Below are 288358 nucleotides of genomic sequence, written 5' to 3'. Positions count from 1 at the left end.
TCAAACAAACTTGAGATACTGACCTGTACAGGCAGACTGTCAGACAGATGGACATACTGACAGTCATGGAAAAACATATTTCGCCAAAAAACTCGACATGCAAAATTTAGTGCCGTTACATAACCTCCCTTATTGTATGCCATGCGGTCGAGTCAATAAACAAAATTTATTGCGACGTCTAGTCAAATTTTTTTCATATTATTACCGACCGTATTGTGTAAACAATAGGTAGGTTATGTGATGGCAACAAATTTTGCATATCGAGTTTTCGGTGGGAACGTACTTCTCCATAGTAGGGAAGTGTAAATAAACTATTTTTAGCAACCTGTCGGTCTGTCGGTCTGTCGGTCTGTCGATCTGTCGGTCTGTCGGTCTGTCGGTCTGTCGGTCTGTCGGTCTGTCGGTCTGTCCGTCTGTCGGTCTGTGTGTGCACGCGTGTATCTCAAGTTCGGCTGAACCGATTTTGATGAAATTTTATATGTAAGTTTATTTCCACCATGGCACGGATCGATCAACTTTTGGTATATATCAGGCCTCGGGAACTGCACTTTTTAGCGGGCCTGTTTTACATTTTTGAGCATATTGAAGAACATATTCAACCGATTTACTTGAAATTTCATATATAAGTTTTGCTCTACCGGCGATGAAACCTCCTAACTTTTGGAAGAAATCAGGCGTCAGCAACTGGACGTTTACTACGGGCCAAATATACATTTTTGTGTATATAAAGAGAAATAATTAACCGATTTCATTGAAATTTAATATGTGAATTCCTCGTATGAAAACTATGAACATATAAATTTTTTGGAAAGATCAGGGCTCGAAAACTGATTTGCGGGCCGATTTTACATTTTTCACCATATCTACGGAACGAATTGATGGAATTTCTTGAAATTTGATATATGAGTTCTGGTTATTACCGAAACTAACTGACGAGCATTTCAGGGAGTTCGGGTAGCACAAAGCGAAATTCTACTAAGAGCCAAATTTACATTTTTCTAGGTATGTTAACTATAGGCTTACTAATGTCCTAAAAATTGGAAAGAAGTATTTAACAGACATTTTTATAATATTCTGTAACACTTTCACTTAATTAGACAATACACATTGCGGTCGGTTATGTGCTGACCACATCAGATTTTTTTTTTTTCTTCTTCTACCTTCTGTCTTCATTTCTAACTATATTTCGATTTATTCGAATTTTGCTCTAAGAAAACGCCATCATCGTAATTGTTTCAATTTCAAAAGCCTTCTCTCTCTTTTAATATAATGTAATCACAAATTTTATATATATATTTATGTAATCGTTTCATCTCATTATGCAATAATAAGATTATAATTTTATCACAAAATTATAAGAATAATGGAAAACTTGACTGATTTTAGAAAGTACAAGTAAATTAAAAGCATTCTCTACTTACAGTATTTAAATACTGACCAATTACTTCTTATGTGGAACAGTCTTTTAACCTTGAAGAATGAAAATATGCAACTGTAAAAACTGGATCATAAAAATATCATCTGCAATTTAATATTTTTTTTTGTTGGGTTTTTAGGGCACATTTTTGTAAAGAAAAGAAGAAAAATTGTGTTTTGCTCCAGATTTTAACTGGTTACAACAGTAATTGTGTTACAAATATAATATGTATATATATATAAATAGGTAGATAATATGTACATGAAATATGCACATATTGTAAACGATGTTTAAAACCAATTATTGACATGAAAGTCAGTTGAATGGAAAAAAGTTTCAATTAATTTCTTAATTTTTTCATTTTTCTTTTCTCATTTTTCTTTCATTATCATCATGAATTAAAATTTTTGTGAATTGTAAAGTAAATTGTAACTTGAATGTATCAAAACAGAAAACACAAAAAAAGCAAGAAAAGATCTGAGGAGAACCTAAAAACAACTTTGATGATACTTAACTGGTTTAAAATTATTTATGTACGAGTATACGTGAATGTACATATTTTGTGTTTAATAGTTTTACCGAATGCCGCCTTGTATTGCATAAAACCAAAAATAAAAAACCAAAAAAGTAACTTTTTAAAATGAAGCAAAATCAGATTCAGGAATCACCATCACAGTTTTAACAATCGATTGCAAGAGTTTTAAAATGTTTATATATCTGCTCAGTATTTCTTTTATCATTATTGTATTCAAAGATTTCATCTCTAAAGGGTTAAACAGCGTGAATGCAAGGAAAAATTAAATAAAAGAATTGTGTCGATTAAATTCGAATAAGTTCTTCAAATATAATAAATTAAATACATATTTACCACTTCGGCAAAAAGATGCTTTTCGTAATAAAATACAAGGCTTCTATTCTCGTAGTTTGAAAATTGTGTTTAAGCAGCTTTTGTTGCGGGTACGGTAACGATTTATTCATTTTTTGACAATAATTTCAATAAATTGAGTCCCTACAGAATTTTTTCATGCGGTTTAGTATTTGAGTTCTTTATTGAATTCTACAGGCTTTAACATAAAAAGTTTTGAATAGGTGTTGGTCAAGGTCCGACAGAAGAGAAAGATGGTCAAGGACCGGTAGAAGACAGAAAAAATGAACTTATAGGAAAAAAATATATGTTAAATGAAGTGTAAATGTGGAAGGTTAAAAGTTGTTACGTTTAGTAGTTCAACCGCAAGAATGCTGTTCTCAGTTCTAAAGGAAACCATTAAAATGGAAGAAAATTTAAAATATCATTTATGGTATATCTTTTGCTGCTAAACAACTGTTGGGACTAGAAATACAAATTTTGGAATAACAACCTAAAAGAGTTTACTGTTTTGTCAAAATTTATGAGTTCCTCTTTAATTAAATTATTAGTCGGTAATATTGTTATAATGAAAATTGTTGCGACAAACTGTTTTTTTAAGAACCTATTATTCTCATAAATCTTAAAATTACTATTTTTTAAACAAATCTTACTCCATTTAAACAAATCTACAAATTTTAGAAACTTTTAATTCCTATAAAAAACACTTTTTTTTTGTATAATAGTGATCCGATTATTTTGAAAACTCTTGTACTATTAAAGTAAATAACAATTAAAAAAACTTAAAATAAAAATATTACTGCCATAGCGGGATTGTTATTGCTATTGTTTTTACCATATATAATTGTTATTTTTGTGTTATTCTTGTATTGTGGTTGCATGCAACTGTAATATTATATAGTGTACAATGAATCAGATTACAAATATGAATAAAATGGTATTTAAGTGGTACAATTTACCAATATTTTTATTATAATAATTTTTTTTTCTCTTTTCATTTAAAAAAAAAAAAACTGACTCGATTCCATTTGATAGTTTGCAATTTTCCAATGTGATACTTTTAATGTGGCGGCATTTTTCGTTTTTTTCTTATTTTTTTTCGTTTTTTGTAGATACATTTAAGATTTTTCGCAATTCTCTGCAAGAAAATTCAAATGAAAAAAAAACGAAAAAATAAATGTTTCGCGAAATAATGAGATGAAGTGCTAGAGAAAAAATATAAGAGAAACAAAAGAATAAAAAAAAATGCCAACAAAAAGTGTCTACTAGATGTACAAAAGTAGGTATATGTGAAAAAAAGGAATGAAAATTGAGCCCCAAAGAAAGAAAAATTGTAAATGCTCATTAAATAAAGTTGGGTCAAACCAATGGTTTGTATTGTAGCACTTTTCCCTTCAACAAGTGAAAATACTGCTTTTAAAAACAGTCTATGTATATCCACCACACTATTAAAATATTATTTTCATTTATAAACGAAACTATTTCTAGCATATATTTAGGATGAACCATTTATGCAGTCTTTGAAATAAAGCAAAAATTAATATAAACAGGGTTTAACATAATGCTCGATTTTAAGGGTTAATTGTGTGAGTTAAGAAAAATAATTATATTTTTTGATGTCGTGGAATTTACCGTTAAATTTTTGCGTTTATAGAAATTTGAAAAAGCTTGCGGTTTCAGAAATATAAGGTGTCAAAAATGCAAATTTTACAAATTTCAAGAGGCCATAACTTGAGAGGGGGTGGAGATGGGAAAAAATGAACTACTAAAGAAATGAACTACTTGTTAATGTCTAAAAGCTCCTAAAATTTCAAGCTTCTACAGGCTGGGGTCTAGAAGAAAAACGACATCAAAAATTTGGAAAAAAAGGACTGTAGATAACGGTAAATTTCAACGGCCATTTTGTTTTTCTAAAGTTTAACTATAGTATACCGCGATAGGGGAAGCAAGCCACTGCCTTTCTGCGTTTGCAAAATTTCAAAAATGCTTATGGTTTCATTGCAACAAATATTTAAAATAGGCTATTTTTAGTGCTTTGGGATGGTATAACTTCTGGAGGGGGGGAGATAGGTAAAAATTTTGTTCTACAAAAATAAGTTTCTAGTAAAGATCTATGTACATATTAAATTTCAGCTTTCTATCTTTAAGAATGTAGAAGTTTTGTAAACAGACACGCGGACAGACGGACGGACGGACGGACGGACAGAGTGAAACTAATAAGCACTTTTTTTCAAAATTTTTTTGGAAAAGTGCTAAAAATAAAAATTATTTTAAGTTGAAATTTTATTGGGTAATCTTGAAGTAGTTGATTAGATATATTGAAGTAGTCCAATAGAAATTAAAAGAAAATTACCTGAAGAAATGGAAAATTGAGATTTAGAGGTCATTAATTTAAAAATGAATTTCTGAAGAATAAAAATTTAGCATTATTATTATGTATATATAAGTAATTAAAAAACCTGCATGCTCCAATAAAATATATATGTAAAGATTAGAGACAAGAAAGATTTTTTTATCGCCATGTGGTTAGAAGAGAGGCTATTTTAATTATTTTAGAAAAATTGACTATCAAGCAGTTAGTCTAGATATTTTGTCAATGTACGACTAATCAAAGTAGAAGATTGGTCATATTTGGCAAAATATTGCTTTAAAATACCAAATCAAAATTTTAATATTCAATTAACATACTAGCTATGTTAAAGGTTTTATCATTACATTTTTAAAAATTTCTGCTTTAAAATAAAACCTGATCGGATTTGACAAGGTCTTATTAAAATTTGTATTGTGTGTAAATAACAAGCTGTCATATCGACTTACGTAACGTGAATAAATGCCCAAGTATAAACGTGAGAATATATAGATTGTCCTATTATTACTGTGAATTCTTTGATCTTAAATAGACTGGTGCATATGCTATATTTTTTTTTTTTTTCAATTCTTAGAGGCATTTTCATTTCTGATTTTTTTCATTTATTTTTCTATAGTTTTTCATTGTAGAGTTGTAGAGCTAATGTTCGATTGATTTCTTTTTTGTTTTTACTAATTTCTGTTTTTACTCGATAGTTCATTCGGTGGTTTTTTAGTTTTTTTTTCCATCATTTTGGGTTTTCTTATACATAGGTTAAATGAAACATGAGAACAATCTTTAATATTAAATGGCTATAAGGTTGTTAAAAGTAAAACATTATTTTTATTTTAAATATATAGCTATAGCAATATTATATATGTATGTACGTATATATAGATATGTATATATAATTGTTTGTGCAATATTATAATAAGTAATAATACATATGACTTAGTATCATGTTGATACATTAGTAACTTACTTAATGTAGCACAGTAAGATAATTTAATTGGGGAAAAATGTATAATATGTTATGTAATATTTACTGTAGATGTTTACATGTGTAAGTGTATAAAAATGTTATATTATTATACAGTCGAAATTTTTTATAAAGACATTTATATTAGAACAGTATTATTAAGCCCCGTTGGTGATAAATTTATGCAATATGGAAAAATATCAAAATTTCAATAGTATAAAAAATTTTAATTCATAAAATAATCTAATGAAATTTAATAATGAAATTTGAAAACAGTTTCGACTTAATTTTAAGTATACACATATTCCATTTCAAATGATAAACCTGCCGAGGTTAATATTAGGTTTTTTTATAGTAGCTATTTAATCATCAGAATCGTGAATATTTTCTTCTATACAACTAAAACCAAATTATTTTGCTACAGAATTTTATGAAAGTAATAGCAACTATTCTAGAAATATTTTAGTCAAAAATAGTTGCACAATATATTTGTGAAAAATTAACCACATTAAAAGGTCGAGGAGATTAATCGTAAAAAGAAGTTAAATTTTTCTTGTATATTACCATAAACTCCTATAATATGGAGAATAAAGATGTCTGTAATATTACGTAATTCATTATTTAATCCACGCAGGCCGTTGCATACGGTACGTGTTTGTTTTAGTGAAGATTATTAGTGAAGAGCGAGAAACGTGGCTACATATTTCGTTTTCATTTTAAACGAACCAGTTTATTAGCCTAGCGATATTTCTACTAGTTTATGAATTTTTTAATTTTGAAGCTGATTTTACAAAATTGTTCAACAGATGTTGGAAAATGAAATTAACTTTTTTCTGTGATATCAAAATACAATAAAATGCACAACGAAAACGAACATGTGATAAAATTTAGAAAATAAAGAAATATTGTTGCATATTTTTTAAATACATATATTAATATGTATGTATGTTTTACTATATAATTTTTACTAGAGAAGTAGATAATATATTGTGAAGCTATATGAGAAATTAAGAGAAAATCGTCTTAATATTTTACTATTTTACAGCACACACTTGCACTATGAGGCATAAAATTTGTCCACTAATTGGCATAAAAAATTCTTAATTTAGAAAAAATTGATAATTCTCAAGATTCACCAAGTTTAAGTCTCATTTTTAGAGAAATACTCGTATGTGTAATTGGTCTCATATTAGCTTATGGAACTTCTATGACTAGACTGCGTATTACATTGCAGTTAATAATGTTAAAATCTAAAAATATTTAAATTTAAAAATTTATATAATAATAAGGAAAAGAGAACAAGAGATGTTAAACAAAGAAGATAGAGCAAAATTTTTTTTTATACAAAAATAGAAAAAATGTTATAAGTATGAATATGAGATGAAAGAAAGTGAAAAATGGAAAATATTTTGCTCAACTAAACTATTAAATAAATATGAGATGAATGTGAATTTATAGGTTTTCGAAACAGAAACAAATTGTTGATTTAATTTGAATTGAGCGGCAAAATGCATGTTACGAGGGTTAAAACAACTAAAAGAAAGAAGGAAAAATTGTACAAAACATAAGTAAGAAAAACAAAGTGTTGTTTTCTGGTGTTTTATTTTTTTTTTGTTTTTATTTCTATTATAAAATATTTCTTTTATTAAATTTTATTCGAATTCGATTTTAATGCATGTGTGGCAGATATGATGCATTTTTTCTCTTGTATTAGTTAAAATTGTTTATTTTTCGCCTGCGTCTTAAAAAAAATGTTAAAAGGATCAAAGTGAAAGATATAGAAAATAACGCTTATTATTAGATAATTCAATTTTGTGATTTAATTATAAAACAAAATAAGAAGGAGAAAAAAAAATGAAAAATGGCTTATTTATTAAATTTATTTAAAATAAAAAAATTGCAGATTTTCGTAATATGGTATATATGCGGTTACAGTTTTTTGTGATTTTATTATTTAAATTTAAATTTATAAAGCATATTTTAATTTATGAATATGTATTCGGGGGGTTTAGTTAATGATTTTCTTTTAAAATTTTAATAACAAATAGTATGAATTACATTATGTACTAAAAATACTTCCTCATATTGTTAGTTAAATTAATATTAAATGAATTTAACTTAGTTATAAAATCAGACACTTTAATGCCTTAAGGATTAGATTTCGTTTTCTTAAAACATTTTTGTTATATAAAATGTGTAACATTATATTTTTATGTGAATTATGAGCATATAAAATTATATATGACTTTAAATTAAATGTTTTATACAATTAATTGTAAATTAAGCAGTGAATATGAATGCATTATATGAAATAAAATATACGATTGCAATTTCATGGAAATTTATTAATCTACAAAAAATTATTTTGATAATAAATAATAGTGAAAATTTAATTTAATCGCTTATATTGAATCTTATCCAGAGATAGTTTAATAATATGTGCAATTGTACATATTATTATGCTGTAAAAATTGAATTCTGAATCTATCTAACATTATCATTTATAAAATTCCCTAAAATGTTATATATAATGTCAACTCTAGCCTGTTCTCTCTGTCTTTGTCAGTTTTTTTGAAGTTTTTTTTATTAAAAATGTATCATGTCTCTAAATAGTTTCTCCCGAAAATTACAAATTTTGTTGATCACCTTCTATGGAATCCGATTTCATTGAATTTTTTTAATCATTGTTATTACTAAGCAGAGCTGAAACATTAAATATCGTGCGATTCTGTCAATTATTTAGATTAAATACGCTACTGAAAATATAAACCAAGCCGACATAATCAAGTACAGGCCCAATCAGTGCCACTCAATTTCACACCACAAACTTGTATGACAATTTGAAGAACCATACTGTTTGACAAAACTTAGGAACTCATGAAGAAAATATCTTAAGAATTGTTACATTTTTTTTAATTAATAAAGTATTAAATGATTAATTAATAAAAAATTAATTAACAAAATATCAATGATAAAAATTATATTTTTTTTTTCAAAAACGCTATGCTGGCCACATCACATTTTTTTTGTATTTTCTAAAGCAAAGCTCTTATACAAAGTCATATCATATATTGTAAAACACGATTTCACCTCGTAATAGATCTAACACTAAAATATTTTATTAAATTTATTTCCAATATAAAGAAACAGAATCATATTCAGGTTTTTTTTAGTAATATACAAGAAAAGAATAATTGTCAAATAATTTATGTTACAATATTGTTATCGGTGAATTCTTGCTTTTGTTTTACAAGAATGACTAATTTTATTTGAAAAAAGAAAAAAATATATTCTTTGCGAGGTGTAATAAAAGTGCCGGATTTTAAATAAAAATTAATGTATAAGAAATAATTATTCATTTCGAACTAGTTTCATAATATTTTTTGATTTAATCTATTTAAAAGTTTAATTGCAATAAATAACATGAATTAAAGGAAACTCAGTCATTTAACTATAAAATTTTTTTTTCTAAACTACTATGAACTCAAACCAGTCTGATTTTTTAACAAGATTATATGAAAATATACAAAGTACAAAAATAATGAATTCAAAATAATAAAGAGCTTTTAAATAAATGAAGGACATTTTAAATATTTGTTTTTCTTTATAATTATTAAATTAAATGAAAATGAATTAATTTGTTCTTTAATTTCATTCATTGTGTAGAATTATTCTTGTTTATTGTTTTCAAAAATTCCTAATAGATATTTGCAAAATGATAATTGAGTTTGAGTTCACGGATATCTTACCATATTGAATAATAATTATAATTTTGTTTTCTATTCACTTTAAGGATACTCAATATTCTGTTTAAGATTAAGCAATTTAAAGACATGAATTTTTAATTGGTTTAGGTTAAGAACTGATTTTAAGCGATTGGACAAAAAAATACTGATTCTGTTTGTCAATGGCTTCAAATTGTTTTGATTATAATAAAATATAAATTTTAGCTTTTTGGTGCTGAAGCCTTTTTGTGGTATTGGTCCACAAGAAACCTGAAAAAAGCTCAGGAAAATGATTAAGAGCGAATGTCAGAAATATGGATGAAAAAGCCAGATTTGTGACAATCCAAGGAACTTCTAACAATATAAGGAGCTAAGCTGTCACTCTAATGACCGCAAATGTACGTTTTAGCTTCCTTGTTTTCTCATAATGCTATAGTTCCAACTTTTTTATTTCAATGTAAATTTAACATTTGAATTTTAAGATTCCTCATTAAATTTGGTATTTTTTGAGTTTGACTTGCAAATGTTTATAATTTTGTTTCTAATATCTTAGACTAAAATTTTGTAAAAACTTATTCTGCTGACTGAATTTTGAATGAACATTTTACTCAAATACAGTACGGAAAACAATTTTCTCAATTTAAAATTGCATTTTACAAATACTAATTTACATTCCTTTCGATTTGTTATTGAAAAAAAAATTTCGATATAGCATATGAAATTATCAGACCCTAATTGAGATTAAAGCTCTAGAAGGTTGGGTTACTGTTTTTGTAAATTTCCAGTATTTATTATTTTATGTTACTTGTTTTTAATTGAAAAGTTAACGATTTTCTCAGACATTATAACAAAACTCTAAAATTTATCATGCAGCATGAAAAATACATTAATAATTTTAAATAATTTTTAATACAAAAATCTCATTAATTTTAATAACAAGTTTTGTAATTTTTGTTGCAAAATAAAAGAATGTAGTGGTATACGTGCAAGTAGTGTTGTTTAAAGAATTTTTAGAATCTTAATCCATTATGAAAATATTTTGTCATTCCGGTCCTTTGAAAATAAAATTTTGTATTGTAATTGATTATAATTAACAATTTGAAAAAAAAAATCTTTTTTTCATCATCATTGCTTCTTTTTGGTTAATTTTTTTTTTCTAAATTTTAATTTTGTATAATTATTTCGTTTTAATGTAATTTTTATATGGCATTTACTATTATTATTAATAGGTCTACACATAATATTTTATTTTAAAAATGCATTTTCTTAGAAATCGTACTATTAATTCTCTGGGGGCTCTTCCATTTATCATATTTTTTTATACATCTAGCTACCAGAATTTTAATTACAGCAACTTTTCTTGTAAATACTCACTATATTTGTAAGTAATTTTGAAAAATTGAACATACATTATGTACATATGAATTAGCTTTTTATAATGTGTCAAAAATAGAAATAAAATAAAATCATTTCTTTAATCTTCCGAATGATTGAATGATTGGTGATGCATTTGATACTGTGATTGCATCAATCAAAAATTACAAGTCAAGAAAAGCTTATGCAATTTAAAAAAAAATCCAACATGGAAATAAAAAAATAATAAAATTTAAAGCAAAAATGAAGAAAAATAGCAATAAATCGCATGTTAGACACAAATATATCATGTTGCACACATTCACAAATACACACACTCAGGTATTACGTATATCAGGTATATAACAAAATGTGACATTACAATAATTTGAAAATTTTCTTTCTTCTCTTCGCTATGTCTCTACTGTGATTTATTTAAATTCATTGTTAGCTAGTCGGTGTTTTGTTACCGGCATTTTCAAATATTTCAATAGTTGGAAATTTGTTTTTGTTTTCTTTTGTACATTCTTTTATGTTATTCTACTAATTTGCATTATCAAACGGTCACATTATATTAGTTTTAGTGAGGACGTTTGATTTTGTACAGATTGGAGTAGATTATCAGATTAACAATTTTATTAATAGGCGGTTGTAGGACAAAAATTACAATTCAGTGCTTCTTGAGCTTAAGAAATTTTAAGAAAATTGATTTTATTCCCACGACGGAAAATAATCTTTATTTAAAAAAAATGAAATTTAAAAATCAATCAATAATGTTTAGAATACAATTTTACATTTTTAAAATTACAAACTTATAATACAATTTTTTTAACTTCAAACAATTCTAATATCATTTTTATTTTTGAATTGTTTAATAACGATTGTCAGTCAAATGAGTTTAATTTTAAAATTATTAAAGTAACATTCATATTTGTTTTACATTAAATGTATGTGTTGTCGTCGGGAAGAAATTTTAAGTTCTGCTGGTAAGATTATTTTAATTATAAGAGAAATTATTATATTTATTTGGAGTTTCAAGAACTTTATTATATTTGGAAGATGTTCATCTATCTCTCTTTCAACATTTGATTTCATAGTGTTAATTAATATTCAAATAGTACGAAATTGATCAATTAAAAAGTGCTGTGTGAATAAGAGTGTTCGAGGTTTCTTAATTTTTTTTTAAATATTTTACAACACTTTAATTAATTATGTTTGGTACACAATTACCGTAAAGTCAATTTTTTACTTTCCCATTATAAATATATCTGACGACGGCAACACTTAATACAATTATTTTTTTTTTTGTTCATATCATAACGTTTGTAAATTTATAATGCGATTGCAATTCTTTGATTCATATTAATTGAAATATGTATAATAATAAAAAATAAAAATAAATTATGTAGTGTACAGATAACTGTCAAAAAAATGTCATTTAAAGTAGAAATTATTGTTTCAAAATTTAAATTATTGTGGGAGTTCTGTGTTACCAATTTATTTCATGTTTTTATTGCTTTACATTAATTATTATTACGAGAATTAAAAAGAAATTCAGGAAAATTCGTAATGAAAAATAATAACCACATATTGTATAAGAAAAAAAACTTTAGTGATGAAATAGTTTCAGCCTCAATCATGTTAATCTAAAATATTTTTGTTTTTTTTTTTTTTCCACAATACAAGAAAGAAAATTTTAAAATTGCAAAATTTTTCAAATTAATTTGCAAATAGTCTAAAGAGGAAACTAAATTAATTAAATTTATTTGCCCTGGCTATTGTTAGCAGAAAAAATAATTTAGGTACTCAATGAGTTGCGATAGTAAATCTTCAAAAATTTTAAAAAAAGTTTGCAATAAATTTCAGTAAGTAGTTAAATTGCTTTTTTTTGTGTTATTTTTTCATGTTTAACTCAATTATTCATTACAAAAGACGAATTTAGTGTTAAGTATAGAATTCAAATTTGCGAACCATTTTAAAAATATTTAATTACGATTCGAGTTAATAAAATGTTACTCTGCTCAGTAAATTTATCCTTGTATAAAAAAATAATCGTTTTTAATCAAGATTTGCGCTTTTGTGTCAGGTCAGTAGATTATTGGACCATATTGCTGCAATTATTAATTTATTGTTTTTTTTTGTTGGGTGTTGATGTGCCGTTTTGTTATTTTGTAGTAGGCGTTTTGATTCGAAATTATTTTTTTTTTATTGTATTTTCTTTCATAACATGTACATGAATCCTGCTGAGCATTATGTATGTGTGTTATTTTATTTTCATTTATATTATAATTAATTTTTGACGCAATCATTAATATTTATTTATATAAAACATGATATTGTTGATTTTTAAAAACATGAAATTATTCAAATAAAATTTCAAATAATTTGTATGACAGCATGTATGATTTCCTTAAAAATAAATAATCTAAAATTTTTGAGTATTTGTGTACAGTCGCGAAGAGTTAGATAACTTTAAAATTTACTGGAGCTTTATGAATATTTATTTTTAGATTTTCAATTCTTAATATTTTTGATTTCTTCCCAAATAATTGCAATGAGAAATTAGTAGATTGTACAGAAATTATATCTATTCTTCAGAAATTATTCTATTTGGAATCTTGCATCTGCCTTAATTTAGAATTTTGAAAACAACAAATACTAATACCCATGTACATATATTATAAATTATATAGCAAAACAGTGTTGAAATGAAAATTCAACACCTCGGATTTATTAATTTTACTGCCTACACATATTATGTATATATATAATATGTAGGTATTATGACATTTAATCATTGATCTCAAATGATTCAAATGTCAATAAACTTTGATCAATAGTCATTCTTAAGTACAAAAAACTATATAGATTATAGAATTTGATATCTACAATATTATTTTGTAAAATATCAATGATATGCATTTTATATAAAGCAATCTAATTACATATATATGTACACAAATGAAAAATGATATCTTGATTATTGCATTATAAGAATGCAAATTTAATTTTAAATTGAAAAATCTTAAAAATAATCTTAATTTAAAATAGAAAACCTTCAAAATAAACTATATGACAATTGTGCATGTACTCATTGTGTTTACCATACAATATGTGAAATCAGGGGCGACAAAGAACAATTTCATAATTAATTACATAAATTAGGTTGTCAATATTTAAATGACAAGACGCATATGCATCATGTATTAACTAAATATCTTAATTTTCAATAAATATTCTTGAAATGTGGTTTGTACAGTATTATTACAATTGCATTGCAATTCAAGAATACTCGAGGAATATGTGTATTATGTTCGTACATATGTAGACAAGATATGAAATAATTTAAATTTCGAAATTATTTATAAGATTTCATTACTAACATACATTTTTGAGTTAGAATTAGAAAATCCGGTGTTCTTTAAGTGTATATTATTAATAATTGTTATGAGCCGAAATTTCGTAAAATAATTTTATTTTTGTATACGCAACATTGGCTCTTATAATAAATTTATTTAAAATATAAGGATAAATTAAGCCACAAATATAGACCTAATATTAGCAATGTATATATGCTTGAGCTTCATGTTGCAGTAAAATATAGTTTTTAAATCAGATTCAGTTTAGGAATAATTTGCCACAAATTCTGGCTCATCATAATTTTTTGAAATCGATTTCAATACAGTATTGCTGCTTTATAGAACTCAAGGTGTTTGTCTATTTTCATGCAATAAACACGTCATATTCATCTAGTAGAATTACTAAATTGAATGCAAAATATTTAAAGTGCAATATCGAATTGGCTATTCACTTTTTTTTTTTTTAATCGAAAACCAATGTCATTTTTATACTTAGATCTAGGCGGAATGATAATATTAAAGCTTGGTATTTACAAGAGAAATATTTTAAGAAAATAATAAAACAAAAACCAAACCGATTTCTTTATTCGTAAAATATTTAATTCTCACTAAGGTTCCGTATATCCCAAACTATGTACATATATTTTATATTATGTAAGAAAATAATAATAATGGATAACTAATCGTGCAGAAAACTATTCGAGGTCGTTTTAAGAAAGCTATAAAGAATCGCATATTGGCATTTTTGTTTTATTTTAGTTTTTCTTTATTTATTTAATCTCCAGTATATTCATTTGTTACCGTTTAACTTAACTTTGATTCCATTTTTATGGTTGAATTAATTTTAAAATAATAATAAAAAACTTATTTGTTATAGAGTAAAAACTGCTTTGACATGCATTTATTTGTGTTTGTACCCGAATGAACGTATGTTTGAAGGCTATTATAAATTTACCAATTTATTTGTAATGGTAACAAATTGATGTTTCACGTATAGGCATATATTGTACATCTTTATCGGCACTGAATCATCATTCGAAGTAGCTACGTCTGCCTTGTCGTCTACGGTTTTGAGAAAATTAGATAAGCTAAATTTAATAAATTTTCACATATCGCTTATAGGGTAGTAAATGTAAGAGCCCTATTTATCTTGCATTATTTGAAAACCGGATTGTAACTACATTCAAATAAAGGTGTATAATGTTTAAATCTCACATGAACTAATTTAGCAATAGGTTGTGTAGATCTTTTGTCAGTTGGCCACATAATTGACACGGTCAACTCCATCTTTCTTCGTTCTGTTTTAAGTTTACATTGTTTTTAACATACGTATATCTGGTTTACTGGTAAAACACAAAAAATTTAAAATAATTTAAAAATAAAATGCATATGTACAGTTTTAATTTTAATTGGTGTGAAATGTTATTCATGTGTTATCTATATTTACAAAAAATTTCGTAAATCTAAATCAATAGGGCTTAAAAACAGCGGAAAATTGAAGTAAAAGCAAAAAAAAATAATTGTTTTTTATGATTATGAGGATTCCCGATAATAAAAATCTTTTGACTTTTGAATTCTCCAATTTTAGTCAAGTCATGAACCAGGAAATATTTTTAACTTTATGACATGAAGAAAAAAAAATATTTTAGTGCAAATTTAGTTTTTACTTCATCACCCAAAAAATTCAAAAAAAAAAGTTCAAATTTTAAAAAAATCTATTGACCAATATTTTTTTTTATTCTTCTCTTTACATTTTTTTTGAAAATTAGGGAAATGTTAAAATAAAAAAGAAGGAAAAAAATACATTTGAAAAAATTTGATAATTAAAAATAAAGGGTGTTGGTCAAAGCTAAAGCTAAAAAATAAAATGAAAAATTATTGATTTTCAATACTCTACTAGTAATGATTCAATTAAATGGAAGAAATAGTATAAATATTAGATTTCAATATTGTATGTGGTTTTCTTTTGAATAAAAGAAAAAAAGAAAGGATTTTGTGCACGATCACATCTCATACAATGCACTGCAGTTATTTAATATTGTGGCAAAGCATATTATTTGCAATTATAAGTTTAAAATTGAAAGTGAATTCCAGTTTTCGTATATTACATTAGAAGAAGTTCGATTAAAAAATATTTCTGGATCAACTGTATGAATAAACTTTACATTAATACCTACAAGATGTGGTTATGCATATAACGTAATATATGTTATGCATTCATATATTTAGGTTTTTAGGTAAGGTTAGGAAAATATTTCAAGTTATACCTATTACTGGGCTATTTATAAGGGTATGTGCATGAATTCAGCAGAAATAAGTGAATCACGATAATTAGATAGGACAAAAGAAAATAAAAGTAAATCATAACATAACTATACACATATATATCATAATATATGCATGTATATGTATATAGATATGTAGATCGTGATTTTGTTAATCAATAAAAATCGGTAGATCATATTTCAGTTAGCTTTTTTTCTGCACATATACAAACTGACACGGGTATATTGTTAAAGTACAAAAAGTATGAATTATTTTTTAATTAAAGAGCAAAATTTGAACACCCATAATTTAGGTATAGTTATATATGTATGTATATAATTACAAGCAGGGTTTAGATAATATAAAAATTACAATTTTACAGAGTTTAATACCTAATTAGGATGAAATTTTGTTGTTTAGAAATAGTTTAACTGAATAATATTATGAAATAAGACTTTTTAAATTAATTGTTGATTTAATTGGGTTTGGCATTTCCTTGAAGGAAATTAAATGTAAAAATGTTAACTTCATTAATAATTGAGTGATAATATGTATATAATATGTAAGTACAGTGTACTTTCCGTAATAAGTAAAAATTGCAATGACAGCAATCGAAATAATAAAGTTGACAGAAATAATTTCGTTGAATTTTTATACTTCGCAATTAGGTAATTTATTTTCTTTCAAGAGTGATTGTTTCTGAGCAAATAACAATTGTTAAAACGATTAATTCGAACCAATAAAAAGAGTTTGTTGAATTGGAAGCTTTATAATCTGAATAAGTCCAGCATAATCTCAAAAAATTTTATATAAACGAAGTCATAGTACCTTTATTTCATTTTTTAAGGAATGAATAGTTAAACTATTGAGAATTAAAATTTATTATTAATTCTGGTTTTATTTGCTAGGCCGTTTAGTTCCCAAGCTATACAAGTATAAAATTTAAACATTCTGTCGAAAATTCAAAAATTAATTTTAAAATTAATGTGATAAGCCAAATTTGAAAATATTTTAAAATTGCTTTTAATAACTCTTATAACTTAATTCCTATTGTGACAAAATGTCTTAACTTGAAAACATAATGGGCATAAAAAGTAAAATAATATAATTATATTTTTGTAAATAAAATACAAACTTCCAATTTAACTTACTACAAACGAATATTTTCGCTTTCCGCAGTTTTTTGAAAATAAAAAGTAAAAAGTAACAAGTAAAAACGTTTCACTCGGTATAAACCGATTGAATTATACCCTGCACCTTTCATTGTTGTATAGCAATTACTTAAACCTGTGAAACCATTCTATATAGAAACTTCACGGATATGTCTGACTTATAATTGAACACATGACTGCCACGTTTCATGAATCTGACATTATTTTTTCTTCAAGTATTTAAAAATAGCTTTTGGAGTTGTGTGGCAACTCGCAGACACTGTCCTGCAATTCAACCAAAACTTCAAGAATATGTCTGCCCTATAATTGGACACACGACTGCCAAATTTTATGAATCTAACTTTATTATTTTTCCCAATACATAAAATTGCCACATAAGAAGCCATCCAAACCATCCCATTAAACTTTTTAGAGCATACTATGTAGAATATAATTGGACGCTCGTATTCAAATTTTCATAATTATGCTTTTATTAATTTTTCAAATATTTAAAATAAACTCTTTGAGTTGAATTGGTCCAATTTCAATAGGGTTCGTCCTTGGCACATAAGAAATTTGTGAAAGTTTGGTATCGATTGTATTATTAATTTTTGAGTTATCGTGCGATCGGACGGACGAACGGATATGTCTAAATCAAAGCAGAATTTTATGATGAGTAAGAATATATGTATATATACGTGTCCATACCGGATACGACTCCTTCAAGTGGTCACAAACTCCATACCAAAGTTAATATACCCTTCAGGAAGGTCCAGGATATAAAAGTAATATTTTAAGTAAAATATTAACTGGACTTGGAAACATAGTTCAATAGGGCAACACGTTTAATATTGAATAATTGCCTTCTTGAACTGAGTTACTTTCTCCTAAAAGGATTTTGGCATATACAAGTAGAAATTATAATATATTGGCTGGCATGTAAAATTGTGTAAGTTGCCTGTGAGGAGAACAACCTGTTAAATCAAATAGGCAAAATTATTACAAAACAATCGCAAGCTTCATCTAACGACTAATATAGGAAAGAAAATACAAAATATGTTCAAATTCTCTAAGGTACAAAATATGCAAAAAAATTACGCATCCATTGAAGAATTAAGAAGAAAAAGACAATCATATATTCACATATATTATTACTGTTGTTGTATTATTAAATATTACGAGTACAAAAAAATCATTCAAATTAAGAAGTTCAAATTTTTTTTCTGCAAATCACATATGGCGTACACATTTAACAAGCGAATAATGAGCTCGTTAACATGAAAAATACTTTTTATAAAACTAAAAGAGAATTTAATTGTATAGTATTGAAAGCAGCAACAAAAAAAAATTTTTCTTGTTTTTGTTTTTATCTTGCAACATGTTGCATGAAATGTGAATGGAAAGACAAAGTAGATACGTGTATTAATGTGCATTTTTATGTACACATACACATAAACAAATTTTTAATATGTTGAAAAGTCTTTCACTATTATTTTTTTTTGTGCATACACATAGTATGTTATACTTTGTAGCATATTTTTATATGTGTAGCCTACATGAGTACAACGTCCACTTAAGAATCTTACATAATTATTATATAGAGTGTATCATTCAAGGCCGTTTGATTTGCAATCACAATTGTGAGATTTGGTATGCCATTTGGCACATATATGAGACTTGGACCAAATGTTGTAGAATATGGAAAGTAAAAGGAATTTCATTTGAACTCAGACTATTTTTAAAGTTCTCTTATTTTTGAGGTGTCACAAAAATTATTACTATGTGTGCTCTCATTTTTATAGACAATATTTCCACATAATTAGATCCAAATTGTTGAATTATTAAGATTTATTTAAATGCAAACAAGTCTGTATGATTACGGCATATACAACACTCTGTATGAAATGTGAATATTTTAATAATAAACTTAAGTTATTCTCATACATAACTATCTAGATATGCATATGCGCTTTTAATAAGTTCTGCAATATATTTTAATTGAAAGTTGTATTTATAATTTAATTTTTACATTGTTAAAAGAAATTTATAATTATGGTATGCTATTTTAATTTCTTAACTAGGTATGTGTGCTAGATTAAAACATCTCCGCTATTGTTTTTTATATCAAAAAGTTTTCGAAAAGTTTTTTTTTAATGAAATTGCTATAAAATATATAATGAATGGAGAATAGAGAATTTAAAATCCCATAACGCACTAATATGACAATGTAATTTAATTAGTGGTATTAAGTCATTATTAATTATATTGCAAGTATGTTCAATTGTAGATAGCGGCATAGGCAGAAATTCTTTTGAAATTTTTTATTTTTACGTAAGAAAATAATGTGCATACCTTAATTGCGTTATGAATTTTTTTTATAATAAATTTTTAAGTAAAATAAATTTCCTTGTTTCTTAATGATAACAAAAACAAAAATATATTTATAGTAAATGTAGAATCTTAATTAAATCAATACGAAACAGAAGGAAAATTCAGGGAAATAATTTAAATAATCAAAACCAGGACAAAGGTAGGTGAAAATTTTTTCATCAAAATTTAAATAGAACGTTTGTACAATGTTTTATGCAACTATAATTTTTATTGTCCTTAGATACAATTATAATACGAGTATGTAAATTTTTAGCACAACTTGAATATAATATGTTCGACGGTTTACGTGTAAAAAATGTGAACAATTCGGATTGCGAAATTGGTTTGAAAAGGAGAACATTTTTCATAAAAAGATTTAAGTTTATTCCAAAACCTATGGCTTCTTAAAAAAAAATTATTTCATTTCTTAAAGTTGATAAGAATAATTTTTCCTTTTATTGCCTACTCATAGGACGAGAATATAGTTAAAAGAGGTACTTACGCAATTCGACGATAATTCGACGATTCGAGTAACTTTTAAAAGAAATTAAAAACAAAACATTGGAAATAATGGCCAAATACAATGGTTCTTAATAATACGTTGGAAAGGAATGGCTTATTTATCATTTTGTGATGATAATCTTCAAGTTAGAGGGAGAAGATAGCTAAAAAAATTTTTCTACAACGATAAATTTCCCTTAAATTGCCGTTAAGTATGAAATTTTAGATTCCTATCAGAATGGTGAAATTTCGCCAAAAAAAATTAAATTAATGGGCGCATTTCCTCCAGGTCGAGGGGAAAAAATCTTTTAATTTTTTTGCTTTAACTATGTAATAAATCTGTTCTGTAGTTGTGTGAAGGAATTTTTATTTTTAATTCTAATAATAAGCATATTTTTTTTCCAATTTAAAGCTAAGTCAAAACAAAATTGCAAGACTGACATTATGGTTTGATATTAAAATTACTATATAGTATATAGCCTCAATTAATTACATTATACATACACATACATTATTTATATTTTTTAGGTAAAAATAGAAAAAGCAAATTTCAAAATGAATGCATTTGAATTTCAATTGAAGAATAAAATTAAGTGTTTGACCTTTAAAACCGAATGAAAAAAACAAAAAACTTTTTAACTTAAAAACACTTACTGTGCAATATTCTTGCAAATCTCTATAATTATCATAACCTAAAATTAAAAATTCCAAAATTTTCATTAATTAATTCTTAAAAAACAAATATGTATTTTAATTCCAAATTGGGATATTTCTGTAGGTAGTTTTTGATTTTTGAAGTTCAAAACCTTTCACTTCAAAAACTTTGTTTTTCTGAAGATGAAAAAAAAAATTATTCAAAAAAATTCGGCTTCAAGGTTGCACTAAATTTAATTCAATAGTTTGTCTTTGCAAAGAACGGTCTTTTTTATATTTATTTAAAATTTTCCTAAAGTATTTAATTATAAATATTTATCATGGTTTTAAAAGATAAATTATTAATAATTATAATTTTAAATGAGAAATAAAAAGATAAACTATGGTAATAGTAATAGTTAGGTAAGGGCCTCCTCTATGGGCGATAATTATTATGAAAAAATGTTTCAAAGAAATCGTTTGACAGGGCGTTATTTATGAGGGTGAAAACATTTGATAATAAACGATACGGAATCAAATTTGTAAAGCCAATGCAGTATTACAGAATATCATTGAGTTCAGCTACTTCGGTATTATAATTATTATATTTACTCTGCTTGTTAACATAGAAAATTGACTTAACTCCAAATAGTCTCTGGCAAATAGTGATGGAATAGATTTGTTATGATTTGGAAGCCTTATGTTAATCATTTTAATCGATAATTAATCTGATTGATTAAAATTCTGCCACTACAATTCTATTAAAAGATTTTATTAATGAATGTTTTCATGAAAAATAATCGACTAACTTATTTTTTTATTCAAATATCATTTTAAAGAATGAAGGGATAGCCGGCATATAAGATACTAAATCCAATTACTTAGTTGCCAGTTTAATATTATTTTCGCATTAGTTAAAAAATAACTTTTTTTTTGAAGTTTCTGTTTAATTAAAATGTTTTAAAGAACGAAGCTCAAAAGGTGTGCAATGGAAATTCATACATTTTGTCAATTAACCAGCTATTTTATGGAACCGCAATATAAAAAAAGCAGAAAATTAATAATAAAATTTTTTTTTAAAAGATAATAATACGAGTGCGAATAATGATCACGTTTTTAAACCGTTATTATCATTATAATTTACAATAATTTTTATTATTTTTTTCCCCTTTTTTTAATTTAATGCTCTTTTTATATCAAAATCACATTTAATTTAATAATATTATACATTTAATATCGCATTTTGATCATAACAATTGAATTTCCATGAATAACGACAAACGATCAACAATAATCATAATTATTATCATTACCGTTATTACTATTTATATTGGATTAGCTAGTATTATGATTATTACTATTATTATTATTGCAAATGTTTACTTATTACCTTCATTTTGAATTTTTTTTTGTTGTTTTGTATGACAAACGAGGATATTTTTATAGTTGAACAAAGTTGCTGTAAAATAAACAAATAAACATTGTTAGTATTTCGGTTTTAAGAGAAAACTCAATAAGTTGTAAAATTAGGTTTTGAATAAATTGAATTAAAAGTTTATATTTAATTTTTTTTCCATAAAATTTAAGAATTAATTGTAGCTAATTAATAAAATTTGACATTGAGAGTTTTCGATAGTATAATCACATATAGTTCTGCGATTCTGATTCAAAATTTTTTGTTGTAATCTGATGATTATAACAAATTATGAAGACACGTGTAATATGTAAATTTTATGTACAAGCATGAACATCGAATATTAGAAAGTTCTATATAAATTTTGTGAATTTTTTTTCAGAAAAAGTTTTCTTCTTCTTTGCTAAATAGAGTTCGGATATGAAATTTCAGAGAAAAATCTGGAACTATTTCTTTCAATATAATCAAAACACAAATGGTCTTCTAAATGCTAATTTTTTAAGCGTTATTAAACCACAATCAAATTTTAACCAAAAACTTCCCTCCTTTTAACATAATTTTGTTCCATAAACAAATTCGAATTCTTTCTTATATTCATTTAAATTTTAATAAACTTTTCTTTTCTCATTTCTTAGAATTTTATTTAATTTACTTTTAAACCGAAAAGTTTTCAAATCGAATGAAGAATTTTATTAAATCGTTAAGATAAAAATCTACAAAATTCAAAATTATTTATGATTTTATAATAATTGTTATACTCAATTCAATTAATTATTAATAATTATATTCAGATAAATTTAATAAAAAGCTCAACAACATTATTAACTCTGATAAATAAATGAAATAAATTTAGAAATAGAAATAGAAGTTAAGACCAATATCTCAAATGTACACAATAGAAATGTGCTTTCAAGCTTATTTACTAAGCGTTGGATTATTCATTGGACATGAATCAAGAAAAATTTTTAATAGAAAATAATTATGACATGAGATAGCCGTCGATAAATTATTTTATTACAATATTTTTTCTTTTATTTTTATAATGCATTTTTTTAATAACAGGTGTAAATAAATTGTAGCGGTAAGGAATTTTATGTTTCCGATTAATAAAATTTTACCACTAATGTATTAGATTCTAATTAGCATTTTGTACTTATTATTTTTTTGCTTTGAAATAACATAACCATAAAATACAATTCGTAGTTGAAAAAAATGGGCTCAATTGAAATAAAAATAATTTTCTAATTATCGGATCAGAAAAACAGGTAGAACTCTCAAGCCGTTATAAAAACCTCTTAAATTCATTCGATATTTAAAACAATATGTTTTCTTATATTTAGCAAATTATGTTCTCTTTGTACTTATATTAATTTTTCTCTTATGAAATGCAATTAATGCTTATTTATAATTTAAAATAAATTGCCTATCAATCATTAATTTCACTAATCGGATATAAAAATATGTCGGATGCACTTATACTTAAGTGATTTAACGAGTGTGTTTACCATTGAGTGAGTAATAATAATGTTGAAAACATAATATGTCATATAGCAAACTATAAAACATTGGGATCCAACTAATGGCTTGCAAAGTAGCAAAATATTTGTTTTTCAAATATTTGAAATAATTTTACAATCTTCTACTTGAATGTCATTTTCATTGCTAGACGAAAATTATTTTATTAAAAAAAAAAATTATTGCATACTGTGCGGATGAGAAAAAAAAATTAAGAAAACCGTTAACATAGTTGAATTCGCAACTTCAGGAAAATGGTGAATAGAAAATTAAACCTTTGTGTTAGAATAATCTTTGTTTGCCAAAATAATTCACTTATTAATTTCTTTAAAGACTAAAAGTCGTAAGTTTGCACAATTAATCAAATAAAAAGAAAACAAGTAAAAACGTTTCAGTCGGTATAAACCGATTGAATTATACCCTGCACCTTTCGTTATTGTGTAGCAATTACTTGAACCTCTAAAATCATTCTATAGAAACTTCACGGACATGTCTGACCTATAATTGGACATCCGACTGCCAAGTTTCATGAATCTGACCTTATAATTTTTCCAAATATTTAAAATTAGCTTTTGGAGTTGTATGGTAAGTACCTGAACCTGCCAAGCAATTCCACCAAAACTTCACAAATATATCTGATCTATAATTGGACACACAACTGCCAAGTTTCATGAATCTGACTTTATTATTTTTCCAAATATTAAGAATAAGCTTTTAGACTTGTATGGGATCTACTCGAACCTGTTAAGCAATTCCACCAAAACTTCAGAAACATATGTGACCTATCACTCAACATACAACTGCCAAGTTTCATGAATCTGACTTTATTATTTTTCCAAATATGTAAAATAAGCTTTTGGAGTTGTATGGGAAGTACCTGAGCCTGTCAAGCAATTCCACCAAAACTTCATAAATATATCTGATCTATAATCGGACATACAACTGCCAAGTTTCATGAATCTGATTTTATTATTTTTCCAAATATTAAGAATAAGCTTTTAGACTTGCATGGGAGCTACTCGAACCTGTCAAGCAATCGCACCAAAACTTTAGAAATATGTCGGACCTATAATTGGACACACGACTGCCAAGTCTCATGAATTTGACTTTATTATTTTTCCAAATATTTAAAATAAGCTTTTAGACTTGTATGGGAGCTACTCGAACCTGTCGAGCAATTCCACCAAAACTTCAGAAATATATTTGAGCCATAATTGGACACATGATTGCCAAGTATCATGAATCTGACTTTATTATTTTTCCAAATATTTAAAATTAGCTTCTGGAGTTGTATGGCAGGTACCCGAACCTGTCAAGCGATTCCTCTAAAACTTCAGAAATATATTTGACCAATAATTGGACACATGACTGCCAAGTTTCATGAATCTGACTTTATTATTTTGCCGAATATAAAAAATTTGCTGTAGGATTTGTATGGCAGCCACCCGAACCGGTGCAGCTATCCCATTATAATTTTTAGAGCATGTGTAGAATATAATTGGACACATGTATACAAAATTTTATATTTATACCTTTATTAGTTTTTGAAATATTTAAAATAAACTCTTTGAGTTGTATGGCAGCTACCCGAACCCGTTGTCCGAATTAGTCCAATAACAATAGGGCTCGTCCTTGGCACAAAAGAAAAAACTTGTGAAAGTTTGGTGTCGATTACATTATTCGTTTTTGAGTTATCGTGCGATCGGACGGACGGACGGACGGACGGACGGACGGACGGACGGACGGACAGACGGACATGTCTAAATCGACTCAGAATTTTACGCTGAGCAAGAATATATATATATGTCCATACCGCAGATGACTCCTTCAAGTAGTTACAAACTCCATACCAAAGTTAATATACCCTTCACGAAGTGCAGGGTATAACAAGTAAAAACGTTTCAGTCGGTATGAACCGATTGAATTATACCCTGCACCTTTCATTGTTGTATAGCAATTACTCAAACCTGTGAAACCATTCTATAGAAACTTCACGGATATGTCTGACCTATAACTGAACACACAACCACCAAGTTTCATGAATCTGACTTTATTATTTTTCCAAATATTTAAAATTAGCTTTTGGAGTTGTATGGCAGGTACCCGAACCTGCCAAGCAATTCCACTAAAACTTCGCTAATTTATCTGATCTATAATTGGACGCACAACTGCCAAGTTTCATGAATCTAACTTTTTTATTTTTTCAAATATTTAAAGTAAGCTTTTGGACTTGTATGGGAGCTACTCGAACCTGTTAAGCAATTCCACCAAAATTTCAGAAATATCTTTGACCTATAATTGGACACACAAGTGCCAAGTTTCATGAATCTGACTTTATTATTTTTCCAAATATTTAAAATAAGCTTTTGGACTTGTATGAGAGCTACTCGAACCTGTCAAGCAATTCCACCAAAACTTCAGAAATATCTTTGACCTATAATTGGACACACGACTGCCCAGTTTCATGAATCGGACGTTATTATTTTGCCGAACATAAAAAATTTGCTTTTGGAGTTGTATGGCAGCCACCCGAACCGGTGCAGCTATCTCATTAAAATTTTTAGAGCATATGTAGAATATAATTGGACACATGTATACAAAATTTTATATTTGTACCTTTATTAGTTTTTGAAATAATTAAAATAAACTCTTTGATTTGTATGGCAGCTACCCGAACCCGTTGTCCGAATTAGTCCAATAACAATAGGGCTCGTCCTTGGCACAAAAGAAAAAACTTGTGAAAGTTTGGTGTCGATTGCATTATTCGTTTTTGAGTTATCGTGCGATCGGACGGACGGACGGACGGACGGACGGACATGTCTAAATCGACGCAGAATTTTACGCTGAGCAAGAATATATATATATGTCCATACCGCAGATGACTCCTTCAAGTAGTTACAAACTCCATACCAAAGTTAATATACCCTTCACGAAGTGCAGGGTATAAAAAGGTTAAAAATTGGAAAAAAAACGAACTTAGGATTTCAATAAATATTTTGTTATTGAATGTGTTCTTTAGCGATAGCAGAAACAAGTCGTTATGTTTAGAAAGCTTAAATTTTGTACGAAAACATAAGCTTTTTGGAAACAGATGAACGGGCAGACTGTAAAACTAATAAGCATATTTTTTGCTTAATCTTGTTGCAAATGTTCTCAAAATAACATACATAACTATTTTTCGACAAAATAATTTATTATAATATTTGAAAAACAGATTTTACCGACCTCTTTGCACACAATACGGGAGGTTATGTGATGGTACCAAATTTCACATGTGGACTTTTCAGTGGAAATGCGTTTATACATGCTAGGGAAGCGTAAATAAACTATTTTTAGAGAGATGTTTCTTGGTCTGATAAAAAAACAAAAATTATGAACTTTGGGTCGGAAAATGAACTTTTACTATGGGGCCGATTTTACATTTATTACCATATCTAAGAAATTAATTGAGGGAATTTTTTGAAATTTGATATTTAGGTTTGGTTTTCTATTTTCAGAGCATTCAGATGGAATAAAGTGTGTCCATATTAAAAGCCAAAATTCAACTTTTTCTATAGGTATGCTTTTTCATAACCCAGCGTAATATTTTTGCTAAACTAAACAATACACTTTGCGATCGGTCTACATGAGCTGACTACATTAGATTTTTCTTGTATGTCAGAGGAAAGTTACCTCATAATTCATCAAATGTGCTCTCTTATATTATATACTTCGTACTAAGTAAATAATATAAGATATAATAAGTAAGATAATAATAAGTAAATTAATATGAAATTAATAACAATAACAATAATTTAAAATTTACTGAAATTTTCAAGGAAATTTTTATTAACAACTTTTATTTCTTATTTAATCCCTACAACTTTTCGTATAATTAAACAAAATAATAATAAAAATAATACAATAAAAAGATTATTAATTAAAGAAAATACCATTAAAATTCGGAGCTAAAATTTATCATGATAATTCATTGATCTTGATAAATTTGTCTATATGAAATAGCATAGCATGTGCCGACATTAAAATTGATGCAATTCTTTAATTACTTTATGTTATTAAATATTATTATTTTATACAAAAATATTATATTACTAAATTATGTAATTTTGAAATCTTGAATTAAAAAAAAAGTCAAAAAATTAAATCCATTCAATTAAAAAATGGAAACATGAGTTGGCATTAATCATTACTGTTACACTATTTGGAAGATAGTGTGTAGTCGATAGTTGTATACATACGTACATAAATTGAACTTTAAGAACAATACCATATTACTTCAAAAGTTATAGTTTTGAGTAATTTAAAATTAAATTTAGATAGCGTAAAACCAGAGAAAAAAATTGTTAAGAAAAGTGTTATTTAGATTTTGCAACGGCGATTAGACTAAAATTGGAAATTTAATATTCTAATTTGTTGTGCATTTTAATGTCTGGAAAAATATAAGAAAACAGTTTTTAAAGCTTATTCTTAGGCTTACATTTCGTTATTTTAGTCTGTTAAAATCGACTGCGGCGTACATTTTTCTAACCGTACATTTCAAATGCTGTACAATTTTGAAAATTTTTATATTATTTACAAGCATACATACAATTCAAAATACCATTTTAGTCGATGAGGGTTCACGGTCATTTAAATTTAATCAGTTTTTTGGTTCATACCATTATCGCATAATTAAAATTTCATTGTGTCTATAACAATCATTTTAATTGCATGAAATTAAATTGATCTCATATAAATTTCTAAAATATCAAATTATTTTCATAAATCTCAATTACAATAAATTCTAATAATACTCTTGATTTTAATAGACAAATCATTTTGGATTATGATATTACACTTTCAGCTCAAATATACATACATATGAGATGTATATATTAGCGTGTTTAAAAATAATCATTATACTTACATTACACTGCTCTAATTATTTTAGTGACTCTTTTATTTTAACTCTTTTGTTCCCATATATTAACATTATTTTTGAGGTTAAATTTTTTTTTTTAAATAAAAATATACTCCACATAATTAAAAACAAGTAAAAACGTTTCAGTCGGTATGAACCGATTGAATTATACCCTGCACCTTTCATTATTGTATAGCAATTACTCAAACCTGTTAAACCATTCTATAGAAACTTCGCGGATATGTCTGATCTATAACTGAACATAAAACTACCAAGTTTCGTGAATTTGACTTTATTATTTTTCCAAATATTTAAAATTAGCTTTTGGAGTTGTATGGCAGGTACCTGCACCTGCCAAGCAATTCCACTAAAACTTCGCTAATATATCTGATCTATAATTGGACAAACAACTACCAAGTTTCATGAATTTGACTTTATTATTTTTCCAAATATTTAAAATTAGCTTTTGGAGTTGTATGGCAGGTACTCGAACCTGTCAAACAATTCCACTAAAACTTCGCAGGTATATCTGATCTATAATTGGACACACAACTGCCAAGTTTCATGGATCTAACTTTATTACTTTTCCAAATACTTAAAATAAGCTTTTGGACTTGTATGGGAGCCACTCGAACCTGTCAAGCAATTCCACAAAAACTTCAGAAATATCTTTGACCTATAATTGGACACACAACTGCCAAGTTTAATGAATCTGTCTTTATTATTTTTCCAAATATTTAAAATTAGCTTTTGGAGTTGTATGGCAGCTACCCGAACCTGTCAAGCAATTCCACTAAAACTTCGCAAATATATCTGATCTATAATTGGACAAACAACTGCCAAGTTTCATGAATTTGACTTTATTATTTTTCCAAATATTTAAAATTAGCTTTTGGAGTTGTATGGCAGGTACCCGAACTTGTCAAGCAATTCCACTAAAACTTCGCAGGTATATCTGATCTATAATTGGACACACAACTGCCAAGTTTCATGAATCTAACTTTATTACTTTTCCAAATACTTAAAATAAGCTTTTGGAGTTGTATGGGAGCCACTCGAACCTGTCAAGCAATTCCACCAAAACTTCAGAAATATCTTTGTTCTATAATTGGACACACGACTGCCAAGTTTCATGAATCTGACTTTATTATTTTGCCGAATATAAAAAATTTGCTTTTGGAGTTGTATGGCAGCCACCCGAACCGGTGCAGCTATCTCATTAAAATTTTTAGAGCATATGTAGAATATAATTGGACACATGTATACAAAATTTTATATTTGTACCTTTATTAGTTTTTGAAATAATTAAAATAAACTCTTTGAGTTGTATGGCAGCTACCCGAACCTGTTGTCCGAATTGGTCCAATAACAATAGGGTTCGTCCTTGGCACAAAAGAAGCAACTTGTGAAAGTTTGGTGTCGATTGCATTATTCGTTTTTGAGTTATCGTGCGATCGGACGGACGGACGGACGGACGGACGGACGGACGGACGGACATGTCTAAATCAACGCAGAATTTTACGCTGAGCAAGAATATATATATATGTCCATACCGCAGATGACTCCTTCAAGTAGTTACAAACTCCATACCAAAGTTAATATACCCTTCACGAAGTGCAGGGTATAACAAGATAAAGAAAAATAAGTATGTCAGCAGTAATGTGGTATCAATCCAATCACTTTGTTGCATTTTGTAAAAAAAAAAACGAAAGGAAGTTATTAAAAGAAAAATTTAATAAGAATAAGAAAAACGAGAGAAAAAAATGTAATAGTAACGGTAAAAAATAACTTGCAATTTCATAATTTTCAATTTTATTATCTCATTATTTTCTTTATCTCTCTTTTGTTAACATTACTTTTCATTTCGTCCGCGATAAAACAGACCGAAGACTTAAATTGCGGTGTAAGTTCAATTCATTACAAGTTCAATTTTTGAATATGGATTTTTTGTTTAATACAAGTTTTGTGCACATTCATTAAATAGAGTACGAATAACTATACATGTTATATACACATGTACATTTATATAATTGTAAATTTTATTATTGGAAAAGGGTGTCTCATTTAAAATATGAAATTTTGACTTCTCTTAATCAAATTTATGAAAAAATATTAAAAAAATTAATGAAGCACTGACATTTTAGTTAAATATTTTGCCATAAGTTTGATTGCTGAAAAGTAAATTGGCCAAACCAATTAATTTTTTTTTTTAAGACATCCCAAAAGAAATGAAACGAAGGATGAAAATGAACATGTTTTACTATGGAATCGTAAATTTTCTATTTAATTGTAATCAAAAGTAAATGATGAAATTTTGAATTTAAAATTTATTACTGTTAAACATTCAAGTTTACATTGGAGGCAAATTGTTTAAGCAATTTTTTACATTTTCTTGGCATACCCTTTACAATTGTACACCGGGTTTAAAAGTATGTGTATTAAGTAAATCAAGTTTATTGAGCTCATTTAGTGTATAATAATTTTTGACACTGTTATATTTTTAGAGGTTTTTCTTTAATCACAACATCATTAAAAAATAAAATTAATATTATAAAAATTTTTATTGTACATTCAAACCTGGGTATTACAGAAGAGAGAGTGAGAGAGAGAGAGAGAGATGATTTTATAAGAAAATTTCTTTTTAATTTTTTTAATGTGGTGAAATAGTGGACATTTTTATTCAAGTTTTTTAGTTCAAATATCAAAAGTACTAATTGTTCTTTTGTTTGTTTTTATTTTGTGAAATCCTGTCAGTTATGATTTTTTTTTTAATATTATTATAAGTATTTGCAAATTAAGATTCAAGGACGTTTGCAACATGTTACAAAATAAGTTGATTAACTTTAATTTTGCTTTATTTTTATCATAGTAGTTATCTTTGAATTTTTGTATTTATTAATTTTATTTTTGGTGGGTTTTCAAGTGAAAGGGAAATTACTTTTATTTTCTTAAATCAAGTTTAAGTTACTGTAATTTTTTATATTTTATTTTTAAAGAATGGGAAAAATATTTGCTGTTTACTTAAATCTTATTAAATAATGTAGGATTCCATTAAATAATGTAGGATTTGTGCTACTTATTTGGTCATTAAAAAAATTTTGTGCTTAATTTGAAAAATGTTTTTTTCTTCTTTCTTCATAAGATGTCATGTTTATATTGTAAATGAGATTATTAAGGTGTTTCATCATTGAAAGATTAAATTGAATTTTTTCTTTTATTTCTACATCATTTGGTGCCTGTAATGTATATTATCTGTAACATGACCGAATTATGTTAAATTAATTTTTGTTCTGTCATAAAAAATATCGTTAAAGTTTTGCAAATACAAATTGAAGATTTTGTGGAAAATTGCATACAAATTATGACGTAAACATTAATGTAATGTAATAGGAGTAGGTAAAATGTAGGAATTCGTACTTTATGAAATTTCCATTTGAAATTTTTTTTACTATACCTATGTAATACATTAAAGATAATATTTAAAAAATTGCATATCTTTTGGTGTATTAAAAAAAGAAATAAATGTTCTAATTTGATTTTTATTCGGTGCCGGTGAGAGAGTCAAAGAGTAGGGGACAGCTTCGAATTTGCAGTCGAATTTTATTTTAGAAACAAATGAAATCAGGATAGCAAATTTATATTTTATATTGCAAAATCATATTAACTTTTGCCATTTTGGATTAACTCAAAAAAAATATTGGATTTTTTGTTGCATTGCATTTGAGTAATTCCAATTATTTTACTTGAACATGAACGGTTTGATCGTTTAATATTTTTTTAATAAAGCAAAAATAGAGCGAATGCCTCTATGAGGCACCATTTAAATTATTTTTACATGTAGGTTGACTCCGTTATCCCATGATATACTTAGGCAAAGTGAGCCCGTTATGACACCGCTAGATTTCCATATTCCTAAACTCCCGAGTCCTTTAAAAACTGGTTTAGATTCCTGGCATTTACATTCGCCAGGTTCGTAAATCATAAAACTAAATGCGACCTAAGGAACCTCCACCTTTTCTGTGCCAAAGCTTGGCATAAGAACGAAAAATAAGTTCTGCTAACGATCTCCTCCTCTTAATCATCACAGAAGCTCCTGCAGAGATCGTTAACAGGGCTTCCCTTCTTCCTAACGTGTACGTTAATCTGACAGTGCCCAGTTATAACTTCTATGACAACTCCGACGCCACGACAAAGGAGATACATTAGATCCGACGTGCGACCCAGATCTATCTTAGGCTAAAGGCACCACTTAACTCAAATAAATATTTATATAGGTTCTACATTGGCAATTAAAGCTACAATAGAAAGAACTATTATAGAGAATAAATTGATACTCTTAGTTTGATTTTTTTAGTTTTTCATCTCGCTTCTTGAGGATTAAAAATAATACGGAAACAGCAACTCAAATTTAACATAAGATTTTTAATACCTTAAAAGGCTATCTATTTCGATTAATTCTGAATTAACCTAATAAATATCGAAATTAACTAAAAGACATTTTAACTATTTTAAATTGAGCTCTTGATTATTTTACAAATTGTAAATAGATATTTAAAGTTTCCGTAACAAGATTCCTTTGAAGTTTATTCAATTATTGTCTATATTAAACATAATATTTTTATATTATGTGAAGATATTTGCGTTATATAAGATACTTATATATATATATATTTTTTTTTAAAACCATTTTATAAATTAAATAATCAAATAAAAGTAAAACAAAATCGACAAGCAGAAAAATATAGGAGAAAAATTGCAAGATGCGCGCAACTAAAAGTACAGTTTACCAAGTCGTTTTAACAGTTTTTAAAATAAATGGCATAAAATAAAGTACCGTTTTATTACGTTTATTGCGGTTCTTTTCTTCTCTTGTTTTCTTCTTCTTTTTTCTGCATTTTTACAATCATCAATTGCACAATATCTTCGTTTTTTTCTTACTATTATTATATTTTTTATTTGTTATAGTTGTTCTTGTTTATGTACTCGATGTTGTTGTTATTTTTAATTTTTTTTTATTATTATATTGTTGGAAAATTACTCTATTGATGACTTTTTAATTCCACTCAATATATACAAGTATATGTGCACAATATATGAAGGAAGGACAAGCAAAATTAAAAAAAGAAATCAAAATCATAAAAATTGGCTCTTGAATGGCTGTTGAACTAAAACAGAAAATTTGAACTGAATTGAACCGATCCTCCTAATTGATTTGAAGAGCAATGTATATGCAATCCGTATAAGAGAGAGAATAATAATAAAGAAAAATACATTTTAAAATTTTAAATATGATGCTACAATATAATGCATATGTTGCTGCTTCTGTTGTTATACTGTTAATTTATTATTAATGCTGAACGTATATGATGAGCTCACAATATTCTTGTTCATATAATTATTTTAAAATCTGGAATAATATTTTGGGTATTTAGTTTGTAACAGTAGCTGATAGAAGGTGCAAATTTAAATCAATCAAAAATTGGAGAATAAGTTGAGGTTTTTGCAGATTTTGTATTTAATTTTGATCATTTCAGACAATTTGGCAGTATTGAAAATCAACATAACACAATCAAGAATCTAAGTGCAAATATTGCATTAAATTCAATTACTTAAATAATTTTTGAAAAGAATAACAATTGTTCCACAAATCTCATCAACAGTTTTATTCTGAACTAGACATTCAACTATACATTATGTATTATAAAATCCTATAGTTGCCTGCATTACACCCGATAGAGTCAATTTAAAATTTCCTAATATTTTTTGATTGAAGTTTCTTATTTTTAAGAAGGATGAGAAAACTTAAAATTTTTTTTATTGTATATTATGGGATTAGAAACGTTTAGTTTACAGATTGTTGCAATTATTATTGTTGCAACCATTTTGTGAATTCTATGTGTATAATTTTTTTTTCCATTTTAGTTTTGAGATGCTGTGCTGGATCAAAAAGAAAAAAATTACTACATTTTATTTTTTTAATATTGATTTGTTTTGAAAAACAAAAAAATAAAAGAAAAGCCATTTTTGTGTTGTCTTTTGAAGAAAAACGTTTAAAATAGTAGAAAATTAAATAAAATTTTCCAAGATTTTTTGAATCTCTTTAATGCAAATGATGTTTTAGTATATTATGCATCTTAGATATCAGTATATAATCTTCGATCAATAAAATATCGTGATCATTAAATAATGAATTAGTAAAAATTTCATTTAAATTCATTATGAATTTAAAGTGACCATATATTGAACAAAGGAGGGGATGTCAATAAACGTAATAAAAAATTCCAGAGCATCAGCAGAAAGAGAGTATATTAATTTTTTATATTGTAGAACTCAAAAATCGAATTTGAATGTTAGGAAACCAATTAATAAAGAAATGACTGTCCGTTTTCAATGCAACAGGAAATTTTATATATACAAATAAAAATTATTTTTCCAACTTTGAATAATTTACAATACCAAACTGGCAAAATTTGTAATGTGGATTAATTAAAACCAAATACAAATAAATAGATTAATTTAAATAAAGATAGCAGTAATTGTAATTGAAATTCTACAACATTTCAAGTTATTGCTCTACTCTATTCTATTATACTAGCGTGTGTCGACGAAAATACAGTAGAAATGGTCACTTTAATAAAATTTTGTTTTAATTTTTTTTTGTAGTACCATAGAGTTAAAAACAAGCAAATTATTTTAAAGAATTTTTATATACAGATTTACAGGATTGCTTAACTGATTTGTAAGTAAAACATGAAACTGGCTAAGATAATTTAAAGCTACAATTACTGTTATGATACTAAAACCTAAAAATTCATGGTATTTAAGGTGTTTGGGAAAAAATTTAATATAATAAATTTTTGTTTTAAATTCAAATAATGGTTTGCTGGAAGTTAATTGTTTTAGATCAATATATTTAGAATAGTTTTAGAGCAATATATTAAGAAATTCTTTCCTTCTTATATGCAATATTGCTTATTATTGCAATATTCTTTAATAATATTTTCTCTATAAATTATATAGTTAACTATAAGTACATTTTTATATGTGCATAAACAAATTTCAGTTTAGCTTCTTTGTTAATGTCGAGCAGCTCAATCAAATATACCCATTTGATTATTTAACAAGTAAAAACGTTTCAGTCGGTATAAACCGATTGAATTATACCCTGCACCTTTCGTTATTGTGTAGCAATTACTTGAACCTCTAAAATCATTCTATAGAAACTTCACGGACATGTCTGACCTATAATTGGACATCCGACTGCCAAGTTTCATGAATCTGACTTTATTATTTTTCCAAATATTAAGAATAAGCTTTTAGACTTGCATGGGAGCTACTCGAACCTGTCAAGCAATCGCACCAAAACTTTAGAAATATGTCGGACCTATAATTGGACACACGACTGCCAAGTCTCATGAATTTGCTTTTATTATTTTTCCAAATATTTAAAGTAAGCTTTAAGACTTGTATGGGAGCTACTCGAACCTGTCAAGCAATTCCACCAAAACTTCAGAAATATATTTGACCTATACTTGGACACATGACTGCCTAGTTTCATGAATCTGACTTTATTATTTTTCCAAATATTAAGAATAAGCTTTTAGACTTGCATGGGAGCTACTCGAACCTGTCAAGCAATCGCACCAAAACTTTAGAAATATGTCGGACCTATAATTGGACACATGATTGCCAAGTTTCATCAATCTGACTTTATTATTTTTCCAAATATTTAAAATTAGCTTCTGGAGTTGTATGGCAGGTACCCGAACCTGTCAAGCGATTCCTCTAAAACTTCAGAAATATATTTGACCTATAATTGGACACATGACTGCCAAATTTAATGAATCTGACTTTATTATTTTGCCGAATATGAAAAATTTGCTGTTGAAGTTGTATAGCAGCCACCCGAACCATTATAATTTTCAGAGCATGTGTAGAATATAATTGGACACATGTATACAAAATTTTATATTTATACCTTTATTAGTTTTTGAAATATTTAAAATAAACTCTTTGAGTTGTATGGCAGCTACCCGAACCCGTTGTCCGAATTAGTCCAATAACAATAGGGCTCGTCCTTGGCACAAAAGAAAAAACTCGTGAAAGTTTGGTGTCGATTGCATTTTTCGTTTTTGAGTTATCGTGCGATCGGACGGACGGACGGACGGACGGACGGACGGACGGACGGACGGACAGACGGACATGTCTAAATCGACTCAGAATTTTACGCTGAGCAAGAATATATATATATGTCCATATCGCAGATGACTCCTTCAAGTAGTTACAAACTCCATACCAAAGTTAATATACCCTTCACGAAGTGCAGGGTATAAAAATCGATGACCTAAATAAAGTACATTTGAGTGATTTTATCGAATAATATTTTAATTCAATTATCATACATTACTTGCAATAGGTACTTTAATTTTTGCATACCCGTGATAATTTATCCTTAAAAAATTATTCAATTACGAAAAATAAGTTGAAATGAATTCCCATTTGATTAAAAATCAATTAATTACCAAATTTATAATAAACTCTTTTCAATTAAATTTCATTATAAAACTGACCAATCGCAATAGAAACAACCTTTGACATCTGCTGCAATGTGACATGAAATATAAATTGAAAGTTGAACTGATCAAAAGGTGTTTCAATTTCAATTTCAAAATGTCATTAATCATATTTTTTTAATCATTCATAAATGTTGAATTATTGATCAGAGAACAACAAAAAATTAAAATAAAATATAGGGCACGATGCAAATCTGGCCAGTTTGGTTTTTGTACTGAAAGAGTTATGAAAAACGTTGTGTATTTTTTATTTTTTAGAAACACATTTATTTAAAGGGTTAACCATTTATTATTGTATCACGTACATTTTTTTTTAATTTTTTGTAATTACACCATTTTCCGAACAAGTTAAATTGCATATATTGATATTTTTATGGTAAGGAAAACCTTTTTTTTTTTCCTGCTTCAAGACATAAAGGTGTTCTTATCTTTAGGATATTTCTGACAGCCTTAAGTTCATGGTTTTGAAAAAATATTGTTATTAATAGTATTCACAGAGTAGATCTTGTTAAATCATTTGTCTTTGTCTTGTTCCGTTGTTTTTTATACCCTGCACTTCGTGAAGGGTATATTAACTTTGGTATGGAGTTTGTAACTACTTGAAGGAGTCATCTGCGGTATAGACATATATAAATATTCTTGCTCAGCGTAAAATTCTGAGTCGTTTTAGACATGTCCGTCTGTCCGTCCGTCCGTCCGTCCGTCCGTCCGTCCGATCGCACGATAACTCAAAAACGCATAATGCAATCGACACCAAACTTTCACAAGTTTTTTCTTTTGTGCCAAGGACGAGCCCTATTGTTATTGGACTAATTCGGACAACGGGTTCGGGTAGCTGCCATACAACTCAAAGAGTTTATTTTAAATATTTCAAAAACTAATTAAGGTATAAATATAAAATTTTGTATACATGTGTCCAATTATATTCTACACACGCTCTAAAAATTATAATGGGATAGCTGCACCGGTTCGGGTGGCTGCCATACAACTGCAACAGCAAATTTTTTATATTCGGCAAAATAATAAAGTCAGATTCATGAAACTTGGCAGTCATGTGTCCAATTATAGGTCAAATATATTTCTGAAGTTTTAGAGGAATCGCTTGATAGGTTCGGGTACCTGCCATACAACTCCAGAAGCAAATTTTAAATATTTGGAAAAATAATAAAGTCAGATTCATGAAACTTGGCAATCATGTGTCCAATTATGGCTCAAATATATTTCTGAAGTTTTGGTGGAATTGCCCGACAGGTTCGAGTAGCTCCCATACAAGTCTAAAAGTTTATTTTAAATATTTGGAAAAATAATAAAGTCAAAGTCATGAGACTTGGCAGTCGTGTGTCCAATTATAGGTCAGACATATTTCTAAAGTTTTGGTGCGATTGCTTGACAGGTTCGAGTAGCTCCCATGCAAGTCTAAAAGCTTATTCTTAATATTTGGAAAAATAATAAAGTCAGATTCATGAAACTTGGCAGTTGTGTGTCCGATTATAGATCAAATATATTTGTGAAGTTTTGATGGAATTGCTTGACAGGTTCGGGTACTTGCCATACAACTCCAAAAGCTTATTTTACATATTTGGAAAAATAATAAAGTCAGATTCATGAAACTTGGCAGTTGTATGTCGAGTTATAGGTCACATATATTTCTGAAGTTTTGGTGGAATTGCTTAACAGGTTCGAGTAGATCCCATACAAGTTTAAAAGCTTATTCTTAATATTTGAAAAAATAATAAAGTCAGATTCATGAAACTTGGCAGTTGTGAGTCCGATTATAGATCTGATATATTTGTGAAGTTTTGGTGGAATTGCTTGGCAGGTTCAGGTACTTACCATACAACTCCAAAAGCTAATTTTAAATATTTGGAAAAATTATAAGGTCAGATTCATGAAACTTGGCAGTCGGATGTCCAATTATAGGTCAGACATGTCCGTGAAGTTTCTATAGAATGATTTTAGAGGTTCAAGTAATTGCTACACAATAACGAAAGGTGCAGGGTATAATTCAATCGGTTTATACCGACTGAAACGTTTTTACTTGTTTTTATTTAAATAAATCATAATTTTTATTGTTTTTCACTCTGGTCTTTTAAAATTACGTATACTATACTGTAGTTTTTGGTGTTGCATTATATCACGTCGTTTACATTGATGAAAATTTACTAATATAAGAAAGCAACGTGCACTGTAATACTTTTGACTGCGGCCAAAAATATTATGGTATCAAATAAAAGAAAGGCGACAAAATGTGAACAAAAAAAAAATAAAATTTAAAAAATGATGAGCTTTTGGCATATTGACATAATAAATTGGGAATTGAAATAAAATGAAATTATTTTACGAGTTAATTGTATTAAAATAAATTACATTTAATTAACATGTTTATTGCTTGTATTATAGGAGTGGAACACTTCGTTTATCTTTAGTATCGTTTTAGAGTTGCTATTCACATGTGCAAATATTTTAAATGACCTTTATATCTTCATGATTCTTAAAAATTATCAATCAAAAAATTACTTATGGAATAAAGTATTGTCGCATATTTCAAATATATGTTGAGAATATAGTTCTTCTTTTACTCATTGGAGTTTAAAAAAACGTGGCAAATGCTGTAAAGTAATTTTATTTTATAAAAATTTTTCATCTAAATTACGATTGTGGCAGCAAATTACTGTAGATTTAATTTTTTAGTTGTAAATTTATTAAAATTTTAAAAGTACAATCTTTTGTACTAAATTTTAAAGTAATATGGTGAAAAATAAATTCCAGGCCACTGCCCTGGTTAATGTAAGGCCATTACGTAGAGACAACAACTCGCATTTTCCTTTAATGATTTTTAAAAAAATGTATAGGGTTTATATGAAGAAAAAAATTTTCATCGTTCTTTTATGTTTTAAGTCATTTGCATCTTAAAATACCTAAAATGATTTTTATATATAAATTTTGATTTGAAAAATTTTCATAGGGTAAATTAACCAAACTCTAAACATATTTTTCTTTTATTACAAAACTTTACTGAAAACATTTTTATATTAATAAAAATACTAGGTATTTTAAATAATCAGTGCTAACTGCTAGTAATACAAACTATCTTCGACAAATTAAAACTGTGTTCGTAAATTCAAAATTTTGCTCAACAGGACTGCACTAGCCAACTTAATGGTTTAAAATCAGAATATTTTTAATTATTTTCTAAAAACATTTGCAATACATAGTATCTTTTAATCATAAATCTATAAAATAATTTTAAGAAATCAAAGAATTTGAAAGGAAATTCATCAACTACATTTTGAAGAATCGGAAAATTTATCAAAAGAGAATCTTATCAAATATTTTTATATAACACTTTATTCTTCTATATTTTTATATTAATTAATATAATTTTCAAAATCATTTCAAATTTTCTTACACCAATTGATTTATTTATATTTTATGAACTTAATATTTTTAAGATAATCTTTTTTTAATTGCTTCATACACAACATTCATGTATATTACGCGCATAATATAATGTTTATACTCTATATGTATTATATATGTGTTATGAAGAATTACTCCAACTGTAATATATTAATTACTATCTTCTAGTGGAGCTCATATACAGAAAGTAAAATCACAAAATTTGTGGTTTTCTGTCTCTTTTCGTAAAAATATCATTAAAATTACGATGATTTTTAATTTTGTTATTTTCTGTTTTTAGTTAAACTAGATTAGCATATGCCTACCTACCCACATTTTAAATATAATAACTAGCGTCATATGGCGCGATAGTAAAAGAAAAAAAATTATTTAATCGTTTATAAGATGATTTTATGTTTATTTTTTTCTTTTATGTTTTTGTTTTTCATAACTTGCATGCAATTTATTTACTCATATGCTACTTTCATATAAGTTGCAATATTTTATTTTAATTTTTTTCTTCTGAAATTTTATTAAATGAATTTATTATATTAAAATTTTATTACAAACAATTTTTATTTTTTTTTTTATATTTTTGGGTTGTCAGTTAGTTAGTTAGTAGCTGAAAAGTTGAAATATAATTTTTTATTGCATATATGTTACATAAAAACAGTTATATACGTAGGTATATGAAATTTTAAATCAATGTTGTGATTTAGTAGTGCATAATGATGTTATAGTTACAGTTATGCATAAAATGCATATGGTGTTTGTTAAATGTATGTATCTATATATACATATATATAGTTACAAAACAAAATTTTTTTTTAATGTATACAAGTTACAAATTTAAAGGTAAACATTTTTACCTTTATAAAGTAACTATTTTATTAGTTTCCGGATTTTTTTAACGATCATATGAAGTTAAGGTATATAATATGTACATATTATATTGAAGCATACGTTAGGCTCGTATCGGATAACATTTTGAAGACCATAATGTAGTAATGCATTTGATAAAAAAAAAGGTACCACCTTTAATCCTATACATAAAATGTGATTTTAATGATTATTGTAGAGCACGTTTCATTGATGTGGTGTTAATGTTTTCAGGATGTGTGTATAACATGAAAACAAGAATTCAGGGAAATTAATAAACAGGTTCGAAAATTACGAGTATATTTTGGTATATATAGGGAAATTTTAATTTCAATATCTTGAGAAATTAAAAAAGTAAACTATTTTTAATAATTTTGTTTTCTGTTGATTATTTATTAAGAAAATTATTTGTTTACTTCTGTTTTATAAACTAGTATAAATTTTGAATGTTTTAATTTTTTTTTGCAATAATATTGTAGAGAGGTTGCTTTGAGAGTTTGCATCCTTACAAATTGGTGGCACAAAATGTTTGTTTTATGGTAGTTTTGATGGTAAGCACTCTAAAGGGTCGAAAAGTACCGTTAAATATTGCATTTAAATGGATCAATTGCATTCGGGCTTTTCGGTCGCAGGTATACAAAATTCTTGAGTAATAATGCTAGCTCACCTTGAATGATTCGTCTAATTTAAATAGGGGATCACATTTTAGAAATTTTAAAATATTATTTTCATATTTCTGAGACATCATGTATCATTGTAAAAATTTTAATTAAAAATATAGAAATATAATTTTTGAAGCAACGATTTTTTTTTAAAACGAAGCTTTATTAAGTATCTGTTACTGACTTGTTTAAATGGTCCTTTTACTCATCTTTAAATTGGTGGGTCGTAAGATTATAGGTATATGTATATGAAGTTGTTTTAAAAAAGCAAGAAGATTTAACAATCTTTTAAATTCTAAAATAATTTACAGAGTTCACAAAAAATTGTATACAGGCATGTTATAAAAGTGGTAATTATTTTGGCTGAAATTTATATATCATTTGATGTGGACATACTTAAATTCGTAAATTATTGTGTACTGTAAAAACTATACACACATTTCTCGTTACTTTTTCTATAACCACTAAATGACTGCTACACGTCTCTGAAATATCGCAAGTTCGATTATATGTTCAATACATTCCAAAAGTAATAAGTACCTTTTCCATATAAGGTGTGTAAAATGTATGCGTATTCATTTTTCTAGAAAATTTTTAGCAAAGCAAAAAAAAATTTGGTCAAAACAAGTCTTGGGGGTATGTACATATTTTTGGTTAATCTTTAATTTTTTTTTTTAAATTGAATATTATTTATTAAATTTTTATAATTTATTAAATTTTTTTTAGCTTTAAGTGAACGCTTACGGAAACAGGTGTTAATATATAATTTATTCATATTGAAATATTTTAGACTATATTTTTTTTTATTGATTAAGAAAAGGAAATTTAAAAGGTATGTAGGTGCATAAATTTAAATTAAGATATACTAGTATTTAAAAAATTAAATGCTAGAAGTATATATGTGTCAGGATATTATGAAAATGTGGATTTATTGAAAAATATTGTAAAAGAACAGTTTAATGAAATTGTTTGAGATTTGGCGCTGATTGATATTCAAAATTATAATGAAATTATGATAAATTATTAGAAATTTTTATATTAAAAATGAATTTGAGAGGACGAGAGTTAAATATAGGAATTTCTCCGTTTTTAATTAAAAAATCTACTTTTACATGCTTTAAATAAATTAATCATTTGTTGATTATTTAGTATAACATTATAAAAATATTTAGTAATATAGATTTCATCAGTTTTTGGTTTTCCTTTTTTTAATTATAAATTTACATTATTATTTTGTTGGATGCACATGAATAATTAATTATTATTTTGATTTTTTCATTTCATGTGTGTGTATATGTAAATTTTTTTTTATTTTGAACTTAAATAACTTGAAGATTATCAAAAGTTTATTTCTTTGTCTCTATACACATCTATACTCTTGATTTTCATTATTTTATTAACATCTACTCACATTTTAATTAACACTTTGCAAAAATCATAATGTATCATGAATTTAAAAATCTATCAAATGAAATACTAATGAATTTTTTTTTTTTTGTTGTTGTTGGTTTGTATTTTTTATATATTTATTTTTGTTTTTTACTTTCATCATATGAGTGAGATTACATAAGAAAATCCTACTTGTATATTACATTTTGGTATTCAGTTCAAATGTTCGAATATACTTTCGATGTGAATTTAATATGTGAATAATAAGAAATTTAAAATCGATGCTTGTAAACAAAGTTGCATTGCTAGTATAATATAAAAACAAAATTTGTTAATCGATAACAAATCGATTTTTATACAATAATAATAAAATAGTATTAATAAATTTATAGCAATCTATATAATTATTTCAAATAATTCAATTCAACCCGGAAAAATATTTTTTTTACTAAATTCACCAAATAAAATTCTATATTTTATTTATACACAGACGCATTTGGTAAATTGTAGAAAATGAAATCTATGTTCCAAAATGTATTTAAGTATAATTAAATTAAAGAGATTGTGAAAATGTGTGAGAGTGGCTAGCCAGCAACATTGTTTTATTGTGCCGTTAGCATAGTACTTTTTCATATAACATATACTTTAGTATTCTCTTTTTTTTGTCTTTTGATTATTAATTAATAATGTCTCTTTAAAGTTAATGCAACTAGCATAGTAATAATCTTATTCTTATTTTATTATTTCTCAATTATGCATTTATTACAATTCCTTTCTACTCTTTTTTAATGTTATTATGAATGTATAATTTTGTGACTGTTGTGGCAAATATAGAATTATGTTGTTGTGCTATATCGCTGTATATTATAATGTTTGAAATGGTCATATACAATCTAAAGTGAATGGCCTAATTTTAATTGCAAATTTTAACCCATATTTTATATACATATATTTTTACATTGTTAAGAAAGCTGATGCAAAAAACGATTGAACTTAAATTACAAAAAAAATGTGCATATAATGTGCAGAAGAATGAAAAATTTATTCAAAATATTTGTCGGATAGCAAAAAAGGAAAACTAAATAGGAACAAAAACAAAAACATTAAAAAAAGAGTTTACTAATATAGTTACTTAGTTAGATTATTACGCGACAAGAAAACAAATTAGTTTTCTCGTAATAGTAAAGTTATATGAGTAGAGGGTGAATAATTATTTTAACTTTTACAAAAAACATATCATAATACTAAAATAATCCAGCAAGCTCATAAATTCACTTTATCTATATTGAATTGAGTTAGAAATTGATTGAAGTTATCGGTAGGCTATAAATAAATAAATGTTTATAGAAAAAAATATACATTCAAATTATATAAATATTTCACTGACAGGTTTCGTACCAATTATTATTAACGTTATTATTCATTTAATATTAGAGGTATTCATTATTATAAATAAAAATATAATAAAAACATTTGCGGTATTACTTGGTGTCTATATGCATAATATTGCATTGTGTATATGGCTAGTTGTCAACATGATAGTTAATATTGGCATATTATGCATTATTTAAATATATACGAACATATAATATGAGTGAATTTAATCATAATCGTTAAAATAATTTGTAATTTAAAAGAATATATGCATATAACTAAAATGTACATGTAAATTTATAAATTGTTATCAAAGGTGAAACTTTGTTTTTGGACATACTATTTCATACTATACATATATAAAATTGTATATTTAGTTTAAAAAGTACCTTGCATTATTGGCAATAAAATTAATATGAAAATGTTTTCCTATTCTATATAACTTTTGAGACGGTTTTAAATTTAACACCATTTATGTTTACCTCAAAATTGCATTATACTGCTAGTATTACTGAAATATTATAACATTTTCCGCTGATTTACAATATTTTAATAAAACTAATTTAAATTTAAATGATGCCATTATTAAAATAATGGCCTTTTCTTTTCGCTTCATTTTATATTTTCATTTCATAATTTATTATGTTCCAATGCTGTTATGTGAAAACAGGATTCGATTCAGTTAATAGTGGTTGATAAAATCTTATTTTCTGCGTGAAAATTTTATTAAAAATGCAATGCTTATATTTTGCAAAATTTATCATTTTTTTTTATTTCATATTATCCTTGCTTGAATTACAAATAGATATTTAATATAAAAATTGTTACGCAATTCGTTTTACCTGTTAATTTTTATGCTCAGTAAAAGTAAAATGAACATTTAATTTTTTTCAAATACATAAATAATATAGAAACCCGAAAATTTTATTAGCATAGTTTAAAAATTTATGAAAATGATTCAAATATTGATGATTTTACCATATTTTATTTATTTATAACTTTTTTAATATCACAATTAATAATAATAGCTAATTTAATTGATTCTTACTTAAAAACTGTTATAAAAATTTACACAATCAATTATAATAGTATTACAGATATTCTTGAAATATGCTGTTTACCTATATCAAGTTTTACAAGAGATTTCACTTAATTTTAAAACTATTTCAAAACGGATTTTAATCGTTAAAATTCGCCCAAACAACAATGTTTGTTTCGTACAAGCGGTAAAATAAATAAATTTTTAGGGAAATTCCTATAAAATTTGATTTTAATTATTTCGAAACTGTGATGTTGTTTTCAATGAAATTTTTCGCTATCAAATAAAGATAATGGGGAATCGGTTTGGATTCGCCCGAAATTTAAGTATAATAAAATTTTGTATTTTATTTTCTGATAACTGCAAGTTAAACATTACTTTAAATATTAAATAAATTGTTTGAAATATTGTTTGAATATGAAGTTTAAATAAATTGCTTTAAATATTGAAACTAAAAATTCATTGAAAGTATAACAAATCCTTTTGAGGCATTACATAATAAATAAAAAATCACTTTCAGAAGTTTGAGAAAACCTGGCGTTTATCCGTAATAAGCACTATACCGACGTTATGCTTCGTCAAAATTACAGTTTTTTGATATTGTGTACAGAAATGTAAAATTTCTAGTATGTATGTTTAGTATGTATAGTTATAAATGAATAATTAATTACCATCAAATCATCATGATTTTATAATTTTCTAAATTTTGTTAAAAGTTAAAACATGCAAGTGAACTGTAAACAATAATATTTAATTATTTTTCACTAAATAAAAAATTTCATAACTTTTCACAATAAAACTAAAATTATTTCAATAAATTTTATTTTTTAATTTTGAATTTTATTAAATAATTTTCGTAACACCCTCTATTAAAATTATGCCTACTACTATTTCTTTCATTACGCTTAATATAATATGTTAAAAACGTGTACAAAAAGAAAAAATACAACATCAAATAAAAAATTGTAATTATTATGATTTATAACTGTTATAAAAAATAGAAACAAATAATTAAAATAAAACTCCGGAAAAAATATTTTTCAATTTATTTTCAGTAATAAACCTCCTGAAAATATGCAATCTTAACATTTAAATAAAAAGTGATCTAATTTTATTTTTTTTGTAACATAAAAATCACCTTTTTTTTCACTTATCACCACCAAAATATTATGGTCTTTTTGATTTTGTTTTTCTCAATTTTTTCTTGCAATTTGCAAGCATAAATTTATTTTGCGTAAAAATAAAACAAAATTCAAAAAAAAATATCATTGGATTTTCTCTCTTTTTTCGGCACAAATTATTTCTCATCTTTTTTTCTTCATTCATTTTCTTCGAAAGATTATTCGCACTAGTTGTCTGTATGTGCTTGTAGCGACATTAGAAAATTGTTATGAATATAATATTTTACAATTCAACAGTAAAATTGAATACAGTAAATTATCACAATAGTAACACATAACATCATCATCTTCTTTTTTCTTATGCATTTTAACATTCATGACAGAAAAATACATTTATATCAAAAAACGTCATCTACTGTTACTGTTATTACTGTTGTGAATTATTTATTTTATTACTATAATTTTTCATATAAATATTCATAAAAAAAAAGAAAACAGAAATGAGATGTCAAAAATATTATTACTATGACATAATGATACATATATCATTATGTCATACATACATACAATAACATAAATTTAACAGACGTCATAATTTTATTACTAACCTACACCAAAAATTATTATGATGAGAAATTGAAGAAGCAAAAATGAAAATGAAAGTAAATTTCTTCCAGTTAAAATGACGTAATACTGTAAAAATGAGAGCGAATAAATGTTTACATACAACTATATTTAACTAACATTATGCAACATGTAGATGAATGAGAATGGTCATTATAAAAACTTTTATTTTATGAAAGAAAAATTTGAATGAAAAGAAATGAGAAAAGTAGATGAGAAAATAAAAGGAAACAATGAGAAAATAAAAATAACACTAAAATGAAATGAGAAACTTGAATTGAAACAAAGTGAAATGAGATGAAATGGAAAGTTGTTTTACTTTTTCCTTTCTTTTTCATTTCTTTTTCTCTTCTGGTTTTCTTCAGAAATATCCCATCTAAGTTAATAATTTTATGTATGTATGTATGTTTATACAATTGTATATATAAGATTATAGTTATGAAAAGGAAATTTTTATTATTTTTATTTTTTGCCATACTTTTACATTTGGGTAATGTTCATCTTTTAAAAATATATGAATGTTTGTATATTGTGTACATTTATAGTGTACATACATACAAATGTATATATTTACCTATAGAAATTTTATGTTAACTCTTTTTTAACAATCCAAATGCAGGTTAAACACTGCTGTTGTATTAAGAAAAAAATTTTAATGGGATTTTCCGTATTCAAACAAAAAAAAAAGTGGAACAAAAGAAGTTAAAAAAAAACTGTTATGTAAAATGAAATTTGTTGCGCTCTACGGCGACCTTGAACCTGAGTTATAAAATTGATGATATTTTTTGTTTGTTTGCATGTTAAATTTTTTTTTATTTTACTTTTAATTTGGCTTGACTCATCATTTGAATTTTTTGATAAAAAAAAAACAAAACAAACAAGAAAACTTCTCTTGAAATTTTGCTGTGATTGTGCATTCATATGAGAGATGAAAGATTGTGATAGATGATGGGTTTTGGTACACATCATTTGTTTGTATCTCTTATATTTTTTATTATAGTAGTGCTACACTGTTTATGGAAAGGTCGAAGGCACTCACTACTTTTTCATATACAAAATATGGATAGGAGGTTAAGTAACATGTTGATGGTTTCTTAAAAATTTAACGTTGTTTTTTTTTGTTTCTCTCACTTTGGTTTTGGAAATTTTTTGAAAAAAAATGTTTTTATTTTTTTTTTGTTTTGTTAAGTTTTAACTCATGTTTTCTGTTATTTTTTTGGCATAAAATGTAGTTAATGCATGTAGGTGTTAACGATGGTTTTTTTTATTGATTTTATAAAGAAATGTGACAGTTGATGTGTATACAAAAGTGCATACACTTGTGTATGTATATTCAATAGACTTACTTTTAAGGTCATTTAATTCAATCTTTTTCAGTATATTTAAATTTAATGATGAATTTATTTGTAAAAAAAATTGATGTTGAAATTGAAATTTTATTATTAATATTTTAAGAAAATGTGACGCAAATTACGTCTTGTAAATTATTATGTAAATAGAAGATTTTTATTTACAAAAAAAAATGTAAATTTTTAAATTTAATAAGTATGAGCAGTTAATTTGAAATATTTTGGACTTCTACAAAAGGGAATGCGTATATGTTTTACATATTTTTACATGAGAAGTGGAATAAAATTGAAATTTGTGGGTTTTTTGTTTTTGAAAGTCAAGTTCATGTTTTTTTTTAAATTATACCGTAAAGGGTTAAATAAAAAATTTTGAATTGATATATTCAGATGTATATAATAAATGAAATTTAATAATAATTTTAACAATTGAATGGAAATATAAAAATTTTGATTGAATTGTGTAGATGTTAATGTTAAAGAATGGTGCCCCTCTAAATTATTTATAATAAAAGTACTCTAATAAATGGCGTTAACAGTAGACAGAGCAATTTATAATCATTTTAATATTTGAAAATTTTGAAAATGCCAATCATAGATATTAGTACCTGCTTTAAGAATATGTTAGAATCAGAGTGAGCTTTAATTTTTTTCAATACTGCAATGGGAATCAGGGCAGAGTTGTAAATATAAAATTTCTATATTTGTTATTTCTATAATATGCTAAAATTTAAGTATTACAAAAAAAAACCATGGCTTGTTGTCAGAGTTGAAGTCATAAAATTTAGGCTTGCAGGAATCGACGGCTCTTTTGTTGTCTCACAAAACTATATTTATTTATAAATGTATTATTAACACGCCATCATTCTTATTAAATTTTAATAAAATTTTTTGAAATTAATGACCAAGAAAATTTAAAAAAAATTACATTGAAATAATCAATAATTATTGTAATAAGCCATTAGTCTGTTCAATAATTAATTGACAAAAAAAAAATTAAACAAAAAAATTAACTGAACAAAAAATTTTTATATCTGAACTCAATATCCGCTAAAAAAATATTAAAGTTCTTTATGTTTTAAAACAAAATTTCGAAATATCCGTTCTTAATGTTCATTTTATACCATACAATATTTTCAGTTCTTTAACACTGGTGTTTCTTACTTCTTTGACAAGCTAAGTTGAATTAACTTTTTTTTTTTAAATTTAAGGTAACAAAGTTCAAAACCAAAATATAATTAAAAATTTCAAGAACGGAATTTATACAAGATTTAGTAACTCTTTTTGATTTTATTTTGGTTTTTTTTTGTATGTTTAAAAATTTGTTCGAAAGAACTAGGTTAACTAGTTTTAATTTACTCGCACTGAATTAAATAAATTCAAGTAATTCTACTTTAATTCTTTTAATCACCTAAAATATCAAATTAAATATTTTTAAACTATAATGGTAGGTTCATTATGTAGTTATACGGTTATAGTTACATTTAGTTTACTCTTTGGAAACTAATTAAATTTGCGATTTTGTTTTATAAACTTTTATAATTAATTTTATAAGAAAATTTGAACGATATTTAAATATATAGAATTTCAATATCAAGATATTTAAAATGAAATACCAAAAAATGAATTTAATTATATTTTAAGTTTTTAAATTATTCAAAACAAAAAATATAATTAAATTTATTTTAATAATAAAATTAAAAACATGCGGCTATAAATTCAATTATAATTAGAGCTACATTAAAATAAATTCAAAAAGTGTTACCACTTTATATCTGAAATTTAATAACAGAAACATTAAATGAGAATAATAACCATCTTTTATGAGAATAAAAACCTTTAGAAATTTTTGTGAGAGTACATTAGAATTAAATTTTGAAATTTATTTTATTACTTCCATAGCAATTACTGTACCAGAGCTACAAACAGTTGCTCTTTTCCATAATATAATGTACTGCAATCTCTATTATTTTAATATTTGTGAAATTTTTTAAAAAACATTTTTTCATAAAAAAGAGAAAAATTGTCTTTTTTAGATTTAGAGTTGATGTCGTACCGAATGTTTAAGTGAGAAGATTACCGTTCATCACTCAATGAGTTGGAGGAAATTTATGCTGAATAATAATATTTGATGCAAGTTTTTAAATAGTAAATATATCGTTTCTCAATAGTTTGTGTGTAAAATACAAAAATAAGAATTAGTAGGAACTAATTAATTCCCTTAAAAGCTTTATCAAATTTTAAATTATTTTTAAAATACAAACTGTTCCACAATTATCGAGTTCAAATTCGAAAAATTTCAAATATTTTGGTTCAATAATCTTTTAATAGAATTTTAGGTATGTGGTTGGTTAATTGAAAACTTGTTTGCAATTCAAAATATTATTTTCAATAATGAATTAACTTTTTAATTTGGTTTTGCAATATTTATTAAATCATTGAATTATAATTCAACTTAGACTAAACTTGAATACAAGAAGAGTGCTTATATTAAAATAATAGACAATAATTTTATAAATGAAAAGTAAAATAATGGGAGTTTTTGGAACCTTTACTTTTGTTTAAAGTTTCATTAAGAGAATGTTTATAGGATGAAAAATATAGGTTGTTTTTAATAACTGATCTTCTAATGAAGCATTCTCTAAATTTCCACTTATTCTGGGTATTTGTTGTATGAATAGCAATTTAATGTTGTTGTAAGAAACTTATTATTTGCAATTATGATTTTCTATTCCTCAAAGAGCATAATATTAAGCAGGGCGTCAAAATTTCGGCATCGGTTTAATTTTATCCTATAAAGATAATTTTGATCTTCATTTAACTAATAAAATCTCTTTCAAGCAAACACTTTTTTTCAATATTCTTTGAGATTTATGAGTCCAAGAGAAGGTAGAATAATGTGCAAAGGTGTTAAAATTGTTTATTAAATAGAGGAACTCAATGTACAGATGCTGAAAATCTCAAATAGTAATATTTTATAGCATATACTTGATTTATATCTGTATTGTTTCTTATATTTTAAGGTTATAGTTAGCTTACCATTGTCGTTCTTACATGCAAGCACTATATTCAATTATGTATTTAGTTTTGCCATCATAACACTTGAGTACAACATCACCTGTGACTTCTAAAATACTTTAATTATTTTTAATAATAATTTACCAGAAACTATTATACTGTAAATCAAATATACCTGATGGGCATTTTGCTATTACAAAAACAAATAATTAAAAAATCTTGTGTTCATGAAAGCACCAATTTTAAACTATTCGATACAATCAATTTGATCGATTATTGAATATAAAAACCTAGAATTATTTTCATGTTTATTTATTTATTAAATTTAAGCCTGCCAGGTGAGTTTTATTTCAAAATGATTTTATATCAAAGTTTTTATCAGATATTTTTTTTTCTTGATTTTTTAATTCGATTCATAATTATAAGGTTTATGAGAATCACACATAACTAAAAAAAAAATCAGTATTATTTGTTTTTGTTTTGTACCTTTTTTTTAAGTAAAATATTCAGAAGCTGAAAATTTCAAGAGATTTATGATGATTATCGCATTCATTATTGGTTATGCTATTGAAGATTAACATAATTTGTTATACCTGTTGTCTTAAATATTTTAATTATGATTTAATCGTTTCGTTTTGCTTCTGGGCTTTTAATTAGGTTAGGCACATGAGAAATTGATGTATTGTTGTACAGGTAAGGTACAAAACGAAAATGAAGTACAAAAAATCACATTTAAAAAAAAAATTAAAGCGAAATTTTGTAGCGAACGTCAAGTGAAAAGCAAAGTATCATAAAGTTAAAGGTCAGCAATTTTGTTTTTTTTGCATATTATGCCTATAAAAAATTTTGAATTAGATCTATCGGAAGTATTTTTTTTTCTTTGATTTTGCAATTCAGTTCTCGATAGAGAATAGAGTTATTATTGCAATTATGCTTTATTATTTCATATTGTCCACATTTTATCAAAACTTTTGATCTTATATGATAATTTCGAGCATTGTTCGTATAATAGTTTCATAATAAAATACTTAAGGAAAGAAAACTAAAGTAATTAACGTTCTAGGAAACGCACAGAAATTATATAAAGGGATTTTGATTTACAAGCAAGCCTTATTATGAATCTAAAACTTGAAGGGTCAAGAGCTCTTAAAAAGGCAGAATTTTAAACTCAGACACAGGAAGACCTGTCGAATCTTTCTCACTTTTGTACATCTTGGAAGAATTTTTGCCACCATGCACAAAGCCGACATACGATTATTGAAAGAAATATTTTGTCAAAAACAAAATTTTCATTTGACAAAAGTAATTTTGAAGAAGTTTTTAGGAAAGTGAATGTTATGAGATATAAAATGATATGAACCATTTGCTTTTATAAAAATGCTTTATACAAATTATTGTAAGTGTTAATAACAATAGTTCGGGTAAGATATAATCATGAATTTAGGGATAAAAACAATTTTTAAGGAAAAAATGACTTAACAACTTTTGTCCGGACGGTTTTGATTTATTAAATGTGTGCTACCGAACTATGTTTTAACAAAATCCTTGTAGATTGTAGATAGTATCCTGCCCCACTCGATTCCTTTAGAAATCTACAATTTACAAAATCCTAATGTAATACCTAATGATTTTCTCTCTCAAGAAAAATTTTGAAATATTTTCACTATGACTTCGTTCAATGACGTTATTTTGTCTTGTTCTACTACTGCTGCTGTTTTGCTTATTATAAGGTTTTAAACAACAAATAAGTAACAGAATGCAACGACTCGAAGTGTAAATACTAGGTACTAGCAACCGATCAAAAAATTTTAAGAACTAAGAGCAGAATAATAAATCAAGAGAGGAAAAAAATTTACTTTCTTAACGTTAATAAACAGCATCACTGACAATACAATTTCCCTCACACATCTGGTTTTGTCATTTTAATTTCTTAATTTTTATTACAGTTTCTAATTTTATTAGAATTTTTAGGGAATATTTGAGGAAATAAAGAAGAATTAGGCTATTAAACGTTAGTATGTACATATGTATCTTAACCTCTTTATATTATAAAAAAAATTTTTGTTTTTATAATTTTCAGAATATAAAAAAAACATATAATAAACTAGTAAATTGTTACAAGGAAATCTACATTATTTTTATTGATTTATTCATTATTGTTATTAAGTGTTTTTGTAATATTAAACTAGATTAAATTTTTTTTTTTGAATATTTCAAAATGACATGAAATTATTTTAATGTGATTAATAGAATAATTTGATTTCATGGATTTCCAAAGTTTTTTTGTTTTTCATGATCAAAAGTTTGCAAAAATAAAAATTTCGATTAAATTTAAATAATTACTAATTTTCAGCTCAGATTTCAATTTTATAGGAGAAATATTTTGAAGGTTTTTGTAAGTTTGTAAATGTTGATAAATAAAATTTTTGTAGATATCTCGCAAAATTTAAAATCTCTTAAAAAATGTATCGAATCAAAACAATATGGTAACACTATAATAATACAATTTTAATTTGTAGAAATGAATATATATTATGTACTAGTTTGTGCGCCTAAATTGAATGCGTTTTTGGGAGAATAAAGGTAATCTAATAAGAAAAGAAATAATGTTTGTGAAAAAATTGAAGCATGTTATGGAGCCGAATTCGAATTATCCGTTACTACTATTAATAGTATGTATACTATTTCTATTTGGCAATTATGCTTTTCTCCATATCTCTGAGTAGTTTTGTTTATTAGTAATCTGTTGTTTGAATCTCTTGTCAATTCATGTAGAACATTTAAAACTGTAATGAAAAAAAAATCAGCAAATGACACACGTTTGCGTGAAATGAAGAATTTTTAATAAAATTTTGATAAGTTTCTCAGTTTCCAGTATGTTATAAAATTATTTTGGGAGATAAATTTATTAATGGTTGTTTCCAATTTCGAAACATTAGATTTATAAGTACATATATGTTTACTTGTATCAATATTAATTAAATACTTATATAAGCTAGTACACGAAGCATCGAAATTTGAACAGTATGAGTCATGTATCTCGATTTTTATTCACTTTCATAGTAAAACTGTCATTTTATCTAATTTATATGTCATATTTACAATTAGATTACTTACTTTTTTAATTGGATTTACAAAATTGCTTTTAAGCGTTATTTTTATCAAGTAAATTTTCAATTTTTGCATAAATTTTAGAAAATCAATATAAAATGTGAAAAAAAATTCTTCTCACTCGAAAACTATCTCATAATATATTCACTCCTTTTTTCTCACTGGACGATCAAAGAGGTGAGATACGCAATTCAGACCTAAGTTTTATATTCACAAGTAGGTGACCAAATATTTAATGTTTTTTTTAATATTTCCGGTGATTTCCATTTAAAGCAAGTGTAAGTATATGCTGCTTCATTCCTCAAATATATTCTTAAATTATTTTTCAATTTTCATTTCATTACAAGTTTTAAAAACAAAGCTTTTCATCTTATTTTTTCCCTCTGATATTAGTATGTACATAGATGTTTCTAACTCATTTAAAATATGTCATTACAATATTTAGGCTTTTTGTCGCTATACTTCAAAGAAATCTACATCGTAAATTTTAAAAATATTGTGATAACTTAAGCATCTGTTTTAATTTCATCAGTAGTTTGTAATCTTTCCCGTATCTCGTACCTTTCTTGTTATAAATTGGAATACATTTATAAATTTTCCCGTAATTCTTGTTTTATTTTTTATGCCTAATTTTTTTTTTCAACCTTGAAACCACAAATTTCAAAATTAAAGTTAAAAAAAAACTATGATTTTCATTTGATTTTTCTCTTCTTTTTAAAAAAATATTTTTATTTACAGAAACAAGTATTGCTTAAAATTATTAATTTTTTTTTATACATTTATTAATAATAATTATATTTAATACAATTATATACAAATATTTTTATAGAAATATAGCTAAATAGAAATTTAAAAAAAAAAACTAGTGTCAACAATTAAAAAATACAAAATTTAAAGAGTATTTTATTTTTAATTTTTTCTATTTTTATAATTAGAAAAAAAAGGCAGTGTTCTTGAACAGGTCAATTTACAACAAAACTTCATTTTAATTGTAAATATTTAAAAAAAATAAAAAATTATCCTAAATTATTTAGAAGAATTCGAAAATATCACTTTTGAGATTCTCTCTTTCAAATTAAAAGATTTTACAAAACAATACGCAAAATGTCTTCTAATTTAAATTTGAAAAATTTACTCCAGAGCAATTATGATGAGAGACAAAAAAATACCGCAACTTTTCTAATCTTAATTCGTATTTTAATGACAGAGAAGTTATACTAACATTGAACAATAAAAGAGAGAAGTGAATAACAAAAATCATAAAATAAATTTTGAAAAACTGTTTAATTGATTATTTAGGGGAATTCAAGAATAAATTTTCCAATTTAAATTAGGAAATAGTAAATCTATATGAAATTGAGAACTATTGTAAAAGAGTAAAATAATTTATTACCTAAGAATGTGACACAATCCGTCTTGTAATTTTTTTTTATCAGTGACGTGACATGTAATAATGAAGAGGGCACCAAATTATCTTAATGTACGCGTAAATGAAAATGTTATTGTATGTTTATACTCTTTTTTTTTCAAATCTTTTATATAGTAGAAAAAAATTGCGTTCCCCTTAATTTTCTGCTTAAATTGATGGATCCAAAATATTTATTAAATTATTTCTAATTCTATTTATATTAATTTCTAATTGCCTTTCTTTATTTCAAGAAAAAAAGTAACACATCCCGGAATACTGCAATGTTTTCTTGTTATTTTTTTTGTTTGTAATTACTTAATTTTAAATTTATTTAATATCCCACAGCTACTTTGAAGTCCTGTGAAGAAATAAAATAAAAGAAGAAAAAAATAAATTTTTTTTTTAAAATGTTTTTCAAAATTTTGAGATGTGAAAAACCTTTTTTACTATTCATATAAAATAAGCAACTGTTATTGTGCAGAAATAAATATAAAAATTTTGTAATCCCTTCAGAAATGTCAACGCATTTTTGTGGTAATTTTATGAAAATCTATAAATTGATCTACATATACACATACATATAGTTACGTATATGAATAAAATATATAAAAGAAATAAAAATGAAAATGTAATTCTTAAACCTACGGCCAGAGATTCTATTAAATTCACTAATAATCCTAAGTCGAAATTCATGATTTTTTAAAACGTTCGTTTTGTTTTTTTTCATTTTAGTTCGTATTCTTCTTATGAAAAAAAATATAAGTAAATATTTAAAGATGTCAGTGCGCATATTGTTTTTTTTTTTTTTTGTTAAATTTTCTTGTCATTTTTTTTCGCCAATTATAAATTACAAATTATTTGATGGGAGACTCTTTTTTGTTGTTGTAACAATTATAATATATTTAAAAAAAAAACAAACGAATGTTTGTCATTTTTAATGATGGTAATGATAATCATGACCGTGACCGAAGCCACTATATGATGCATATGCATGACTATGATGATGGTGACCATCAACTACATATGGTACCTTAACTGGTACTGGTACAGCAACTGGTGTTTCTACATGAACTGGAACTGGTTTTTCAACAGCAACTGGATATGGGCGATCAATTGCTACTTTTACTGGTACTGCTACTGGTCTATCAACAACATATGGTACTGGTTTTTCAACAGCATATGGTTGAGGAATTGGTACTTTAACTGGTACTGGATATGGTCGTTCAACAGCAACTGGTACTGGACGATCAACAGGTACTTTAACTGGATAATGTACTGGTTTTTCGACAACATATGGTACTGGTTTTTCTACTGGAACAGCATATGGTGCTGGAACATGTACTGGATATGGGCGATCAACTGGTACATGTACAGGATATGGTACTTTCTTTTCAACTGGATATGGTGCTGGTACAGGTACAGCTACTTTAACTGGTACTGGTACTGGTCTTTCGACAGCATAAGGTTGTGGTACTGGTACTTTAACTGGATATGGAATATGTTTTTCAACTGGATATGGCTGTGGCACAAGTACTTTAACTGGGTATGGACGATCAACTGGCACATGTACTGGATATGGGATTTTCTTTTCAACTGGATATGGTTGTGGTACATGTACTGGTACTTTTACATATTCTTTAACATGTACTGGTACATGTTTTACAACTTCATAGGGTTGTGGTACTGGCACTTTAACTGGATATGGTACTGGTCTTTCAACTGCATATGGTATATGTTTCTCAACTGGATATGGTACTGGGACACCTTTTAATACTGTAACTGTTTTTTGTATATCTGTATGTTCACCTAAATAAATACCTGGTGCACTAACACCATAACCATGTAAGCCATCTAAACCTGCACCACCATGTTCAAAAACTAAACCACCATGTAAACCATGATCACTATGTCCTAAATAACCAACGTCTAAACCGTTGATACCATAACCATAACCTAAATTGAGAAGACCTCTTTTATCTAATTTTTTTTCTAATGGTATAGCTTTTTTCTTTGTTTTTTCATCGGCTGCTAATGCTGATACAAGCAGAAATGCTGATATGATTAGCTAAATTGGAAAAAATAAAAAATATTTTAAAATTTTTAAATAAATTAATTGAAAAATTTAAAATTTCAATATTTTCATTTAGAAAAATGTGACTGTTAGTCATCCGCCATATTTTCAACACATGCACTAATATAAAATTGACAAATCAAGAAAATCAAATCGAATATTTAAAATCGAATATAAATTGTTGTTTAATGAAAGTGAAAATAAATGTGAAAAAAAATAAAAATTCAAAGAAATTCAAGAAGAAATACAAAAAAAGGTAGAAGACAACGAAGAAATGCTGAACACGTTGTTAATTGTTTGTATTTCTGATTGCAAAATAAATACAAAATTCATAAAGTTATTTTTCATTTTATTTTGAACACGTTATGTGTCCATTAAGACCTCCGATCACGTTCCGTATATAATTTCATGATGTTTTGTTTTCCGATATCATGAAGCTTTCTATAATCATTTTTCGATACTTTAAATTTGTATTGCGAAGAAATAAAAATATTTTTGAAAACCTTATATGATTAAAAGCTTTTGCATATATCCTTGTTGCATTTTGTAAATATCCTTGGGATATTTGAATATTTTCATATAAATTAAGAGTCAATTTCATTTGTATTTCTATTCAAAGTTACTATGAATCTTGTTAATATTTTTAATATTAACTTAATAATTGTTGGAACTCTGAAAGTAAAGATTTAAAGTCAAATTAAATTTTCTTAATGACGCCACCGTTCGTGTGAGATTTACTGTCATAATAGAAGAGAGTGACAGAGTTCAGTAGAGAAGAGCAAAATTTAAGAGCTACTGTTTTCAAAATTAAATTATCTCCATAAGTGAAATTTGAAGTATGTACAAGGATAATTTAAACGATTTTGAAAAACATATTCTTTCAATGGTTGCTTAAGTAATGCGAATTTGTTAAAGTTCTTTGTATTTCAAATAGTGTTATTCTTAGTAAAAAATTCTCCGTATAATATTGCAATTAATGAAGCATATACATAAATCTACTGCAATAATTAAAATTTTTCTTTAATTTTAAAAACAAAGGTATACAAGTACATAAGGTGCACCATTGATTTTATAAAATGCCATTAATGAGGAAATGCTGAGGAAATCTACATTGCATTACATAATTTTTGTATATGTAACAATGTACATTTAATTTGTTTAACATACTTATAAAAATGTTAGAATTGATTGAATATTTGCTGATGCGTGCAAACAATTAATTATAGTATGTTATAGACAAAGAAGGTCTTTTCGTTTAAAAGAATTAAACTAATTTTCGTAAAAGAGAAAAATTTCAAAGAATTGCAAATCCGATGTTTTAAATTCTCTTTGTTTTACTTAGTCAAACTAATGTTAACTTAGTACACACATTTTTTTATATAAACATGCTTAATACGTGCAATTCTTATTCTTGAATTACATGCATAAAATTATGTAATCACTCTTCGTAATTATTTTATTTACTTAAATTAAGAATTACTGTTTGTAAATGAAAATTTTCTCTAAAAAAAGCATTTGTTCTTATTCAATAAATGGATTGAAAGCTATGCTGTATTGTAAATTATAGGCATATTAAAACTCTCAATATACAATTACTCAGAACTAATAAAAAATTTCCATGAAAATTTGATATTCTCTTTTTTAATGAGGAATTGGATTATTGTGGTTTAAGGATGGGAGTAAAATATTTTCGACAATGTCAATTAAAATGCTAGTTTTATTTTTTTAATTAAATAAATTGTGCTATGTCAATAAAAATATTTTGCATAGGAAAAATTTAAAATTATTGTTAATAAAAAATTTTTCATATTCATAATCTTGGCTACAAGGAAATCAACATTTCTTTTTTTTTTCTCTTTGGAAATTTTATGTTTTTTTTTTTCTGTATCAATTCATAAATTGTTTTAATTACTTTAATTGGGTTATTCAATAATATGTTGCATATAATATGGATTTCCGTAAAAAGAGAGAAAAAATGATATTTTTGTAATTTACCTCTGAAATAATAATTTTGAATTTGGCAATAGAATTATGTAAATTAGAAAAATTGTTTTTAAATATTTTCGTTCTAACTTGTCGCCTAGCTTAATTTGTTTCGACCTTTAAGTAAAAATACCGCGATTAGCGTTCTTTTGAATATAAAATTCTAAGTTTAATATGAGTTATTTAATTATTATGCAGAAAAGAAAAATTTAGAAAATAAATTAAAGAGGAATAGGAATTTTTATTAAATTTAATGGAAAGTTCTTGTTTATTATAATTTTTCGATAATGCTTTAAAATTGCATAGTTCGCGGCAAACTAATGAAATTTGTTTTTTTGTGTACTTGAGCAAATGCAATTTATTTTGATTTGTAATATTTAACAATTCAGTTTAATAATAAAAATTCAAGATAATTTTGAATAATTATAAAAAATTTCAATAATATTTTTAACACCATATTATGTAAGTTCAATTGAAATGCAACAAGGCTCAATGAGGAAACCTCAGTTAATATTCAACATTTGATAACATTTTTATCCTTAACTTCAATATTTATTTTCACTATCATTAATAACATTTAAAAATTAATAAAATTTCAATTTTCTTTAATTGATTTCATAATATTTCCATATTTACTATAATATATTTAATTTTTAAATAAAAAATTTTGATTAAAATTATTTTAAATTTATAAAAAATACTCACAAAGATTTTCATTTTTATTAAATTTAATGTAAATTTTAAATGTTGAAATGTGTGTTTTTTTTTCTATTTGGTTTTCTATTTAAATTTCACTCGCTTATATTCTGTTTTAATGAAAGAAAAAATTAAAAAAATATTTATTAAATAAAAGATAAATAACAACAAACTAATTTACTATAAAATAGAGAACAAAATTAAATTAATTTTTATAGTTTATTTTTTTTTTTAAATTCACTTTCATATTATTAAAAATTTTATAATCCATTCAATGAATTCAAATAAATATCCTTTTAAGGATTTTTTTGTTTTATTTTATACACATAAATTTTTTTCTTATTTTTTTTTTTCAAAATTAAAAATTATATTTAACTTAATCCTTATTTAATAAAAAAAATAAAATTAAAAACAAAAAAATTTAAAAAAAAAAAACTACCTAAGGATAAGAATCGTTCAGGTTCAAAAACTTTAACTGGATGCTGAGTATGGTCAGTTACTCGCTTTTATACTCTTTTTAAATTTTCATACCTTTAATTCATAATATAAATAAAAATACGACGACAACAAAAAAAAAAAAAAAACAAACAAGAAAAATAAAAAAGAGTAGAAGAAAAATAATAAAAATCGTCACAACCAGTAAAACTAAAAAGTTGATATAAAAAAAAGTTTAAATTTTTCTTCTTCTTCTTTTTTTTTTGCTCTTTTTCTATACGAACAACTACACTAACAGATGTCGTCGTGTAATTTAATAATAAAATGTTCAGTTTAAATTTAATATTAAATAAAATTGTAGGCAGTGTTATTAAAAAATTTTAAGTTTATATCAAATTTTGTATTTGTATTGCGTTTAATAATAAAAATATTACCGCTTTTAAAACAATCAAAATATAATCATATATTAAATTTAATAATACATACATGTGACTACATATGTATATGTATTTACTACTTATCAGTAAAAATACTCATCAATAACAGAGATTTATTTTATATTCCATTATGAACAGAAAAATCACATACACATACAACTAAATTAGTGGTATGTAATAGCAAACAAAACGGCATCTAAAAGCTTAAAAGTAAATAATAATAAAAACAATAAAATTCCTGCAACTTTCAATTGTATAACAGACAAACAACAGTAAAATAGTATAACAGAGTATATAAAATAACAGAAATGAAGAGTAAACCTTTGTTTATTTTGATATTATTTATTTTTATTTAATTTTTTATTTTGTTTTTTTTTTTTTAATTATTTATTATTAAAAATTAAATGAAAAATGAAAGTATTTTAAATTCCACAAAATGAGAATTTAATAATGAGAATAATTCCTAATGGTATCACCTTATGTAACAGATCATACAACATTTAAGAGGTAGAAATAACATGACTGTAATTAATTTAAATTTTAAATACTCTTAAAATATAAAGAAAATTTATCGGGGAAAGAATTAAAAATAAAAAATTATTGATATTTTAATTAAAAATTTTATGGGAAATTTGGCGGTGCCTTCAATCTTATTTCGCCATGAAATTTTACATTATTCTGAAATTTATCAAAATTGACAAAAAATAATTAATTTGACAACTCATTATACGTACATGCAAACATGGATAACTCGTAAAAACAACTACAAAAAAAAAATAAAAGTTTGGCGCGAAAATATTTGAATACTTTAAAAAAATTCCTAATATATAAAACAACAGTTTTTTTTTTTGTTAACTTTGTACACATTTCAAGTATTTGCATTATTTTTCTATTTACTGTTATATTTCTAAGTGTATTTTTACTATATACATACCTACACACACACACATATGCATAATAATTTTTCTTACAAAAAATATTATCAAATGCAAAATATTATTTAAATAACCTACAAACACATTTACAAATTATATAATATAGTGTATACAGTAAAAAAGAAAATGTTAAAAATATTTGTAATGCCGGTGTTAAAAAATGTTATTGCATAAATCTTATACATATATTTTTTATATAATAATATTATATAAAACATTTATATTTAAAACAAGAAATAGAAAAAATAATTTTTAGCGGAATTTTTTCTATTTAGTATTTACAATTATTATTTTTATTTTTATTTATGTATGTGTTTGTTGTGATTTCCAATTGTTGCCTTATTTATGTTTTTTGATTGTATGAGAACAAAAATGTGGCATGTTCGGCTACAAAATACAAGTATATATTAGCATAATAAAATTTATAAAATTGCATTGGCATAGTAGTACTTTTTTGTTTATAATCATTTTGTAGTGTGTATAGTGTCGTGAATAGTGTATTAGAATTATTGTGTATGGAATGATGTTTGTTTGTTAAGGAAAAACTAAATATGAATTTTACTTGAGGGGTTGATTGTATTGTTTGCATTAAAAAACAGAGAAAAAAAATTGTAGCATTGTTCAAAATTTTTATTTATAAAATATTTTTGGATGAATTTAATTTCTGAGTATTGAAATAAAAAAAAAAATAAAAAAAAGAAACATAAAAATAAAAACAGGTGGAAGACAATCTGATAAGCAGTTTTTTTTTTAATTTTGCTCCCCTGCCATATTTTCTTACTTCTTCTTTTTCTCTTCCTCACTGTAACCGTTTTGCCTTTTCCCTTTTCCTTCTTTCCTATGCCGCCTTTTCAGTTGCAGTGTGTGATAAAATTTGCATAATCTTATCATTTGAAGAGGGTTTTTTTTTGTGAGTTCTCCTGAATTTGTTATAGTCTAAAGTTTTTAGTTTTTTCAGGTTGTTGTTGTTATACTTGGATTTCTTGAAAGTTGACTCGTAATTTTTGGAGTATTTAAATTTTTTTTTAATGTTTGAAATTATTCGAAAAGTTTGAATATCTTAACGAAAATGAGCAGCCTTGGATTTACAGAAGTAACAAAAAAACTAAACGCACCTTTTTTTTTCTCTATTTGGTTAGTGTTATTAAAATTTTGCCATTTTATTTTAAATATGTACAAGTGATTAAAATTAAAGAAAAAAGAATAAGAAAAGTTTCTGAGAAAATTTTATTGTGAGAATTTTTTTTTTTTTCAATTTTTTAAAGTTTCAAGTTTTGTTTTTTGTTATTTTCTTAAAATTTTTAAAACTTAATTATACAATTAAAAAATTTAAGATTTAATTTGATTTTTTTGTCTTTTAAAAAGATTTTTATTTAGTTATTATGCAAATTATAAATTTTCATTATAAATCAACTAGAGTGTGTGTTTTAAAGGTGTTTTATGCGACTTTGATAGCTTTGGTACAAAAAAAAAATATTTAAATTTTTTTTAATAAACTTATTAAAGGTAAATAATTTTTTTTTTATATTTGTTTTAAGATTTTTAAAGATTTTTTGTAAAAATGTTAATAGGGTAAAGGGGCTAGTATGAAGGTACTGATATAGTTTTATTTTAGTTTTGATCTAATATAATTAAATCAAAATTAATCAGCCCTCGCCGACATCCGTGGTCTCTGCCGACACTTTGGTAGATATTCCTACCGCATTTATATTCTTAATATTGAAAATTTCATATTCTGTTATAAGGTATATGGATATTAACCTAGCCAGGTTTTTCCTACTGTCGTCTCTCTAGGATCAGACACAGACCAGGAAGCCGTTCATTCTGGGTCAGACGCATCTGGATTTTGTCCGGATTTTAGTGGGTGCGCGCCACAAGTATGCCTGCTATGGGTATTTCTACTCCCCAACCCACCGGGGATAAAATATTGAAAGTGTTGCTAAAATAATGAATTTTTTATTCTTTTTTTTTTTAAGAGGTTTTGAAATTTAGTACCTGAATATCGAAATTTCTAGTATCCGAATACAGAAAAGCGCATTATATACAATGACAGTTATTTTTTATTGCTCTGAAAGGAACATTAATAATATTCATTACCGGAGTATATTGTTTCATATTAAAAGACTCCTCTTTAGATACTGAAAATGAGTGAAGTAAAAACAATTCATTGGATTAAAATTATATAAAATATGGTTAATATCATTGAACGCGTACTCGCAAATAAAAATTCGATATTTTTATAATTTTTGTTTGTTATCCAGTTGCACAACCTATTCAGAAACTGAAAATGGACGAAATTTTAATTTTTCGCAAAACAAATATTGATAATAGTAAATATCGCTAGTACCAAGTATTTGGACTGCCAAATATTGGGACACTGAAAATCCGGCCCTATCCTATGTCCTTACCCTATTTCCTTAAATTTTTAACATCAAAAGTCTAATTTGTAGTTAAATAGTACTGATTTTATTTTTTAAATTTTGTATACAAAAGTGGTTCAATTCTATTGTCTCTAACTAATTAATAAAGTAATTTAAAAAAAATGTTTTAGAGACAAAATTAAACAGGAAGTTGATTTATAGGAAAAAAGAAGAAAGAAAATAAATTTTTCTTTTAAAAAATTTAATTGTTTTCACCATGAAAATTAATGAATGCCTTTGCTTAAGAATTGTGCTTTATATTTACCTTTCTATATAAATTTTTTTTTAACAAGATCGGAAAAAAACTGTTTGGGAAATCACCCTGAATTTTATTAATAATAAAGTTCCTACTAAACGATCTAACTTTGCGTACAAAAATTACAAATTCATGGTAATTTTCGAAAATCATTAATAAATTAAAAGACATCTAGCATATCTAGGGTCTTTGTTATGATCAATTTTTTGAGTTTGTAATTTCGAAGTAGATTAACGCAGAAAGTTACAAAATTTGTGTTTGCATAATATGGAAACGGTGATCTCAAGTTTTTTGATTTTTTTAAATCTTTATTACATTGTAGCAGTTGCCTTCGATTAAAACGTCGGTAAATGCGTTCTCTCAAAACTCAATGTAAAATCTAATTATTTTCCACTGGAGTATAGCGTACAATAAGCAGTTTCTTCGAAAATATTAAATCAACTTGACGACATCAAGTTGTTGGTGCAATATAAAACAGTTTGACTAATTTTCTGTAAAATAAGTCAATCAATAATACGTTATAAAAATTTTTGTCAAAAATTTGTTCCTAAAAGTAATGTGGTCTAAAAGTTTGAATCTCCTATTTTATAATTATAATCTCTTAATTTATTTTATAATCAGATGAAATAATGCATATTGCACACATCGCACATTAAAGTAATTTCAACACAACACAAAATATGATATGAAAAATGAGAAAATATCAAAATAAAGTGAGCCTTATTTAAAATTAGTTCGGATACTTTTACGATATTTTAGATTTTAAAACCTAAAATTACTATTAAACTATTTTTGTTGTCGAACTAATATGATGAAAACTAAAACAAACTAAAAGTAAACCAGAATATTTCAAAATTATTTTGATTTTACAAGATTAGTTTTATGCTATGGGATGGCACCAAATCTTGTATATCGAGAAATCTTGTATATTGTGGACACGCACTTCTCCATGATGGGGAAGCCTAAAAAAACTATTTTTAAAGAGATGCCGGTCTATCTGTCTGTGCGTATACGCGGGTATACCTAGTTTGACTGAACCGATCTTGATGAAATTTTATGTGTGAGAGATTTTCAAGTATGGGACGGGTTGATCAATTTTTGGAATATGTCATGCGTCGGAAACTGAACATTTTGTCGGGCCGATTTCACATTTATTACAATATCTACGGAACTAATTCGAACTAATTGATGGAATTTCTTGGAATTTAATATTAGAGTTCTAAATGTTAACAAAACTATCTGGCGAACTTTCCGGGTTGCACAAAGGGAAAATTATTAAGAACTAAATTTATATTTTTCTAGGCATGTTAATTGAAAGCTTCCTTGTATACTTGAAATTGAAAAACAGTATTCAACAGGCGTTTTCATAATATGCTGTTAGAAATAATTACACGTTGTGGTCGACTAAAAGATAATGACAAGTCGTAGTCGGTTATGGTGTTGATCGTATGTTTTTTTTGTAATATTGACCGGCCTTATATCATAAGACATATCAATGTTTTCATTGATGGTATTTTTAGTAAATTCTTAGCTAAATTCTTTATTCTAAATTTTTGATTATAGTGATTAAGTACAGTGTTGTTGTTCTTTTTAAGTTTGATTTAAGATTTTCCATAAAATAGAGCTACAATTTGGCAATATAAATGTGTTTGAAAGCTATTTAATTTGTTTTAAAACAAATCATTGTAATTTGAAATTTATTTCTTGTATAATAATTAATAGTTTTATAATTTATTTTAATTCATAGCAATAATAAATTTGTATTGGTTTAATTATTAAATGAAAACGTAATAATTTGATCTCTTTCGCCTACTTTATTGCATTGAGTATAACAAAAATGTTAAAAATTAAAAATAAAAACTTAAATTTTTTTTAAATTAAATCTTTAATTATACCATTTTAAATACTTATTTATTGTAAATCAAAATGACTGACTATATGCGAGAGAGCGAAAACAAAAAACGGCCAACAGTTTGAATGAATTTAATAACATAATTTCCTTTTCAAATCAAGTTTTTTTTAAATTATATAAATAAAAAAATGCTTTGAAAATTCGCGAGAAATAAAAAACATTTTAAGAAAATTTAAAAATTTTTTTTTTCTTATCCGTAAGTCAATATCGATTGCAAAATCGTATTTCGTGCACATATGTAAGAGCAATTTTTTTTTAAATTTTCGAAATTAAAATGAAAATGAAAAACTATTATGTGCCTGTTTAGGAAAACTGTGAAAATTAAGTAAGAAGTTGTTGTTGTTTCTAGTTTTGCTTTTTTTTAATATCCTTGCGTAAATAGAAATTGTATCGTAATCGCGTTTACAATCTGTTGATTTTTTTTGTGTCATACATATTTTTATAACAGTATAAATTTTATTGCAATTAAAAATCAAAATTTTTCTAATAATAATAAAAAAAGCTCATGTTTAGACGACTGCTTTTTTTTATAGATTTTTCTCAATATGATGCATTTTTTTTCTAGGCATTGAGTTACAAAATGCTGAAGATTGTTTTTTATTGCAATGCTTTTACTTGTATTGTTAAATGGTCGGAGTTATTAAGTGGATTTTGGTTATTATAGAATTATCAAATTGTATGTCAAAATTTTTCTTCTGCTGCACTCTATCTCTTGCTAATGCTAAATGATTTTAAAAGTTTAGAAAAATTTGAAAAAGAAAATTTACAAGTTCTCTAACTCATTCTTGGAGATAAATATGGCATATACGCTCGTTGGCCGACCGCTTTGCGTACGAGTTCCCATATAGTATTTGATGACGCCAAATCGAAAGGATAAAACTTTATTTTGGTTGTATTTTCGTTTCCTTGTTGTTATTATAAAGTATTTTTTGTGGCTCGAGATAAGAATATTCTAAATCAGTTCATACAAAATGCATAAAATAATCCGATGTCTGTCACAAATATTCAAAATCTGTTATTTTGCATTGGGGTTTATTGTAGTCGTCAAATATAATATTTAAGCTCAATCTTCTGCAGCTACCAAAAAATTTCAACAATTTGTGCGAAATTTCAATACCACAACTTTTATGGCTAAGATATAGTCAAATAAATTTTGAAGTTGCTACCCGAACCGGTTCCCCGATCATATCTGATTTAAATAGGGTTCTGGGATTTATTATAATAAAATCATTTGTGAAAATTTGGTGACCTTAGCTCAATTAATTTTTGAGTTATCGTTGCGACGGACTGACAGACAAAGCTAAATCGATTCTTACTTATACTTATTCTTAGCGTTACAAACGTTAAAGCAAATTTAGTATACCCTTCGAACATACGTTCGTATAAATATGTTTTAAAATCGTACTAGAATTTCTGAATTTTCAAAATGAAAATTCAATCTTTAGAATGAAAAATGTGTGAAAAATTTTGTACTCTTTAATTACTGCCTTATAGAAAGCAGGTTATGAAGGTTTAAAATTTAATTTACTTTTAATATGAATTCTTAAATTTGATGTAAAAACCGACATACTGCATTATTGGAACTCATGGAATTCCATAATTGAAATTCAATACGACAATCTTAAATTTATATAAAATTTTTTAAAGTAAATTCCGTTTGACATAATGAGTATGAGAGGTGTGATTCAATGGTCAACAACCAATTTATTTTCTATATTATTTAATTAATGACTTGTTATGATAATAATAACATCATCTTATATATCAAAAAATTTATCTATATAATATATATATGTATAACAGTTCACCTATATATTCATTTCTGTGTCTGCCTACTTGTCTTGTAGTAGAATTTGTTATTATGTTTTAATCCAAAATCAAGTATACAAAAAGGAGAATATGAAAAGGAGTCACACCTAACTGGATTCAGCTATAATCTGTAAACATTATCTATATATAAACTGTTTAATATGCTTATATACATAAGGAACAGGTGCAATTACGTAATAAGAAAAAAAATTTTGTACAACTAAGAAAAAATAATTTTCTGAAGATATTTTCTTTCTTCCTATTCCATTTTTGGGGTTTAATTTTCATAAATGGGGTTATAAGGAAAAATAGATACACGAGCACATTTAAAATTTCCAAAATGTCATGATATATTGGAATGTATTTTTATTTTGTTAATTATTCAATTATTTAAGGTCCTATTAACCTATCAACATTTGAATGAAAATTTTTTCCAGTTTTATTCCTACATATATAAATAATTGAAAATTTCCTTCCTTCTGAAAGACCCACTAAAAAGGTTAATATGAGAAATTTTCAAGTAGATATGTTTTTATATAGATAGCTATTTTGTATTTTAAGAAGTAATTGCAAGGTGTGCCGCAACATGAAGAGTTTTTTTTTTTGAAGAAAATTCATGAACTACCTTATAAATTATTTCATAAAGATTTTGCATAATATTGTATGCGCGAACTTGTTCACATGTTGCGTATTAGTATACATTATATTTTAGACGCTCTTAAAATTGAAATCGAATCTGAATCAAAATATTATATTTAGAAACATTGACCATCCAGAACTTACAGACTCCATATTGTTCTTTTCATTCTATATTTTCAAAAATAAAGTCTGCGGCATTTAACGCGTTAATGGTCGCAAATTATGTTTAATGGAAATAATTACCAACCCATAATCAACTTTTTTTACTGAAATTGCGCTACCATATGTTACAGTGAAAGCAGTATCGCTTAATTAAAATCGTATCTCAGTAATAATATTGAATTCTGAAATGTGACTAGCCGACCGGCTTCCAGCTTTGTATAATTTGTATCACCTATCGATTATTTCGAATACGGAAATTTTGCTTTTTCAATTCTAAATGGAATACTTAGTCAATCTTATGCTTCATTTATGTGTGTATGTATGTGTAGATACATATATATGTACGTGCATGTACATAAATAAATTGATTCAATTGAGAAAAATAATTTTCTTTTTATACTTGTCTATCTTTTCCTGTCTGCATTCTATATTTAAAAACTTTTATACATACTATATAACCCTTTTTAAATTATTCTTTATTTTTTACTTCTTCCTTTATACACTTTTGTTCAACCAAATATATGGATGTATCTATATTAGAATGTACATAAAAGTATAACAAATTTAATATAGGTATAAAACAATCAAACAAAATTGTTTTCAAAATATCCTTAGGCTAAAAACAACAACAACAAAAAATGGAGGAAAAGGAAAGAAAAAAACAAAGTAACATACATGCACGCCTAAGTACGAGAAAAACGTGACAACTTTGAACTAAAGTTTGTTATCATGATACTTGTATAAAAGTGATTTTCATGCTATTAGCTAGTATCATATTATAAAATTTATACATTTATGTATAACATTTTATATTAAATACATTGTACATATTTAGATTTTGCCAAGTATGGAGATGCATGTCTACTTTTATAACCTAACAAAATATTACTTAACACAAATACATTCAAAATTATTATACATTCATATATAGATTTAGATATTTTTTTTTTATTCAAGCCATGCAATTTTAAAAGTTTTCTTTTTTTCTATATGTATGTATACTTTGTGTTGTGCTTGTTGTGTATTTTATACTATCATTGCATACATGAATGCAAGAAAACAGAAAAACATTGTTAACCTTCTTAAGTGCTTTACAATATACTTTTATTTTTTTCTTGTATTTATTAAAGAGTTATTATTTTGTACTACCGTATAAAAGTTTAATACAACTATGATACAAAAAAGAAAAAAAATTATGTGTCAGCAATAATATTCAAATATGGTTACACACCAATAATATCAATAGTGAGTGCACATTATAACAATAATATGAGTATTGGCTTTCAAGAAAAAATTAAAAGGCTACTCCTATAATACTCGTAACAACAATACGAAATAAAAATTTTGCAAGTAGAACAAAACAGCAAACGAAAAACAAAACAAAAAAAAGCAGTAACAGTAAAGAGGGAAAGATGAATTTGAGAATGTGGTGGGTATGATAAAATTGATGTTAAGACATGATAGAAGGGCATGAAAAGACATTTATAAGAAACATGTAGGTAAATGCGATAGATTTTATAATATAGTAAATTTGTATACACTATTACTATATTTATCAGATGATAATAAAGTATTATGACAGTCAGCATGTAGTAAGAAACAGAAATGAAAAAGAAACAACAAAAACAAAAAATATTAAAAAGCATAAATGGAACACTTTATGTTGCATGACATTTTGTTGCTAATGAAAGTGAATTTTTTCACCTAATTCGAGTTGAGGTTAAAATTTAGGTTTGTAAAAATGTTAAGTGTTACTTTTTTGTTTTTCTCCACTTACCTTTATTTTATTATTATATTATGAATTATCATTATCGCGTTGAATAGTTATTTTTGTTTGTTAATTTTTCTTTTATACTTTAAATACTTAGTGTGTTGTTTTTTTATGTTTCGTGTTTGTTTATTACTGAAATTAAAAGTGTAAATTGATTTTAAATTATTTTCCAATTATTAATTATTATTTGCACACTTATTAATTGTATACAATATAACTACTCACATTTACATTTGTATTTAGAAATGAATAAATATTTTATTTTTTTACAATATAGATGCATAATTATAATTAAATTTTTATGAGGTGGAAAAATTAATTTATAAATTAACAGTTATAGTTTAATAATAATGAAAAAAGAAAAATAAATTACAGGTACTTATTATTTATCTAAATTGTATTGAAGGCATGAGATAGTGTCACAAATTTATATAAAATATTATGAATTAATTTATAAAAAATGTTATTAATTTATTTTGATTACATAATTTTTCTTTATTTTCTTACTAAAATTTATTTTACAGCCTGTAATAATTGAAAGAGCGAAATGAATAAAAATTCTAATAAAATAAAATTATTTACATTTATTATAGTTTTTCATAAAAATCTTTCTCTCTTTATTAATTTTCGAATTATGCAGTTTAAAAGTTATAAAAATAAAAATTTGATAAAAGTGGTTTAATAAATTTTATTAAACCACTTTTTACTCGAACATAAACAATATCAAACATATTATTACGTAGATGGCATTAATAATATCCAATACATTGATAATTTCTATTGTCACAAAATAAACAATGACAAAATACCCAATATTTCCCAAAATTTTAACATGTATGGGCAAAAGTGAAAATAACTGTACGAGAATTTCTCAAATTTTCTCTAAGGGTTCAGAGAGACATGTAATTTTCAGTTTTGCTCATCTACTCAACTAAATTATTGTGCCAGTTTAAATCGAATACGTTAAATAAAAATTGCAATCAGTTTGTAAAAAATTAAAAACTGTTTGACTGCTTAATTGCATGCGATCACACCTCTGGAATGCAAATAAGCAATCAAGCAATTGCAAACTAAAAATTGCATGTCTGGCTGAGCCCTAATAAATTGAAAACTAATAAACATGCGTTTGTGTTAAATTTAATTAATTTTGAGGGAATGAAAGAGAATAAATCATACTACGAGAGTTTCAATCTTAGAACTTACATATTTGTTATAGTTTATTTATTCATTTTGTCTTAGTTCATTTTACATTATATTTCAGCAAATTAATTATTCTAACTGAAATACAATTATGTATACTTTTATATTGCATTCAATATTTTTACTTTTTGCACAAAAATTTAATTTCTCTTTAAGTGTTGGAGTAACTATTAATACAAGAATACATTATTTAATTGCATTCATTTTATATTGTAATACATGTAATATCAATCAATTTACACATTTTGTGTTATTTTCGTATAATCAATCAAAATTCTTTATTATAATTAACGTTTTTGATTATATTTTTCATACATTGCATTTTTCATATTTTCATTATTCTAAAATTCTTTTTCAATTCTTTTACAAAAAACTTATCCATTAATAATAGAATGAATTGATTAACTCAATAATTTGGTTCCAATTGGTGAAGTCGCCGTCAATATTGAAATAAATAACAGCTTACAACAATGTAATAACAACCTGTTAAAATTTATTATTCGAGTATGGTACAAATATACAGAATTTTTTTAAAAATATCACTAAAAAAATTATTTTATATAAAAAGTTTTTAAAATCAAAAGTTTATTATTAATTTTTGTTCAATGAAAGGCAAAAACAAAGTTGAGTGCATTGTCAAGGTAAGGAATAATATCTGTGCTTATTCGTACATACCTACATGATGTATACATACATTATGTATACAAAGTATATGATTGCTTTATAATTGTTGTGCATTGAATTTAGTTTTCTTCTTACACACATTTATGATTTCTAATAATTATGTGATTTAGAACTTTTATAAATTAATTATAACAAAGCCTTTTCTATATATAACTTTATAATAATATTCGTCATTCGACATTTTATTTAATAATTCAAGGAGAAAAGATCTAACAAAAGAATTTTATATTGGTATGATTGGTACATAAGCAACAAGTGCCAACATATTAATTCTTAAGTTAAGACTTAAAATAAAAGTTGATTGCCTTGAAGTAAAAGTTAATTGTTGTTTTAAATTATAATTATAGCTAAATCTAGTTTAATAAATAGAATTACATGCGAACTTTAGAATAAAAATTATAATTTTTAAAATAAAAATTAATAATTTTATAAGTTACTCGTATGTTTCCCTATAATTAAGGGTTTTTTTTCTATTTTATTCTATTCGGGTTTAAACGAGAGAGAAGGAGAGAAAGAGAGAGTATACTTTAAAGTTTAAGTAAGAGATTGGATAAAGGGTAGGTACATTACAGAAAAATACAATATATTGCATCAGTGTGGCAGTCTGCCTATTGTAGCATACGTCCCCCTAAAAAATGTATGCCTAGAAAATTGTCGAGAGAAATTAAGAAATGTTATTTTCATATATGTTAACCCAGTATCTGTCGTATATTCTACATAAAATATTACCACATTTTAAATGATAATAATGTATAAAAGTAGCAGTTCACATTTTTTATAAAGATTTTTAAATCACATACATAAATTTTCTGTACAATATGCACAAATTATAAATTTACATATAAGTATTATATTATAATGTACTAATAAAATACAATAACAATTACAATAGAGAACATATCATAGCAACCTTATGGTTATCTTGCAAATTTCACACCTGGTATATTTTATTTATACATATTATGTATACGATGCTCTTAATACAATATGAAACTACATTTGTTATAATAACATGCAAGAATATCGCAATTATATTGAAATATATAACTAACATCGTGTGATATGCTATATTTAATTATAACTATGTTATAATTTTTGTGTTTCATTGAAACAGATTTGTTACTATTTTTATTTTTGTTTAAATTTTTTATTTCGGTGGCATTTTCCATTGAGACCATGGGAAAATGTTGCAAATGTTGAATTCTTTAAAATAGTATAATGTTATTGTCTCAGAAAAAAAAAAACAAAATGTTGTTGCAAGATGTCAAATTTTTTTTTGGTGTATTTTTTATTTGTGATTTTGTTTATTTTATTCTTCTTGCACACTGTATAGGTACTTAAAATTGAAATATTAATTTGTATTTGGACCAATGTACATTCTTATTTAATTTTATACGAAGCGAAAAAGTTGGTACTAAATAGTGTTATAGTTAGCAACTTGATTTAGATGAAAAAATTATAAATAATTTAGTAAAGTATGCTTTAAGAATTGATGTGTTATTTTAGAGCATAATACAATAAAAAATATTTTGTGAAATATTTAAAATATGTGCTTTATAAATTAGTATAAGTAAAACAAAAAAAAAATAAAAATTCTTTAGAAATAAGACAATATAAAAATTTTTAATTCATTCATTTATAAAATGAACGTTGAATGTTAAAATAATAGTTATTGAAAAATTGTGTATATCAAAGTGTTCTGAATAAATGGAAAAATTTTAAGTGATGAAAAATGCCAAAGTAAAACCTGTTTTACTTTTGCGCAAATTAGTCACTTTAGATCAAATACAAATTTTCGATATTATACTCTATTGAGACTTTAAATAAAATTTAATTCTATACTTACATAATCAAATTGTAGAACACAGGTATTTGCAATAGCTGATTACTACACTTAAGTATGTTGAAAATAAGAAAATTATTGGTTTATTTAAACTATGTCAAAGAATAATTGCTTTCAATACCGGACATTTCAAAAGAATATTATTAAAAATTTGAAGAATTCAAAATAATTATTATGCAGAATTGTTTAATTAGAATATATATATAGAATTTAATGTAATTGATTGCATATGTTCCAATTAAATGTTATAAGTATTACAATATCAATGTGCCACTAAGATCTTTATTTAGTATATTTAATGCAAATATATGTATATAGATTATATTGTATACAGATATTTTGCAATGATAAGTAAAATTATAGATTATTGAAATATTGGTGGAGTGCGGTTAATTGTTTTAAAACTTTTGATATTTGTGATATATTCAAAGCAGAACCTTTGCCTTTTACACAGTAAAAATATTTTGGTAAAACATGTAAGTCCAACATAATATGATTTATGAGTTATATAACGTCTTCGACTTAATTACGAGCTTGTTACCATGTTTCGAATGAAATTAGAAGAAAATATATTTATTATATTTACTATTTCCAACCGTTTGTCTGTCCCTACGTCTGTTACATTCTTTTCCGGAATCGTGATTAAAGCGAAAAAACACTGAGAGGAGAACCGTTTCAACTATGTGATTTCCATATGAATGCTTTTCAACAGTTGTGTGACAGATGACGAAAGGAGTCGACTAACATTTTTCTTTAGAATTAGTATGGGACACGACAATTTTATTTTTGAATTAGTAAGGCAGTTGTTGTACGAACTTACTTATCTCGGACCATTATTTCTTACCATAACAAATGAAACAGAAAATTTACAATACCTTTTAAACATTCGTTCGTGCCGGTAAAAGTATAGGGATATTCATCTTTTACCATAAATTGATACAATATGTACAATATGATTGATAATTACAGATACAGGTGGGGAGTTGCATAATTTAAAATTTTAATATTTATAGTTGGATCTGGTAAGTAATTTATTTCATCAGAACAAAATTTTTTTTCTGTCTTACATTTTCATGTTATCACCTTTCAAAATTATGAAAATTATCGGCATTTTAATTTATTGAAACTCTTTGCTTTTCAAATTTGCACAAAAGCAAGGAATTTTATGGGAGGAGGAAAAAGAAGGAAATTTTTTCGCATCAAGACTTTATTTATTTATCACTACCGATTTCACCATTATATTAACGTTTTTCTTGATTATTGTTCTAATCCTAAAAGAATGCAATAATTATTTAACAGTATATAATTTTCGTTTATTATACAAGAGAAATGTGCTAGTCTCTGGTCGTTGATTTGACTGACTGTATTTTTAGTTTTATTGTTTGTTTGTTTTTTATACTGAATAGTAAGCTGATTTAAATCTATTCTCATTGGATAGCCTTATTAAGAACTCACGAATGTTTGCAAAATTTTCTTTATAATTCTGAAAATTTGCATGCGTGACGTGATTCATATCTTAATGTCACATGTTATATACTAGTTACAATCGATATTCAACAATAATTATAAACCTATGGTGAATTATATCAATTAATCATTTAAAACCGGATTTTCAAAGAACGGTGCTTACGAAACAAACTAAAATTCTAACGATAAATTTTTGCTCTTGTTTTTTCTTGCAAACACAAAATGTATTCAATCCGGATAAAAATTATAAAAAAATTACTACAAGTATATATGTGCATGTATATATATAAATATACTTGCATATCTATGTAGAAAAGACTTTGGCCAAAATAATTAAAATGCAAAAATTCAAAAAAGTTCCTCAATCTTGATTGAAGGCCAATTAAAAATTTAATATTTTTCATGCAATGTGTGTGCATATATGTTCGTGCATATAATTACATATCAAATGCTTTGCATAATTTGTTTATAGGTTATTTATAATTTCAATATACAAACTTTAATCTAGAACAATGATCTAGATTCTAGATTAAAATTGGGTCGATCAAAAAGTGTTCCAATTGACTTACCGTTCACGTGGTACAAATTAGTTATAAAATATTTTATAATTTCATATTTTAAATAATTGGTTGGAGATTATTCGAAGGAGTACCTACATACAGAGTGGCGTCACTAAACAGAGTTAACATTTCTTAAGATTTTTTCTGGTTGACGATTAATCTAATAAATTCCAACAAAATTTATACATCACTGAAGTTTAATTGTTCTTTTATTGAAGTTGGAACTAATGACGATTGAGTAAATTCAAAAGAAGTGCATATAGTGCTATTTTCTTGGTTCTATTAAACAACAAAAAACAATTTTGAAATTCAAAGAAAGTTCGAAAATGCAAAAACAATTAAATATTTGGAACATACATAGTTATTTGTGAAATAAAAGCTAAATGAATCAGATTGAACAAGTTGAGGTCTAAACTAAAAATTTTAATATGGTGTGTAATTTTGTTGGAAATGGTAAATAAACAATTAATTCTGGAAATTTTAGGCAACGCTTTCTATGTAAATTATTTTATAACACGAATGCTTGCAATTTTGAAAAATTTTAATCAATATGTCATATAAAGGTGCCAACAAATAACAAATTTTTCCACAAAATTTTAGTTGAACGAAAAATTTTGTTTATTTTGTTCAGCTAAATATCCAATTGTTCTTTTGTTCTTTTACAATTAATGTTCGGTAGCTGGAGCTCAAATCAAGATTTTGTGACACAGAGTAAATGTGATTTGAATTACTCAGATTTTGCAATAATATTTTTTTTTCAGCCAACCCAGTTCAGTTTAGTAATATTCTAGTTATTTCTTGTTTTACTTTTCCAATTTTTAAATCATTTATTTAATTTAAGACGTAATCATTTTAAAATATAAGCCATTTGAAGAAAAATCAAAGCATATACGATCAATAGGTTAAGGAAAAAGTGAGAAAAAAATATTGTGGTGGCGTTAATTATTAATTAAAGTGATTTACATGTGTTTTATATCAAAAATTGTATAAAAAGATACAAAATTTGCATACTATATTAATAAAATATAATATTAATATTCAATTAAATAATTTTTTTTACACTTTTAAACGTGATATTAAAAGCATTTATCAGCTATAATTAAAAATGTAAATATAAATTTTAATTTTTAATATTCACATTCATTTATTTATTTCTGTAATTTTGATATTTCACTTTTTAATTCAAATAAAATGAACATTCAATGGAACTTTTAATACAGACATACATAAGTATTATTACTTATATACATATAGACAATACGAGTATTATGTATTTGTATATGTAGATTGCACTTATTTGAAAAAAGAATTTGAAGACTTGATTTTCTTCCCCAACAAATCTAGTTTCAAAATGAATTCAGTTTTTCTTATTTTTTTCCTCATTTTCTGTTTTTTAGCACTTTTTAAAAAAAAATATTGAAATAAAGTTCTTTTTAGTGTCACTCTGTTCGTTCGTCCGTTCGACCGTGGACATATAACTGTTCATTGTAACAAAACTATAAGCATGTCCGCGGCATAGCATAGTTGAACTTAAAAGAAACAAAATGTTCCGTTAAAATTAACCGTTATTAAAAACCTTAAACCATTTTTTAGATACGTATTATTAAATAGTTTATTTCATTATAAAAAAATTTTCTTCCAATTCCACCTCCTCTCAAGTTATCTTGCTATAAATTTGTGAAATTTGAATTTTTGGCACTTTATATTTCCGAAACTGCAAATTTTTCGTAATTTCTATAAATGCAGTGAGCTAACGGTATATGCCATGCCAATAAAATATGTGCGTTAAGTGCCATAATGAACCCATAAATTGGAGCATCATGTTAGCGCCTCTCTCAATTTTTTATTTGTTCCATCCTAAATGTATGCAATCTTTGAATTATTTTTTTATATGAATGTAAGTAGTTTTAATAATGTAAGAGATTCTTCTTAAAAGCACTTGTTGTAGGCAAAGGCGCTACATTACAAACCATTGGTTTGATTCGATTTTATTATACCAGTACGAACGTATGTTCGAAGGGTATACTAAATTTGCCTTACCGTTTGTAACGCTGAGAAATAACGGTCTTAGATATAGACTCAAGTGTATGTTTTTGATCAGCGTCAAATTCTGAGTTGATTTAGCTTTGTCTGTCCGTCCGTCCGTCCGTCCGTCACAACTTTAGCTCAAAAACTAATTGAGCTAAGGTCACCAAATTTTCACAAATTATTAATTGTAGTATGTGCCAGAACCCTATTTAAATTGGACATGATCGGGGTACCGGTTCGGGTAGGTGCCATACAACTTCAAAATTTATTTGGCTATATCTCAGAAACTATAAAAGTTGTGGTATTGAAATTTCACACAAGGAAATATATTAGTAGGGCCAATGCGTCACATAAAAGTCGTTGAAATTGCTTGGCTCCTTCTGGTACCTGCTATACAACTTCAAAAGTTATTTGGCTATATCTCAGAAACTATAAAAGCTGTGGAATTGAAATTTCACACAAGCAACTATGTTAGTAGGGTCGATATGCTTGATAAAATTCGTTAAAATTTCTGGGCTCTTTCTGGTAGCTACCATATAACTTCAATAGTAGTTTGGCACATTTATTTTGAAAAATACATAGCACTGAAATTTTGTATAAATTAATATGGTAATACGGCAACTTAGAGACATAGTCTGTCCCATAGTCAGTTATGGCATCTTTATTTGCACATAGGATAACAAATTCGTACGGGTATCACAGAGTTGACAAGGTCAACTTTATTTTTTTTCTCGTTTTATAATAGTATTGTAAAGTATGTTGATGCCATATAAATAAATAATATCTATCACCTGTTATACCAGTTATTATTATAATTGATGCTAGTAACAGTTTTATCATATGCTCCAATATTATGCATTAAAGAATGAAAAATTTTATAATAAGCACATTTACTATTTTTATAATGTATGTAGTAATTTCCCTCTCGAATATTTTTCAAATAATATTTATACATGTATATGTATGCATGTGTTTAAATTTTGATATTGATTTAATCTGGCAAATAAATATTTGCCAATTTTATAATAAAGATGATGTTTTTCAAAACTAATTTGGTTACTATTTTTTTATTTTTGGGGAAATGTTCATGTCTTAAGGTTCAGTTTGTTTAAGAAAAGCTCGCATAAAATTTGTAAATAAAAAGTATTCGCCTGATTTTGAGAAAAGGTGGTATCACATGAAATAGTTGGGTGATTTACGCCATTTTTTCTAAAAATTAATGCCAATTGTGATATTTTATATGAAATTGATGCATTTACATAGTTTCCAAAATAATTGTATAATTTATATTTTAATATACATACCTACATACATGTTTCACTAAATTTATATTAAGTTTCCATTTCACAATTTGTTTTTATAAATTGAATTTAATTTTACTATAAATATCATACACATCTTTTAATGTGTAACAGTATGTACATGTATATATGTATATTTAATATTATGATTATTATTGATTAAATGTATGTTACATAATAAATGTTGTTTCTGTTACATATTTTCAAAGTCTATTTAAACTTGAATGAAGATTAAATTAATTTACCATAATCATATAATGTATATTCATGATAACACAGTGGCGTGTGTTTGTACTCAAGATTTAAAGATGCAATCTATAAATTACACTACAGGTACCAATATATATATACATGTTAGTTGATTTTTAGTGAACCTTATAATACACAAATCTATATATATATAAATGTCTGATGCAGCCTCTTTAATTGTATATATCTACCTTATAATAGTGAATGTAATGTGAGCTTTAAAGGAACTATTATTTAAAAAGAAATATATATTAAATTACAGGTAAAGTATTTGTTTTTTGATATATGAATATTCGGAAAATGTATACGTTATATGTACGTTATTCTCTGCTCTCTATAATGTTAACAGTTCATTTTTCTGTATAACTTAACACAATTGAGAGCAAACTGTATTGTTTGAATATTTTGTTTCTTTGTAATAGTAGATAGTTTCATACGGTTTAAGTATCCGGATACTTATAAAAATGTTAAGCAGAGTATAATAACCTACTATTTCCGTATGAAGTGTACTTGTTATATAATTCATACGTTTTTTCAAAAGTGCACATAGCTAATGAAAAATAAAAGTAAGATGAAAAATAAATTACAATTACATATTGACATAATTAAAATCATTTGGTGTTTCTTGCTACCTATTTATTATCACATATAATTTATGTCTTTGTTTTTTCAAATACTATTTATCAAAAGAGAAATGCTCAAAAAAGATTTCACCTGTTTCATCTTCAGTTATTGGTATAAAGGCTGAAATTTATACTTTTATAATGTAAACATAAAAAATATTTAATTAAAGCCCTACAAAATTTTTTTGGGTAAAACACAACAAATGTAAAAAACCACTATGAGTTTATTTTACTTTTTGATTTTTGTGGAAAATTCAAGGAAAATGTAAATGAGAAATAAAAAAAAATTCGTAAATATTTTTTGCCCTCATTATTTTCTATGTGTACTTGTATATGCAGTTATGTCTACATACGTACATATATACGTAAATGTATGTATTTGAAACCTAAAAAAAAAGTGGATAAAGACATTGACTTCCTTAAATGTTTTTATGCACATTTTTTTTTAAGGTTTTGATTTTATTCTTATTTTAATGCATTCTCCTGATTTTGAAATTAATTGCAAATGTTTGCTACAATTGTTGTTTTTATTATTATTATTACTAGTCCAATATACACTGATATACAATGCACTGCATCAGATATTATAAGCTTGTATAAATGCTGTTTAACCATAAATTTAATTTAAATTTTGTCGTCGTCTTTGCATTATATTTGGCCTACTCAATAATTGACTCATTGGGTTATAAGATTATACCGGTTTTATATTAGTATATACATATATATACTTATTATACATATATAGAGAATCCAATCGAAAATCAAAATTTTTGCTTTGGTACGATCTTAAGAGAAATGTATGGAAATTATGATAGTATTACGTTCGTTATTGGACAAAAGTCTAAGATGTTGAATGCATAAGCGATTTTCTGCTCTAATTAAATGTAATTGTGGTAGGGTAAATTTTTTATTTGTATATGTATGTATATAGACATATATATAAGATGTTTGAATTAATATACATGCACATAACAAATTAAAGTGTCTGTTTTTTTAAAATATAATGCGTAATTTAAGAAAAAACTTAAAATTGTAGATTTTTAAACTTAATGTCAGTTTAATTTATTCTTCAGTGTATGCATTTAACTTTTATGGAAAATTTTCGTTAATTAAGAAGGAGATCATAAAAATGATTATTGTGAAATTTTCCAACTATATACATAGGAATTCTATATTATACATGTCTATAAATAAAAATAATTAGCCATAGAATGAAAATGAAGAAAAACAAAAAATTAGTAATGTAAAATCTATTGTTGAAATGTTATCATAATTTTAGAAATAATTTACACTATAGGATTTTGTAAAATACTTCCTTAATATTATGGAAATCACTACAGAAGTATTTTCGTACTATGTAAAAAATTTAAAGCAAGCTTTAGAGTAACAAATTTTGAAAGTAAATTTCAATTAAAATTCATTTATATTTAAAGTAGGTATTATTCATTTTGGATTTACTTTTAAGGATGAATGTATTTGATATATTTAACAAATTATTTGCATTTTTCATTCAGAGTTAATAATAGTTTTTATCCGAAATACAGTCAATAAATTTGCGATTCATATTAAATAAAACTAGAATACTCAATATAGAATACAAAATATTTTGAAATATTTTTTCCATAATTGTAAGCTAATTTTTTACTATTACCAGTCAGAAGAATGAAACTTTCAAAAATTTTTCAAATTTTTGTAAAATTAAAATGAGAAATAGAAATTCTACTATTTTGCATTATTTTTGGAAAGAATTTGAAGGAGTATAAAATTTATAGGCTTATCATTTATGGCGAATACGACATTTTTCTCTGTGAATTCGATAAAAAATTAGACGAATAAAAATGTGATGCAAGAATTACGAGTTTATCAAAAGCATATGTAGTTAATTTTTAATAGTTTACTTAAAAAAATCGGATCCAATCAACGGTTTAAAAAGTAGCATTTTCATTTTTTTTTTGAATTTTTATCCTTAAAGTACTTTCATTGAAATATCAAATAATTGTATACAGTTAGGCTGAAAACAAAAAAACGTCTGATGTGATCAGCATGTAACCGACCATAAGATTAGTTGTCTAGTCTAGTTTATCAAAAATGTTACACAGGCATTTTGAAAATGCCTTTTGAATACTTCCTTCCAATTTTAAGGTAGTTTTGTAATGTTTTTGTTGACATACCTAAAAAAACATAAATTCGGCTCATAGTAGTGTTTCGCTTTGTGTTATTTGAATTCTTTGAAAGGTTCGTCAGTTGCTTCAGTTACTTAATAAAACGCAAATGTTAAATTTCCAGAAAGTCCATGAATTAATTTCTTAAATACGGTAAAAAATGTAAAATCGGCCAGAAGTAAAAATACAGTGTTCGAGTCCAGACATACAATAAAAGTTGAAGAAACTGTTTCACCCTCAAAGTAAATTAATATATAAAATTTCATCAAAATCGTTTCAGCCGAACTTAAGATACTGATATGCACAGACAGAGACCGATAGGCAGATAGGCTACTGTCTTCCTAAAAATAGTTTTTTACGCTTCGCTAGCAGGGACAAACGCATTTCCGCCACCACATATGAAATGTGGTGTCATCACATAACCCTTCCCTCATTATGTAATGCAATCGGTAAAAATTGAAGGACGCGTTAAAATAATTGTCAAATTCGACTAAATTTTTTTATGGCATTGCATTTTTCGTTGGCGTTTTGCTTTTATAGATATTTGGAAAACGTTGCAGTTACGGAAATATAGGGAGTTGAAAATTCAAATTTTGCAAATTTGATGATATGTTAACATGGGAGGGGCTGGAGGTAGAAAGAAATTTTCTTCATTGACAAATAATTTACGAAATAAATTATTTGTCAATGCAGTAAAACTTCAAACTTCTGTAACTTAGCGTCTATTAGAACCTCTTATTTTCTCCAAAATATTTAAGCTTCTATGATATCCCCTTTTTCCTTTTAATAGTCTAATTATTATTGTTATTGTTAAATAAATTATTAAATATTAACGGCATGAAATAGAATTATTACACTAAGAATTTTACTAGAAAAAAAATATAATTGCTATATTCTTTGAAAAATTTTCTATAATCTTATTGAATCACAGCGATTTTGTTTTGATTTCCCGTGTTAATATGGTCTTTTCCTTTATTTTATCTTATTTTAGATTTTTAAGAAACGTAATTAAGTAATATCGAAGTTAAGTATGGTATCTAAATCATAATCATATTTAAAGCAAATTTTTTTGTTTTAAATTGCTATTATTTGATGTGTAATATTGAAAAATATTGTACTTGAATTTCCATATTGTATTCTTATGAAACCTCAGTAAAATAGTTCTAAACATCATTTTAAAATTATATAAGTGAAAATATTTTGATATTAATTATGAATTCAGATTACAAACATAAAATTAAAATTTTCTTATAAAATCTACATACCAATAACATAAAAAATTTTTAATTTTAAATATGTACTGCCTTTGGCACTACAATGAACTTAAATATAAATTGATGCTAGCCTTATATGGTCTTATTATAATAATTTTTGCATTATTGCATAATTGCTTCTTAATTCTTGTAGTTTTTTTTTAGCAAACTTTTTGTTTCATCAAAGACGAAATCTTTTAAAATTTAAAATTGTTTTTTGATATTTTTTTATTTTTGCTCCAGCATCATTTCAACACGATTTTATACTTAAATTACAATATGCATTCTACACAATGACATCAATATTTAAGTTACGTATTAAGCATATTTGAGAATTGCAATGACTCGATTTATTGAAATTCAATATAAAGTTTTTCCAATTATTTTTATAGTTTTTCAAGTTTTAAAGGTAAGTTTGAAGATGAAGAAGATCTACAATTACAATTCTTTAATTCAAAACAATTTCAAAAACGATTGTGATGCAATAAAAATGGAGAATAAAAAATCAATTACAAAACCAAACTACATAAACATAATGCAATAATAGTGTACTTCAATATTATTTGCTCATCTTATACATATATACATGCATACACGAATATTCATCTGTACGTCGCGAAATCTTTTGAACGATTTAAATGAATTTTCTAAAGGTAATATTAAAATTGTGGAAATAATTTTAATAAAATATTCAAGAAAAATTACAAAAATTAATGTTTTGTGAAGAATAATGGTATTTGAATTGCGGAGAATGAAAACTTGGAGTTTCTTATGAAAAATTACAAAAACCAAAAGATTAAAATAAATTAAATTCAAATTAAAAATATTGGATGTTAAGATTCTTACACGAAAAATGTTGGAAAGAATCAATAAATTAAAAGGATCTAAAATGCAGAAGTAACTCGTGGCTGCTTGTTTTATATTATTTCACTAGTTACTCAGAGTTTTAGTGGATTTTATTTGCAAGTTATTAATCTTATATCATTTTGTCACTGTTTATGTGAAATTAATGTGCAGGCAATGCTGGAAAAGACAAGATTCATTCTGGACAAGAAAGACAAGAAATTTCTAGTGTCTCTAAATTACCTTAGAATATCTATCACTAACATACTATTTAAAAATTCATCAGATTCTTAGTGTTGGATGCGTATTCAAATATAAGATTTGGAAATCTATTCAAATTTGAACATTCAGCCGAAAATAATTTACATAATATTGTTCAATTTGATGTATGAATCTTCAAAGTATTTAATTCTAATTAAGATAAATATTATATTGTGGTATTTTTTGCGGAACTAGTGCTTGATCAACAATAATTTTCCTTATTTTTTTCTCCTTTCTTCATTAAAATATCTAAATTTGCGGTGTACCAATTTGAATGACATGCGACTAATTTATTCGACTATTTAAAAATAAAGGGTATGAAGTCTAATACAAAAAAAGAAAACTTTATCTTAATTTTAAACTTTTGAATTAAAAACCTTAAAAATTTAGACTAATTGGCATAAAAATAAATATTTATAATGAAAATAAGGATCAAATAAAAAAGTACTCGTGAACGTTATCTAGACCAAGAGGTAAATTGTACACACAAACGCACACTATTTTTAAATAAAATTTATTTATTTGCTGTAAATTGAAGGAAAAGAAACGACGTTGCATTAATTGAAGCTTAAAACTAAAAAAACAAATTAGAAGAAAAAAATAATAGATAAATAATTTTCCTTTTTATCTTTTTATAGTGCCTTATATTTGATTTTCCATCAAGGAAAATAATTATTTTCCAATCTCTAGCATAAAATCATTATATAAAACAAAAACTATTCAAGAAAAATGAAAAAGCGCATAATATTGAAATGTACTCATAGTATATATCTCGTACTTCTACTTGAATTACGTGTAACAATCTAACAAATATACAAAATATATACTACAAGATTTTTGTATAGTTTTTTGTTGACAGTAGGTTAATAAGCCATAAATAGGTGCTAAGAGGCGCACCTTTCTTTTATTCCCTGCTGCTTTAATGAAAAATAAAATGCTAGTACTGTGCATACACACATATGTGCAGTTAAAATTGCATTATATATATATATAATACTCATATATACAATTATGTATAATATATTAAAAAAAAAATATTTGTAATAATATCATAATTACCAAGAGCTATCAAATTAAATGATCTATTTGAAATGAATAACAATCTTGAATATCTTGAAAGTATTTTATTTTAAATAATAAAAAATTCATCATAATTGGGTATGAAATACCAGAATAAAAGTTAGTGTATATATTTTTTAAGCAAAATCAGTTCAAATTTTTATATAAGAAAAATTTTTGAAGAAAAAAGTGAAATAAATTGATATTAACACATTGAGTCCCATTCAATTTTCAAAAGCTCAAAATTTGTTCTCTAATGCTCAACAACTAAGTATAGATGAAATAAAAAATTTAAGATCTGCTAAAGAAGAAAGAAATCCAAGACAACTAGTTTCTGTAAATTTGAGAGTTGCTGCCACACGTGAGGCTAAAAAATTTTTTCCCAATTCATCAGTGACAAATGAGCGATTCAACATGAGTTTTTTGGGTTTTTCTCAGTAGAACATAGTTTCCTCGTGAATCACTAAAAACAAAAACTAAATCCTCGTAGAGGGGTACAATGGAACTCAAAGGGTTAATAAAACACTTTTTTTTTCTTAGTGACATGAAATGCAATTTTACATTTTTAAAATAATAACAATTGCTGATCAACTTTGTACAATTGGTTTGCAATTGTTATTTAACAAAAAAAAAAGAAAAAAATCAAAATATGAAATTTAATTTTAATTATTTACGTAATTTTTAAAATATTTTTTTAAGAATTCGGTTTTGTTCCTTGTATTTGATTGCATGTTGCTAGTTTTTAGGGACGTGTACACAAAGAAAGGAGGAAAAATCAATTCTTATAAGATTGTAATCTTATATAATTGTAATCTTTAATACTGTTAGAAGTGATCTTAAAGATGCAATTACTACCATGACGGTGTTCTGATAATTCTGAAAAATGACTATTTACGATTTTTACCATCGAACGAGGTAAAAATTAGCGAGGACCGAAGTGCTAATAAATTCCACAAGTTATAGCGCATTTTTCTTAAACTGCACATTTAATTGTTATCGTTACTAAAGGAATTTTCAGTGTTGATCTTCAAGTTGCCCTCAATTTTTTAATACTTTAACAAATTAATATAAGGATTCTAAATTTTATATTTTAAGAGAAATTTATGACGAAACATAACTGAATTTAAAACTGAAATCAATGCAATTAATGAAGCTCGCGTTTTCATTATAAAAGGATTAATTTCTGAAACAAGAGTTTTCAAACAACTTTCTTTAAAAATTAATTCCAATTTTATATTCACAATATGCCCACAGTGATTACATACATTCATGTCACTAACAACAACGTTAATTAAACAAAATGTCTTTTTTTCACTATTACAAATCAATTAGAAAATGCTTTTTACAAAATTTATTGTGCAGTTTAGGAATATAAATCAATATAAGATGTCAGTTTCTTTGTAATAGCTTCATTTAAGTGCAGCATTAATCTATTTTACTATATATGATATCAGTTACAAAATGAATAAATCGCGAAAGATTAAAATGTACCACGAAAAAATCGAAAAAGATTAAAATGTACCACGATTTATAACATAATAAAATTAATTGGATATCATTGCTAATATTTTACTATGATGCAATTTTAAATTTTTCTTTGTAGTCTCGTATTAATTCTTGGTTTGTTACTTTGTTTTGTGGATCTTTGAAAAGATGGGTAACTTTAACTTAGAAAATAATTTTTGTTTGCTATCAATTTATTGAATTATACAATTAAAAGAATGGATATGAGACATCGTTCGTTCCGAAATATATTCATTTAATACGCAGTGTTATTGTTTAGAAGATCAGGCTAGATAAGCAATTAACGGTTTCAGGCTAGAGAAGCTGTTCCATATTGCATCACAAATTTTGGTGCGTAGTTTCTAGTTCAATATTAACGAATATCAATTACATCAAAATTTTGGATTGAAATATGTAAAAGATTACAATTTCTCTTTATTGCATTAAGTCTTAATTTCCAACTCATGAATTAGGTAATTTAAGTTTAGGATATTTTTTACAAATTGTCTTAAATTTTAATTCTTTACAATTACCACTTTATGGAGATATATTCTTACCAATTTAGGTACAAGTAGACTCTCTGAATCTAATAAATAGTAGAGAATTTTGTTTTAGTTCTTGTATTTAGCTTATTCATGAAATTGTCATTTCCTAACATGTTGTAAATCAATCAAATATTTGAGCGACTGCAGTCAAAGTATGACTTTACAATATGAGTCAAATTTAAATTGACAAAATTTTCAATTAATTTTTTGCATATGGGTGTACATAAAGTTCTAGATTTCTTGCTCCTGTTTTTGTAAATTAAAATTCATACTGTTCTCTCGTCAATTGTAAATTTCTTTATAACCAATCAATGCCCGCAGTCGGAACCGTCAACTAAAGCTTTCTAAAAATTACACTCTAAAAAGTAATTTTCTTATTGCATTTAATTTAATGTTCTGAATCTAAAAATAGGCAGGTTTTGCAGCCAACTTACGAAATACTTTTCTAAATACGGAAAATTATGTTTCATTGTGATCAAACATTTTATAAAAACAAATAGTCTATAATAAATTTTTTCAATGTTCATGAAATTATCGGATAACTCAGAAAATATGATTAGTGTAAAGGTTGTTAAAGCAATTTATTAAAAATTCGTAACGAAGCACATTCTACAAACAATTATTTTAAATAAATTGGGATCGAAGCAATGATTTTTAATGAAGCAAATTTCCTTTGAAAAAGCGAAAATGGTTTTGTTTTTAAATTGTCTTACACTTCAATTATTCTCATAAATATTTTAATAATTTATTGAAGGGTTAACACGATATTCGAATTCGGCGGTTCGGAATAATAAATGAGAGTACAGATAAATAATTATTTCTTTGCTGAAAGATATTAATTTCAAGAGGTGGAAAGGAAGTTAAAAGTTTTCATCTTGTGAAATAAATTTCTCTCAAAGATCCATGTGTTAAATTTCAGGGTGCTTCTTAAAGGGTGGCAAGTTTTCTCAAGAGAAAATAGTTACATGGGACATAAAAACGGCTGGACCAAGTCGAACAATTTTTTTCCAATTTCCTTGAAAATGTACTAAAATATTTTAAATCAATGAGTTGAATTTATTTTGATTTCTAACTTGTGTTAAACATGTTTATTTCTTTGTGAGTTGTCTTACATTTAAACAAATGTGTTATACTGTTCACTTCTTTCGAATGCATTTTATTAAAAAAATTTTAATTGATAAAATTATTTTCATAAATTTCGCATAAATTTCGTTTTTAAAATACCATTAAATTAATGAGATGCGGTGGTGAAATGTTAACTGTTTACAATTTAATTAAAATACGAGTACATAGGTATTGCACGCATGTATGTACGTATGTAGTACACATGTACAATTTTAAATCATTTGTTACGTGATGTGAATTTAATAGAAAATGGATGAAAAATAAATATAAAACAAAAACGAAATATTTATTATAAATTTTAATTATTAATAAATTAAAATACAAGATAAGAAAAAAAAACCAAAAAGGAAAAAAGAGAATGCAATGAAATTCTTTGTAAGTCTATTTTAAAACTTATGCAATACTTTGATTCACACATGCGTGTATAACAAAATATTTGTGCACTGTAAATATGAGAAGCTTTTTGAATTTCCGTTGAATAAAGACAAATTAAATGAAAATTAAAAGATTTATATAATAAAAAATGATAACTGATTGACTGTAGTTATAATTAAGTAAATTGGATTAAGATAAAATTGAAATTTCAGGATAATAAAAAAAATAACTTTAATGGTTTTTTAAATTTTAAAAGATTTTCAAGAAAATAACGAGCAATAATTATAACCAGGGCCGGATTCAAATAATTTTGCGAAATACGCAATAAATTTTTTCAGAAAATTTTATTATAATATACATGCAAGTTAGAAATTGTAGAAACTATTGTCTTTGAACACAATATATGAGTAAGGCATGTTCCCATTAATGTACCTTCAAACTATTTAAATTTTACAAGTTTGTCATTTCTGTTATGTTAGTAATAGTGATGTGCATAAGATTCTCAGGATTCTCAGGCTTAATAGTAAAATCAATTTTGAAAACAGACAGCCAACCATAATAGTTGCATTATAATAGCTCAGCGTATGTGAGATATTGTTAGTAAACCTTTTTATCTAATGATTTGATTATATGAATTAAAACAATATGAGTTCTTTTCGACCCTAATTTTATAAATTAAATTTAGTGTATTTTGTTACTATTATTACTATTTTTTGTTAATATTTTTTGGCTGTTACCAACCACCACTCGCCACTTTGATAATAAATATATTTTTAGCACCATATGACCATACCATATTTACATAATATGCTTTTCGCAGATAATTTCAACGTCAAAGATGCATTGTTATTATTTTTTCTACTGTCTTCGTCCTCATGTAATTAATAGCAGGTAACAAGATTAAAATTATCCGCAAATTAAAATTTAAAATAATTTTGAATTTATTATGGCTTTGTATCGGTATTAATTTTTCGAACATTTATTTTATAGTCACCTTTTTCATGTTCTTTACTCCAGTTTTATTTATGATTTTTTGACCTTAGCGAATAAAAATAATCTAATTAGGAATGATTTATTGCAGATTCTAATAATTCTTGAATTCAATAAATTTAAAATGCCTTATTAGAATTTATGATCTAATTTTCCAGAAGTAAAAAAACCAAAACTATATTTTGCAATATAATAACGTATTCACCTATATTTTTTGTGTGTTAAGAAAGATTCTATTGTTTTAAGTCAAAAAACTCAAATGACATTAAATGTAGTGTTTGACATTAACAATAATTAAATTTGTGTACATATGCATGAATATATAACGTATATGTGTGTATTTTTGGAGTAGCGTAAATAGTCTCACATATTGAAAGAAAAAATAATTTTTATATACCTATGTTACATGCACAATAACTAAAAGTCTATAAATTCAAATAGACATAATTGATCTAGGTAATAAATTACTTCAATACTGCAAAAAACGGTACATTTTGACAAACATCTATAGGCATTCTTACGATCTTATACAATAACTTACGATCTATAAATTCTTCTTAACATATTCAAAGTAATCAAAACGCCAATTACAAAGAAAATACCCAACCTGTAAGGCACGAATTTTTTTAATAATTTTATAATCGTTAATTGGTTTTATCAAATAAAACAGCTATAAAACAAAAAAAAAAAAATTATAAAATTTTCTTAATTTTTTATAATATTCAATAGACTTTTTCTATAAAACAGTATAGGTTTACAAGAATACAATAAAGGTAGCAATGAGTATTTTTACAATTAAAGTGCTGTAAGAAAAAAAATGAACAATCGAACATTAGATTGGCGTTTTAATAGATAATTGATTCACCTGTACAGTAGTAATACACAAAAAAAAAAACAAAAACAAAAACATGGCCGAATATAGTGAATTGGGTTAAAAAAAAAATTTTTTTTTCTAAATACTTTTCAATTAGTTCTCTTAATTCAATGTCGATCTCTCGATCTATCGATTAAAATTGAATTCGATTTTTAGAGACGTACATAATTTCATTATAATTTTTGCTTCTTTAATTATTGTAATAAAAATGTAATGTAAGTTTTTTATAATATTTCAGATACATTTACATTATACATAGGGTTCGAAGAAAATGAAATTAAAAAAAAACTGTAAGACCTTCTATTGTTGCCTTATAAATGTTGCATTTTAAAATCAATTAACTCATGCTTAGAACTTGCAATGTCATTTTTTGTTTTCTCTTCAATTTAATGTATCTTCGGGCCAAAATTATTATTGCTTATAAAAAATTAATTTAACTGCCATAAACACTACACCATTAAGCTTAATTATTATTATAAATCAAATTTATTACCTACATACTTTTTATTATATATAAATTTATTAATAAATGACAGCTCAATAATATGTCATTAGTATGACATTTTAACTTTTAATTGTCAAATTGTATTGTATGAAATTATTGTTTAAAAACCAATAATAACTATTAATTGATCTAATAATGGCGCCTCATTATTCTTATTTATTAATAATTATTTTTTAATAATTTTGTGGTTACATAAAATTTCGATAATGAAGTTGTCTATCAAGAAAAAAAAATTATGTTAAATATTAAGATTTTCTTTTTCGTCAAAATATTTTTTATTAATTTTCAATAAAATTAGGTTTGCGTTTCGAAATTAAATTATTTTAATGTCCTTTGATGCTTTTACTGGAAAATATAACAAAAAAAATCGGACATACATTTACAAGTGCAACACTTGAAAGAAACTTTACAAGTAAACTTAGTACTCTTCAGTACGTACTTAATTTAACAACCCTACAGTACGTATACTTAATGTTTTTTCTTCAATAGCCAACATTATTTCCAGTGGGAGTTGTTCAAACTATCTTCAATTTAATATTATAGAAACAGAAGGCGCGCGTAATAGAAGCTAGAACTTTTTTTTTATTTTCATTAAATATATTATAACTCAATTTCTATTCATAACACCTTACAAAAAGAAAAGATAAACAAAGTACAACTGAAAATCTCTATAACGTGATGGGATCAAACAATTGGCTCCATCAAAAAAGTTTTTGAGCTCTTACTTTGAAATAAAAGAAAAGAAATATTTTAAAAACAAATTCGGTACGATTACACGCAAACATGAATGCAATACGTAAGGCGGAAGAAGGTATTGCCGGTGCTCCCACTTGTTAAAAACAAAATGCATCCAAAATGTGTCCATCCTCGTAAAGCATAGAATTATTATACTCGGTCGTCTCATTAGGTACAAATTAAGTCATAATTAATGTTAATTTATACTTTAAGAAATAACATGCAATTTATATTGCATTATAATTGTAAAAGTTGAGGCTAAAAAATATACGTTCTGTCGCTGTTGAATTATGTTAATTCATCATGGACACGGACAAGTTTTAAAAAAATATGTTCTGTCAATTTATTTTCTGTTACATCTAGCTTACACCAAAATTAACAATATTAGCAAATATTAGTATCCTTGTAAACGCTAAATTTAAAGCAAAAATTTATCCGAAAGGATACAATTGTATCAAAGTGGACGCTTGATATTACTCAATATTAAATGCATCAATTTGGATGTGCTGGGTATTTTAGCTTATGTTTTAGAGGAATTTATAAGCTGTACGAGTTTGAACGACATTTGATTAATATTATGTATTATTGCGATGTGACATGTAATTACCGACAATCGGCAATGAGTTTTGAACATTTTTATTATATACCTGAATACGTACACAGTTATATACATAACAGGAGAATAAGCTGTAACATAACGGAACGCATTTTACAACTAAAAATGGGAAGTGAAATTTTGCTTTATTTAAGTGAAAAAGGTTTGAAACTATTAAAATTACATCTTCAGTACAGCCCAATCTTGCTCTACAGTTGCGTATGCTTTAAAACATTTTCTTTTTTATTGCGAAGGTCAAATGAAACTTTTTTATATAAATTTTTTGTTTCCTTCTTTTCTTCATTCAATTTTCATTTTCTTTTTTAATTATTTTATTTTTTTATTGTTTTTTTTTGATTGAGTTTAAAAATTTTGCGTGTCTTAAAGTGCATCAAAGTCAAATCTAACAAGCGAAGTTTTAATATGTTTGTAAAATTAATTTAACCTACCTACCAAAAAAATATGACCGTGTACATTTTTTTAATAATTTCGTTTATTTATTTTTTAAGTTTTTGATCCAAAACTTTAAGAGTTTAAAAAATTATTAGACCATAAATCATTAAAAATCGTCACAGTTTGTATGTTTTCTTACAAAAAAAAAATTTCAAGATTTTTTAGCGCATAAATTTTAAAATAGCGTTTCTGTATATGAAATCGAAAAAAAATGAAAATACGCGACAGCATTTAGTAGCTACCTTACATATACTACATAGTACTACATAGTGCGGTAAGTATGTAAATATATTTATAAATTTATATCAAAAGATCACATCAATTAGCAGAAATGTCTAGGTAACTTCACAAAATATTTGCGAAAACCATGTGAATAAAATAATGTTTATAAGAATTAAGATTTTTAGAAATTTAATAGTTTGGGAAAAAAGCTGCTTTGCTTTTTCTATAATGTTTAACGTTTTATCTCATATAAAAATATTTATTTTTTGAGGTTAAGTTGAAGGTGTTAAAGTTATTAACTCTTTTGAGATTTGAAAAATCTTTTTCGTTAATTTCTATAATAAGAAAAAAGTAGCCATGTAGACGATTTTAAAATTTGAAATAGCAGGTAGTTAATAAATTAAGCAGTTGGAGAAAGCGCTTTTTGTTATCAGAACATTCATTATACATATTAACAAACTCCTGGTTAATTGACAATGTGCTAAAATAAAATGCTGGGATATTTTAGTTTAAATTTAGAAAAATGTTTTTTATTTTACAAAGTGGAGTCATTTTAATGTCCCGATGGGGATATAACTTATCTAGGAAAAACTACAATTTCAAAATATTTTGTTAATAAGAATTTGGCGCTTGTTGAATAAATATTGAAAAATTTTAGCGAACCCACTCATTATTTTAGCGAAATTTCGTTTAACTCCTCCAATTTTTGTGTAAATGTTCTTGGCGGTTTGTAATGAATAATAATTAACAATTTTAGAACTGTATTACAGGAATTGCTTTTTAATCGAAAGGTGCACCAAGAGTCCAACAAGTGAACTGCTAATAAAAAAATAAAAGCAAAAGTAAAAATGATTGGTTCAATAGGACCCATCACTATTCGTTTTTAAATAAAGAAAACGAATAATTGTGGCCTCCAGAAAACGAATAGTTTTGAAATAAAGCCTGCAAGGTTTTTCATGCTTAAACTGTAGAGTAATGTGGAACAACAAAGAGAATTAAAAAATAATGTATAAAACAACTAATAAAAAATTTTTCATACTTATTATGAAAATTGGGCTCAGCTAAAATATTCTATTCCGAGATACAAACCTCAAATAAGTGTAATACAATTTAGTATCCTCCAAAAAAGAAATAAAATTAAGAAAACTAATATCAAATAAATCGGAAAAGGTTCATTTTTAAATCAAACTGAGCGTTATAAGTTAAATTTGAAAATGTGTAAATTTCAGGAGTGGAAATTAGTGTCTGGATTTGAAAATGCTAAAGCTATTAAAGAACAAAATTTAACACCAAAAAAGTAAAAATATCAGTTTTATCTATGATTACGGTTACGTTGGAAGAAATATTTCAAATTTGAAGCGGTAAATTGGCATTTTATTGCAATAGAAACAGAAAGACAAAATTTGTTAAAAATTCCATTTCTTGTTTCATAACGTGCCAATGGTTTTGAAACAAATCTTCTAACTACGAAACTAAGATTAAAAATATGTTTTTGCTATGGTTGTTTTTTTTTTAAATCATGTTATCTATATTTAAAGTATTCAACTTATTGAGAATATTTACTTTTTGATTTTGTCCTTATCTTGCATAATAGCAGCTTGTTAACATGAAAGGAACATGAATTTTTTTTAGAGAAATCGTGATTAAAAATCATGCAAATTTTTTTCTTCTTATTTGATTTTCGATATTTTCAACTGATATTTATTTTCTGATAGAAATTAAAGAAACTCAAATAAGCTTTTTATTTTGTGTTAGATTTCATTAAGCTTGAAAAAAATGTTAAAAAAATGTTGGAACTATTTAAAATCCTTGTTAAAAGTAGATATAATTTTATAATGTTATTTTTTGTTTTCTTTAAGAATAAATTACAGGTTAATAATGTTTGATTTTCATTCAATATTACATAATGTTGTTAAAATTGAAAGTAAAAATAAAAATTCGAAATATTGAATAAGTGCAGATGTGAACATACATATATATTTACCCTACAACCAGGAAGAAATTTTTACAATAGCTAATTAATTTCTAATTGTTATTGGTATATCTTGAGAATCTTTACAGTTGTTTTAATAAATATTGAAGGTTTGATAATTTTACGAGTTGTCTTGTATTTAATTGTGATGCATTTCTGATTTCAGTCTAAGAAAAAGTTGATTCTTTTTAAGCTTTTAACTTAACGCATACACGTTCAAAATTGAAGAGCAAGGAAGCAAATGTTATAAACTCAAATTATTCACAAATTCTGGTAATATTGCCATTAGCAACATTTTCCTTTTGTACTGGAAATACAAATAATATGTTTAAAGAAAGTTTCTTATTACGTGCTGCGAGTCCTAGCCTTTTTAAATTAAATTAGTTAAATTAAATAAAAATACCGAGGCTTACCTTTATGTTTATAAAAAGTAAAATTGAGGTGTTCAAATGCAAATTGATTTAACTCACAAATTGTCGATTTCGAAAAAAATGCATATAAAACTGTCATAGGAGAAATAATAATTCATATAAAACGGTCCGATTCAACTTTATTTCATTTCTATTGAAGGAAAAAACAATGTTATAAAAGAAAGTTTCGGCTTTTCTCTGCTTCTAAAACCCGATTCAGTAAATGGTTTAACTAACGGTGGTAACTATTTGTTTTTGAGATAGAATTGGGAACGCTGTTTGAAAAATCTATTATTTTTTTGATTCATAATTTTATACATTGAGGTAAGAGCCTATATATCTGAGTGAATTCATGCCTAAATATTCAATATTCTATACAAAAAATTTAACCCACAATTTAAAGAAAAATTATTCTAGAAATTTAAAATGCATTAATTTCGGAATGGCAGTTTTAAAGTTTGACTCGTTTGCTTCTATAAGCGACATTGATAATAAGTTAGACCATACTGTTTAATATTTAATTCAATCATAGCACATATATGATTTTTGTATTTCATCCAAAATATTCATTTGTATAACGCCATTTTAAACTTTATATGCCTGTACGTATGGCAGTACTATTTTTTTTCAAATAGAAAATTACAACTACATTACTTACTGTTTTAAAATTATCTACATATATATTTTCATTTTACTTAATCCTTTCAGTTCCGGAATAATAAATAATAATTTATTTATACATATACATATATACATATTATATATATATATACATATTATGTCCAACAATTTGTTACAATAATTTTCTATGAACTACAATTAAAAATTCAATAATACAATTAAATATTTTATATGTGTGCGTTTATTTGTGTACTAATAAGTACTTAAAATAATATGTTGGCACACGTATTTTAAATAATCATGAGAAAAAAAATTTGTTAATACTTTTTTTCCTATTTATAACAATTTATGAATGGTTACTATTGACCTAGAGATATATACATACATACATACAAGTGACATAAATACTAAAATTATTGTAAATGAATTAACGACACAATGATCAATGGTAAAAATTTTATAGCATAAACTGGCCATAAACTTGCATTAACCATATAAGTAAATATTTACGCATCTGCATAATAGAATGTGTGTATTATTCAATAATTGTTCATATTACCATCAGTCTATATTATACGGTGTTTAAATATGAAATCTGAAATGAAAAAATATTTATAACGGTCTCACACTATGCAATTAAATAGGTTTGAAGTTTCCAACTTGCAATGGTACATAAAGTATATAAAAAAGGTGCTGGCATATGAAGATTGTGATTATGATGGATGATTAATGGTAATAAAAAGTAAAATTTTATATTCTGTTGTATTATTATCCATAAAATTACACTCTTCCGCTATTAAAAAGCGATATTTGCACTTTCATGAATAAAAAATAAAATTGAAAATTAGATAAAACAGAAACGCTATAAAATAAATTGAAAACTAAACCATATTAGTATTTTTATTTTTGTTACCAATATTGGTAATTACCTTTCTCACCAAAATTATATTTAAATTAAAACAACCGTATTGGAATTTCTATATTTGCATCCGAATGAATTATAAGGTTTATGTGACTGTAATTACAGCGTGTTTGTACAATTATTATCAATTAAATATCATAAAAAACAAGTCATTTTGTTTGATTAACACCTGATCAATGAAAATTTGTTATTGATTAGCAACTGTCCGTTTAAATTGAAATCAAATGAAATTTGAGTTGACGAAAATAATTGAGTCCAGTTAATTGAATATAAATTGGTCGTGCTTATAAATCAGAGATGTAAGAGAAGATTAAAAATATTTAAGTATATATGTATGTATGTAAGTTTAACAAGAAATTGTGTAAATAAATTTGTGTTAAAAAAATTGCATATTGTTGGTACTTGGATTTAAGACTTAGGAACGGTAAAGTGGTAGAATTCATAAATATCTAATGTAAGTTTCCCTCTCTCTCCATTACCTACTCGAAACTGACTGTTAGCGGTCATGCTAGTTGGATGTTGGTCTGTTTAAGATGTCCCTATAAGCTTCACGATCCATTGCTGAATGCACTAAATCACCAATATTTGATATTTCTATCCAGTTCTTCATGTTACGTAGCCATTTGCTTACGGCCAATATCTCTTTTGCTTTGAATTTCACCCTATACGGTTAGCTGTAGAAGTTCGTACTTTCCACCTCGCATTACATGTCCAAAATATGAAATTTTCCTACGTTTTATAACACTTAGAAGTACACGACTGCTATTTATGTTCAATCTATGAAATTTTCAGCATTCTTCTGTACAACCATATTTCGAATGCTTCACGTTTGTTGATGTGGTTTGTTTTTAAGGTGCAAGATTCTACTTAATAATGTTAGTTTAAACCACCGAATTGATATACATATTCAAATTAACAATTTGTGTTAAACAACAAAATAATGCTCCCAAGTTTGTAAAATTTTGTCTCTAACAAATATAGTTTTTAGTTACAGAAATGTTGGATGTGTGCGAAATTCTAAAGCAGAACTTTAAATTCCTTTAGTGTTTAAATAAATTCAATAAAATAAATTTTATAAAATTTAGATAGATATCATCAACGAATCCTAATAACAGATATTTGTACTACATCTCTATAGTGTATACCTTTTCTATATTCGACTTTATGTGATGAACAACAATGTGTCTTCTTCACTCTGTGTGCTACGATAATTATTAAAACGTTGACATACCCCTGCATTTTATTATAATTTATGTTTAGCGTGTTATTACCTAAATATGATCTTTGTAATGGACAAATGCCAATATTTTTACCTGTTATTTATAAATTTGGTATAAGTAAAGTGCGTGATAAAGAATTTATACACTTATACCATACACTAATTTACATTTGGTCAACATTGTACTTTAAACGCATTACACAAACTCACATAGAGTTTGTCGGTCGTCTTCTATATTCATTGACCCTTTACGTTTTCTTTGGCATAATATTATGAAATATAACGAGTTGGTATGCACCTGTCGTGCATATAGCGAAAAAAAATCGCATTTCTCCAATAATTTTTAATTGCTTACTTTTTTTTTGTTTTTATCGCCCGACATTATAAATTATATTTAATAATAAATTTGAAGTTTAATATCAAGGTAATCTTAGATTATGATGAAATGATTAATAAATGCCGTGACATAATGGAAAGAAAAAATCAATTGAAATTTCAAATAAAAATTTTTCTATTTATCTTTTATTATTTTTTATTTTTTAATTAGGTACTCCTGTCACGTCTTCAAACTTTCGATTTCCGTATTAAAAATGAAATTTTTATTGTATTTCTGTTGTGGTTTTATAAATCGGCAATGGCATTAAGTGGCAAATAAATAAAGAGTTAAGTAATTTTTAACTTCTTTTTTGGCGGGGGCTCTACAAAAACAAAGTATCATTATAAAATTTTTAATATTCTGTTTATTTGGGTGGCATTATTACCCGATTAAATTTGATAAAAGTTAGATTTTTGGTTTTGAATTAAATTTGAAAAAAAAAAAATAAATTTTCTATTTATTTTTTTATTTGGTTCACTTTCATTTTCGTTGGTGGAATTTATCACAATTCAAAAATAGTAAAAGTACAAAAAACAATTAAGGGAAACGCTTAGGTAATTTTGAATTATTAAATTTCATTTATTATGTCAATTAATTTACATAATAATCGGCATATTTAACATATTAATTCGGAAATGAAATAAAATTTTATAATTTTCTTAAGAACTGTAATTAAGCTGAAGACGAAATAAAGTTCTAAATCAAAATTCGTGAATGCTCTTGTAAAGAATGAAGCAATTTGAAAAAGTTGCTTTATGAACCAGTCCAAACGATTGTAAATTATTGAGTTTAAGATTTCTGAACTGAAGAAGTAAGACGACTTTATTCCTTTTTAATGTTTCAATTTTATTCACTTTGCGGATTAGTTTATTAATTTATTTAAAAAATAAATTTATTTTTTATAGTTCTTAGTTAATTTTCTTAATCCAGTAGGTTGAGTTTTGCGAACTTAAGCTATGGTTCATGAACGTACTCTTTAGCTACTTATATAACATTAACTATAATATTTAATACTGTATAAATAATAATATTATGGCGTTGTGTATTAACTGTTTTAAATCTTTGTTTCTTCTCGATGCACTATAGATACGAGTATATAACATAAAATCCGTGCTTTTGCTGAGCTTCAATAAAGTCTTGAAGGAAAAAATCTAGTTTATAACTTAATCGTGTACTCCGCTTTTTTATCTCGCTTATTATTTACTTCTAAATCGAAATTTTGGTTTTTTCTAATGGATATGGTATCTTTTCCAATAAGGTTATTCATTTTTTCAACTGGATTTCGGCATTTTTCAATTGGAAAGTGAATAAATGGTGACTAAATTTTGTACATTTTAGCTTAATAGAAAATGGGAAACATGCAATGCGAGACAATCCGCACTCGGAAATTATTTATACGAATATATGTCTGATACTCATTGACATTTTTCTGAGGCTACGAAAAAAATGAGATACACGATTATTTTTACTTCTTTCAAGGTATCATATAGGAGTATATTATCGATACCATATTATACTAGATTTCCTAAAATTTTTTGGAAATTATTTGTGTGAGTGTGTTCAAGCATTATTTTTCCTTTCCTTAACTACATTCTGCATAGGATTAAATATTTTTTTTTTACACATACACATGCTTGCAAGTTTTTATCAGAATCATTCAAAAACTCTTTATGAAGGACATCAATTTATTTAAAAATAAGATTGTTAATGAAAATGATTTTTTAAAAACCGAATCTGGATTTAATCAGGCTCTTACAATTTTATTAAAACCCTCTTTGTTCTGCGTTTTCTTTCTTAAATTCTCTTACGTAATTCGGAGCATATTTTGTTATTATGGAAAAATTCCCTTTCTTTGCAATTTTAATTTACAAATACAAAATTTGTTTTATTACGAATTTTTTACTTTTTCTTTGTTTTTTTTTTGTCATGTAACCGTTATGTAGAGATTAAACTGGCGAATGACCTTGGAATATTGCACTTAACAATCAGCCATCATTCACTAAAAATTTGAGATGGTTATCTTCATCAGCATCAATAAACAAAAAAGGTTACAACATTACACTTACACGTATGCCTTTATGTGTATTTCGAAAAAAAAAAGATTTGTTCAACAGGCTTTACAGACATAACAGAAAAACAAAAAATCAAAATAAATAAAAATCACTTTAAAAATAAAGAAAAGAGAAAAAAATTGTTCGCAAATAAATAAATGTGAGAATTAAATTAATTTTTTAATGTAATAAAGAGTGTACACGAAATGACCCTTTTAGGTATTAAAGTAATTCTTTTAGATTTAGAGGGACAAGATATCCCACTTGAATTATTTTAATAGTAAATATTGTTGCTGTCATATTGGGGTGGAAAGAAAAATTAAATATTAAAATTTCGAGGGCTGAATTAAATGTTATTGAAAACAGATAGATGCTTGGAAGTATATGGATGAAAATGCAGCAACAAAATATTAATGCATACTTTTAGGAGAAAGAACAATTATTAAAAGAAATGTTAATATAATGGCCGCCTTCAGGTCAATAAAGACAAATAATTAAATTTTCTTGTGGGAAAGCATTTACCGTTAGTTCTTTGCCATAAATGGAAACTCGTAAAACTTTAGTATTCTAGAAAAAGCACAAGCGCAAAATTTGACGAATTTGTAGGGTAACATCTTTGTACTTGTTTGAGTCACCAACTTGCAAGAGGTGGGCCTTCGGAACAAAGTCAAAATAAATCATTCATTAACTTCTATAAACTTTTGAAATCTTAGACTTCTACAACTCAGATTAGTTTTAGTTGTTAAAGAAAAGTTAAAAAGAATTTAAGAGATTATTCAACGCTTTCTTGATTATCGACTCTTAACCGGACTTATCAAACGGACTACCTTATACTAACACAGGAATAAATTTTGCACTATATTTACGAAGCTTTAAACTGTGTTAAAAAGAACTGTTATATTTTAAGTATCATTTAATTATGTATCATTATACATTTAAACGTATATACGTAAATAGTCTTTTCATACACACAAACATAAGATGTATTTGTTCTTCGATTCGCATGTATAGACGATGTGTAAGAAAGCCAGAGACCTATAATTGATATTTCTGGATTTTTTTCCACCTTTTTTCAAGTCTCGCTTGTATACAAACATTAGGTACACTAAATATATACTTACGTATTTATGTTTTTTTTTTATTTGCTCCTTTACTCGTATAACTTTGTTTATATTTTTACTTAAATTTTTGACTTCTTCTACGGTATTACATTTATATACACTGGAGTTTGAATTTTAGTGAATGGACTTGTTGTTTTTATTATACAGTCAGTGTTGTTTTTTGTTGTTTTTACTTCGTAAAAAATACCGTAAACGACATTGATGAACGGAAGTGTTCCACTTGAGTTAAAATGAACTACAAAATAAGCGAATGTGTAAATACATTTGTATATGTATTCGAATCTGAGTGTATACAAGTACATAATGTGAAACATTTCAGTATTTCTTTGTGGCAACAATTTATTTGTTGTGCTAATATAATTTGAAATTTGATATTAAGATTTTTAAATACGGTTTATTTTGAAGTTTGAAATCTGCGAATGAAAATTTGCTTTGTATAGTTCTCTTTATAGTTATACTTGCATATATAGAGCTCCTTACATACATGTTATACTTAATGTATATAAGACATGTCCATGAAATATATGAGAACAGTTCAGTGGCCTCAAACACAAACCGCCTAACTCGAGTTAAGACAAAAATGAGATATGTTTACCAGCGAATTCTCCGTTTTGAGTTTCATATGCTCACAAATTTTGGTGGTTCTACGACTATTGCAGCCGGAGTTATTGTCGGATTCACACATGACCTAACTCGAAATGGCAACCATATGCACTTGCACTAATCGCCTAAATCGAGTTAAGAGCAGAAAACATCTTTTTTATGTTTTGGACAAACCACTTATTTCGAGATAGGCTATTGTTGCAAATCGAAATTAGTGACATTTTTTTTTATTTGTATGAATTTTTACAACCGCTTATCTCGAGTTAGGCTTTTGTTGCAAAATTAATTTTGAGTTTTTTTAAATACTAACTCGACATAAGCGATTTGTGTAAAATAAAAATTGGTAGTTTTTTAAACTCATCTCGAGTTAGGCGATTATTGCAAATACAATTATATTCCAAAAGGCTTCTTATGTCGAGTTAGGTTTTTATAACGCGTGCAAATAAGAACAATACATCGAAGTTAAACGTTTAGTGTTCGAAATAATACATGATCAGTATAGAATATTTTTTAGTTTTTTATAATAAAAAATATTTTATAACGCTTAACATATTATTTTATGTGATATATAGTGTAGGTACTTTATGTCCATGGTTTAAAACTTATTCACTATAGTTAAAATTAAATCTTACATTCACCGACAAGAAAATAATTGTATTTTTTAACACAAAATATAAAACATCTGCAGAAGTTACCTGCATTATTAGTGCTCTAATTACCCAAATATCCCATGTTTAAGATTTGAATTTTTTTATTTAACAAATAATATCGTAGGTCATTTCGTGATTTACCTGCGACAAATGTTTTTTTCAATTGACGGAGTTCCCATGTTAAGATGACACGTGGCTAGCTACCTGATGGTAGATTGTTTTGCCTTTGTGGTCTAATTGTATTATTAAACAAAGTGTTGTTTTATTATGCCCTTGTAAAACACATGTTATTAGGAAGAACAAATTTTTGTGTTTAACAAGAGTTTTCATTCTTTTTTATTACACTAGTAATAAAAAAGTAGCAACACTTTTATTATACACTAGTAAAACACATTTTGTTAGAAAATTCGAATTATTATAATTTGCAAGGGTTTTCAATAAATAAAATTGGTACATCTGGGAATAACAATATTTTGTTGTACTTTTTATTACTCATTTCCGTGAGATTAAATTTATTCGATTTTCAAATATTTATGATATTTTTGTTATTTCGAAGGAAGTATTTTTTTCAAAGACAGTTATTTATTATTGTTTTTAAATGTGCTGATGTTGGAAATTGTTAAATAATGCAAAAATTATCCAATATAAACTTTATTCACGCTTAATAAATGTACGTTAAAAATTTTGGAACTTGCTAGGAGAGCTGAGATGATTGTGGCGGATGTAAGAGGTATTGCAATATATTTGAAACTAACGTAACGGATTCAGTGCGTTTTAAAGCATAGAAATTAGCGAAACTGGTCCTATAGTTAATAAACAAGTATTTACACTACAGATCTTACTTTGAAAACCGAAGTTAATACAGTTTTGAAAACCGCAACTGACTTTGGTCGTGGTGACTGTATTAATGATCCTGATTTTAAAATTGACAACCTTCAAAAGCAAGTTTTTGAGTCCTATAGGGCATGTGAACATATCTGTAGAGATAAAAAAATATGAAAGGTTTTCTACTTTTATTCTTTTAAGAAAAATCCTTTTACAATTTGCCGAACGGTTAGAAAATTCGCTTAATCTTTCGCGACTGGGCTTGCTGAATGCACTCAAGTACATGAACGCTCGAAACTGACTCGTGGTTAATTTGTATGGAGTCTTAATTGAAAAGTAAATGCTGACAGCTAAAATAAAAATGTCGAGCAAACTTACAATATTCTTTGTTTATTTGATAATCAAATACTTATATACTCTATGATAGGAGAGCAAATTCCGAACCAATTTACTTTACCACAACTTTTTAAGGAGATCTATATACTTTTTACGGCAGAACTTAGAGAAAAACTGACGAGCAAACCATTTTCTATATGTAATTAATAATACGTCTCCAAGATTTAATTTTCACAAGTATCGAATCATTATTTTCTATACGAGTTCGAGTTCACTATCAAATTTGACTTTTCATTACAGTAGTTGTAATGACTCACACTCGATTTCATTTTGTTTTTGATTTAAAAATTTTAATTAATTCGCATTTAGTATCATTATGAACAAGTAAGAAAGTCATATGGACTATACGAGTAGTACATAAATAAAATAACAAACACCAAACTCATAAACTCATTTTAGAAATTACTTTATGTACTAATTTTTACAATAATGTAACAACTTTGTCAGATCCGTTGCACAATGAAGCCTTTTTGTAATTGAATTACTTTTTGAAATTCTCTTAAGTGGACAGAGTCGCACCACAGATTTCAAAAAATTGACTTCCAAAAATATTTTACAAGAACAGTTTATACAAAGATTTTTTATACTTTAAGACGAGGTGTTAACTAGTTAGATTTTCAACACATGCTCCAAATTGAAGAAGAAGAGAAAATTAGTACCAAAAAAGAAAAACTTAGAGTACTTGATGCAATTTTTTTATCTGTTGGTTTACAAATTTTACAAAACGATAAAGACTGGAGATTTAGCAGATACTCATCCATATTTAGTTGGAGAATCCGAGAGAGAACAAAAGATACTGTCACCTTTCTTAAATTTAATGAAAAAATTATTTTTAAACTTTTAGAAAAAATTTTTATTTGAAGTTTATTCATTTTTTACCTCAATTTATGTTTTTTATGACAATGATTTGGAAAAAGAGTGAAAAATCAAATAACGTAAAAATAATACATATATTTCTTCCCTTTTTAGTATAACTTAAGTCACCTAAAACCATATCTTCAGTTTTGCAACAACAGCTTAACTCGACTTAAGTTTGAGGAAAATACAAAAGTAATTTTTCACAAATCGCCTAAGTCGAGTTATGCTTTGCAAAGTGCTTTTTATAAATTTTGTATAACCGCCTATCTCACTTTTTTCATAATTATGAGAATACTATTAGTTGTTTTACTTCAGTTTGTGAGTTAATCGCTTCCTTTTTTAATTATCTTTCAATAAAAAAAAAAATTGGTTCAAAAAACTTCACAACTTTTTTCAAAATTTAATTTAAAGTTTAAAATGCATTTATCTCGAAATCACTAAAACAGACTTAAGTCGTTTGTGCTTGAAGCCACTGAGTTCATGGCATGTTTTAATAAAATGTTTTTTTTTGGTTTGTAGATATATTGAAGAGTATATGTGATGTTGTGTGGTCAACGGGAATCACGTTTTTGACTTATTAGTTAAAAATGTATTTTATTTTGTTTTTCTTTTCTTATTATGGTTTAGTTACAATATGTTGCAGTATTATACAATAATTGTCATCGTCAATGTTGTTGATTTTATTGCTCTGGTTTTTTTTTCTGAGTTTTTCTTTTAACGAAAAATTTCAATTGCATGTTTTACCATATTTCTTTAAACTTGTTATTGCCGTGTTTATTATTGCATATGTATACATAACATACACAGTACTGGTAATATACAGCTAATATAAATATAAGGTGATTCAGTAGGGTTTTTATTGTAATATGTAACTTTCTAATGTTTGTTTAAATATAATTGATTTTCGAATCCAAGTTTGCAGTGTTTCGAAAACTCAATTTTCTGCAATGTGTTGTTTGCAACGTCTGAACTGTATGTAACAATTAGAAGTAAAAAAACAACATACAATTGCAAAACAGATGGATGACTTAATTGAAGGAACGAGTCAAGGCAGAAAAATTTATTAATTTATTAAAAAAAAATTTTTATTCTCGAACTGAACTCGAACCAGTAATATACCGCTTTACAGGTGGACGCTCTACCAACTTAGCTACAGAGGTATGAAGAAATTATCTGCAAATTGCTTTTCACATTGCTTTATGCTGTAATCTACATGATTACCAAGCTTTGTTTACACATGATGCAATCTTCTATGTTTGAAACTCATAATCACAAGAATTATAAAACATTTGAAAGTCATGAATTATCAAAAGAAATTAAGGTATACTTTATTGTTAATACTTTATCAACGGAATCAATCACTTTAACGAACAATGGTATTGAGTTTTATTTAACATATAAAATATTCGATCCTTGTCAATATTAGATGAGAGACGTGTGTTGATGTTTTCTGAAAAAAAATGGACTTGTATGTAGCTTGAACTAATTTGAATGATAAAAATTTTATTATGTGTATAGCAAGGAGTCTGTCAATATTTCATAGGTGTTTAACATTATTGTCGCGTATCGATCGGAATGAAAGACCTTTTGTACATTTTTTTTTAGTTTGTACACAATAATTTTTAAAATTTATTAAGTGTAGAGTTATTTGAGGGTTCTAATATTAAAAATATTTTATTATTTTTTATAAAAATATTAACAAACATTAAATTTTTGTTATATTTAGTTGGATATTTATGATTAGTTTTGATATAAAAGAGTGGGAATTCTTATGAAATAAAAACAAAAATAAAAATCATAAAAGTAGAAATAAAATATTTTCGAATGACTTGAAGGAGATTTTCATTTTTTAACTTAATTCTTTAACATAATTTATGAAAATATTTTTTAACACATTTTATATACATATATATTTTTCTGCTTTATTTGTGTGGTGGAAGTATTCATATACAGTAGAGGTCATAATTATAGAGCAATCGCTTAGTTTACATAGAATTAACAAATATTATGTTTGACTTCTACATGCTTAATAAATTGAAATTATTGTTATTTTAATAACTGTAATTTATTATTTTTTAAAATTATTTTAGGAAATTTTCAATTTTTAAAGTTTGTCAACATTATTTTTAAACGGATGAAAATATTACTAAGTACATATTACATAACCTTCAAATGTGAACAATTAATGGGAATTCGATTCAAATTCAATTCCGTAAAAGTATTAAAGCGTGATCCTCCAGAGAAGGAGTCTCTAAGTATATTCATGCGGCAAAGGAATTGTGAAAAATTTGCTCTGACAAAATACTTGAATTAATTGAGAAGACATAGGTCTCAGTGGACGCACATAATATCTGATATTTAGTCTGGGGTAGAAGGAGACTATCTCGTGCTCAGCTCGTTTTGCCACAGAGCTATACTTGTTTTGCATTCACTTAACGAAGTTGTCATAAATTTTTAAAACCTTTCTAAAAATTTCCCTATAAATTGCGACTCGCACTGTTACACACATATTATTTATATTTCATATGATTGTGTTATTTTATTAATATATGTACTTATGTTACTAAATTGTCTTAATATTCAATTTAAATGTAATAAATCATGACTTGATTGTCTTGTTATAAAAATATTTATAAAGCAGTTCAAATTAAATAATATTTTGTTTTTATTTCGTTATTTTATTTCACATATTGTGTCTTTTGTTTTTATTGTTTTTCATAAAAAAAATTTTCTTACGAAAGTTAAATTGGATTAAATCTTAGTTTATTGGTTTGATTTGAAATAAATAAATTAATAAATCTTGAATTCTTTTCAAAAAAATATTAATAGAGTTAGTGACTGAGTGATACAAACTTACAAAATAAAATTATATAAATAATTTTTAATGCACATAATCTTCAAAAATACGTTCTTAATAATGTAATTTATGTGAATGGGTTTTTCATTTGCAAAATTATCTATGGTTATTAAAAAATCTAAGTGGATGACCATAGAAAGGAATGAAGCAAAATATGAAAATTTTGAAAGATTGTTGATGTCTTTTAATCAGGTGACGTTCCTTCCCGTCCTTTTCGCCTTCTCATATTTATCTTTTTCCTAATATTGTTCCTATCCCTTTCTATTCTAAAAATAATTGTAATTTTAAATATTTTTATATTTCAAATTGCATCGTTAGATTTTTTGTTAATATATTAAGGAAGTTATGTGATTGTAAAAAAATCGATCATACATAGCCAATCTGTTAACAAATACAGCACATCAACTTATTCGGTTTACGTGTTATTTTACATCATTTTTCCTATAAATCGAATTAAATGGAGCAAGCTTTAAAGGGAAGAGTTTGTAATAAAATATGAAGCGTTTAACAATTTGGTTCTTGAAAATAATAAAGAGGAAGGACAAAATATTAAATTCCGTAATTAGTTTGAAGTATAAAGATGAGCGTGAATAAAATATACCTTAGTCCTCTTGTACCAACCACTCTTTAATTTATTTTAATCAACTAGGCAAAAAACTTGCAGAATTTTTGTTGCACCATGATGTAATATGGTTGATATAATAGACTGCTGCTAAGGTCTTTGCAGATTTTAATGGTAAAATTATTGTGGGTCTTTGATTTTTTCAACATTAATCCATTAATAGGTGGAAACACATTGCTAGTTCTCTTTGAAAGGAACTAATTGTTTAGATTTTGCTTTAAAATTTGGTGGGTTTCAAAATAAAACTGTGACAGAACCGTATATATCAAAACATACACAAACGCATACATATATAAATATGTTTGAAATCTAAGTTAAATACGTCTACCTGCAATATAAATATTCCTCACTCTTTTTGAACTCTATTTAAATAGGTAAAATTATATTGTCAAATACTTAAGCTCTCCTTTAACAAACTACCACAGTGTCGCAGTTGAAATAATTAAGACAAAATATGAAATACAAGCCTTTGTTGTAATTAATTTTCAACTCAATCTTATCAATCAGATATGTGTATCTAATGTAATTAATCTCAACAATAAAGATAAGTGATAAATCATTAAAAATTAAAGTGAGGGCAACCAGCATCCAAGTAAATAAATGAAACAATTTTTTCCATTATTTTGAATTTTTCCTTTCTTGTTTATTTTTCTGTCATATCATCATTATCCGTTGACTTATATAATTTTTTTAGCAAATTATAAAGCTAATCTGTCAGACGGATAATGAAAAAAAAAAATTGTAATTTATTAAAGTATGATTTTATCCGATAAAATCTTAGCTGTGTTAATTTTAATGTTGCCTTAATTAAAAATTGTAATATAAATTTACTACAACTATGCTACTTATTTCATCACGATAATGACATTTTATTATAGTATTGTTACTACAAGAGATTTTTGATTGGCAACAATTATTGTTATAATGTAAAGAAATCTTTGTTTTGAAATTAATGAAAGACAATTGATAATTAAAATCATACTGGGAATTACAAATTTCGTAGATTTAATTACAAGAAGTTTTAATGTTGTTTTAATTGTTTTTAAGTAAAAAAAGTTGGATTATACGGGGGACGTAATCATAATACAATTTTTGGTTAAGATCTTAATTTATTTAAAGTAGCGTACTGTTATTGTGTTCTATGAATTTAGGGGAAGCGGCGATACAATATGCATGGAGAAATTCTAAAAACAACACTTTGTGTACAATAAAATAAATGGATGAGTAGAAATGGAATACCTTCAGTTATAATTTATTCTTTGAACGCAAAAGAAATGAAGAACCATAAGTGGTAATAAATTACCAGCTTTTGTTTTTCTGCAATTTTTCTATTGATGCAATGCAAAAGTTGTCATTTATTTTTCGGATTAAATTTTTATCAAAATTTTAAACTTTTTCTTTTAGAAATATAATATTATTGGTTTTATTATATTTCTAAAAGACTTCCAAATTACAAAAATTAAGATAAAATTGCTTAGATTATTAATTCAAATTAGATCTATCTCATATTTTGCTTTTGGATCTTTCGACCGCAAATAAGTTAGAACTGTAAAATTTAGAATTCTTACCAGCATTTTTTGATAAAAACTTTTAAAATTAAAGCTTGTAATTTTTGGTCAAAATATTGAATTAGAATAATAAAAGGTAGAACAAGTACGACATTAAAATTTTTTTAGGGATGTTATGATTTTAGAAAATCAAAAATGTTTTTGATATCCTCACTTTCCCCTGCTTGCATCTTGAATTCTCAACAGAATAATACTGAGATCGCAACACTTAAGTTTTAATAATTCGAATTATTGTATAAAATTCTAATCTGCAATAATTTATAAAAAATTTTTGAATTTTTCGTATTTTATCCTTAGAACTACTACAATTTTGCTTTTGATATGAGATCAAATTAATTTCTTTCTTTAAGTTTATTCCAATGTATTTTGAATTAAAGCAAATTAATTTTGTGATTTAATTCCATATTTGCGTTAAATAATGAGACATAAGTTTTAAAATATTTTCAAAATGGAAAAATGAAAATTTTAATTAAGTTAATTACATCGAGTTTCTTGTTATTTTAAAGTAAAGTTAGTTTAAGATGCATTCTTTATTTGAGCCAACTACATTCATAATGTTTTTCTTTTATGTTGAGAAAAAAACGATTTTGCATACAGTTTTTTTTAAGAATTGAAAAATTAATTAGTTCTTAGAAAAATTCGCACTATAAATTTTATTAATTAATATTGTATAACTAACTGAGATTTGAGCCATCATAAGAGTGTTATTCAATTTGATTTGTTGAAGACGCCAAGAATCAATTCACAATAACATTCCTAACTATAGCATGATTCAGAGTCAATTTCAATCTCTTCTTAATTCTGAATGAAAACTTACTTTTATTCTGCTTACTCCATAATTACTTACTTAAATAATCGGTTGCTCTAAATTTTAGAGGTAAAGTTCCCATGATTTTAGAATCTTGATGAATTAAAATTTTGTTCTTTTTTTTCAATAAGACAAAATTAATTCTTTTTAAAAATACGTGAAAGAAATTTTTTTAAAATTAATGTATTATTTATTGGCAACATTCATTAAAATGCTCTTCTTGCAAATAATTTTTAAAAATTTAGCATATAAGCACTATTGCGTTCTAAATTTAACAACATATTAAATTCAAAATCGATGATGTCTTTATCGATTTCTAAACAAATAAAAAAATTTTATTTATTTTGAAGGTAGACAACTTTTCAATAATTGTCAAATTTTAATAGTCAATCAAGTACATTATTTACACACGCACTTACATGTGCGCTTGGTACAATAAATTTAAGCAAGAACGTACCTAAGTTTTTCATTTTGAAAAAAGTGCTTTAGCACTTTGCCTTTTCATTAGCATATATATGCCCTGACTTGTAACGATGGTACAGGCTATACAACTATAAAACTTTTGACAGTAACTAAATTTAAGTTGGGATGTCTCAAGGTAATAATTATACATTGCAAGGGTTAATAACCATAGATCTAAATTTACAATTAAAATGCAATTCCTACAATTATTAACTGATTATTTTGATTATATAAATTTATAATGTATTCGGACACATTCGGTTAAATATAGGAATGTGTACACAAATTTGTAATGTGCAAAATAATTATATAAATCATTTAAAATATGCAGGTATGTAATTATCGGGCCATATTTTTGATACATAGTATTAAATAAGATTATTTTCTACACCAAATCAAAACAAGTCATTAAGAAATTTAATTAATATTATTGAATAAAGGAATAAGAGAGGGAAAAAATTTATTATGTCCATAAATAAGATCAGAAAAAAGTGATTGAAAAAATCTGAAATTGAATGATTGCCCTAGTTTTTCTCTTTTACATTGTATTTGTTTTTTTTAAGAATATAATCTTGAAGAAATGGGCAGATACGTGCTTTTAACAAGTTTAATACTTTTCTGTTTATCTTGAAAAATTGTTATGATTAGATATTAGAGAAAAATATCGATATATGAGATATAGATAACAATAATAGGGTGTCGTAACATCAATATAAAAGCGATCCATTAATTTCGAAATTTTAATAATCAAATCAAAGATATTCAAATCAAAGAATCATGAAAAAGGTATATTTGGCAATAATTCCGAAAACTGGCAAATAAATCGTTTTTATGAATGATTGTTTGTTTCCAACTTTTAGCAAAATTGTTATTTAATTTGAATTTAGGTATAATTACTTTTAAGGAGAAGCATCCATAACCACACGTGTTTCGATGTGAACAAAGGATACTTAATCATTTATTGTCCAAAATGACAATATTTCAAATTTTTAATTTTTCTGTGGGATTTAAAACACTTTTAGTTCGATATTTCTTTCGATATGATTATTCGATATTATCAGAACGATAGAGCGTGAATATCTCTCATCTCTATAGGTATATGATTCTACTATTTTGTATATAAAGTTGATTAAATGATTAATTTTGAATTTGAAAATAAATTTTATTATATTTTTATATAAAATTTTTTCAACAATTCTGAATTAAGCCACTAGAGTTCAAATAGTAGCAAGATTTTTTTTTTTGAAAATTGTGGTTATTTTTAGTAGCTGTTTCTTAGTATTACCAAATTTAGAAATTAAAATCAAATATTTGAAAAATTTTATGTTTAAGTTTTTTAATTTGTATAAGAAAAACAAAATTCTTTTCACTTATTTAAATTTTGTTATGATTTTATTAATATGATTTAATGGTTTAAAAAATAATTATGGAAGTAGTTTTAAAAACAATTCCGGAAATTAATGTTTTAACTGGGGCGAAAGTTGGCGAAAAGCACTACAGTGAGACAATTTTATTTTCTCGGATAAAAGCTTATGAAAAATTGAAAAAATTTTCAGTTTAAGTAGTTTAATGCCATAGTTAGAATTAAAATTTATTCACCATAAAAATCCATTTCGCCTGTTAATATTGTTTAATTAAAATAATATTCGTAAACAGAAATTTTTTAATTAGCCATTATGTTATGGATTTATTAACGGTATTTTAATTATTTTATATAACAATATAATTTTTCTATAATTGAATATTTCTTTCAAGTTACAACTAAAAGCACATGTACGACAAATAGTTTACTTTTTATGTTGATGTGATTTACCACTAAAAATACCAGCACAACATTGTTTTATCATAGGATCATTATTGTCATATTTGGATTTAGATTTAGTCATGCATGCACCTTTCAATTTCATCGAATGTTGTTTATTAAAAATTTGTCATTATCAATAAAATTTGAACCTCTTTTCTTTTATTTACTTTGTTGTAACAAAAGAATTTTGTTATGCATTAAACTATTTGAATTATTTGGAAAAAAATGTTGCATAAAGAGATGGAAAATAACGAACGTTTTAAAATAATTTGTAAATTTAGAAATAAAAAAATTATTAACTAATCAACATGCAAAGTTAAAATTTAAAATTTTCTTACTCAATGTATTTGTTTTCTTACTCAATCGATACTTAATATACCGGGTGATTAAAATGTTCATAATTTTAAATAAATTTTTAATTAAAGAAAAGTGTGCTGTTACAGCTTAGATAAATGACGTGTGCAAAAATGACAAGAACTTTAAAGCAAAAAAGTTGTGACTCAATCTGAGGCCGAACTATAGTAATTTACCAAAAGAGATGGATAAATTTTGCACAGTATTAGAGACACTGCTTTGAATCCAGTTTGAGTAAAAAAAAATTTATGATTAATTTTTGATCCAATAAAATTATATTTACCTGTTTCGTAGTAGTGTGAAGAAATTTTTCTTATTTATTTGTAAGGAGTTCAAACTTTCTCATAAATTAATAAATTTAACTACAAGACTACATCTTAAGAACCCCTGTAATATTCAGAAATAACAAAAATCCAATTTAGCAAAAAAAAATTAATCTAAATTGGCATCATATTAAATTTGGTCTGCTATGTTGCAACAAAACAAAATTGTGATTAATTTTATCTGAAATTAGTAATAAGTATTTAATTGCAATTTAATATATTTACATAATATAATGAAGAAATATGCAACGTTAAAGTTAGGAGAATAAACAAAAAAAAAATAACTGAAAAATAAAAGTTTTCAAAAATTCCTTTCAAATTATGCAACAAGAAATTGCATTTTAACAGTGTCGTTTAATATTAAGTTTTTCGATATTTTACTGTTCCGATCATCACAAGTAAAAATATCGAACAATTTTAGATGACATTAAAAGTAACAACGAAAAAAAATAATGAAAATTATTTTTATATTTTTTTTTCTTTTAAAATTTTAATTTTCTTTCGTGCTTGTTTCGTGTAAATACTACGAATATATTCTCGGAGTATTTTGTGCTATTTCTTAAATTTTATATTAAAATTAAATTAAAACATCGAATTGTGAATTGTAATTGCAATCGGTCCAGTTACGAAATTATTACTTCATCTGTCACTTTGCGTACATAATATGTATATATAGATATAATCGATGATGATGATATATGATGAGATGATAATAATGATGATGACGATCATGATGTAGTTGATAACAATGATAATAGCCGTTTTGTATAAAAATAAATTAATATGCATTAAAGGTAAATGGATAATTGATGATTTTTTCGTACTTGCACTTATTGAAATCAATTTTTATTGAAAGAAAAATCAATTTATTCAGATCATGTTTAATATTGTAAAATAACTACATTTCAATATCAACACTGACTTTTGTTTTAAATTTTATTTGTGAAGCTTTTGCAAATTGCAACATTCACAATATCAAAGAAGCAAAAACAATATTGTGATCAATAACTTAAAAATTTTGTTGTTGATTTTGATTGTTTAAGCAACTATAATCAATGTATAATTTTTTTTCCTAAATAACTACTTTGAATTGCAATTGGTTTCAAAATAGATTCGGATCATATGTATGGTATGCAAAATACCACATTTCTTTAAAGAAATAAAAATATTTTCTCAAAAAACAATAAATTCCTCTATTGCTGCCGTTTTTTACATTGTTATGCAAAAATTGGTTGCATACTTGTAGAATTAGAACAATAATTAAGAGATGCCGGCACCATGAGTTAAAAAAATACCATTTTGTTGCATTATGGCATAAAATTTACCATTCGCTCTTTACTTTTATTGAAAATCGGAAAAGCTTCTAAATTCTGGGAAAACGAGGTGTTCAACAATTCGAATGCAATAAATTCTCAAAAAATGGCATATATAGAGCTTTGAGGGGTGAGTACAACTGTTAGAGGAGGTTTTGGCAGAGCAGTTAAAAATTTATTTGCAGACCATTTGTGTACAACATTTTATTTATCTGTTTTAAAGAGTGTACAAATTTTAGAAGCAGACGAACGAACGGACGCATCTACTTAAATTAATAGGTAAATTAATTTTCAATTTTATTGAGAATGTGCTTAAAAATAAAAAATTAAAAAAACCTTAAATTAAAAAAAACTCAAGACTTCTTAAAGTTCGCAACAGATCAAAGAAATCTTCCATAAATTGTTGTGCATTTTATGTAGAGTAAAAATTAACAAGATCAAGCGATCGACCCACTTAGTTCCTGTTCTTTTTTTGTTTTCAAATTTTTTGCACACACAATGATGCCAGACAAAAAATCTATAGATCCAGTTAGTTTGATTAACGGTTGTTACACGAATTCTGTAAAAATATTACGCAAAAATATACAGAAAAACTTTATGTACTGAAATGTTGTGTTTGCTTGCTTGTATGTGTATGTAATATTTCTATAGCGAATTCTTTTTTGTTAATAACGACGTGACCTTGGAGTTTCAAGCCGTAAGACATTATATTGTCCATTTCGTTATAATTTTTATTATTATTATTCTTTGTTGTATGCTTCTTTCAAAAGTAAGCATTTAACCACAGATTTCTTGTTAAACTTTTTTTTGTTACTCTTTTGTAACTATGAGATAAAATACATGTTTCGTTTAATTTATTGTGTTTCATTTATTCAATTTGGCTTTTCAATTAAAATATTAAGTTACTCGACAGGTGTAAAACGAACATTATATTGTTGTATTAGAGAGGGAAAACACTTGAAATATTTTATAGAAATAAGTGACAATTAAATTGTCAAAAAAATTTGTTATCGAAATTGAATAACTTTCCAAACTGTATTGAATAATACAAACCTAACCCCTTGGAACTGCTTTTCTATCGAAAAACCGACTAAGTTGTGTGAAGTTTATAAGTGTTACCAAAATATCTTCTAAAATGCATAAAAGACACTTCATGTTTCTGAAGCTTGTAATTAACTTTGTGCAATCATTTAGCATATTACGTAGACTATGAAGTAGGTGAAATTTGATTCTGAAGCGGTAAGATTTTTTTAATGAAACACTCAAATTCGAGCACTATGTTAACGACTCTTCATATGTGCTCATCCTACATTGCTCATCCTAAATGTATGCAATTTTTGAAATATATTCGTATGTAAATGAAAGTAATTTTAATAATGTAGTAGGTAAGTAGATTGTTTTTAAAAGCAGACTTTCTACATTACAAACTATTGGAAAAGTGCTACAATACAAACCATTGGTTTGACCACAACAACTTGTTGAAATTGAAATATTTTTTTATCTTCCGATCATCTTTTACCCAGCATAAATTATGGATTTATAATTCTTGTTATTTCAATTTTTTCGCAAAAGAGGTTTATTATATTCAATTCCAAATTGCAATAAGGTGATAATTTAAGAAATTGTACATAAATTTTTGCTTTTTATTTATAATTATGCTATATGAGATAATTGAATCAAACAATTTCAGTCTACAAGTATAAAATGTGGTTATGTCTTAATAGTGTTAGCTTAACATATTTTTTATGATTCTGCAAAAATATAATTATGATGGTAATTTATAAATTATATTATGTTTTTAACGCACTAAAAGCATACAAAATTGCTACACCATAGCAAATACAAGTTGACCGCAACCGCATACCAAAAGCAACGACAAGTTTATATTGTTTATTGAATACGAAAGTGAATCCTTTCTCCCGAGTGTTTTTTTTTTTGGTTTTGGTTTGTTTTTGCAAGAAAACAGGATTTGTAATCAGATGGTATCAAAATATTGAATAATTTTTGTGCATGTCTTTATTATTTTATTGCAGTGATCTACTAACCTACTTTTGTAATTTTTTCTTTTGATTTTATTTGTTTTTGCTTTTGAAATTTCTGATCATATGAAATTCATGTTTTTTGTTTTTTTTTTTTTGAAATTTTTGTCCGTATTTTAATTTTTTTTTCTTCTTTAAATAAAACCAAATTGTTGACCACTTACATTTCGTTTTGTTTTGCTATAATTTCTTGTTTTATTTCTTATCTTATTGTTTAAATTTCTTTTATATTTACAGATATTTCGTTGGCACCGTACTGCAATTTCAAATATATAGAGCAATGTGTATAGCATCAAGACAATATGATCCATCAGATCCGCAACGTCCATTACATAAATGTGATGTATACCGTCAACCAGAAGCTGGTAATCTTCTCAAGTAAGTATATTAAGGAATATATGGAATAAGAAAAAATAAGGGGACTTTAATGCAAATCATTAATTTTAATTAGCCTTTTACATGGTATTTTATTAAGTTGTTATCAGTTTAAACCCGTTTGTGTAATATAGTTTATCAAACCAGTTAATCATACAGGATATTTGGTCTTTTTGTTTTATTAACTATTATATTTTATAATTTTGTGGCCTTGAAATCACTAAAGATTACAAAAGATAGGAATTTTGATTATGCAACTGTTGATCGTATAGAAAGGAAGTAAATGTGAAAATAATTATTCGAATAACTGTTGAAATATTCAGGCTTTTGTTTTTGAATGGGTTTAAAATTGACGCCTTATTGTCTTATTATCTACTTATTACTTTATATTATATGGAATAGTTTTTGAATGTCCTTTCACTCAATTTATATTAAAAAACATAGAAAGAAAAGCGAAGAAAAATTGTTTTGGGTTGCTATTGCCAAAATTGCAATTACTTTCTAATAATTTTAGTATATATGAAAATAGTTATGTAAAAAACAGTGTATAAGTGTAGCAGCAAAATGTATATTGTTTTTTTCTAACAAGTTTACTAAATTCAAACCAAGTTCAAACAAAATTCGGTTCGGTTGAAAACACAAAATTTGAAATATGGCCATAAAACATCATGGCAGTTCACTTTATGGACTTCATTCAAAAATTGGAAATGCAGCTAAAAATAATAAAAAGGGCCTTATGAGCCCCTTGAATGAAATTACGATTACAACATTTGAAACCCGTGAAGATCTATTAAAATTTTTAAATAGTAATTATTGCACAAATTTTTGTACCAAAAAAAAATTTGAAAAATTATTTAAGCAGTAACTTCTATACCAAATTAGTGATAATATGCAGAGTGTCTTAGAAAGATTTACAAAAATAATATTCTATTGATGGGGAGCTTAAAAATTGACAAAACTTTTGTTCTCAAGTATGTGCCATATCATAATGTTTTCCGGGAAACAAGGATTTTAAGAAAATTCCAGAAAATTTTATTTAGTTAAGTTTTTTGCTTATAATTTTAGTTTCATGAAAGATAGAATCTTCAAACAACTAATTTATGAGAGTGCTAATGGATTGTTTAAAAACAAGAAACACATAATTTGCTTATTTACGTTCTTTTGAAAATGCAAGCATTCTTGCAGCAACTTTGTGAAATTACAATTTTTCTCATTTTTTATTTTTTGTTTTCATAAAAAGCACATGTACTGACAATTTCTTATAAAATTTCATTGAATTTTTAATCTTTCTTCAAATATTAACAAATTTTACAAATTCTAAAAAGCAGCTGATATTTTTAAGAACTTGTATATATGTTGGAAAAAAATATAATTTTAAAATTCTTTTTGTAATACAAAAAATTTTAGAGAAAAATTCCTTTTGTTTTATTTCTTTCGAAGCTTTTTACTATAAACAAAGAATGCCAGGCATTACTGCTCCTCTCTACAGCTTTTCTTAATTTCTTATGAAAAACAATAAAAACTTCAAAATTTTGCTCAAATATTCAATTAATACATTAAAATAAAATATAATCAACTAATTTAATTTTTTTTATTCTAATTTTTAGACGGATTATGGAAAGAGGAGCATCGCAACCATGGCAACAGATATTAGGTGACGTAATTGGAGAAGGACGTTTAGATGGTTCCGCGCTAAGAGATTATTTTCGGCCACTTGAAGAATGGTTAAGAAGTGAAAATTTAAGAAATCAAGAATTTGTCGGCTGGAACTATGACGGTGATTATTGTAAAAGAAGTATTGAAACAGCAAATTTACAAGTTTATGGTGGTTATTACAATAAAGCTGATCGCCTGCACCTTAATTCCATTTTGAATTTAACTTTTATAATTTTAATCTCTTATTTGACATATTTTTTATCATAAATTAACTATAAAATTGCCGAATTTCATTTTTTGCCTATTATTAATTTTTTTATATTACGACCTTTTATAAATTAATGTTTTTTTGTTATAGATTTGTTTGCGTTGAGTTTTTGATTAGTGTTGATTAAAATTTATGTTTAAAAAAAATAAAATTGTAATTATTTTCTTTCTCTAAAATATATAAGGTAAGACCAATTTTTTTCGTTAGCCCTATGACTTTGCGTTCTGTTCATTAAGTAGCATAATTATAAAGAATCTTTCTATTGAATCGATTAGATATCACTAACTAATAATTAATTATGTGAGACACAAGATTATAATATTAAATAGTATTAATATTGTAAATAATAAAATTAGACATAAATTTCATCTTTAATTGCATAGATCAACCATGGTCACAATTTTTAATATTTTACTTCACCAAAACTAAAGACTTCAAATACCATTTCTTAAAATATTCGACAGTGGTTTTTATTATCAAAGAATTACGAAAAGGAACATAATTTTAAAACACTTAAAACTTTCCTTATTTGTTAAAAGAATTTCAATAATCTTTGAGTTCCTCTTGAACTTGAATTCAAAGTTCATGATTTTCAAAATTTAAAGTGCAATTTTTAAAACACCAAAACTGTAAATATAAAAAACAACCACTCCTGAAACTAAAATATTTTAACTATTTTTAGCAAAAATTTTAGGAACAAAAAAAGAACCAGCAAAAACACTTAAATGAAAAATGAAACCTACTACAAAGCGGTAAAGCCTACATTAAAAATTCATTAATTGAAATCGATTTTCTTAATATGTTCACGAAAATATGAAATTCTTTTCATGTAACGCACCAATAAAATGGTAAATTTTTTTTTTGAAATTAATAAAAATGAACTTCTAATCTCTAAAAGTGTACTTGAGCTAAAAACCATAACCAAAACAAAAAAAAAAACTCGGAATTTCAAACAAAAAATCAACACATAAAAATTAGGTTCTTCCGTTTAAAAAATGCGCAATATAATCAGTTAAATGTAATTGAGATTACAGAAAATAAAGAGAAAAAATAAAGTTGGGTCAAACCAATGGTTTGTATTGTAGCACTTTTCCCTTCAACAAGTGAAAATTCTGCTTTTAAATACAGTCTATGTATACCTATAAAAATTATTTTCATTCATATACAAAACTATTACTAGGATTGCATATATTTAGGATGACGCATATATGCAGTCTTTGAAATAAAGCAAAAATTAACATAAAAAGGGGTTAACATAATGCTCGATTTTAAGGGTTAATTGTGTGAGTTAAGAAAAATAATTATATTTTTTAGTGTCACGAAATTTACCGTTAGCTTTTTGCGTTTATAAAAATTTGGAAAAGCTTGCGGTTTCGGAAATATAGGGTGTCACAAATTCAAATTTTACGATTTTCAAGAGGTGATAACTTGAGAGGGGGTGGAGATGGAAAAAAAATTTCTTCTAACGAAATGAACTATTTGTTAATGTCTAAAAGCCTCTAAAATTTCAAAGTTCTAGAATATAGGATCTAGAAGAAAAACGACATCAAAAATTTGGAAAAAAAGGACTTTAGATAACGGTAAATTTCAACGGCCATTTTGTTTTTCTAAAGTTTAACTATAGTATACCGCGCTAGGGGAAGCAAGCCGCTGCCTTTCTGCGTTTGCAAAATTTCAAAAATACTTATGGTTTCATTGCAACAAATATTTAAAAAAGGCCATTTTTAGGGTTTTGGGGGGGTATAACTTCTAGAGGGGGGGAGATAGGTAAAAATTTTGTTCTACGAAAATAAGTTTCTAGTAAAGATCTATGTATATATAAAATTTCAGCTTTCTATCTTCAAGGGTGTAGAAGTTTTGTAAACAGACACACGGACAGACGGACGGACGGACGGACGGACGGACGGACAGACGGACGGTCGGACAGACGGACGGACGGACGGACGGACGGACAGAGTGAAACTAATAAGCACTTTTTTCAAAAAATTTTTTGGAAAAGTGCTAAAAACAGAAAAAAAAATTAGAAAACTACTGAAAATTTTGAAATAAACAAAATTCAAACATACGCGCACATCACATACTTACATGCATGTACACATTTTTGTATCAAATTTGTAATTTTTTTTTTTTGGACAACAAAAATCCATAGGTGAATTAATTTATGCTAGTTTTACGATTATTATTTGTAGAGGGTGTTTATAATTTTTCACAGTTTTAATTTAAAAAAAATTCGGATAAAATCTATTCGCTTATTCTTAAACAATTTCAAATAACATACAAAAATCACATTACACAATAAATATTGCATATTTTTAGGATAACAGAATTTGTTAAATTAAGCGTTAATATCAATGTCGTATTTGACTTCTAATCTGATAAATTAGGAAACATAATGGTTCTTAAAATTGTCAAATGCTTTTTAGAGTGACTTTTTTTACAAAAAATAGTAATAGTGATAATTACAGCACCTAAAATCAATAAAAATCCAAAATTTGAACAATTTCTTATTACATTTTATCAAGGCCTTTAAAATTTGGAAATAGAAATGATTTTTGTGCTATATCTACTGTAACATTAAAGATTTTTTAACATTTAGTAACTTAACTTAAAGCTTTAAATAATGAGGTTAGAGGCATATAAAAAATTAAAATAAGAAAAAATTTTATTTTTCTTAAGTTTGAATGCTTGGTATTCTGAAAGTACATAAAATATAATATAATCACGTGATATGGCTTTCAAACTTTACATTTGTCTTTTCTAAAAGTGTTTATTTGAAGTTTCTATCTTTTTGGCAAGCAGCAAAATAAATTGGGCAAGTATAGAAATTTCGTGAAAATTCTTTAAAATCTCTGAATCTTGGAAACCATTGATTTTTGGTGCCCTAAGTTGTTGTTCATGGGAAATCTTTCATATCACTGTGACAAACTCTTATATATTCAAAGAATTATAAAACGTCTAAATTCATAAACATTAATTACCAATAGCTAAAAAAGTGGACCCTCCTAACCATTCGACTCACACTAGAAAACAATATATTCATTACAAAATTGTAAACACTCTGTATATATACTTGCATATGTACTTTTTTTTATATATATAAATGAAAACATGTTATACTTTACTACTAGTACAGCACATTTTTTAACAAAATAACCAGGGTACCTACTTAAAATTTGGTATGTGTACTGAATTTGAAATTTAAATGCATTTATAATGAACTTTTTTTTTTTGTTTTTAAACTTTTGGCTTTATTTTTCCCAAAAATAAAATAAAAAAAATTGTAATGCAGCAGGGTAACATTTTTTTTCGTTAAATTGATCGCCTGTGGATCGTTTTTTTTTTGTTTTTAATCTATGTATACCATTTTATTTTTGTATAGTGGTTCTTAATCGCTCATTCAACTTTTCTATATATTTACATGCAATCGTAATAAATGTATAATAAAAAAATATACAAAAGTTTGTCACTGTGTGTGTGTGTGTAAAAATTTTCATGTAAAATAAATTAGATGCATCGAGGGGGTGCAATTTGTTATTATGACTTTACGTATAATAAATAATTTCCGTACACTAAAACAACGCGAAATCAAAATAAAGAGGGAAGAAAATAAAGCAGGTTCACGTAGTTTTTGTTTTTAATTTTGATAATGGTAAAATTTTTAGAAACATTAATAAATTTTATGGTCAATTATAGGAAAAATTTAGTATTCCTGATTTTATGTATGTAACTATATGTATGTGTGTAACGTATTCTAGATCTTTTTATATAGAAATTAAAAATTTAAATTCTTATTGAATAAATAAGCTACTTATAAAGCTTGATATGTAACAAAGATAGCAAAACTTAGTTCAAAAAAGGCAAAGTTTTGAAGGACATATAAAAATACTTTAAAATGAGTAAGGGCTCAAAATTTAAATTAAAACGATTTGGAAAAGTTTTTGGAATGTTGTATTGTAGAGTAAAAAATCTTCCAGAGAAGAAATTTTTATCCCATGAAATCTATGAAGTTATTTGTGGTCGAGTAAACTGTGCTAGATTAGGCAAAATATTTTTTCTATCAATACAATTTTGTTATTACAATAAATAATTTTTTTCTTTTTTTTTAACTTACAATCTATAGAAATGTAAGTAAATAAAACCCACTTTTTAGTCTTAATATTCAAAATAAGAAATAAGAAATTACAAAATTTGTAGTGGCAATTGTTAAATAGATATGATACATGCAAATTGCGTAACTGTGCGTCCCGGTAACTCCTTTTAAATGTTGATTGCCGACAATTCGGAAATTGGTTTTTTTGTTTTCGGTTTTTGACTAATTTTTCAAATCGTTCGCATGAATTCTATAATCTAAATACTCTTCGTCTTGCAAGCTTACCTTCTTTACTTTTGGTTTGTTTATTAAGACCCATGTATTGTTATATGTATATTGTATATTGCCTGTTAAAATAGCAATCCCCTTAGTTAAGTTTCTAGTAAAAACTTGTATTGCCGAATGGACGAACGGGAAAAGTGAAGCTAATAAGCACTTTTTATTCAAATTTGGAAATTTCTCAACAGTGTGATTATAAAAAGACTAGCAAAACCACTTAAAGATAAAAAAAATCAAAACTTCAAGAACCATTCCGATTTTTCCCTTGCAAACACTTATTATTAAAATCAACATTTTTCATTATTATTTTATAATGTTCCCCCATATTTGATAAACAATATTTGATAAGTAAATTGTTATGTAACAGAAATTATTAACGCTTTCGATATCATTTTATACATTGAAAAAAATATTTAATATTTAACGAGCTTATAAAATTCTTATCCCAATTAACAGCTAATTTGTAACACAATTTCTCGTCTAACAATAATAAAAAGATCCATTCATTGTTCTCTTTTAAAAAATATTTCCCTAATTTACTTAAAAATAAAATTAGGGGAATAATTCAATAAAAGAAAAAAAAAGAATGAAAAAAATAAAAAAAAAATATAATTATGAATTTCCTTTTCTAAATTTAATAAGCTAAAAAGGACAACGACACCTATAATATATACAGTTAAGGCTGCTATTTGAAATAAAACCAAGAAAAGAAACACAAAAAAAAAATAAGTAAATAGAAACTAAATGAAAAACTTTCACTTAACGAAGCAAGAAAATATTTTAAATGTGTAAAAAAAAATATAAATTAGCATAAAATTTATACTATTTAGCATTTAATTCACTTAAAAATGTTGGAAAGCACAAAAAAAAAATTAAAATTAAAATTTATGAGCACCTCTTTATTAACAACACTACTTACTTAATTTTATACATAACATATAGCAGCTAGTGTACACAAACACATTGCACTGCAATACCCTAATCGTACAAAACATGTTCAAATGTATGTATGTAAGTAAGTAAGGCATGCATAAAAATTTGTACCTTTGCTCCTATATACTTTCACATAGTATTCCCACATGTGTGTATGCAAAAAATCGCAAATGAGGAGAGGAAACTTAAAAATAATAAAAATTAAAAATAGCGAAAAAAAAACAGAATTTGTTCTTTCTAAACCAAAAAATTTTACCGTTGTTTTTTTTTTTTTGGAATATTCAAAAATTTCTTTCTTCTCTTTCTATTTTTCTTTCTTTAATTTCTTCTACTACTACAGTATACTACATTACGAAAAAGAAAAAGAATATGAAAATAAAACAAAAAGGAAAAGAAAAAGAGAAATGAAAACTTAAAAAATAAATAGAAAATAAAAACATTAAGAATCATAAGAACAGAACAGAAAAAACAACACATGGAAATTACATGAGAACAACAGAACAGAACAATAATTTTCAGTGTTGTCGTGGAATCCACAGTAGGAAGAACAATTTTCAATTCGGATGAAATTTTCTTTCTTTTTTTTTAGAAAAAGAAATGAAATAAAGAAATTCATTTTCTCCGCGCAAGATAATATTAATAGCAGGGAAAAAATTATGTTAATTTAAATTTTCTCTTTATAACATTACAGAAAAAAAATTTTAAAAATATTACCAAATGAATAAATTAAACAAAATTGTTTCCAAATTATTCTTCGCTCCTATACTATAAAATTAAAGATTATAACAATAACTACTGAATATTACTCGTTAAAAATTAATTAACTAAGAATTTATTTTTTGATTAAATAAAAAAAAATATATATAATAAAAAAAAATTGTTGCAATTTAAACCATAAAAAGGATTATATAATATAAATAAATTTTAATATTAAAAATATATATAAAAAAAAATAATAATAATGTTATCAACAAATCAATTAATTAAAAATGATTTAATTATACCACAAATTAATATAATTAATGTGGTATATTTTATTATAATAATATTAAATGTAAATTTAAAAAAAAATTTCATATATTGTTCAGGATCATTATTACCAGTTGTTAATCATAATAATAGTTATAGTAGTTCATTAGTTAAAAGTAGTTTGGGTTTTCCAATGATGCAATTAAATGATGATCATCATATATGTACAAAAGAAGAGAATTATACAGAAATAATACAAGTACCAGTACAACAACCAGTTAGAATTCGTACACAAACATGGTGTTTTGAGGTACCACCAAGATGTTCAAATTATCGTACAGAAATACGTGAAGTAATTAAAGTTGAGGTAAGAAATTAATATATCATATTATAAGTATGTTATAATGCAGAGGTGGAGAACCGTTTTACCCACGGAAGCCAAATTTAAAATAAGAAGAACTAAAGAGGCCGCATAAGTTTTAATACCCGTAAATGTAGCTTTTATACAGTTATTGCTGTGCAAATTCAAATTTTTTTTTAAATTTTGAAGTCAATATTTTTTTAATAGCATATACAAATATTAATAAAATTAAATTAATATAACAAAAAATCAATTAATTTAAAAGTAAATAATTAAACATAAATAACAAAAGAACAGCTTAAAAATTAATTATTTAAAAAATTTAATTCATTTTGATATTTGCATTTGCTTTTAACTTGTAAGTAATTGAATATTTAAAGAGCATACAGGTACAAAAGGCGGCGAGACGGGGCCATTCAAAAACTCTTAGAGGCCACGTATGGCCACAAGTTCTCCACCCCTGTTACAATGTATATAATATATCTATCGTATATGTAGAATAAAACTAACATTTTAGTTTATATATTTATAAAAAATTAAAAATCCGAGATTTTTATTGTGAAAGTTCACTATAATATTTTTATGGTATTTTAGAAAAATGTCATATTTTGATTATTTATTATTAAAAATTAATTTTTTTTTTAAATTTTTATGCATATAATTAGTTTTCGAAAACTATTTATATGCAATAAATTGCATATAAATAGTTTTCGTCAAATTTGAACTGATTAAATTTCCATAAGTGAGTAAATTGATAAATGGCTTTATGAAATCCAAAAATATTATCGCATTACTTAAATTGGCCGATAAAGAAGCGAGCGTTCCTTGTTACCATTACTTGTTAATTGTTTGTTGCTGTATATTTCGTATTGTGTCAGTGCTGTTATAAAGGTACGATAAAAGTCGTACGTATAAGTAGTCATTTTATAAAATATTAATTCATTTTTAAAATATTACGCTGTTTTAATGAAACAGCTTTAATGAAACAACAGTGCTACAATTAATAGTTGTTATTAAAATTAAATTAATAAGGATTAAATTTTTGTTACATAATAATGATTATTATTGTTATATGTACATTTTTCACGCCACAATTACTGCGACTGTCATTAACACAAGTAATAAAAAATATTTAATTTCCTTATGAAATTTACTGATAAATGTATAAAAAATGCTGTAATACGGCGTTGCTTCATACAATAAAATATTCTTATACATTGAACATTCTTAATTGGATTTTGAATTTTTCTTAATTGATACTTTATACAATTTTATATAATTGTTCATAATTTTTATTCATAAATCAAGAATATTTCGTTTTATTTCGGAAAAAATAATGTTAATTGCAAGTAAATGTGTACTTTATTACTGGTACGAGTAATTTAAGTAAGTACCACATAAATTTATAAGTAACTTGGTTGAAATTTTGCGCAATACAATATAGTAATAGAACGGCGTACTATAGTAAAAGGTATAATTAAATAATATTAAGAGTCGTCTTAGTAATTCTATTAACAATTCCTTCATAACCTCGAAAAAGTCGGGCTACAATACTGAAATTTTGAACTTTGAAAATTGAACTTTCTAATATGGCAAAAGAACTTTATCGAAATTGTTATCGAAGTTGTTATGGCAGTTGCAATATAACATAGATAATAATTTTGTTAAAATCTATAAATCTATATACTACACTGCTCTGATTGCATAAATTCAAGTTATATATATTCATTAGTCAAAGTCGAAGTGATCTCATTTATTCCCCACAGATTTCACATCGCTAACTTTGTCTATTTTCATGCTATTCATATTCTCTTCGAAAAAAATTTTTATTGTAGTAGAAATTTTTACAAGCAGCATTAAAAGGTAATAAGTATCATGTGTTTTCTCAAGCACAACATCAGATTTGAAAGCCATATTGAACATATGAGCTATTAAACGCATTTTAGCAATTTGAAATTTTAATTTTTCAATATAGAAACTTCAACACTTAAATGGAAACAGAAATGATAAAAAGTGAAAATAAATTCTTGAAGGACACATTTTATGTGTATAAATACACGCGCTATAGTAAAAAATTATAAAATATTAAAAAAATTTTACATGTCAAAAATAAAAGGTCAAAAATTTTTTAACTACGCCACACATAACCCACAAGTATCCCACATAATATATTTTCTCATTATAAGTTTACATAATTAAAAATGTCATTTAAATAGTTTATGGGCTCCATATTATACCGTTTTGAATAAAATCTTGCATCCAGAAAACAAATCCTTATACTTTTTTATATCAAAGCAATCTAACAACGTTGGCAGATTTCTTGGCAAGTAACTTAAAATATGTATGTAAATATTCACGCGAAATATTTTCTCCAATTTCATACCCATACAAAAATATTACACACGTACATACATACAAGGTTACAAGTTCACAAAAGTTCTATAATAATTACAAAACGAGAAAGCAAAAACAAAAAAAAAATTAAGCCCCTTTAATAGGAGAAATTTAATTTTTTTTCAGCAGCGCTGATCTTTCCTTTGTGATAAAAAAAAAATTATTTTTTTGTTTTACTATTTTTTTTACCCTTTCTTGGCTTTCAGTGCATAAATATTTTTTTTTTTTTGTAAGATTTAATGATCCTTATCAAGCATATAAGAAAGAGAAAATGAAAAAGCAAAAATTAAAAGAGAATAAAAAAAAAACTTTGAATAATTTTCTCTCTATAAATTTTTTTTTTCTCTTACATTTCAACCCCACATATAAGTATCGTATACGATAATAAAGAAAAATTTTATTTTTAACCCTCTTATTTAGGACATCATTTTTCGGTTCAAAAACCTTTTTCGCAAAAAAAAAAAAAAAATTAAAAATAAAACAAAAAAAGAACAAAAACGAAACGTAATAATCCTTAAAAATAGAGAAGGAAACAAATTTTTCTTCTGCATATCTTTTTTCAAAGTCTTCAACTCTTCAACCTTTTTCTCCTTGGTTTTTTTCATTTTTCATATAACCCTTAAAGGGGGAAAGAATCCATCTATCAGTTCGTCTTATTTTTCTACTTTTTCTTCATTGTTTTGTTGTTTTGCTTTTTTGAAAAATACCTGCATATTAATTTCATGTCTATAATTATTTTAATTCTTATGAAGCCTAATTAACTCCTTTATTTTAAAATGCTAAAGAATATATTTCATATTACTTGCTATTATGATAGCATATGTGTGTACACATATTTGTACAAAATGTTCATTTATATGTGCATTATGTGAATTCCTTGAAATACTTTCATAAAAATTCTTATATGCATTTCCATTTTCTTTCTTTTGGAACATATACGAATATTTACTTTAGAAATTTTTTTATTATTATTATTCTTAATATTTTAGTATTTTTGGTATTCTATTTCAAGAAACAAACAAAAAAAAAAACAACTAAAAAGAAGTGAGCTAATCTATATTGAAATCTAACAACCCTAAGGTGCCGGTTAAAAATAGTGCATGGAAATAATTTCCATTTAAATTGAAAATAAGAAGCTTATTATATAATAGGTTTGAGTATACAAAAAAAAGAAGAGTTCTTCGGTACTATAAAAGAGTACTTTCTTATGTATTGAATGAAATTAAAACTTATTGGAATTCTTTACAAATTGGAGATTATGTTTGAGCATATTAAAAATTCCGAATTTTAACAAGGGTTGTACTTCTTATTTATTATAAAGGTATTTACAATTTTTTGATTGCATATTAAAGTTATTCCTTTACAATTCTGCAAGGATCTTTAAAATTGCAAGTCAATAGCGAAAAAATTTAATTCTAATTCAAAGATTATAAATATAAAATTTATGGCTATTTTTGACCAATAAAAATTCCTGCAATGAAATATTACCTTTTCTTTTATGTATTGTGAAGATGAAGGATAAGAAATCAATTATTTTACTGCTTACTAAGAATGCGATATAATTATGTTTTAGAATTATTAACCAAATAGACTTGGTTCTGCTATTCTTTTAATACTTATATCGAACTAAAATTAGTTGTAAAAAAATTAATTTGTTTTAATAACTCTATATGGAGAAAGTACGTCGATATTCGCAATACAATACAAATGCAATCAAGTCAGAATTACTCCATTTAACGCATATATTTTGTATAAAACTACTCTTCCGAACATGTAAGCTGATTGAGATAAAAAATGAGCATCGATTTTGTGTTATTAACTCATTTGATCACGAGTTTTTTTCTATGTTTTTAAAAAAAATTGTCTATTACTCTTCAGTTTAACATTTAATTAATAAATAATCCCCCTTATATGTAATATATGTATATGTATATGTGCACAAAATTAAATGAACATACTGAAACCGAAACAAAAGAACTAGTAAAAGTGCATTGTCGCATTTAAAATGTCTAAAGTAAAGAGAATGTATTTTTTATATTTTAAATAAATTATACGATAATTTAAAATGGAATAAAAAATTTAGTATACCCTTAAGAATTTTTTAATATGGGTTACAATACAACAAAAAACATAAACAGTAGAAAAATAAACGGAAAAGAAATAGGGATTTAAAGGAATTTTGTTTCTGTTTTGAAATCTTAGTGCCGAAAAAAATTGTTTCTTGGTTCTATATTTTTTGCATGAACCTGGATTCCATGTTATGCATCTATACACCATATTATATGCTTCTTAAACATGAACATGTAGGTAAAGTTGCATTTATATTGCATTATGTAACACAAAGTATGCATTCTTAAAACAAAAATTTAGAAAAAGAAAAAAACGAAGAGAAATTCAAAACTGCTTGAAATAATTTTTAACCCATTTAATATAAAGGGTAAAAATTTCTCCCGTGTTTGTTGTTTTATGCATCTGTAAAATTCATTTGAATTGAAATCGGCTAGGATGGGCTGATTTGATGAACTTCCTATTACGTTTTAGGTTTTTCCTTACAATTTTTCATTTAACTCTGAAATTATTTTCATTTTATACTTTTATAATGTTTTTATGTGTGTTATCGAAGAAATTATTTGTATGAATAAAAAAAAGAGGAAAAATAGGTACACAAAGAGACGAACATTGTTATTGTGATTTTATTTTATCTTTTTTCTTTTGCATTTCCTTTGAAAATTTCCTTTGAAAACACTGTAGCTTTTGTTTTATTTAATTTTATCATCACTTGTCATTGTTATGTATGTATATATAATTATGTAAGAATAGGTATGTATGTTAATGTGTAAATATATTTAATGTTATTTGTAAAGTAAAATTTATGATGAATTTGAAGTCCACTTAGAAGATATTTTATGTTTTAGAAGTATAATAAATTTATGCTACTTGGGTATTGTTGTTAAGAAAAAAAAAAACTTACATTGTGCGTTCAAATTGAAATAAAAGAATAGCCCGGTTTTCTTCGCGAAAGGAATGTGATGATATTTTAAAAATGTTTCACATATTAAAAGTCTAGTATATAGCAGGAATACTTGACAAAGATCAAATCTTTTAAGATGAAAGGTATACGTTCGTACGTGCAATTATACTATATAGTATAATAATGTATGTACTTGCGAATAAAAAAATAATGTCATATCTACATAATGGTACAATGTATACTTAAGAAAATGTTATTCATGATATGGTTTATATACGCTTGGTATGTATATAGGCAAATCAAATATATAGGACGCATATTATACTTTTATATTATTTAAATTATAAAATATTTGTTTATTAAATGCGTAACAATTTTGTAAAAAATTTTAAAGTTTAAAAAACAAACTTTTAGAGTACAATATTTGCAAGAGTATAATTATTGCAAGCATGTACATACAAACATAATATTATGAATTTATTAAGACAGAAATTGTAATATCTGGATAAAAGGAACTAAATATTTTTTCCATACATAATAGAATCTCATCTATTCAGCTTCATATATCTATTACATTTATTTTACTGTTTTTTATTTTAGTTATAGTTTTTTAAGAAATAAAATTAGGACCTTTTACGTATTTCATAAACGATACAGGAACTTTAAGAACATAACAATTTTTTCTAAAAAATCAACAAGAAATTGCAAAGAAAAACGTGTACTTACACAAAGAAATTTCCAATTGAATTTTTTGCAACTGCGAAAGGCAAAGAAATTTTTAGTAGAGTAAAACTCAAATTATTAACAGAATTCAAAGGGCATTCAATGGGTTGCGAAAATCTAAACTGTAAGTATTGCTCCATGATAAACTGCAAGTATTACTCCATCTGAGATTTACTAAATTTTCTTTCAGTTTCATGTTTACAAAATCATATTAACGAATACAAAGTAAATGAATTTTTCCCCGGCATTCTAACGACTGATTGATTTTAGAGTCGTAGAATTTTCAGGTAATTCCAAATTTTTAGCTGTAATTTGAATTTTCAAGTAATTCATATTAGACTCGATTATAATTTTAACATAACTTTGCTCAATGCATGCGTTAGTATAGTGCCTATATTAATTATGGCACTTACTTGCTCTAGTTTTACATCAAAATATTTTAATATAAAATAAAATTTTCATCATCTAGTTTTTGTATACCAATAATTTATTTTTTATACTCAAAACAGTTTTTCAAAAGCATATTATTGTATTACATACGTATACAAGAATCTACAAATATTTGAGCTTCCAGCTCTAAGCTGCTTTTCTAATAGTGTTCATACCAACACTTACGTAAGTTTAAATCAGATATTTGTATTTTTGTTATATAAAATTTATTCTATTATTATTTTTTAAATTATGTATAATTAATCTGTAATTCCTATAGTAGACAAGCATTTATCAGCAAACTTATATATAAGTCTTACGTACTCGTATGACATACAAGAGGATTATTTGGTATATAGATAAAAAAAGAAATCTGAATAAAAGTAAATTTTTTGGAAAATAAATTTTTGTCTACGTATACTCAATTACCGTTAAAACTAAACCATAAAAAAAAGGTAAAAATTAAATTTTTCAAAAAATAAAAAAAAAATAAAACTCTTTTCTTTTTTCCTTTGGTTTTTTCTCTTTTGTTGCATTGTTGATAATCACTCTGTTCAACTACTATTGATACGATATGTTGATGGAAGAAAAAAACACACCAACATTGTTTTTACACATTTTCATATATACGAGTACAAAACAATAGAATTTTATTTTTACATTATTTTTTAAGCACAATATTAAATATTTTTTCACTTTTAATTTTATTTCTTAACTTTCTTTCACATTAAACCTAAATCTAACTAACATACCTATTATACCTATACATATATGTGCATTTAATAATATATACTTACTCTCATATCGCATATAAGTATGGTTGAATAACACTAACAGTTTTTCTATTACAAGGATAATGCATAAATGAAGAGCGTAAAGTGAAGAAAAAATTTTTGAGGATTTTGCTATATTTTCTTCTTATACTTGTTTTTATTATTCTTATAATTCTTATTATTGTTATTATTATTATTGTTATCCTTTTGTTCTTTTCCATATATAAATAGAGGTAGATTTTGTATTGTATTTTTTCTTATATTTTTATTTTTGCACTCTGAACTAAACCCTTCAGAATAATGAAGTGCACTGAACTTTTTTTAGTTTAAGCATATAGCAATAATAACAACAACAACAATAATAATAAAAGCAATAATAATAATACAAAATAAATATAAGAAAAACATTTTTAAAAATATAAGGAACAAAATAAATTTTCTAACTTTCTTCTATATGCAAAACAAAAAAGAAAAAAACTATTCTAACTCGTATATTTTTTACCTGTTTCAATTCTCGTCAATCCTCTATATTATACCTATATGGTTTTGCTTACCCTTAAAATATCGTCGTATATAATTTATAATAGATAGGCAGGTGTACCCCAAAATGGTTACCTATGGATAAAATAAAAAGAATCTATAGAAAGTGTTATATATACAAGTGTTATACATAATATTGTATAATAAATTTCTATTATAATAAAATAAAAGAAACATAGAAAAGCAAAATAATAAGAGAAGAAAATAAGAAATGAGTTACAGGCATAATAATTGTAGGCTTACATGGAAATTTGAACACTTATTATCGTTTTGGAAGTAATAAAATTTTACATAATGCGATATACATTTGCATACATACTGACATAAGTATACATATATAGAAATTTTAAATTTATAATCTTTTTTTTTTGTGATTTATTGTTTTAATTTTGTTTTTTTTGTTGTAAAAACTTTATTTAGTTGTGAAAGAACGCAATTTGCATATTTTATAGTGTTAATATTGCTTAAAATGTCCTTGATGATGGAAAAATAATTTACTTGATTTTTCTATTGTGTATAACTATTATAGGCATGTTCATACATAATATTTTATGTATTTTAAATAAAAAGAAAAAGAAAAAAACAAAAAAGTAAACTTTTTTTTTTCTGATTATTTTAGAACTCTATGTAGAGTAGGTCATGTCATATGTAGAATATTAAATGAGGCCTAAAACTTTAAATAATAAACAAACAAAAAAAAATGAGAAAAAAAATTTAAATTTGATTAAAAAAAATTTTAAGGATTATTTTTTTTTTTTGTATAATAAATAAAATAAAACCCCCAAGGTAACCCACTTCTTATGAATTCTCGCACTTTCCCCCGAAAAAAAAATTAAATGCATTCATTAATTTATGCGCTATGAAATAATTCAATACAAATGGGGTGTTTTTTATTGCTGTTTTGTTTTCTAAATAATTTAAAAATAATATTTTTTTTTAAATTAGAAAAAAAAAATTTCAATCGGAAGTAAAAATTGAATTGAATAGGAAGGATAATAAAGAACGAGAAATATTAAAAATGTATTTAAAAACAATAATTTATTGTTCCGTTTTTGTTTCAGTTTTTGTAGGTGTAATAAATCCTTTAGATTAAGGCTACTATACTCGCTATAGTTCCAATATAATTTGTACTATATTGTGTGGTTAGTCATCAAGGAATTGAAATTCATATTTGATTTCAAATATAAAATATTTGATTCAGAACTCAAAAATTTTTAATTCAATTTTACACATTTTGAAGGAATGGACATGATTTTTTTTTATTAGAAAAATATTCTTCATACAAGATTGTAATCACTTTTCAGTGACAATTTCACTATGCATTATTTTATATAACTTGGCCGAAAATAAAATCTAATACTTGAAATGTTTATGAAAATTTTTTTTGAAAATGATATTAGAAACTAATAGTAAATATCTTTGATATTACTATTGCTTCCAATCTAGTCCAAATTAAATATGGTTCATATAGTAATGCGATAAATTTACCTCAATGCGCTTATAAGGAAAGACGGACGAACGCATATGCTAAGACCAAATTAAAATTCTACACTAATCGAATATGTTTCTTAGCATTAAAAATGGAATTACAAATTTGTAATGCCTTTTGATGTTACACTCGTACAGCTATAAATAGAAATTTCGTAAAATGAATAAGGATAATGAGTAATAAAATTAAAAGTTTACTTACAATTTTTGTATTATTTAAATCTCAAAATTAAAATTAATAACATTTATTTTTTCTGTTATTTACGAACTGTTTAAAAATATTTGCCTTAAAAATCTTTTAAGAACCTGTTGCTAACATCTTCCTTAATTTTCCGATCAAAATTAATCCAATTTAAATTATTTAAGAATATTACGAAATTTTGCATATTTTTAGGCAGTGAATTACCAATAAATTTAAATTCTTTAATATGAAGGAGGCTAAAAGTTTCCAAATATTAAAGTAGTCACTTTAATTTCGAATGCCCAAATGAGAGTTTAGGACGCTATTTAATATGATGAGGAAAAACAAATAATATATTTTTTAAGATTTTGCTTAATTATTTAATTCTTTAAAATTAGGTTACGTTTTCAAATGTTTGGCAAAATGAAAAGAAAACCAACCCATAAAAGAACAAAATATTTTTATTATAATATTGTGATTTATTACAAAACTAGACAATAAATGATTTTACCAAAAAACAAAAAATGGTCATTAAAATTCATAAAATTTAATGATCAGGAAAACACGAATTCAATTTATAATAATTTAAATTTGAATAGATTGCCTTCATATTTACTTTAAGAGAATAAACAAGATAGTGCTCTTTTGTTTTTCTGTAAAATGAATATTCCTCTAAGTATTAAATTTAATTAAATTAAAATAAGAGCTAAGATTTTAAATATAAAAAACAAGCAGTAGAACCGAAATCTGAACAATATACCTTTCAGCATCTGAATAGTTCGTTCTTGTACCCAATATTTTCTATTTTCAATAGATTTATTAAGTATATCAAAACTTAGATCTTGACTAGAAACTAAAATAAGTAAAAAATATGAAAAAAAAAAAAAAACTGTCAAGAACTTAAAATTCAATATGTTTTTTTTTCTTATTTTATTTTTTGGATCCCATTTGTACTTGATTTAAATTAATAAAAACAATAAGCCTACAACAAGTACATACTTATACAAGCTAGTTTTGCTATGTGTATATAGTCTTTAGTATAGAAATATATAAAAAAAAGTTTAAAAGATTTCAATCTTTTGCCCTCTTATATTTAATTTGACCCCAAAAAAACAGAGGGGGTTAAGATAAAATTAAAAAGAAAAAATAAAAAATTCACAAATTCAATTTACAATAATCTTTTGTTTTAAATTTTTCTTCTTCTTCCTCGTTCTTCTTCTTTTTCTTCTGTTACAATTTTATAATAAAAAACTTTATTTTACATACACACTATTTACGTTCACATTTGTACACTTGTATGCATACAAAAAGTACCTATAAATTTAAATATCGAGCGACAAATTTTATTACGGTATTATATAAAGAAGTAACTGACGGCAGCAACAACAACTACAACTGTTATATTGTAAGAACGTGAACTCATGATCATATCAATTTTTATTATAAAAAACTTTTCCTTTTTTCTTTTAATTTTTTATTCTTTTAATAACGAATATTGTGTATTTTAAAGATGCCACCGAAATAAAAAAAAAGGCAACAACTACCGTTGTACAATCAATGATCTCATCGTTTTAGATTAACTTAATTAAAGAGATATAGGGTAAGTAAAGAAAAATGGAGCGGGCATTGAAGAAGGGAAAAAAAAAATTTTTTTTATAAAACGCAACTTGTTTTTTTTTTTTTTGTAACAGAACTGTGAATAATGTGATAACTTGAGACTTGATTTGGTTTTTTTACTTATTTATATTGTTATTTGTTATTTTTAATAATTTTTATAAATTTATTTTATTAAATTAATCAAATAATCTGACAGTTAATGTTTCACATGTTAATTCATTCGTTGCTACCATGTACTCGTACTGCTTGTTTGGGTATGTTTAAAATACAACATGTTTTGGACTTTAGTTCAAAATGTATAACAGGATAAGTGGGAATGGTTTTGAGTAAAATTATGCTTCAAAATTTAATAATAATAAGATATGAATTTTAGAAACTTGTGCTTTTCAAAGTAATTTAAAACGACTAAGACTTTTAAGACTTTTCTTGCCGTTACTTTGAATTTAATTATGTAAAATTAACCAATTAATTCCCACATCGGTTAAGTGTCGCCACCATTAATTTTAGGTGTACCTGTGTATAGATTACAAATTATTTTTTGACTTAAAAGCAATACTAAATCTATTTGATGCTTTTGTTTTCATTTCGAAGTATTAGTTTGTTGACATAATCAGAACACAGACTTATTAATGTGAAATCATTCAACAATAGGTTTTAAGCAAAAAGAGAGAGGATTGCTCAAAAGATCCCCTACGCTAAAGCTTTTAATGAAACTCAATTTTTTTGTACTAAACTAATATAGTTAGTGCTCTATCCTTTATAATTCTTTAGTTTTCATTTAATATTTGTTAAATAAAATTTTTAAATATTGACGAAAACAAAATAACTAATAATTTTTTTCTAATCTAATTCAAAATTTACTATAGACACGCTGTCTGCGTTTGCTATACCATTGAATTAAATAATAAAAACCGCTCAAGAGAATTTTAGATTAAGTATGTAACGTATATTTACATAAAATGCCTTGCTGTATTGGATAAATCTATAATCATCCATTTCTTCATAATATTTACATTATGTGTACATATATATGTATAGAGATCGTATATATCTCACTAAGATCGTATGTCATATTGTATAATTTAAAAATAAAATCCAAGACACAACGTTGACCAAATGGTTAATAAAATTATAATTTTTTTGATTTTATTCTTATTTTTTCTCTTCTTGAACATTTATAAATTTTAATAAATGTTCAAGAAGAGAATTTTAATAAATGTTCAAGAAATTAAAATTTTAATATATAAGTATAATTTCGCATATAAAATGAAAATAAACGAAGAATGTGTACCCTATAGTATGTACACAAATTCATTTACCTACTTATAGTTAATTAACTGTATATATATACACTGTGTTGTGATAAGAAGCTTATTAGTATGTACAAAACATGGTGTATAACAGATTATCAAATTTTTTTTATATTAAACACTTTATTTTATAATATTCTTAATATTGTGTAATATTTTATAAGTCTGACCAGCTCTGACTTTCAAAATACAAATGATAAAAAAGAAATATTTATAAAATTATGATTGTCAGTATAATTGTCATAAAAATCATTGATATTTTGATGGCACTTCAAATTCCTGTTTATTATATAAAAAAGAAGAAAAATGAAGCACCAGTGCTTTGTTTACAGTTTCGTGTCTCGAATTTCGGTTACATAACAATTGGAATACAAAAAATCAATAGTTGCTTTGAAATTTCCATGAACGCATATGCTAAAATAATAGGGTTAGGGGCATTTTATAAATGGAGCCTATTGGAAATTTAAATGTTGTAATTGATTTTACAGTCAGTTGCTAAAATGACCTTGCTAAATGTAGAATACAATGTCACACTTTTAGTTGAGAGTGGTACCTTCAAAAGTAACATGTCCAATAAATTGCTAAAAATTTATATCCTACAGAATGATAATAAAAATAATTCTACAGAAAACCGTAGTTTGTAATTTGTATTTACAGGAATGCATACGTACATAGAGGAAGTGAGCATAGAACTTATTGCGTATTTGAATGATAACACAGAATTTTTTTGCAAAAATATAGTGTTGTTGTGGCAAATAAAATTTTTAATTTTAAAAAATTTCCAAAAAATTTATTTAAGTTTTTTTCAGCAATTGTTGCAGCCCTTTTTTCAGCTTAATGACATTTAAACAATTCTTTAATTTTTTCTTTAGGATTGCAACACAATATCTTATATAAAGGATATCGCTCTTTGCTTATACTTCAGCGACAAACACTAAGTTGCAGAGAAGAGAATTTTTAATGGTACATTTTTGCTATATGTTGCAAATTAATTTTTCTGCTGTAATTTGGATGTCAGAGATGCTTTTATATTATATTATTTAATAATATTGTAAACTTTTATACATACCCTACATAAAAATCATATTGTGAGAAACTTTGACTATGTAAGTACCAATATTTGTATAAAGATGTATAGAGAATAAATACTTTGTATCACACTTAAACGGCAAACGAACTTAAACGTAAATGTGTAGTATAAAACTACGTATACGTATATGACGTATGTAATCATAAACGATGATGTAAATGCTGCTCAATTTTGTTGGAACGCATCATATACTATAATATTATGTATAGAAAACAAGTAAATACATAATATGTAGAAAAAGTATATAAGTAAATATTTAGTGAGAGGGTGCTGTATATTTATAATAATATAAATTCAAAAGTAGTGGACAGGAAATTTCAATAATTCAACTTCATTAGAGTTACACATTTCAAATTATATGCAGCATATTTACGCATACTGTGTTTACATTCATACACATTATATACATTTTAACATAGAAGAACGTGAAAATTGAATAAAGCCATGCTATAATGTTGCAGGAAAATTATATTTGTTCTTTCAGAATGTAAAAATGAAAAAAAAATTGTTCATTCACTTTCATCAATTATATCATTAATTTGTAACCTTACACTCTTATGTATTACATGGTACAGACCAATGTATAAAATGTGCACTGTTTCATTGTATTATATCAAAAGTTTAGTGACCATAATATTCCTATATTCATATATATGTGTATAATTTTTATATATAAATTGACTTGTTGCGGTTTAGCATTTAAAACAAGAAAATACAAAAGCTTAATAGGCACATCAATTTGAAATGTACTTATTTTTAGGAAAATATCATTTTGATATTACTTAGGTACTTATACACAATGATGAATAAATTGATGTTGATGATGTTGACGATTCGTGGTTTCCTATATTGTTCTTTTTAATAAATTGCTTTGACTATTTATAGGTTTCTTGTTTTTGTATTTGAGGGTAACTAAATAATTTTTTCTTATTGAAATTTTACTATATTTATTCCGGCTGAAGTGAATAATTACTTTAAAAATATGCTATGCACTTTAGTATAATTACATAAATGATTTATTTTTGCTTTTCTTTTTTTTTGTAAAAATTTATTTGGGTTAAATTCATTGAATGTTGGAGGCGCCATTGTTTTGTAATAATAAAAATATTTAAATCTTTAAAAGCGATTATGTATGAACTCATTTGAATTTAAGAAGAATTAAATTACAGAAGAAAAACTATAAAGATAAATGTGACCATTTAAAATCATTTTGAGACAATATAATATTAAGTTGTATACGAATATATATAATTGGTCTTCAGGTGTAGTTTTTAAGTAATAAATTTATCGCGTTTTCATTTTTAAGTAGAGCAATTTTTAATTATTCATTAACACATATTATATCGTATATCTTGTGATGCTATGTAATTATCAGTAATTATCTCTATATGGTACATAGAAAGAATTATGGCGTGTGATATTTGAGATTATTAAATATTTAAATTTGAACATTCTACGTGTAGAATCCAATGTTAAAAGAATCAGGCTATATTCGTGTATAGCCTGATTAAGAATATTAAATTTAATTAACAAATTGCAAATATTTTGCAAATATAATTAAATTTTGTCAACTACAAGAATTTTTTGAAATTTTTTAATACAAAATTCTTTGAATTACAATTTTAGTTTGGTTATTAAATCAATTTCATCAAAATAAAATATAGCAAGGGTTTATGGGATAAAATAAAAGTACTTCATATAATTAAAAAGATAATTTTATGCCTCTAAGTTGACTCGAACCAGTGATTTAGAGAAAATAAACAACTTTATATTATAATTTAGTATTGAGTTGTTCTTAGGAACATAAGAATAAGTAGTTTTGTAAAAGAAATAGAATAAGACATTTTCTTTAAGCAAAGAATGAAAAAAACTTTATTTTTTCTGTCATTCTTACGAAACTCTTAAATTTTGAATCTCAAATAAACTGCAGAACGAAACTTAACTTTTTTAGATTGAGGCACCCTTTTGTAGACATTTATGATAAAGTTGGATCAAACCAATGGTTTGTATGGTAGCACTTTTCACTTCAAAAAGTAAAAAAATACTGATTTTAAAAACAATCTGCTACATTATTTTAATTAGTTTCATAATTTATATTGAATTATATATAAAACTACTGCATATATTTAGAATGCGCAAAAAACAATTAAAAGAAGAATTAACATAACATTACTTGAATTTGACGGGGTTAAGCAAGTTAATAAACTATTTATAAGTGTCTAAAACCTTGTTGAAATTTTAGACTCTACAGCTTATCGTCCAGAAAAAAAGCGGTTGATTTTAATTGTCATTTTGTTCTTTTAAAGGTCAACAAAGCTATGCCGCGGTAAAAAAATCTCCCTACACATTTATGCATAAATTTCTAGTAAAAAACAATTCATGTATAAAATATGAGCTATTTTCAAGGATATAGAAGATTTGTATACAGACACAATGAATTACGTTAGACACTTAATACCATACAATTTTCAAGGTTCAATTTTTTACAAAAATCATAGGAAATCCAATTAAATGCTACGGTAGCCATTTCAGTCGGGAAATCTTTTTCTATATTGCAACTTACTTATTTAATTGTTTCATAGAATCTGTGAAATCAATATAGTATTTTATAGTTCAAATCTAAATATAGATATAAACTACATATACTAATGACCCGAAAACCTTTATAAACATTACTCTACCTCATTACCCAGAATTTATTATATTTTATATTAAAACTGAATAGTAAAACCAAAAAAAAAATTTCGAGAAAATTGAAAAAATAATTTAAGCTGAAATAAGGGTCTTGAGTAATGAAAAGATTTCGTTGATTGAGTTTTTATTGCAAAGTTACGAATTAATCTCATATTATTCATAGTTCTTTTACTTTTGAATTTTTGACAATGTAATCATTCCAAAACACAATAATAGCTTACAGCATTTATAAAAATTTATTATATAATTTTTTTTTAATAAAAATATTCCATTAATCCCATTATTATATTGAACACTTAAGGAAATAAAATCTATTTATGTGCATTCAATTCTCTATGCATATTTTAATTCGAATTAAAATTTACAAAATTCAAAAATCCATACACAAAAAATAAGTAAAAAGTCAAAAAATATTAAAAAAATATTGTTTAAAATTTAAAGTAATTCTTTTTAAATAAATCCGACATTACACACAGTACAGATTCATATAGACTTACATATTTGCTTTAAGAAAACCTGAAATAGATAAAAGTATAATTTTAAGCACTACTTTTATAAATTATCTTCCATCGTCTATATTTAAAGTTATTTTAGTGCAACGAACTAAAAATCAAATCAATATGAAAATAAAAGTAAATATACAAGGAGTAAAATTATAAATTGTATATAAAAGCTATGATTAAATAACATATTTTTGAATTAGACTACATCAAAACTTGTTACAATTTGTATAAAAAATTTTTCCTATCTATTACTTACATATATACTTAACACATAAATGCATCATGAAATTGTATATATACGCGTAATTCAATTTAAAAATCTCTTCCTGAAATTTTATGCTAATAATTGTAACATAGATGCTGTCTCACATACATACTTATGTACATTAGTATAAAGGCATACCTACATACATTATAAATAAAGTTAATACAGAAAATAATGTTTTTAAAAGTACAGCGAAAAGAAAAACAATCACGAGTAATAGGAGTGAAATTTTTTATAATTTTTTTTGAAAAAAATATGACCGCTTGGACTCACCCAATTGTAAAAATTTTCACTTTTCGTACAATAGATTATGATAGTGGAACATTACACGATGTGATTTGTCTTCTTGGACTACAAACATTAAATGCAAAGAATTTTTCGAATTAAGGAGCATGAATTTTTTTGTTGATATTAGCGACAGTATTTGCTAATTTGCTTACTTTTTTTTTGTTGTTATTCATTATTAATTTAAAATTTTTATAACTATATTTATTTTCAAATACAAATACATTTTTTTTGTTGTACACCTTTACCATTTTATACTGGTTAAAATTTTATAAAATTGTTCTATTAAAATTTTGTCTGTATGCCCAAAAAGGGAATTGAAAGTTAGACATTCCAGAAGAGTAAGAACCAGATGACAATATTCGTGCGTATTTGTTTGTGGCAGGGTATGGTAAGAAAATATTTGAGGAGCTTGCTCTAAATGTTTGTGATACCTGCAAGTTCTGTGAAGAAAGAGAATGTAATCGCCCGTTTTTTGGATGCCTAGAGTATCAATTCTTAAGGGAAAAGAAATCCTAGGAAACTAATTGCGTAGGAGGAAACCGACGTAATTACTTTAGTTTTGTTGGGGTTAAAAAATTAATCGATTTTATTAAAACTAATCGTTTTTGATTTACACGAGGATGCCAAAGGCATTCACGAGATTGGGTACGGTTATCTCTTAAATAAAATTTAAAATCTACATTCTCGAAAATTATGCAATTACATATTTTATTTAGAATCGCGTTATATTACATTTTGAATTATTGATTCAGAGAGAGTCCTAAGATAACTCCTCTTATTGAAACCTTTATATTTTTATTTATATTTTATTAAGACAATTATTTGAACCCGTAAATATTTATGTAAAAATAAAATTATTATATTCCTTTGGTATAGATATAAAATATTCGAGGTCACAAATATTATGATTTATTTTAAAAACAAAAGAATATAATAATGACGTTTTTCCTTTTGTAACAATGAACATTCTAAGGACATTTCTTAAGGCCATACCAAAGAATATGATAAGATTGTGACCGATACAAATATGCGTTTGTATATGTACATTAATATGATGTTATATATGTACAAGCTACAAATACACAACACAAATTACAATTTAATAATTTATTCGCAAAAGTTTTTGAACGTTGTCTGAATATTTCAATAGGTTTAGAAGAATTTGTGCTACAAAATTACATTTAACTTATTGGAACTTCGATTTAATTGGACGAAATGATATAATTGTAATGTTAAATGGTTGATTTCGACTGAAAATCGAATTAAATATTTGAATAATTTATTCATCATTTTTGAAGTATTTATGTACAAACGCCTGGTACAATGACAGAGTTCAAGAAAGTCTGGTTATTTAAACTCTCATATCTATAATGTAAATAATTAATAAAATTAGGATTCGCTATCCCAGTAAAAGGTGGAAATTAAGAAATTTACGATTTGTTCAAGGCGCATGTTATATTTTTTTTATGGCGGCTTTTGATTAACTTCTTGGAATATCTAATTCGCTACAAGAACTCTATGCAATTTTCATATAAAATTTCACACAATTACTTTCACACAAACGGAATCTGGTATTGTATAGTACAAAAAATCTAGATCCTGTAATTTTTATCAATAGTATTTTTAAACTAAAAATAAATGCATAATATTAAAGTCGAGGTAAAGGTGTATTTGTATTTATTTTTTATTTTTGGATTTTATGATACAAAAAATATGAAAATTAAATTTAAAATATTTCTTATTGTATACCAATTTGTTGTTGAACTATATTGTCCGATTGCATTCATTTATAATGTTAAGTTAGATGTGTGCATTTCTTGACAACATCTGATATGACATCAAACAATAAAACAATTTTTAATATACGCCGCTTTTATATTTTGTATAACTTTTATTTTTTGTAGCTGCTGCCAGTCATATTTATTTCATTTTATATAATAGATTAAATCTATATTATAAAGCCGCACTTGAGACATTTTTATTTTTTACCTTTATGTATATAGAAACTTCAATATATTGATAGTTAGTCCGTATTGCATATGAGAAGATATGATTATTTAGATAAAACTTGTAATTTTCTTTTAAAATAACTTGAATTTCTACACTAGTTAATATTTATTACACAGATAATCTTTAAACCACTAAGACAATTACCAAGTATCCTAGTTAATTTTCTTATTACACATTTTAATGTGGCGAGTATTTAAAATTTTCTTTTCTTGTTTGTATTGTAATTTTTTTTTGTCTTATTTTCTTAAATATTCGAAAACAAAAAGTATAATGCAATAATACTCAAACCTTGAAATATTTCTTTTATGATGCAGAGTATCTTGTCGACTTGAGTCATCGTAGATAGCTTGTGAAAGAAATAAGAAATTTCTTTAAGAAAGAATGGGTAAATTAAATTAGATTCACTCAATTACGAGATCTAATACCTTTATTGACTACAAATCAAAAATCATCGAATGCAAAGTGTTAATATCATAGTGTTGAGCAAATCTTACTACCTTTCAAAAACTAAAATATTGCACTTACAATAATAGTGTCTAGTTTAATCACTTTACGTATTTTAGTAATAGACTAGAACAGTTTACAGTGCTTGAACTTAGGTAAAGTAATTTTATACTTTACCTGATGATGATGAAAGTATTCTTCAATTTTGTTAATATTCTTTGGATTCGCACGTAAGTGGAAATGTTACCCTACTAAGCCATATACACATAAACGTGTGTATTTGTAATGGAATTTGTAATATTGTAAAATCAATTAGAAGAGTGTATAGATGATGGCAAGAGTGTCTTTTATATATTATAGCAAATATAATTGGAAAGTTGAAAATTTTTCTACTAGAAACATAATTTATGAAGACTTTTCCTATTGTATCCAAGGAGCCAAATTTCATTTCAATTTTTTTATTAAGTTTTTGAATGGTAAGAAAGTATATTTGTTGGTTTTTTATTACACACGCCATAATAAAAACTGAATAATTTTAGTTTTTATATTTTCTTATTTAATTTGTAGCTTATTCGAGCATATCAAAGAAGCATTGAAGTAAAATTGTAAGCCAATGTGCTTAAAATTAAGAAAATGAAAATTGAATTGTTTTATTTGAAATGCAATTCTCTGTGAGTCAATTGAATTAAGTTAATCTGTTGACCACTATATTATTAAATAAGTACAAGTATAGATAAAATTTCAATATTCTTAATCCTACTGTGAATTTAGTTTTTCAAATTCCGTTAGAAAAATATATAAACCATAGAAAAATAAGTCTTTTTCTTCTTAGTCTTAAAAGACTTGGTTGATAATTTTTCTTTTCTTTTTTGCAATTGAAGGATTGAGGTCAATTTTAAACTAGGTAAATTCTAAATAACCTTGTTCTTATTTTATATTTTATTCTTAACTTTGGTAATTTTATTGACTAAGCTTTTCGGTAAGAAAATTTAATGAAGACGCCAATTAATATTTTGTCTTTACTTTGTTTTTTTTTAAACATAGAGAAATTTTAAAAAAATAAACTGAAATAATTAATTGAATTAATAAAAATTTAAACTATTATGATATGAAAATAATTTTGTTATTAATATTGTAAGTTCCTTTAAATATTTTTCGAATATTTTGTTGCCATATGCCAAATAAAATTTCTTACTTTCACCAACATTCTCTTAGACGCATAATTTTAGGTAGCGTTATGAATATTAAGGTTTTCAGAATAGAATTTCAAATTTCGAAATTGATTTTTTTGCTGAAAATCCCATCTTCTTAGGAGATCCGTTCACATGGGTATGCTGCAAAAGTTATGAAAATTTCTAAACTGAAAATGGTATGCAAAACCAAAAATTAAAAAAATTTTAAAAATATTGCATAAATCTTGCATTGTAATATTCAAGAGCAAATTTATTATAAAAATTGCATAATTGCAATTTAATTTTAATAAAAGTTTATTAAAAAAATTGCATACATTTAGGATAACATGAAGCTTTCTTACTTTTAATTACAAAACCTAATCATTATTAGCCAGCATTCAGAATTTTTAAAATCTTTAATTAATAAATAAAAAAATTTTTTAATTTTAGAATATAACAAGAACACGCACAATTCGTTTTTGCTGTGAAGGTTATGCTGGAGTGTTATCAGCTAATGAAACTATTTGTAAGCCAATTTGCCGTGGTGGTTGTGGTAGAGGATATTGCAGATCCCCAGATGTCTGTAAATGTGATCTCGGTTATATTGGAAAACATTGCACTCAAAGTATCAAAATAAATTACAAAATTAATTTTTCATAAAAAAAGTGTAATTTGTTTTATTTGTAGGATGTTCTCACGATAGGTGGGGTGAAGATTGCTCAAATCATTGTCATTGTCGTAATGGTGGAGTATGTGATAATAAAAATGGTGCTTGCCGTTGTTCAAGTGGTTGGATTGGAGAAACGTAAATTAAATTTTTACATTTTTAGAAAAACCTTTAAATAAATAAATGAGTTGTTTATTTCAAAATTTTTTTAAATAGATGTGAACAAACTTGCGCACCTGGATTTTATGGTTATATGTGCAAAAAGCTGTGTGAATGTAGCTCAGAACGCTGCAATCCTCAAACAGGAGAATGCATATCAAAAGAATCAAATGATAATTCACTTAAAAAGAATTTACAAACTATAAAAGCTGCTTCAGATTTATTAAGTGATTCAATAAAATCTCAATCAAAAGAAATTGTCCAATCGACAACTAATACACGACAATCTATTCTTACAACAGAACCAATAATCATAAAACAAAAAGATATTGAAAAGGAGACATTTCAAAGAACATATATTGAATTTGGAATACCTAGAATTTCTGCAATGGATTTTACAACAGAACAAAATATGGCTGAATTAATTTTATATAAGCAGGATAATGTTGCAGATAATACACATTTAGATTCAAATCCTAATCATATATCACCAGTTGTTGTTACAAATATACCAACAGAACTAGAAGAAGATGAATTAACGAGATTAAATCCAAGAGTAATTCATGTTATTGATTGGCAACAACAACATCATTCAAATTCAGATAGCAATATAACATTTATACCTAATGATGATGATATAGATTTTACAAATACATTTGAAAAAAGTTATTCAGGTGTTATAACATCTTTGGCACTATTTTTAATTGTGTTAATTGTATCTGGAATTGCATTTTTAATATTTCATAAGCGACAAAATAACAATGTCAATAATTCAACATATTTGAGTAAAACTACAGGAAATAGTGGCAGTAGTACAACAATGGTAACAACAAATGCAGAAAATTTTAAAACATTTATTCAACCTTTACCTGATCTACCGGCATTTACACAAAATCTACGTAAAGCTAATGAAGATGGTACGTAAAATTAAATTTGAAATTAATTAAAAAAAAAACAAAATGCCTTTTTTTTTTTGTTTTCCCTTTCGAGTTATCAATATTTTTTAGGAATGCTCTGCTTTTATGTAGTTCCAGAATTCTATGATAGTCCAACGAATAATTCAGCTGTTGTTAAAAGTACATATACAACAACATATGGTACACCGGGACCATTATATTCAAGTGTTGGACCAAAATTACATCGAAAGGAAAGCTTAGAGAATCATCTGTATGATGAGATACGTTATCCGACTGTAAAAAGCTGTAGAGTTTAAGAAAATATTATTATTTTTTTTTTAAGTCAGAAATAATTAGGAATAACATTTTAATTTTTTTTTGTATTTTAATTTTTAATTTTCTTCTGTAATTTTAACTTATTTCTTTTTTTTTTTTTTACACTGCCGCCATATTTTTTTTTTAATTTTTATTGAAAACCAAAGTATTACTATATGATAAAAAAGAGCAAGATTCATTGAAATTGAAAATATGCAAAAAAAAACAAGTGCTATAATAATTGTAATATATTAGAATTTAATTTAAAAACCAAAAAGAATTAAAAAACAAAAGAATTAAAGAGCAAAGAAAAAATAAATTTTAAAATTAAATTTGTTTTTTTTATTAAAATATGTGAATTAATTTGTTCCTTCTATAACTGATGCCTGTGACATCAGAGGTTTTAGGCTAAATGTTATAATTACAAAGTATAACACAAACTTGATAACCTTATCTATGTCTGTTGAGAAGTTATGCTGCAGTTTGGCAGTATTCAAACTTCCAAAATCTTTAATTATATTTGACACATTTTTATATAAAATTCGTTATCTGTGCTAAATTTGCAAAACAGGAATATTATAGAAAACCTGAAACGATGACATGCTTTCAAAAACAGTAAATAGTTATTGTTAGAAAAAGTACTATTGTTCTTAGTATTTACTATATTTTATGGTTTAAGAATTTCATATTGCATAATTTATTATAATTGTGCCCAAACTAGTGACATATTAGAATGCGTGTAACAGTTATAAAACAATAGCGAAAATTTATATGTGTATGACGAATGAGTTATACAAGAACTAATCCAATTGAAATTATTTGCAATATTATAATTTGTTGTGGGTTTGGGTGAAATAATATATTGTGTAATGTTATTTAGCACGGTTTTATGGGAAAAAATGGCATATTATGTCCGATTATGCGATATTCATTCAATAAATTATTAGTTTAAGCTTTGTATATGACTTACAGTTCTCGATTTTACAAATGTTAAAATATAAAATAAATTTAGACTAATTCTGTTTTTCCAATGATTTTATTATTATTGAAATTCATTGATAACTACTTTTAATTTCAATAATAATTTACTAAAATTATAATACATAGGTGTATACGAATAATTGAGGGTTAATAATTTAGAAAGCATAAAACCAATATAACATAAATTAAGTGCCTTTACCCAGTCAAAATTTTCTATTATTAATAAAAAATTTGTGTAATTTTAACGGGTTTTTTAGATATGTGGTAGCCAAATATTTATGCCACATAATAAACTATACATATTATATAAACATATATGCACATTTATTTTTATAAAATTAAGCTTTGAAATTTGGAACTAAAAATTTACATATTTTGTTTGCTTGTGTCATGCAAGTTCATAGAGTGTAGTTAAAGAATATTCATGGTAACTGGTTTAATATTGTCTTGGTAAGAAATTACAATATGTTGGAGATAAACTTTTTTATGCTGTTTCACTACACTTTTCCTTGCAATGCCACTCAAACTAGCATATGGACCTTTCAATTGGACTGTGTTTAAAATTGACTTGTTTTCAGATACTTATATTGTATTTTATGTAATATAAGATGCTTATAGGATCTTTTTCAATTCTCATCCCCATTTAGAGCTCAGATCCAGTGCCTCTTTGTGGTAATAGTGCCTCTTTTGGAAAATTTCAGGCTCAAATGAGTCTGAAAATTGTCATCAAATTGACAGCGAAAAGACAATATTTAGTAAATATATTAGCCAATAACCTCAAATATTGACGACTTATCGTAATAGGTTTCCTTCCCAGATTTCAAAGAATAACCAAGATGGGTGTATCACATTCTCATCAAAATATAATTTAAGGGACATAAACTTTTTAAGATTGTAAAAAATTTTGTTTTGAAAGATTGTTTTTCCTAGAGCAAAAGTTTTCCATCATAAATTTATTGTGGCATGACATGTTCGGTAGATTTTAACTACAAAATATGAATTTTCAAAAATCGTAGGGAAATTTTTAATGTGTTCGAACATTTTATAAACGTACTGTAGTTTTGCAAAAAAATAATTCATAATATTTTTGGCAATCACATTAAAATTTTCTGAGAAAAATGATTAAAAAATTATAATTATCGCAATTTCAAATAGTTCTAATTTTTATTTCCATTTATTTATGTATAAGCTACCATATTTGGCGCAATTCTTGGTAACTGAATTTTAGATAAAAAATTAAAAGCATTTTTTTTATTTCTTGAAAGTTGAATAGTCGCCGTATTGTTAAATTTTGTATTTTATTTATTATACCTGAGTAGTTTAACTAAATTTGAATAAGTAGTGTTGATGATTATTCCATAAATACATATTTGAATTTTATCGCTCTAAATTTGCTCTTAAATATTAATAAAGTTTAAGTTTTCTGAGAAATTAAAATTCTCATCTCCGTAATTTTATACTCAATAATCATAACATTCAGAGAATAAATTGTATTCAAAACAAAAACTAGAAATCTTTTGTTATTACACACTATCTTATTCCACCCACATAATATTTTTGTAAAAACAAAATATTTTAAGAGCTTATGAAAAATTCAACATCCTCAAATCTTAGAATTTTCAAAGTCAACCACAATAATATCTAAACCTTAAAAGATAAACAATATTATTATTATATTTAGACGTGTTTATGTATATGTGTGAGTACATAATACTTAAATATGAAACTTATTAAAAGACTAAGTAAAATTAAAACAACTTTTATTTTCACTAATTGTTCACTAATAACTTTCAGTTGATATTAGAACTTATAACAATAAAGATCGTAAAATAAAAAGAAAAAAAATATTTCGAAATTTCAATAGATTTTTTTTTTAAAATCATGAGAATATTATTTACTGTGATATTATTAATTCCAATTGGAGTTCTAGGACAACTTGGAATTAAAACAAAACAGCATTCTGCACAAAATAATCAAGCATATGAATTATATTCATTAAATCATTATCAAAATGTTAATCATACGGCTGGAGGTAGTGTAAATTATACATATGGTGCAGGATCATCAAATAATATTAATAATTATGATATGCAATATCCACCTTTACATCATGGTAGCGGTGGAAGACCGCAACCATATCCTGGACAACCTAATAGTGGATCACTTGTTGTTGTTGATAAAACAGTAAAATTTTTGAATGAAACAAGATCTAAAATGGCATCTGGTGTCTGTTATAAGGAAGTTAAGTAAGTGAATTTATATTTTAGTATAATTTGAACAAATATTCGATTGGCCATTAAATAATTTCAAATAAAATATTAATTAAATGTTATAAAATCAAAAAAAATTATCAAAATCGTTAAATATTATCATGTGAATAATAAATTGTGCATTTATTATGCACAAGTTAATTAAATTAATTTTATATTACTGATGTAATCGGCGAACTTCTCAATTATATTGGACGCCTACTCAATTCAATAATTTTAGTTTTAGTTTTGCTATATGCGCCTTATGATTTTCTTATTATTTTTATATGGTAAAAAACAATATATTTTAATTAATTATACATTTTGATTTCTAGAGTTGTTATTAATCGCGTAACTTATTAATTTTAAATTATATTAAAGTCAACACTCATGGGACGGGGTAAGATCAAAAGTGGGTTAACCAACAATTTTTAAAAATCATTTTTGAATTGTAAAACATACTGTTATAATTAAAATTATGATGCAAAATGAATGTTACTTTCTGACATTCTCTCCACCTTGTGATATTAACGTTATAATTTTTCTCTCCACAAGGGGAGATAAATTCAGAACTACATTTTAATTAACAACTATGATATTTTCTGATATTAAAACGATTTTAAAAATTATTGGTTAGCCCGCTCTTGTTCTCAGCTCCACCGCATTATTATAATAAAGATTATCTCACATGTATTAAAAATTTTATATTCAAATTACAGTTAATGTGAAGCATACTGTATGCACACATTGTCACAAGGTAATAATGTGTGAAAATTTGACAGCAACCGAATACAAAAATTGAAAATTAAAATATGGAAAAAATTTGTTTTTGAACGGTTACTAAAATTTGCCACAACATAACCATTACCGTTTTTTTTCACTCTTACTTTTAAAATAAATTTTCTGTACAGACTTTATGACTCAAAGTTTAAATTTATGACGTTATTGACTTATTTAATAAAAATAAAAATAGAATATGCATATATTAAAATAATAATATCATCATATCATAAATATGTATGTATGTGTATGCACCAACATTTTGGATAAGAACACGATTGAAAATAATTTAAGTCGCTTTAAGAATGCTAATGAGCTAGACAATTTTCATGTGTGATAATATTATTCTTGAATGATTAATAATTTACGTTTTATATTACTTAAATTAATGCTTATAAAACAGATCATATAAAAATTATTCAGCTGTGGGGATGATTACAAGTGCCATTTGCCAATTAAACATTTTAGGGTGAGCCAAGAGCTTTGGTATGATGCAGTTTCCAAATATAATAGAATAATGACAAAAATACATGAAAATTATTCATAATGTCGAACGTGTGCCTTAGCATCTACAAAGTGAAGCTTTCTTTATACTTTCCACAATAGGATACAAATAGTCCACTATGTAATTTAATTTTTATAGAATTCGTATTTTTGGGTATGATATTCACAATTAGCAATTGTTAGTTATTATGTTTAAAGCAGACTTAAGACATCACATTTTTTTTTTAAGAATTTTGATTAACAAAAACTAGATGGGGTTGTTTTTCTTGCGTGAAACAAAATTCCGAAATTATTACTTTAAATATTCAAGTACATTATTTTATTTTATAATAGGCATAGGCACATAGTTATAAGATGATCATATCATTTAAAACTTAAAAAAAAAATTCGCGAACTAAGACAAATTGTGAAATAAAACTAAAACATATCACTAACTTTTGCTCTTTTTAGAACTGTAACATTAGTATCAGCTGGGGAAATACCAAAAGGAAATGGGTCAGATCCAACACTTAGTAAAATTCGTGTATGTTGTGATGGTTATGAAAGAAACGTTCATAATTTCTTACAATGTGATCCAATATGTAAGAATGATTGCATAAATGGAATTTGTGTTGCACCGGATGTTTGTGTATGGTAAGTTTAGCGCGCATTATTCTTAAAACTAAAAAAAAAAAACTATTAAATTTTTCGCGATAAAATTGCGGCAGGAAATAAAAATAAAGAAAGCAAAAAAATAAAACAAAGTTCACAAAATTTTGTTTTCTGAAAAGCTTTGATAAAAATTCAAAATTTTCCCAAAAGCATTTGCTTATCTCAATTTCAATAAATAAAAAAAAACAAAATTAAACTAAAATTTTCTAGTGCAAAGTTTGTTGCAAAGTTTTCTATGTAATTTAAAAAAAATTTGTTTTGAAACTATTTTTAGTTTATCCTTTTTATTTTTGATTTTCAAGTTATCCAGATCATGTACGCAATTACGCTGGATATTGTTTACCAACATGCCCAATAGGTTGCGGTAATGGTGTATGTCAAGATGACGGATCCTGCTTATGTAAACCAGGCTATGAATTAGATCATTTTAGTAAGAAATTCTGTGCACCAGTTTGTTCAAATGGTTGCCGTAATGGTAATTGTACAGCACCAGAAGTATGCGAATGTTCTAATGGTTTTGAATTAAGTGATCATGGTTCATGTGATCCAAAATGTGATAATTGTGAGAATGGTAAATGTATTGAACCGGGTGTTTGTACATGTTTAAGCGGTTATCAAAGAAAAAATGATAAATGTGAACCAATTTGTACAAAGTATGTTGAGTATTAAAAGCAAAAAAAATAACATTTACATTTTTGAATTTCTAATTTTTAAAATTGTTTTTTTTTATATAGGGAATGTAAAAATGGTTTTTGTGCTGCACCAGATATATGTGGTTGTAATCCAGGATGGGTACTTGATGCATCTGCAACAAATTGTGTTGCACATTGTGATCAACCATGTTTAAATGGATTTTGTTCTGGTAACAATGTTTGCTCTTGTCATACCGGTTATATACAAGATGAAGTTAATCCAAATTTGTGTAGACCACATTGTCCTGGCGGTTGTCCAAATGGTTTTTGTACAAGTCCTAATTATTGTATTTGTAAGTGGAGTTTTTCGTATATTTATAATGAAAATTTCATTGTAATAAAATTAATTTATTGTGTTTTAGGCAAAGCTGGATTTGTTAAGAGTGGCGTTAAGGGAAGAACACAATGTACTCCAGTTTAAAATTTCCCCGAAATCAAAATATACGTAATATTATGATGTACATAATGTCTAATAATTAATTATTAATTGCAATATAAATTTACTTACTTTTCTTGAAAATAAAAATTAAGGAAAATACTTTTTGTATACATAAATAAAAAATATTTTGTATAAATTTTTAGTACCGTTTCTCTGTTATTTTAATAAAAATATAAATAAAAAATTTAAAAATGAAGAAAATTTTAAGCAAATTATAAAAAATTTGATTCAAGTTTTAATTTTTTTTTCTTTAATTTTAAAAATTCCATGTTATTTGTTTGTTTAGGAGTGGGGAAGAATTAAGTATTCAGGTGAATCAATAGGAAAATGTTTGTGGTTACTATAAAATTTTTTTTTCAATTCTGTTTTGCATTTTAATGTTTTAAATAAGTTGGAATGAAAAATAACATGAAAGTTTTTAACTATTGTATAAAAAAAAGTTTTATTAGATTACCCTTTCTAATGCCAAATATTAGGAAACTTTTTAGGTATTCTGTTTCTGGACTCAGAATTTAAATGATTCCTTTGATTCCAAACATTTTTGTGTACTAATATTGCAGTTTTTTTTTTATTTAATTTTAATAGGGGCCATGATATTTTATGAATAGAAAAATCTAATTAAATTACCAACTACTATTTTAGCGATTTCAAGAAATTTTTTTATTATATTTGCAATATTTGAGTCACATATACGTTAATTCTAATTTATTAAAATTCGCTGTTCTATTTAATGCGATTTTAAATTTAAAGATGAAATTAAATAAAAATTTCTGCCCTCAAATTATACAATTTTTAAATTTTAACAATTAAACTTTTCGCATGAATGCAAATTCAAGTGAAAGCATAGTCTCAAGTTGAAGAGGGGGAAAGAACACAAAATCATATCTTAAAATTTTAAATATCCCAAATACCCACTAACTATAAGGTCAACATTATTATTATGCCATTTTAAATGAGATATGAATTTTAAGAGAAAAGGAAATTGTGTGTATGTGTGTATGTATTTCTAAATTTAGATTAAAAAGTTTTATATTGCAATATTGAATTTTATTTTTGTGTCAGCCATAGTATACTCGTACCTATACATGCCATAAAAGTGTTATATTGAAAGTTACGTGATTTCTATATTAAAATTCTTGCTCAGAATCAAACTTTTATATGGATCGCATGAAACTTTTTATTCTCTTCTTCGTTTTTTTTTTTAAATTATTAATTTTAAGGATTTTTTTTTATAAAATATTAATATTAAATTTAGTTATTCGAAGCAATTGTTAAAAGTTAGATCTTTTCTATATGCTGTCACTTAAATAAAAATTATAATAATATACGGGCGTTTATATTAAAAATAATTAAAAGGAAAAAAAATAAATTAAAAATGTTATTAAAATTTTTAACTATAGCGATTTTATTAAATTTTAAATCAGAATTTTGTTATGCAACACCATCAGAGAAAATCAGAACGGTATATCAAAAATGAAATTATAAAAAAATTCTTTTATAAAATATTTTAATATAAAATTATAGTGTCCCGATGGTTTTAAAACAGTTGTTGTAGATGGAAATACTGAATGTTTAGCCCAATGCCAGAAACCATGTGTAAATGGATTTTGTTCTGCTGTAGATGTATGCAGCTGTTATTCAAGTTTTGAATTGGATCATAATGATAAATTTAAATGTGTATTAAAACCAACAATACTTCCACCAATAACAGCAACTACTACTGTAAGTACAACAACAACAAAAGTAAGTAGTATTAAAAAAGAAAGAGATGTTGTAATATTTGGTGATGTAGCTGTTGATACCAATGGATCAAATGAATTAATAACAACAACTACAACTGGTTATCCAATAACAACAACTACTGATAATCCAATAACCTCAACAACTGATAATACGGTAACGGGTACAACAGATTTAAATTTAGATGTAACAACAATATTTTTGATAGATCAAGATGTTTCCGGAAATTATTCAAAAATAGAAAATGAAAGAATAATTGATACTACATTGGAATGTGAAAGAAATTGTTCTGAAATCAATGGTGAATGCGGTACTAATGGTACATGCATTTGTAAAATAAATTGGGAATATAATAATGACAAAAAACTATGTGTTGAAAAGGATAATGATGAAAATGCTAATGATAATTATAAAAATGATTTATCAAAATCAGAAGAAAATGATCATGATAATTTCTATATTATTGGTTATGTAATAATTGCATTAATAATTTTATTGGCAATATTGAGTGCAGTAATTATTTATTTACTATTAAGGGAGACAGGAAGTAATTATAATGTCAGCAAATATGGTTAGTTAAAATTAATGCTATAATAATAAATTCTGTTTTAAGCTGAATTTTATTAAAGAATTTAGTACAAAATAATATTTAAATTTAATTTTATAATTTTCATTGGATTCTATTAAATGCGAACAGTTCTCTTATTCCAAGTTCATTTGTACAGTTTTCTACATTGGAAAACTATAAAATTAGAGAAAACCACATTTTAAATTCCACTTCTACCTATAGTGTAAAATATGATAATTTCAAGGTCTACGTGGAATAATATTTGCTTTTTATTTTTATCTTTTCAAAAATTATATAATACACATTGTTGTGGCAGGCAGAATGTTATAACAACCACTAGAATTAATAAAATAAAAAAATTAAATTTTTAATTAACGAATTTTTGAACTGAAATGAAAATATTTTATCCTTGACCTTTTACAAGTGAGTTAATAATAATTATTTTAAGATTTGCGTGGTGTGAAATAAAATAGTTTAGTCATTAACTCTGTTTGTATAGGTTTGTATACATAGGATTGGAAAGTATTAAGGTTTTCAATATCGAATTTTAAATTTTGAAACTGGCTTTACAATGAAAATTAGGAAATTTTTGAATACTGTCGTATGATTACAAGTGATGCGTGCATTCTCTTGGATAATAGGTGTATAATGAATAAATTAAATAATAAATGCCTAACATTCTGCAGCAATGTGGTAAAATTTATTTCTCGTTAAAATTTAAAAAAAAATGAATTTTTAAATTGTAATTTTGACTTTTATTTACATTTTAATTTTTTATTTTTTTGTAGAGAAAAGATTTGGTTCAAGATACGGAAACGGAAATGATACGGAAATGCAAGAAGTTCCTTTAAAAAAAGGTTCAGATAACAACTATTATGATGCAGATAGATTTCTGGATGATCGAAAATTCGTTTGAATTAATTATTTATCAAAAAAAGAAAATTACATTTTAATAATTATTTTCATAAAAACACAAAATAAATTTGTACTTATTTGTAATAGGATTTTGTAACAAAATGGTGTACAAAATTTAATTATTCTCAATATGAGTATTGGATGCATGGTTTTTGAAATTTTAGGAATATAAATGCAAGGAGTCAAACTCATTATAAATGCATAATTCTTAATAAGTTTCGAATAGCTACCGAAATTCAAGGGAAATCTCAATCAAATTATTTCTTAAGAAGGATTTTTTCTAATATTGAAATTAGAATTGCAAAACTATTAATTTTTTGTACTTTAAATTAAATACTACAATTTAAAATTTAGATTTCTACCAAACTAAACCTATATTCAATTACTTAACCTCACTTAATTGTAGATTGCCACAAATACACGTCATATCGGTTTTGATGTAAAGCAGCGCATATAAAAAACTTATACATTTCACTTATACCGAAATTCAAATACTTTTGAAATTTATTCTCAAGAGAATTTGACAAAACAATTTAATTAATTTATTTTTATTAAATTTGAATTGTTTTGAAATAGTATTAAAAGAAATTGTCAACATTTTGTCATTATGACGTAAAAATAACCAAGATGTTCTTTAAAATCCGACAACAGCACATTTTTTCCTAATTACCCAGAGTGAAATATAGTCAAGATGTAAGACCTGAAATTTGACAGTTTTGAAACTTTGAATTCAACAACAACCACTTAAATCTGCAGTTAAGTTGTATATTATGACAGGCAGCAGATTCAAAATAAGAAAATAAAACAAGATTTATGTTCTACTTTGAAGTTATATTTTATTATGTGCACCACACTCGTGTCCCAATCCCATGGAAACATATGTTTTTTTTCAGCCGTAAAATTTTTAACATGTTTGTAGTCCAAAATGTTTTCGAATTTTTCAGTGCATTGGTTATGTTTGTAGCTTTATAGATATGTACATAAGAAATAGTAACTTAAAATTGCATAAATTTAGGATCACTCCATGCATTTTTAAAGCATTATTATTATTCTCATTCCATTTATTCCCATAAAAATATTGAAATTGAAAACGGAAACTTTATTAAAACGAAACATGGGAACAAAATATTTTTGTTTCATTTTCACGTTGGTATTTATTATTTGAAATTTGCTACTATCAACAAAGCAATTTCTAAACGAATTGCTTTGAATTTTGAAGTTTTGTAGTAAAACGAACATACAAACATATTAAAAGTTTTACGAGTTTAAATTTACAATTATTTAAGTTGGAATAATAAGGTGGTGTAATTGTAAATTTTACTTATTGTAATTAAATTTAGGAATTATTAGTGTGAATCTCAAAATGGTAATATTTTTTGCCCTAACCATTTTTATCAAAGCTGACATTTCTGGCGTAAATTGCGCTTGAGCGTAATGAAAGTTTCGTGTTCATAATCAATAATTATTTTTTATTATAATAAAACTTAACCTTTTATACTTATTTAAGGCTAATTAATATAATACATATTATGTATATTTGGAAAATATTATCAAAAATATTTAAAATAAAAAAATACAAATTATTATAATCTAAAATTATACTGTTTATCTTCTTTGTCTTCATTTCTATCCTAAAATTTCAGAAATACTTAAACTATGGGCACTTATAAAATAATTAGGTATAAAGTCATCACAATTCGAATGTACAATTTTCAATAAATAATTAAAAATTTTAATATAATATTTTTTCTCTTTTGAATTTTAAATAAATAAAATTTAATTAATTTGGATCATCATAACAAAGATTTCCATTTTTGTATCGGTAAGCACCAAATTCTTTTTCTAAAATCAAATCCCAAGAAAAAAAAACAATGGTTTCAATTAAAATATGTTTTGTGAAATTTAAAAAAAAATTACCTTTTTTATCGACATTATAATTCTTTTGCTTTTTATAAACTATTACCGATAATATAATTATTATAGTTAAAACTAAAATAATTAAGCATGCAAACCATATATTTCGTACAATATTTGCATCCCTCATAGCCTCTCTTAGAACAGCATTCGATATTGAACCTTTCATTTCAATACATTCAAATTTATTATGTGGATTTAATATCATATCGGAATTATTACATTCACATATATCTGGTGCTACGCATGTACCATTTATACAACCAAATGATATTGATTCATCATCATTATTATTATTATTATTTGAATATGTTGAAGAAACATCAGAACCACAGTTTGGAACACATAAACCAAATGTATTTTTTCGATATCCTTCTAAACAATTACATTGTTCTGGTAGTACACATATATAAAATTCAGATTCATTAAATGTATTATTACAAAATGAATCACAAATAAAATTATTTAATTTTATATCATTTGAGAAAATTTGTTCAAAACAAGTACATGTTCCATTCTCCTCAAAACGGTATCCATTTGTACAATTATTTTCACAAAATTCAGGACAATCAATTCCACTATAACCATTTTCACAATAGCAATTACCATTTAAACATATTCCATTAATACAATTTGTATGGCAAGTGTTATCATTCCAAATACGTGAACGACGGTATATTGTAAAATCAGATTCTGTACTTGAACTTACGACAATATGCTTATTGTTATATTCAAATTCTGATTGGTGAAACAATATATCACCATTTTCGATTGTTTCCACAGTGTATAATTCTTCTATTGTATTAGGTAAGGTTGATGTTTCTAAATCAATTTCCATACCAATACATATATTTGGTCCAATACATTCATCATCATTACAATCATTACATATTGGATTACATCTATTCGCCAATATTGAATCTTTTTTATAACCTTCCAAACATGTACATTCATATGGGCTAGTACAATTACTATTAACGCATTCTTCAGAACAATGTGGCAGACATTTTAATGTTATTTCATCTCTTCTATAACCGAGAGCACAACGACATTCATTTGGTGAATTACAAAATTCTGTATCATCACAGTCTGGATCACAATATGGTTCACAATATGATACTGATCCAATTTTCATTTTAAAACCAATATTACATTCACAAATTTCCGGCTCAATACAATTACCATTAAAACAGCCATTTGAACATATTGGTTCACATTGTTTTGAATCTCCGTTAAATTCATATCCTGGATTACAAATACATTGTTCTGGTCCAATACAAATACCATTATCACAACCAAAACTACAATCTGGTATACATTGATCATTTTCATTTTTTTTATAGCCTTCATTACATGAACATATATTTGGTGCTGAACAATAACCATTTTCACAATTTTTATTACAATGTGGTTGACATATCATACGTGATGATGATGATTGATTTATTATACTTTCCGTTGCATATTTTATTGTTTCATTTAAATAATAACCTTCATTACATGAACATATATCTGGAGCTGAACAATAACCATTAATACATTCACTATGACATACTGGAACGCATGTACCATTATCTGATTTTTTAAAATCTGGATAGCAATTACAAATTCCTGGTGCTACACATACACCATGATTGCAATTGTTACATTTTGGTTGACACCTTAAGAAATCGTAATAAAAAGAAAGAGTAGAATAATTAAATTAATTAATTAAAATAATTATTATTAAAGAATTAATTAAAGGATTAATAAGAGTTAATTAAGAAATTAGATTATATATTTTTCATTTTTCATTTTTCAAATTCTTTACAGAAATTAAAAAATTCTGTATTGGAAACGTTCATGTTTTTAACCTACTTAAATTGAGTCAAATATTCATATCCTTCTTCACAACTGCATACATTTGGTGCAGTACATTTTCCATTTAAACAAATCTGTTGACATTCTGGTACACATTCACCATTACGTCTTTTCGAATATCCCTTACAGCATCCTTCAACCAACTTTGGACGATATTCAGACTATATACGCAACAAAATAAATTTATATCAAAAAGTAATGAAAACGAAGGGCAATAAAGGGAAACAATAAATAGAAAATGAAAAAAATACTTAAACCGAAGAAGATTAAAATTACTAAAATATTTACTTTAGTGACCATTCGAGTTGCTGCCTGTGTACGATATTTCGTATAACCAAATGTACTACGATAAGTTATTCGTTCTACATAGGTTTCTGGTAAATTCACAGTAACAATTTCCCATTTTGTTACATTGCAATATATTTGTCCTTGACCCGTTCTAATATTTACCGTAAAATATAAAACGATTAAATACGAACTGATAATCGTTAGAGTCGACATTGTTTTTTTTCTTTCTGTTTTTATTTCTTATTCTAATCTTTTGTTTTTTATTCACAATCTTTCTTAAATACGTCCACTTTTACTAACCGTTTGCAACTAACTAAATTATAATTTTTATTAAGTAAAACTTTATTTAAGATTGGCTCATTTAAAATACAAAAAAATAACAATAAATAGAATAAAAAAAAATGAAAATCAAAAAATATTTTGTTATTCTTATTTTTTTTTTTAATTACGATAAGACCGCAAAATCATATCACAATATTTTTTTTTCAAATAAAATACTAGAATTTTGTTAAGTAACTCAAAACTTTAGCAAAGGGAAGATAAGTTTTCTTGTTTACTTGCATAATTTGCTTTCCTTTTTTCGCCTTTTTGAAAAAAAAAATGATATTTTAAATTCTCTTAAGATGAGTAATTTCTTTTTTTTTTTTGGTATATGCTTAAAATATCTTCAAGAAAGCCGGGATCTTATCATTTGTTTGCTTGATGCTCTAAATTGTGCGGTTAAAATTTTTTATTTGCTCGTCTTATGTTGTATGATTTCTTTACTACTTTATTTTAAAATTTAGGGCCTTGTAATTTAATAATTTAGGGAATTGTAATTTAATTTCAATCAGAGTGCAAGCTCTAACGGAATTGAGAGAGTTTTAATATCGTATTTTAATATAACAAGAAATTAGTTCAAAAGATTAGATTAATGTAACATGAGGGTGAGGCCTTCTTGAGAAATATAAACATCCAAATGTGATTTGACTCCAGTAAGCTTTTATAGATTTATTTAGCATTCCTCAGGAATTTTGTCTGGATTGATAAAAATTTATTAAAAGTATGAAATAGTTTGATGTTAATTTCTTTGGGATTTTCTTTGATAGACAAAATAGAATTTGTGTCTAAAACACATTTTACATGAACTCTTATAAGAATGTTCAATAAGGGCATACCCTTAAAATGAATAATCTATATATAAAGAATTTAAAGAATTACAAATTTCATCCATTTTCAAAACTATTGTTATTAAAAAATAATTACATTTAATTTTGTATTGAAAATCCGAAACACTTTTATCAAATTTTTATTCCTAATTTTATTATGCAGTTTAAAACTCAAAGTGATATTGAAATTAACTTCATAAGTAGTTGATCCCTATATTGCGGCCCACCATAATCCTCAATAAACATACGCTGATTATGCACACAGATTAAAAAACTCCAAATCGAGAGTACAGAAAAAAATGAGTAAAAAAAATAACATGATTTTTTCTTATAGTTGGAATTAGAAAAAAAACAATAGTGCCGGCGCTATATAAAAAACACAAATCTTTTGTTAAAAATAAAAAATAAATAAATAAAAAAGAAGAACTGATTAACTTCGGCTTAGAACATGTGCACTTTGTATGCCAAGAAGAAAAGAATTTTATGTATGGTGCCATTAAAAAAAAAATAAACAACAAAAAGTATAATAACATTATCCACACTTTTCTTATACAAGCAAAGGATTTTCATTGAACAGAAATTGTATTGCATATATTTTGCAAGTTCAGATATGTGGGAGTTTTAAAATTTAAATCATGCTTTAAATGCTTATTGTATTTTGACGCTACTTTATTCATTGTTTAATCATTTTTTGTGATTTCTTTTAGAGCCCATTTTATTTCATATTTTTCACGTATATTGTGTTGTTAAATGCAAACTCAATACTGTTATACAAAATTCTAACACAAAATTTTTAATTTCATACTGAAGAACTGAAACGAGAATTTATGAGTTTTACTAACAATAAAACAAGAATTCGCTATGTTTTTGGTTTACAGCACCGGAATTAGTTAATTTATTTGTACCACACCACAAAATCTACAACATAGTTCAATTATACATATAATTATAGTGCATAAAATAGATGCAGCCTGTGCTATACAAAAGTTAAAATCCAAATTTTACATTTAGACCACTATTTGCAATTTTTATTTAAAATTTTTCTGCATACTGAGTCTGTACTGAGACTGTAAATTGTTTAGCTATACTTCCCTATATTATATTAAAATGGCTGCTATAAATAATGTTTTAATATACTCCTAAATTTATTCTATACTAATTTTTAATTATTATTCGGTAGTGGTAATATTTATGTATACTTACTCAAAAAGAGTTTTCCTTTCATAACCATCAGAACATGTACAATGATTTGGTGCTGTACATTTTCCATTTAAACAAATCTCATCACATATTGGAACACATAATAAAGAATGATAAGTATGCTTTTGTTGTGCATATCCCTGACAGCAAACCATTTCACTTTTAGTCAAATAACGAACTTTATCAATCCAATGACCAGCTGTATGTAATCTTGTTTTTACAACAAACCAACTTCTAAATGTCACGGTATATGTAAAAGTTTCCCACGCTTTATAATTTTCTGGTACTGTAATAGTTTTAGTACATATTGCTTGACTTTCAACTTTAATACTTCCATAATAGGAAATAAATATTAAAATATAAATCATATTGTGTGTCAGGGATATTGCACGACGGAACATTTCTGATTAATATTCAATTATGAATTATGTATATATAAGTAAGTATTTATGTGTTTACGTACAATAAATAAGTAATTTATTATATAAAATTTATTGTGATCTTTACTAATAAACTGACTTCAAGGAACTAAATATATAATTTTATTAAACGCAAACTGTATAATGGGCCTTGGATGTTTTGATAAAATCAAAAACAAAAAACAAACGAAAAGTGAGAAACAAATTGTGCAGAAAAAATTTTGCAATTTATTTTAGATTATTTAAAAATATTTTATATTTTACAATTTAATTAAATAAAAATAAATGCAATAAGATAAAAATAATAAGGGTAATACCCTTATTTTAAATTTGAACTAAAAACATTTCAAATTTCTTCGACCATTTAATTAACTTATAGAAATTATTTTCTTATTAATAAAGAAAAAATAATTCAAATAATTTTTAAAATTTTTATCGAAAAACATGGAAACCATGGAACAGTTTAGGGGTATGAAAGAGTGGGTTATTTGTTAAACTCAACTGTAAATGTAACAGTTAGTTGTTAAATTGCAAATTTGTTTTTAGAATTCAATTTTAATTTTATCAGCTGATGAATGATATTTTCAGTTTCAATGATCCACAGCGCATATGAACTTCTAGGGTACGTACTAATTTTTTAAGACTATGTACCTGTTTCGATTTACCGATTTCAAGTATAACTTCTTAAAATTATCCCTAACTTCAAATTGGATTGGGAATTGAAAAAAAATTTAAAATTTAATTTTGAAGTTCTTTAAATATTTTAAAAATTTTAAATTTCTATGTTGCTCAATTTTTATTGCACAATAATTAATCTTATTTTGTGATTAAGTCTATAGTTTCTACTAAAAAGAAGATTCATGAAAATTCGTAAGTAATGAAAATTTTTTTAATTAAATTATAAAGCAAAATTTTTGCTTAATAATATTTTCACGTGTTTTAGTACGGGACCTTATTCGATTGTTTTAGAAAAATTAGGTGGAGATAAAATAGTGAAAAGGACAAGACGGTGTTGTAGCATTGTAATGTTATATAGACTGAAATATTACAAGTAAAATTTTACAATTTATCGAACAAATCGAACATCATACCGCCATGTTTTAATAATAAGAATAAGGAAAGCTTAAAATAAATTTCCCTATCTTTCAATTTTTTAATTAAATTTTTTCTTCTTTTATTATTTTGCCCTCATTGGCCATTTTGCAATCCCAATCAGATTTTAATGGCATATTAAAGTGGCAAAGTGGGCATTAATGTCTTAATTGCATTCTAACGCATGTTATAATTAAAATAACATTGAATTTCAAATCTTTTAGTTTTTTATTGGTTAATAAAAAAAATCAAAATGATAACAAAAAATAATTTAGCCCATTGTCAATTTACACAAAAAAAATTTTCAAAACAAAATAAAAGATGTTGTGTAACCGGATAGATAAATACAGGGTGTCTTGTATCTAAGTGCCATTGCTATAATACCATTGCGTAGACTCTCATGAGTATTTAAAACTTTAAAACAAGTTCCGAGTTAGAGCAACTTAAAGTAAATTTCGCCTGCTTTTCTTTACTGTTCGAAAATTTTAGTATAACTTCAATTCTGCTTGTCAAATATGTAGGCGCATTATTAAATATGATTTGCGGATCTCAGAATAATAGCTTTCTGAAGTATGTCTATGCGTTAGTTTTAATATCTTCACATTTCAGAATCAAATGACTTTAAAAGTTCTAAATATTTAAATTTCAACATTTTATTTTTAAAAACATTACGGATTTTAAGTGACATAAAATTGCAGCTTTCTCTAACAGTGTTGACAATACTGTTAACTTCTAAACTGTAACAATCAATGAAAGACGCAATATGAAATTCTTCGGGTCATTGAGAAGTGGGTAACATTAATTTTAGGAGATTGATTCGAAAAATAAATTTGAATTTTACACAGGAAAAAATCAATGTCGCTAATTTATCAAATTTTGTACACATTTTTTTAGTCTCAATTTGTTAATATACATAAAAACAGTTATAAGATAAATATTTTAATTTATTTTTTGATAAACAAAAACCCAATTTTATTGGTTCTGAAAGAATTTTATTGATCTGTTTCTTAAAACAGATTATTTTTCCATAATTTTTTTTTCTGTAAGAATTTCTACAATTTATTAGTGAGACAAGTTTGGCTTTAATGGTACCGGAACAACCAATCTTTATTTTTACAAAATTAAATTAAACAAATTTGCAGGATTCCGTCTTACAGTATTTTAGCTTTAAGAAGGCATAAAATTATTCATTATTAAGTATTCAAATTTTAAACAATTAAAATAAAATCACATAATAATTTTATTGCATATTTGGTCTAATTAAATTGAATTAATTTTTATTTATTTAAAATAAAATGGCACGCTATTATTAAATTTTGTTTTACATATAATCTTGAATATAGTTTTCTTAAAATAGTATTGATAAATAAAAGATTTCTTGTAAATATACTTACATTCTTACGTAATTATTTACTTATATTTTGATATTACATTCATAAACTATTTTAGTGATAACTGAGTGGCCAACATTCCATTGTTTATTTTGTTTGTATTTTTATTTTTATAGCTATACTTACTCAGATATGGGGGTTGACCTAATGATTAGATCATTTCTAAGAAATATGTTTATTTTATTTTGTATTTTTGAATTTTTCCAGTTCAGCCAGTTTTCCAGATTCAATTTATTTAGAAAACAATGTATTTTAAAGATTTTTGGTATAAGTCATACGTAATTATTTTGACGCAATTTAATAATTATTAAATTTGTTATTTTATTATACGTACACCTGACAATATTATTGTTTAACTCCATAATTAATTTCTGTGGTATAGGAAAACATTTAAAAAGCGAGAAATTACCGATTACCGTCGCCAAATTAGTTATTTCTTTGCAGCACTATTTTATATAATTTTAAGTAAAAATACTATAAAATTTAACTGATATGACAACAAAGAATATGAGATAAAAAATTAAAATATATTCTAGTTCTTTCAAATTATTGAACAGACTCAAACCCACAAGACCGTATGATCACATAACCTTTATTTAAATAAAATTGTTATTTTCCATATTTAGGTTGTTTTCGAACGTATCACACTCCGTACTAAAATCTAGTCTATCGCACTTTTTTTTTCCGAAAACTCCGAATAGTATTTAGTATGGCCGAACCTTATTGCTCTTCGCACTAGATCATCTGTCAAAAATATAGTGTTGATAAACCCACACTAGAAGATCACACCTCGCACTTAATTTAAAGTAAATAAGCAAATTGAAGAAAATAAAAAAAGTTAAAAAAAATATTTTAAGAAAAAGGTGAATATTTAAAAAAGAAATAACAAAATGGGTAATTCAATAAATCGTAATTTAAGAAGAAGGAATGTGATAACCAATATTATTCAAAATATTTTTCGCCCATTTGTCTTTTTATTTGTTTATTTAAAAGAAAAATGAGAGTATGACAATATATGCAAAAATTATGACAATTTTTATCCAATATTGCCATAATTTTCACAAATATAACCAAATAATGCTAAAATAAAAGTTTTATTCGTCGCTGTCGCAATAATTTTGACATGACAGGGCTATAAAAATATGTACTACTTTTTCTGTTTCGAATGGTATATTAACTGTCACAAATTTTTAGTACGAAAAATACTAAAATGCGATAAATAGTGCGCACTAAAATGTTTTCGGGTAGTGTAAGTGCTTAGTGAAAAGTGCAAGTGCTATATATTTGGAAAAAACTTTAATACATAAAATAATCACGAATAATTCCATATTTAAAATAAATAGAAATAATTTTTTATAGAAAATTTATAAATGGTGCTGCAAATATCTGGCAAATTTGACAACTTCAATACGCTGAAAACTTTAAGTGGCAAATTTGAAACTTCAATGCTTCAAAGCTTTGTGTATATATACATAAGAGTATAACAAAAATTTAAAAATTATATGTAGTCAACTCTGATTACGGTAAAAAATTAAACATTGGTATTATATTTTATATGCATATTGTATTATGAAAATCATAAATAATGAGTAAAAGAGAAATATATTGCACATTATATTGCTGAAAAGGATCGTCATTGAAAATATATATGATGCACGTGTTGCATTTATTAATTTTTTCTCATTTATAAAATGATTCATTGCAAAATTTTCTTAATATACTTATATATAAATTATTCTCTAAATTCAATCAAATATAAATATTTACAATGTATTAAAAATTCCGTTTATAGTTTACATGCTACAATGCACGATGCGAATTACTCGTATAAGACTTCATAAAATAAAAATTTTTTCCTTCTCTATTAGCTTTCCTCTCTTACATTAATAACAATTATTTCTTTAAATAAACTACAAGGGTTTATATACCTTATAAACAGCAGAGATTTAATTTTTTTGTAAAAATTAATACTTAATTATAAGTTTAATCCACAAACACTTTTTTCACAAAATTTTTATATCAGAAATTCTATTAGAAATTCATAAGGTGGAAAATGAAATTAAATTTTACTGGGTTATAAATTCAATTTAGTGAAATTAAGCAGGAAAATAAATCGTACTTTCTAAAATTTGCAAAAATATCACAATTTGTAGCTTTCAATATTTTCACATTTTTCATAACTTTGATTCTGTCTCTTGATAAATGTACTGAAAATTTAGATGGCATGCAAAGGAATTTATTCGAAAATACTAAATTAATTTTAATATTAAGTACACTTTTTAACCACATTTCCCAAAAATTATTTTTTATTTTTATCTATTTAGTAAAGAGTGCTGGAATGAAATAATTATTATGCGCTTTAATGTCACGGCAGTGTCAAAAACTATTTCTTCGTGTTGAGGCTGCTTTTTTAATAAAATTTAATAAAAGTTTTCCCTTATTTTGTTTAACATCATTGAGCGATCGGAGGAAGGGAGGGAGGGGGAAGCAAGAAAACAAGCAAACGCAATATTTCAAGGAGATCAAAATAAGAGATGAGAAAAAAAATCAAGAAATGACGTCAGAAAATATTATGAAAATTCAAAATTATAAGCATTTAAGAGACGTTTGCAAACAAACGATCAGTCTGAATTCGTCTCCGCTGGGAGATTACTTAAAAAGTAATTTCATTAAATTTTTTTATGGTATTAGTGACCTAGGCACTACGTACATTAGCATTATACTCCACCCTGATTATATCATCACGAGTAGTTCAACCTATATGATAATTATTAGCATTTTCTTTGTAAAAATTATGATTTAAAACTTAGTATAAATTAACTCAAATAATTTCTAATGATTTTGGTTATATAATAAAATATTTCAGCAAAACAAAATGACAAATAAATTGAAAACAGTTGCAAATTAATATTAAAAAATTTTTGATCAAATTTACAAACACTCTTACATATTTCCTTTACAAAAATAAAATTACTTATACTTTATTTGTAAACAATATTGAAGAAAAAAAAAGCAAGGTTAATACCCTACAGTGGTTTAAAATGATTATATTAAAATAAACAAAAATCTCGATCATGCATAAATCAATATTGAATATGCAATCTAGTAAGGGTATCATAATCATAAAGAATATTTTTTGAAACTTCTCTCTACATATTATTAAAATTTGTACAGGGAAAATTAATATTCTTGATATGTTTGAGTATAACAATAGCCACTATAAAAGCAATAACTAATGAATAAAAGATTAAAAAACTTAAATAAATTTAAAAAATTTTATAATTATTCTCTCTATCCTATACAAATATTGTATTTAATTTACGATACGGTTAAATTTTTTCAAGACAAACACAATAAAAAATTTAAAAAATTTAAATTATGTGCTTCAATTATTTTGTGGCTTTTTACAGTCATTTTACGTTCATAGTATACAGATGAGCTAATTTACTCGTATGTTTTTAGATTAAGAATATTTTTCATTTAAATAAACACCATTTTATTATAAATTAATTTTTATTTCAATATTATTGTATATCGTAGGGAAAACTGTGATATCACACAAGTTATTATCTATTTCGTGGTATCACTGTTTTTCCGACATTTTAATATTATTGTATAACAAATATGTAATATTTTCGTGCTATTCAGTATCTTCATCAATTTTTGGCATTACTACATTATAAACTGGATTTGGTATTAATGAATTAACATTTCTTGTATTTCTTCTTCTTCCACTTAAACCAAATATATTTGAATTACGTAATTTTGTATAACCAAATAATGCAATTAATACAAGACTGGCAATAATTATAATTAATAAAATATATTTTGCAATATGACCGCCATTTTCATTAAAACGTCTTAACTTTACAAAAGCAGTATTATCAACAATTTTTAAACATTGTGGTGTTATTGTATCATCAAATTTAAATCCAATTGGGCATGTGCAAATATTATTTGGTAGTCTACATGTTCCATTACCACAATTTCGATCACATTCTGGTATACATGTAAATATATCACCGGGTGCATGTATAAAACCTTCATGGCATATACACATATCAATGTCTTCGCAAACCCCATTTGGACAAGTAAAAAGACATTTTGGGATACATGCATTAGTACTATTATACATAAATTCATATTCATAAAGGCACTCGCATACATTTGGTTTAATACATTTAGCATTAATACATCGTTCCTCACACTAAAAGTAAAATTTGAATTTCATTTTTATTGGAGAATTTTTTTTAAAATAAAAATTCAAATAAATTTTCAAATATTACCAAAGGGTCACAAATATGTGGTTGATTATTTTGTGAAACAGCATATCCATCATTACATTGACAAGTATTTGGTGCTATACAAACTCCATTCTCACAAAGTGGTCTACATTTTGGTTCACAATAATTTATTCTATTTTTAGTATCTTCGTATCCTGGCAAACATTCACACCTGCATATTTATTTTAGTAATCAAAAATGCTTTCATATAATGTCCGGAATCAAATTATTTGTAAATTCAACTTACACGTTTGGTTCAACACAAATACCATTTACACATTTTGGATCACAGATTGGTTCACAAATTGTTTCATTCATAGAATTTTTTATGTATCCTGTATTACAAGTACAAGTTGAAACTCCATTTATAACAACACAGTTACCATTAATACATCTGAAAGGACAGTATGGCTCACAGCGCCCAGTAAATAATTTTTTTCTATAACCAGGATAACAATCACATGTATTTGGTGATGAACAAGTACCGAATTCACATCCCTTTGAACATATTGGTTCACATGTATTATTTTCCCTAATACTTAATTTATATCCAGAAAAGCATTTACATTTGTCTGGTCCAACACATAAACCATGCTTACATACTGGATTGCATTTTGGTATGCAAATGTATGGTAGGAATTCAGTGAATCCTTTAAAAAATCAAGAAATAGAACAAACTTAACAAAAATATTTTATAACTTAAAGGGATTTGTGCAAATGTTACTACAATTTAATATCTTACCGTCAACACATTTGCAATAATCCGGTCTAAGACATATTCCATTCATACAATTTTTTTTACAATGTGGTTCACATTCATTTGTATTATTATTTTTCAATGTATATCCTAAAAAAATATTTATTTTTTATTATAAGAGTTTAAATTGCAGACTTTTATTTCAAATTATAAAACCTTTAAAACATGTGCAAGTATTCGGAGCAGAACAATATCCATTTACACAAGTTTCGTTGCAAGTCGGTGTACATTTATGTGGTGCCGATTTAATATAACCTGGGTGGCATTCACTATAAATTGAAAAAAAAAATTACATTACCCCACAATATATTAAGAAATTATCATATTACAACTAACCAGACGTATGGCTTTAAACAAAAACCATTTTCACAACCTTTTTCACAAGTCGGTTCACAAACATTTTTACTACCAGTTACGAAAATGAAGCCAGGATTACAAACACATTGATTTGGGCCAGAACATGTACCACCTATACAACCATTTTTACAAAATGGTTCACATCCTAATGTGGAATCATTATTAATATTACGATAACCATTAAAACATGTACAATTCTAAAAAACAAAAAAAAATTTTATGTGTTCAATGTATACTTTAATTGATAACATCAAATCAAAAACTTTACTTCGGGTGACGTACAATATCCATTTGAACAACCACTACTACAGTATGGTTCACATTTTGAAATTTTTCCTGGTACTAAAGCATATCCCTTATTACAAGTGCATTCATTGACATCTGTACACACACCGTTAATGCAACCGCCATCACATATTGGATCACATTTATATAAATTTAGTTTTGATATTTCATATCCATCATTACATGTGCATTTATTTGGACCGGAGCAATAACCATTAATGCATTCCTTTTCACATGCATATGAACAGGTAGTTGTACTATCATCGACAAATGTGAAATTTTCATAGCATTTACAAGTATCGGGCGCAATACATGTCGCGTTAACACAATTTGTAGTACATTCAGGAATACATTCACCACGGTCACCTATATTTGTATAGCCGGGCTGACAAAGGCATACATTTGGATAAAGACATTTACCCTCTGGACCACAATCTTTACATAACGGTACACATTCACTTAAAAAAATAATTTCGAGATAAAGAAGAGTGACTACATTCAATTTGTTACTTACTTGTTCTCATCTTCTTTGTATCCGTCACAGCAAGTGACAAATTGTGATGCATAGGTCTAAATTGGTTGGTATTAAATCGAAATTTATTTAATTATATTTCAAATAAATTTTACCTCTTTAATCGTTTTCAATTTTAAAGTAGAATTAGGTTCTTTGAAATCACGAACAGTTACCAAAATAACTCTTGTTTTATTTTTCCTACATGTTTTTTTTTATATAAACAAAACCTAATTATTAAAGTGTTTTTACCACTATTTTTACTTTGACTTACGGTTGTACAATAAAACATCCCCAGGTTATTTGAAATAATCCTATTGTAAGCAAGAAAATGTAAATTTCTAATTTATGCATTTTATTGCAGGATTTTCCACCAAATTCAATTTTTTTTTTATATTAAATATCTTAATTGTTAAAAGATCAATTTAAAACTGAAATTTTAAATATAATTTTTTTGAAAATTTTGTATTCATTTTCGATATTTTCCTCTTCAAGTTCAATTCATACTGATAACAAATAAGATTTTCACTTATTTTTGTTTTCTCGAGATTACTGACCTAAACTGATATAGAAAAGAAATTGTATATTGTCTTTTTCTATATTAAAATTTGTTAAATAACTACACAAATATACATTTTTTTTTAATTAAAATGATGACTTATAATTTTATCAGCGAAAAAGATGAATTCGTAAATTTTAGCATTTTAATTTAAAAAATCAAAAATTAATTACTTTAGAGATCATTAACCTCATTTCGCGTCGTGATTATATTACGGTATATATATAAATTGTAAGGGTAGTATTGTTTGAATGGACTTTTTGAAAAGTGAGATTTTAAAAGTTAATTATCCCAAGTAACATTTTTCAAAAACTTTTATATTAAATAATTATTTTTCACTGTTATAATCGCATTCTTTATTTCGAAAATACCTTAAGTTCTATTTTTTTTCAAAGAAATGATAATGTTAACAGTTCGGCTTGAAACGTACACAGTTTGATAAGAAAAGAAATATACTGTAAAGTCAATAACCAGTTAACGAAATTTTAGATTATTTCAAACCTAAATGGTGCAATATTCTCTTTTTATTAAAATGCATCTAACTCACTTTCAAAATAAACTATTCGATCATTAATTCACTTACATAACAATACAAATTTTAAAATAACTGCAAGAGTAAAGCACAAAAAAATTTAAATTTAACAATTTTTAACAGTTGAAATTTAGATTTTCCGATTTTTCATACATACATTAGGGTCACTATAATTTGAATCAAATTGTGTATATCGAAAGCATAGAACTTATAATAACTTATTGCGGCAAAACATAGAACTACATATACTTATTGTGTATAATTAAAATATTATTAATTTGATTATTGCATAATTTTAAAATAATTGGGATTTCTCATACAAAATTAAAATTGTTGGGCAAAGATTGGAATTTATTCGACCAAAAAGTTCGAACTGTCCGATCAAATATTGAAATTTATTGATTAAAAAAATAAAATTATTTAGATTAGAGGTCAAAAAAAATCTGAAATAGTAAAATGCTTTAATCAATTATGACAGTATTGCGACATTTTAAAATTACAGTTACAATATTGACGTTTCAATACAGTTAAAATATTGAAACAGAATTCAGCAACTAGGTTTTATGAAACTAATTTATGTTTTGTTGTTGTAATTTTAAAGTTGGGAATTCGGAATGTGAAATTTTAGATTAATTAAATTTTTAATAGTTAAGAAAAATTTCAATAATCTTTTCCTTTTTATTTTCATACAATTCATTTATTTTTTACTTTTCCATTGTATTTAGTTTTTTATATTTTTAAATCTTTTGTTTTATTCAAATTTTTCTTTTCATTTCTTTTATATTTAATATATTTTTATATAAATAAAATTTAATTGCCATATACAAAGCTTTGTTTTTTTTAATTAATTTTTTTTTTGTTAATTTAGTAAATTTTTACTAATATTTTATAATTTTATATACATTTAATTTTTATCATTATATTATATAAGTAAGTATACATTATATAATATTCAATTATTTATACATTAAAAATTTACACATAGTTTTTTCATAATATTTAAATAAAATTTTCAATTTGTAAACATTCTTATAATCTCGCTTTTATTTTTTATATCTTTTCGATAAAATATTTAAATATTTTAGAGTTTAAAATAGATATAAATTTATTTTTTTTACATAATTAATTTTAAATATATATAGTGTATGTATATATTACATTATATACTTCCTTATCTACTTATGTAATAACAAAGATTTTTATTAAATTTAATTTATTATTTATTTTTGTGTTTTTATTTTTATTTAACATTTTTTTAAAATATTTTTTAACTTATTTTTAAATTTTTAATTTAATACAATTTATATCACGTTTTTTTTTTGTTCTTTCGTTTTAAATAATTATATTTTAATAAATATTTTATTAAATAAAAAAAGTTTCTTCTTTGTCTAAAGTCACCATAGTGTTATAATTTTTATTCTTTTAACATTTTAATTATTTTACAAATTCAATTACAGTAGAAAACGATTATAACGAACGGTAAAGGATCAGCGGCAGTACCTACTGACGACCATTATTACAAAATTACTAATTTATTTACTATTTTATTTCACTAAATTTGCTCATTTGTATTAAGTATTAATAATTATTATACTCTGTAATCTATGTATATTATAGCAATACCAACTTGAATTTGTAATTGCTGTAAAAAAAAATTCGGAAGATAACAGCCTGTTCCGTAATGTTTACAACATGAAATAACAGGAAAAATATGTACAAATGTTCCCATAGATTTTAGACTGAAACATTTACCACACTATGCTAAATTGAAAAAAAAGTAGGTGAAAATGACATTTGATAAAATAGATTTTGAAGGAAGAAAAAAAAATAATTTGTTACAACTGATTTTGTTGCTAATATAACAGTGATGTCGCTAAAATATTAACGATCGCTATTAATCAATTTTTCGTTACAACTGCTTTCTACTGTTTTAATATTGCTAATAATAATATTATGACTGTTTTATATTATTTTTTAAATATGGCAGTATTTGTTTCCTTGTTATTTGTTTATCAATATATAAATTGGAAAAACTTACATTTTTGACTATATGAAAATTAAATAAGGGTATTGTTAAACAAGAATAACATTTCCATAATTACTCGATCATAAAGTCCAAAATCAACCTCTAAATTTCGGTTTTACTTTGTAATCAAAACGTTAAATTAATATTGAATTCATGATCACAAGAACAATTTTAAATTCAATATGCTGAAAGGCTCTAAAAATTATTATGGAAAATGAGGCTATAAAATGTTATCTCACAATTTCATTTGATAAAAAGACATTTACATTAAAAGAAAAATCTTAATTTGGAAAAAAATGTTGCATGTGGCTGATTTCAAGTTAATGAAGTCGAGAATTGAATTAAACCTTGCCACTTATATGGCACTTTAAATTTCAAATATTTTGCTATTGTAATTTAGAATTTAGATCGCGTTTTAATAAAATAAGAAGAAAATAATTTAAAAAATAAATATTTCCATTGCACAAACACACACATTTATTACGTATGTTTGAAAATATGCGTAAAACAATTTAAAATGCAAACAATAAATAAAATTATATAATATTACATAAATATATGTATGAACATAAAATTAAATTTAGAATTATAAACATTGATGATGTAAAAATAAATATCAGATAAATAAGAATATGCAAGAACCGAGTTGAAAAATAAGAATGGACAGGATATGAAATAAAACTAAGAATTTACAAAAAATACTCCTTTGATCATGGTGGCTGCTTATCTGTATCATCTTCGGGACTAGAAATTGTTGCTTTAGTTGTATTATCGCCTTGTTGTAATACAGCATATAAATGTGCTGAAATGATTTGATCAGCAGCAGCTGTTGCAGCTGTTGTAGCTACTTGATTTATTTCATCTTCCATAACAACACTACTATCAGCTGCTGATGGTATTGTTGGTAGGAAGCGTACACCCAATCTTGGTGGTGATGAGTCATCTTCTTCTTCTTGTACAGCTTGTTGGCGTACTAAACGTGGTTTTTGTGTTCCAGAATATGAAAATGATATTTGTTGTTTGGAGGAAGAAGAACCACCTAAAAATGTTAAGAAATCAATTTCTTTTATTTTTCCAAAAAAAAAAAAAGTTTGAACTAAGTATAATTTTGTGCACAATAACCGAAATTCGTTTGCTTTTCGTATTACAAAATTGTTTCATATTTTACACTTAGTTAAAAATATAAAGGGACATTACAATTGCTCATCAACTAAATTTATTCGGGATGAACTTAATAATCTACTTTTTATAAATATTCCGTAAAATTATTAAATAGGTTTTTAAATTAGTAGACTAAGTCATATAACTACAAACGTGTTAATATGTGACCTTAATTGAAAACAACGTGGAATTGACATAAACACATAACACTGTTGGTGACAATAAATCTAGTGTGTGAGAATGAAGTAATATTATTACTTTAGTTTAATTTGTTACAATAATATACCTGTGTATAGTGTATAAGTTTCTAAACACTGTCATGCCACATTCAAATTATTCATAAGTAATTAAAATTTTATACTTTACTTGTAAAAAACGCACCAATAATGGATGGTAATGGTGTTGTACTACCAGCACTTGATCTCGATAAACGAAATGTTGAAGTACTAGCAGTTGTAGCTGAAGCTGATGAATCATTTCTTGAACTAGATAACGTTGAATCTTGCGACGTTTTCCTAGTAATTAACCATGCTGAATGTCTTCTTCTACTACTTGGATCCATGATTTTTAATGGAATTGCACAATTATGTGAATTTGGTGGACCATTTTTCCATGAGCTAGATCTTGAAGAACAAAAATTCTCGCTTGATATTGAACTCGCACGTGATGTTTTCTTTGACTTTATTTCAGCAAATTGATAAGTATATGGATCAGGCCGTGCCGGTTTTCTTCTGTGTGTTTCTGTCTTCTTTTTCTTTTTACAAGTCAATCGATTCCAAGTTCGTATAAAAATATTCTGTTTCTTTGGGAATTTTTGCCATTTAGGCATTTCATGTGGCAACATACGTAAACAACGACAACCAACATGTGGATTGGGTAATAATGGTGGTAATTCTTTTGTACCACCAGCACCACCACCGCCTCCTCCGGTACCCCCACGTCTGTGGTCACCACGTCCACCTGTTGTTTTTGAAACTCGCGTCTCTTCGAAACTCTTACATAGCGTGATACAGTCTTTTTTAAATTGTTTTGTCATAATTGCATACAAAAATGGATTGCAACATGAATTTAAAGGCAATATAAAAACAGTAAAAATTTTAGCTTGCTCTAATGAAATTAATTGTAGTCCAAAAATTGCAGTTAAACTAAAAAATGCTATTGGAGACCAACATAAAAAATCTGTAAATACTAATAAAGCCATACGTTTTGCTATTCTTGAATCATTTGTATTCCATGCTTGTGAACCTCGAATAGCCCAGTACATTTTTAGATAGCAACCCATTAATGTAAGAAATGCACAACCATTAATGAACATTAATGCCACAACATAACTTAAACTAGCCAATCCAGTTGTTGTTTCAAATGGCAAACAAACAGCAAATTTTCTATAATCTGATACACCGACTAATGGTAATATGGCCATTGTTAATGCAAACATCCATCCAAATACCATAATGTATGTTGCTTGCTTTAAAGTTAATCTTTTATTTAAATGTATTGCGTTTGTAATTGCATAATTTCGTTCTAATGTTATCACCGACAGCGTATATACTGATAGTTCTGATGATAGTACAGCTAAAAATCCAGCTATTTGACATATAACACTCATTTGCCATGGTATTGCATACATACGAAATTGACCTAATGTTGCTGCATCAACTATCGCTAATATACCTAAATATACACCCATAAAAAAATCAGCTACAGCTAAATTACACACCAAAAATCTAGGCACATCCATTTTTGATTTTGAAAATATTAAAACGAATACAACCGTTCCATTGCCTAACATTGCTAAAAGGAACACAATCCAAACACCACAACGTAAAGTCCACCAATCAAATAAATCTGCACATGGTAAAAATGGTCCTGGCAGTGGTAAACATTGTACTGATGTTGATGGTGGAAAATCTGATGTCTGGGGTTTTAATTGATAATTATTATTATTGTTATTGTCATCATCTTCAAAATATTCTTCAATATACGTTGGAAGATTTCCGGGATAAATGAAATCCTGTCCAAAACTATCCCATATTTCATGCATTTGTGTACCAAATTTAGTTGAAAAATTTCCTAAAATATGGCACACAAAAATTTTTTATTATTTACTTAATTTTTTTTAAATACAAATAAATCATTACCAAATTGCGGCCATAAATCTGTCATACTTTTATTCCAAAATCCCATATCTAATTCATCTTTTGTTGGAATATAAACTTTCTCATAATAAAGACTTTTCTTTTGACTAACTGTTGAAGCTACTAGCGGTAAAAATGGACAACAATGATAAGCGTATGATAAGACTAAAGTTTGAATTTTTGGAAATTCTTTTGGTTGTGGAAATTCTCTAAGTTTTGGATTATTGAAAGTTTTCAAATGAAGAAGTCCTTGTAGACCAGTTGATGGCAATACCGGGAACATATTATTACCCAAATTTCTAAAAAGAAAATTATATTCATTAACTATTGTAAATTAAAACTCTTACAAAATCATACAAATCTTCTAAAAGAAGCAAATGCTCAAAAGCTGACTCATGAATAAATATAATTTCATTATTTTCTAGGTCACTGTGAAGCAGAAATATAGAAACTAATTCATTTTGTATTTAACAAACAATTTCATTAAAAAAATATTCTTACAGTAATTGCAGTCTATTAACTCCATGAAATGAATCTGGTGGAATAGTTTTAATTTCATTATTTGACAATAGTAAATCTTGTAAATTTGGCATCCCTTGAAAGGGTTTTCCAGATAAACCTTGTATTCTATTATTGGAAATATCTCTAAAATGATAAAAAAGTATATATAATTATTATATTAGGCCCTATTGCAAAATATCTGTCTTATATACGTACAGTAATTTTAAATCCTTACAATTACCAAAATCCGGTATTCTTCTTAATTCGTTTCTTTTGAGAACCCTTACATAGAATATTCAAAAAAAATTTCATGAAATAAAGATAAGAGAATTTTATTTATTAAGAAATTTAATATTAACTTACAGACTTTTAAGTTTCGGTACAATTTTACATAAATTATGTGGGATATTTGTTAAACCTGCTCTATCTAATCTCAATGTTTCCAATGATATGCAACCATCCAAATGTGGGAAATCTTTCAGTGCTCGTACATCCGATAGAATTCTTGAATGGTAATTATGAGCATCTGCTCGAAATTTCTTTTGTTTTTCTCCAAAATAATTTCACAAAATTTTATAGGAAAAAAGGAAAAAAAAAAGAAAATAAATTTTTAATACCTACAGTTTTTGTAAGATCGATAGACCATGTAATGCTGATTTACTAATTGATGATATTGGATTCGCCCGCAAGTCCAATGTCTGTAAACTAGTTTTTGGTAAATCACTTCCGTTTATATGCTTTATACGATTCCCAGAACCTGATCTGAAATTAGTGAAATAAAATATAAATTAATTATAATTTCCAAAGAATTCTTAATCATTTTGTAATGAACCCAAAATCATTTTAAATTACAAATTTTTTAATTGTACATTCAAGTTATTCATATCAAGGTATGCAATTTAAGGTTATTTAAAATTCATTAAAAGATTAGGTAAAAATATTCTCACTCTTTTCTTCAGATTACTCCGTAAGAATTACAACAATTCTTATTAAATTAAGGTCAAAAGAGAAAAAATAGAGTTGACCGAGTCAACTCTGTGATCCCCGTACGATTTTGCTATCCTAGGTACGAATAAATATGTCATAGCTGACTATGGGACAGACTATAACTTTAAGTTACCATATTAATTTATGCAAAATTTCAGTACTGGGTTTTCAATATTTTCTAAGATATGGCCAAACTACTATTGAAATTGCATGCCAGCTACCAGAAAGAGCCAAGCAATTTCAACGAATTTTATCAAACACATTGGTCTTACTAATATATTCGTTTGTGTGAAATTTCAATATCACAGCTTTTATAGTTTTTGAGATATAGCCAAATATATTTTGAAGTTGTATGGCAGCTTCGAATTAGAACCCCGATCATATCTAATTTAAATAGGGTTCTAGCATTTACTATAATAAATCATTTGTGGCAACTTGGTGAACTTAAATCAATTAGTTTTTGAGTTATCGTTGGGACGGACGGACGGACAGACAAAGCTTAATAGACTCAGAATTTGACACTGATCAAAATCATACACTTGAGTCTATATCTCTAAAATGATTACCATTATTTCCATTGGTCAATGTAGACCTTTATTTCTTAGCGTTACAAACGGTAAGGCAAATTTAGTATACTCTTCGAACGTACGTTCGCACGGGTATAAAAAGAAAAACAAAAAACTATTTTGGCGCCTGAAACTTTTAATTTTAGCCAAAAATATAATTTTTGCAAAAATTTATTAAAATGACATTTTCAACTGCAACATTTATTCTCTAATGCTTTTATCCTTTATCCTTTAGATTTCATATTGAATATTGTATAACTTTTATAGAATTGTTCTACGCAAAAAATTTTTAAAAAGAAATACTTAAAATATTTTGTGTTATAAATTTGGTTGTCCTACGTCTAGACAACGTTAAGAATAAATAATCAAAAAATATTTTGAAAAAATTAGATTTGGTGTTTCGCCATTTTATATTTATGTATATACGAGTATAATGCGGGTTTACTGCTTTTAGTATCAAGCAATTTTTAGTTTTGTACATAAAATGAAATCTAGTTTTGTACGCATTGAAAATTTTTTGATATCTTAGTAGAATTTTGGTATACTAAATGTTACATTTCCATTGAGAACAGTAAAATTTTCATTACAGCTGCTCTAGCACAACACGATCTTAAAGAATTTTTAAATGAATTAGTTCTTTTATTGGTATAATTTTCGATAATACTTACAAAATATTTTAATAATAAGAATTAGCAAAGTGTTTGAAAATAATTGACATGGATTTCTCTACAGCTTAAATGAGTTTAAAAATTTTAATATTACAATTTACTATTATAAACAGACGAACCAAATCTAGCTTTGCGTTTGTATTTTTTGTATAAAAATGGTAATTGTAAAACGAAAGTTCTACTTAATTCAAAAATCGAATTCGTCTTCAGCTCCAATATTACAAACAAAATAAAACACAATGTAGGTACTTAAATGCCATTTAACCTGAATAGATTTATAACACTATTCTTGATAAACTTCGTTATACTAAACTTTGTTGCAACAAAGTATAAAAAACCACACTTGAAAAAAAAAAGGATATTAAAAATCTTTTTAGCAGAATTGTGTTCCATTTCAATACCGCTACAAAAAATTAGGTTTTTTTGTGTCCTTTTAAAAATTTTACTGCAGAAGAAAAACTTATCTTACTTTTATCTTTCGTTTTGGTGTACGAAATTTTAAAGTTTGCAAGTTTTTGTCAATAACAAAAAAAAACAAAAACTGCTGTTTCGTTGTTTTTTTTCTTGCTTTTCTTCTGATCTGAGTTTTGAAATTTCTTTTTTATGATTATTCTTTTGCTGGACGAGAAAAGTTAAAATTTTTTTTTTCTTCTCCTTTGCAATATGCCACCATAATACTTTCATTTAAACGCAAATATTATGACCGCTGGACTATAATATGCAAAACTTAATAATTTCCATTGGACATTTTTAGTCCTTGCACTCTTAGAAATATGTTAAAGGGAAGTAGTTTCTCTTTTTTATTTTGCATATTTAAATTATTGTTAGTTTGTGTATCGTAGATCAAAAATGTCATTAACAGAAAATAAAATATTAAAAGGATATTATTGTGTCAAGGCGAGTATTAGTTTAAATTTGTGTTCTAATGGTTTTTCGAAGCAACACTGCTGCACTATTAAACTATACAAGATGTTTGGTTAGTGTATATATTAGTTATGTGTAAATACCTAGTAATGTGTGTAGCTAGCTAGTTATGAATTGAAAAGATAAATATCGTAGTGAAAGTAAAAATTGCCTAAGTTTCGGCTACAAATTGAAAAATTTAAAAAAAAAATAGGAATTTGTTAAGGCAGTTAGTATTGCATATGTTTAGGAGAAAATGCTTAATTAAGAAATTAATTTGGATATGTTTTTTTTATTTTTGAAAAATTGGAGTGTTTTTAAGAAGTTGAGGAAACTGAATTATAAGAAGCTCCTTTTTGTTTGTAACCAAATATTTTGAAACTTAATGTTCAATTATTGTAGGAATTTCTTTCATACTGAAGTAGAAAAAGATAATTTAAATTTAGATCTGAAATTCGGTTACCCAAAATATGCATATATTTCTCTTAATTTTTTAAGAAGACTTTTTTTATAAGAATTTCTGTACGAGTCGAATATTATACTGAAGAACTTTCTATATAGTTAATTTGTTTGATTTTCACTCCAACTTACCATATCTCAATAAAAAAATTTATTATAATTTTAACCTTATAATATTCGTAAGTCATATTAAATTCGACACTTCAATTTTGAAAAATACATACTCGAATTATTATTGCAAATTATAATGCTTATTATAAGTATAATTCAAGTATGAGTTCAAATCACTAAAAATTATGCAACAAATCACTAGAATATTAATAATATTTCTTTATTATCAATAATATTTCTTAAAACAAAATCATACAAGACACTGTTGGTGTGATATACTGAATAACTTTACATATAAAAACAAACCAATCATATTGAGCGAAATTTTATTGTAAAAAATTCTAAAAGATGCTAAAATATGCTAATGCATTATTATTTTGCTAACACCATAATAATCTTTGTTTTAAAAAATATAGTAAAAGGGAATCTAATTTATGGTCTTATGTGATCACAGTACTGCACATTACTCACAACATATAATATACGTTTGTACATAATATACACTGGGAATATTAAAAGCAAAGCTACATTCGATTATAAGAAAAATTAAGAAAAAAATTTTTGTTTCCAGCATAATTTTGAAAAAAATTTTTAAAGTAAAAACAATATTTCTGGACATCTTATGAATGAAAACCTTCATCTCTATTATAAGTTTTTAAGTGAGTGGAATAACAGTAAGGAAAGCAATTGATCTAGAATAGACGAAAAAATCTGATTCATTCAGCATATAATCGACTGCATTGTATTTTCGGAATTATATTTGCAAATTCATAAAACCAAAAAAAAAAAATTCCATGTTTTAATAAAAGATTTTTTGTTTAGCGGAGAAAAATGTCTTCACTGCTCTGAGTATATTAATATAACTCACTTTTTGTTAAAACACATTTTTTACACTTTTATTATAAATTTGATTCTTAGCAAAACTTGGTTTTGTTGTATTCTAAAATTTTTATTTCATTTAATTTCTTTTAAAAACAAAACAAAAATATTCAATTTCAAGATGAGATAACTTCATGGGTTCATCATTATTTTGATGTGATCAGCAATATAAGGTTGACCCTTAGTTAAGGTAATTTTGCTGTGATCTATGATTTATTTCAAAAACTGATAAAATCGGCAAGTTCGTCAAAAAAAAACTAAATGTTCTAATTCGGAAAAATATTATTTTTAATGCTCTAATGCGGAAAAGTATACATTTATGATGAAAATTCGATGCATGAAATTTGGTATAAAAACAGCACTTCTCTTATATTGTGATATTGGAATGGCATAAAGTCCACTCAGTCAAAATTGCAAAATATGTAGGAATTTTTAAATGAATGCATGAATATTTTGGTATATACATCCAAAGAATATACAAATCGAAATAAACTAGTGAAAAAAGATTTTAATAAAGTGAATAAAATTTTAGAATCAAACAAATACTATATAGTTTCTTTAAAAGAACAAGAAAAATAACGAAATAACAAGAAAAATTATTGGTAGAAAACTAAGATTGGTTGGCTTTTTGTATACAACTATACGAGTAATTAATGAGTTTTCCATGAAGAAAATTAAAAGCTGATAAACAATTTTTTACAATTTTTTGTAAACTACTACCTTAAACTATTATTCTACTAAAGCTCTCTGATACTTTAGCACTCTTCAATACTTTGCAAACTCATATATTTGGTGTTCTTTCTAATATACAAGTATTTATTACAAATCATGGTGTTGTTTCTAATATACAAGTATAAATTTTCTAAGACATTATCTATTCTAAGTAATCATCTCTTAAAAATGATTCTTTATTTAATATGAATATGGGTGATGCCACCGCTTGTATGAACATTGGGTTCAGTTATAATTATCTACAGTGTACTATTAGCCGATGATAAAACTTAAAATAAAAAACATAATCTTAATGTTTAAAGAAATTTTTTTTAACTGCAATGACTTAAGGGAATAGAGCGAAAAAATTTTCATAGCTGAAATTTCCTTCTTGGTAACTTCCATATATATCTACTCGTATATGTAGGTGGTTTACTTCCATGCATCTATATGAAATATTTATTATTAAAATTTTTTAAATTTACTAAAGTTAAATTATAAAAAATAAGAATTTATTTAAATCTTCTGTAACACAACTATTTGTCAATGTCCTTCATCAAAAATAATTTATTACAGTTCACTATCAAATGTTTCAATTGACTTTAAACATCTTGAATTTCAATCAATCAATATAAATTTCAGAATTTTTTTTATTTTATTGTATTTTGAGAATCGTTTAAAAACTTATTTGCAAATTTTTTTCCAAAGAAGAATACAAGATATTTAAAAAAACAAAGAATACAACAAAAACTTTACTTATATACCCAAAAATAAAAAATACGACAAAACCCCAAAACACTTTGAATTAAAAAAATAAAAAATGTAAAAAAATTGTTTTTAAAAACCATTTTCAACAGCTTTTTAATATCCTTGTAAAATTTGATATTTATCATTGTTGGAAAAAAAAAGGTTATAGCGAGCTATGAATGGAAAACTAAAAATAAAATTTTAAAATATTCCAAAACAAAATTTAGTTTCCTGATTTAATATCCTTCTTCAATTGTAATATGGGAAGTTACACAGAAAAAAATATAAAAAATTTGAATAAAAAAGACAGCCATAAAAAATTCATTTTCGATTTTTAGTCCTGGAATAAGGATTCCTGCATAGCTATATACATAATGTATATCTTTTAAGAAAATATTAAATTTAATATTTTATATTGTCAATTGATTTTGGGTTTATTCATGGTATAAACAGAAAGGTTTTAAAAAATTTAATCGTATTCATTTAAGGATATATTCCTTATTTGAAAACTGTTTCTCTGTAATCCTTAAATGAAATTAGAGAACATGAATCTTATATTTTGGAACAAGAAAAAAACAAGATTTTCGGATTTTCTTAATTTCGATTCTGATTTAGGACATTTAATTCTTTTATTTTTATGGTTTCCAGTAAGAAATTTTTTGTGTATTACAACTTGATCCCGAAAATTCAACTAATCGTTATTTTGATAGGGTTTTAATAGATGTTTTAAAGTTTCTAAAAATGATAAATAAATTTTTAGCCAATTTTTTCAAGAAACATCATGAAATGAGAACAATCGAGAACAGTATGACGACCGCTTCAGATTCTAGTTTTTGAATATGTTGACAGCAACATACAATAAAATTCTTGTTAAGTTGTCAAAAAACAAATTGTAAAATTAAGATTAAATTGCAAATACGCCACTATTTGCCAAATTCTATTAGTTAAATGCGATGGGAACAACTTTGTGATTACATTAATTTTTTTTTAAAATTTTGGCAACAAAATTTATCAAAACAATTCTATAAATTTTTTATATTCTGAACTGTTTGGGTTTTTTTTTCCATTTTTGAGTGCTCCTTCTCTCTCTTGCTAATGTTTTGCAAAAATATTCACAAATGTTACATAATTTTCCTTTTAATTTAAGAGTGCCTGCGATTAGATTAAATTGTAAAATGTGGTAAGCTAAAAGATCTATTGCGCTTCCTCACAACGAGTGCTCAGTGTCTCGCCTAGCGCACCACCCCCTAGAGACCAATATTTTTGATGAATCCGAGCGACTTTTCCGGAGAAATATTCTACAACGACTTGCCCATTAGCGGAGACCAACTCAAGCTGTCCGTTCTCTTATGGATCAAAGCTCCAGACTCATTGCAAAGATGCATCGGAATCTCCTCTCATTCCCCACAGTACCTGCAGTGACAGTGCACTGAAACTCGTGAGAATTTTCGTATGTTTCCACGGCATTCTTATAATTGCTATAAAGCATTTCCACCCCGAATGCGTGCTTCATAGCTTAAATATTTTCTCCTCTACTTAGCACCTCATGGATTTTGTCTGGGCCAATTCCGTTGAATGTATAAAAACATTTCGAATCTAAATAGTTTCACTCTTTAATTTACAAAATCTCGTTACACATATTTACTTTTTGCTCTGTGAGAATTGCAATCATGAAAATGATCATAACCCAAAACTGTGAAATGTACAAAGAGTTTCTGAAAAACTTATAAAATAATATGTCTTACATTTAGAATTTATACATGAATTCAGAAAAAATAAAGCAAAATCAATTTAAAATAGTAATTATTTCTGGTTCATTCATGATATAAACAGAAAGGTATTAAAAAATCTAAAAGGTTCCAGTTCCAAATTCAATGAAAAATTTTTTATTACTACAATTTCTAGATATAAATATGCAAAATAAATTCTTTGAAATTGACTCTGAAGCAGTTGATCAAATTGTAAGAAATTTTGCATAAGATTTATAAAAATCTTTGAACGCTTTCTAGACCGAAAAGGAAACGGGATAAATTCACAAAAAATTTTTTGTAAAGAAGCACATTTCCCTTAAACAAGTAATACTACTTAAAAAAACAACATTTTTTTTTAATTTTTCGGTTGTTTTCTAATTGGAATGTTTGCCAATAGAACATACGAGTTACTATTTTGCTTTACTTCCAGAATTTGAACATATTTTTGGTTTCGAAAATTGCCAAAAATTGTATTCTTAGCAGCTTCAAGGCGATAAATCATATACGCTTCTTTTGGTGATTGCTAACAAAGGTACTAAATGACAGAATAATTGACAAAGTAAAATCATACTAAGCACGTATTTTTTTTTGAAAATGTACTAAGAACCAGAAATAATAAAAATTGTCTTTGAAAAGCTTTAAGAAAAAAAATTTAATCTATCAAACAGGTAACATTTTTTTTATTTTGAAAGATTTCCAGGGGGTTTTTTATTTATGCCAAGAAGAGAAATTGAAATTTTCTTTTAATTGCAAAAAAAGAAACTTTTCTAATTTAAATTTAGATTTTGCAGTAAAATTTTTCTTTTTCTCTCTATTTTTTTTTATTAACTCTAAGATGATGATAGAAATGTGTGGTTGCATAAACTTCAAATTAAAATTTTCTTCAATTTTTTTACGAAATTTTTCATTTGGAACCACATAGTAATTTATGCAAGTAAAAGTTGTCATTACACAATCTTATATGTATAATATTAGATATACTTTTGTAGTACATATAAAAACATCCATGAACTTAATTTGTCAAATGTATATCTAAGATTTTTTTTTTGTGAAAATTACGAAATACAAATGTTGAGAATTTTTCAAATGTGATATTTTGTATCCTTCAACTTTAACATAATATATTATATTGTCAAAGTTTTACTTGTTCCTGAAACAAATTTATATGGAAATTTGGAAAAAAAACTTTGAATACTTACAGTTCTTGTAAATGCGTAAGTTTATTTAATCCTAATGGCAATGCATTTAACAAATTATCATTTAGTTCTCTACAATTAAATTAAATAGAAGAAAAGAAATATTAAAATATTAAAAATATTTTGTAAATAACAATTTATTTATATGTATATATGTGCATATATATATTAGGGTTTTTTTAATATAAGTAAAAAAATATGTACTCTCTAAACTAAAATCGACCAGAAACGGGTAGTCATAACTAGATTGAGGTACGAGTACTAGTAGATTCTAATAAAATTTATTTACAAGAGCGTCTAGTCATATCCCAGTTAGCTTTACTAGATAGTTTAGGTATTATTACTAGGAGAATTTTTTACTAGAATAACCATTGCCGTAGATGTTTATTCTAGTCAAAACAACTTTAAAAAACTAGTTCATTGTACTAGAAAAAACTAGCCTTGGGTACTAGAAATTTATCGATTACAACTAGTTGAAATATTGTGGCATAACTAGAATCTAGCGCGATATTCAACTTGAATTTACACTTCTTGCAACTGAGATCCGCGATAATGTGGTCATTACAGCTGGAAAGTAGTTTCTGAAAAAAAAACTAATTTTTAGAAAAAATACAAATATTCGTAACAATGTATATATAATATTGTACTATTTACTGAATCATCCTGTATACATATTGATATATTGTATTAGATATAACTATTTCTTGGGAAATAGCTGTTCTTGAAATCTAATGTAATTTCCATAAAAATTTTGGAATATTTGTATAATGTCGACTTATAGTCTTGTTACAACGTTGTCAAATGAGTTATTTTTCCAATGCTTAAAAATGAAACTAAATTATGTAACGCAAATAAATTGATGTAAAAACTAAATGCAAACTAAATTCAAGTGTCATTATACTACTTACTAACCGTAGTAACTAGTATAATAACACTTTCAGTCTTTTAATCTACGTAAACAATTCAAATGAACAAATTAGCAATAAGCTTTTATTATGACATTGTGAATTATTTTACAAATATTTTCATTTTAAATTAGAGTATTTTTATATTTAAGATGTGAAAATATAAGAACTATTCTTATTATTTAATTTCTGAATGTTCTGGAATTTAAAAACAATTATTCGTAATCGATCTGGAAAATGCAATTTTAATAAGTACAATTTATTTCAGTTATTGAAGATTGGTCAATTTGGTTTAAAAATGAAACAAATATAAGGGCATTAATAAGAATTTCCTCTATTTAAAGTCTCGATTTTCCAAGGCCTTATTTGAATATATGTAATTATAAAATTTAATAACTCTGTTTTTGAAGATAAGAAGTACACCCGAAATTTTAATATATTTAAATGATATTGAAAAAAAATTGGCAGTTCATTTAAAAACAATAAAAAACGTAACTACAAACAATTCAACTTTTATTTAGACAATGTAGGGCATAATTTGGAACTTTACCAGAAAAGTGATAATAATATTTAAAATATTTGTTATATTATACTTAATTCAATGCTTACAAAATTTTTAATGCTGGAAAATTTGAAAATACCTCAGGTGCAATTGTATGAATTTGATTACGTCTAAGTAATCTGAAACATTTGATAAAAGAAAAACAATTTTTTGTTTTTGTTAAAATTTTTTTTTAAAATTAAATTTTTACGAATTATTTACTTACAATACAACCAACTTATTCATTTGTGGAAAATCATTTTCCGAAATTATTGTCAATAAATTACTGCCAAGATTTCTACAAAAAACAAAAATTATATTAATTTTAAAACATAAAAAATAATTATTAAAAAATTCTTTCATACTGATTAAGTAAAAAAATTTTGCTTTTAAAAGATTAACTTTTTACAAAAATTTAGAAATAGAGCCAAAATTCAAAGCAAAGCCAATTAAATAAAAATGTCAATCGAATTTAATTAAAAAAATACTTTTAACAATTTTTTTTTTTTTAAATTAAATCGCTGCTGTCAATATTTTCATTTTAAGGAAATAAAATTTTTGTATGACTAAAAATTATTGACATTTTAAAAATAAAAAAGGAAAATAAAATAGAAAACAAAACGGACAACACAAACATACATACATACAATATTACAATGCATATATATACAAACATTTTATACTTTTAATAGAAATTAAATAGAAAAAGGTGATTTTAAAATAATTTTTTTTTTTTTTAATTTTTACTAGAAGTGCTCACAGTGCTTCAAGTGTTTTAATTCCATTTAAAGCTGCAGTTGGTATCCTGTTGAAAAGATTTCCCTCAAGACGAAGTGTCCTTAAATTTTGAAGATATTTAAGACTATCACTATCCATACTAGCTAAAGCGTTGCCAGTAAGCAGCCTTTGATTTTTTAGTAATTCACAAGTTTTTAAAGAGTTTTTTTTTGTTTGTTTTTTAAAGTTTTTGTTAATAATTGAGAAATTGTGCATTTTTATAAAAGAAATAAATAATTTTTAAATTTGTGATTTTTATTTTCAGTGTATTTAACAAACATAAATTTCAAAAAAATTTAAATAGAAAATTTGAAAATGACAAAAAAATATGAGAAAAAAAATGTTTAATAAATTTTTTTTTAAAGAAAATTATGAATGAAAGAAAAAGAAGAAAAAATACAAAAGAATATTTTTACTAGGTAAAAATAAAAAACTATTTATAGAAAATATTTGAACAAATTTTGAATTAATTTTCGCTACGACTTGATAGATGTCGCGATTTGTAAAGGTTTATACTTGCTTTGTAAACAATATGTAAAAAATTCGGCGACGCTTTGAAGAATGTTCTGTAGCAGCGGGGTTCGACAAAAAAAAACAAACGTCTTTTATTTCGAAAAACACATTTTAGTTGCTCAAAATAATACATTTAGGAACAATCTAACTACATCATTCGATGTAGCTCAAAAAATTAAACAAAACTGCCTTTACACAATATAATTTCTTTTTAGTTGTGGATTGAATAACGCCTTTTTGTAGTAAAAACACATTTTTTCAAATTTTTTTAAGACTCCACAGAGATAGATAAATTTGTGCCAGTAATAGGGCCCAAAACAATCAATATTTCCAATAAGAATGTGATAGGTGCGGTAAATAAGTACTCCACACATTTTTCTTTTTATTTGAATATATTTGGTTATGAATCGCGTAAGAATGCAGAAATCGCTGGTTATTTTGTATTTGAAAACCAATTCCAAATTTTTTAGTACTTCGTAGAAATAATTCAACTTGTCAAAATTTTCTGATATTTCGTATATATGTATAATTCTGAATATATTCTGATGAAACAGAACCAGTTTAGTTTTATACTGACAACTGATTATTGTTTAGAAATAATCAGTTTTAGCAAAGCCACAGCAAAAATTAATTCAAATTCGAAAATTTGTAAAAATCATTTTTATATTGTTCATTTTTTAATTATTACTTATAAGAGTGCATTAATGAAAATTAACATTCCATATAGAAAATATTTTAATTTTTCCAATACAAAAAAATTTTGCAATTTACTAAACCCAAAAAATTTTTTAACAAATGTGATTAAAATTTTGAAATTAAAGCCTTAATTCACTTAAATTTTAAATAAAAAATTTTCAGAAATTTTTAATAAATTTTAAAAAGTTACAAGACTTCTAAATCCTGATCTTTTTTCAGTTTTTTTTCTTTTATTTTTGTAATACTCACAACGATGCTAAATTTGGAATTCCTTTAAATGAATCTCCTGGTAAGACAGTAAGGCCACAATTTTGTAAAGATAAACGTTTTAATCTATGTAAACCTAAAAATGCATCATCATCTATTACTTTAAGGATATTGTCCGCTAAGGATCTGAAAAATGTTTTTAAAAAAAAATGTAAAATCATTAAAGTTTTGTATAAGCAATATTGAGTGAAAAGTTATACAAATAAAAATAAACAATCTTAAAATAAAATAAAAACCAAAAACAAATTTTATTTTTTTGTAGTGTATTTCACAAAAAAAAAAATCTTAGTAGTAACTAAGAAATTTGTTGTTGCTATATTTGAATACGCCAGCCTCTATAGATTGAATACATTGCTAAATTATATTTCGTTTTGTAGCTGGCAGCTATTTCAAGGAAATTTGAACGAGAATCTTATTAAACTTATCTTATCAAACTATTTTTTCAAAGCCTTATTATGGTATGGACTACCTCGACAAAAAATGAAATTTTTGTTTTGAAATTCAATTCTTCTATTTCTTTTATCCCTATTTAATCTGTTAAAATTCATATTATTCGTTTTATCCATATCAATATTATTAATATATGGGAATACGATTAGAGGAAAAATTTAAGCAAAAGAACAAGGAGGGGTTTACAAAACAAATTTAAAAATACAACTGATTTTTCTACAGATGAGCCAGTACGGATAAGATCTCCTGATGGAGCTGTTTTCCTTCAGGTTTAGGAGTTGTTTACATTCCAATAATTTTATTAACGAGTAATTATAAAAAAAATTATTGAATACATAAAATTAACATTATAAAGAATTTTTTATAAATGTATACGTAAAATTGAAAAGAATGTATGTATGTAAAAGTATATTTTAAATACCGGAAAAAACATTTTGATTTCAACATACAAGTGACACAAATTTTTCTATATATTTTCAAAAATTAAAAGAATCAAATGAAAAACCAATTCCATTGTTTATAAATTCCAAAAGTTTTACTCCTTTTTAATGCGCTAGATTCACGGATTAATTATTTTCTCCGATTTTTTTCTTGTTTTTATTTTATTACGAAGAAACTTCAAAATATTTCCGTCTTGAGTAGAAAATAGGGCAATGTTTATTTGTTCAAGAAACGATGTACGAAATAATGACAAACAACAACACAACAAAATATAATTCAGTCAGAAAAGTTTTCTCCAAGAAATTCAAGCAATTAAAACAGAATTTTCTTAATTTGTTTTTATTTTTACACATTTGTACACAAAAAAATACATGTAAGTGTGTATGTACTTAAGTATTATGCAATTTGTGAAAGAAGAAAGGAAAAATTCTAACAAGTTTAAAAGACAAATTTCAAAATACGACAATAAGAATCTCATAAAAGAATGACATTTTTTACTTAAGATACGAAAATATGAACATCAAGAATGTTAACATTTTACTAGTTTGTTATTTTTTATCTCTATATATGTTATTTTACTTATTATGCGGAATTTATTTTTCCGGGACAATATCCTTCAGAAAGCATCATATTCAACAAAACAAAAAATAAAAAAAAATTACATTTTACTTGTGGAAAAGGAAAATATCTTTTTGGCGACATAAAAGTGAAGATTTTTTTCTTTACACTTGTATATGTGTTGTGCATTTCCTCTTGTCGCGGTTCCATAATTGTCACTCTAATTTTCTTGCTTTCAACTACTTTTTCAGTTTTCATCAATGCTATCCTTTAAAACTTTACGTAACAGCAGCGAGAATTTTTTTATTAACGAATCATGTTGTGAGCGCAACGCAAAACGAAGATAAATTAAGAATATTGCAACTCTTAACTTTTAACCATAATGTTATTGCTTACTATAAGAAATAGAATATCTGTATTTCCCTTTTTTTACCACATTTTGTTTGCAAATGGGTTACTTTTATGCTCGTTGATTAACCATTTCAATTTATTTAGGTTAATGTGTTGTTGTTCAATTATGACATGATTGCAGCTTCAGTTTTAAAAATTAAGTATTGTTTTCCATATAAGTTTTTCGTATAAAGGAAAATGAGTTGAAAATATTTTTGATGTAAATGTTAATTTTATTCATTTCCTTCTTCTATATGATTGCAGCTATTATATTTTTGTGTATGAATTTAAAAATTTTTTATTAAAGTTTTAAATTATGAATGGCATCCAATTAATATATCACTATTGCACTAATATTAATAAAATAATAGAACTATTACAAGTGATATTTTGTTTTTCAAGAAGACAAAACTTCAATGGATTTAAATAAAGTTGGTTGGAACTAATGGTTTGTAATGTAGCACTTTACCTCCAACAAATGAAGGTATTGCTTTTAGAAACAACCTGAGTGCTTCATTATAAAAATCTATTTAATAAAAGATATAAAAGTATGCAATCTTTGAAATAATAAACAGAAATTTTTGAAAGATTGCATACTTTTTGGATAAGCATCTTTGAATAAAACGAAAAAAAAATTGAAAGAGACTTAAAAGATTGAAAGAGATAATTCTGGACTTTAAGGGTTAATTGTGTTAGTTAAGAAAAATAATTGTATTTTTTGGAAATTTTAAAGAGCCTGCAACTTCTCGAATATAAAGTGCCAAAAATTCATATTTTGCAAATTTATAGGGGCGATATTTTGAGAGGCAGTGTAGGTGAAAAAAAATTTCTTCTATAGAAAAAAACTATTGACTAGGATCCAAAAACTGTTAAAAATTTAGACTTCTACAACCTGAGGTCTAGAAGAAAAACGAATTTTAGATAACGGTAAATTTTAACGGATATTTTGTTTTTGTAAACATTGACTAAACTGTACCGCGGTAGAAGAAACTAGCCACTATTTTTTTTCTTTTGTAAAATTTCAAGAGTGCTTATGGTTTCGTTACAATAGTCATGGGTTTTTAAAGCGGGCTAAAACTTTTAGAGGTGGAGACCGGAAGTAAAAATTATGTTTAACGGAAAATTATGTTTAATTGAAATATGATCACTAATACTGATGAACAAAAATATTTTTTTATTATTTAAACAGAATCTTTCTGAAAATTTAAAATTTGATTTACTGAACTAAATCAAAAATGTTGAAGGCTCACAAATTAATTCAGTTTTTAATTAAGGATTTCAGTTGATACGAGTATTAAGTTTATATGGTATAACAACTAAAAATATACTTACAATTCTTCTAGATTTGGCACCGATTTAAATGCTTCAGCTGGCAGTTTTGAGATATTATTACTTCCAAAATCCCTAAAAAAAAAAGAAAAAATTTTAACTTTTTCATTTATTTAGTTTCATGTAAGTTCGTACTTAAATATTAAAATTAATGTGCATGTATGTATAGAAATAATAAATTTAAATATAGCAAAAACAATAAAGGTTTAATTTGAAATTGTAATTATGAAAAATGATATAAAATGTAATTATGTTTTGAAATGTAATTAAGAGAAAGTCTTCAAAACGCTTATCCTGTAAAATGCTTTTTTCGACTTACGATATCGTAGAAACGGAGGGTATGAATGTCTAATTTTATATTATAGGGCGGACAAAAAGACGTTAAAAGGTAATTTTACTTCTATGCTCAAAGCAATAAAAATAGTTAAGAAAAGGAAAATTTTTTTTAAAAATAAAAATCATTTAAGGTACAGACGGAACCCAAGAATATTGCTATCATCATCATTGCTACAAACATTATGTCGTAATGTTTAAAATTTATTTTTCATTTACATTTTCTAAACCCTTAAAATTTATGAATAAAAAATCACTTTGCTTTTTAATAGAGGTTAGTGGTTATCATTTTTATTTTCTTTTACGGCATTGTATGTGAAAGTGAAACAGAATTTTATTTTTTATTATGAGTGTAATTCATTCCTTGCCTTTTATTCTTCGTATTAAAAATCTTACATACGGTTGTTATTTCAAAATAGTGAATAAAAATATTAATATTTCGTTTAAAATAGCTTGAAAAATTATTTTGAGTAGAAAAAAGTGAAGAATACTAAATTAGGGTTTGAATTAAAATGAGAGTAAGCTCAGATGAATTTTTCTAATATTAAACAAATAAGTTCCAATTTTTATTTGGTCATTGATGCAGTGATTATGGCACCTGTGTTTTAACCGAAAAGTCTCAGGTCCAAACCCCGGTCAGGTCACTATTAGAGTTAAATTCAATATTATAATTTTTTGTTTATTAAGTTATACATATAGTATACAAGTAATTTACATATATTACTAATATTCGAAATTAATAACTAAGAAAAGCAATAAATATTAATAACCTTAAATTTTAATACGAAAAGAAAAAGCTACGGCAAGCTAGTCAGCTACCTAGTTAAAACTCCATGATTCAATGGAACTCAATGACAATTCATGATATCATGCACTAGGCCTACGCTCTTTCTAAGGGTGAGGAAGAGGAAGAAAACGTTCCAATTCTTATGTATAAAATTATACAGCCCATACATTATTTAAAATTTCATTAATTTAATAAATAATGTTGTGCAGTACTCATTGTAAATTCGTTATATTGTATTTTTAAGATAGATAGCTGCAGAATAATTTCGCAATAAAATCCATCTGGACGATTTGGTGTAATTTAAATTTATCGAAATTATTTATTGTATTAACAAACCTTTACGTTCAAATAAACCTGATAATGTATTTTACCACCTTTTAGTATCTATGCAAATCGAAACGGTATTATAATTTATGACCCGAACCAAATTTTAAAATACATTCTCTTTTATATTGATTAAAAGTAATAATTTCCAATTTTATGCGTCATAAGTCGTTATATTAATAATGATTGTTTGTGCATATTATGCTTTAGTCTATGGTAGCTCTAGTAGTAATATTATGCTTTAGGTATGGTAGCTACTCGTATGTCAACAGTATAACACTTTCTAATAAACAAAGTTCGTCATCGTTAATTACGAGAATAAATTGTTATCAAAATTTTATTAATTTTAATTTATTTCGACTTATCAGTTCGTTTGGTTGGTTAAAGAGGTTAATAACTTTTATTGAAATATGAACTAAATCACGTTTCTGAGTTGTTGTTTTTTTTTGTTGACGTCGAATTGATATGAAAATGAACAAAATAGCTATGCCGTTATCTGTAGTAAAATATAATGTTCTAATTTCAAAATTTATATTAATTCTAAGCATACATAGATATACATATAAAGAAAAAGATAAGTATTTAATATTGTGAATGAATGAACTTATTTCAAATCCCAAGTGGCAAAACATTACATTGAACCAAAATGAACCTAATTTAAAATAAACCATAAAAATATAAATACCATCAAACAAAATACTAAATATTTTTAACAAACTAATCTTTCTATTTAAAAATATAGAAAACACTAAAATAGAAGGTTTAGTCTTCTAGCTAGGCCTATATTAAAACAATTCTTGGTTTTCGAAGATAAAAATTTAGTGTAAACCGCAAAGAATTAGTTGGAAATTACTGTATATAAATACCATGTACAATTAATTGTAAACAGCATAGATGTATTGTAACTTGTGTAACATGACAACTGAAAAAGAATTAAATGACTGCTATGAAGCAGCTTTAAAATTAATTGAAGACGCTGGACAAATTATTGCTTCACGTAATAGTGAACGAAAAACATTTGTATCAAAAACTGGTGATAGTGATTTATTGACGGTTACAGATGAAGAAGTTGAAAATCTTTTTAAAACAAAATTAAGTGAAAAATTTCCAAATCATAAATTTATTGGTGAAGAAGAGTTTGGTGTTGGTATCAAATCACCATTAACTGATGCACCAACATGGATAATTGATCCAGTAGATGGTACAATGAATTTTGTACATGGTTTTCCACATTCATGTATATCAATTGCGTTAATGGTTAATAAAATTACTGAAATCGGTATAATTTATAATCCAGTATTGAATCAAAAATTTATAACAAGACGTGGTCACGGATCATTTTATAATGGTCAAAGAATTTATGTTAGTGGTGAAAAAGATATAAAGAAAGCATTAATTACAAGCGGTTTCGGTACATCAAAAGATGAACAAAAATTGAATATTGTCAATGAGAATTTTTTAAAATTATCAAAAATTGTACATGGTATACGTTGTTTAGGTGCTGGTGCATTAAATATGGCTATGGTTGCAATGGGTGTTGCTGATGCTAATTATGAAATGGGAACACATATTTGGGATATTGCTGCTGCCGATCTATTAATACGTGAAGCTGGCGGTATTGTTATAGATACAAATGGTGGTGATTTAGATCTTATGTCAAGAAGAGTTTTAGCAGCAGCAACACCAGAATTAGCAAATGAAATTGCAAAACATTTGACACAATATTCACCATTACCAAGAGATGATTAATTTTTAACTTTCTTATAAAATTAAGTAATAAAGCTTTCAAGACGCATTTTTGTCGAACATAACTTTTTGGTGTTACAATACGAGTATCAAAATACAATAAAAATAATGTTCAAAAGTATTTCTTATACGCATTTTCTAATCAAATTTGTTGGAATAAAAATTCTAGTAAGTATTAAATTGCAACCGCAAATTGTATTAAAAATTCTTACTTAACCTTTTATAAAATCTTTTATTACATACATATGTAATACAAATTTGACGATTTCCAAAAGTATTTTTTGAGTATACGCTTAAATAAACGTTAATCGGTAGACATTGTGGCATCAATAAATAATAAAATATTTTGTTAATAGAAAATTATATTTTTGAACATATTATTTGAGTATCTACAATAAAAATTTAGCATTGAATTAAGTATCGTGAAATATAAAGAAGTTATGTGAGTGTCATAAAAAGATTACTCTGCATACGGTTCTTTCGAATTTCTTGAAACGGTATTATAGAAATTCTAGAGTAAAAGGCAATTTTTTAAAAATTTACTCAGTATCTAAATATTAGAAACATGTCATGAAATTTTGTTCAAAATCATTTTATTTTTGAGTTGAACGATAAACTTCAAAGACCGTGTATATTCCATGGATAAGCTCAAAATTCTTTTATATAGAAAAGCCTTCTTCAGGACAAAATATTTATTTTGAGAAAAAAAATAAGATGCCGACAATAATAAAACTTCTATGTAATTTGTTCTCTGTTAAAATTATGAAATAATTAAAATATTATGAACAGTTAAGGCAATTAATTGAATTACTTGAACTTGAACCTGAATAGTTTCGTCTAATATTAAAATTGAATTCATAATAACTTTATAAATTTATTCTAACACAATTTTGAATAATTAATTAAAAACCACAAACGCGAATTATATTATTTACAGTAATAATTAAAAATATATAAGTACTTGCAAATGTACTTAAATGCAGTTAATTATAAAGTTAACTTTGTCAAACTAAATAATTAACAGGTAGTAAAATAAAAAACAGTAAAAAATGGAGAAGTATAATGGTAGATGCATATTAATTTTCATTTTTAATAAAAGTTATTATAAAAAATTATCACGTCAATTTTAGTCATACAAAATGTCAATGAAATATTTTTTTTAAAATTAAAATAAAGAAAATAAAACATAATTAAACCTTGGGTGCCGACTAAAATAACAAGGGTAGCTATTATGTATGCAAAATATCAATTTGAGAGTAATTAAATTATAAATATTTTTATTAAAACAATATGAATTTGATTGACCAAAACTGAATGAATAATGTTGTTTACCGCATGTGTTTACTAATCACTTATAAGTCAATTATGATGAATAGCCAGTGGTGTCTTATTAAAATATTTTCATAAAAAAGTCAAGTGGAAAAGTCTTCGCCGCATTAAACAACAATATTTTTGATGTTGTCAAATTAGTACGGTAGAACAGGGCTGAATTCCAAAAGAAATTTTAAATTTCTTGGTACATTAATAAGCGTCCTAAATGTTTGGAGTTGTTCATTGTGTTCAATGTAATTAGTTAAAAAATATTAATCGTTAGTTTAATGGTTGAGCTTGTTCCTAATTTCCTGTCTTTCTAATATTTTTTTGGATGGAAACTTAACATTTTAATAACGTAATCTGAAAAGCAGTGGATTTGCATCATTTTAAACTGTAGCGCTTTGAAAGAAATTTTTAATTACAATGTACTGCAGCCTAAGAATTAGATTTGTTGCGACTTCCAACTATTTATTATTCAGTTTAGTTTTCCAAAATTTTCTTCTCCAGAAAATGGAGAACGGTACGCTCGTGGTCTAAGCGTACAGATCTGTTTAATAAGATGATTGATAAGTTGATTATTTATTGTCAAGAAACCCGTAAGCATTTTCAGTTACTAAATTTTCATCATCTCTTTATTTACTTATAAGTGGTACTTCTACTTTATAATTTAAAAGCTCTTTGGCCAAATTTACACAAAAAGATTAAGCAGCAAAACGTTTTGAAACTAGAGAAATAGAGAAACAGCAAAAAATTTTTTTCTTGTATTTTTGCAGATCTCACTATAAATGGGTGGAAGTAAAAATCGACAAGTCGAACTTAAAATTTGACTACAACGTTAGAGAATATATTAAAATACCGTAAACAATTAATAAGTAAATTACAACTTCTGACTATAAAAAAAGTTATGACTATGACTATTAAAAGTCAAAAGTTAAGTACTGACTATGAAAATAATTTTTAAATTTAGTACAATTGTTAGAATAATAAAAATAAAACATAGGAAATGCCTGCAACTACAAATATGTACAACGTTAATAAACATGGAAATGCTTACAAAGTAAACGCATAAATGTCACAAATTCAATGGAAATTACTTTAAATATACGCGAGTGTAATAATGTTAATTTATTGTTTACTGTGCTCTTGATTGCGTGTTCAAAATTCTTGTAATGGACACCAATAATTTGATATTTAAAATTAAATTAATTTTTTTATTACAATTTTGACCCATTTATTATTACAAGAAAAACACAAATTAATAACATGTAATAAAAATTTATTACAGTGTTTTTTTTTAAATAAAATTTAACTATGAAAAAATAAATTACTTAAATTAAGTGTCCAACGTAAGCACGACTCTTCATTTCAAATAGTACTTATAGACAATTTTATTAATGAACTTGAAATATTTTAAGTATTATGTATGGTATTCATCGCTTATAACTTTTGTTATCGATTTCGAGATGGTGTAGGTACTATTGAAGAAAACATGCAGTTATTAAGGTCTATTGAAAGTTTTTATTCTATTCCTTCTAATATTTACATTACATTAATTTTAATGTTAAATGACAATTATCACCGAGCAACTAAATTATAATGTAGTCATTCTGATACAAAATTAATTATGTTTGCATTCAAAATATAAAATGGAATTATAATATTATTTTATCAAGAATTGTGTTGAATGTATGAATACAAAATACATAACAATAAAATTTTCTGGCATTTTATAAATAGCAATTGAAATTAACAAAATTAAATGTATGAAAAAAGTTTCAGTCACGTAGGCAATTTCGCAAATTTGAAGAAAAAAAATTATTAAATAAAAGTTCAATATTGTTCAAAAACCGCTCAACTCTCAGAAATTTATTCATCATATACAATTGCAGCCTATACTCGTAATATAATAAAAAAAATGTTATGCAAGGCATAAATATAACAATCTGATTTCAACACTACACTTATGTTTACAGCATATTAATTTATTAAATCCACATAATAATTGATTTTCTTACAGAATATTCAAAACTAACTAAGTATAAAAAAATTAAATATATTTTAGAGTTCGGGTGAGATTTATGAAATTTAAGCTCATTTCGAAAGGAATCAACTCCATAATCAAAAATTGCAATTATTTGCGAATATAAATTGCAATCTAATTGTGTGTACTTATAAAACTTACGGGGAATTAAAATATATTTTCGCGATTTAATCTTCCTTTTAGACTATTAAACTGTAAAATCAGAGTGTTATGGTGACTTTCGTATATCAGAGTATGTACACGAATTTCATACTAAAATTATAAAAATATCAAGAACGATTAATCTATTTGATAACGCATAAAGTTCTTGAATCATGTGAATACATCGAAAATATGTGACTTGCATTCTAAAAATCATTTTTATTTTAACTTTACATTATTCTAGTATAAAAATAAATGGAATATTTTAGTACTATTTCCTATCAACATAAGTTACAGTTACATTAGGTTTAAAACTTTAAAATAATGGTTACGTGGCGCAAATACTATTTTTTTCTGTTATAGACTTACATGTGACGTGATTGTATTGATTGATTTTTTTCTTCATGACTTTGTATATAGTTTTATTAAAACAAAAGTTTTTAAAAAGCAGAAAAAAAATCATGTCCTTGTTACGTGCCTCTTTAATTTACCGAGCATTCATTTTTTATTGTTGTTCATGTTTTCCAAAAATAGACCCCTCGATTATTATTGAACCGAAAATGTTATTTAACTTTTTTACTAAAATAGAAGCAAAAAAAAGCGAATCTTTCAGCTTAGACAAATACAACTTTTTTTTTGTTGGTAGGTTTTCATAACTTCACATATAGCAAGAAAAAATAGTATACAACAAAAAAAAATAAATTGCTTTTAAACGTGTCCACCTGTTTATGGGAATTAATGAAATAATGATAGGTAATTATTCTAATTTTGTAATCAAAATTTTTGGAGCGGAAATTTTCAAAAAAATTGTGACAGCAGCACTAACAAAATTGTTACATGAAGCAAAATTTATAGGCGCTCCAGAAAATTTATTTATTTTTTACTCGTAACATGTCTAAGGTGTTTATTTTTGTTGAATTCTTTGTTTTTTTTTTTTTGAAAATAGTGGCATGCAATTTTATCCTCTTTGAGTGTATTGAATATAAGCACCACAAAAATAATAAACCTTGAAAAATATTTATGTGCTTAAAATTTTTAAGTAAATCAATTAAGTAGATTCTAACAATTTTGAAGTACTAAATTTGCATTTTGATCTCGATTCTTCAAAATTTTAAAGCTATTCCAGAAAGTGGATTACTTACACGCACAGTTTAATAGGACATAATTTTTTTTGTAAAAAAATTTCTATATATTTTTCATTATATAAAAAATCTGATCTGATATAAAATTTTTACTCTTTTATTTAGTAAATTTAAAGTAACGCTCTCTGGAGACGTATTTAATAACTTCTTTTTGTAAAATTAGCAAAAACAGTAAGTAAGTAATAAATCTTTATTTTTCAAGGAAGATCGGGGCTTACTAATTCTTTATTTCAACTTTTAGAATCTTTAGGAATCTGAGAATTATTTCAGTAATCGTGTACATTTATACAATATTATTCTATTAGAGAGAATTTGAACTGAATTGCATACTCTTTACACAGTAAATATGCTATTGTAAAGGCTTTGTCTTCATGCTTTGTTACACTAGCTTTGTTATATAAAAGATGATTTCTATGTTACCTATTTCTATAATACTTGTAGTTTTTTTAGTTTCAAATTTAAAATTTCTTCATATAACTGAGCTGGCATTGAAATATTGGCAAAATTTAAAATTTAGGTCTTTCAAAGTGAACGTCCTATCCAAAATCTTTCATTGACTGTTGTAAACGCACTAAGAAAAGTTTTACTTTAAAGCTTGTGCAATTTATGATTATCTTTACTATTGGTTGAATGAGGTGAGAACTGGGAAAATAATAGAACCACCTATAAATAAACTCTCATAAATTTTTTTTTAAATTCAATGTAGAGTCTTATAACGAGATACCATACGTTTTCTAAAAAGTATCAGTAATAAAGTCGAGTCAGACCAATGGTTTGTATTGTAGCACTTTTCTCATCAACAAGTGAAAATACTGCTTTTAAATACAGTCTATGTACACCTCCCACACTCCCACACAAAATTATTTTCATTCATAAACGAAACGATTGCATATTATATTTAGGATGAGTGATTTATGCAGTCTTTGAAATAAAGCAAAAATTATTTTAAATTGGGGTTCACATAATGCTTGACTTTAAGGGTTAATTGCGTGAGTTAAGAAAAATAATTATATTTTTTTAAATGCATGGAATTTACCGTTATTTTTTTTGCGTTTATGGAAATTTGAAAAAGCTTGAGGTTTCGGAAATTTAATGCGTAAAAAATGCAAATTTTACAAATTTCAAGAGACGATACCTATAGTATTACCTATAGTATGCCGCGATAGGAGAAGCAAGCCACTGCCTTTCTGCGTTTGCGAAATTTGAAAAATGCTTATGGTTTACTTGCAATAAATAGTTAAAAAATGGCGTTTTTAGGGTTTTGGGTGGATAAAAATTTTGTTGTACAGAAAAAAGTTTGTAGTAAAGACCTATGTACATATAAAATTCCAGCTTTCTATCTTCAAGGATGTCGAACGGACAGAATGAAACTAATAAGCACTTTTTTCAAAAGTTTTTTGAGAAAGTGCTAAAAAAAGCTCGCTTTTAATTTGCCTCTTATTAAATATTGACAGGAATACTACTAGATCCCGCTTGGCTTCATTATCTAAAAAAAAAATTTTTGGCTTGGGAGTATTCCTATCTCCTATCGAATCTCCTATGGAATGTATTATCATTTTTCATCATTAAAATAAAAAATTTTAATATAGATTGGATTTGAAATTTTCATATAGATATAGTTACAAGTAGTCATTCTTGAGAATGTGAAAATTTTTCCAGAACTCATCAAAATAACAAATAAAATAAAAAACAAAAACAATGCCAAATCAACAACCATGAAATTGCTCATCCGTTGAATTGAATATTATGCAATGAGTAAGTTGAAATAGTTAATATATCCAAGCATATATATATATATATATATATATATATATATATAATATAGTAAATCCAAATATAGAAACCAATTTTTATTCAAAATCCGCGGCAAATTCGTTGCATATTGGTTGGTTCTCGTATATGCTATCGCATTGATATTAAATAGTTGCATTTTATAAATTTTTTTTATTGTTTTTGTGCTTTCAACAAAAATTACGTACAATTTAATGTTTCTTATAACTTCGATTTAAATTCACATAGAAATTCAAAAGTTATTGTGCTCATATAATGAAAATAACTTGTCTGGTGAATTTATCTTGTTATTTTCTTGACTTCTACTTAGAAAATATAAAATGAAAAATTATTATAAAGCATAATTTTATTTCAAGTGTGTGTGCGCTTGGTAGAAAAGTCAAGAAGATAAAAATATATTTTATTTTTATTGCACTTATACGTTAAATACGTATAAGTAGCTAACAAAAATAACTTACGATAAACTTTAGTTAATATTTTCGACGAAAAAATAATAATAAAGACCGATTGCCTTTAATTTTTCATTTATTTAAGTAACAGAAAAATGTTTCTTTCTTATTTCGAAATTTACATAAGTAATATAGTTCATAAATAATATACACGCTAGATGTAATTGTGTAAAGTAGCTGCGAGTACCTAACCAGAATCTTAAAGTTTGTTAACAAGAATTTCAAAACAAGTGAAAAGTCAAAATACGAATTACACAAATATTAATTTCTTACTGGCGTTTTAGAAAGTTATTTTCCTTATTTTATATTCATATAGAATTCGGCTTAGAAACGTTCTCGGTGTTGTTTTTTTGAAATATGATTCTAGGTGATCGTAGATCTTAGGTGACAAAAAAGTTTTCGAAAAGGGTTTTAAAAATTTAAAATTAAATTTGGTTTATTAATGAAAATTTCTCGAGAATACAATATTTGCTCCATTGATACCTCAATTTCAAAGTAACATAACATTTAATGAACTTATTCGAATAAAGACAGTTGGCTTGAAAAAGGCGGATACTTCTATTCAGTAAAAATCAAAACTGCTGACATCTTGGGTAGTGACTTGATTTTTCAATAAGTTACACTGGTTACAAAAAGAACACCACCACATTAATTGTTTTCTCTCAAAAATCCGTAATAATTGTAGTACTAAGAAACAAACTTTCAATTTCTAATTTAAACATCAAAAATTCATCAATTTCATTATGGAAAACTTATAAAAAATAAAATAGTAAGGTTGATATTTTACAAGCAATCTAATAAAATACTTACGTTAATGTAATTAAATAGTTTTCGAAAATTGAATTGAGTATCATTTGTTAATTGTTTGAATAAATTATGAAATTTGAAGTACAATTTTATATTTTTTTTTATTTTTAATCCCGAAATTATTTTGGAAAAACCGATTTACAATAAGATTGAATTTTTGATTTCAAATACTTATGCGATGACTTCTTCATCGTATAAATCTAATGGCAAAAAAAAAGAGGATAAAAATTGAACAATAAAAACACAAACAAGTCAAAAAGTTAAAGTAAATTCTAGTTACCAAATAAAGTAACTGGTTTTTCTCTTTCTTTTTTATTTTTTTTTCTATATTTGCTTGCATTCAGTGAGTTTTAAATATTTTTCTGATTTTATGGCCGATATCTTTTTATTTACAAGAAATAATTTTATTTTTTCTCTTTTATTCTCTGTCAGACTTTTCGAATTAAAATATTTCTCTTTTTTTTTAGATGTTTTTTTTTTGGTAGCCCATTATGTAAATAAGTTTAGTCATATAAGAAAGAAAACACAGTCAAAGCGCATCGCAATCCCTGTAGTGAAAATTTAAAATTTTGCTTGATTGCTTTCTGCTTTTCATTGTTTTTCTTCTTTTTTTTCTTGACTTTTGCTCTGTGACAGAATGCTATTACCACTTCGAATATTTTAAATGCACTACAAGATTGAATTGTGTAATATGTACAAATAGTAAAGTCAGTAAAATATTGAAGTTGATATAGAACTAAAGAGCAACATGATGACACAACAGTGAATTTTAATTGAAAATCTTTTTACAACGTGAGGTTTAATTTTTATAAAGCTTATTTACATATACTTTTCATTTTATTGATTTTTCTTTCAGAAAATTATAAAAAATGTGTGAAAATCCGCAAAATGTGTAGAAAAGTTGGGAGTGAACCCACTAAGCGCATTTTCATGAAAACATAATAGTTATTTATGTTTTTTCTGAGAGAAACGGGCGTCTTGAAATATGCTCTTTTATGTGAAATAGTAGTCGTTTAACATGTTGTTTTGATAAATTTATTTCGTACCATTCAACAGGTAAGTGAAAAGCGTCTACCTAGAGCACTGTAAATCAATAGTTCGAGTCCGGTTTGAGGAGAATATATTTTTAATTATTCTTCTAATTTTTCACATCATTCATCTATTTTATAGTTCCATGAAAAAAAGTACTTACCAATGTACTTAAATAAATCAAAGTAAGTATTTAATTTATTAATTTGGGATCTCTCTGAGAAGTTGGTTCTTTAAATACTGTTGTATTTTATTTATTGGTTTTTGACAGGATTAGACAAACAGAGTTAAAAAAAAAATGTAACCTATAGTACTCGTACTTACAGGAATATCTAAGCACCGGGGGTGAACTACGGTAAACTACAGAAACTTTAAAGTACCAGAGCAAGCTTTATGAGACATAAGATGAATGATTATTTATTTTTATCATATTATTATTTATATGAGGCAATAATTATTTGTCCTCTAAAGAAGATTATCCCTGATAAGCAAAAACCATTTGCAAAAAAGTCAATGAAAAATGTAGAAATTTCCAAAGCCTTTTCAACAGGAGACAATGTGGTAATAAAACAAGCAAAAAATATGATTGCTAAGAAGTTATAGTGATTGTTTTTATGTACTTAGAGAAATTCTTAAATTGATTCAAAATGGTACACATCCACATTTTTAAAAAGTTAAACATCTTATTATTAAGTGTAAATATGAATTGCCGCATATTAGTTATTTTTTTATTTGGCAACATTATTACGCTAAAAGAAAATTCTAAATCAGTGAGAATTTTAATACGTGCAGCTAGCTACACATGTGAAATGATAATTCCAAAATGTAATTTTATTTTTATAACTAGCGCATAGTTACAACACGTACAGAAAAGATGTGTAAAATGCTTTTTTTTTTTATATAATGCAGTTGTCTTTTCTTAAAATTTTCCGTTGAGAAGATCTACAATATAACTAAATCGCAAGAACCTTTGAGAAAACTACGAAAAAAAAGAAATCTCATAAAATCACTTCATTCTACAAGAATATAGAAAAAATTAGATTGCAAAGATTTATGGGTTTTGAAAGGATTTCCATTCATCGAATAAATAAAAAAAAAAATGAATTTTTTATTTATGTGATTTTAAAAGGAGAAATTTTCAGTGAATTTTCTTCACTGAAGAATGAAAATATATTTTTATTACTTTTGCCTCCTGTTTACTGTTCTTATCATTTCCAATTTTTTCTTTTCTGTTTTATTGCACTCTTTAACACTAAATTTTAACAGAGATTTGTAAAGTCAAAAAAAAAAAAATAAATTTAATGTTTAGATTTTCCTCTACCTTTGGTTCTTCATAAGTCTATAATGCTTTTCTAAATTATTTCTTAAGAAGCAAAAATTTAAACAATTTATTGGTTTTTGTTGACTAATATTATTACATTAAAAAAATGCTATATTATGCGCGATGCATAAGAATAAGTGAGAATCTCTTTTCTATCTTCGATGCTCCATGCAATGCACATAAAAGCAAAACAAATTTGAAATTAAATAGTTCATTAATTTTTAGCATCTTAAATTGTTTTTATATAAGAATCATTAATTATTAATTTCTCAGGTGAAACAAATCGGAATCCAAGCAGAATATTATGCTTTTAGAACTAAAAATTTTTGAAACTGAATTGCAGGGAGAGTGATTTTTTTTAAAGAAACAGAAGAATAAGTTGCTCTATTTAATAACAAAATTGCAAAACTTTACTCTAAACATTTAAAAACGAAAAAATTTTAAAATTGTGGGAGAATATTATGAACTGGTATAGGCGCCACTTGCCTACGAGAAGAATATAAAAACATGTATCTACATATAAATAAAAAAAATAAATATATAGACATTTTTATCGTTTAATATTAATAATTGAAACCTATTTTGAATAATAATTAGTACATATAGCAAAAAATAATAAGTACAACGAACTGGGTCACATATGAAGAATAACAATATATAGTAAAGTTACAAGCATACTTACATGTATTTAACATTATGTGCACATTGCCTTGAAAATCATATATTAAATGCATGAATTCTTCACAAATGGAATTCATAACCTTAATTTTTTTTTAAAATTCATAATTAAATGAATCTTTATTTTTTTCATAATCATGCGTAATTATTAGTTTAATATTGAATTGGAAAAGAATCAAGAGATTCACTTTGAATAGAATTAACATTTTTCGTTTCTACCTTTGCGTTAAATATGTATTTGAAAATTTTTTTTGGATATGTTATTAAACGTGGCTATAATTCTGAGATAAAACAAAATTTAAAGAAGTAAAGAAAATTTTTCAGTTCTTAATTACTTTAATATTTAGTTGAAAGTCAGAGGTATGTTAAAGCGGATGTATTGGAAGATTTATAATAGATCTAACGTGAAAATATTTAAGTGCTTAAGTACAAATCTTTCATATTATATTCTATACGTATGCAATTCTGTGTTTATTTTTTAATTCAGTTTATATTTGGTGTGAATTATGAGATAAGTATGACGAAATCTAATAAATTATCTAGTAAGTATATATATAGGTCTAAAATGGTTCTGCAGATATCTGTCGATTCTTCCAATACTTACGTCGTAGAAACTCTATAATGCTACATTATTAGAGTAACATCAGATTTACATTTTTAGTAGCACTAAATACATATTTGTATTATTGACATGAATAAATTGGTGAAATCTTGAAGTACATAAAAATATTTCGTCTGCATATAAACAAGATTTTTTTCTTTGTATTTATAAGTACTTATTCACAACATTATTGTATACGTTATAAATTACAAAATCTATCAAATTTTGCAAAATCTTATAATACCATACAATTTGTGAATAGTCGATTCATACGTATATATGTGTACGCACATGAATATTTAATATGGACAATTATCTATATGTCCATAAGTTTAATGTTTAAATCAAAAAGAAAAAACTCAATTCCCATACAAAGCTTTTGATTTCATCGAAAAAGAGTGCACACGCATTACAAAAACATATTATACATATTATGTGATTCAATTGTTTTCTTGATTCTCAGTACATAAAAAAATATATTGTATGAATGCCATGTTCACAAAACACATTAACGTGTATATATATACATGTATATACTTTTGTAATAGCGTTAACCTATTATTTATGTTCATAATAATTGTTAGTAATTTCTTTTTCTTCCTCTTTGTGTTTTGCCAACATTTTTCTATAAAATGTTTATCTATTTATTTTTATACGTCACAACACATTCAAGTAACCATTCCACAAACTCGCACCTCTACAATATACATACTTATGTGGCCTCTCTTTATTTATTAATAACAAGATCTCGACATAAAAATGAAATTTGTACTCGTAGTATCATAGAAAAATTTCACATTCTTGCATTATACTATCATACTGTCATAAAGGGAGCAAAATTCTAATGTACAATATTTTGTAGAATATTAAAATATCTCTTACATCATTACATGATTGTGTTTTTTATTTGCTATTACATATCTATATAATGTACATTATGTACACGGTAATACGTTTTATACCTCGTTTAAATGTAAAGCTAAAACAGTATAATTTATTTTATTTTTCATTCTTAATATTACACATATATAATATAAAGATTCATGTTTGTGTATATTTGACACTTATATATTAACGTAAATTTAAAGCATTATTTACATTAAAAAAGAAAATAAAAGGATTCAAATTTTCTCTCATTTATTAAAATAATATTGAAATGGGATAAGAAAAGGATATATTTGGGCAAAAAAAGGATTTTTCACAGGCAAAACTAATAGAAGACAAAAAAATAACCACCGTTTAAACCAGTGCTTTATAAAATAGCACATTTCATTTCGATAACTTAAATAAAAACACTGGTATTCGTAAAATTTTATGGGTGCAAAGTACTTAAAAATTGTTCTCAATTCTTTGCGGGTCGATATCTATATTATTTACTTTATGAATCATCGTGTAATAACTTTCCGCAGTTTTTTAATGGACTTGCACAGGCGCTTCAAAATTACCAATCACCGGCAATTTGCTAAGTTATCTTTCATTCCCAAATTATATGAACTTATGATTTTTGATTCTATTTGCGATCATTGTTCAGATCGATCAGAAAGGTTAAGGCAATTGAAAAGGTTTGGTGTTCCTGCAAATTTGGTTAATTGAATGAAATCATTCTTGTTGAGCCGTCTGTACTGATACTACGCTCCTTTAGATTTTTTAGAACCTCATGGTTTAGGTCTTTTGTTGTTTATTATAGAGATAAACGGAATTGTTTCTATCATCAGTTGAAATCAAATTCTGATATAATTATGCTAATGATCTGAAAATCTTTAAAGTAGTCTGATGCCCTGAGAATTTCGCTGAATTGCGGGATAACTTCTTTTCTTTTTCGGTCTGGTTACAGTTAACTCGCAAATCCTTTATTCGTGGCTAATTATTTCATTAGGAAGTATCTTATAATAGACTAGTAGCGTCCCAAGATGTGAGTGTCATCTACGACAATAAATTGACTTTTACCCTTAATTATAATTCAATAATCTTAACACAGTCAATTCACTGTTTGCTTTAATAAAACTAAAAATTTTTGGTAACGAATTCAATGACCTATAAGTATATGTATTAAAATACAGTGGGACCTCATAACTCGCAGTCGCACGAGAATGTTAAAACAGTTCGAGTTATGGATATGAAGAGTAAAAAAAAGTTATGGCGATGTTCAAAAAACCTGATATGGCTTCCAGGTAAGGAGATTTTTCGAGTTGTATATAATATAATTACATGTCTTTGGTTCGGTCCAATTTTGAATACGAAGTTTAGCAAAACCGAAAGGAACAAAAAATAGATTTAACCATTTTTGCATTACGTGGCTACGACTGACAGAGTTCTTTAAATTTTCCACCACACAACAATAGCTTTAAATACGTAAATTTGCATTCCTTTTTATCAAAGTGAAATAAGAATAAACTCAGACGTTCAGACCAACAGAGTAAAACTAATAGGGGCATTTTTTCAAAATCTTTTTGAAGACAGTCTAAAAAACAAAGTTATGTTTGCTGTTCAAAAACCACAAGTGAATACAATTTTTGGTAAAAGTAGTAGATACAAGAAAAGGAATAATGTTACACCAATATAATTTTTTTACCTCCGATATTGAAAAACAAAAAGAAGGTGTAAGTAATTGTAAAATAAGATTGGAAGATATTTTTTAAAATTAATGTTGATATGTGGTATTCAATTCAAAACCTTTTTTGAGTAAACATGTATTAGTATTATTCTAATAAGTAATTGTTTGAATTAAATAAATTAGAAAATTAAATTGTTAAATAATTTAGAAAATTGCTAAATAAATCTAGCTTGGTAAGTACTTGCTTATTAAGTTAATTAATTATGTAGGCGCAAAAACTATGCGTTTACGACTCAAAATCAACACAATATGTAGAATGTAGGATACAAAATGAGAGTACGTTATTTGTATAATGGCAAAAGGAAAGTGTTTAAAATTATTTTAAAAATTAAAGAAAAATATTTTTTACTTACAAAATTACAATATCATTTGGCATATTTAATGGTATTTGTTGTAATCTTAATCCTTTACATGTTAATGTTATTTGTTCAATATGACCAGTGCAATGACACTTTAATTTATTTTCCCAATAATCACATATTTGCCGTAAATTTTTAATTGGTTCAATAACACCATACTCCTTTAATGATTGTTCATATAAACGTTGTGCATCTAATTCCGGATCAGATGATGGTATTACAACAGTTTCACGAAATTTTGTTAAATCAAAATCATTCATAACATTTTTATATTTTACATTTTTATTATTATTACTATTACTAAAAATATTATCATTGTTATTATTACTATTATGAATTTGCTTTTTTATTGACAATGTACTCATTCCACTTTCAGCAGGTGCGGAAGATGTAGGTATTGAAATAGAAGAAGATGGAAAAGAGGAACCAGATAAGGAAGAACTGGAAGAAGAAGACGAAGAAGAAGAAGAAGAAGAAGCGGAAAGAGATGATAAAGATAAAGAAGATAAAGGATAAGAATATATTGAAGTTGAAAATATTGGCTTAGAAACTGGTTTAGCAAATTTTGTTGATAAAGAATTAAGACTTTTATCTCTCGTAAAATTAATATCATTATTATTATCATTATTATTAATATTATTTTTATAATTATTATTAATTAATAATTTATTTTGTTCTACTAATTGATTTGTTAAATTAATTATTCTAGGTTTTGTTGTCGACGATATTTTATTAATAGTAGTGAAATTTTTGAAATTAAATAAAAAATTTTCTAATTCTTTATTATTATTACTGTTACTGCTATTATCAATATTATTATTATCAATTTTATTATAATTTTCTGTTGTTACTGTTGCTGCAACTGTTATTGTTCTTAATGTTGGTATAGGATTTGCAGATGTAGTAATTGTAGCTGGTGTTGTTGTTGCTGCTATTACTGCTGTTGCTTTACTATTAATTGTTGATGAATTTATTAAATTTTTATAGTTTCCTTCATTTCTTTTATATTTATAATTTATTTTATTATTATTATCAATATTATAATTTGTATTATTTGCATTAATACCAATCATTAAATAATTATTAATAAATAGGCACATCATTAATACCAAAATCACAGAACCTTTCAATAGAAACCAACTTCTAGTTCGATAGGCACGAGTTTTATGCCTGGCCATTACTTTTTAAACATTTATTTGGAAATAATTTTTTTTTTTACTTATAAGTTTCGTTTAAATTGTTGTTTTTTAATTAATTTTGTAATTTTCCCAATTAATTATTTTGTTAATTTTAATCTTTTTTTTTTAATTTTTGTAAATTTTAATGAATTTTAATATTAATTTCTATACCAAAAATATAAAATTTTAATTATATTTCCACTAAATAATTTATAAATTAATTAAAAATTCTATTATAAATGGCGCACAGTTTTTTTATACTTAAAAATTCAATAATTTAAAATTTAAAATTGTGTGGAATTAATTAATTTTTTTTTAATGAAACAGAATCTGTTTCTCTTATTTTATGTGTGTAGACTGTTTTTTTATATTCTCACACGTTTACAATTTTGTATTATTTCTAGTTCATAATAATATTTTTCATCCAGCGTTTTTTTAATTTACACATTATTACACTTTAAAAAACAGAAAAATTCATGTGCTTATTTTATTCTAAAAATTTTAATTTTTTTAATGCTTGATTTCCAAGATATATATATATATATTTATTTTAAATCTATATAACAAGCTCCACACATTCATATATAAACTTAGATTTTATGCAATATGTGTATAGGTTTGCACTATTTTTGCACAGTGACATCTACATGGTATATTCATACATAAGTTAACAGTATTCCATATTTTGTTATATACATACGAGTACATACTTACTCTAGTTTTTTTAATATTCTAAAAGTGTATTATTACACAAAATAGTAATAAATAATGACATGAGACAGTTTCACGTTAATTTTTTGACATTTTTATTTTTTTGTTTTGTTGTTTTTTTTTCGCATTATTTTAATTTTTAGTTAATTTAATTTTTTTTTGTATTTGTATCTCACGCTCATTTAGCTCATTTTATAAATAACTGACAGCAATATCTTTTTGTTGAAGAATGTATGTGTGAATATAAATTTTTCTCGTTTTTTATGCTATTTCATACATCTAAGTACTCACAATTTATTTAACAGAAAAATAATTGTATATAATTTAAAATTTTCACATATGCACGTCTAATATTTGGTGACAATATTAGTGATTTTGTGGTCGATCGATTGGTCAGACACATTAGGAAAAACTTTTTCTACTCCATATGTTTTCCAAAAACCAGAATGTTTTTTATTTATTGTGAGTTCCATTAAGGTTCTAAAATATTTTGTGGTTATTCCTTAGCTGAACAAAAATTTTTTCTTTAATTAAAATTTATTATTTGTTTATATCCACATGTGTGTGCACTTTAACACTTTTTCTTGTAATTTTTCATTTTGAACAATACAAACAAAAAAAAAAATTGAAAAGTCTGAAAACTTTTTTGATTATTTTTTTCTGCTTTGTGGTTTTCAAATATCAAATTTCTAAAAAAACATTTGACAAAGTTTATATTATCACACTTTGGAGATTTCTTTTAATTAATTTTTATTCTTTAATAGAAATTTAGAAAAACGGTAACATTCTGCTCTTGCACAAAAAAAAAATTATATTTTATCGCAACACAATTGATTAATACAAAAAACTGCATCAATTAAAAAAGATGTTTGGGTTGCAAATTTAGTTAAATTTTAAAGAATTTTACCTTGCAATATTTTATAAGTATGTACAATTTCCATCTTATTACTTGCATAGGACTAAATATTCTTTATTAATTAAAAACCAAAATTAAATTAAAAATTAAAGGAAGTCTAAGAAATCAAATCTGAGTGTATTAAGCATAAACATACTTAATAAATTATTTCTATATTTCACTATTTTACCGGTTGACAACTCCAGGAAAAAAAAGATAACTTAAGAAGTATATTTGCCAACACTTATCTTGATAAATGGCATTAATACATTAGGCAGAGATATGAATGCCGAATGCTTCCGAAATTAATCCTTCATACTATAATTTATAAAGCAGTTTTTACTTTTTCTTCTATATTCCGACAAGAATTCCCATATTTCAGTTTACAAGATCTCTCCAACTACGAATTTTACTCTTTTTATGTACAGATAATGATATGAACGTTTTAAATTTTGTAAAATAATAAATTTTTTTTGATGTTGATGAAGGAAAATATTATTTTAAAAAGAGTAAACCAAACATAATATGGTATTTCTTTTTCGGGCACATTATAAATCTAGATTTTTCTGGTAGTTACTGTACAAGAATAAAATTGGCGTAACTTTTTAAACTATTAAGTATGTGCTTAAGAGTTATTCACCTTGACAAAAACTATAATTTGTGTGTGTTGTTTGGCAAAGTTTTCGTGAAATAATGTTCACAACAAGAAATACTCAACTGCTTATACAAAAGATTAACCTTCTACTACAACAGTATTTAAAATGAAGGCCCTTCTTCTTAAAAAAAAAATTTCTCCTCGGATTAAATAATTTTGAATTTTGTGTGATCTAATATAACTTTTATGAAAATAATAATGTGAAATACTGGTTTAATATCATACTTCAAAGATAAATTGGTAAAATTAATATGTTTTTGTTCCCTAGTGTGCAATTTATGCAAAAAAACTGAAGAATTAAAAGAATCGTTTACTATAAGCAAAATTATTAAATACTTAATTATAAAAACGTGACTAAATTAAACAAAAAACGTGATAACGACTAGGAAATGCTCGTAGGTATGGTTAAATTCTAATTTTTCATAACAAAATTTAAATATAAATTTTTATTTTATAATAATTTTTCGTTTACTTTTAAATTGTCCAAATTATTAAAAAAAAACATAAATGATATTGAAGTATAAAAGTATAAGAGGAAAGTACAAATTTTCAAGCGATTTTATGCCAAACCGCGTTTCATTAAGTTATCAATTCATTTCATGGTTTTTATCTATTTGATCATCAATCATAATTTTATAAACCTACTTTGTATAACTTGTAACATTAATTGATTCCAAAATTTGATGTACTTACTTGAATTTTAATAGAGAAAAGTATTTTGCTGATTTAAACTTGTCCTCTTAAAATTTATTTGAATGTATAAAAGCTGAATAAATTTGAAACAAAATAACGAAGGAATTAAATTTAATTTGGAGCACGAACAGTTTACTAGATGAACTAATTTTTAGCACTTTTCAAAATTGCAAAAAAAATGTTAATTAGTTTCACTCTGTCCGTCAGTTCATTCGCCTATATGCCTGTTTAAGAACAAAATTTTTATACCCCTTAAAGTAGAAAGCTGAAATTTTATACACAAATAGAATATTTGAATAAAAACGTCTTTTTTCGGAGGAAAACTTTTACCTGTTTTCCTCTAAATAAGGTTATAGCTCCTCAAAACTCCTAAAAGTGCCATTTCTTGACTATTTCTTATCGTCGGTATTATGAAAGAGTCACGATGGTGTTATGGAAAAGCTTTTCTTTCGATTTTTGAGTTTCGAGTAAAACGCATTTGAAAATACGCACACTAATGTCAATTTGCAGGTACGTATAAAATTTACAACGTTATTTTACTGAAAATACTAACGTTAGAGTAATGTGATTTTTTTTAGAATTTATCCAAAATGTTTGATGAAAGTAATAATAAAGTAGTACTTAGATTATGAATTTTACTAATACAACATCACAGTTGAGAAATTAATAAGAATGTGCTTATTACACTAATAATTTAACTTAATGGAAATTTCTTCATGCAACTGCCTTTAACTCGTTTCTTTGATTACGTCATCCATCTGTTCTGCAGTTGCATGAAGAAATTTCCATTAAGGTAAAATAGTACTTAGATTGTTTTTGCCAAGATTATCGTTTCAATTGTGAGAAAAGTTGCTACTTTGGATCTTTAGTTTGATTTGATCCAAATTTATTTACAATAGAGTCGTTACTAAATTTGGTAACATAACTACATTCAATTTACCTTCTTTTTATCCGCTCATAGGTTTACATCGACTAACGTTCAGGTAATTTATTTTATTTTAATTATTACCATTGCATTTTTATTTTAATTATTACCATTGCATAAAATTTTTAAAAAATCGATTATAAATTTAAACATATTATGAAGTGAGCATAAAAATTTTATATGATACACAATTAGATATACAATAAAGATTTTAGACGATATACAATTTGAAATCTAAGTAAAATACAAAAGATTAAACGTTAATTTATACAGAGATAATTAAAAATTTCCTTTCTATATGATTTATTTTTAAAAATTACCATTCAGAAGCTTCTATATTTTAAATAATTTAACCTTAATATGAAAAAAATATTTCACTCGTTAAGCGTTGTATCATAGATAAAAGAAAGATTTACCACGTAAAACAAAGAAGAAAGTTTCAAAAATTTCAGTATAATTGTATACTTGCATGTATACAACGACTCACAAGGATACCACAAAACTTCTTCATACCTTTCTTAAAAATTAGTTTTGAAAAAAATAATAAAAGCGCTAAATCACTTCTGAATAAAAGTTTTTCATATTTTGCTAAAACTAAAATATTCATGAAACAACCGTGCTTTTGGTCTTTAACAGAGAACTCTCTTCAACTCTAAATTGAAATTTGACTGAACTCATTCAACATACTCACACGTATAAGTAATAACTCGAATCGAAACTAAAAACCCCAAAAATATTTTATTAATAAAGTTTTTTCATTTTGTTCTATATATGCGGTGCGAGATATGCTTAAATTAAATGACCACAATTTATTTATTGAATCGCCAGTATTAAGCAAAAAAAAATGAAATGTTTTTTTTATTGTAAACCATTCCCAGTAATTTTTTTTTGTTTTCTTTTCAACTTTACTTATAATATTTTATCTACATTCATATTTGTACATACACATATATTTCAATATTTTCATAAAATTTCCCGCTCCGCTCCATTTTGTTAAATTGTGCTTTCGTTCAATAACTATTCAATGTATATAACGTTCAGAATTTTAAACAGTACATGCATCTATACTTCTATAATAATATCAAAAATTTTGAATTGTGTAATTGAAGAAAAGGAAAAACACCCCAATAATTTAATGAATTAAGTAGCTACTATTGACTCGTTAAATACCTAAGTCAATTGGTGGTTATAACCCAAAAGAAAAAAAAGTTATCGACACTGTGCGAGAATTTTTAATGAAAGTTTATAATTTAATAATTTGCTGTTATTTTCTTGAGTTTTATTGACTGCACAACATTATATTCAAGTATAATAATCAAGTGTTCTCATGTTTCGACAAACAATCTACTTTCTTTAAAAATTTTATGGAGAAGATCTTTTAATTTTTATCAAAGGAAAATTGAACTTTATTGTGAAGGGAACACATAAAGTTGAAACTATATTACACGAGTTTTTATACAACCGTCACTGGCTTTTTATTTAACAAACAATTGATGGGCGCACAGACTTGGCTAAATCAAATCAGTACCTAGCACTAATTAAAATGTATGCATTATGCCTTCATATTTCAAATATTTACTATTTCAAGTTTTATAGTAAAAAATTTAAAGGTTAGATTTGTAGCTCAATTGAACTTCTACAACCTTGAAGATAGAGAGCTGAAATTTTTTTTCATAGAAGAAAATTTTTACCTCTCTCACCCCCCCCCCCTAAATTTATCCCCCTTAAACCTTAAAAATTGTATTTTTTAACTATATTTATTGCAATAAAACTATGAGCATTTTTGAAATTTTGCAAACGTAGAAATATAGTGGCCGGATTCCGCTACCTTGGTTGTGAAAGTCTGAAATTTTAACAGCTTTTAGACACTAATAAATAGTTTATTTCGTTAAAAGAAAATATTTTCCTACCTTCACCTCTTCTCAAGTTATCGTCTCTCGAAATGTTTAAAATTTGAATTTTTGGTGACTTATATTCCCGAAACTACAAGCTTTTTCAAATTTCTATTAATGCAGAAAGCCATTAAAAAATATAATTATTTTCCTTAACACAAGAAATTAACCATTGAAATCGAGCATTATGTTGACACCCTTTTAAATTTATTTTTGTTTTGTTTCAAAGACTGCATAAATCGTTCATCCTAAATATATGCAATCCTAGAAATAGTTTCGTTTATGAATGAAAATAATTTTAATAGTGTGGTAGGTATACATAGATTGTATTTAAAAAAAGCAATATTTTCTTTTGCTAAAGGGAAAGGTGCTACATTACAAACCATTAGATTGAACCAACTTCATTTAATTTAAGTTTACGGCAACTAATAATAGGCATTTAAATTGATATTCGAAGGAATAATCAATTAGAAATCTTATGAAATGTTATTCATTTTTGGTCCTTATTCTATGCCAGCACTCCATAAACAACTTGCCATTCATTTATATAAAAATACTTTTTTAATTAAATTTTCTTTTTTTTTTGTCTGGAAATATTCCAAAATTTCTTATACCAGAATATTTTTATCAGTAAACAACATCATATTATAGTTTTTGTCTCTAAAAAAGAAGAAATTAATAAACCATACCAATTCATACAAAAAGTTCTACTATTATACAAAACAATACTAAAGCGTAAATATTTGGAAAATTAAAATGTTAAAGTTTAATAAAAAGGCAATACTTATAGTAAAAATAAATTGCACCCTTGAGCATCATAATTTTCAATAGCCTAACAACATGGTTTTTTTAAAATAGTTTTCTCAATAAATATGAAAACCTATTACACCCTGAAACTCCTTAATCTTTCTAAAATGGTTTTGCTCTTGGAATTATAAAAAAGGCTAAAAATTAACGAATAAATAATTGCAAAAAATAAAAAAAAAATAAAATCAATTTTTTTTTCTTTTCAAACCAAATTATTTAAAGAAGGAGATTAAACCAAAAAGGAAAAAAGATTTTTTTCTTGAAAATTATCTTAATCAAATACCAACAAGCTACTCATACCAAACTAAAAACCGATAAATATGTACGCACGCTTACAATAATGAACTGTGGAAATATTTAGTATCTATGAATGAGCGAGCGTACGAGATCAGACTTTTAAATAGGTTTTTTTTGCAAATTAGTTTTTATTGATTTGCTTTTGTGCTATTGTTGTATACAAAAGAATTCATATTACATACAATATAGAGAGCCAAAATTAATAATAAAATATCTTTGGGGGAAATCTAATCGACTAAAAGTATACGAAAAAACGTTTTATATTGATTTTTAATATATGATTCAAATAATAATATGTCGATAGCAGTGTTATGCCGTTGTACTGTTAATAATAATGTTATTTAAGTAAATATTTTTGTTAGCTTATTTTAGTATTAAGTAGATGAAATTCTAATTAAATTTTCACATTTTTTTGTACTAAATAAGATGAAATTACTAACTTTGAATATTATTTTAAACAGAGCTTGGTCTTATTTCATCGAACAAGATTTAATAGTGAAATCAATTATGTTAAACCAAAGTCGTTGAAAATGATTACGAAATAAACAGTATTGTATTCTATTGTAGATACAAAAGGATAGACTATTGTACTGTCTTAATTGAATAGATCAGTGGTCGGCAAACTTTTTTGGTCGTGGGTAAAATTGGTCAAAAATCAGATTTTTTTAAACTCATAGCGGGTCAGCGGCAATTTTATAAAAAAGCAATTAAAAAGAATAGTTAAACGAAAAGTTAATTCATTTATTATATATTAAAATAAATAGAAACATAACAGAAATAAATTCAATACACATTTAATAAAAATAAATCAAAAAATAACAAAACCAATATTTAATATTATAAGTTCAAAATCAGTGACTTCCATGATGCTGTGCTGTTGCAGTTAATTTGGACAAGTTTGGTTCATATGTTGATACCTTAAGTCGGACACATTCATCAGAATGCTCCGTAGTCAAACTACTCCTGTTTTTATTTAATATATACTTTATTTGTGAAAATGTTTGTTCACAATTATAACTTGATCCATTATAACATTTGAATAAATGGTTTGGAAAATAAAAAATTCTTTAATTTCGTTCACTTTTTTGTTATTTTTCTTACATAGATTTGGAAAGTTACTTTAAAAACTCGAAGCGGGTAACATAAAATCATGCTTCGGGTCACTCCGTGACCCGCGGGTCATAGTTTGCCGGGTGCTGGAATAGATCATCAATCATAAGTGCACACCATCAGTCAGATAATTGAATGAATTTGCTCTGTTAGTTGGACATGTAGAGTAAATTACTATAGAAAGAAGGCTTTAATTTGGTCCTATTAGAATATATTAGGATATTTGAACGTATAATATCCTATATGGTATTTCTAAATAATTTTACTGTCACATATTCTCCTAACGAACTAGTATTCTGGAATGTGAATAATACAAAATCTATTTATTGCCAGCAATAAGCGGCATATTTAATCTATTATTAAGTGGTCTTTTTAAAAATATGTGAGGCATTTATATAGGTATAACCTATACAAATCTATGTGCTTAATCTAACGTAAGCCTCAACAAAATTAATCGAATTCTGTTAAGAATAAAACAAAAAGTGAAAAAATTTTTGTAAAGAGACGTTAAATATAATAGCTAAGTATACATATTCCTCTGAAATTTACTATTTTAGACTTACATATATATTACAAGTAAGTCATTTTTTTGGCTTGGCGTTATGCTCTATGAATATATTTTGTGCATTGAATTATGCTTTCTGGCAGATCTTGTATTTTGGTACTAACTTAGTATGAATTTTATTATTGTATGAACAAAAGGTGCTGTGTCTTAAAGCTTTTTACTTAATACTAAATTTACATTAAAAATTATAAACTTTTAATTTGAAATTTTTAAATTTTATCAGTGATTTTATTAAAAATCTCTACAATCTTATGATTTCTTACAATATCCTTGTTTCTACGAATATATGAAGTGGGATGAATATTCAAAATCACAATATTTTCTCTAAAGTGTTGTAATAAAATATTTTACAACTTAATTTTTTGTGATCAAAAATTTTAACTTGAATTAAACTACAAACTTTTCTTAAATTTAAATTTTACATCAGTATAAAAAGTTATTGCTGTTTTTTAAATTACCACCTCTTAATTTGATATTTAAATAAATACAAAGATTAAATTAACAAGGAAATTTTTAGAGGTTTTGTTGGTTTTGCTCAAAATTTAATAAAAATAAAGCAATAATTTGAGGGCCTGTTTTAAAATCCTTATTAAACATAAAAGTTTTATTAAATTTCACCGCTGTGTTTAAAATTAAATCTGAGGTTTCTCATAGGCATCTTTTCAAATTAAAATTTAAAGAATTTTTTATAAAAATACTTACTACATTTTTATGTAGTAAAACGTTTTACAAAGTGCATGGGATAAGTAGGTATGTGTAATTTACTATTTCGCTTGTATGTTTGGAAAATGATGATTTGAGATATGCGGACATCAAATTGGAGATATTGTTCCCCTTGTCGGTTTCTAGGTTGATTAAGCTATTATTCTACATTTGTTCAGGTATCTGGCTGTCTTTGCAAGCTATATCTAAAAAAATGAATTCGGCTAAGCTTATCAAATAAATACAAATGCCAAAATACACTATTGGATTTGCGATGCCATAATACAATTGAAAAAGTAATTTGGTCAGATATCAAAAAGTATTGAGATTACTATTTTTAAACAAATTTTCTACTATTTTCAAAAGAATTCGTTTCAATCTTAAGATTGCTTGTGGCAGTTGTCATATATCTTAGCAAGAGAGATTTAAACGAATTAAAAAACAAGAACCCAACAAAATCTACGAGTACTGGTGCGTTTCAGTTCTATGTTATCGCTGGTTTTTTACGTATTAGTTCCTTAAATCTTTATCCTATCAATTTTGCACATGCATGTTTTATTTATTTTTTTTTCGTAGTCTATATTTAATAAAATAATATTGATTAATTCCTTTCCTGAAAAAATAAAAATATGTACAAAATATATTTGAGCCATAATATGTTCAAAGTACAAATAAGTATGAGTAAGTTTTCAAAATACACTCAAGTCATTTATTTTAAGTGTAGTATCATAAATCTTTACGAGTAATGAAATCAATTTAACACAATATTTTAGTTATTTTACAATACAGCTTAAGGGGAAAATTTAATAGCTTTTCAATTAAATTTCAAATCAAACAACTTGTACACACTAACCGTTAATAAATAATCCATTTATTAACGGTATATACTGGTACATTTTATATAAACATAATTATAACAAAATCATAACTGTATAATTTGAGTAAAAATAAATTTTTACACCCTCAAGTAATTTATAGACGGGTTATTGCTCTTTTCTAATTTTTTTTGTTTTACATTTTCTTAATTTAATGGTTTTTTATCACTAAATTTTAATTTAATCCAATAAAACTAATGAACCCTTAAACAATAATGGTTTAGTGCAACCACAGTGGATGTATATTAAAAATTTATATACTTGAAACGAAAATGCATGCACTAAAATTTTAAATTCGCCGGAAGGAAACAACAATTTTTTTATACACAAATACATATAATTTTAATGTCATCCTATATAAACTTGATGACTCCCTCTTTAACCAATTTATTACATATTACGCTTTCATAATATTGCTTATTTAATTCAGTGAAATTATGGTATGTTCTTCTGTTTTTTTTTGTTTTGCAAATTACATGCAAATAATAGTTGGTTGGTTTATGGCAGTACACAAATTTGTAATTCATCATTGTCATATTTTTTTAGGGGAATTTTTGTCTTCTCAACATTTTTTATTGAGTATGCAAAATTTTTTAAATTCACGTTTTATATGTTATGTAGATTAAAATAATACAGTCATCATGATGGTGCACATATAAGTGAATGCTTTCATACCATGTGCAAAAAAAATTACCGGCATTTTAATACTTAAACTCATAATATATTTATTTATTTATAACATTGCTGTAGTCGACAACAAAGTTTACAATATTCGCAATTTTTCCTTTTTTTTTTTTGAGAAATCATTGAATAAGATAAAGGAGGTATTGCGATTGCATCAATTTCCGAGTCGTGTTTTTAACCGAAATGAATTTCCCGTGATTAAAAATCGTTACTGAGTTTCAATGAATTCATCAATATTTTTGGTGTATGTCAGTTCACCTTTGCAGTGGTCCCAAAAAAAGTTAACAAATTTTGTTAATATCTTATTAGATAGAAGTTATAATCCGATAATACGATAAGGCAGAAATTTTCAGCCTTAACTTTTTTATGTTTTTTTTTTAAAAATCTATTACTTTGGAAATAAATTTAAAGCAGAAAGAAAGCGATTGAATCGATTATGTTCCGGCCACATATTTTAAATTGAAAGGAGGAAATTTATATACGTAATAACATCAATTTTGATTTTAATGAATTAATATTAAAGGAACGAAATGAATTCTCGTAAATTTATTCATTAAAAAAATAATTCCATGCCGCACCATTCCAGAAAGGATTATAAAATTTTTATAAAACGTAATTCATTCATTGATAAATCAAAATAAATCGTTTTATATTAAAAAAAAAATTGCTGCATATATAGCTGGAGTGTTTATAGTTTGGGTTTTATAAATCGATTTAAGCTAATTGTTGACTGATTGACAATCGTTATAAATTGTTACAGTTTTAGTGTTCATAACATTTTCCTAAGATTAATTCAAAAATTATTAACGCCGTTAATTATATAAATCTAAATTTTAGAACATTTGACTTGTTAAATCGAGAATTTACAAGTTGATTAAATCTTTTGATTTATTTAATAATTTATTATTTCAGAGTGTGCTTGATTTATTTAGGAATAGGACACAATAAATCCCTTCTATTCTTATATTTTTATTAGCTGTTACTACGAGCTTAAAATCTATGAAATTTATCGGTTAATTCTCTAAATTTGACCATATTTACTTTACCCATTATTTTGCATAATGCCAGTTTTCCACAGAGTACTTAATTTTTCTTTAGCATAATAATAATGAACATTCTTATCTTTTTAAATTGTAAGTTATAGCCCATATTCTTCATAAATACCATCTTATCAAATTTCACACAGTACTCGTGTGAACACGTCTTAACAGTATTATTAAACTTGTGGTTAAGGAAAAAACTGAAACAATAGTTTAATATTGCGCCTGATATCATTTTTTTGAATAATTTAAAATCTCAAAGAAAAAATCGAAAAAAAAAATTAAAATTAAAAGAAGAAATAAAAGCTTAAAAATTTCGCGGTAATTTCCATTCCATATCGGCTTTTAAATATACACAAAAACATTATTTATTTTAACTTCAGTAAGAAGATGGCAATAAAAATGCATATACGCGCATATTACACACTTAAAGAACGAATAAAATGAAATCAAAGATTGCTGGAAGCAATATTAAAGGTAATTCATAATAAATTGAAAGAGATATCGTGCGTTGGAATTGCTTAGAGCGGCATAAAAATGTTTACATATGGAAATAACTAAAAGAGATTGAACTGAGTGCCTGTTGAATTTTTCATTTTTTATACCCTGCACTTCGTGAAGGGTATATTAACTTTGGTATGGAGTTTGTAACTACTTGAAGGAGTCATCTGCGGTATGGACATATATATATATATTCTTGCTCAGCGTAAAATTCTGCGTCGATTTAGACATGTCCGTCCGTCCGTCCGTCCGTCCGTCCGTCCGATCGCACGATAACTCAAAAACGAATAATGCTATCGACACCAAACTTTCACAAGTTTTTTCTTTTGTGCCAAGGACGAACCCTATTGTTATTGGACTAATTCGGACAACGGGTTCGGGTAGCTGCCATACAACTCAAGGAGTTTATTTTAAATATTTCGAAAACTAATAAAGCTATTATTATAAAATTTTGTATACATGTGTCCAATTATATTCTACACATGCTCTAAAAATTATAATGGGATAGCTGCACCGGTTCGGGTGGCTGCCATACAACTCCAACAGCAAATTTTTTATATTTGGCAAAATAATAAAGTCAGATTCGTGAAACTTGGTAGTCATGTGTCCAATTATAGGACAAATGTATTTCTGAAGTTTTAGAAGAATTGCTTGACAGGTTCGGGTACCTGCCATACAACTCCAGAAGCTAATTTTAAATATTTGGAAAAACAATAAAGTGAGATTCATGAAACTTGGCAGTTGTGTGTCCGATTGTAGATCAGATATATTTGTGAAGTTTTAGTGGAATTGCTTGACAGGTTCGGGTACTTGCCATACAACTCCAAAAGCTTATTTTAAATATTTGGAAAAATAATAAAGTCAGATTCATGAAACTTGGCAGTTGTATGTCGAGTTATAGGTCAGATATATTTCTGAAGTTTTGGTGGGATTGCTTGGCAGGTTCGAGTAGCTCCCATACAAGTCTAAAAGTTTATTCTTAATATTTGGAAAAATACTAAAGTCAGATTTATGAGACTTGGCAGTCGTGTGTCCAATTATAGGTCAAACATATTTCTAAAGTTTTGGTGGGATTGCTTGGCAGGTTCGAGTAGCTCCCATACAAGTCTAAAAGCTTATTCTTAATATTTGGAAAAATAATAAAGTCAGATTAATGAAACTTAGCAGTTGTGTGTCCGATTGTAGATCAGATATATTTGTGAGGTTTTAGTGGAATTGCTTGACAGGTTCGGGTACTTGCCATACAACTCCAAAAGCTTATTTTAAATATTTGGAAAAATAATAAAGTCAGATTCATGAAACTTGGCACTTGTATGTCGAGTTACAGGTCAGATATATTTCTGAAGTTTTGGTGGAATTGCTTGACAGGTTCGATTAGATACCATACAAGCCTAAAAGCTTATTCTTAATATTTGGAAAAATAATAAAGTCAGCTTCATGAAACTTGGCAGTTGTGTGTCCGATTGTAGATCAGATATATGAAGTTTTGATGGAATTACTTGACAGGTTCAGGTACTTGCCATACAACTCCTAAAGCTAATTTTAAATATTTGGAAAAATTATAAAGTCAGATTCATGAAACTTGGCAGTCGGATGTCCAATTATAGGTCAGACATATCCGTGAAGTTTCTATAGAATGACTTCACGGGTTCGTGTAATTGCTACATAATAACGAAAGGTGCAGGGTATAATTCAATCGGTTTATACCGACTGAAACGTTTTTACTTGTTTGATCTTAAAATATTTACATAAAAATTCATCAGCGGTCAAATGAGTCGATTTAAAATTACAAATTGGATACATTTTTTTTCTTTGTTTTTGTATTTTCTTAATTGAATATTTCAGATTATGGGAATTGAAATTTAGAAAACTGTAGATTTATATTAAATAAATTGTATTATGAATACAAAATAATGTTCCCATTTTAAATTAATTCAAATGTGTAATAACAAATTGAATTAATTAAATTTATTTAAATATGGTCGGCATAAATTTCCAAAGCATAAGTCAAAACATGAAATGAAACGATCTAAAAATTCACATATAGAAATTTTGGATAGCTTTTAGATTTTTTGCGAGATTTTAACAACTTTGACATGTTATATAATAAAACACTTGTAAATAACTGTATATAGCATAATAAATTATTTATTCTCATAGTATCGTGTATTCTAAGGGTTTTGCCACTTCCATTTTAGTTCTAGGCGTTGAATTCTGATTCGATTAAGTTATGTCAATGCGTTTATTCGTTCGTTTATCCGTTCGCCCAACCGAAAATTCAAAATTTTAGTTCAACATTAATACAATTTTTACTAATAGTGTATTATAGGAAATGCCAGAAAATCACATTCAATTTAAATCGTTTATTATAGTAAACCTTTTTTAAATTAGATGTGATTAAGCTAGTGGTTCGGTTACTGGCCATAAACTTCAAAAGTAAATAGCGGACATAAGAATATCTTCAATACTCTTAGTAAATTTCAATTACTCAATAATTGAATTTTAAAAAACATACATGTACTAATAATGCTACTATGATTAATAAAAGTCGTTGGAATTAAAAAATTACTTGTAAGTAATAACTACGATATAGTTTTTAAGTTATTTGCCCATATCTTACAAATAATTTCACCTACAAGACTAACATTTTGCATGAAAAAATATGTTAATGTGGTCACTGATGATTGTCCTTATATATTCAAAATTAATTCAATCAAATTGCAAATATTCAAATTACAGCTCAAAGTTGAACTTACGTATATTGATTAAAATTACTACATATAACACAGATTGAGGAAGCGTTCCTACGGACATCACTGATTTAAGAGAGACAAACTCTTAACTTGAAATATATTTTGAGCTAAGGTAAATTTTCTATAAAAACAACATCAAGAACGAAATTTTATAGAATCTGGAAATTAATAAAGCATTCTTACTTACATGCATACATATGTGAATTTCTTACACCCACTTATTCGTGGGTGTAAGAAATTCACAGATGTGCAATTTTGTATTCCCGAATAAACATTATTTAATTTTGAAAATTAATAAAAAAATATTTTCAAAACTTCAATTAAATATTAAATTTGGATTCCAAAAGAAGTACATTAATTTTATTGTAAGTTATTACTTTTTAGACACAATCGTCATGGAAAGAAAAACATCTGTGAAAGCAGAGATAATGGCGCAACAACCCAACAGAAAAAGTGTTTATATTAGAGTGCAATTTATTAAGTGTGATAAAAGTAATGTTGAAAAATAGGGCATTACTCCCACATTATCATTATGATATTGTTAATTAAAATGAGAAGATTGTCAAAACATCTTCGTAAATAAATTATATTTTGCCACATAATTAAAATCTAAAATATTTTTACGTTATTAAAAATATTCAGTTCCTTGAATTGTGCTTCTAATTTTCTAACTTAATACTTCATTCGCATGCTTATTTTAAGTATTCTTAAAATACGTGTGGAAATAAAGAATACAATATTGACTTTCGAATACTTATATGAAATAATTGTTGCTTTATTAGCATTATGTAGCCTTCACGTCTTCATTCAATTAAATATTTATTCAAATTTATTTTAATCAATAACTACTTAAGTACTTACTTTTAAATGTAATTATTTATAAATTATAATTAATTAGCATATCCTTTACAAGACTTATTTAACTTTTTACAACATAAATTATTTTTGATATAAAAAAACTTTCTGCATATATTCCCTACATAATTTCTGATTCTAAGAATCATATACTAACAATACATTGATATTATTGCATAGCACTGTGCAAATATTCAAATGTTGAAGCAAAATATTAGCATTTTTTTCCAAATAGCAATTCCTTTTGAAAAAGTTTTTATCCAAAATAAAAATATCCTTGAAATTCTTTTCAAATAACATTCTTTTTAAAAATACACAATTCCTAGAAATGAAATTTATGTAAATTCATAATACGAGTATGTACTTACATACAGACATACTTATTATCTATATTTAGATAAAAAAAAGGATTTTATTAAATTGGGACGATTTGTTTGAATATCTAATTACGTACCTTTATATTTTAACACGTTTTCTCTGAAACAATTAAAGAAAACTTGTTGGAAAAAGTGCTAAAATTTACACAATTTTGTTATTTGAAATCCCTTCTCATTAGCATGAATTTTTGTTTCTATTAGTTTAGCTTCTGGGACAATTTATGGATTACTTGTTCGAAAATTGAATTTTCAAATTCAATTGTCGCAGAAGATATTCGCAAAAAATAAATTTTTTTTAAGTAAAAAATAAGTTCGAAATTTGTTTAAAAAAAACATAAATTTCTGCATAAAATTTGATATATACTTTTAATGTATGCTTACCACGAAAGATTCAGTATTTATGTACATAATATATTTTATACATTTTATATATATATATATGTATGTATGCACTTATTCAAAGTACTCTATATATTATGCTACATAACTATTTAATTAAATATAGAAGCGATACCAATTGAATTTAATTTTTATTTAATTAAATCCAATTTTAGCACTAACATTTTTGGCTAAAATTTTGAACTATACTTAAGCATTATATTGTTAGACATTAACAATATTTAACCTATAATTTATGTATAATACAACAAACTATAGTTTCTTGAAATATTATGTATATATGTAAGTATTTATTAAATATATAACGTTCTTAACGTAAAATTACATACTTATGTGAAAATTTCTATATACATCCAATTGAATTACAATTTTTGTCTATTTTTTGTTTACATACATGCATATGTATATATTAAATATAAGTATAAATTTAATTTCATTTTTTAATTCACATTTATTTATTTTTACGCAATCAAGTTCACCTTGAAATGCCGATCATATAGTTTGAAATGCTTATGTAGAAATTGCAAAAAAATATAAAATAAAAAAATTTTAAAAATAAAATTAAAACAAACACTAAAAAACTGCGACTGCATATTTCACGATTATTAAAAAAACTTTTGAAATTTTTTCTAACAAAATTTCAAATTTTTTGAAAATTTTAAATTTTAATTGTCTAAAATCTTGATGTCTTTTTATCATACTTTGTAAGATATGGTAAAATACCATGTACATATATAGCTATCTGATAGTGCTATCTAATTAATTATATTTTAGTAAGTAAATGTAATTCAAAAGTAACAATTTGGTTTCAAATTACTTATAAGTTACAAAAGTTATAAAACTTAATAATTTTCAAACTACAAATTTGGGGTCTACATGCAACAATGTTATAATGTAATAATTCAATGTCGATAAGTACGTTATACTTATGTTTAATAATATTAATTGATTATTGAATACAGAATATTAATTAATATAATTAATAAATATTAAATCAGTTGAAGATAAAAATCTTCAATTTATTTACTTAATTTACAATTCGTCAACTTAGTTTAAAGTTTCTGAAATGCAATTAATTATATTTTTAGGTACCTCATAATATTTTTTAGGTATTTTAATAATATTTTTTAGGTACCTCAAATAATGTGCTCTGTTACATATTAAATTACAAATTTACAATAGATAAACTAGATATATAATTTACTCGAACACCAACACAAAGCTCAAATCAAGTTAATTTTTGAGTACTACAGAATTCTAGCTCTTAAGATATCAATGAAATATTAACTTGTAAATCAAGACATTATGATGGGTAAAGGTAGCAAAAAATCTTAAATACGCACATATATACAAAAATTACTCGGAATAAATTTCCGCATCATAGAATTTTATTCTGGGTAATTTTAAATAAATAAAGAATAATGTAAGCAAGTTAAATTGTCACTAAGTAAGTATACCTAAACTTTTAAATATTATAATAATTTGGCAGAAAATTTTAATGATTACAAAATTGGAAAACCTAAAAATGTACTTCAACAAAACTATAAAATTATGAATATAATGCAGGTATATGAAATATGTAGCATAAAACTTAGTATGAATTAGTATTAATTCCTGAAATAAGTAGATACTTTTAGATTTTTATCAGAAACACATGTTTGAATTGTATTAATTTCAAAGCTTACATTACTGATTAATTTATAATAGTAGCTAAAATAGTCACATATACGTGCGCGGTAGCTAAAATGCGAGCACCTCACATTGAGAGATTTATTACTTAACAAATAATAATATATTTCAGAAAAATTACATTGAAATTGTAAACACATATATATTTGCTATATATTTGTTAATTTTTTTTAACAAAAATTATTTTAAAAATATAGTCATTATAAATAAATTAATAATCAAAACACAATGTGACATAATTAACCTTTTCATTATTACTATATCAACATATAAAAACTTTTTTTAATGTATTTTACTACTCTATTAACCATACTCTATTTATTGATAATTTTAAGTTATATTTAACTGCAAAATGTATATTTCGCATACTTCATAATTTCCAAATTTAATGCTACAACATCCAGTTAGTAAATAAAAAACACAGTTAAAAGACAAATCGAAAACCAAAACAAATGCAGTATTCGTCAATTACTACATACACGTTACTAAACTAACAAGTAATCATAAAATTTTATCAGTAACTAATTTTTTAGCTTCAACAACCAGCTGTTGTTAGCAAAGCAAAACACACATAATAAAAAACTTTTATACAATTACAATTTGTATTATTTACTTTTCTATGTATATATATACACTGTTATTTATAAAATCAAAGTAAATAATAAAAAATAAATATTGTTGCAGAAAAAATTAAACAGATTCCAAAATTATATACGAGTACTAGCTACTTATGTATTTTAATAACTAAATTTGGAAATAGAGTGAGCCACAATAATATTTTAAAAAGAAAACCAAAATTTACGACTGACTATTGAATAAAACCGAAAGTAAAAATGAAATGAGTGAAAAAAAATCAACAAAATTAATCGAAAAACATTCGTATATATATACAAACACAGTTAAGAGATAAATAAAAACAAAAAATTAACACACCTGAACAGGTTTTTCCAAAAAAATGAAAAAATAAAAACAAAAAATTCAAATATCCATTTTATAACAACAAGAATACTTAATAAAACTAAAATGAAAAAAATGAAAACAGAAACAGAAAAATCTCAACAAATTCAGATGCGAAACGGTCATGAAAAACCTCCAAAATGAAAATGAAAATTTGTAACTTTTTTCTATAATTTGAAATTCAATTGAATAATAATTTTCAATGTTTTCATTACTTGTATATATACTTATAAGTATTACCTAATGTTATAAAATAACCAAATTATAACAGTTTTCTAACAGATTAAAAAAGTTTGCCCTTACTTATATTATTTTGTTCCAACAGAATTAATATTCGTTAATAAAAAGTTTACTTTAATAATAAAAGTTAAGTTTAAGATTTCTAACATATTTCCACTTTTACTGTCGACAAAATAGAGCAATTTGACGAAATACTTACATAAATATTGTTCACTAATTAAAGGCCTGACTTAACAATATTACTTTTACTATTAAATCAATAAACCTCATTACTTATGAGTATAAATGCAATTCTGAGTACTTAATAGAAAATTTTTAAAACCACGTTAGAGAAATATGGGAAAAATTAATAAACTCAACAAGAATCTTTTATACACATAACGTAAGTATGTACTTAATAATAATAAGTTTGAAAGCCAAAATAACACTGTAGCTTTTGAGTTTTCGAAAAATTTATACCGCAATGTTGAATTAATTTGCAGAGTAAATTGAGGGGCAAATGCATTGTAAAAATCAACTAAAAATTCACAACATCCACTTTAAAATAATTCAAATCTTAAAAAATAATGTAATTAATCCAATATAGTCAACAGCTGGGCAATTTTTAATATCTTTAATAAGTACGCATATCATTTTTCTAAATTGAAAGAACTATAATCCTCATTAGTTCCTAATTAAATTGATATATTAGATTATAACTTAATTTTAATGTAAGTAATATTATTGAATTATAAATTCAAAAATAATGATTTAACACGACAAGTAATATAAGTATGTACTTTAAATTGTATATTTTATACCCACTTAAAAATTTCTAAAAATTATTAAATTGCCTTATATGAGTACAAAACTTTAATTTTGTAACTTCAAATTTTATGATTAATTTAATAAATAATAAAGTTTTTCAATGAAACAAACTTGTACATTTGATCGTAAGATTGCAAGGACCAGTAGATATCTTCAGTTTTCAACATAGTATTTAAATATTAATAGAGAATTTATTGGAATGTAAACGCAAATTCTTCTGTATAGTTCTACATTTTAATTCATTCTATATACATATATTTCCAGAGTAATGCATAGTGCATAAAACTAAAATATTAATATAATTTCATTTCGTATAATTTCCTTACAGGAATCTTTGTTAAACTAAAAATCTTTAACATTTGAATTATTTCAATCAGCTTTCAACTTTAATTAAAATTTAACAATTATTTTTAATCTGTTAATTATTCAAATTATACGCAGTGTGTATTTGAATATTTTAAGCATTTCTAATTATGATGATTTATATGTATGTATGTATATAGGTGAGTATTTGCAATATTATCGTACAATATCTTCTACAAATTAAGTTGCTTTCCGTTTATAATTTTCCTCGTTCTTCTTCTGTAATTCAATTAAGAAAAAATCATTTTAAGAGCACAAAATGAAAAAAAAAATGCAAATTTTCTTTTTATTCTTATACGCTCTATTTGAATTTCTAATTAATTTTTTTCCTTTGTAGTTTCTATAAAAAAAAAGGAAAAAAAATATAAAAATATTACAAAATTAGTATTATTATTATTATTATTGGGTACAAGGGATGAATAAAGACTAGAAACTCAAATGTAATTATAGAAATCCTAATGGACAAAACGATAACATCTTTTTCAGTTACTCACTGTACTCATAAATATGTATATTGTATATATAGATGTTATAAATACATTTAACATTAAAATAACGCACAAAATTTTACAAAACTTAAAATGAATAAAAATTTGAAAATTACGATGTTAAAATTTTACAGGTTTTTTTATCTCAAATACAAATTTAATTTTTTTTTGACTCCTTTAATCTTTAAAGTTTTATTTAATTTTATTTTTCAATTAAATTTTATTATTGAAATGATAAAATTTTCAAAATAATTTTTTCTTTATTTCATAAAATTTCGTAAAAATTTTTCTTTCCAACTTTAATTTCACCTATTCAAATTTATTTTATTAATTTTCTATTGAATTGACTATGGCACGCACACACACATAATTTATTTTTTTTAACTTTTAGTACAAGTTTTTCCTTCTTTTTTTTCAATATTAAATTTTGTGCTCCCCCAATAAATTGCAAATTGTATCCACAATAATTATTAAAGTTTTGGCAAAGAAAATACTTTTTTTTATTTTATATTATTTTTTTCTTCTGTTTTTTTTACTTATGTTCCCCAAAATAAAAAAAAAATACAATCAGTACACCTTTTTATAAAATTTTGCGTCTTTTTTATCCGCTTTTTACAACCAATACGCACGAAATCTCGATGTTGACTGTTTCTTTAATTCAAAATTACAATTACAAAAGTATCAAAACAAGAAAACACCGGTCAAGTAAAATATATGTACATAATATTGTATTGGAGTTAATTTTGCACCGAGAGAAGATGAATTTATTGAGGTAAATTTACTTACTTGCTTGCATTCACATTGTGTTGTGTATGTAGACACATTTTTTATGTAGCTTTATAAATTTATAAATACAATGTGTATACACAAAGCCGAACGCCAGCAACATTATTATACGAGTATTAATATAATAAGCCACGCCGCGACGTATAAAATATTTACAAATTTAAGATAATTAAGTCAGCTATAGTTAGTCAGTCACATAAAAAAAAAAAACGAAAACGGCTTACTATCACCAATTATTTTGTATTTTGTTTACTATTTACTACAAATTTTTATTGCACATGTTTTGATACTCTCAATTTCTGATATGATTTCTGTGATAAATAAATATACCGGTTTGAAAAGAGTAAAAGCTTGCTATTATATTTGTTGTTAGGCTGACCATTCTGTACCATTCTGTATACCGTACTGATTTTGAGGACTATAATATACTGATTAATATTCTCTAAAAATTTGTACTGGTTTTTTTTTTAATGACGATATAAAAAACAAGTTTTCAATTTGAGCGCTAGTTTTCAACTCTTATAGTTTTATTTTGGTTGCCACAACACAATATTTGACATTATCGAAAGATACAATAGAGAAAAGAAGGACAATGCATGAGATAACAACAAAATATTAGAAAATATTTACGTAAATGTTGTTAAATTTTTGTTTTATTTTTCCGGGGCTATAATGCAAAACTTCCAAACAAAAATTTTTACTAATTAAGAAAATTTTGAAAGAAGAACAAATTTCGAATAAAGTTAATTTGCTTGAAAAGTATTTTAGTTTAGGTAAGAGCGTATTTTAGTTACAGAGTTGTAATCGCTTATTAGATAACTTTTTTGTTAATTTTAATGCTGCTGATATTTTTCATCAGTTCTATTACCGTGAATACCATACTTATTACATAATTTTTTTCTAAAATATAAAATGTACTGGAATTGAATGTTTAAAAATGGTCAGCCAACTCTACATAGCTTTACATTTTTACAAAATATTTTACTGTTAAAGTATGTTTATAACGCATATATAGGTACAGATAAAACATGTGCCTGCCTTATACAATATAAAACATCGTATTTCACTGTGAACAAAAGAGAACAAAATTTTATTAAAGAGAAAGTTTTTCAATTATATTAATTAACTTGATTATATTTTAAAGAGAATTTTGAATGAATAGCAAAAACAACAGGTTTTCAACAGAAAAATATCGAAAAATAACATGTGTTTCGTTAAATTTATCAATATGAAAGACTATGTTGAGTAAAAATGTTGCAGAACTTTAACAAGCATTGAAATTTAAGAGAATGAAAATGAAAAAACTAAAAACAAATGGCATAATAAAGAAAAGCAAAAATTTTCAACCGATCTTTTTCATAGACTATACACTAATATAGTCTATAGTATAGTCTATACTATAATTTATATAGTGCCATAGTCAATTCATAGACTATACGTATATATTTCATTCCAGTCTCATCTCAACTACCTTAATATCAATTTTAAGGCAAAACACTAATTTTGCTTACAGTAACTTCTACTGCACTTCCACCTCTAAAATATTTCCTTTAAATTAGAAATTTTTATTTTATGTTTCATTTTATAGCCACAAAAATATTTCTGTCATAAACAAATAAGTGAGATCAGTGCAATGCAGTTTTCATCTACGCAATATTTTATATTATGTTATCATTTAAATTACAAATTCTTAAAACTAAAATTTGTGAAACCTGTGTCTTAAGTATGGCAATTTTTCAGTTCATTAGCAACATTTTAAAATTAAAAATAAGAAAAAAAAATTTCTTTTATTAATGATCTTTTTTTACTTTGGAAAAATTTAAATTTTCAAATTTTTGTTTTTCTAATTTTTTCGTTTCTTTCTCATTGAACAACGTGTTAATTGAAAATTTATTGGTTACCAGTTAATTATCGATCAATAATAATAATTTAAATTTTATAGATTTTTTTTTTAAAATAAATGCTTTTACAGCGTTATATCGGTCTAAAATTTTTATACTGTAAAAAATATTGTTAAGTTCGCAAGTAATTTTCTTTCTTACGATAAACCTAATGACTTTAAATCAAAATTTACTCATATCCTCTTAAATGCAGCATTTGATTTAATGGATACCGCGTTTTGAATGGCACGTTGCCACAAAGGATTCCTCAAATTCCAAAAGACTATACTGAGTTGATTTTCTATTTTTAAACCTGAATTGTGTCCCTATTTAAAGCTCAATTTTAATGCGGTTTCTCTTCCAATAAAAAAGGTTTTCTGTAAAAACTTATGAATTCTTCAAATTTTATTTCAGAAATTTTGAATAATACCCAAAATTGTTTAAATTATTTCAAATTTCGTTTAAAAGTTCTAGTGAAAACAACTGTTCTACTCTCTTAATCATTGATCAAAAGCTCGCTACACCCTGTTTCTAAATATTCAATGAATGTTATACTAATTTGTAGATTTTAAGTATTTTTTATGTAAATTATATTTATGTCTTTTATTATAAAAAAAAATTTAAGTCATAGTGATTCGATTAATGTAATAAATAAAGTCATGTAATGTGTTTACAGTTTTTCATTAAAAAAAAGTAGATTTCAAATTCTTTAATTTATTTATTGGTTTGATTCCATTCATATTTTTATGCTAAATTTTATAAATTAATATTTTAATTCGTGCTGATTTTTATTTAAAATGAATTTAATTATTTCTAAATTTGTTTATGAAATCTTTATTTTTTTGGACATTTTCTGAATAATAAATAAGAAAAAATTAAGTACAATAGTAATTTAAAAAATATTTCAAAAGTTAAAATTAATTATTTTTAAGATCTTTTATAGGTACACGCGTGTAAAGGTAAACACATATTTCATTTGGAGTTGAAGTCTGTACTAAAACTGAAATGATTTTAGTAAATTAGTTTAACAAAATCAAATATGATGAACTTTAATAACAGGCATTGTAATGGACAAACATTTTTGTTTTACTTGGAGGTATTTGACTTATTTTAAGAATCGAACCGTACACAAAATCTTTGATGTTTCTTAATAAATGCAGCTAAACCAATCATAAACAAAATTGAATTTTATATTATAATTAATTTATATTTATGGCATTTAATTTTTTAAACTAGAATTTTACAAATTCTAATATATTTAGTAAATTTAAGAGAATCTAAAAATAATTTTACTTGCAAAAGGGTTTTTCTTTTATCCAGGATTGTGTGAACTATTTTGATAAGGTTTGGTTCGAAATAACTCATTTTAAAAATATACCACCGCAATTTTTTTCTAAATATCTTCTTGCTCGTATTCCCTTTAAAATTCTATTTTATTAGCAATTAAAAATTATTGTTATAAAGTCATAAATATAATTTGGTCATATCATGAGAATAATAAATCTTGTTAGCATTAGTTTTATATGCTCATATGTACATATATAAGTGTGCATACGAGTATAATAACAATTACTTTCCTTATTGATTTCAAAAGATCACATATATACATGAATACAATATATTTTCTCAAATATGGGTTAATTGGTCAGCCATTCATTCTTTTTGTTTTGATTTAAAAGAATAAGAATTCAAAATCATTACATGTAGTATAAGTGAAGAACTCTGGGATCAACGAAATTTTCATATAAATCAAGACATGTTTTTGATGAAATTTTTAATTAAAAATTCAAATTCAAATTAAAAATTATAAGCGACCAACGAGGTTCTGAAAATTGAAAAAAAAAAACTATTTCTATAAATAATGTATTTTAATTAAAATGATTTATTGCATAGACCTAAGATGCGGTTAAAATCTCCTTAATGAATTAAAAATCAAAATGGGTTTTAAACAATATAGAAACTCCTGAAATATAATAGAAGTGTTTGTTTTTTTTTTTAAATTTTTGAAAACATCTACTGGTATATAAAAGAATCTATATTAATTAAAGGAGCTGAAGGGCTTAAGAGAGCCTTCAGGGAAAAATATGTAGCTAAAAAAGGACAATCAATTTATGTAATAACTCCAATATAAAGTATAAATTTTCAATTGTGGAAAATTTTTATTTTTACTGACCAAATTATATACGCAATAGAGGAGGTATTGGAATACCACAAAATTTCCTATTACTTATATCGAATTTCGGAACTACTGAATGGAAATTTTTAATATTCAATAATTGAAATTCGTTTGTTAACGAAAATAACAGTAAAACTATAGAGAAAATCAGATCAAAAAATCAAATTTAAATTTTTTTAGGAACATTAACTAAAAGGTTAAGTTTTTATTGAACTTGAAAGAAATTTTTAAAGGACATATTAATAGTTTTGTGCAATGTATCAAGTAAACTAATAAAAGAATATTTGTTAAAAGTACTATTATTCAGAAAATACAAAATGCTGTCGGTTATGTTCTGTTTACAGTAGGTTACTTTTTCTGCTACTGAACAACAAATTGCATATAACATAATCAAAAGACATTAAATTTTAACAATAAGGAATTTAAGTATCTTATAAATATACGATTAATGCAATTTGATTACCACATATATGTAATTGAATATTTCCAATATCATTATACAAGAGTACAAGTAATTGATGTGATGATGATGATTTAATATAACATAAAATTCTGCTTTAAATAAACGAAATGATTCACTTATCAAGGTTTACTTTACAATAATCACAAAATTCAGAATAATGTCAAATTTTTGATTGAAGTGCTCCTTAATATTTTTAATTAAATTCCAATTTAAAATAAAAAAAAATATTTTACGCCTTTTTATTATTACAACGAAAATATTTTTAATGTAAACAAACTTCACGAAATTATTTTTTAAATTCTGAATATTTTTTTTTAATTTTTATTAATAAACAATTATTTCATTGTACATTTATTAATTTATACGTACATACATACATACATTATTATAATTATATATTCTGAAATATTCATGTATTATATCAAAATTCGACCATATCATCGTATGTCATAAGTTGAACTTATGGAATCAATTACTCATACCTATTTCAGAATGTCAGAATGGCCAAATAACTTCGAAATTGGAATTTCTAATATCAACAATAAATTAATTTTTTAATTAATTTACATTGATTTCCAAATATTCCAAATTTTTTGTAATGTTATGAACATTTTGATTCTCAAAATTGTTATAAATAATTGTTATATAATAGTTTGAGTTTATTAAATCATATTTTATTATTTTACTCTGGAATTGAGTGTCACATTAATTTGCAGTACCAACGCTTTAGAATTATGGGTTTTTAGGAAATTATGAAATTATGGATGGTAAATATTATATTATCATAGTGTAATAATTAATACTATGTTTTACGACAATGTAATGAATAAGAATCTGCAAAGTTATCTGCAAAATATATTATTATAAAATCTGCAATTTTGCTTTAGATTACATTTTAAAATTTTTGTTTAATAATTTAACATATCAGTGTTTTCCAAGGTGTGTCGCGTGATTTGGTGTGACATTATATTTCAATTATATAAAGCCTGTAATTTGAACATTGATTTCAATCTGAAAACGGCAATTGTAATAGAGCCACAGAAGTAATAGAAAAGCATCAAATTTGTATTTGTATTAGACTCAAGTGCATGTTTTTGATCAGTGCTAAATTCTGAGTCGATTTTTGCCTTGTCTGTCCGTCTGTGTCAATGATAACTCAAAAACAAGTAAAAACGTTTCAGTCGGTATAAACCGATTGAATTATACCCTGCACCTTTCGTTATTATGTAGCAATTACACGAACCCGTGAAGTCATTCTATAGAAACTTCACGGATATGTCTGACCTATAATTGGACATCCGACTGCCAAGTTTCATGAATCTGACTTTATAATTTTTCCAAATATTTAAAATTAGCTTTAGGAGTTGTATGGCAAGTACCTGAACCTGTCAAGTAATTCCATCAAAACTTCATATATCTGATCTACAATCGGACACACAACTGCCAAGTTTCATGAAGCTGACTTTATTATTTTTCCAAATATTAAGAATAAGCTTTTAGGCTTGTATGGTATCTAATCGAACCTGTCAAGCAATTCCACCAAAACTTCAGAAATATATCTGACCTGTAACTCGACATACAAGTGCCAAGTTTCATGAATCTGACTTTATTATTTTTCCAAATATTTAAAATAAGCTTTTGGAGTTGTATGGCAAGTACCCGAACCTGTCAAGCAATTCCACTAAAACCTCACAAATATATCTGATCTACAATCGGACACACAACTGCTAAGTTTCATTAATCTGACTTTATTATTTTTCCAAATATTAAGAATAAGCTTTTAGACTTGTATGGGAGCTACTCGAACCTGCCAAGCAATCCCACCAAAACTTTAGAAATATGTTTGACCTATAATTGGACACACGACTGCCAAGTCTCATGAATCTGACTTTAGTATTTTTCCAAATATTAAGAATAAACTTTTAGACTTGTATGGGAGCTACTCGAACCTGCCAAGCAATCCCACCAAAACTTCAGAAATATATCTGACCTATAACTCGACATACAACTGCCAAGTTTCATGAATCTGACTTTATTATTTTTCCAAATATTTAAAATAAGCTTTTGGAGTTGTATGGCAAGTACCCGAACCTGTCAAGCAATTCCACTAAAACTTCACAAATATATCTGATCTACAATCGGACACACAACTGCCAAGTTTCATGAATCTCACTTTATTGTTTTTCCAAATATTTAAAATTAGCTTCTGGAGTTGTATGGCAGGTACCCGAACCTGTCAAGCAATTCTTCTAAAACTTCAGAAATACATTTGTCCTATAATTGGACACATGACTACCAAGTTTCACGAATCTGACTTTATTATTTTGCCAAATATAAAAAATTTGCTGTTGGAGTTGTATGGCAGCCACCCGAACCGGTGCAGCTATCCCATTATAATTTTTAGAGCATGTGTAGAATATAATTGGACACATGTATACAAAATTTTAGAATAATAGCTTTATTAGTTTTCGAAATATTTAAAATAAACTCCTTGAGTTGTATGGCAGCTACCCGAACCCGTTGTCCGAATTAGTCCAATAACAATAGGGTTCGTCCTTGGCACAAAAGAAAAAACTTGTGAAAGTTTGGTGTCGATAGCATTATTCGTTTTTGAGTTATCGTGCGATCGGACGGACGGACGGACGGACGGACGGACGGACGGACATGTCTAAATCGACGCAGAATTTTACGCTGAGCAAGAATATATATATATGTCCATACCGCAGATGACTCCTTCAAGTAGTTACAAACTCCATACCAAAGTTAATATACCCTTCACGAAGTGCAGGGTATAATTAAGCTAAGCAAACCATATTTCTATTTGTTATTAGAACCCTATTTAAATGCCCCTTCCTGTAGTTGTTATACAACTCCGAAAGCTATTTGGCATTATCTTAGAAATTATTAAAATTATAAAAATTTCGTGAAAACAACTGTATTATCAGGGAGGGCTGTTGTGTGTAATAAAAATCATTGAAATTTCTTGACTCGTTTCACATAGAAAATATTGAAAACAGTACTGAAATTTTGCATCTGACCATTGGTGCAGTGGTTATGGCACCAGTCCTTTAACCGAAGGGTCTCGGGTTCAAACCCCGGTCAGGTCACTATAAAAATTATATTCAATATTATTATAACTTAATATTCAATACTAATAAAAAAATATTATACAAGTAATTTTCAAATATTCCTAATATTCGATATTAAAAAAAAAAAAAAAAAAAACTGAAATTTTGCATAAATTAATATGATAGTACGGAAAATAAAAGTCATAATTTGTCCAACAGTCTGCTATGGGATATTTACTCGCACATAGGATAACAAATTCGTACGGGTATCACAGAGTTGACAAGGTCAACTCAATTTTTTTTTCGTTTTCCTACACTTTTTTTTTATAAGATAAACTAAATCTCTGCTTATATAACATTATAATTAAAATGTACCGTTAATGTAAAAGCAAAGATTTTAAAAAGTATTTTTAATGTCTTTGGTAAAAGTTTTCAGTTTAATTAATCATGAACTCAATAATCTTTAAACAGTTGATAATTAACACTCACATTCATTTCTTAAAAGAAAATATCGTAATGATATTGAACTTTTGTACGTGAATGATGTGCCTCATCCAAACAAATCTAATAATAATTTACTATAATTTCAAAAAAAACAATAATACGATAAATAAAAGAATGTCTATTGGAGTCACGTTGTTTTAATTTTTCCATTCTTTGTGAATATTTGATAATCAAAAACGTATTGCCTCTTGAATTTTTAATGATAAAATTCATTGTACTTAAATATTTGAAGCATTCTACAACAATTGAAAACATTTTGTCATTCTGCCTAGTTTCCTTTTAGGGAACGTTTAAAAATTGCTTATGACTCCTGAAGAACGAGTTGCTTATAGTATAATAATTTTCAACAATGTGGTGCTTGTTTTAATAATATTGTACTTAAATAACATTCAAAAGGAGCCCCAAAGTTGTGGGTCAGTCTTTTTGTGTCCGATTTGTCAGTACTCTAAATTTCATATTAACCAATTTTCACGAAAATTTGTATCTGATTTTACTTTACAGATGGGACGGTTTGAATAACTTTTGGAGCATATCAAGTCAGAGGAACTGAACCTTTAGTTCGAGACTATTTTACATTTCTGACTATTTTAAATAAAATGATTGCCAACCTATTTTTTCGAGTATTTGGTTTCCTTGAATGGATTTTTACTACGTGTCGAATATATAACCTCGCTCATGCATAGATACCTCCCACAGATACATACAGACATATTTAAATTGATGTATAGGTTTGTAAATAAAGTAAAGATACATATAATATACAAATGTGTACAAAAAATAACTAACGTAAACATATTATAATATAAATGTACAATAAATTCGTGCAAGTCTTGTTATGAATTATTTTTAATGATACCAAATTTGGCATGTTAAGTACTTGAATATGTCTGAAATAAAGGAAAAAATCATAATGTTGGTGCTTTGAATATTCCAGATGAGGTGCGAGAGTTGTGAATTTCTCTAGAAATTTTTAGGAAATATTTACCTTTTTTTTGTACTTTTCCAACAATTGAAAATTTTTGAAAAATTTCTATAAATGCAGAAACCGAACGATAAATTCCATGTGATTAAAAAATATAATTATTTTTCTTAATTCACGCAATTAGCCCTTAAAATCGAGCATTATGTTAACCTCTCTTTAAATTAATTTTTGCTTTATTTCAAAGACTGAATAAATCGCCCATCCTTAATATATGCAATTCTAGAAATAGTTTCGTATATGAATGAAAATAACTTGAATAGTTTAGTTGGTCTACATAGATTGCTTTTAAAAGCAGTATTTTCACTTGTTGAAGGGAAAAGTGCTATAATACAAACCATTAATTTAACGCGGCTTAATTTTTGATACTTTTAAACTTAGACTTTGGTTATACCACCATAAAGACTTTTGATTTTCGCTGATATTTTCTTTGAAGATGTAGTTTAAAGAAAAGAAAAATTTCTATTTCGTGAACTTTGCATTTATTTGTGTTGTGAGGACTTTATGTATGTACGTAAATATTTTGTACATTGTAAAAAAAGTTAATGAAAACTGAGGAAACTGACTCAGTCCTTAGCGAAAAACACATTTTTCTGCGAAATCTTAAGGTCCTTATAAAACTCGCTGGTTTTTACATTTTGCAACATTATGAAGTTTTGGAATTTATTTGAGACAATTAAATGATGAATGAATATTTTTCAAAATTATCAATTTTATTGTTGATATTTGAATATTTTCATCGTTTGTTCCAATTATATTTAGGTGAACGGCAATAATTCGGTCCCATGCATATAATTTGCTTCTAAAAAAATTTACATTAAGTTACAAATCAAAATTAAATAGGTTTTTAAATTATTTTTTTACAATTAAGTTGATTTTCGAGTCCACAGCGCTTCCGATATAATTTTGAATTTATTATTTAGTTTTTGTGGAGCATGAATAGTTCAATTTTTTCAGGGAATGTTGTAATTTCACCTAAAATTTAAGAAAAAATATATTTTTTATTATTGTGGTTCTATGGTTTTTCTTCAGAGTTAGAAAAATGATTAAAAACATTTAAGACCGCTTTAGGTACATTCACTTAATACTCATTTTCTTGTTATTCCTTTTTTGAGGAAATAGTTTTATATAGAGAGAAACTAAGTATGTTAGCAAATTATTAGAAAATGCAATTTTAAAATATATACAATAATAAAGTTGGGCCAAACCAATGGTTTTTATTGTAGCACTTTTCTCTTCAACAAGTGAAAATACTGCTTTTAAATACAGTCTATGTACACCTCCCACACTATTAAAATTATTTTCATTCATAAACGAAACGATTGCATATTATATTTAGGATGAGCGATTTATGCAGTCTTTGAAATAAAGCAAAAATTAATATAAAGAGGGGTTAATATAATGCTCAATTTTAAGGGTTAATTGCATGAGCTAAGAAAAATAAAGATACTTTTTAGTGTCATGGAATTTACCGTTAGTTTTTTGCGTTTATAGAAATTTAAAAAAGCTTGTGGTTTTTAAAATATAAGGCGTCAAAAATTCAAATTTTACAAATTTCAAGATGCGATAACTTGAGAAGGGGTGGAGACGGGAAAAAATGTTCTTCTAACGAAATAAAATATTTATAAATATCTAAGAGCTGCTAAAATTTCAGACTCCTGTAAGGTACGATGTAGAAGAAAAATGGTATCAAAAATTTGGGAAAAACGGATTTTAGATAACGGTAAATTTTAACGGCCATTTCAGAAATGTTATGCAGCAATAGAGGAAGCCAGCCACTATTTTTCTGCTTTTACAAAATTTGAAAAATGATTATGGTTTCACGGCAATAAATAGTTAAAAAATGGCATCTTTAGGGTTTTAGGGGGGTATAACTTCTAGGGAGGGAGAAATAGGTAAAAATTTCCTTCTACAGAAATAAGATTCTAGTAAATATCCATGTTCGTATAAAATTTCAGCTTTCTATCTTCAAAGGTGTAGAAGTTTTGTAAACATGTCCATAATAATTTGTTGATTCGTGTCTATAATAGGATAATATTCTTTTCCATAATATTCTTCTCCATAAGTTTATATTATAGCTTGTTTACGGGCTGAATTAGGTGCACTAAAAAGATCAAAATAGAAACAGACTGAATTAAAAATTAAAAATTTTATCTAAAAATTTGTTTAAACCGATCGAAACTAATGTAGTAATAAAGGAAAATCAAAATAAGGTGTGTTTTAGTCAGAGGTGTGAAAAATTGGTCGAAAATACAGCTGTTTACCTTATACAATAAACTTAGAAGCAGTTTTTCTGGTCCAGATTCTTAGATTTGTTTAACTTGAGTTGTTCCAACATTTTTTCTATAAAAATACATATTTCAAACTCCTTGTACAATACATGTCTTCTTTTTGGTATTAAAAATGTTTTGAAAATTGATTCCCGATGCAAATCTCTTAATATTGTTGTTATTGTTGAAAAAAGTTCAGTAAAACATTCCGAAAATTTTCATTCTTCTAGTTGTTATTTGCAGCTTTATGGTAAGAACTTATTCCATTAATTTTTTCTTAAATTCCTTCACATTAATTAGTGTAATTTTAGCTATTTTGTTATTAATTTTAAAATTTTGATTCAATTCTGATTATTTTTATAATATGTACAATATTTTTGATTGAAATTATAATTTTGACTTATGATGTTCATTCTGATTTTGAATTGAAAAGCAATTTTTAATTTTCATGAAAAAAAAAAAAATATCCTCTTTAATATTATTAAAAATAAAAATTTTCTTGAATATATTTATACTAAAATTGCGCGATTAAATTATAGATTTTGTTTATATTCAAGTCGGGTAGGGTTTAGTTTGGGGTGTGTAATGGGAATCAATATTAGGTTTAGTTTATGTGTTAGGTTAGATTAAGTTGTTGAAACGTTTTCCATGTATATTCCCTTGAAACCGCAATATTATTCCCAAGGCTAGGAACAGTGTCTTGTCCACTCTATGTCCGGATTTATGTCTTAATCTTTAAGAATTTTAAAATTTTGCCTTATAATATGAAATATGGGGACCTCAGTTCAAATCCAAATTTTACATTTTGAAAAAAAAATTTTTTTTTTGTATGCAATAATTTTTTTTTTTTTAATGAAATTTAATGAAATTTGGGTTTGCTATTTAAAGTTTCGGTTGTATTGTAGTGAATGAGTTCGAACACAAATTTTGCCTACATTGTATTTAAACATAAAAATAAGAAAATAGGTGAAATATTTTTATTAAATCAAAATTATATTAACACTATTAACAGAAAAAAGCAAGAATTAGGGTTTTGGCTCTCTCTAGGGGCCCAGAAAAGCAAGAAATTACAGTACAAAGTTGTACTGTAATTTTCATATTTAGTATAAATTAAATAAACAAAATTAAATGAAAAAATCATTACAATTTTAATGATCATAATGATTTTAAAGTTTTTAAAATATAAATTTGTCAGAAATACCCTACATATTATGCATTTACGCTTATTAATGTAAAGTTTTAAGGTTTCATTGTGAAATTTTATAAAACTAGTTTGTTTTTACATTTTGCAACATTATGAAGTTTGGAATTTATTTGAGACAATGAAATGATGAATGAATATTTTTCAAAATTATCAATTTTATTGTTGATATGTGAATATTTTCATCGTTTGTTCCAATTATATTTAGGTAAACGGCAATAATTCGGTCCCATGCATATAATTTGCTTCTAAAAAAATTTACATTAAGTTACAAATCAAAATTAAATAGGTTTTTAAATTATTTTTTTACAATTAAGTTTATTTTCGAGTCCACAGCGCTTCCGATATAATTTTGAATTTATTATTTAGTTTTTGTGGAACATGAATAGTTCAATTTTTTCAGAGAATGTTGTAATTCCACCTAAAATTTAAGAAAAAATATATTTTTTATTATTGTGGTTCTATGGTTTTTCTTCAGAGTTAGAAAAATGATTAAAAACATTTAAGACCGTTTTAGGTACATTCACTTAATACTCATTTTCTTGTTATTCCTTTTTTGAGGAAATAGTTTTATATAGAGAGAAACTAAGTATGTTAGCAAATTATTAGAAAATGCAATTTTAAAATATATACAATAATAAAGTTGGGCCAAACCAATGGTTTTTATTGTAGCACTTTTCTCTTCAACAAGTGAAAATACTGCTTTTAAATACAGTCTATGTACACCTCCCTTACTATTAAAATTATTTTCATTCATAAACGAAACGATTGCATAATATTATATTTAGGATGAGCGATTTATGCAGTCTTTGAAATAAAGCAAAAATTAATATAAAGAGGGGTTAACATAATGCTCAATTTTAAGGGTTAATTGCATGAGCTAAGAAAAATAAAGATACTTTTTAGTGTCATGGAATTTACCGTTAGTTTTTTGCGTTTATAGAAATTTAAAAAAGCTTGTGGTTTTTAAAATATAAGGCGTCAAAAATTCAAATTTTACAAATTTCAAGATGCGATAACTTGAGAAGGGGTGGAGACGGGAAAAAATGTTCTTCTAACGAAATAAAATATTTATGAATATCTAAGAGCTGCTAAAATTTCAGACTCCTGTAAGGTACGATGTAGAAGAAAAATGGTATCAAAAATTTGGGAAAAACGGATTTTAGATAACGGTAAATTTTAACGGCCATTTCAGAAATGTTATGCAGCAATAGAGGAAGTCAGCCACTATTTTTCTGCTTTTACAAAATTTGAAAAATGATTATGGTTTCACGGCAATAAATAGTTAAAAAATGGCATCTTTAGGGTTTTAGGGGGGTATAACTTCTAGGGAGGGAGAAATAGGTAAAAATTTCCTTCTACAGAAATAAGATTCTAGTAAAGATCCATGTTCGTATAAAATTTCAGCTTTCTATCTTCAAAGGTGTAGAAGTTTTGTAAACATGTCCATAATAATTTGTTGATTCGTGTCTATAATAGGATAATATTCTTTTCCATAATATTCTTCTCCATAAGTTTATATTATAGCTTATTTACGGGCTGAATTAGGTACACTAAAAAGATCAAAATAGAAACAGACTGAATTAAAAATTAAAAATATTATCTAAAAATTTGTTTAAACCGATCGAAACCAATGTAGTAATAAAGGAAAATCAAAGTAAGGTGTGTTTTAGTCAGAAGTGTGAAAAATTGGTCGAAAAGACAGCTGTTTACCTTATACAATAAACTTAGAAGCAGTTTTTCTGGTCCAGATTCTTAGCTTTGTTTAATTTGAGTTGTTCCAACATTTTTTCTATAAAAATACATATTTCAAACTCCGTGTACAATACATGTCTTCTTTTTGGTATTAAAAATGTTTCGAAAATTGATTCCCGATGTAAATCTCTTAATATTGTTGTTATTGTTCAAAAAAGTTCAGTAAAACATTCCGAAAATTTTCATTCTTCTAGTTGTTATTTGCAGCTTTATGGTAAGAACTTATTCCATTAATTTTTTCTTAAATTCCTTCACATTAATTAGTGTAATTTTAGCTATATTGTTATTAATTTTAAAATTTTGATTCAATTCTGATTATTTTTATAATATGTACAATATTTTTGATTGAAATTATAATTTTGACTTATGATGTTCATTCTGATTTTGAATTGAAAAGCAATTTTTAATTTTCATGAAAAAAAAAAAAAAATATCCTCATTAATATTTAAAAATAAAAATTTTCTTGAATATATTTATACTAAAATTGCGCGATTAAATTATAGATTTTGTTTATATTCAAGTCGGGTAGGGTTTAGTTTGGGGTGTGTAATGGGAATCAATATTAGGTTTAGTTTATGTGTTAGGTTAGATTAAGTTGTTGAAACGTTTTCCATGTATATTCCCTTGAGACCGCAATATTATTCCCAAGGATAGGAACAGTGTCTTGTCCACTCTATGTCCGGATTTAGGTCTTAATCTTTAAGAATTTTAAAATTTTGCCTTATAATATGAAATATGGGGACCTCAGTTCAAATCCAAATTTTACATTTTGAAAAAAAAATTTTTTTTTGTATGCAATAATTTTTTTTTTTTAATGAAATTTAATGAAATTTGGGTTTGCTATTTAAAGTTTCGGTTGTATTGTAGTGAATGAGTTCGAACACAAATTTTGCCTACATTGTATTTAAACATAAAAATAAGAAAATAGGTGAAATATTTTTATTAAATCAAAATTATATTAACACTACTAACAGAAAAAAGCAAGAATTAGGGTTTTGCTCTCTCTAGGGGCCCAGAAAAGCAAGAAATTAGAGTACAAAGTTGTACTGTAATTTTCATCTTTAGTATAAATTAAATAAACAAAATTAAATGAAAAAATCATTACAATTTTAATGATCATAATGATTTTAAAGTTTTTAAAATACAAATTTGTCAGAAATACCCTACATATTATGCATTTACGCTTATTAATGTAAAGTTTTAAGGTTTCATTGTGAAATTTTATAAAACTAGTTTGTTTTTACATTTTGCAACATTATGAAGTTTGGAATTTATTTGAGACAATGAAATGATGAATGAATACGTTTCAAAATTATCAATTTTATTGTTGATATTTGAATATTTTCATCGTTTGTTCCAATTATATTTAGGTAAACGGCAATAATTCGGTCCCATGCATATAATTTGCTTCTAAAAAAATTTACATTAAGTTACAAATCAAAATTAAATAGGTTTTTAAATTATTTTTTTACAATTAAGTTGATTTTCGAGTCCACAGCGCTTCCGATATAATTTTGAATTTATTATTTAGTTTTTGTGGAGCATGAATAGTTCAATTTTTTCAGAGAATGTTGTAATTTCACCTAAAATTTAAGAAAAAATATATTTTTTATTATTGTGGTTCTATGGTTTTTCTTCAGAGTTAGAAAAATGATTAAAAACATTTAAGACCGTTTTAGGTACATTCACTTAATACTCATTTTCTTGTTATTCCTTTTTTGAGGAAATAGTTTTATATAGAGAGAAACTAAGTATGTTAGCAAATTATTAGAAAATGCAATTTTAAAATGTATACAATAATAAAGTTGGGCCAAACCAATGGTTTTTATTGTAGCACTTTTCTCTTCAACAAGTGAAAATACTGCTTTTAAATACAGTCTATGTACACCTCCCACACTATTAAAATTATTTTCATTCATAAACGAAACGATTGCATATTATATTTAGGATGAGCGATTTATGCAGTCTTTGAAATAAAGCAAAAATTAATATAAAGAGGGGTTAACATAATGCTCAATTTTAAGGGTTAATTGCATGAGCTAAGAAAAATAAAGATACTTTTTAGTGTCATGGAATTCACCGTTAGTTTTTTGCGTTTATAGAAATTTAAAAAAGCTTGTGGTTTTTAAAATATAAGGCGTCAAAAATTCAAATTTTACAAATTTCAAGATGCGATAACTTGAGAAGGGGTGGAGATGGGAAAAAATGTTCTTCTAACGAAATAAAATATTTATAAATATCTAAGAGCTGCTAAAATTTCAGACTCCTGTAAGGTACGATGTAGAAGAAAAATGGTATCAAAAATTTGGGAAAAACGGATTTTAGATAACGGTAAATTTTAACGGCCATTTCAGAAATGTTATGCAGCAATAGAGGAAGCCAGCCACTATTTTTCTGCTTTTACAAAATTTGAAAAATGATTATGGTTTCACGGCAATAAATAGTTAAAAAATGGCATCTTTAGGGTTTTAGGGGGGTATAACTTCTAGGGAGGGAGAAATAGGTAAAAATTTCCTTCTACAGAAATAAGATTCTAGTAAAGATCCATGTTCGTATAAAATTTCAGCTTTCTATCTTCAAAGGTGTAGAAGTTTTGTAAACATGTCCATAATAATTTGTTGATTCGTGTCTATAATAGGATAATATTCTTTTCCATAATATTCTTCTCCATAAGTTTATATTATAGCTTGTTTACGGGCTGAATTAGGTACACTAAAAAGATCAAAATAGAAACAGACTGAATTAAAAATTAAAAATTTTATCTAAAAATTTGTTTAAACCGATCGAAACCAATGTAGTAATAAAGGAAAATCAAAGTAAGGTGTGTTTTAGTCAGAAGTGTGAAAAATTGGTAGAAAATACAGCTGTTTACCTTATACAATAAACTTAGAAGCAGTTTTTCTGGTCCAGATTCTTAGCTTTGTTTAATTTGAGTTGTTCCAACATTTTTTCTATAAAAATACATATTTCAAACTCCGTGTACAATACATGTCTTCTCTTTGGTATTAAAAATGTTTCGAAAATTGATTCCCGATGTAAATCTCTTAATATTGTTGTTATTGTTCAAAAAAGTTCAGTAAAACATTCCGAAAATTTTCATTCTTCTAGTTGTTATTTGCAGCTTTATGGTAAGAACTTATTCCATTAATTTTTTCTTAAATTTCTTCACATTAATTAGTGTAATTTTAGCTATTTTGTTATTAATTTTAAAATTTTGATTCAATTCTGATTATTTTTATAATATGTACAATATTTTTGATTGAAATTATAATTTTGACTTATGATGTTCATTCTGATTTTGAATTGAAAAGCAATTTTTAATTTTCATGAAAAAAAAAATATCCTCATTAATATTTAAAAATAAAAATTTTCTTGAATATATTTATACTAAAATTGCGCGATTAAATTATAGATTTTGTTTATATTCAAGTCGGGTAGGGTTTAGTTTGGGGTGTGTAATGGGAATCAATATTAGGTTTAGTTTATGTGTTAGGTTAGATTAAGTTGTTGAAACGTTTTCCATGTATATTCCCTTGAAACCGCAATATTATTCCCAAGGCTAGGAACAGTGTCTTGTCCACCCTATGTCCGGATTTAGGTCTTAATCTTTAAGAATTTTAAAATTTTGCCTTATAATATGAAATATGGGGATCTCAGTTCAAATCCAAATTTTACATTTTGAAAAAAAAATTTTTTTTTTGTATGCAATAATTTTTTTTTTTTTAATGAAATTTAATGAAATTTGGGTTTGCTATTTAAAGTTTCGGTTGTATTGTAGTGAATGAGTTCGAACCCAAATTTTGCCTACATTGTATTTAAACATAAAAATAAGAAAATAGGTGAAATATTTTTATTAAATCAAAATTATATTAACACTATTAACAGAAAAAAAGCAAAAATTAGTGTTTTGCCTCTCAGAAAAGCAAGAAATTACAGCACAAAGTTGTACTGTAATTTTCATCTTTAGTATAAATTAAATAAACAAAATTAAATGAAAAAATCATTACAATTTTAATGATCATAATGATTTTAAAGTTTTTAAAATATAAATTTGTCAGAAATACCCTACATATTATGCATTTACGCTTATTAATGTAAAGATTTAAGGTTTCATTGTGAAATTTTATAAAACTAGTTTGTTTTTACATTTTACAACATTATGAAGTTTGGAATTTATTTGAGACAATGAAATGATGAATGAATATTTTTCAAAATTATCAATTTTATTGTTGATATGTGAATATTTTCATCGTTTGTTCCAATTATATTTAGGTAAACGGCAATAATTCGGTCCCATGCATATAATTTGCTTCTAAAAAAATTTACATTAAGTTACAAATCAAAATTAAATAGGTTTTTAAATTATTTTTTTACAATTAAGTTGATTTTCGAGTCCACAGCGCTTCCGATATAATTTTGAATTTATTATTTAGTTTTTGTGGAGCATGAATAGTTCAATTTTTTCAGAGAATGTTGTAATTTCACCTAAAATTTAAGAAAAAATATATTTTTTATTATTGTGGTTCTATGGTTTTTCTTCAGAGTTAGAACAATGATTAAAAACATTTAAGACCGCTTTAGGTACATTCACTTAATACTCATTTTCTTGTTATTCCTTTTTTGAGGAAATAGTTTTATATAGAGAGAAACTAAGTATGTTAGCAAATTATTAGAAAATGCAATTTTAAATAATATATACAATAATAAAGTTGGGCCAAACCAATGGTTTTTATTGTAGCACTTTTCTCTTCAACAAGTGAAAATAATGCTTTTAAATACAGTCTATGTACACCTCCCACACTATTAAAATTATTTTCATTCATAAACGAAACGATTGCATATTATATTTAGGATGAGCGATTTATGCAGTCTTTGAAATAAAGCAAAAATTAATATAAAGAGGGGTTAACATAATGCTCAATTTTAAGGGTTAATTGCATGAGCTAAGAAAAATAAAGATACTTTTTAGTGTCATGGAATTTACCGTTAGTTTTTTGTGTTTATAGAAATTTAAAAAAGCTTGTTGTTTTTAAAATATAAGGCGTCAAAAATTCAAATTTTACAAATTTTAAGATGCGATAACTTGAGAAGGGGTGGAGATGGGAAAAAATGTTCTTCTAACGAAATAAAATATTTATAAATATCTAAGAGCTGCTAAAATTTCACACTCCTGTAAGGTACGACGTAGAAGAAAAATGGTATCAAAAATTTGGGAAAAACGGATTTTAGATAACGATAAATTTTAACGGCCATTTCAGAAATGTTATGCAGCAATAGAGGAAGCCAGCCACTATTTTTCTGCTTTTACAAAATTTGAAAAATGATTATGGTTTCACGGCAATAAATAGTTAAAAAATGGCATCTTTAGGGTTTTAGGGGGGTATAACTTCTAGGGAGGGAGAAATAGGTAAAAATTTCCTTCTACAGAAATAAGATTCTAGTAAAGATCCATGTTCGTATAAAATTTCAGCTTTCTATCTTCAAAGGTGTAGAAGTTTTGTAAACATGTCCATAATAATTTGTTGATTCGTGTCTATAATAGGATAATATTCTTTTCCATAATATTCTTCTCCATAAGTTTATATTATAGCTTGTTTACGGGCTGAATTAGGTACACTAAAAAGATCAAAATAGAAACAGACTGAATTAAAAATTAAAAATTTTATCTAAAAATTTGTTTAAACCGATCGAAACCAATGTAGTAATAAAGGAAAGTCAAAGTAAGGTGTGTTTTAGTCAGAAGTGTGAAAAATTGGTCGAAAATACAGCTGTTTACCTTATAAAATAAACTTAGAAGCAGTTTTTCTGGTCCAGATTCTTAGCTTTGTTTAATTTCAGTTGTTCCAACATTTTTTCTATAAAAATACATATTTCAAACTCCGTGTACAATACATGTCTTCTTTTTGGTATTAAAAATGTTTTGAAAATTGATTCCCGATGTAAATCTCTTAATATTGTTGTTATTGTTCAAAAAAGTTCAGTAAAACATTCCGAAAATTTTCATTCTTCTAGTTGTTATTTGCAGCTTTATGGTAAGAACTTATTCCATTAATTTTTTCTTAAATTCCTTCACATTAATTAGTGTAATTTTAGCTATTTTGTTATTAATTTTAAAATTTTGATTCAATTCTGATTATTTTTATAATATGTACAATATTTTTGATTGAAATTATAATTTTGACTTATGATGTTCATTCTGATTTTGAATTGAAAAGCAATTTTTAATTTTCATGAAAAAAAAAAAATATCCTCATTAATATTTAAAAATAAAAATTTTCTTGAATATATTTATACTAAAATTGCGCGATTAAATTATAGATTTTGTTTATATTCAAGTCGGGTAGGGTTTAGTTTGGGGTGTGTAATGGGAATCAATATTAGGTTTAGTTTATGTGTTAGGTTAGATTAAGTTGTTGAAACGTTTTCCATGTATATTCCCTTGAAACCGCAATATTATTCCCAAGGCTAGGAACAGTGTCTTGTCCACCCTATGTCCGGATTTAGGTCTTAATCTTTAAGAATTTTAAAATTTTGCCTTATAATATGAAATATGGGGACCTCAGTTCAAATCCAAATTTTACATTTTGAAAAAAAAATTTTTTTTTTGTATGCAATAATTTTTTTTTTTAATGAAATTTAATGAAATTTGGGTTTGCTATTTAAAGTTTCGGTTGTATTGTAGTGAATGAGTTCGAACACAAATTTTGCCTACATTGTATTTAAACATAAAAATAAGAAAATAGGTGAAATATTTTTATTAAATCAAAATTATATTAACACTATTAACAGAAAAAAGCAAAAATTAGTGTTTTGCCTCTCTCTAGGGGCCCAGAAAAGCAAGAAATTACAGTACAAAGTTGTACTGTAATTTTCATCTTTAGTATAAATTAAATAAACAAAATTAAATGAAAAAATCATTACAATTTTAATGATCATAATGATTTTAAAGTTTTTAAAATATAAATTTGTCAGAAATACCCTACATATTATGCATTTACGCTTATTAATGTAAAGTTTTAAGGTTTCATTGTGAAATTTTATAAAACTAGTTTGTTTTTACATTTTGCAACATTATGAAGTTTGGAATTTATTTGAGACAATGAAATGATGAATGAATACTCGTATTTTTCAAAATTATCAATTTTATTGTTGATATGTGAATATTTTCATCGTTTGTTCCAATTATATTTAGGTAAACGGCAATAATTCGGTCCCATGCATATAATTTGCTTCTAAAAAAATTTACATTAAGTTACAAATCAAAATTAAATAGGTTTTTAAATTATTTTTTTACAATTAAGTTGATTTTCGAGTCCACAGCGCTTCCGATATAATTTTGAATTTATTATTTAGTTTTTGTGGAGCATGAATAGTTCAATTTTTTCAGAGAATGTTGTAATTTCACCTAAAATTTAAGAAAAAATATATTTTTTATTATTGTGGTTCTATGGTTTTTCTTCAGAGTTAGAAAAATGATTAAAAACATTTAAGACCGCTTTAGGTACATTCACTTAATACTCATTTTCTTGTTATTCCTTTTTTGAGGAAATAGTTTTATATAGAGAGAAACTAAGTATGTTAGCAAATTATTAGAAAATGCAATTTTAAAATATATACAATAATAAAGTTGGGCCAAACCAATGGTTTTTATTGTAGCACTTTTCTCTTCAACAAGTGAAAATACTGCTTTAAAATACAGTCTATGTACACCTCCCACACTATTAAAATTATTTTCATTCATAAACGAAACGATTGCATATTATATTTAGGATGAGCGATTTATGCAGTCTTTGAAATAAAGCAAAAATTAATATAAAGAGGGGTTAACATAATGCTCAATTTTAAGGGTTAATTGCATGAGCTAAGAAAAATAAAGATACTTTTTAGTGTCATGGAATTCACCGTTAGTTTTTTGCGTTTATAGAAATTTAAAAAAGCTTGTGGTTTTTAAAATATAAGGCGTCAAAAATTCAAATTTTACAAATTTCAAGATGCGATAACTTGAGAAGGGGTGGAGATGGGAAAAAATGTTCTTCTAACGAAATAAAATATTTATAAATATCTAAGAGCTGCTAAAATTTCAGACTCCTGTAAGGTACGATGTAGAAGAAAAATGGTATCAAAAATTTGGGAAAAAAGGATTTTAGATAACGGTAAATTTTAACGGCCATTTCAGAAATGTTATGCAGCAATAGAGGAAGCCAGCCACTATTTTTCTGTTTTTACAAAATTTGAAAAATGGTTATGGTTTCACGGCAATAAATAGTTAAAAAATGGCATCTTTAGGGTTTTAGGGGGGTATAACTTCTAGGGAGGGAGAAATAGGTAAAAATTTCCTTCTACAGAAATAAGATTCTAGTAAAGATCCATGTTCGTATAAAATTTCAGCTTTCTATCTTCAAAGGTGTAGAAGTTTTGTAAACATGTCCATAATAATTTGTTGATTCGTGTCTATAATAGGATAATATTCTTTTCCATAATATTCTTCTCCATAAGTTTATATTATAGCTTGTTTACGGGCTGAATTAGGTACACTAAAAAGATCAAAATAGAAACAGACTGAATTAAAAATTAAAAATTTTATCTAAAAATTTGTTTAAACCGATCGAAACCAATGTAGTAATAAAGGAAAATCAAAATAAGGTGTGTTTTAGTCAGAAGTGTGAAAAATTGGTCGAAAATACAGCTGTTTACCTTATACAATAAACTTAGAAGCAGTTTTTCTGGTCCAGATTCTTAGCTTTGTTTAATTTGAGTTGTTCCAACATTTTTTCTACAAAAATACATATTTCAAACTCCTTGTACAATACATGTCTTCTTTTTGGTATTAAAAATGTTTTGAAAATTGATTCCCGATGCAAATCTCTTAATATTGTTGTTATTGTTGAAAAAAGTTCAGTAAATCATTCCGAAAATTTTCATTCTTCTAGTTGTTATTTGCAGCTTTATGGTAAGAACTTATTCCATTAATTTTTTCTTAAATTCCTTCACATTAATTAGTGTAATTTTAGCTATTTTGTTATTAATTTTAAAATTTTGATTCAATTCTGATTATTTTTATAATATGTACAATATTTTTGATTGAAATTATAATTTTGACTTATGATGTTCATTCTGATTTTGAATTGAAAAGCAATTTTTAATTTTCATGAAAAAAAAAAATATCCTCATTAATATTTAAAAATAAAAATTTTCTTGAATATATTTATACTAAAATTGCGCGATTAAATTATAGATTTTGTTTATATTCAAGTCGGGTAGGGTTTAGTTTGGGGTGTGTAATGGGAATCAATATTAGGTTTAGTTTATGTGTTAGGTTAGATTAAGTTGTTGAAACGTTTTCCATGTATATTCCCTTGAAACCGCAATATTATTCCCGAGGCTAGGAACAGTGTCTTGTCCACCCTATGTCCGGATTTAGGTCTTAATCTTTAAGAATTTTAAAATTTTGCCTTATAATATGAAATATGGGGACCTCAGTTCAAATCCAAATTTTACATTTTGAAAAAAAAATTTTTTTTTTGTATGCAATAATTTTTTTTTTTTTAATGAAATTTAATGAAATTTGGGTTTGCTATTTAAAGTTTCGGTTGTATTGTAGTGAATGAGTTCGAACCCAAATTTTGCCTACATTGTATTTAAACATAAAAATAAGAAAATAGGTGAAATATTTTTATTAAATCAAAATTATATTAACACTATTAACAGAAAAAAGCAAAAATTAGTGTTTTGCCTCTCTCTAGGGGCCCAGAAAAGCAAGAAATTACAGTACAAAGTTGTACTGTAATTTTCATCTTTAGTATAAATTAAATAAACAAAATTAAATGAAAAAATCATTACAATTTTAATGATCATAATGATTTTAAAGTTTTTAAAATATAAATTTGTCAGAAATACCCTACATATTATGCATTTACGCTTATTAATGTAAAGTTTTAAGGTTTCATTGTGAAATTTTATAAAACTAGTTTGTTTTTACATTTTGTAACATTATGAAGTTTGAAATTTATTTGAGACAATGAAATGATGAATGAATATTTTTCAAAATTATCAATTTTATTGTTGATATGTGAATATTTTCATCGTTTGTTCCAATTATATTTAGGTAAACGGCAATAATTCGGTCCCATGCATATAATTTGCTTCTAAAAAAATTTACATTAAGTTACAAATCAAAATTAAGTAGGTTTTTAAATTATTTTTTTACAATTAAGTTGATTTTCGAGTCCACAGCGCTTCCGATATAATTTTGAATTTATTATTTAGTTTTTGTGGAGCATGAATAGTTCAATTTTTTCAGAGAATGTTGTAATTTCACCTAAAATTTAAGAAAAAATATATTTTTTATTATTGTGGTTCTATGGTTTTTCTTCAGAGTTAGAAAAATGATTAAAAACATTTAAGACCGCTTTAGGTACATTCACTTAATACTCATTTTCTTGTTAGAGAAACTAAGTAACTAGCAACTATATAGAAACTATATAGAGAGAAACTAAGTATGTTAGCAAATTATTAGAAAATGCAATTTTAAAATATATACAATAATAAAGTTGGGCCAAACCAATGGTTTTTATTGTAGCACTTTTCTCTTGAACAAGTGAAAATAATGCTTTTAAATACAGTCTATGTACACCTCCCACACTATTAAAATTATTTTCATTCATAAACGAAACGATTGCATATTATATTTAGGATGAGCGATTTATGCAGTCTTTGAAATAAAGCAAAAATTAATATAAAGAGGGGTTAACATAATGCTCAATTTTAATGGTTAATTGCATGAGCTAAGAAAAATAAAGATACTTTTTAGTGTCATGGAATTTACCGTTGGTTTTTTGCGTTTATAGAAATTTAAAAAAGCTTGTGGTTTTTAAAATATAAGGCGTCAAAAATTCAAATTTTACAAATTTTAAGATGCGATAAGTTGAGAAGGGGTGGAGACGGGAGAAAATGTTCTTCTAACGAAATAAAATATTTATGAATATCTAAGAGCTGCTAAAATTTCAGACCTTTGTAAGGTACGATGTAGAAGAAAAATGGTATCAAAAATTTGCATGTTCGTATAAAATTTCAGCTTTCTATCTTCAAAGGTGTAGAAGTTCTGTAAACATGTCCATAATAATTTGTTGATTCGTGTCTATAATAGGATAATATTCTTTTCCATAATATTCTTCTCCATAAGTTTATATTATAGCTTGTTTACGGACTGAATTAGGTACACTAAAAAGATCAAAATAGAAACAAACTGAATAAAAAATTAAAAATTTTATCTAAAAATTTGTTTAAACCGATCGAAACCAATGATGTAATAAAGGAAAATCAAAGTAAGATGTGTTTTAGTAAGAGGTGTGAAAAATTGGTCGAAAATACAGCTGTTTACCTTATACAATAAACTTAGAAGCAGTTTTTCTAGTCCAGATTCTTAGATTTGTTTAATTTGAGTTGTTCCAACATTTTTTCTACAAAAATACATAATTCAAACTCCTTGTACAATACATGTCTTCTTTTTGGTATTAAAAATGTTTTGAAAATTGATTCCCGATGCAAATCTCTTAATATTGTTGTTATTGTTGAAAAAAGTTCAGTAAAACATTCCGAAAATTTTCATTCTTCTAGTTGTTATTTGCAGCTTTATGGTAAGAACTTATTCCATTAATTTTTTCTTAAATTCCTTCACATTAATTGGTGTAATTTTAGCTATTTTGTTATTAATTTTAAAATTTTGATTCAATTCTGATTATTTTTATAATATGTACAATATTTTTGATTGAAATTATAATTTTGACTTATGATGTTCATTCTGATTTTGAATTGAAAAGCAGTTTTTAATTTTCATGAAAAAAAAAAAATATCCTCATTAATATTTAAAAATAAAAATTTTCTTGAATATATTTATACTAAAATTGCGCGATTAAATTATAGATTTTGTTTATATTCAAGTCGGGTAGGGTTTAGTTTGGGGTGTGTAATGGGAATCAATATTAGGTTTAGTTTATGTGTTAGGTTAGATTAAGTTGTTGAAACGTTTTCCATGTATATTCCCTTGAAACCGCAATATTATTCCCAAGGCTAGGAACAGTGTCTTGTCCACCCTAAGTCCGGATTTAGGTCTTAATCTTTAAGAATTTTAAAATTTTGCCTTTTAATATGAAATATGGGGACCTCAGTTCAAATCCAAATTTTACATTTTGAAAAAAAAATTTTTTTTTTGTATGCAATAATTTTTTTTTTTTAATGAAATTTAATGAAATTTGGGTTTGCTATTTAAAGTTTCGGCTGTATTGTAGTGAATGAGTTCGAACCCAAATTTTGCCTACATTGTATTTAAACATAAAAATAAGAAAATAGGTGAAATATTTTTATTAAATCAAAATTATATTAACACTATTAACAGAAAAAAGCAAAAATTAGTGTTTTGCCTCTCTCTAGGGGCCCACAAAAGCAAGAAATTACAGTACAAAGTTGTACTGTAATTTTCATCTTTAGTATAAATTAAATAAACAAAATTAAATGAAAAAATCATTACAATTTTAATGATCATAATGATTTTAAAGTTTTTAAAATATAAATTTGTCAGAAATACCCTACATATTATGCATTTACGCTTATTAATGTAAAGTTTTAAGGTTTCATTGAGAAATTTTATAAAACTAGTTTGTTTTTACATTTTGCAACATTATGAAGTTTGGAATTTATTTGAGACAATGAAATGATGAATGAATACGTTTCAAAATTATCAATTTTATTGTTTATATTTGAATATTTTCATCGTTTGTTCCAATTATATTTAGGTAAACGGCAATAATTCGGTCCCATGCATATAATTTGCTTCTAAAAAAATTTACATTAAGTTACAAATCAAAATTAAATAGGTTTTTAAATTATTTTTTTACAATTAAGCTGATTTTCGAGTCCACAGCGCTTCCGATATAAATTTGAATTTATTATTTAGTTTTTGTGGAGCATGAATAGTTAAATTTTTTCAGAGAATGTTGTAATTTCACCTAAAATTTAAGAAAAAATATATTTTTTATTATTGTGGTTCAATGGTTTTTCTTCAGAGTTAGAAAAATGATTAAAAACATTTAAGACCGCTTTAGGTACATTCACTTAATACTCATTTTCTTGTTAGAGAAACTAAGTAACTAGCAACTATATAGAAACTATATAGAGAGAAACTAAGTATGTTAGCAAATTATTAGAAAATGCAATTTTAAAATATATACAATAATAAAGTTGGGCCAAACCAATGGTTTTTATTGTAGCACTTTTCTCTTGAACAAGTGAAAATAATGCTTTTAAATACAGTCTATGTACACCTCCCACACTATTAAAATTATTTTCATTCATAAACGAAACGATTGCATATTATATTTAGGATGAGCGATTTATGCAGTCTTTGAAATAAAGCAAAAATTAATATAAAGAGGGGTTAACATAATGCTCAATTTTAATGGTTAATTGCATGAGCTAAGAAAAATAAAGATACTTTTTAGTGTCATGGAATTTACCGTTGGTTTTTTGCGTTTATAGAAATTTAAAAAAGCTTGTGGTTTTTAAAATATAAGGCGTCAAAAATTCAAATTTTACAAATTTTAAGATGCGATAAGTTGAGAAGGGGTGGAGACGGGAGAAAATGTTCTTCTAACGAAATAAAATATTTATGAATATCTAAGAGCTGCTAAAATTTCAGACCTTTGTAAGGTACGATGTAGAAGAAAAATGGTATCAAAAATTTGCATGTTCGTATAAAATTTCAGCTTTCTATCTTCAAAGGTGTAGAAGTTCTGTAAACATGTCCATAATAATTTGTTGATTCGTGTCTATAATAGGATAATATTCTTTTCCATAATATTCTTCTCCATAAGTTTATATTATAGCTTGTTTACGGACTGAATTAGGTACACTAAAAAGATCAAAATAGAAACAAACTGAATAAAAAATTAAAAATTTTATCTAAAAATTTGTTTAAACCGATCGAAACCAATGATGTAATAAAGGAAAATCAAAGTAAGATGTGTTTTAGTAAGAGGTGTGAAAAATTGGTCGAAAATACAGCTGTTTACCTTATACAATAAACTTAGAAGCAGTTTTTCTAGTCCAGATTCTTAGATTTGTTTAATTTGAGTTGTTCCAACATTTTTTCTACAAAAATACATAATTCAAACTCCTTGTACAATACATGTCTTCTTTTTGGTATTAAAAATGTTTTGAAAATTGATTCCCGATGCAAATCTCTTAATATTGTTGTTATTGTTGAAAAAAGTTCAGTAAAACATTCCGAAAATTTTCATTCTTCTAGTTGTTATTTGCAGCTTTATGGTAAGAACTTATTCCATTAATTTTTTCTTAAATTCCTTCACATTAATTGGTGTAATTTTAGCTATTTTGTTATTAATTTTAAAATTTTGATTCAATTCTGATTATTTTTATAATATGTACAATATTTTTGATTGAAATTATAATTTTGACTTATGATGTTCATTCTGATTTTGAATTGAAAAGCAATTTTTAATTTTCATGAAAAAAAAAAAATATCCTCATTAATATTTAAAAATAAAAATTTTCTTGAATATATTTATACTAAAATTGCGCGATTAAATTATAGATTTTGTTTATATTCAAGTCGGGTAGGGTTTAGTTTGGGGTGTGTAATGGGAATCAATATTAGGTTTAGTTTATGTGTTAGGTTAGATTAAGTTGTTGAAACGTTTTCCATGTATATTCCCTTGAAACCGCAATATTATTCCCAAGGCTAGGAACAGTGTCTTGTCCACCCTATGTCCGGATTTAGGTCTTAGTCTTTAAGAATTTTAAAATTTTGCCTTTTAATATGAAATATGGGGTTCAAATCCTCAGTTCAAATCCAAATTTTACATTTTGAAAAAAAAAATTTTTTTTTGTATGCAATAATTTTTTTTTTTTAATGAAATTTAATGAAATTTGGGTTTGCTATTTAAAGTTTCGGTTGTATTGTAGTGAATGAGTTCGAACCCAAATTTTGCCTACATTGTATTTAAACATAAAAATAAGAAAATAGGTGAAATATTTTTATTAAATCAAAATTATATTAACACTATTAACAGAAAAAAGCAAGAATTAGTGTTTTGCCTCTCTCTAGGGGCCCAAAAAAGCAAGAAATTACAGTACAAAGTTGTACTGTAATTTTCATCTTTAGTATAAATTAAATAAACAAAATTAAATGAAAAAATCATTACAATTTTAATGATCATAATGATTTTAAAGTTTTTAAAATATAAATTTGTCAGAAATACCCTACATATTATGCATTTACGCTTATTAATGTAAAGTTTTAAGGTTTCATTGAGAAATTTTATAAGTTTCTAGTTACTAGTTTGTTTTTACATTTTGCAACATTATGGAATTTATTTGAGATAATGAAATGATGAATGAATACGTTTCAAAATTATCAATTTTATTGTTGATATTTGAATATTTTCATTGTTTGTTCCAATTATATTTAGGTAAACGGCAATAATTCGGTCCCATGCATATCATTTTCTTCTAAAAAAATTTACATTAAGTTACAAATCAAAATTAAATAGGTTTTTAGATTATTTTTTTACAATTAAGTTGATTTTCGAGTCCACAGCGCTTCCGATATAATTTTGAATTTATTATTTAGTTTTTGTGGAGCATGAATAGTTAAATTTTTTCAGAGAATGTTGTAATTTCACCTAAAATTTAAGAAAAAATATATTTTTTATTATTGTGGTTCTATGGTTTTTCTTCAGAGTTAGAAAAATGATTAAAAACATTTAAGACCGCTTTAGGTACATTCACTTAATACTCATTTTCTTGTTAGAGAAACTAAGTAACTAGCAACTATATAGAAACTATATAGAGAGAAACTAAGTATGTTAGCAAATTATTAGAAAATGCAATTTTAAAATATATACAATAATAAAGTTGGGCCAAACCAATGGTTTTTATTGTAGCACTTTTCTCTTCAACAAGTGAAAATAATGCTTTTAAATACAGTCTATGTACACCTCCCACACTATTAAAATTATTTTCATTCATAAACGAAACGATTGCATATTATATTTAGGATGAGCGATTTATGCAGTCTTTGAAATAAAGCAAAAATTAATATAAAGAGGGGTTAACATAATGCTCAATTTTAATGGTTAATTGCATGAGCTAAGAAAAATAAAGATACTTTTTAGTGTCATGGAATTTACCGTTGGTTTTTTGCGTTTATAGAAATTTAAAAAAGCTTGTGGTTTTTAAAATATAAGGCGTCAAAAATTCAAATTTTACAAATTTTAAGATGCGATAAGTTGAGAAGGGGTGGAGACGGGAGAAAATGTTCTTCTAACGAAATAAAATATTTATGAATATCTAAGAGCTGCTAAAATTTCAGACCTTTGTAAGGTACGATGTAGAAGAAAAATGGTATCAAAAATTTGCAATAATAATTTGTTGATTCGTGTCTATAATAGGATAATATTCTTTTCCATAATATTCTTCTCCATAAGTTTATATTATAGCTTGTTTACGGACTGAATTAGGTACACTAAAAAGATCAAAATAGAAACAAACTGAATAAAAAATTAAAAATTTTATCTAAAAATTTGTTTAAACCGATCGAAACCAATGATGTAATAAAGGAAAATCAAAGTAAGGTGTGTTTTAGTCAGAGGTGTGAAAAATTGGTCGAATTGGTCGTAATTTTGACTTATGATGTTCATTCTCATTTTGAATTGAAAAGCAATTTTTAATTTTCATGAAAAAAAAAAAAATATCCTCATTAATATTTAAAAATAAAAATTTTCTTGAATATATTTATACTAAAATTGCGCGATTAAATTATAGATTTTGTTTATATTCAAGTCGGGTAGGGTTTAGTTTGGGGTGTGTAATGGGAATCAATATTAGGTTTAGTTTATGTGTTAGGTTAGATTAAGTTGTTGAAACGTTTTCCATGTATATTCCCTTGAAACCGCAATATTATTCCCAAGGCTAGGAACAGTGTCTTGTCCACCCTATGTCCGGATTTAGGTCTTAATCTTTAAGAATTTTAAAATTTTGCCTTTTAATATGAAATATGGGGACCTCAGTTCAAATCCAAATTTTACATTTTGAAAAAAAAATTTTTTTTTGTATGCAATAATTTTTTTTTTTTAATGAAATTTAATGAAATTTGGGTTTGCTATTTAAAGTTTCGGTTGTATTGTAGTGAATGAGTTCGAACCCAAATTTTGCCTACATTGTATTTAAACATAAAAATAAGAAAATAGGTGAAATATTTTTATTAAATCAAAATTATATTAACACTATTAACAGAAAAAAGCAAGAATTAGTGTTTTGCCTCTCTCTAGGGGCCCAGAAAAGCAAGAAATTACAGTACAAAGTTGTACTGTAATTTTCATCTTTAGTATAAATTAAATAAACAAAATTAAATGAAAAAATCATTACAATTTTAATGATCATAATGATTTTAAAGTTTTTAAAATATAAATTTGTCAGAAATACCCTACATATTATGCATTTACGCTTATTAATGTAAAGTTTTAAGGTTTCATTGAGAAATTTTATAAAACTAGTTTGTTTTTACATTTTGCAACATCATGAAGTTTGGAATTTATTTGAGATAATGAAATGATGAATGAATACGTTTCAAAATTATCAATTTTATTGTTGATATTTGAATATTTTCATCGTTTGTTCCAATTATATTTAGGTAAACGGCAATAACTCGGTCCCATGCATATAATTTTCTTCTAAAAAAATTTACATTAAGTTACAAATCAAAATTAAATAGGTTTTTAAATTATTTTTTTACAATTAAGTTGATTTTCGAGTCCACAGCGCTTCCGATATAATTTTGAATTTATTATTTAGTTTTTGTGGAGCATGAATAGTTCAATTTTTTCAGAGAATGTTGTAATTTCACCTAAAAGTTAAGAAAAAATATATTTTTTATTATTGTGGTTCTATGGTTTTTCTTCAGAGTTAGAAAAATGATTAAAAACATTTAAGACCGCTTTAGGTACATTCACTTAATACTCATTTTCTTGTTAGAGAAACTAAGTAACTAGCAACTATATAGAAACTATATAGAGAGAAACTAAGTATGTTAGCAAATTATTAGAAAATGCAATTTTAAAATATATACAATAATAAAGTTGGGCCAAACCAATGGTTTTTATTGTAGCACTTTTCTCTTCAACAAGTGAAAATAATGCTTTTAAATACAGTCTATGTACACCTCCCACACTATTAAAATTATTTTCATTCATAAACGAAACGATTGCATATTATATTTAGGATGAGCGATTTATGCAGTCTTTGAAATAAAGCAAAAATTAATATAAAGAGGGGTTAACATAATGCTCAATTTTAATGGTTAATTGCATGAGCTAAGAAAAATAAAGATACTTTTTAGTGTCATGGAATTTACCGTTGGTTTTTTGCGTTTATAGAAATTTAAAAAAGCTTGTGGTTTTTAAAATATAAGGCGTCAAAAATTCAAAATTTTACAAATTTTAAGATGCGATAAGTTGAGAAGGGGTGGAGACGGGAGAAAATGTTCTTCTAACGAAATAAAATATTTATGAATATCTAAGAGCTGCTAAAATTTCAGACCTTTGTAAGGTACGATGTAGAAGAAAAATGGTATCAAAAATTTGCATGTTCGTATAAAATTTCAGCTTTCTATCTTCAAAGGTGTAGAAGTTCTGTAAACATGTCCATAATAATTTGTTGATTCGTGTCTATAATAGGATAATATTCTTTTCCATAATATTCTTCTCCATAAGTTTATATTATAGCTTGTTTACGGACTGAATTAGGTACACTAAAAAGATCAAAATAGAAACAAACTGAATAAAAAATTAAAAATTTTATCTAAAAATTTGTTTAAACCGATCGAAACCAATGATGTAATAAAGGAAAATCAAAGTAAGGTGTGTTTTAGTAAGAGGTGTGAAAAATTGGTCGAAAATACAGCTGTTTACCTTATACAATAAACTTAGAAGCAGTTTTTCTAGTCCAGATTCTTAGATTTGTTTAATTTGAGTTGTTCCAACATTTTTTCTATAAAAATACATATTTCAAACTCCTTGTACAATACATGTCTTCTCTTTGGTATTAAAAATGTTTTGAAAATTGATTCCCGATGTAAATCTCTTAATATTGTTGTTATTGTTGAAAAAAGTTCAGTAAAACATTCCGAAAATTTTCATTCTTCTAGTTGTTGTTTGCAGCTTTATGGTAAGAACTTATTCCATTAATTTTTTCTTAAATTCCTTCACATTAATTAGCGTAATTTTAGCTATTTTGTTATTAATTTTAAAATTTTGATTCAATTCTGATTATTTTTATAATATGTACAATATTTTTGATTGAAATTATAATTTTGACTTATGATGTTCATTCTCATTTTGAATTGAAAAGCAATTTTTAATTTTCATGAAAAAAAAAAAATATCCTCATTAATATTTAAAAATAAAAATTTTCTTGAATATATTTATACTAAAATTGCGCGATTAAATTATAGATTTTGTTTATATTCAAGTCGGGTAGGGTTTAGTTTGGGGTGTGTAATGGGAATCAATATTAGGTTTAGTTTATGTGTTAGGTTAGATTAAGTTGTTGAAACGTTTTCCATGTATATTCCCTTGAAACCGCAATATTATTCCCAAGGCTAGGAACAGTGTCTTGTCCACCCTATGTCCGGATTTAGGTCTTAATCTTTAAGAATTTTAAAATTTTGCCTTTTAATATGAAATATGGGGACCTCAGTTCAAATCCAAATTTTACATTTTGAAAAAAAAATTTTTTTTTTGTATGCAATAATTTTTTTTTTTTTAATGAAATTTAATGAAATTTGGGTTTGCTATTTAAAGTTTCGGTTGTATTGTAGTGAATGAGTTCGAACCCAAATTTTGCCTACATTGTATTTAAACATAAAAATAAGAAAATAGGTGAAATATTTTTATTAAATCAAAATTATATTAACACTATTAACAGAAAAAAGCAAGAATTAGTGTTTTGCCTCTCTCTAGGGGCCCAGAAAAGCAAGAAATTACAGTACAAAGTTGTACTGTAATTTTCATCTTTAGTATAAATTAAATAAACAAAATTAAATGAAAAAATCATTTAATGGGCCAAACCAATGGTTTTTATTGTAGCACTTTTCTCTTCAACAAGTGAAAATAATGCTTTTAAATACAGTCTATGTACACCTCCCACACTATTAAAATTATTTTCATTCATAAACGAAACGATTGCATATTATATTTAGGATGAGCGATTTATGCAGTCTTTGAAATAAAGCAAAAATTAATATAAAGAGGGGTTAACATAATGCTCAATTTTAATGGTTAATTGCATGAGCTAAGAAAAATAAAGATACTTTTTAGTGTCATGGAATTTACCGTTGGTTTTTTGCGTTTATAGAAATTTAAAAAAGCTTGTGGTTTTTAAAATATAAGGCGTCAAAAATTCAAATTTTACAAATTTTAAGATGCGATAAGTTGAGAAGGGGTGGAGACGGGAGAAAATGTTCTTCTAACGAAATAAAATATTTATGAATATCTAAGAGCTGCTAAAATTTCAGACCTTTGTAAGGTACGATGTAGAAGAAAAATGGTATCAAAAATTTGCATGTTCGTATAAAATTTCAGCTTTCTATCTTCAAAGGTGTAGAAGTTCTGTAAACATGTCCATAATAATTTGTTGATTCGTGTCTATAATAGGATAATATTCTTTTCCATAATATTCTTCTCCATAAGTTTATATTATAGCTTGTTTACGGACTGAATTAGGTACACTAAAAAGATCAAAATAGAAACAAACTGAATAAAAAATTAAAAATTTTATCTAAAAATTTGTTTAAACCGATCGAAACCAATGATGTAATAAAGGAAAATCAAAGTAAGGTGTGTTTTAGTCAGAGGTGTGAAAAATTGGTCGAAAATACAGCTGTTTACCTTATACAATAAACTTAGAAGCAGTTTTTCTAGTCCAGATTCTTAGATTTGTTTAATTTGAGTTGTTCCAACATTTTTTCTATAAAAATACATATTTCAAACTCCTTGTACAATACATGTCTTCTCTTTGGTATTAAAAATGTTTTGAAAATTGATTCCCGATGTAAATCTCTTAATATTGTTGTTATTGTTGAAAAAAGTTCAGTAAAACATTCCGAAAATTTTCATTCTTCTAGTTGTTGTTTGCAGCTTTATGGTAAGAACTTATTCCATTAATTTTTTCTTAAATTCCTTCACATTAATTTGTGTAATTTTAGCTATTTTGTTATTAATTTTAAAATTTTGATTCAATTCTGATTATTTTTATAATATGTACAATATTTTTGATTGAAATTATAATTTTGACTTATGATGTTCATTCTCATTTTGAATTGAAAAGCAATTTTTAATTTTCATGAAAAAAAAAAAATATCCTCATTAATATTTAAAAATAAAAATTTTCTTGAATATATTTATACTAAAATTGCGCGATTAAATTATAGATTTTGTTTATATTCAAGTCGGGTAGGGTTTAGTTTGGGGTGTGTAATGGGAATCAATATTAGGTTTAGTTTATGTGTTAGGTTAGATTAAGTTGTTGAAACGTTTTCCATGTATATTCCCTTGAAACCGCAATATTATTCCCAAGGCTAGGAACAGTGTCTTGTCCACCCTATGTCCGGATTTAGGTCTTAATCTTTAAGAATTTTAAAATTTTGCCTTTTAATATGAAATATGGGGACCTCAGTTCAAATCCAAATTTTACATTTTGAAAAAAAAATTTTTTTTTTGTATGCAATAATTTTTTTTTTTTTAATGAAATTTAATGAAATTTGGGTTTGCTATTTAAAGTTTCGGTTGTATTGTAGTGAATGAGTTCGAACCCAAATTTTGCCTACATTGTATTTAAACATAAAAATAAGAAAAAAGGTGAAACATTTTTATTAAATCAAAATTATATTAACACTATTAACAGAAAAAAGCAAGAATTAGTGTTTTGCCTCTCTCTAGGGGCCCAGAAAAGCAAGAAATTACAGTACAAAGTTGTACTGTAATTTTCATCTTTAGTATAAATTAAATAAACAAAATTAAATGAAAAAATCATTACAATTTTAATGATCATAATGATTTTAAAGTTTTTAAAATATAAATTTGTCAGAAATACCCTACATATTATGCATTTACGCTTATTAATGTAAAGTTTTAAGGTTTTATTGAGAAATTTTATAAAACTAGTTTGTTTTTACATTTTGCAACATTATGAAGTTTGGAATTTATTTGAGACAATGAAATGATGAATGAATACGTTTCAAAATTATCAATTTTATTGTTGATATTTGAATATTTTCATCGTTTGTTCCAATTATATTTAGGTAAACGGCAATAATTCGGTCCCATGCATATAATTTGCTTCTAAAAAAATTTACATTAAGTTACAAATCAAAATTAAATAGGTTTTTAAATTATTTTTTTACAATTAAGTTGATTTTCGAGTCCACAGCGCTTCCGATATAATTTTGAATTTATTATTTAGTTTTTGTGGAGCATGAATAGTTCAATTTTTTCAGAGAATGTTGTAATTTCACCTAAAATTTAAGAAAAAATATATTTTTTATTATTGTGGTTCTATGGTTTTTCTTCAGAGTTAGAAAAATGATTAAAAACATTTAAGACCGCTTTAGGTACATTCACTTAATACTCATTTTCTTGTTAGAGAAACTAAGTAACTAGCAACTATATAGAAACTATATAGAGAGAAACTAAGTATGTTAGCAAATTATTAGAAAATGCAATTTTAAAATATATACAATAATAAAGTTGGGCCAAACCAATGGTTTTTATTGTAGCACTTTTCTCTTCAACAAGTGAAAATAATGCTTTTAAATACAGTCTATGTACACCTCCCACACTATTAAAATTATTTTCATTCATAAACGAAACGATTGCATATTATATTTAGGATGAGCGATTTATGCAGTCTTTGAAATAAAGCAAAAATTAATATAAAGAGGGGTTAACATAATGCTCAATTTTAATGGTTAATTGCATGAGCTAAGAAAAATAAAGATACTTTTTAGTGTCATGGAATTTACCGTTGGTTTTTTGCGTTTATAAAAATTTAAAAAAGCTTGTGGTTTTTAAAATATAAGGCGTCAAAAATTCAAATTTTACAAATTTTAAGATGCGATAAGTTGAGAAGGGGTGGAGACGGGAGAAAATGTTCTTCTAACGAAATAAAATATTTATGAATATCTAAGAGCTGCTAAAATTTCAGACCTTTGTAAGGTACGATGTAGAAGAAAAATGGTATCAAAAATTTGCATGTTCGTATAAAATTTCAGCTTTCTATCTTCAAAGGTGTAGAAGTTCTGTAAACATGTCCATAATAATTTGTTGATTCGTGTCTATAATAGGATAATATTCTTTTCCATAATATTCTTCTCCATAAGTTTATATTATAGCTTGTTTACGGACTGAATTAGGTACACTAAAAAGATCAAAATAGAAACAAACTGAATAAAAAATTAAAAATTTTATCTAAAAATTTGTTTAAACCGATCGAAACCAATGATGTAATAAAGGAAAATCAAAGTAAGGTGTGTTTTAGTAAGAGGTGTGAAAAATTGGTCGAAAATACAGCTGTTTACCTTATACAATAAACTTAGAAGCAGTTTTTCTAGTCCAGATTCTTAGATTTGTTTAATTTGAGTTGTTCCAACATTTTTTCTATAAAAATACATATTTCAAACTCCTTGTACAATACATGTCTTCTCTTTGGTATTAAAAATGTTTTGAAAATTGATTCCCGATGTAAATCTCTTAATATTGTTGTTATTGTTGAAAAAAGTTCAGTAAAACATTCCGAAAATTTTCATTCTTCTAGTTGTTGTTTGCAGCTTTATGGTAAGAACTTATTCCATTAATTTTTTCTTAAATTCCTTCACATTAATTAGCGTAATTTTAGCTATTTTGTTATTAATTTTAAAATTTTGATTCAATTCTGATTATTTTTATAATATGTACAATATTTTTGATTGAAATTATAATTTTGACTTATGATGTTCATTCTCATTTTGAATTGAAAAGCAATTTTTAATTTTCATGAAAAAAAAAAAATATCCTCATTAATATTTAAAAATAAAAATTTTCTTGAATATATTTATACTAAAATTGCGCGATTAAATTATAGATTTTGTTTATATTCAAGTCGGGTAGGGTTTAGTTTGGGGTGTGTAATGGGAATCAATATTAGGTTTAGTTTATGTGTTAGGTTAGATTAAGTTGTTGAAACGTTTTCCATGTATATTCCCTTGAAACCGCAATATTATTCCCAAGGCTAGGAACAGTGTCTTGTCCACCCTATGTCCGGATTTAGGTCTTAATCTTTAAGAATTTTAAAATTTTGCCTTTTAATATGAAATATGGGGACCTCAGTTCAAATCCAAATTTTACATTTTGAAAAAAAAATTTTTTTTTTGTATGCAATAATTTTTTTTTTTTTAATGAAATTTAATGAAATTTGGGTTTGCTATTTAAAGTTTCGGTTGTATTGTAGTGAATGAGTTCGAACCCAAATTTTGCCTACATTGTATTTAAACATAAAAATAAGAAAATAGGTGAAATATTTTTATTAAATCAAAATTATATTAACACTATTAACAGAAAAAAGCAAGAATTAGTGTTTTGCCTCTCTCTAGGGGCCCAGAAAAGCAAGAAATTACAGTACAAAGTTGTACTGTAATTTTCATCTTTAGTATAAATTAAATAAACAAAATTAAATGAAAAAATCATTACAATTTTAATGATCATAATGATTTTAAAGTTTTTAAAATATAAATTTGTCAGAAATACCCTACATATTATGCATTTACGCTTATTAATGTAAAGTTTTAAGGTTTCATTGAGAAATTTTATAAAACTAGTTTGTTTTTACATTTTGCAACATTATGAAGTTTGGAATTTATTTGAGACAATGAAATGATGAATGAATACGTTTCAAAATTATCAATTTTATTGTTGATATTTGAATATTTTCATCGTTTGTTCCAATTATATTTAGGTAAACGGCAATAATTCGGTCCCATGCATATAATTTGCTTCTAAAAAAATTTACATTAAGTTACAAATCAAAATTAAATAGGTTTTTAAATTATTTTTTTACAATTAAGTTGATTTTCGAGTCCACAGCGCTTCCGATATAATTTTGAATTTATTATTTAGTTTTTGTGGAGCATGAATAGTTCAATTTTTTCAGAGAATGTTGTAATTTCACCTAAAATTTAAGAAAAAATATATTTTTTATTATTGTGGTTCTATGGTTTTTCTTCAGAGTTAGAAAAATGATTAAAAACATTTAAGACCGCTTTAGGTATATTCACTTAATACTCATTTTCTTGTTAGAGAAACTAAGTAACTAGCAACTATATAGAAACTATATAGAGAGAAACTAAGTATGTTAGCAAATTATTAGAAAATGCAATTTTAAAATATATACAATAATAAAGTTGGGCCAAACCAATGGTTTTTATTGTAGCACTTTTCTCTTCAACAAGTGAAAATAATGCTTTTAAATACAGTCTATGTACACCTCCCACACTATTAAAATTATTTTCATTCATAAACGAAACGATTGCATATTATATTTAGGATGAGCGATTTATGCAGTCTTTGAAATAAAGCAAAAATTAATATAAAGAGGGGTTAACATAATGCTCAATTTTAATGGTTAATTGCATGAGCTAAGAAAAATAAAGATACTTTTTAGTGTCATGGAATTTACCGTTGGTTTTTTGCGTTTATAAAAATTTAAAAAAGCTTGTGGTTTTTAAAATATAAGGCGTCAAAAATTCAAATTTTACAAATTTTAAGATGCGATAAGTTGAGAAGGGGTGGAGACGGGAGAAAATGTTCTTCTAACGAAATAAAATATTTATGAATATCTAAGAGCTGCTAAAATTTCAGACCTTTGTAAGGTACGATGTAGAAGAAAAATGGTATCAAAAATTTGCATGTTCGTATAAAATTTCAGCTTTCTATCTTCAAAGGTGTAGAAGTTCTGTAAACATGTCCATAATAATTTGTTGATTCGTGTCTATAATAGGATAATATTCTTTTCCATAATATTCTTCTCCATAAGTTTATATTATAGCTTGTTTACGGACTGAATTAGGTACACTAAAAAGATCAAAATAGAAACAAACTGAATAAAAAATTAAAAATTTTATCTAAAAATTTGTTTAAACCGATCGAAACCAATGATGTAATAAAGGAAAATCAAAGTAAGGTGTGTTTTAGTCAGAGGTGTGAAAAATTGGTCGAAAATACAGCTGTTTACCTTATACAATAAACTTAGAAGCAGTTTTTCTAGTCCAGATTCTTAGATTTGTTTAATTTGAGTTGTTCCAACATTTTTTCTATAAAAATACATATTTCAAACTCCTTGTACAATACATGTCTTCTCTTTGGTATTAAAAATGTTTTGAAAATTGATTCCCGATGTAAATCTCTTAATAGTGTTGTTATTGTTGAAAAAAGTTCAGTAAAACATTCCGAAAATTTTCATTCTTCTAGTTGTTGTTTGCAGCTTTATGGTAAGAACTTATTCCATTAATTTTTTCTTAAATTCCTTCACATTAATTAGCGTAATTTTAGCTATTTTGTTATTAATTTTAAAATTTTGATTCAATTCTGATTATTTTTATAATATGTACAATATTTTTGATTGAAATTATAATTTTGACTTATGATGTTCATTCTGATTTTGAATTGAAAAGCAATTTTTAATTTTCATGAAAAAAAAAAATATCCTCATTAATATTTAAAAATAAAAATTTTCTTGAATATATTTATACTAAAATTGCGCGATTAAATTATAGATTTTGTTTATATTCAAGTCGGGTAGGGTTTAGTTTGGGGTGTGTAATGGGAATCAATATTAGGTTTAGTTTATGTGTTAGGTTAGATTAAGTTGTTGAAACGTTTTCCATGTATATTCCCTTGAAACCGCAATATTATTCCCAAGGCTAGGAACAGTGTCTTGTCCACCCTATGTCCGGATTTAGGTCTTAATCTTTAAGAATTTTAAAATTTTGCCTTTTAATATGAAATATGGGGACCTCAGTTCAAATCCAAATTTTACATTTTGAAAAAAAAATTTTTTTTTTGTATGCAATAATTTTTTTTTTTTTAATGAAATTTAATGAAATTTGGGTTTGCTATTTAAAGTTTCGGTTGTATTGTAGTGAATGAGTTCGAACCCAAATTTTGCCTACATTGTATTTAAACATAAAAATAAGAAAATAGGTGAAATATTTTTATTAAATCAAAATTATATTAACACTATTAACAGAAAAAAGCAAGAACTAGTGTTTTGCCTCTCTCTAGGGGCCCAGAAAAGCAAGAAATTACAGTACAAAGTTGTACTGTAATTTTCATCTTTAGTATAAATTAAATAAACAAAATTAAATGAAAAAATCATTACAATTTTAATGATCATAATGATTTTAAAGTTTTTAAAATATAAATTTGTCAGAAATACCCTACATATTATGCATTTACGCTTATTAATGTAAAGTTTTAAGGTTTCATTGAGAAATTTTATAAAACTAGTTTGTTTTTACATTTTGCAACATTATGAAGTTTGGAATTTATTTGAGACAATGAAATGATGAATGAATACGTTTCAAAATTATCAATTTTATTGTTGATATTTGAATATTTTCATCGTTTGTTCCAATTATATTTAGGTAAACGGCAATAATTCGGTCCCATGCATATAATTTTCTTCTAAAAAAATTTACATTAAGTTACAAATCAAAATTAAATAGGTTTTTAAATTATTTTTTTACAATTAAGTTGATTTTCGAGTCCACAGCGCTTCCGATATAATTTTGAATTTATTATTTAGTTTTTGTGGAGCATGAATAGTTCAATTTTTTCAGAGAATGTTGTAATTTCACCTAAAATTTAAGAAAAAATATATTTTTTATTATTGTGGTTCTATGGTTTTTCTTCAGAGTTAGAACAATGATTAAAAACATTTAAGACCGCTTTAGGTACATTCACTTAATACTCATTTTCTTGTTATTCCTTTTTTGAGGAAATAGTTTTATATAGAGAGAAACTAAGTATGTTAGCAAATTATTAGAAAATGCAATTTTAAATAATATATACAATAATAAAGTTGGGCCAAACCAATGGTTTTTATTGTAGCACTTTTCTCTTCAACAAGTGAAAATACTGCTATTAAATACAGTCTATGTACACCTCCCACACTATTAAAATTATTTTCATTCATAAACGAAACGATTGCATATTATATTTAGGATGAGCGATTTATGCAGTCTTTGAAATAAAGCAAAAATTAATACTCGTATAAAGAGGGGTTAACATAATGCTCAATTTTAAGGGTTAATTGCATGAGCTAAGAAAAATAAAGATACTTTTTAGTGTCATGGAATTTACCGTTAGTTTTTTGTGTTTATAGAAATTTAAAAAAGCTTGTTGTTTTTAAAATATAAGGCGTCAAAAATTCAAATTTTACAAATTTCAAGATGCGATAACTTGAGAAAGGGTGGAGATGGGAAAAAATGTTCTTCTAACGAAATAAAATATTTATAAATATCTAAGAGCTGCTAAAATTTCACACTCCTGTAAGGTACGACGTAGAAGAAAAATGGTATCAAAAATTTGGGAAAAACGGATTTTAGATAACGGTAAATTTTAACGGCCATTTCAGAAATGTTATGCAGCAATAGAGGAAGCCAGCCACTATTTTTCTGCTTTTACAAAATTTGAAAAATGATTATGGTTTCACGGCAATAAATAGTTAAAAAATGGCATCTTTAGGGTTTTAGGGGGGTATAACTTCTAGGGAGGGAGAAATAGGTAAAAATTTCCTTCTACAGAAATAAGATTCTAGTAAAGATCCATGTTCGTATAAAATTTCAGCTTTCTATCTTCAAAGGTGTAGAAGTTTTGTAAACATGTCCATAATAATTTGTTGATTCGTGTCTATAATAGGATAATATTCTTTTCCATAATATTCTTCTCCATAAGTTTATATTATAGCTTGTTTACGGGCTGAATTAGGTACACTAAAAAGATCAAAATAGAAACAGACTGAATTAAAAATTAAAAATTTTATCTAAAAATTTGTTTAAACCGATCGAAACCAATGATGTAATAAAGGAAAATCAAAGTAAGATGTGTTTTAGTAAGAGGTGTGAAAAATTGGTCGAAAATACAGCTGTTTACCTTATACAATAAACTTAGAAGCAGTTTTTCTGGTCCAGATTCTTAGCTTTGTTTAATTTGAGTTGTTCCAACATTTTTTCTATAAAAATACATATTTCAAACTCCGTGTACAATACATGTCTTCTCTTTGGTATTAAAAATGTTTCGAAAATTGATTCCCGATGTAAATCTCTTAATATTGTTGTTATTGTTCAAAAAAGTTCAGTAAAACATTCCGAAAATTTTCATTCTTCTAGTTGTTATTTGCAGCTTTATGGTAAGAACTTATTCCATTAATTTTTTCTTAAATTCCTTCACATTAATTAGTGTAATTTTAGCTATTTTGTTATTAATTTTAAAATTTTGATTCAATTCTGATTATTTTTATAATATGTACAATATTTTTGATTGAAATTATAATTTTGACTTATGATGTTCATTCTGATTTTGAATTGAAAAGCAATTTTTAATTTTCATGAAAAAAAAAAAAATATCCTCATTAATATTTAAAAATAAAAATTTTCTTGAATATATTTATACTAAAATTGCGCGATTAAATTATAGATTTTGTTTATATTCAAGTCGGGTAGGGTTTAGTTTAGGGTGTGTAATGGGAATCAATATTAGGTTTAGTTTATGTGTTAGGTTAGATTAAGTTGTTGAAACGTTTTCCATGTATATTCCCTTGAAACCGCAATATTATTTCCAAGGCTAGGAACAGTGTCTTGTCCACTCTATGTCCGGATTTAGGTCTTAATCTTTAAGAATTTTAAAATTTTGCCTTTTAATATGAAATATGGGGACCTCAGTTCAAATCCAAATTTTACATTTTGAAAAAAAAATTTTTTTTTTGTATGCAATAATTTTTTTTTTTTAATGAAATTTAATGAAATTTGGGTTTGCTATTTAAAGTTTCGGTTGTATTGTAGTGAATGAGTTCGAATCCAAATTTTGCCTACATTGTATTTAAACATAAAAATAAGAAAATAGGTGAAATATTTTTATTAAATCAAAATTATATTAACACTATTAACAGAAAAAAGCAAAAATTAGTGTTTTGCCTCTCTCTAGGGGCCCAGAAAAGCAAAAAATTACAGTACAAAGTTGTACTGTAATTTTCATCTTTAGTATAAATTAAATAAACAAAATTAAATGAAAAAATCATTACAATTTTAATGATCATAATGATTTTAAAGTTTTTAAAATATAAATTTGTCAGAAATACCCTACATATTATGCATTTATGCTTATTAATGTAAAGTTTTAAGGTTTCATTGTGAAATTTTATAAAACTAGTTTGTTTTTACATTTTGCAACATTATGAAGTTTGGAATTTATTTGAGACAATGAAATGATGAATGAATATTTTTCAAAATTATCAATTTTATTGTTGATATGTGAATATTTTCATCGTTTGTTCCAATTATATTTAGGTAAACGGCAATAATTCGGTCCCATGCATATAATTTGCTTCTAAAAAAATTTACATTAAGTTACAAATCAAAATTAAATAGGTTTTTAAATTATTTTTTTACAATTAAGTTGATTTTCGAGTCCACAGCGCTTCCGATATAATTTTGAATTTATTATTTAGTTTTTGTGGAGCATGAATAGTTCAATTTTTTCAGAGAATGTTGTAATTTCACCTAAAATTTAAGAAAAAATATATTTTTTATTATTGTGGTTCTATGGTTTTTCTTCAGAGTTAGAACAATGATTAAAAACATTTAAGACCGCTTTAGGTACATTCACTTAATACTCATTTTCTTGTTATTCCTTTTTTGAGGAAATAGTTTTATATAGAGAGAAACTAAGTATGTTAGCAAATTATTAGAAAATGCAATTTTAAATAATATATACAATAATAAAGTTGGGCCAAACCAATGGTTTTTATTGTAGCACTTTTCTCTTCAACAAGTGAAAATACTGCTTTTAAATACAGTCTATGTACACCTCCCACACTATTAAAATTATTTTCATTCATAAACGAAACGATTGCATATTATATTTAGGATGAGCGATTTATGCAGTCTTTGAAATAAAGCAAAAATTAATACTCGTATAAAGAGGGGTTAACATAATGCTCAATTTTAAGGGTTAATTGCATGAGCTAAGAAAAATAAAGATACTTTTTAGTGTCATGGAATTTACCGTTAGTTTTTTGTGTTTATAGAAATTTAAAAAAGCTTGTTGTTTTTAAAATATAAGGCGTCAAAAATTCAAATTTTACAAATTTCAAGATGCGATAACTTGAGAAAGGGTGGAGATGGGAAAAAATGTTCTTCTAATGAAATAAAATATTTATAAATATCTAAGAGCTGCTAAAATTTCACACTCCTGTAAGGTACGACGTAGAAGAAAAATGGTATCAAAAATTTGGGAAAAACGGATTTTAGATAACGGTAAATTTTAACGGCCATTTCAGAAATGTTATGCAGCAATAGAGGAAGCCAGCCACTATTTTTCTGCTTTTACAAAATTTGAAAAATGATTATGGTTTCACGGCAATAAATAGTTAAAAAATGGCATCTTTAGGGTTTTAGGGGGGTATAACTTCTAGGGAGGGAGAAATAGGTAAAAATTTCCTTCTACAGAAATAAGATTCTAGTAAAGATCCATGTTCGTATAAAATTTCAGCTTTCTATCTTCAAAGGTGTAGAAGTTTTGTAAACATGTCCATAATAATTTGTTGATTCGTGTCTATAATAGGATAATATTCTTTTCCATAATATTCTTCTCCATAAGTTTATATTATAGCTTGTTTACGGGCTGAATTAGGTACACTAAAAAGATCAAAATAGAAACAGACTGAATTAAAAATTAAAAATTTTATCTAAAAATTTGTTTAAACCGATCGAAACCAATGATGTAATAAAGGAAAATCAAAGTAAGATGTGTTTTAGTAAGAGGTGTGAAAAATTGGTCGAAAATACAGCTGTTTACCTTATACAATAAACTTAGAAGCAGTTTTTCTGGTCCAGATTCTTAGCTTTGTTTAATTTGAGTTGTTCCAACATTTTTTCTATAAAAATACATATTTCAAACTCCTTGTACAATACATGTCTTCTTTTTGGTATTAAAAATGTTTTGAAAATTGGTTCCCGACGCAAATCTCTTAATATTGTTGTTATTGTTGAAAAAAGTTCAGTAAAACATTCCGAAAATTTTCATTCTTCTAGTTGTTATTTGCAGCTTTATGGTAAGAACTTATTCCATTAATTTTTTCTTAAATTCCTTCACATTAATTGGTGTAATTTTAGCTATTTTGTTATTAATTTTAAAATTTTGATTCAATTCTGATTATTTTTATAATATGTACAATATTTTTGATTGAAATTATAATTTTGACTTATGATGTTCATTCTGATTTTGAATTGAAAAGCAATTTTTAATTTTCATGAAAAAAAAAAAATATCCTCATTAATATTTAAAAATAAAAATTTTCTTGAATATTTTATACTAAAATTGCGCGATTAAATTATAGATTTTGTTTATATTCAAGTCGGGTAGGGTTTAGTTTGGGGTGTGTAATGGGAATCAATATTAGGTTTAGTTTATGTGTTAGGTTAGATTAAGTTGTTGAAACGTTTTCCATGTATATTCCCTTAAAACCGCAATATTATTCCCAAGGCTAGGAACAGTGTCTTGTCCACCCTATGTCCGGATTTAGGTCTTAATCTTTAAGAATTTTAAAATTTTGCCTTATAATATGAAATATGGGGACCTCAGTTCAAATCCAAATTTTACATTTTGAAAAAAAAATTTTTTTTTTGTATGCAATAATTTTTTTTTTTTTAATGAAATTTAATGAAATTTGGGTTTGCTATTTAAAGTTTCGGTTGTATTGTAGTGAATGAGTTCGAATCCAAATTTTGCCTACATTGTATTTAAACATAAAAATAAGAAAATAGGTGAAATATTTTTATTAAATCAAAATTATATTAACACTATTAACAGGAAAAAGCAAGAATTAGGGTTTTGCCTCTCTCTAGGGGCCCAGAAAAGCAAGAAATTACAGTACAAAGTTGTACTGTAATTTTCATCTTTAGTATAAATTAAATAAACAAAATTAAATGAAAAAATCATTACAATTTTAATGATCATAATGATTTTAAAGTTTTTAAAATATAAATTTGTCAGAAATACCCTACATATTATGCATTTACGCTTATTAATGTAAAGTTTTAAGGTTTCATTGAGAAATTTTATAAAACTAGTTTGTTTTTACATTTTGCAACATTATGAAGTTTGGAATTTATTTGAGACAATGAAATGATGAATGAATACGTTTCAAAATTATCAATTTTATTGTTGATATTTGAATATTTTCATCGTTTGTTCCAATTATATTTAGGTAAACGGCAATAATTCGGTCCCATGCATATAATTTTCTTCTAAAAAAATTTACATTAAGTTACAAATCAAAATTAAATAAGTTTTTAAATTATTTTTTTACAATTAAGTTGATTTTCGAGTCCACAGCGCTTCCGATATAATTTTGAATTTATTATTTAGTTTTTGTGGAGCATGAATAGTTCAATTTTTTCAGAGAATGTTGTAATTTCACCT

General features: G+C 25.4%; 7 protein-coding genes across 10 annotated transcripts; 4 read left to right on the top strand and 3 right to left on the bottom strand.

Annotated features, from left to right (window-relative positions):
• Nucleotides 1-56860: 56860 nt before the first annotated feature.
• LOC129606068 (uncharacterized) lies at nucleotides 56861-61983 on the bottom strand. Of its 2 annotated transcripts, XM_055516153.1 has the most exons (4): nucleotides 61927-61983; nucleotides 61497-61597; nucleotides 57768-58802; nucleotides 56861-57095 (listed from the first exon to the last, which is right to left on the bottom strand). In XM_055516153.1, the coding sequence occupies exons 2-4, from the start codon at nucleotides 61506-61508 to the stop codon at nucleotides 57069-57071; spliced, it is 1074 nt and encodes a 357-aa protein (XP_055372128.1). In that variant the 5' UTR covers nucleotides 61509-61597; nucleotides 61927-61983; the 3' UTR covers nucleotides 56861-57068. The 2 variants fall into 2 exon arrangements, with proteins under 2 accessions (XP_055372128.1, XP_055372126.1); XM_055516151.1 differs by having other exon boundaries at nucleotides 56861-58802.
• A 14043-nt stretch (nucleotides 61984-76026) lies between these two features.
• Nucleotides 76027-122326, top strand: LOC129606136 (angiotensin-converting enzyme-like). 2 transcript variants are annotated; one of them, XM_055516255.1, is made up of 3 exons: nucleotides 76027-76045; nucleotides 120130-120270; nucleotides 121875-122326. In XM_055516255.1, the coding sequence occupies exons 2-3, from the start codon at nucleotides 120173-120175 to the stop codon at nucleotides 122188-122190; spliced, it is 414 nt and encodes a 137-aa protein (XP_055372230.1). In that variant the 5' UTR covers nucleotides 76027-76045; nucleotides 120130-120172; the 3' UTR covers nucleotides 122191-122326. The 2 variants fall into 2 exon arrangements, with proteins under 2 accessions (XP_055372230.1, XP_055372229.1); XM_055516254.1 differs by lacking the exon at nucleotides 76027-76045 and adding an exon at nucleotides 76994-77012.
• A 6118-nt stretch (nucleotides 122327-128444) lies between these two features.
• On the top strand, nucleotides 128445-161329 carry LOC129606014 (uncharacterized). The gene is made up of 14 exons (XM_055516063.1): nucleotides 128445-128829; nucleotides 150166-150340; nucleotides 150403-150520; nucleotides 150599-151458; nucleotides 151549-151748; nucleotides 153381-153405; nucleotides 154664-154979; nucleotides 156717-156899; nucleotides 157220-157570; nucleotides 157652-157902; nucleotides 157972-158024; nucleotides 159331-159510; nucleotides 159573-160359; nucleotides 161145-161329. The coding sequence occupies exons 1-14, from the start codon at nucleotides 128455-128457 to the stop codon at nucleotides 161270-161272; spliced, it is 4002 nt and encodes a 1333-aa protein (XP_055372038.1). The 5' UTR covers nucleotides 128445-128454; the 3' UTR covers nucleotides 161273-161329.
• LOC129606062 (epidermal growth factor-like protein) lies at nucleotides 154540-158098 on the top strand. The gene is made up of 5 exons (XM_055516125.1): nucleotides 154540-154979; nucleotides 156717-156899; nucleotides 157220-157570; nucleotides 157652-157902; nucleotides 157972-158098. The coding sequence occupies exons 1-5, from the start codon at nucleotides 154615-154617 to the stop codon at nucleotides 158028-158030; spliced, it is 1209 nt and encodes a 402-aa protein (XP_055372100.1). The 5' UTR covers nucleotides 154540-154614; the 3' UTR covers nucleotides 158031-158098.
• Nucleotides 161330-162728: 1399 nt separating the features above from the next.
• LOC129606012 (multiple epidermal growth factor-like domains protein 10) lies at nucleotides 162729-177130 on the bottom strand. Its single transcript, XM_055516062.1, has 16 exons — nucleotides 177051-177130; nucleotides 176953-176977; nucleotides 176780-176835; nucleotides 176249-176723; nucleotides 175960-176177; nucleotides 175780-175892; nucleotides 175609-175713; nucleotides 175114-175516; nucleotides 174870-175038; nucleotides 174225-174790; nucleotides 167685-168011; nucleotides 166491-166506; nucleotides 165334-165570; nucleotides 165043-165206; nucleotides 163189-164846; nucleotides 162729-163113 (listed from the first exon to the last, which is right to left on the bottom strand). Exons 1-16 carry the CDS (start codon nucleotides 177128-177130, stop codon nucleotides 163052-163054), a joined length of 4674 nt encoding a protein of 1557 aa, XP_055372037.1. The 3' UTR covers nucleotides 162729-163051.
• Nucleotides 177131-179104: 1974 nt separating this feature from the next.
• On the bottom strand, nucleotides 179105-240095 carry LOC129606069 (leucine-rich repeat-containing G-protein coupled receptor 5). 2 transcript variants are annotated; one of them, XM_055516154.1, is made up of 16 exons: nucleotides 239590-240095; nucleotides 217010-219593; nucleotides 199542-199613; nucleotides 196353-196496; nucleotides 194878-195021; nucleotides 194344-194415; nucleotides 194186-194257; nucleotides 192675-192743; nucleotides 184315-184455; nucleotides 184057-184197; nucleotides 183910-183975; nucleotides 183694-183837; nucleotides 183550-183621; nucleotides 183196-183491; nucleotides 181421-183127; nucleotides 179105-180932 (listed from the first exon to the last, which is right to left on the bottom strand). In XM_055516154.1, exons 2-16 carry the CDS (start codon nucleotides 218191-218193, stop codon nucleotides 180604-180606), a joined length of 4653 nt encoding a protein of 1550 aa, XP_055372129.1. In that variant the 5' UTR covers nucleotides 218194-219593; nucleotides 239590-240095; the 3' UTR covers nucleotides 179105-180603. The 2 variants fall into 2 exon arrangements, with proteins under 2 accessions (XP_055372129.1, XP_055372130.1); XM_055516155.1 differs by having other exon boundaries at nucleotides 181436-183127.
• Nucleotides 201898-202731, top strand: LOC129606131 (inositol monophosphatase 1-like). Its single transcript, XM_055516249.1, has one exon. The coding sequence runs from the start codon at nucleotides 201898-201900 to the stop codon at nucleotides 202729-202731; it is 834 nt and encodes a 277-aa protein (XP_055372224.1).
• Nucleotides 240096-288358: the final 48263 nt, after the last annotated feature.

This window comes from Condylostylus longicornis, unplaced genomic scaffold, assembly GCF_029603195.1.
Source record: "Condylostylus longicornis isolate FDR11 unplaced genomic scaffold, ASM2960319v2 ptg000017l, whole genome shotgun sequence".
In the NCBI taxonomy this organism is placed as follows: Eukaryota; Metazoa; Arthropoda; class Insecta; order Diptera; family Dolichopodidae; genus Condylostylus; species Condylostylus longicornis.
The sequence above is the reverse complement of the archived record's forward strand: the minus strand, read 5'-3'. Positions and strand labels throughout refer to the sequence as shown.

Excerpts from the sequence above, each read along its gene's own strand:
- LOC129606136 (XM_055516255.1), top strand. The coding sequence starts at position 120,173 with ATGTGTATAGCATCAAGACAATATGATCCATCAGATCCGCAACGTCCA. Across the intron at positions 120,271-121,874 it reads GAAGCTGGTAATCTTCTCAA|ACGGATTATGGAAAGAGGAG; the intron begins GTAAGTATATTA and ends TCTAATTTTTAG.
- LOC129606014 (XM_055516063.1), top strand. The coding sequence starts at position 128,455 with ATGTTATCAACAAATCAATTAATTAAAAATGATTTAATTATACCACAA. Across the intron at positions 150,521-150,598 it reads AGTGGTTGGATTGGAGAAAC|ATGTGAACAAACTTGCGCAC; the intron begins GTAAATTAAATT and ends TTTTTTAAATAG. Across the intron at positions 154,980-156,716 it reads GTCTGTTATAAGGAAGTTAA|AACTGTAACATTAGTATCAG; the intron begins GTAAGTGAATTT and ends TGCTCTTTTTAG.
- LOC129606062 (XM_055516125.1), top strand. The coding sequence starts at position 154,615 with ATGAGAATATTATTTACTGTGATATTATTAATTCCAATTGGAGTTCTA. Across the intron at positions 154,980-156,716 it reads GTCTGTTATAAGGAAGTTAA|AACTGTAACATTAGTATCAG; the intron begins GTAAGTGAATTT and ends TGCTCTTTTTAG. Across the intron at positions 156,900-157,219 it reads GCACCGGATGTTTGTGTATG|TTATCCAGATCATGTACGCA; the intron begins GTAAGTTTAGCG and ends TTGATTTTCAAG.
- LOC129606012 (XM_055516062.1), bottom strand. The coding sequence starts at position 177,130 with ATGCATAAATTAGAAATTTACATTTTCTTGCTTACAATAGGATTATTT. Across the intron at positions 176,978-177,050 it reads GGATGTTTTATTGTACAACC|GAAAAATAAAACAAGAGTTA; the intron begins GTAAGTCAAAGT and ends AAAAACATGTAG. Across the intron at positions 175,517-175,608 it reads TTATTGCAAATGTGTTGACG|GATTCACTGAATTCCTACCA; the intron begins GTAAGATATTAA and ends GATTTTTTAAAG.
- LOC129606131 (XM_055516249.1), top strand. The coding sequence starts at position 201,898 with ATGACAACTGAAAAAGAATTAAATGACTGCTATGAAGCAGCTTTAAAA.
- LOC129606069 (XM_055516154.1), bottom strand. The coding sequence starts at position 218,193 with ATGGCCAGGCATAAAACTCGTGCCTATCGAACTAGAAGTTGGTTTCTA. Across the intron at positions 183,622-183,693 it reads GTTAATAGACTGCAATTACT|TGACCTAGAAAATAATGAAA; the intron begins GTAAGAATATTT and ends TCTGCTTCACAG. Across the intron at positions 183,128-183,195 it reads AGATTTATGGCCGCAATTTG|GAAATTTTTCAACTAAATTT; the intron begins GTAATGATTTAT and ends GCCATATTTTAG.